Source organism: Enhydra lutris, unplaced genomic scaffold, assembly GCF_002288905.1.
Source record: "Enhydra lutris kenyoni isolate GAN:26980312 unplaced genomic scaffold, ASM228890v2 scaffoldscaffold1, whole genome shotgun sequence".
NCBI classification, from domain to species: Eukaryota; Metazoa; Chordata; class Mammalia; order Carnivora; family Mustelidae; genus Enhydra; species Enhydra lutris.
Window position 1 is genome coordinate 104,258,036 of NW_019154085.1, and position 285,236 is coordinate 104,543,271.

A 285,236-nucleotide genomic window follows, 5' to 3' on the forward strand; every position below is an offset into this window, starting at 1 on the left:
AATATTTTATTTCACCATTGATTTTTTTATTGAGATAAAGATGCAAAGATGACCCTCAACAATTCCTCCCATCCCTGTACTCCCATACTACCTCTCCCATGAGAGGAAATACAAATGTCCTACAATTAGATTGTAATGATGGTCTCACAGCTTTGTGAATATGCCAAACACCACTGAGGTGTACACTTCAAATGGGTGAATTGTATCATATGTGACATAGCTCAATGAAGTTATTTTTAAAAAGTAGAGAAAGAAAATGTATTGAAAAGGAAAAAAAAAGAGGTGGGATCTTATTCCCATCCCAGTTGAAACTGGCCTGGCCCTGTGACTTGCTTTGACCATAATAGGCAACAGAAGTGACACGATGTGACTCCTGGGCATTTCCCTGAGTAAGTTTCCAGGCCTGAGCCACCCCAATTACCCTCTTAGGGAAGGAGGCCCAGGCAGAACTCAGCTGTTCATTTCAGCCAGCCCGGCTGAGATGCCACAGAGATGAAGGAGGAGGTTTTGGTATTGCCAACTCCTGTTGAGCTTCCCCAGCCAACACCTCGTGGAGCAGAGACCCGCTGTCCCTGCCAAGCCCAACTATTAGGTCTTGGGATGGTGGAGGCCTGGCTGTGCCAAGTCTCCAGAAGGGGCTGAGTATTTGCCTGTTCCCATCTCAGCCAGCAGGGACCTCATGAACTTTACACTCTCGGGCCTGCCACTGATTCTCCCAATTCCTCAGACCCGCAGGCAGGCTCATAAGGCCCTTCACCTCACAGCTCTCTCCTCCTTGGCTTGTCACCTCCCAGGGCTCTATTTATCCACCTTTAGGCACGCTGGCTTTCCTTGAGCAGACCAAGCACCCACCCAACGGGGCCTTTGGAGTTAATAACCTCTGCTCTTCCCTCAGGGGTCCACAAAACCATTCCTTTACCACCTTTTGATTTTCACTCAAAGGTCACCTTTTCGAGGGCTTCCTCCTTACCTAGTTGGTATCTAAAATGACCACTTTCTTAGTCCCTATTTCTGTCCCGTGCTTTGATTTTTCTCTATCATTCAGCATTGCCTAACACAGTATCTAATTTTTCTAATCTATCTCATTTATTTTCTGTCCCTCCTGCTCGCACTTAAGCTGCATGAGGGATTTTTGTCTGTCTTGATTATCTGGTGTATCTCCGGTGTCTAGAAAACAGCCTGGCCCATAATAGCTAATTTCACAAATTATCTGTAGAAAGAACGGATGAAATGTCCCCTGGTCACAAAGGATCTCCTTGACCATGCTATATTAAACAGAAATCTATTTCCCGTTCTTTTTTTTTTTCTTCATCATAGCACTATTTAATATGTATTTGTTACCGTCTTCCTCCCCACTACAATGAAAAAGTTCCTCTAACGACAGGGCACTAAAGATTTGCTTAATGAATTTTTTCGAACGAGTGAGTAAATGAATCTAGCAGCGCCTGACTCTGGGCTCAGACAGGACTAAACTACCTTTGGGATGGGACTAATCTGGGGGCTCTCCACGGGCGTGTACCCCCTCCCAAGGAGGAGTCTGATAGCCAGAGCTGGATTTCGGCAGCGTCCCTTTAAACCAGCCCGGGACGCCGGGCCTCTCGCAGTGGTAGCGGATTCAGCAGGGCCTGCCATCGCCGGTTTAACGGGAGTCTCACCCAGCCGGGCGATTTCCGGGGCGGTGTCATTGCCCATTTAAGAGCAGAGCGCCCCGCCCCCGGAGGGCGGAGCCTAGAGGGGGCTTTAAGGGGCGGGCCGGCGGACGGCTGGGGTCCTTCAGAGGATTAACGCAGGGTGGGCGCGCGCCTCAGGTCGCCATTTCTTGGCGTCTCCAGAGGAGCCGCCCCCTTTTCAGTCGCTCACAGGACTTTCACACTCGCGTTGCCGGCTATCCGCGCTGCCTTTGCCACCGCGCCTCGGTCCCCAGCCCAGGTAAGCGCGAGGCCCAGTGTCCCCGGCCGCACTGCCCGTATCGGGCTCGGTCCACACCCCGTTTCCCCTCACCGCTTCGCGGGCCCATTCTGGCTCGCGCCCATTCTGGCTCGCGCCGAAGGTCTATTCTCGCGGCCTCGCTTCGGGACGCTCCAGCCCCAGCTGCTTCCTTGGCGGACCGGCAAAATATTAAACCTGCCGGGAGGGGAGGGGCGGCGGCGGCCAATGGGGCCGGGCCGCAGAGTTTCGGGCGATACTGGGCGGTGCGGCCGGAGCAGAGAGCCGGGGGTGAGGCGGGTTAATGTGTGCCGGCCCGACCCCTACCCAGTCCCGGCCCCCTCCGGAGCAGCCGGGGGTCGCCTTTCTCTAAGAGGTCTCGACTTAGCTGTCCGGCTGGCGAGGGGGATGTGGCAGGTCAAAGGAAAAAAACCGCCGCGATTCGTGACACGATCTTAGAACAAAAACCCAGGTGGACGTCTGGGGTTGGTTTGCGTAAGACTGCAAGTTCGGCCCCTTGGAAATTGTGAGAGGCAGGTGGGTTACCAGCAATGGCGCGATCCAAAGGACCCTCCCCCGCCCCTCCCCTGACTCGGCGTGTTAGGGTTGGGGTTTTTCGGTGTGTAAACATTAATTGTTCCTGTCACTATCTTTATGGACTAAGTCTCATGAATTTTAGCTAAGAACGAGAAGACCCAAGTCTTTTAACCCCCCCCCCTTCTTAAAAAAGATTTTATTTATTTGGAAGAGAGAGAGAGAGAGGAGCAGGGGGAGAAGCAGAGGGTGACGCTGACTCCCTGCTGAGCAGGGAGCTAGAGGTGGGGGCTTGATCCTGGGATTCCAGAATCATGACCTGAGCCTAAGGCAGATGCCTCACCGACTGAGCCATCCAGGCGCCCCTCTTTTAAACCTTCTGACAACATTTTAATTTAATATCAGGAGTATTTTGTTAAGAATTAGGGGAAAAATTACCTATAACTCCATTTCTGACATTGCTAAAACGAGCTGAACCTTACTTAACATAGTGAATTATTCGTACAGGTAAGCTAGTTTGCAGGTTTGTTTTCTTTTTATAGGTGAGCTTCATTAGAAAATGATATGTGGGGCGCCTGGGTGGCTTAGTGGTTTAAAGCCTCTGCCTTCCGCTCAGGTAATGATCCCAGGGTCCAGGGATCGAGCCCCACATCGGACTCTCTGCTCAGCGGGGAGCCTGCTTCCTCCTCTCACTCTCTCTGCCTGCCTCTCTGCCTAATTGTGATCTCTGTCTGTCAAATAAATAAATAAAATCTTAAAAAAGAAATTCATATGTATTCTGTTGAATTACTGTCTTGCAGGCATTTTCTGTGTTGGGACTAGTGGGATTAAAGATATATCTATGGCAGTTGCTGTAAATTGGTATATTGCTTTATCAAAAAGCAAATGCATACCAAAGAATGTGGCCACCAGTCACATTTGACAATATACACATTTCACGACAAACTTGAGTTTTAGATACATATTTAAAAACAACTTCAGTTAATTTAGGTAGTAAATGGATTACTTCAGTTTGTATTTTTATGATTGTAATCACAGATTAAAATGCATTTAAAAATATGTAAATCTACTTTTTGAGAATTCCACTGTATCATTTTAGTGTCAGACAAGTTCTTTATTGAGTGCCTAATATTCTGATTGTTGTGCTAGCTAGGTCATCTTGCTGACTGAGTCAGACCAGATCCTTGAGTCTTGAGTGGGGAAGTACCCAGTAAAAAAGATAATTAAGCAATAGGGTATTTAATTACAGTTTTGGTAAAAGTTATAAAGAAGAGTCTAAGGGTACTAAAAGGAGCACTTAATTTAGACTCAGGAGTCAGGGAATGCTTTTCTGAAGAAATGGGAGAGGTGAAGTAGAAAGAGAGCATTCCAGAAAGATGGAACAGCCAAAACAAAACAAAACAAAACAAAACAGGTCCACAGTTAAAAAGATCCGTTGGATTGAGCAGCTGGGATACCAGGGCAGAGTGAACAGCTGGGAGGGGGCTGCCTGAAAGGTTAGGCAGGAGGAAGAGCTGGATCCAGAGCAAGACCATTAATGACTTTTTAACTGGGATCAGATTTGTGGTTGCTAAAAACCCACTGCTGTAGCATTTAGAATGAAAGTGGTAGTGGGGGATGGAGAAAGAGTGAATATGGGAAAACTTTACTCCTTTTAACAATTTTGTTTTTACGTAGGCTTCATGTCCATTGTAGAGCCCAACGCTGGGCTTAAACTCAGAACCCTGAGATCAAGACCTGAGCTGAAATCAAACAGGAGTCGGATGCTCAACTGACTGAGCCATCCAGGTGTCACTTAACAATTTTTTAAGAACTCTTTTGAGGGGCACCTGACTGGTTCAGTTCGCTAAGCATTTGTCTTCGGCCCAGGTCATGATCCCCAGATCCTGGAGTCAGCCCCACATCCTGCTCCTTGCTCAGTGGCGAGCCTGCTTCTCCCTCCCCCTCTGCCTGCAGCTTCCCCTGGTTCTGTACTTGTTATCTCTCTCTCACTCTCTCGCTCTCTCTCTCTCTCTCTCTCTGTCAAAGAAAATCTTAAAGAAAATAAACTCTTTTGACACAGTCATATATTCTTATTATAGAGGACTTCAGTACCTCCACATGACCCTCTCCAGAGATAACCTCACTTAACAGTTTGCATGTCTTAGTCCTTTTGTGAATATGTAGGTATCCCACCTTAGAGTGGGATAAAACTTACCACTTTCCTGATTTCATTTTTCACTTAGAAATTTTGTCTATGTCTAAGTCAGTTGTATTTAAAAAACAGCTGAGTTGTATAACATTAATTTGTTTAACTACAGCATGTTGATGGACATATTTAAAATTATGCCATGAAAATCCTTACTTCTACAATTTGGATCACATCCTATTTCTTAGGATATCCTATTAGCATTATAATTGCTGAGTAAAAGTGGGGGCACATTGTGATAGTGTGGTTAAATGCTCCGAAGAGGACAGTGTATGAAGGTGATTGTTTTTCCCATATCCTTTTCAACACTGGCTATCTTGAGTCTTAAATGACAGATAGTATCTCATTTTTTAGTTTAGATTTCGTTTGTTATTGTTGAGGTCAAATTTTTTATACATATTTTCATTTCATATCATCTTTTAGAACTGAGCTTGTTTCTTCATATCTTACCCATTTTTTTGTGTTGCATTATCTTAATGGTTTGTGATAATTCATTAAACTGAATATTAATCATTTAAATTTAGAAGCTCTTTAATATATTGTTTCCTTCTAGTACTTTATCATTTCTTTGATTTTAAATTCTTAGTCCATCTGGAATTTATTTTCATATAACTTGCTTTTATATTTTGTAAAAATAAGTTGTTTGTGGCATTGGGTTTTATGGTTCAAAATACTAGATATTAAATCTTAAAGAAGCTTTGTTTTTCTTTAGCAGGTTAACTGTACTTGAATAATGAATTTTTGTTTTCAAGGTAGAAGATAAGGTGAAAGTCAGAAAACTTGTTTTATAGTTCATTTGCTTCCTAGGACTCATACAGTTATAGTGCATTGTGAACATTATTTTCCCTTAGAAAAACTTTTGTTTTGTTGTTGTTGTTGTTTTTCTGTTGTGTGTGTGTGTGTGTTTTAAAGATCTTATTTATTTATTTGACAGAGATCACAAGTGGGCAGAGAGTGAGAGGGGGAAGCAGGCTCCCCACTGAGAGCAGAGAGTGTGATGCAGGGCTTGATCCCAGGACCCTGAGATCATGACCTGAGCCGAAGGCAGAGGCTTAACCTACTGACCCACCCAGGTGCCCTGAAAACCTTTTATTTTGGAAAAATTCAAGTAGTCAGAAGAGTATAATGAGCCCCCATGTATCCATGATGCTGCAACAGTGGCCACTTATCTGGGCAGTTTCTTCAGTTTCTATCCCCACTTTACTTTAATACCACTATTTTATATAAAAGAAAAATGGCAGCAATTCCTTGGTTATCATAAACAGTCTAGTCAGTGTTCAAATGTGTGCCTGTATAATTTATGTCCTTAGGAAGTTCAAATGACAACTATCATGGCTTTGCTAACTTACCTAGTTACATAGCAATATGCATACTTGTAAAATGAGGCTATAATCCTTAATTTATAGCAGTTGAATTTTTTTATTACATTGGTGTTATCCCAGTATTTCATCTTTTATTTTCTTCATGTTTATAAATGCATCGAATTTAAATTTTATTATTATTGTCTTTTTTTCTTTTTCTTTTTTGATTGAAATAGAAAGAAAACAGGTGACCAGGGTGAGATGGGGAGAGAGAGCCTCCTAAGCAGGCTCCATGCCTAGAGCAGAGCTGATGCGGGTCTTGATCTCACCATCTCAAGATCATGACCTGAGCCAAAATCATGAGTTAGAAGCTTAACCAATTGAGCCACCCAAGTACCCCACAAACGCATCTAGTTTAAAATATCAACTGGTTATACAAGACTTCTTATAAATTATATGTGTAACAGCAAATGTGTGACTTTAAAAAAAAGATTCTATTTATTTATTTGAGAGAGAGAGAGACAGCATGAGCAGGAGGGGCAGAGGGAGAGAGAGAGAATCCCAAACAGACTCTGTGCTGAGTACAGAGCGACACAGGGTTCAGTCCCAGGACCCCAAGATTGTGACCTGAGCTGAGACCAGTAGTTGGACACTCATCCCACTGCACCACCCGGGCACCCTAACAAATTTGTGACTTTAAAATTTCCTATATCTTGAAATTAAATTAGACTTATGCAGGAGTTACAATAGTAGAGTTCCCATATACCTTTTTTTTTTTTTTTTTTTTTTTTAAAGATTTTATTTGAGACACAGAGAGAGAGCACAAGCAGGCGGAGCAGCAGGCAGAGGGAGAGAGAGAAGCAGGCTCCCCACCGAGCAGGGAGCCTGATGTGGGGCTTGATCCCAGGACCCCGGAATCATGACCCCAGCTGAAGGCAGCCCATCAACGGACAGAGCCACCCAGGCGCCCCTCCCATTTTTCTTTGACCTAGCTTTCCCTAATGATAACATCCTACAACTTAAAAAAAAAAAAGGTTTATTTAAATTAGGATCTAATGTATGTGCATTGTGATTGATGGATTTGTATTTTAAGTCCTTTTTTTTTTTTAAAGATTTTATTAATATATTTGACAGAGATCACAAGTAGGCAGAGAGGCAGGCAGAGAGGGGGAGCAGGCTCCCCGCTGAGCAGAGAGCCGGATGGGGGGGGGCACCACCCCAGGACCGTGGGATCATGATCTGAGCCAAAGGCAGAGGCTCAACCCACTGAGCTACCCAGGCGCCCCTAGTCTGTTTTAATCCGTAGTTCTCTTTGCATTTCTTTTTTCCCCTTGCAATTTGTCGAATAAGCTGAAGTAAGTTTTAAAAAACCCCAAATTTATCATGTATGTTTTTGCTTATATTTTCATTCAGACCCTTTTTAGCTATGATCTTTGATGATTTCTTACCTTCTAAAATACAAGTTTTACATGAATTGTTCTATGATGTAGTAGAAAGACCAAGAATTTGGAATCAGAAAAATCAGAGTTTGATTTTTACTAAATTTGAGTTTGATATTTACTAAATAATGGATGTGGCCAGTGGTTTCATTTATTGGATCCTTAGTTTACTCATCAAAATAAGATAAAATTTTGGGAGTTTTTCTGAGACGCAGGTAAGATTATTTACTAACCATTTGTTGTACTTAATGAGATGTTCTGGGTGGCTGGCTATTCAAAATAGGAATTATGTCTTCAGGAGTTTATAATAAATGAGACAGACATGTTAATAAATAATTAAAATCTGATTAGTGATACAGTAAAATATTTTCATGTTTCAGTGGAAGTGTGATGATGGGAGTGACTAACTCTTTGGTTATCAGAGAATGTCTCTCAGGGGAGATATAGGTAGAATTGAATTAAAAAATAGGTAGGGAGTCTCTGACACATGGGCTTTCCACATCTGGGATAACAAGTACCTTTCTTAGGCAGCTGAAACAAGAATAGATAGTAAAGTGCAAAAGGAGCAATGTCTGAAGAGAAACCTGAAGAGGAAGAGACTGCAGCCAGATGTTATATATGAGTGCTTTGTAAATTGAAAACTTACCTAGTTTTATTTTCTTGGAATTTAAGTAGATGAACATACAAAGGACAAGTCTCATGGCTTTGCCAGTTTACTCAGTTATGTAGGACTATTTGTATGTGTGATATGTGTATGATAATCTTCAGTTTATAGAGACTTGTTTTTTAATGTGCTTGTATTTACTTTTAAATTAGCTTTATTTTAATCAAGTTTATAAATGTATAAACTACATTGGAGTCACCTAACCTGAAGGCTTCTTTTTAAAAATAGCACTCTGCTGAGTTCTATTCTGTCCTCAAGGAAAACACTTTCACATTTTCAGTAACATGCTTTTATTTCACTTCTTGATGCTTGGTTTCAGGAATTATCTGTTGAATTCCAACTTGGAAAGATGAGGAATTGGCTCTCTGCATCTCCTTGTTACGTATCTCTTCTTAGAGTTACTTTACAGTTATGCTTAGATCAATACTTAGTGTTTATAGTATTATGAACATTTAAACATTAGCTAAGTCATGTAGTATACTGTGATTACCTTCCCTTTTCTGCTCAACTTCTTGTTTTCTCTGGAGTTAATCATTGTCTTTAACTTATTTTTCTCATTCTCTTATTTGCATAAATTAAACATTAGGTTAGCAAGATGGTCTTTATGGTATTACCATTTGTGTTTGCTGTATTTTTTTTTATTTTTATTTTTTAAAGATTTTATTTATTTGACAGAGATCACAAGCAGGCAGAGAGGCGGGCAGAGAGAGAGGAGGAAGCAGGCTCCCTGCTGAGCAAAGAGCCCGACGTGGGGCTCGATCCCAGGACCCTGGAATCATGACCTGAGCCAAAGGCAGAGGCCTTAACCCACTGAGCCACCCAGGCGCCCTGTGTTTGCTTTTAAAATTACTAACCAGGGGCACTGGGATGGCTCAGTTGGTTAAGTGTCTGCCTTCACCTCAGGTTATGATCTTGAGGTCCTGGAATCGAGTGCCACATTGGGCTCCTGCTTAGTAGGAAGCCTGCTTCCCCCTCTTCCTCTGCCTGCTGTTCCTCCTGCTTATGTGCTCTCTCTCTGTCAAATAAATAAATAAAATCTTTAAAAAATTAAAAAAAAATTACTAAACCTGTTTTATTTTGATTAAACTTAGCATTCTTAATAAAGATAAGAAAAGTGGCGCCTGGGTGGCTCCGTGGGTTAAAGCCTCTGCTTTCAGCTCAGGTCATGATCCCAGGGTCCTGGGATCGAGCCCCGCATCGGGCTCTCTGCTTAGCGGGGGGCCTGCTTTCTTCCTTCCTTCTCTGCCTGCCTCTCTGCCTACTTGTGATCTCTGTCTGTCAAATAAATAAATAAAATCTTAAAAAAAAAAAAGATAAGAAAAGTGGCCTTAAAATAATTTAACATTATAAAGAGTTGACTATTAAATAGTAATTTAAAATCTTTAAATAATAGACTATTTAACAAAAATGTATTTGAATTATATTGTATATTAGCTGAACTAGGTGATTATTTATTTGTTTTTTAAGATTTTATTTTTAAGTAATCTCCACAACCTACAACCTACAACCCTGAGATCAAGAGTCGAGTGTTTCATCCACTGAGTGAGGCAGGTGCCTGTTTTTGTGTTTTTATTGTGATTGCTCAGAAAAGAAATGGAACTTTTTAGAATTGTTAATGGTCATCAAAGGATACGTTAGTGTGTGGATTGTCTCCTAATGTTTGTAGAGTTATATGGCAATTGTACATAAAATTCATTGACTCGGAAGACCTGATAAACTTCATAAATATTTGTTGTCTCCTGTCAGCTCCTTATAAAATAGACCAGTAAATTTAGAAATGCTGTGAGTCATAACTCTATTTTATATAAAAGTTTTCAAGAACTTTGAGGTAAGTAGCTAGTTTTAATTATGTTTTTCAAATTTACTTGCTGCTTTTAACAGTATGTTCGTAGTGGTCACAAGATTTTACTAAATAACACCGTTTGTCTGACTGTACATTGTGGGTAGTCAGCTAATACCTTTTTCTCTCTGGTTTTATTAGTGACAAAAATGCTGAGCTTCTTCCGTAGAACACTTGGGCGTCGGTCAATGCGTAAACATGCGGAAAAGGAACGACTCCGAGAAGCTCAACGAGCTGCCACACACATTCCTGCAGCTGGAGACTCTAAGTCTGTCATCACATGTCGGGTGTCTCTTCTGGATGGTACTGATGTTAGTGTGGACTTGCCGGTATGTAGGTTCTGCTGACCATTTATAGATTCTATATGAGACCACTTTCTTCATTTGAACTTTCTCTTGGTAACTTCCTGGGGAAATTAGGTAATATGGGTTAGTGTGGATCAGGCAGTGTAACATTGAGGTACATGGATCAGATAACCTTAGATACCTAGCATGATAATATTTTTCTGGGATTGTGGACGTTACTGAAATATTTAATGATCGGGCATTTATTGGCATAGATCATTTGTGAATTCTTTTTTTTTTTTTTAAAGATTTTATTTATTTATTTGACAGACAGAGATCACAAGTAGGCAGAGAGGCAGGCAGAGAGAGAGGGGGAAGCAGGCTCCCTGCTGAGCAGAGAGCCCGATGCGGGGCTCGATCCCAGGACCCTGGGATCATGACCTGAGCTCAAAGCAGAGGCTTTAACCCACTGAGCCACCCAGGCGCCCCCATTTGTGAATTCTTTATGTGTGTTCTTAATGATGGCAATACATAGGGTACTCTAGTGGATTTCTCACCATCCTTGTTGAGCAGTTATTAAAACAGTGAGAGTATTTGGGAATAATGATACATGTGTACTATAAGACTTCTAATTCTCTATATTTTTCTCTAATTTTCAAAACACTTCTCACTTTTCCTCAAAACAAATGCTTCTTCAGCAGTTTGTTGTGCTTGCCTAAATTTTAAGGAAATAGAGTAAAAGAAATTCATACTTCTCAGCTCTGTTTATGTCTTTTCTCCCAAAGTAGTTTGCAGAGGAGTTTTTTTATACACTGTCATCTTCATTTCAAGACAGGATGTTGTGATTTTATTAAAATTTTAGATGGTTTCTTTTTACAGTTATGAATGTATAAATTATAGCTCACGATGTGAAACAGTCTGATGTATTTGAAAGGGGTTAACTTAGGCATTTTTGAGGGGCAAGAGGTAGCTGTATGGTTCGGAGGGCAGTTGAGTTTCTTTCTGAGGTATTTATTAACACAAATGTCTTTGTTCTGTGTCAAAAGATTTATTAATGGGGCACCTAGGTGGCTAAGTCAGTTAAGCCTCTGACTCTTGGTTTCCGCTCAGGTTTCCTCTGGGTTGTGGGATCGAGCTCCACATCAGGCTCCGCACTCAGCACAGGGGTCTGGTTTAGATTCTTTCTCCCTCCCTCTTCCTTCCTCTCTGCTCCTTCCCTTGTATACTTTTTCTCTCTCTCTCAAATAAATAAATCAAATCTTAAAAAAAGATTTATGTAACTAAGCTATAAAATACATGATTTGATGTGTCACTGGATGTTCAGTCTTCCCTCCCTGCACATCTATTTTAGTATACACCTTATATACCCAAAATACAATAAAAAATGTCTTTGTGCAAGGTGATAGCCTAAATGCTGCTACAGTATACAGTTGAATAAACTCTGAAAGACCTTTAACTTAACCTTTAACTGTGACCTTTAACTCACAGAGTGAGATGAAGGAATTAGTTTATTTAAATGAATATTCTGAGTAATAGGATAATTTAGAATGTACTAGGTATATACCTTACACATTTAAAAAATAATGGAATATAAAAATAAACAATGGAATGTGATAAAATTAAACATAAGATTTCTTGAAGTGTTTGAAGTCATCATCATGGGTATGTTTTATTATCTTTGTACATTAGACTGGACATCTTTAGGGTTTTTGAATCTGGAGGACTTGAAGGCATTTACATTTTCTTCCTATAAGGGCTTTTTGAGGGTTTGTCAAGCATTCCAATATGTGATATCTCTTTGAGGAGTTTTCATATTCATTTTTTTCTTGATAAGTATCTTAAGGGTTTTGTGTAATATTCTGTTAAGATACATTAGATATGTGATAAAAAGTTCGAGATTGCTGTGTGAGAAACTGGAAAGAAGTTTCTTATTACCTAATGTTTGAGGTATGAAGTCTTCTGGATTGTGGATGGAGAGGCTAGGAAATACTAGGAAAGTAGACTTGGTAAAGGATCTTTTTAAAGAGGCAGTGTTTTGTGGAGAAGAAACAGCATGAGGTTGTAAGCAGTGGAACTAATGACTAGTGACTGCTATAGAGTGGTTTCCTATGCCTGATATGCTCAGTAGGGTGGATGGCCAGAAATGTTAGCTGACCTCTCATGTAGACAGTTGTGGTGGAAAAAGCCGAGAGTTTTAAATTTGACTTTTTGTGGGAGTAGAACAATTGTCTTTTCAGCTCTACAGGTGAAATCCTAGAGTTAAGATCTAATTCTAGATGCTTGCGTGAGTTTAAAATGGGCATTGGCCTGCCAGCTAAACTGTTTTACTGAAAGAAAAAAATAGACCAGAGGAATATTAATTTCTAAAAAGAAAGTTTTCCATTTTTTTTTTATTTAGCTTCTCAGCCAGTCTAGTATGATTCCAAAAGAGGATTTAAAATTAATTTTGAAAATTGGATGAAGCAGATACTCCTTTTCCACTAGGATTAAGGTCACTAGTGATAATAACAAGCCATAGTGGAACTAAGATGATTGCCCAGGCAATATGTAAGTGATTATCAGTGATTAAATAGATAATTTAATAGATTAAAATTTAATAGATTAAAATATACCAATAGTAATGGTCGTTTTCCTCCTTCTGCTGTCTTCATCTCAAAACTGGGAGAGGGGGACGCCTGGGTGGCTCAGTTGGTTAGGCAGCTGCCTTCGGCTCAGGTCATGATCCCAGCGTCCTGGGATCGAGTCCCACATCGGGCTCCTTGCTTGTCAGGGACCCTGCTTCTCCCTCTGCCTCTGCCTGCCATTCTGTCTGCCTGTGCTTGCTCTCTCTCCCTCTCTCTCTCTGACAAATAAATAAATAAAATCTTTAAAAAAAAAAAAAAAAAAAAAACTGGGAGAGGAATTTAAGTACCTTCTACCTGGGCTCCCCCACCCCCTTTTTAAGGAACTAATTACAGTGAGAATGCCTAATGCCTTTCAGTGAATGATAAAAGCATCAGGTAGAAATTTCTAACTTTGAAATGGAAATGCCACAGAAACTTTGATTTATGAACTTAGTATTGTTTAGTAGTCTGTCTTTTATCATTCTGCATCTCCCAAGTTTTAAATTAATAAAAAATGATTAATCAGTTGATAATAATTTAATATATCTACTTTGCTGATACAGGCACTGAAGGCTTTAATTATATAGCCCTTGTGTAGTTAAACCTTTTTAGATAAATAACATTTATAGGTATCCTGTGTTTATGAAAACTTAACATTGTTAAGATGCAGTGCACCCCAAATTGATCTATAGATTCAACATAATCCCCTCCAGAATACCAGTTGATTTATTTGTAGAAATTGACAAGCTTACTTTAAAATTCATGTGGGATTGCAAGGGACTTATTATAGCCAAAATAATACTGAAAAAGAACAAAGTAGTAGGATTCACACTTAATTTTAAGACTCAGTATAAAGCAATGGTAATCAAGATGGTGTGCTACTGGCACAAGAATAGACACATAGGGGTGCCTGGCTGGCTCTGGAGCATGTGACTCTTGATCTCAGGGTTGTGAGTTCAAGCCACACACTGGGTGTAGAGATTACTTAAAAATAAAATCTTAAAAAAAAAAAAGAATAGACACATAAATTATTGCAACAGAATAGAGAATCCAGATGTAAAGCCATACATCTGTGGTCAGTTGTTTCTTTGGGGGGGATGTTTCTTAAGATTTTTTTAATGAATAATTATTTTTGAATTGAAGAAAAGTTGCTATAAAATAAAATTAACCATTTTATTTATTTTTTTTAAAGGTTTTATTTGTTAGCAAGCTAGAGAGCAGAGGATGGGGGGGGGTTAGAAAAGGAGAGAGAAGCAGACTCCCTGCTGATCAGGGAGCCCAACATGGGGCTCCATCCCAGGGCCGGGCTCAATCTCAGGACCCTGGGATCATGACCTGAGCAGAAGACAGATGCTTCACTGACTGAGTAACCCAGGCACCCCATAAAATTACCTATTTTAAAGTTCAGGGAGCCTGTCTGGCTCAGTTGGAGGAGTGTGTGACTGTTGATCTTGGGGTCATGAGTTCAAGCCTCATGTTGGGTGTACAGATTACCTCAATAAATAAAACTTTCCAAAAAGTGCATAATTCATTGGTGTTTAGTACAATCACTATGTTGTACAACCATCACCTCTGTTTAGTTCTAAGATATTTTTGTCATCCCAGATGGAAACTCTGTAACTCCCATTAGCCCCTGATAACTGCTAGTTGGTTTTCTTTCTCTAAGGATTTGCCTGTTTTGGATGTTTTATATAAATGGAATATTATCCAATCTGTGACCTTTCTTTAACTTAGCCTAATATTTTTGAGGTTCATCTGTACTGTGACATTTATCAGTACTTAATTCTTTTTTATGTTGACTAATACTCCATTGTATGATAAATCATATTTTGTTTATCCATTCATCAGTTGATGGACGTTGGGTTCTCTCCATCTTTTAGCAACTGTGAATAGTAATGCTGTGACTATTCATGTTCAAGTGTTTGTTGTAGTACCTGTTTTTAATTCTTTGGGATATGATACCTGAGGATGGAATTGCTGGGTCATATGATAGTTCCAGGTTTAATTTTTTCTGGAACCGTTTTCCATAGCAACTGTATCATTTTACATTCCTATCAGCAATGTAGGACAGTTCCAGGTTCTCTACATCCTCAACACTTGTTATTTTCCATTTTTTAAATTATAGTCATCCTAGTAGATGTGAAGTGATACCTCATTTGTGGTTTTGATTTGTAGTTTCCTAATGATTACTGATGAGCATCTTCTTACATGTGTATTATTTGTACATCTTCTTTGGAAAATGTCTATAGTGTTCTTACCTGGTTTTTAAAGTTTTTTTAAAAATTAAAAAATTTAATTGAAATATAGTTGACATACAGTATTTTTTTAAGATATTTATTTATTTAATGAAGATTATTTATTTGACAGAGATCACAAGTAGGCAGAGAAGCAGGCAGAGAGGGAGGAAGGGAAGCAGACAGAGAGCCTGATGCAGGGCTCGATCCCAGGACCCTGGGATCATGACCTGAGCTGAAGGCAGAGGCTTTAACCCACTGAGCCATCCAGGCGCCCCAACATACAGTATTATATTGTGTATAACACAGTGTGGACAGTTACATACACATTATGAAATGCTCACCATGATAAGAAGTTACCATCTGTCACCGTACAGAGATGTTATTCTTTATATATGTTTATTCTATTATTTATTTTTATTTATCTGTTTATCTGTATATTTATTCTATTATATACTTATCCTACTATATATTTGTTCTTTATATATATTTATTCTATTATTGACTATATTCCCGATGCTGTATTTTCATCACCATGACTTATTTATTTTATAGCTGGAAGTTTGTACCTCTTAATCCCCTTCATCTGTTTGGTCTATCCCCCCACCTATCTTTCTGGCAATCATCAGTTTATTCTCTTTATTCATGAATCTGTTTTTTTGTGTGTTTTGTTCATTTGTGTTTTAGATTCTGCATATAGGAAAGTCACATGGTATTTGTCTTTGTCTGTCTGACTAATTTTCCTTAGTTTAATACCTCCTAGGTCCATCCATGTTGTTGCAAATGGCAGGATTTCATTCCTTTTTTCTGGCTGAGTAATATTCCATTGTATATATACACCACATATTTATTGATTCATCTATCGGTGGACGTTTAAGTTGCGTCCGTATTTTGGCTGTTGTAAATAATGCCGCAGTAAACATAGTGGTGCATTTCTCTTTTTGAATTAGTGTTTTTGTTTTCTTTGTGTAAATACTTAGTAGTTGAATTATTGGATCATATGGTATTTCTGTTTTTAATTTTTTGAGGAAACTTTCTGCTGTTTCCCATTATGACTGCCAGTTTACATTCCTGCCAGCAGTGCATGAGGGTTCCCTTTTCTCTGCATCCTCCACAGTACTTATTTCTTGTCCTTTAGATATTAGCCATTCTGGTTGGTGTGAGGTGCTATCTCAGTGTGGTTTTGATTTGCATTTCCCTGATGATGAGTGATGTTGAGCATCTTTTCATGTGTCTTTTGGCCATCTGTATGTCTTTGGAAAAGTGTCTATTGTAGGTCCTCTCCCCGTTTTTTTAATTGAATTATTTGCGGGGGTTTTTTGTTTTTTTTTTTGTTTTTTGTTTTTGGTTTTTGTTTTGGTATTTAGTTCTGTGAGTTCTTAATATATTTTGGATATTAACCTCTTACCGGAATATCATTTGTAAATGTCTTTTACCATTCAGTAGGTTGCCTTTTCATTTTGTTGATGGTTTTCCTTGTTTGTGCAAAAGTTTTTCAGTTTGTTGTAGTTTTATTAGTTTATTTCTGTTTTGTTTCCCTTGCCTGAGGAGACTTAAACCGGAAAAATATTGCCAGGGCCAGGGTCCAAGAGATTACTGCCTACATTTTCTTTTGGGAGTTTTATGGTTTTAGGTCTTATAGTTAAATTTTTTAATCCAGGTTGAGTTGATTTTTGTATATAGTGTAAGATACTGGTCCACTTTCAGTCTTTTGCATGTAGCTATCCAATTTTCCCAATGCCATTTATTGAGGAGACTGTCTTTTCCGTGGTGTGCATTTTTGCTTCCTTTATTGTAGATTAATTGGCCATATAAGAGTGAATTTATTTCTGGGCTCTCTGTCCTGTTCCATTGATTTATGTGTCTGTTTTTGTGCCGGTACCATACTGTTTTTTTTTTTTTTTTTTTTTTCCCAAAGATTTTATTTATTTATTTGACAGAGAGAGATCACAGTAGACAGAGGCAGGCAGAGAGAGAGAGAGAGGGAAGCAGGCTCCCCGCCAAGCAGAGAGCCCGATGCGGGACTCGATCCCAGGACCCTGAGATCATGACCTGAGCGGAAGGCAGCAGCCCAACCCACTGAGCCACCCAGGCACCCCCCATACTGTTTTTATTAACATTAACTTTGTAGTATAGTTTGAAACCTGGGATCGTGAGATCTCCAGCTTTGTTCTTCCTTAAGATTGCTTTGGTTATGGTCAGTTGATTTTTGACAGGGGTGCCAGAGCCATTCAGTGAGGGAAAGAATGGTCTTTTCAACAAGTGGTGCTAGGAGAACTGGATAGCCATATGCAAAAGAATGAAGTGAAGTGGGAACTTTAGGTCATGCCATATACAAAAATTAACTCAAAATGGATCAAAGACCTAAACATAAGAGCTAAGACCATAAAACTCATGGAACAAAAAAATAGGGATAAATCTTCATGACCTTGGATTTGTTACCAGTTTTTAGATATGATACCAAAAACATGAATAACGAAATAAGAAAAAGTAAGTTGGACTTTTATCAAAATTAAAAACTTTCATGTCACAAAGGCCATTATCAAGAAAGTGAAAAGATCCTCCCATAGAAAGGGAGAGAATACTTGCAGGTTACATATTTGATAAGCACTTGTGTCTAGAATATATAAAGAACCGTTACAACCCGGGGCGCCTGGGTGGCTCAGTGGGTTAAGCCTCTGCCTTCAGCTCAGGTCATGGTCTCATGGTCCTGGGATTGATCCCCACATCGGGCTCTCTGCTCAGCCGGGAACCTGCTTCCCTCTGTCTCTCTGTCTGCCTCTCTGCTTACTTGTGATCTCTCTCTCTTAAAATCTTTTTTTTAAAGCTTTTATTTATTTATTTATTAGGGAGAGAGAGAGCATGAGTGGAGAAAGGTCAGCGGGAGAAGCAGACTCCCCACTGAGCAGGGAGCCCAATGTGGACTCGATCCCGGGACTCCAGGATCATGACCTGAGCCGAAGGCAGTTGCTTAACCAACTAAGCCACTCAGGCGTCCCTCTCTCTCTTAAAATCTTAAAAAAAAAAAAAAAATACTGTTACAACCCAATAATAAAAAGACAACCCAATTTAAAAATGGGCAAAGGATCTGCAGATATGCAGATAGCTGATAAGTACATGAAAAGATGCTTGACATCCTTAGTTACCAGAGAAATGCAAATCAAAACCACAATGAGATACTACATATCAATTAGGAAGGTTAAAATAAAAATGTCAGATAATATTAAGTGTTGGTGAGAATGTGGAGAAATATGAACCTTCTTACATTTTTTGGCAGGAATATAAAATTGTGCGGCTGCTTGGGAATATAGCCTGGCAGTTCCTCAAGTGATTAAACATAGTTACCATATGTTCCAACAATTCTACTTTTAGGTATATATCTAAGAGAATTGAAAACACACATTTAGACAAAAATAGTGATATAGTTAGATAGTCATAGTCAATAGTTAGATAGTCCTAACAGTGTTATTTTTACTATCTTAAAGATAAAAAAACCCCAGTTGTTTGTCAGAAGATGTATGTATAAACAAGATGTGCTATATCCATATAATGGGATATTATTTGGCCATGAAAGAAATGAAGTACTGATACATGCTACATGGGTGAACTTTGACAACATTGTGCTAGGTGAAAGCAGCCGGTGATATGATTTCATTCATATGAAAATCCAGAATAAAGAAATCTGTAGGAAAAAAAAAAGATAAGTGGTTTAGTGGTTGCTAAGGGCAGATGGGTAGGGACTTGAGGGGGTAGTAGGAATGGTGGTTGGGGCAATAACTAAAAGATAACAATGTTTCTTTTTGAGGTATGAAGATGTTCCAAAATTGTGATGGTTGTACATATCTGTGAATATACCTTTGGATTTTGTACGTTTAAATGGTGAATGGTATAGTATGTAAATTATATCTCAAAGCTGTTTAAAACAATGTGTGGATTTTTACATACTTGTGTTTTATTCCGTTGGTTTCTTAGTACTCAAGAGACATGATTTAGAGTTGATTTTGTTGGTTCTTTATAGGAAAAAAATCCCGGAGACTGTATAGTAACACAGGTACAAGACAGTGGGCCTATAGACAAATAGTGGCGTGGAGACTGCACCAGAAGGAATGCTTAGTATGTGGATATGGTGGAGGGAGACTTCTAATAAACATTAGAACTGAGTAAAATACAGTTCAGCTCTAGTGGAGGGGGTGATATTGTTTATGGAAGATGATGACAGCATAGTCAGCTGTCATTGAGAGAGGCGTGATAGAATGAAGTGGAAAAAGGAACTTCAGTGGAATGGTGTGTTCAGAAGCCAGATTTAGAGGGTTTAAAGGAATTATTGGGGACAGTCCTTTATATTTTAGACTTCCCATAGTCCCTTGTACCTAAGGACTTAATAAATATTGTTAATTATTATATTGTTTAATAACAAATATTGTTTAGGGGTGCCTGGGTGGCTCAGTGGGTTAAAGCCTCTGCCTTCGGCTCAGGTCATGATCCCAGGGTCCTGGGATCGAGCCCCGAATCAGGCTCTCTGCTCAGCAGGGAGCCTGCTTCCCTTCTTCTCTCTCTGCCTGCCTCTCTGCCTGCTTGTGATCTCTGTTTGTCAAATAAATAAAATCTTAAAAAAAAAAAAAATATTGTTTAGTTTTTGGGGAAGGGCATGAAGGGAAGTTGGGGGATTGCCATGAGATTTGGTAGTAAAAGGAAGGTAGGAAACAATAGCAGCTAGAGAATGGCTGGATAGGGAGATTTGAGTTTGTCAAATGAATAGGAAAAATGTATCTTAGGAATTGGTTTTATATATACAGGTAGATAATGTAGGATGAATATTCTGGAAAGGACCACCATCTTAGGCTGGGAAAGATGGAAGGCTGATGAAAAGGTAATATCTTGTTGGTCCTAATCTTCAGAAAACAGGATGTGAAGTGAGAACTGGGTTTGAAAGAGGTGGTGACCTGGAATAATTTGTTAGGAGAAAGGAAAAGAAGAATATAAGTAGCAAGTGATGGTCTAGATACAGCTGAAAACTGAATTTATAATGGGGTAAGCAGGGAAGCAAAATAGGTAAAGGGGAGTAAGAGGTACAAATTTGCTGTTATGCTGTTATTATGAAATAAATAAGTTAGGGTGATAAAAAGTACAACAGAGAGAATATAGTCAGTAATATTGGAATAATTGTGTATGGTGACAGATGGTAACTACACTTACTGTGGTGAGCATTTTGCACTTTATATACTTGTTGAATCGCTATAGTGTACACCTGAAACTAATATTATATGTTAACTATACCTCAATAAAATTTTTCTTTTTAATGTGTGAAGGACTTGAATAGATTCTTCTCCAAAGAAAATATGCAAATACTCAGGACACCTGGGTGGCTCAGTTGGTTAAGCGTCTGCCTTTGGCTCAGGTCATGATCTTGGTGTCCTGGGATTGAGCCCCACTCAGGCTCCCTACTCTGTTGGGAGCCTGCTTTCTCCCTCTGCCTGCCACTCCCCCTTCTGTGCACTTGCTCTCTCTCTCTCTCTGACAAATAAAATCTTTATTTGAAAAGGGGTGGAGGGTGCCTGGGTGGCTCAGATGGTTAATTTTCTGTCTTCAGCTTAACTCATGAGCTCTGGGTCCTGGGACCAAGCCCCACATTGGGGCTTCAAATGAATGAATAAAATCTTCAAAAAAATCTTTAAAAAAAAAAAAAAAAAAAAAAAGAGAAGCAGATGTTTAATAAGCACATGAAAGTATGCTCAACATTACTGGCATTAGGGAAATGCAAATCAAAATCACATGAGATACCCTTTCACACTTACTAGGATGGTTGTATCAAACAAAATAAACCAAAACAGACCCAGAAAATAACAAATGTTGGGGAGGATGTGGAGTAATTGGAAGCTTATGTGTTGCTGGTGGGATTGCAAAATGGTGCAGCTACTATGGAAAACAGTTGGGCGGTTTCTCAAAAGTTAAACATAGAATTATCATATTCCACTCTTACTTATATACCCAAAGAATTGAAAGCAGGGACTCGAAACAGATACTTGTATATCATTATTCATAATAGTATTCACAATAGCCAAAAAGTGGAAGCAACTCAGATGTTCATCAACAGATGAATGGATAAACTACATGGTATATGTATAATATGGAATATTATGAGTTTTAAAAAGGAATGAAATTTTTGAGCCTACTACAGCATGGATGAACTTTGAAAACATTATGCTAAATGAATAAGCCAGTCACAAAAAGACATAGATTGTATGATTCTACTTATGTAACATATATAGAATAGGCAAATTCACAAGCCACGGAAAGTAGGAAAGAGGTTACTAGGGATTGAAGGGAAAGAGTGTGAGGAATGGTTGTTTTATGGGTACCAAGTTTCTGGTTGGTTTGATGAAAAGTTCTGGAAATCAAAATGGTGATGGTTGTACATGCTGGGAATGTATTTAATGGCATTGAGTTGCATATGCTAAAATGGCATATTTTGTATTATGTTAAAAAAAAAAAAAGGGGGAAATGGAGGCTGATGAATGTTAATAAGTGGGGTCAGTGTACCAGAAGTTCCCATGTAGTTGGAGAACCTAGGCATTGAGAGTAACTTTAGAGACAAGGTTGTGATAAGAAGTTGGGGGTATCTAATTGATCTGAGAGGTGACATTCCAAGTCAAATCTCTTTGTGGTGTGTAACCCTTAGGGAATTGGAGCTTGGGAGACAGCAAAATTCAAATTCTAGACTGTCATTTTTTAGCTGTGCAGTTTTGTCATTACTAGAACTTTCTGAACCTTTTCTATGTTAAGTATTTGTTAAGTGGACAAATAAACCATAATCGTCAGAGTAAATGTGAATATTAAATGAACATATGTTTAAGAAAAAAGAAAGTAGCAGTGCCAGCACTTAAGAAATTTAAAATGAGAAAAATAGAGGAAAATACTTGAGGAATAGATTGTTTTCCCAGATTAAAGGGAGATGAAAGATTGCAGATTTAAAAGCCCGATAGAATACCAAATATTAAGTTACAGTTAAGGAAAAAAAACCACACCTAATCACATTATACTGAAATCTAAGACTGTCAAAAATAGAGAAGCCTAAAGCTTACCAAGAAAATTAATAACATTATTAAGGACCAGAATTCAGATTGTCACCGTACTTTCAACAACAGCATAAGCTGCAAGAAAAAGAGTAATAATACATTTGGAATATTGAAGAGAGTATTGAAAGAAAATAACTTTGAACCTTGAATTTTATAAGGAGACAGTTGTCATTCAGGTGTAAGAGTATGATTAAAATATTCTCAAACATAGAAGACCTTTAAAGATTATTCATACAAAGTCCTACATGGGGGACATTTCTGTAGGAAGAACTCAAGTGAGCAGAGAAACAAATCTAGCAGATGCTATTAGATCTATGTGGTGTATACGTTAAAGAGTGTAAAGAATGCTCAAAATACTAAAATAAAGATTGTTGTCTTAAACAAATTAGCCACAACCAGAGAAAAGAAATAAGAGAAAGCATGTTCATAAACAGGATTGGCTGAGATCATGGGAATGAGGGCATGGTAAAATTCTTCTCTTGGTAAAGGGATACATGGATAGCACTTTATCAGAAAGAAAGGTGGTAAAAAGTGCAGGAAAAGCAAAAATAGAAGTTGAAATAAAGATCCATTAAATGGCAGAGATTGATGATTTAGTAAAAAAAATTGTGTATGTTTGGTATGTGTATGTGCATGTATATATTTTACAAGAAATACCCTAAATCATAATTTAAAGTTACATAGGAGGAGGGGCATGGATAGGATGTGTATGAAAATCATTGAAAATTGAGATCCCAATAATGCTTTTGCTTATGTGGGTTGTATCTATTGATAGTTACCTTATTATTTTTAAATATGGTAATTTATCTTATGCGGTTGTTTAAATCCATTGCTTAAAAAATGTTCAAAAGGCACTTTAAAAAACATATTTAAAAGTACAGTTTTTTTCTGACTTATTGGTGTATCACTTAAAATACCACATTTAAAAAAATTTTTTTATTTTATTTTATCAGTGTTCCAAGATTCATTGTTTATGCACCACACCCACTGCTCCATGCATACATGCCCTTCATAATACTCACCACCAGGCCCTCTGAACCCCTCACCCTTTTCCCCTCCAAAACCCTCAGTTTGTTTCTCAGAGTCCACAGTCTGTCTCAGTCACCCCCTCTAATTTCCCCCAACTCACTTCTCTCCACCTAATGTTCTCTGGTCATTACACATTTTTAAACCATTCATAATACTATTACCTTACATAATTTTTAAATTCTAAACCACAAGTATACACTGTGTAATATAACACACTGCTTAGCCAGTAAGATTAGTTTCTCTCTAATACATACTTTATATGGATTATTAATTGGTAGGGCCCTGAAAAGTTATTTATTTATTTATTTATTTATAAAAAAATATTTTATTTATTTATTTGACAGACAGAGATCACAAGTAGGCAGAGAAGCAGGCAGAGAGAGAGGATGAAGCAAGCTCCCTGCTGAGGAGAGAGCCCGATGCGGGGCTTGATCCCAGGACCCGGGGACCACGACCCAAGCCAAAGGCAGAGGCCTTAACCCACTGAGCCACCCAGGTGCCCCCTGAAAAGTTATTTAAACTGAACTGATATAAACTAAAAACTAGAGAGGTAAAAGGAGTTGAAACAGCACTATTCACTTCTGAAACTACTTTTAGGAATTGATTTCTCTAGAGAAAACTTGTAAAGTTTTTTACTCTAATCTGTATTAAAACTTCTATTTCAACTCCAATATATAAATGTAAGTCATATTTTTAAATCAGTAGAGATTACATAGCATAAAATAAATCGCAGTTTGTCCCCCAGATTGCTTAAGAATGTTTCTATCAAGCCTATAATAGAGAAATGAGGCAGATGAGTTTTTTGGTTTGTTTTTGAGAAAAGAGGGTCAAGGGAATGGAATCCAAATAACTTTAGTTCATTAGTAATTGTATATCCAGAATTAGTTTAAAACTGTAGACTTCTAAGTAGGGCAAGTATCCTGAGAGCCAGCAGGCATTACTCTCAGATTTTTCACTTCCAATCTCATAGGGAAATCTAAAGTTAATAGGCATAAAATTATTAGTAAATTACTGATAATTACCTTATTAGAAATTAAAACTGAAAAGTTAAGAAAATTTATCTATTGGTTAATTTTAAGTAGTAATCTACCCCTTGTGTTATAAGTAACATACAAGTGTTTTTTTAAAAGATTTTATTTTATTTGACAGAAAGTAGGCAGGTGCGTGCAAGAGCATCAGGTGGGGGGAGGGCAGAGAGAGGGAAAAGCCGACTCCCCAGTCAGTGGGGAGCCTGATGCAGGGCTGGGTCCCAGGACTCTGAGATCATGACCTGAATCAAAGTTAGACACTTAACCCACTGAGCCATCCAGGTGCCCTAGTAACGTACAAGTATTTTTTTTTTTTTTTTAACATACAAGTATTTTTGTGAAAAACAGCTATTTTACTAAACAAAGAATTTAGTGAGAAGAGTAGCATTGTCTTATGCATTTTTGTGTATCTCTTTAATGTCTGGTCTAAGAGAACATACTTAGGTCCTCTTTTCTGCTTCTGCATTTATTCTGTTGCAATATATTGTTTTAATTGAGTTTCTACATGAGGAGAATCCTAGGGACCTTATGGATCTTTTGAAAGTATTTGGGGAAACCTTTGGGTCCTGAGACCACACTCTTGAGAACTGCTTTTTCCAAACAAGTTTTTTTTGCTTATTGCTGACCCTCCCTCCCCACTTGGTATCTTCTCCATTGATGTCTGTATTTTTTCATTGTCCCATAATTCCTCCCACCTTCCATTTTTTATCTGCTCTTTTCTACCTTATATGGTTTTCCATTTAAGGCTGATCTCCAAGTTTTCACTGATGATTCTAATCTCTGTGACTATCTTGTCTCTAAATCTGTTGGCAAGTATGTAGTTAGTTCCACATGATTCATACTTCAGTGTTCTAAGTTTTCTTGTGTTTCTCTTTCCAATCACATTATAAAGCATCTTTGAATTAGGGACTCTTAAAAATTGGCAAGACAAAATAAGAGTTTCTCCTTAGAGTGTTTAGTACAAGGTGATGTTTGTTGGTTGATAGGAAGTAACACTTTCTGCAAAAGTGCATATACATCACAAATTCTCTTTTGGACTTAAGTAGTTTACTTGGAAATTATAGTATCTTACATGTTACCTGATATATGGCAGTATTTTTGGTATTCCAAGTAATTTTTTAAAAATAGATTTTGTAAAGATTTGTTTATTTGAGAGAGAGAGAGAGAGAAAGAAGCATGTGCACAAGCCATGAGGGGCAGAGAGAGAATCTCAAGTAGACTTCCCGTTGAGTGTGGAGTCCAGTGTGGGGCTTGATCTCAGGACCCTGAGATCACGACCTAAGCTGAAATCAAGAGTTGGATGCCCAACTGACTGAGCCACCTAGAGCCCGGAAACCTTGTATAACTAAAACTATCTCCAGTTCAGGCTTGTTGATCTTGTGAGTCATTTGTTGATTAATTTATTTTCTTACCATTTCAGAAAAAAGCCAAAGGACAAGAGCTCTTCGATCAGATAATGTACCATTTGGACCTTATTGAAAGTGACTATTTTGGACTGAGATTTATGGATTCTGCACAAGTAGCAGTGAGTAGCTGTTTTTTGGAAGTTCCATTGTGGGAGCAAAAATGGAAAATTTCAGATGACATGCTAAGTGCTACAAGGCTGTATATTCTTACTGCATTCTCTTTTTCTTCTGATTTTCTTATTATGGTCTGAAGTTTTGACCATTTCAAAATAACCTGAAGCGTTTGTTAAAAAAATATGAGTCCTGGCCCTAGCCCATATCATTAGAGCATGATCTTTCCAGCCGAGCCCCAGAAATCTGTCTTTTTAATAACCACTGGGTTGGTTGTTGGGCATATTAAAGTTTGAGAACCACTGCGAATGGAAAGGGAGCTAAAATAGGAGATTTGTGGGTTCTTGCGTAAGTGATAGAAGTTATTAATTTGCAAATTAAGGTGAGTAAGTTAGGTTATCTTTAAAATCCCTTCCCGATCTTTGATTCTATAAATGTTCTTTGACCATGTGCTTTTCACATGAGAGGAATGTGTATATGATAGGTAGGAAGTTGGAAGCTTTTCAGAGATCTGTTATACTAGGATTTGACTGGAGAGTGTTTGAGACAAAGTACTAGATGATAAGATTAGAAGGTGGTTTAGTGGCCTTATCATCCAAACTGAATACCAAGAGTATTAAATAATAGATGGGCAATATTTATTCTCTAATAATTGGGATTAGGGTTTTTTTTTTTGAGCAAGGAGGTCATATTTTGCTTCAGGAAGTATCATATAGAAAAACTGTATAGGATTATTTGGAATGGGCAGAGATTGAAGTCAGAAAGAGTCATTCTAGATCCCGGGGATAAAAGTAATATTAAGGCCTGGAATAGGACATTCACAGTAGCAGGGAGGGGGTGGGGCGGGAGTAGAGATAAGGGTATTAAGACACCAAGCTCTGTTCTGGAAGTCTGTGATGGAGGAGTGTGTATGTATGTGTATGTGTTTAGTGACACAATTGTAGTATCTAGGACTCACAGGAACAATATATAAGAAATCTCAAGTTCTTTTTGGAGTGGGGCATTCATTCATACATTCATTTGGTGTGATTAATAAATAAACTAGAATACCTCTGTAAGATAATATTAAAAACTCACACCTTTTGGAGATGAACTCCTTTGTTGGCTTTATAGAACATCTTGGCTAAATTTACCGCTGTTAATAATGCTAGCTACAATTTTTTTTCTCTGATTTCCATACCCTTAGTCCCCCTTCCTAAGTTAAAAGAAATTAAGCATGAACATTTTGTAACAAGAGTACTGGTTACATTTTGGCACACCCATACAATGGAATACTCTGCAGCTCATTAAAAATGGTGACTTTTAAAGTGTACTAATTGACCTAGAATAATGTAGGAAAAAAAGGGTTACAGAACAATATATTTGAGTATTTTTATTTAAAAAAAAAAAAAGAGGGGCGCCTGGGTGGCTTAGTCCTTAGGCGTCTGCCTTCGGCTCAGGTCATGATCCCAGGGTTCTGGGATCGAGCCACACATTGGGCTCCCTGGGGAGGCCTGCTTCTCCCTCTCCCACTCTGCCTGCTTATATTCTCTCTCTTGCTGTGTCTCTGTCAAATAAATAAGTAAATCTTAAAAAAAAAAAAAAGTGGCTATATGTACACATATATGCATGAAAATATTTGCAAAGCTATTTCCCATAGTTTCAGAGTTCTCATCTCTGGATGGAGTTTGTAGAGGAGGTCTTTTCTTTTATTTTTCATTTTAATGTTATTTCTCTCCAGTTGGACTAAATCCATTGAGGGCAGGGGATGAGTCTTACTTACCTGTTGCCCAGCATGTAGTGGACATATAAAACATTTATCAAATTAAATTCTGGTGCACTACTTTGATCTAAAGGCTTGGTTGACTGTTGAGTTTAATATAATTCATCAGTCATCTTACAAATAATGGAATTACAGTCTTGCAATCAGTGAAAAAATAAATGATGTTAGGGATAAATAATTCAAAACTTCCCCTTTTTTTGAGGGGTTGTGAAGGAGAAGAGGTAGAAATATGCCAGCATTAAGTTTCAGGTACCTTCTTTCCTTAGGGTACATAAATACAGTAGTCTCTATCCATGGTTTCACTTTCCATGGTTTCAGTTACCCATGTTCAACCCCAGTCTGGAAGCAGATGATCTTCCTTCTGACAGAAGGTCATTGGTAGCCTAAAGCTACATCACAGTGCCTACACCATTCACCTCACTTCATCTCATCATGTAGGTGTTTTATCATCTCATGGCATCATGAGAAGAAGGGTGAATACAGTACAATAAGATACTGTCAGAGAGAGAGACCACATTCACAAAATTTTATTATGGTATATAGTTATAATTGTTCTATTTTATTACTAGTTATTGTTATTAATATCTTACTGTGCCTAATTTATACATTAAACTCTAAAAGTATATATAGGAAAAAATATAGTATATATTGGGTTTGGTACTATCTGTGGTTTCAGGCATCCACCAGGGGTCTTGGAATGTATCTTCCACAGATAAGTGGTGGTGGCGGGGGGTTGGGGAGCTATTGTAATTGGGGGAAAGAAATAGACATGCAGCTTTTGGTAAGTTGTATTATTTACTCTTTGTTAATATCAGTAATTACTGAATTACTAGATCCATTAATTTTTTCCCCCTTATTTGATACACATATAGTGCCTTTCTTTTGGTCATAATAAGTTTTTAGTAAAGCCAGTATAAGAACTCTTCTTTTTTTAAGGTTTTATTTCTTTAACTATTTCTACACCCCACATGGGTCTTGAACTCATGATCCTGAGATCAAGAATGCAACCACATGCTCTTCTAACTGAGCCAGCCAGGCGCCCTAGAACTTTTAATCCCTACTCTCTTTAGTTGTAACTTATCCTTTCCAAACCCAGAAATCTAGGCATTAAGATTAAATTTAATAAGATTTACTTTATGTTTTTACTGTTACTGAAACACACTATGTGCGTTGAATTGGAAAAACAACAGCTGGTAGATGAAAGCTATTCAAAATGACCTCTAGATAAAATTTTACATGTTCTTGGGGTGCCTGGGTGACTCAGTGGGTTAAAGGCTCTGCCTTCAGCTCAGGTGATGATCCCAGGGTCCTGGGATCGAGCCACATCGGGCTCTGCTCAGTGGGGAGTCTGCTTCCCTTCCTCTCTCTCTGCTTGCCTCTCTGCCTGCTTGTGATCTCTGTCTGTCAAATAAATAAATGAAATCTTAAAAAAAAAAAAAACAAAAAAACAACTTCACATGTTCTTAAAGTGCTGACTCACACAATTCTACAATTTTATGACATCAGTAAGCATAGAAAAGACCAGGTATTTGTCATGTGGCCAGATTTAACCCCAGAATAAAACAAAATTTATACTTTGCAAATAGGTCAGTTTATTGGTGAAGATAGTAAACTCGATCAAGTGAAGTTTTTGGCTAGGGTCATCTGTGTAAACTAAGTTAGCCCTATGATTTTAGTGTCTGTTTGTCTTATTTAGTGTAAGGGTAGAATCCAAAGAATGTTGAGGCAGGGTAAAAAAATGACCAAAACCAGATTAAGACACTACATAAAAAGAGAACTATGGGCCAACATCTCTGATGAACAGAGATGCAGAAATCCTCAACAAAGTGTTAGCAAACTAAATCCAACATCATTCACCACAATCACTTGGAATTTATTCCTGAGATGCAAAGGTAGTTCAGTATTGGCATATCAGTCAGTGTGATACGTATCAGTAAGTAAAAGGATAAAAACCATTTGATCATTTCAGTAGATGCAGAAAAAACGTCTGACAAAGTACTACATCCATTCATGATAAAAGCCCTCAACAAGGTAGATTTAGAAGGAACATACCTCAACATATAAAGGCCATGTGTGAAAAACTGACAGCTAACCTTATACTCAATGTTGACAAACTGAGAGCTTTTCTCCAAAATCAGGAACAAGACAAGGATGTTCACTCTCAACACTGTTATTCACCATAGTACTGGAAGTCCTAGCAATCAGGTAAGAAAAAGGATTAAAAGGCATTCAAATTGGTGTGGGTTTTTTTTGGTTTGTTTTTTTAAAGATTTATTTATTTATTTGAGATAGAGCAAAAGAGAAAGCACGAACAGGAGGGAGAGGGAGAAGCAGACTCCCCACTGAGCAGGGAACCTGATTCGGGGCTCAGTCCCACGACTTTGAGATCATGACCTGAGCCAAAGTCCTATACTTAACCGACTGAGCCACTCAGGTGCCCCAAAGACATCCAGGTGAGTAAGGAAGAAGTAAAACTTCAACTATTTGCAGATGCATGATATTATATATAGAAAGCCATAAAGACTCCACCAAAAAACTGTTAGTGCATTTCTATACACTAATAATGAAGCAGTAGCAGGAGAAATTGAGAAAGCAATCTCAGGTACAGTTGCACCAATACCTGGGAATAAACTTAACCAAGGGAAAGAAAGACCTGTAACTATAAAACATAAAACTGTAAAACATTGATGATAGAATTTGAACAACACAAAGAAATAGATTATTCCATGCTTATGGATTGGGAGAACAAATTCTGTTAAAATGTCCATACTACCCAAAGTAATCTGTAGATTTAATGCAATCTCTATCAAAATATCAATAGCATCTTTTACAGAGCTAGAACAAATAATCCTGAAATTTGTACGGAACTACAGAAGACCCCAAATAGCTAAAACAGTCTTGAAAACGAAAGAGCTGGAGGTACCACAATCCCAGATTTCAAGTTACACTACAAAGCTACAGTAATCAACACAGCATGGCACTGGCGCAAAAATAAACACATAGGTCAATGGAACGAGATAAAAAGCTCAGAAGCAAGCCCACAATTACATGGTCTTTGGCAAAAGCAGCAAGAATATACAATGGGGAAATCAGCCTCTTCAACAAATGGAGTTGGGAAGATTGGACAGCTACATGCAAAATAATGAAACTGGATCACTTTCTTTTTTTTTTTTCTTTTAATTAAATTTTCTATTTTTTATGAACATATAATATATTTTTATCCCCAGGGGTACAGGTCTGTGAATTGCCAGGTTTACACACTTCACAGCACTCACCATACCACATACCCTCCCCAATGTCCATAATCCCATCCCCCCTCCCAATCCCCCTCCCCCCAGCAACCCTCAGTTTGTTTTGTGAGATTAAGAGTCACTTATGGTTTGTCTCCCTCCCAATCCCATCTTGTTTCATTTACTCTTCTCCTACCCCCTTAACCCCCCATGTTGCATCTCCACTCCCTCATATTAGGGAGATCATATGGTAGTTGTCTTTCTCCGATTGACTTATTTCGCTAAGCATGATACCCTCTAGTTCCATCCACGTCGTCGCAAATGGCAAGATTTCATTTCTTTTGATGGCTGCATAGTATTCCATTGTGTATATATACCACATCTTCTTTATCCATTCATCTGTTGATGGACATCTAGGTTTTTTCCATAGTTTGACTATTGTAGACATTGCTGCTATAAACATTCGGGTGCACGTGCTCCTTCGGATCACTACGTTTGTATCTTTAGGGTAAATACCTAGTAGTGCAATCGCTGGGTCATAGGGTAGCTCTATTTTCAACATTTTGAGGAACCTCCATGCTGTTTTCCAGAGTGGTTGCACCAGCTTGCATTCCCACCAACAGTGTAGGAGGGTTCCCCTTTCTCCGCATCCTTGCCAGCATCTGTCATTTCCTGACTTGTTAATTTTAGCCATTCTGACTGGTGTGAGGTGATATCTCATTGTGGTTTTGATTTGTATTTCCCTGATGCCGAGTGATATGGAGCACTTTTTCATGTGTCTATTGGCCATCTGGATGTCGTCTTTGCAGAGATGTCTGTTCATGTCTTCTGCCCATTTCTTGATTGGATTATTTGTTCTTTGGGTGTTGAGTTTGCTAAGTTCTTTATAGATTTTGGACACTAGCCCTTTATCTGATATGTCGTTTGCAAATATCTTCTCCCATTCTGTCAGTTGTCTTTTGGTTTTGTTAACTGTTTCCTTTGCTGTGCAAAAGCTTTTGATCTTGATGAAATCCCAATAGTTCATTTTTGCCCTTGCTTCCCTTGCCTTTGGTGATGTTCCTAGGAAGATGTTGCTGCGGCTGAGGTCGAAGAGGTTGCTGCCTGTGTTCTCCTCAAGGATTTTGATGGATTCCTTTCTCACATTGAGGTCCTTCATCCATTTTGAGTCTATTTTCATGTGTGGTGTAAGGAAATGGTCCAATTTCATTTTTCTGCATGTGGCTGTCCAATTTTCCCAACACCATTTATTGAAGAGGCTGTCTTTTTTCCATTGGACATTCTTTCCTGCTTTGTCGAAGATTAGTTGACCATAGAGTTGAGGGTCTATTTCTGGGCTCTCTATTCTGTTCCATTGATCTATGTGTCTGTTTTTGTGCCAGTACCATGCTGTCTTGATGATGACACCTTTGTAATAGAGCTTGAAGTCCGGAATTGTGATGCCACCAACCTTGGCTTTCTTTTTCAATATTCCTTTGGCTATTCTAGGTCTTTTCTGGTTCCATATAAATTTTAGGATTATTTGTTCCATTTCTTTGGAAAAAAATGGATGGTATTTTGATAGGAATTGCATTAAATGTGTAGATTGCTTTAGGTAGCATAGACATTTTCACAATATTTATTCTTCCAATCCAGGAGCATGGAACATTTTTCCATTTCTTTGTGTCTTCCTCAATTTCTTTCATGAGTACTTTATAGTTTTCTGTGTATAGATTTTTAGTCACTTTGGTTAGGTTTATTCCTAGGTATCTTATAGTTTTGGGTGTAGTTGTAAATGGGATGTACTCCTTAATTTCTCTTTCTTCTGTCTTGTTGTTGGTGTAGAGAAATGCAACTGATTTCTGTGCATTGATTTTATATCCTGTCACTTTACTGAATTCCTGTACAAGTTCTAGCAGTTTTGCAGTGGAGTCTTTTGGGTTTTCCACATGTAGTATCATATCATCTGCGAAGAGTGATAGTTTGACTTCTTCTTTGCCGATTTGCATGCCTTTAATTTCCTTTTGTTGTCTGATTGCTGAGGCTAGGACTTCTAGTACTATGTTGAATAGCAGTGGTGATAACGGACATCCCTGCCGTGTTCCTGACCTTAGCGGAAAAGCTTTCAGTTTTTCTCCATTGAGAATGCTATTTGTGGTGGGTTTTTCATAGATGGCTTTGATAATATTGAGGTATGTGCCCTCTATCCCTACACTTTGAAGAGTTTTGATCAGGAACGGATGCTGTACTTTGTCAAATGCTTTTTCAGCATCTATGGAGAGTATCATTTGGTTCTTGTTCTTCCTTTTATTAATGTGTTGTATCACATTGATTGATTTGAGGATGTTGAACCAACCTTGCAGCCCTGGAATAAATCCCACTTGGTCGTGGTGAATAATCCTTTTAATGTACTGTTGAATCCTATTGGCTAGTATTTTGGTGAGAATTTTCGCATCTGTGTTCATCAAGGATATTGGTCTGTAGTTCTCTTTTTTGATGGGATCCTTGTCTGGTTTTGGGATCAAGGTGATGCTGGCCTCCTAAAATGAGTTAGGAAGTTTTCCTTCCATTTCTATTTTTTGGAACAGTTTCAGGAGGATAGGAATTAGTTCTTCTTTAAATGTTTGATAGAATTCCCCCAGGAAGCCGTCTGGCCCTGGGCTTTTGTTTGTTTGGAGATTTTTGATGACTGTTTCAATCTCCTTACTGGTTATGGGTCTGTTCAGGCTTTCTGTTTCTTCCTGGTTCAGTTGTGGTAGTTTATATGTCTCTAGGAATGCATCCATTTCTTCCAGATTGTCAAATTTGTTGGCATAGAGTTGCTCATAGTATATTCTTATAATTGTTTGTATTTCTTTGGTGTTCGTTGTGATCTCTCCTCTTTCATTCATGATTTTATTTATTTGGGTCCTTTCTCTTTTCTTTTTGATAAGTCTGGCCAGGGGTTTATCGATCTTATTAATTCTTTCAAAGAACCAGCTCCTAGTTTCGTTGATCTGTTCTATTGTTTTTTGGTTTCTATTTCATTGATTTCTGCTCTGATCTTTATGATTTCTCTTCTCCTGCTGGGTTTAGGGTTTCTTTCTTGTTCTTTCTCCAGCTCCTTTAGGTGTAGGGTTAGGTTGTGTACCTGAGACCTTTCTTGTTTCTTGAGAAAGGCTTGTACCGCTATATATTTTCCTCTCAGGACTGCCTTTGTCGTGTCCCACAGATTCTGAACCGTTGTGTTTTCATTATCATTTGTTTCCATGACTTTTTTCAATTCTTCTTTAATTTCCTGGTTGACCCATTCATTCTTTAGAAGGATGCTGTTTAGTCTCCATGTATTTGGGTTCTTTCCAAATTTCCTCTTGTGATTGAGTTCTAGCTTCAGAGCATTGTGGTCTGAAAATACGCAGGGAATGATTCCAGTCTTTTGATACCGGTTGAGACCTGATTTAGGACCGAGAATGTGATCTATTCTGGAGAATGTTCCATGTGCACTAGAGAAGAATGTGTATTCTGTTGCTTTGGGATGAAATGTTCTGAATATATCTGTGATGTCCATCTGGTCCAGTGTGTCATTTAGGGCCTTTATTTCCTTGTTGATCTTTTGCTTGGATGATCTGTCCATTTCAGTGAGGGGAGTGTTAAAGTCCCCTACTATTATTGTATTATTGTCGATGTGTTTCTTTGATTTTGTTATTAATTGGTTTATATAGTCGGCTGCTCCCACGTTAGGGGCATAGATATTTAAAATTGTTAGATCTTCTTGTTGGACAGTTCCTTTGAGTATGATACGGTGTCCTTCTTCATCTCTTATTATAGTCTTTGGCTTAAAACCTAATTGATCTGATATAAGGATTGCCACTCCTGCTTTCTTCTGATGTCCATTAGCATGGTAAATTCTTTTCCACCCCCTCACTTTAAATCTGGAGGTGTTTTCGGGTTTAAGATGAGTTTCTTGTAGGCAACATAGAGATGGGTTTTGTTTTTTTATCCATTCTGATACCCTGTGTCTTTTGATTGGGGCATTTAGCCCATTAACATTCAGGGTTAAGTATTGAGAGATATGAATTTAGTGCCATTGTATTGCCTGTAAGGTGACTGTTATTGTATACTGTCTCTGTTTCTTTCTGATCTACTACTTTTAGGGTCTCTCTTTGCTTAGAGGACCCCTTTCAATATTTCCTGTAGAGCTGGTTTGGTATTTGCAAATTCTTTGTTTTTGTTTGTCCTGGAAGCTTTTTATCTCTCCTTCTATTTTCAGTGATAGCCTAGCTGGATATAGTATTCTTGGCTACATGTTTTTCTCGTTTAGTGCTCTGAATATATCATGCCAGCTCTTTCTGGCCTGCCAGGTCTCTGTGGATAAGTCTGCTGCCAATCTAATATTTTTACCATTGTATGTTACAGACTTCTTTTCCCGGGTGGCTTTCAGGATCTTCTCTTTGTCACTAAGACTTGTAAATTGTACTATTAGGTGACGGGGTGTGGACCTATTCTTATTGATTTTGAGGGGGGGTTCTCTGAACCTCCTGGATTTTGATGCTTGTTCCCTTTGCCATATTGGGGAAATTCTCTCCAATAATTCTCTCCAATATACCTTCTGCTCCCTTCTCTGTTTCCTCTTCTTCTGGAATCCCAATTATTCTAATGTTGTTTTGTCTTATGGTGTCACTTATCTCTCGAATTCTCCCCTCGTGGTCCAGTAGCTGTTTGTCCCTCTTTTGCTCAGCTTCTTTATTCTCTGTCATTTGGTCTTCTATATCGCTAATTCTCTCTTCTGCCTCTTTTATTCTAGCAGTAAGAGCCTCCATTTTTTATTGCACCTCATTAATAGCTTTTTTGATTTCAACTTGGTTAGATTTTAGTTCTTTTATTTCTCCAGAAAGGGCTTTTATCTCTCCGGAGAGGGTTTCTCTAATATCTTCCATGCCTTTTTCGAGCCTGGCTAGAACCTTGAGAATCGTCATTTTGAACTCTAGATCTGACATATTACCAATGTCTGTATTGATTAAGTCCCTAGCCTTCGGTACTGCCTCTTGTTTTTTTTTGGGTGAATTTTTCCGCCTTGTCATTTTGTCCAGAGAAGAGTATATGAAGGAGCAAGTAAAATACTAAAAGGGTGGCAACAACCCCAGGAAAATATGCTGTAACCAAATCAGAAGAGATCCCAAATCGTGAGGGGGGAGAAAGGGGATAAAAAGAGGTTCAGAAAGAAAAAAAAAAAAAAGAAAGAAAAGAAAAGAAACAATTAAAAAAAGAAAACGAATAAAGAAAAAAAAATATATATATGTTAGATAAACTAGTTAAAAAACGTTAAAAAAGAAAAGGGTAAAAGTTAAAAAAAATAGAAGAAGAGAAAAAAAATTAAAAAAAAAATTAAATTAACTGCAAGGCTAAAGAATCATGGGAGAAAGCCAGGAGTTCCGTGCTTTGCTTTCTCTTCCTCTGGAATTCTGCGGCTCTCCTTGGTATTGTAACTGCACTCCTTGGTAGGTGAACTTGGTCCTGGCTGGATTTCTTGTTGTTCTTCTGGGGGAGGACCTGTTGTAGTGATTCTCAAGTGTCTTTGCCCGAGGTGGAATTGCACCGCCCTTACCAGAGGCCGGGCTGAGTAATCCACTTGGGTTTGCTTTCGGGAGCTTTTGTTCCCTGAGCGCTTTCCGTAGAGTTCCGGAGGATGGGAATGAAGATGGCGGCCTCCCAGTCTCCGGCCCACAGGAGCCGAGAGCCCAGGGCCCCACTCCTCAGTGTGCCCTCAGAGAACAGCGCCCAATTACTCCCGTCTGCCTGGCCTCTGGCCGCACTCCGAGCTGACCGAGCCTGCGACCGGTTCAAGGTAACCCCGAGCTGTGAGCTCACTCCTTGGCTCCGTCTCTGTAGCCGGCTTCCCCGTTCTAATACCTGTAAGCTCTGTGACCCTCAGACACCTCTGATCCTTCCGTGACCCTGCGGGACCTGAGGCCACACTGACCCCGCGTGGGCTTCACCCCGGTTAAGCCTCTGGAGCGATGTTCCTCAGCGGAACAGACTTTTAAAAGTCCTGATTTTGTGCTCCGTTGCTCCGCCGCTTCCGGGAGCCAGCCCCTCCCCCTGCGGTCTATCTTCCCGTCACTTTGGATTCACTTCTCCGCCATTCCTACCTTTCAGAAAGTGGTTGATTTTCTTTCTAGAATTGCTGTTCTGCTCTTCGATCTCCCGATCTCCCGTTGGATTTGTAGGTGTTTGCAATCTTTAGATAAGCTATCTAGCTGATCTCCTGCTACCTGAAGTAGTCTCAGCCTGCTACTTCTCCGCCATCTTGACTCCTCCCCCCGATTTTTTGGCCTGGATCACTTTCTTAAGCCATACACAAAACTAAACTCAAAATGGATTTTCGAGACTTATATGTGAAAACTGAAACCATAAAAATCCTAGAAGAGAGCATAAGTAGTAGTTTTTTTGACATCAGCCATAGCAGCATTAGGGGAAATAAAAACAAAAATAAACTATTGGGATTACATGCAAATAAAATGTAACCTACTGAATGGAAGAATATATTTGCAAATGACATATCTGATAAAAGGTTAGTATCTAAAATATATAAAGAACTTATACAACTCAGATCTTAAAAAAACAAATTATCCAATTAAAAAATGGGCAGAAGACATGAGCAGACATTTCTGCAAAGAAGACATCCAGATAACCAACAGACACATGAAAAGATGCTCATCCTCACTTATATCAGGGAAATGCAAATCAAACCGACAATGAGATACCTGTCACACCTGTCAGAATGGCTAAAGTAAAAAATAAGGAACAAGTGTTGGTGAGGATGTGGAGAAAAAGGAACTTTATATACTGTTAGTGGGAATGCGAACTGATGTAGTCATTGTGGAAAACAGCATAGAGGTTCCTCAAAAAAATAAAAATAGAACTACCCTGTGATTCAGGAATTGCACTATTGGGTATTTACCCAAAGAATACAAAAACACTCACTCAGAGGATATATACACCTCTGTTTATTGCAGCATCATTAATTTGACAGTAGTGAAATTAGGGAAGCAGCCCAGATGTCCAGCGATAGATGAATGGATAAGGAAGAGGTGGTATATATCTCCAGTGGAATATTATTCAGCCATAAAAAAGAATGATACTATGCCATTTGCAACAACATGGATGGAGCTAGAAGGTATAACACTAAGCAAAATAAGAGAAAGACAAATACATTTGATTATTTCACTCATATGTGGAATTTAAGAAGCAAAACAAATGAACAAAGGGGAAAATAGAGAGATAAGCCTACAGACTCTTAATTATAGAGAACAGGACACCTGTGTGGCTCATTCAGTTAAGCATCTGCTTTTGGCTCAGGTCAGGATCCCAGATTCTGGGATCGAGTCCTGCATAGGGCTCTCCGCTCAGTGGGGAGCCTGCTTCTCCTCCTACCTGCCCCCCCCCCCGCTTGTGATCTCTCTTCTTCTCTCTCACTTTCTCTCTCTCAAATAAATAAAATCTTTAACAAAAAATTAATAGGGAATAAAACTGATGGTTACTGGAGGGGAGGTGGGTGGGCAAAATAGGTGATAGGAATTAATGAGTACACTTAAGCACTAAGTAATGTACAGAATTGTTGAATCACTATATATCACCTGAAACTAATATAACACTGTATGTTAACTATACTGTAATTAAAATAAAAACCTTGAAAAATGATCAAGGAATTACGTGTTACATTTCAATCTTAAATATATTGTATGTATTCCTATATATGTAAAATCAGTGTGTTAAAGTTTAGTTTATTGGTCATTTCAGATAAGTCCGAAATATGTACGACTGGAATTATGCATTTACTTTTCTTCCTATGAATATGTAAAATCTTGAGTTTGCTCTTGTTTACTTTTGCTTATACCAGCTCATTTTATGTTCATAGACACATTTAATGTGTAGTTGAAATAATGTCATATTTACAGAAAAGTTGTAAGAACAGTGTAAATAAATATTTTTGTGGAACCATTTGAGAAAGAGTTGCAGATGTCTCGTCACCCCTGAATTCTTTAGTGTATTTTTCCCACAAGTATATTCTGTATAGCTTAGTGCAGCCATCAAAACCAGGAAGTTGACATTGTGACATTACCACCATCTAATCCTTAGACTCCATTCATATTCTCCAGTTGTCTGTACAGTGTCCTTTCTAGCCAAAGGGTCTAGTTCAGAATCATGTTTTACATTCAATTGTTAGATTTCTTTAGTTGCCTTCATCTTGGAATACTTTGGTCCCTCAGTCTTACCTTGACTTTTACACTTTTGAAGATACAGGTCAGTTATTTTATGGGCTGTACCTCAATTTGAGTTTGTCTGGTGTTTCCTCATGAAGTAGGTTAATCTTAGATACTTTGGCAGGAAAATAGGTGAAGTGATGCTGTGTTTCCTTATTCTATCAAGTGACGTTTAATTTTATTTTGTCCCATTACTGGTGATCTTAACTTTTAACTTTGAGTCTTTTTTTTTTTTAACAGACAGGATGGAGAGGGGCCTTGGCGGTAGAGAGACAGAGAGAGAGAGAGAGAGAGAATGAGAGAGAATATCTTTCTTTTAAAAAAAAAATTTTTATTGTGTTATGTTAGTCACCATGTAATACATCATTAGTTTTTGATGTAGTGTTCCAAGAGTCATTGTTTACATATAACACCCAGTGCTTCATGCAATGCATGTCCTCCTTAATACCCACTACCAGGCTTACCCATACCCCCATGCCCTCCCCTGTAAAACCCTCAGTTTGTTTCTCAGAGTCCACAGTCTCTCATGCTTCATCTCCCCCTCTGATTTCCCCCTCTTCACTTTTCCTTTCCTTCTCCTAATGTCCTCCATGTTATTCCTTATGTTCCACAAGTAAGTGAAACCATATAATGATTGACTTTGAGAGAGAATATCTTAAGCAGGCTCCAGGCTCAGTGTGGAGCCTAACATGGGGCCTGATCTCACAACCTTGAGATAATGACCTGAGCCAAAATCTCTTAACCAACAGAGCCACCCCAAGTGTCCTGATACTAACTTTGATCCTTTGATTAAGGTAGTATAATTAAGTTTTTCTTTTTTTTCTTTGTCTCTTTTTTTCTTTCTTTTTTTTCTTTTGTGTACAGTTACATTGATAAGACTTTCTTATCAAACTTTATTTATTTTTTATTTATTTACTTGACAGAGATCACAAGCAGGCAGAGAGGCAGGCAGAGAGAGAGGGGGAAGCACACTCCCTGTTGAGCTCAGAGCCCGACTTGGGGCTCAATCCCAGGACCCCGAGGTCATGACCTGAGCTGAAACTAAGAGTTGGCCACCCAACTGACTGTGCCACCCAGGTGCCCCAAGATTCAGACCTCTGCTCTGAGAAAGACTCTTTTAAGAGGGTAAAAAGCCAGGTTACACACCGGGAAAAGATACTTGCAAACTACATATCTGACAAGGAACTCAATATGTAAAGAACTCCTAAACTCAACAGTTAGAAAACGGAAGACATGAAGAGTCGTTTAACTGAAGAGAATATATAGATGGTAGACAAATACATGAAAAGATGTTAGGCATCAGTAGGTATCAGGGAAATGCAAATTAAGACCTTGGTGAGGCATCAGCACCACACATGTTTTAGAATAGCTAAAATAAAAATAGTGACAATTGCAAATGCTAACTGAGGATGTGGAGAAACTGGGCCTCTCATATATTGGTATCAAGAATATAAAAATGTTACAGCCATTATGGAAAATAATCTGTCAGTTTCCTAAAATAGTAAATACACATTAACCATATAATTCAGCATTTGTATTCATGACCATTTATCCCAGAGAAGTGAAGACTTATTTCCTTACAAAACCTGTGCATGATTATTCGTAGCAGCTATATTTGTAATAGAAAAAATCTTGGGGAAAAAAAAAGGTCATGTAGTTGTTTGATTAAATCAATTGTGAACACTGTTCAACAATAGAAAAATACCTATTAATTCTTTGGATACTCAGAACAACTTGGATGGATTTCAGGAGCATTATGATGAGTGAAAAAAAGCCAATCTCAAAAGGTCATATACTGTATAATTCCACTTATAAAACGTTCTTGAAAAGACAAAATTGTGAAGATCATATTAATGTTGCTAAGGTTTAAGGAAGTTAGAGGTGGGGGGGGCGAGTGTGTATTATTACTATATCACATGAACTATCAAGGAGTCATGTGAGCATTTTTTGTTGTTGTTGTTAATAGAATATTTCTTTACAGTGATAGTGGTATTAGTTACAGAAGTCCAGACTTGTAGTAAAATGACATATAACATAGTACTAAGGTCAGTTTCCTGATTTTAATTTGTACTATGGTAATGTTAGATGTAACCATTGGGGGATGGTGGGGATGGGACACAGGACCTCTCACTATTATCATTGTAACTTCCTGTGAATATTTCATAATAAATTATTTTAAACAAGAAAAATAGGGGTGCCTGGGTGGCTTAGTCATTAAGTGTCTGCCTTCAGCTTAGGTCATGATTTCAGGGTCCTGGGATCGAGCCCCACATCGGGCATCCTCTCTGGGAGCCTGCTTTTCCCTCTCCCTCTGCTGCTCCCCCTGCTTGTGCTCTCTCTGTGTCTGTCTCTCTCTCTCTCCCTCTCTCTGTCAAATGAAAAATAAAATTAAAAAAAAAAAAATAGAGTCTGGGCCAAACAAATTAAGTGTCAGGGCCAAGATTTAACCCTCTGGCCTATGTTAGTGCCCTCTGTTTGGTGAAGTTTTTCAAGTTTCATATTTAGAGCTTAGAATTTTAACTGGTCCATCAAGGATTTTTTGTTCTGTTTTGTTCTTCATTTATTTTGAGAGGGAGTAAGGGACTGAAGAGAGGGGAAAGAATCTTCCTTAAGCAGATTCTGTGCTGAGTGCAGAGCCCAACTCAGGGCTCAGTCTTAGGACCCTGAGATCATGACGAGAGCTGAAATCAAGAGTTGCCACTTGGAATGCCTGGGTGGCTCAGTCAGTTAAGCATCTGCCTTGGGCTCGGGTCATGATCTCAGGTCTTGGGATTGAGTCCTGCATCAGGTTCCTTGCTAGGCAGGGAGCCTGCTTCTCCCTCTGCCTGCAGGTCCCCTGCTTGCTCTCTCTCTCTCTCTCTCTCGCTGACAAATAAATGAATAAAATCTTTTTTTTTTTTAAAGATTTTGTTTATTTGACAGATAGAGATCACAAGTAGATGGAGAGGCAGGCAGAGAGAGAGAGAGAGGGAAGTAGGCTTTCTGCTGAGCAGAGAGCCCGACGCGGGACTCGATCCCAGGACTCTGAGATCGTGACCTGAGCCGAAGGCAACGGCCCAACCCACTGAGCCACCCAGGCGCTCAAATGAATAAAATCTTAAAAAAAAAAAAAAAAAAAGTTGGTGCTTAAGCAGCTGAGCCATCCAGGAGCCCCTGGTCCATTAACTTCTTAGAGTTATCTAGAGTATAGACACTCTGTCATGTTTCGGGAAAGGGAAACAAAAGATAGCATTTCCTCTTTACTTGGGAAAGAAGGAAAATTAACAGGTCGGTAGTACTTTTTTTTTTTTTTTTTTTGCCTTTTTAAAAAGTTGATTTGATAGCTTGTATTGGTTCTGTATATATTGTTTAAACTCCCCTTGTTCTCTGTGTAAAAATCCCAAGTAAATTATCAGCACACAGTATTCAGCAGCTTATTAAAAGTATAAGTAACACATTTTGATCAGGTTGAGTTTATTCTCAGAAATGCAAGGATGAGGGGCAGCTGGGTGGCTCAGTTGCTAAGCATCTGCCTTTGACTCAGGTCATGATCCTGGGGTCTTGGATTTGAGTCCCACATTGGGCTGCTTGCTCAGCGGGAAGCCTGTTCTCCCTCTCCCACTCCCCTGCTCGTGTTCCCTCTCTCTCTGTGTCTCTTTCTGTCAAATAAATAAATAAAATCTTTAATTAAAAAAAAAAAAAAAGGGGCGCCTGGGTGGCTCAGTGGGTTAAAGCCTCTGCCTTCAGCTCAGGTCATGATCTCAGGGTCCAGGGATCGAGTCCTGCACAGGCTCTCAGCTCAGCAGGGAGCCTGCTTTCTGCCCCCCACCCCCCAACCCCTGCCTTTCTGCCTACTTGTGATCTCTGTCTGTCAAATAAATACATAAAATCTTTGAAAAAAAAAAAAAAAGAAAAAATGCGAGGATGATTCAGTATCAATTGAGATAATTTGTCATATATGGTTTTTCATGCCATTTGTTTCCTGCCTTTGTTTTAAGAGGATTGTACTTTCTTGCTCAGTTGATATCAGGCTCGGCTATGTGTCTTGCCTCTGGCAGTGGAATCTGAGTTGATGTGCTGTGTGCCAGTTCTGAACAGTTTAACCCTTCATTGATGCTTGTTATTGCTTTGGCATATACTTAATTAAAACTACATTAAAAAATGATTAAAACAAATCTTTATCACAAAGAAAATAAAGTAACTTGATTAGTTGAAGTTTATGGCATTTAAAGACAACACTGTATGGAAATGGAAGTGGAGAGGTTAGATCCAAAGCTGAAGGCTAGAAAACACTTAATTGTCTAGTGGAACACAGGGTAAATGTGTTAACAGGTGCATACCTGGAGGCTGCAGCAGTCCTTTCGCTTGATAGTAGATCCAAGCTCATTGAGTTAAAGAGGCTATTCTCCTTCCAGTTTTGGAATTCAGCTATTTCAGGTACTGTAGGCAAAATGTGTGAGATGTGTTTGTCTTGCTGACCTTCACTTATCTTAGGTTGTGCAGATAACACTTTAGAATTCTTATCAAGTGGTATTTTGGTGAACCTTTAAGCCTCTCTTTCTAGCCCCAGAATTCCTGGACTAAATATAATGGACTTTGGCCAGTATGGAATTGACCTTTCAGTCTGTGTAGCTCTATTCAACTTTAGAGGCGTGCTTTTTCCCATTTTAGGTGCTGAGTGGACATGTGGCACAACCTGTGTAGGTGGCATGTGTAGAGAACAGACCTGGTGAATACTCAGTCACTTTACTCTCCTTCTATGCAGATACCTCATTATTAACAGTGACAACAGTAACAACAACCACCCTAGATTAATAGAGGAGTGATAGAAGCATTTCTATTAACGACAAGATGATAATTTGCCTATTATTACCAGTGCTATTTAATTTCATAACAGAAGTGCCAGCAATGCAGTTACAGAAGTTTTATTATAAAGGCTGGAAAGGAGGAGGTAAAATTATCATTGTTGGCAGGTGATTGGATTATACATTAACTAAGAACCTAACACAAACAATAGGATTCAATAAAATAGTGGGGAGTGAAAAATATGTAGAAATAAATAGTGTATGTTAAATATATGTCCATATTATAACACACAGGCACACATATATTTGTTAAATAAGGAGCAGCTGTAAAAAGTATATTTCCAAAATAGATTACATGGTCTCTCTGGAGAGTGAATATAAAACCTGCCTCACCTACATTTCCATTATGAATTTGACTTTTAAGAATTTTAAGAGGGCATATTAATAATATGAAGAAAGGCACAGTGGGAAATATATTTTAATGGCTTATCTAACTCTTCTTTTGAAATGTCTTCTAACACAGACTGTTAACACCAAGAAAGTAATCACCCAGGAAGAATTTATAATGAATTTAGACTAAATTGAAGTGTTTTCAGTTAGATTACAGCAATGCACTGTATTGGCTCTCCATTTTTATTGCATAGATTTTTTAACATTTTGTTAATTGTTTAAAATTTTCTTTAAAACAATCTTTTTTTTTTTAATTTTTTATTTATTCATTTGACAGATCACAAGGAGGCAGAGAGGCAGGCAGAGAGAGAGGGAGGAAGCAGGCTCCCTGCCGAACAGAGAGCCTGATGTGGGGCTCGATCCCAGGACCCTGAGACCATGACCTGAGCCAAAGGCAGAGGCTTTAACCCACTGAGCCACCCAGGCGCCCCTCTTTAAAACAATCTTAATTCAGAGCATAAACCTCTACTTTTCAAAGCAGAAATATTTTTTGCAGATGTAGTTGCTTTGAAAGGTGGTTAACATTTCCCTGTTTTAAAGTCTTTGCTCTTTGAGCAAAAGTAGTAGGGCATTTCTTTAGTAGAGCTGTGTAGGTGGTTAGAAATCAGGAATCATTTATTTGAAGAGCTGTTTACAGACGGGCTTAGGGACCGGGATGAGGGTGTGTGTGCATGTCAGTGTTTTGGAAGCTCCCTAGGTGATTCTTTGTTTGATTTAGTTATGTCTGTTGTTTGTGATTACATACTGTTTATAATTTCAGACACATGCAGGTAATAATTCTTTCATGCCCAGCTCAATAGGATGGCTTCCCACATCCTTTGATGGCTAAGTTTATCAACCAGACTTTAAAATTAGGAAATTAGAAGGGAGTTTGTTTCCTTTTTAAGGTATAATGGGGAAAGAGGACTGTATTAGTTTTACCTAGGCATGCAAGAATCTATATCTGCATGCTCTCACTTTTATCTTCTAATGTAATATAAATTCAACTCCTAAAGACCCTGATTGACGAAAATCCTATCAGTGCCTGTCTCTGAGTTCTGAATTTTCCAGTCCCTGGGCTTGGAATGTGGAGGAGATGAAAAAAAACAGACTTGAGAATATGCAAACATGAACTCAGACCTTCCAGAAGAACATCACCCAGAACTCCCCAGCTCCTAAGTTTCACTTTAAAATGTGCTTGATGCGTTATCTGAGTTTGGGTCATCTTAAGGGAGTGCAGATGTTAAAGCTCTTATTATATGCAGGTAAAGAAGAGACTAAAATGCCTGCTTGGAAGAAAACTCTGATCCTTTATCTCACTGGGATGATTTTATGTTTAATGTGCTTCTTAGAATAGTAGGGTACAAATTAAAGATTAAAGGTGTATTTTTTTTTTAATTAAAAAATTTTTTTTAAAAGATTTTTATTTATTTATTTGACAGAGATCACAAGTAGGCAGAGAGAGAGAGAGAGGAGGAAGCAGGGCTTGATCCCAGCACTCTGGGATCAGGACGGGAGCTGAAGGCAGAGGCTTTAACCCCCTGAGCCATCCAGGTGCCCCAAAGGTGTATTTTTGAGACTAGCCCTTATATGTTCTTAAACAGGAACAAATTTAAGTTATAACCATCTAAGAAAGACTATAGATTGTTCTTGAAATAGCATGTGATCTTACATTGTTTCCATCCTTACATTCCTCAAAGTTTATTCTGTCAAAATTTATAGTTAGCCTGTTGATGTTCAGTCCATTATTAATGTTCCCTAGGTTTTACCAACATGTATAAACATTTTTTTTTCCTCCTTCCCTGTTTGAAGAAACTCTGAAAGGAGTCAGAAACCAGTAACATCTTGTTGGAGGGTACATGTGGTGATAGAAATTGGGTATTTGGGGGGTGGCCTATTGCAGGGAGTAGAGGGACTGTTGACCATATACTTTTTAATGCTACCCCCATATTAAACCTATATATAAGTAAATTTTTTTTTTTTAAGATTTTATTTATTTGTCAGAGAGAGAGGGAGAGAGAGTGAGCACAGGCAGACAGAATGGCAGGCAGAGGCAGAGGGAGAAGCAGGCTCCCCGCCAAGTAAGGAGCCCAATGTGGGACTCGATCCCAGGACGCTGGAATCATGACCTGAGCCGAAGGCAGCTGCTTAACCAACTGAGCCACCCAGGCGTCCCAAGTAAATTATTTTTATAAAATACTAAAATAAAGGGTCTGTGAGTATTTTAAATAATATGTGCTCCTCGTAGAGTAAGTTGAAAATAGAGGAAAGCACAAAGAAGAAAAATTATCACCAGCAGTATCCACTCCCTAGAGATAACATCTGTTACTGTTTTGTTATAGATGATCTCAATCCAGAAGAAAAAAAGCATGTTTTTATATATACACTTGTACATTTTGACAAAACAATTATATTTTGTAACCTGCTTTTTAAAATTTAACAATATATTATAAATAGTTTTCCAGATCCTTAAATATTTGCTTTCCTTGTTTTTAATTGATGCATGGTGTTCTATCATATTGAAATACTTTATTTAACCAGTTCATTCTTGTTGAATATATATATATATATATATATATCGTCTTAACTTTCTCTCACATAATTCCTTTTAAGTAAATCTGTACACATCCATAATTATTTCTAGGTATAGATTTGTTGAGTCAAAGACAGGTATTTTATTTTTTATTTGTTTCAGGGGTACAGGTCTATGATTTATCAGTCTTACACAATTTACAGTGCTCACTATAGCACATAACCTCCCCAGTGTACAAAACTGAGCCACCCTATCCCTCCCACCCACCTCTACTCCAGCATCCCTCAGTCTGTTTCCTGAGATTATGGTTTGTCTCCCTCTCTGGTTTCGTCCTGTTTCATTTTTTTTCCCTCTCTTTCCCTATGATCCTCTGCCTTGTCTCTCAAATTCCATGTATCAGTGAGATCATATGATAATTGCCTTTCTCTGATTGACTTATTTCACTTAGCATAATAGCATCTAGTTCCATCCACCTCATTGCAAATGGCAAGATTCCATTTTTTGATAGATGCATAATATACTACTCCTCCCCCCTCCATGCACTTGTGTGTGTGTGTTGTGTGTGTAAGTATTGTGTGTGTTAAGTATGTTATGGATGTGTGTATCTTGCGTCTTTATCCATTCTTCCGTCAGTGGACAGCTAGGCTCTTTCCATGGTTTGGCTATTGTGGACATTGTTGCTATAAACATTGGGGTGCATGTGCCCCTTCAGATCACTATGGTTTGTGTCTTTGGGGTAAATACCCAGTAGTGCAGTTGCTGGGTCATAGGGTAGCTCTGTTTTCAACTTTTTGAGGAACCTCATACTGTTTTCCAGAGTGGCTGCACCAGCTTGCATTCCCACCAGCAGCATAGAAAGGTTCCCCTTTCTCCGCATTCTCACCAACAGCTGTCATTTCCTGACTTGTGAATATTAGCCATTCTGACTGGTATGAGGTGGTATCTCATTGTGGTTTTGATTTGTACTTCCCTGATGCCAAGTGATTTGGAGCACTTTTTCATGTGTCTGTTGGCCATTTGGATGTCTTCTTTGCAGAAATGTCTGTTCTTCTGCCCATTTCTTGATTGGATTATTTGTTCTTTGGGTGTTGAGTTTGATAAGTTCTTTGTAGATTTTGGGTACTAGCCCTTTATCTTTTGCAAGTAACTTCTCCCATTCTGCCAGTTGTTGTTTTTTGGTTTTGTTGACTGTTTCTTTTGCTGTGCTGAAGCTTTTTATCTTGATGAGGTCCATTTTTGCCCTTGCTTCCCTTGCCTTTGGGGATGTGGGGGGGGGGAGTTGCTGTGGCTGAGGTCAGAGAGGTTGCTGCCTGTGTTCTCCTCAAGGATTTTGATGCATTCCTGTCTTACATTTAGGTCTGTCATCCATTTTGAGTCTTATTTTTGTGTGTGGTATAAGGAGATGGTCCAGTTTCATTCTGTTGCATGTGGTGGTTCAATTTTCCCAACACCGTTTGCTGAAGAGACTTTTTTCCACTGGACATTCTTACCTGCTTTGTTGAAGATTAATTGACCATAGACTTGAGGGGCCATTTCTGGGCAAAGACAGTTATTTTTAGGGCATCCTTAAATTGCCTCCTGGAACAGTTGTGTTCATTTGCATTCATTATGGAGTAGGAGTAACCCTAACCATAGGCATGTGAGATTGCCCAGGCAACCAGCAGACATCTGTTAATTCATTACAGTAGAGTAGATAAAACCTGAAGATAGAGCAAATTCTGGGTTTCATTTTGTGGGTAGAAGACTATCTGGGGTATGAAAACTAATTTTATCTTATACCCAATATGTGATTGGCATCAGGCTTTGGTAGGTATTAATATAATTAAGTTTGGGATTTTTGGATATTGAGTTGCTGGCATTGGCTATGATGGATGGACTTTTTGCTGTATTGGGTTGACCTCTTTTCTGCTAATAGACTAAATTGTGTTTCTGCTGCCTAGCCTAGGATTCTATTGGAGGGATGTCTAAAACTGAACAGTTGCTAGATTGAAATAGGCTTAAAAGTGGGTGTCCAACTGAATTTATTAAAAGATGGAGAAGTGGCTGGGGCGGGGGGTGCTCCTGGCTGGCTCGGTCAGTAGAGCATGCAACTCTAATTCTTCTTCTTCTTCTTTTTTTTTTTTTTAAGATTTTATTTATTTGAGAGAGAAAAACAGAGAGAGAGGCAGAGCCTGAGCAGGGGGAAGGAGGCAGAGGGAGAGGGAGAAGCAGACTACCCGTTGAGTAGGGAGCCCTGATGTGGGGCTCGATTCTGGGACCTTGAGATTGTGACCTGAGCTGAAGGCAGACACTTGACTGTCTGAGCCACCCAGGCACCCCAAGCACGCAACTCTTGATCTCAGGGTTATGAGTTTGAGCCCAGCGTTGGGTGTAGAGATTACTTAAAAATAAAATCTTAAAAAAAAAAAAAAAAGATGAGAAATGGCTAAATAGCCTATACCCTTGGAATCCAGAGAAAATATTGCATAATATTTAATTGCCTTTTGAAATGTTAACTGAGCATCTTATTTCAATATGAAGAGGTACTTTGCTTGTACATAGGTAGTTCTGTGAATTTCACTTTCAGATCTTGGGGGAGAATGGAGAGAAGAGGCTCTGCAAATAGTTACAAGTCTGTTAACAATGTAGCCTTGTTTACCCAGTGTTTGCCTATTTGGATTTCTGAAACTGGATTCTTTAGCTCTGTGAACTAGTTAGCACAAGAGCACTCCTTTCGTTTTTAGGGTGCTTGGAATTGTAAGCATGCTGGAGAAAACACAATCATGTATATCTTAGTTGGATGAGTGTACCCTGCCACTGTTAGGATTTGGTGTTGTAAAGGGATTAATAGAAGTGAGCTAGGAATGGTTTATCTGTGGAAGCCTCTGGAATTGCCCCTTAATGTCTGTCTGTGTTACGGACATTTCATAGTGGGAAGGTTACAGAAATCAAAAGGCTATTAGTTTTGAAACCAGAAGCCTGCTAGTCACAGTGTTAACATTTTTTATTTGTAAAGCGACGGAGCGGAGATTGCTTCATTTAATAGGTGGGGCCTTAGCTATGAGATAGATCTAATCTTACAGTGTAGGCTCTTTCAAAGAGTACTACTTCTAGGTATTATCTGTTTTGTAAAATTTAAGTGACACTGTTATTTCCCCTCATTTTTGGTTTTGATCTCTTAGTAAATCTTATATTTTTATCACAAGAATGAACCAGACAATGGAATATGAGGATACTTTCCTTTTAATTTTAACATTTTTATAAGAGTCATTTTGGGGGAGGGGGACATAAAAACTAAGGGCAGAATTAAAAATGCCATCCTTGTTACTATGAGGGAGCAGAGGAAATGTTTTAAGAAGTCCTTTATCTGAGGGGCACCTGGGTGACTCGGTTGACTGGCCGGCTCTTGATTTCAGCTTAGGTCATGATCTCAGGGTCCTGGGATTGAGCCCCACATAGAGCTCTGTGTTCAACGTGGAGTCTGCTTGTCTCTCCCTCTGTTCCTCCTCCCTACCCCCATGCTCTTGCTTGCTTACTCTCTCAAATAGAATCTTAAAAAAAAAAAAATCCTATATCTGGTTTTAAGTCACTTTTTGCTTGTGTGTTGTAAGTTTGCTGTAGATATTGGGGGCAGATAATCCTCCCCATTTTCATTCTCACTTTTGTTTTTCTCTTTGTGAAATATTTTTAATGATCACTGAAGCATGATGAAAATTAACTTTTATTAATGAAAATGTTGAGTTCTGTCATCTGCTTCACATCTGATTTTTGCTTTTGTTTTCAGCACTGGCTAGATGGTACCAAGAGCATCAAAAAGCAAGTAAAAAGTAAGTGTTCAAAAAATTGTGAAAAAGTGAATTTAATTATATGTAATTATATACTAGAAGCTCTGATTCCTAATAAAGAGATCATATTTCAGATGAATTTCTTAGCATTTCTACTTTCTAAAGATAATTTCAATTTGATACTTTGACCTACCTGCTAAGTTAATATAGGGTTAATAGTAATCTAGAGTCAAGTGCTTTATAGTTTATTTCTTGGAGGATTTGCAACTTGCAAAGGAGATTAAATTCTCATGAGATGCTTAACTTTTAGTAGTTTACTTATGTTAGAATTTTCCTGTTTGGCATCTCCCCTGCTCTATAAAATATTTTGAGACTTTAAAGATGTAACTTTTAAAAATTAAGAGTAATGAAGTGAAACAATTCACATAAAATGTTATTATTCCTAGCAATAGTCAGGGGAGAATACCAATGTCTGATTTGTAATCCCGTTTGTCCTTTGTCATAAGAGGTTTTAGAGCATCTCAACTTTTGTCTTTACAAAATAATGGAACCACTGAGAATTTAGAAGTTAGTGAGGTAGGTGAAATGAATTAGAAAGTGAGGGGGGAACTTGCCATCAGCAGTTAATAACCTAGGCATTACTCAGTACTCAAAAGAAATATAGCTTCTCAGGTTTTTTTAGGGCTGTTAGATTGCACAGTCAAAACTTTTATTTGATGCATTTGGCCCAGAACTGTTAGAATTAATCTAGAACTCTCTATTCTTGGGAGGACAGCTAATTATGATAGTATTGTATGATGGTTGGTACATTTAAAAAATCTGCTGATTGATCTTTTTGTGCTAGTCAGGCTTTAATTAAGCTGTACAATATTTTGGTGTGTGAAATATTGCCATAATAACCTGTTATCTTCTGACTCTACTTCAGTAGACTTTTTAACAAATTTACTGACTGAAAATTCTTACTTGTTGAGTAGTTATATAAAAAGTTAAAGTATTTTTTTGTTTGTTTTTTGTTTTTTCATCACAGTTGGTTCGCCTTATTGTCTGCATCTTCGAGTTAAATTTTATTCCTCAGAACCAAATAATCTTCGTGAAGAGCTAACACGGTAAGATCATTCTAGAGCTATACAGGGTGAAGTTTTGGTCAGCTAGCTAAAGGTGCTAGAAGATTGTCTTTATAATTCTTTCCAGCTTGTAGACCACTAATGAAATGAATCTCTTGCCTTTGGTTAAGACCTCAGACAATAGAATTTCATTTTAGGGGCGCCTGGGTGGCTCAGTGGGTTAAAGCCTCTGCCTTTGGCTCAGGTCATGATCTCAGGGTCCTGGGATCGAGCCCCCCATCGGGCTCTCTGCTCGGCAGGGAGCCTGCTTTCTCCTGTTTCTCCGCCTGCCTCTCTGCCTACTTGTGGTCTCTGTCTGTCAAATAAATAAAATCTTTAAAAAAAAAAGAGAGAATTTCATTTTAGGACAGTTTTTTTTTTTTTTAAGATTTTTATTTATTCATTTGAGAGAGATACCGAGATAGGGACGGTGGGGGCAGGGAGAGACAGAGAGTGCAAGCAGGGGGAAAGGGAGAGGGAGAAGCAGACTCCCTGCTGAGCTGGGAGCTCGACAGGGGGCTCTATCCCAAGACCTGGAGATCATGACCTGACCCAAAGGCAGATGCTTAACCACATGAGCCACCCAGGTGCCCCAGGACAGTGTTTTTAAGTGTATAATTTTTTTTTTCCTTTATCAGTTTTCCAAATAAAGAGTTGGTTCTCTAGCATCCTGTAAAGGTAACTAGTAAGTTTTTTTTTTTTTTTTTAAGTATCATTATCAACTCATGGGTTTTAAACAGGACTGGTATGGTTGACTATATTGCCGTATTCTATTTATTGATGTTGTGTTTATTGATGTTCAGAATGATCTGTCTTTGGCCACTGAGAGTTTATTCAAGTTGGCTCATGACTTTACCAATTGAAATGTCATTGACTGATGGAAAATATTAGATCCTGATTTGGTTTGAATAGTTTTAAACAAACTTTAAGTAGGTTATATACAATTATTTTTATTTTGACTTCCATATTTTTTCACTGACTCTATGTGGTAAATCCATAATTAATACACACATATTGTTTATTAAGTAAAAACTGAGTTAGTTGCTGAGTCCCTTTAGAAGGGTTTCCTCTTGAATACTCTGCCAGTGAGATTATAGCTAATCTCCATAGTTACATACATGCCCATATCCTTTCACATATGAGGGGACTTGTATTGTGAGAGTAAAATTAAATGAGATCACAGAGCTTGTTCTCAAAAATTTGCTTAAAACCTTTATCCTTAAAGTGGTTGTACTATAGTCTGTGGCCTTTTCTTTTCCTTGCTATTATGAACATGCTACCATCCTCCTGATGCTCATTGTCCCCGTTTTTTTGTTGTTGTTTTGTTTTGTTTTTCTTTTTTTTTCTTTTATAGGGTCTATTGCAGATAAAATTCTATAATTAAGATGTTTCTTCTTACGTTAGAAGAGTTGAATTATCTTGCAAAGTAGATTTTTCTGGTTAGTTAAATATGTGCTTTTTATTTTCCTTAGGTATTTATTTGTTCTTCAGTTAAAACAAGATATTCTCAGTGGAAAGTGAGTATTATTTAAGGTAAACCACATTTTAGGTAATTGAAAATGATTTTGAAAAATAAATTCATAGTTAATTATGAAAAAGAAATGGTCAACGTAAAGTGTGTATTATTTCCACTTACCTTAAAATGAAGCTTATGAAGTTGACTTGTCTAACAAATTCATGTTTTGATCTCAGATTAGAGTGTCCCTTTGATACAGCAGTTCAGCTGGCAGCTTATAATCTGCAAGGTAAGCAATTCTTATGTTGACTGTTAAGAATAAAGTATAATTTTTTTGGGTATATTTTTAGTTAAGAATTTTAAAAGAGTCAAAAAGATGCGCAAGAAAAGTAACACTGCTGTTGTTATGTAAACTTATGTCAATATCCAACCCTAACTATTACTTTCACTTGTTTTAGAATATTACCTTCTGTTTCTTCCTTTCATTTTATTTGCTCCCTTTCCATCTGTACATTATTTTCAAACAAAAACTGCAGTCGACTTGATCATTCAATAAGTATAACGCTATTTTTTTTCCTTGAAAAGAATGCAGGGATATAGGAGTAAATTTTTGCAATAGTCGCATGTTTTGCTTTCTTTAGGTTTATTCTTAAAAATGAATCTATGGAAGAAATGCTTAGAGCATATTTTAAAGTTCCTGATGGTAATTTTAACAATAAAAAAAAGTATTTTCCAGTAAATGAGATTAATGAAAAACTCAGTTTTGTACCTTGTTAAACTGACCATACGCTGTTAAGCTTAGGTTTTTTGTGTGTGTGTGTGTGAAAAACTGGCATTTTAAGAAAACTATAACTTTGGTCCTCATTCACAAAACAGAAATAAATATTCTATTGGAGTATTTGTATATACTAGAATACAAATAAAATTTAGTGGTTATTAAGGCATTTATACTTTTTTGGTGATTATATATTTATACCTAATCCCTCTAGGATCAGTAGTATTTATTTGCAATTATATGGATAATAATAAGACTAAGTTTTTATGTTTTTATGGTAAACCTAATATTTTTACTTATTTTGTGCTTCCACTGTTTAAGAAAGCATATTTTCTTGTTGATAGAGGGATTGGTGACCAGAAGAAATTTCTGTACTTCAAAAACTTGCCACTAGTGTAAATTATCTACCTGCCTCCATCTACTATCCTAGTCTGTCTACAAGTTAAAATTTGCTTTCTTATCTGCAAAAAGTCAGATACTAGCGTGGAAATGCTATATCTCTAGCACTGTAATAATCAGAAATGTATAATTGCATGCATTTTTTTCTTGAAAGCACATTTTTTACATTTTACTAATTCCTGTATGAGGTTGATAATTCTAAAACTTTCATCTACTGAAAAGCTCTCTTTGTCAGTGTATGTTTTCTGCCACTTATGGCCTCATATATTTTTTCTGGGTCTCATTGTGTAACTGTCAGGATAGCCAAGGTATGTGCTTCTTGAAAATGTGATTTTCTACATTTTTGTGTATTTAACAAAACACTATTCAAAGTAGTGCTTACTGAGTACTTACTGTTTGATTAATGCATTATGGTTCTATTTTGTTATCTCTTAATTCTACTTATCACATTTTTTCCTGAGTAAAAGCTCTTTCCTGCTTTCTCTTTCATCCAGGGCACCATTATTTACATGATTCCTTCATACTTCATCATATCTTCTATATCTCTTTGTCCTATGTCTAATAGTTTGCCAAATCCTGTCTTAAGGCCCTTCAGAGTAAATTTGCTGAAGTGCTACTCCCATCTCCATAAAATGAGTTCTTTGTTTCTCATTTATGATTTTATATTTTATCAGAATAATTTTTGTTATTAACTTTTTCTCATACTTTGTTTTTCCTTGCCATTTTAGTATGTATCCTGAACATTAGGTAGCAGATTTTGTTTTGTGTTTTTTAAAAAACATTATGGTCCAGGGTGGCTCCTGGGTGGCTCAGTGGGTTAAGCCTCTGCTTTCGGCTCATGTCATGATCTCAGGGTCCTGGGATCGAGTCCCTCGTCAGGGAGCCTGCTTCCTTTTTCAAAATCTTGAAAAAAAAATCATGGTCCAGACAAAAGAGCAGTTTCTTTAGTAATAAAGTTGGCATGATAATATTTTGTAAGGTTGTGGAGAAAATAAATGACAATATATTTCTAATATGTCTAATGTGTAGAGTCAGTGTTCAATAGATGAGGTATTATCAATTTTATTTTTAGCTCAAGATCTATGTATTTTACACAGCTGGATTTTTTTTTAAATTTTATTTATTTATTTGACAGAGATCACAGGTAGGCAGAGAGGCAGCCAGAGAGAGAGGAAGGGAAGCAGGCTCCCTGCTGAGCAGAGAGCCCGACTCGGGGCTCGATCCCAGGACCCAAAGGCAGATCCCTCGAGCCAAAGGCAGAGGCTTTAACCCACTGAGCCACCCAGGCACCCCACAGCTGGATTTTTTTAATAAATGTGGAAATAGTTTAATTTTTAAATATGAGTATTCTTTTAAAGAAAAAATATCTAAAGTATAGAAAATTAGAATCACCTACCCTGCTTCCCAAACCCACAGTTCAGAAATAACCACAGATGGGTATACATAAATCTTTGTGCTTTGTCCAGGTTTTTTCCTACTGCCTCCCTTCCCCAAATATTTTTTACTAATTTTCCTTGAAGGTTTTTTTTTTTAATTTAAAATACATTTTTTTAAAGATTTCATTTATTTGTGAGAGAGTGAGCATGAGCGAGGGGGAGGGGCAGAAGGAGAAGCAGACTCCCTGCTGGGCTAGATCCCAGGACCCTAGGGTCATGACCTGAACGGAAGGCAGATACTTAACCAACTAAGCCACCCAAATGCCCTTCTCTCAGTTACTTCTTTAGGATTAACATTTTATAATTCCAGGATAGAGACTATCTTTTTTTTTTTTAAAGATTTATTTATTTATGTGAGAGAGAGAAAAGAGAACATGCAAATAGGAGGAGGAACAGAGGGAGAGGGATAAGGTAGACTCCGTGCTCACCAAGGAGACCAACCCAGGACTGGATCCCATGACCCTGAGATCATTATCTGAACTGAAATCAAGAGTGGTTGCTAGGGGCACCTGGGTGGCTCAGTGAGTTAAGCCTCTGCCTTTGGCTCAGGTCATATCTCAGGGTCTTGGAATCGAGCCCCGCATCAGGCTATCTGCTCAGCAGGGAGCCTGCTTCCCCGTCTCACTGTTTGCTGCTCTGCCTACTTGTGATCTCTCTCTGTTAAATAAATAAATTAAAATCTTAAAAAAAAAACAGTTGGACGCTTAACCAGTTGAGCCCCCCCGGCACCCGAGACTGTATTTTTTAGTGGTGTGTGATGTCATGTTCTCTGCACATTAGATTCTTTTTGTTTTGTTTTGTTTTTTTAAAGAGAGAGCATGTGTACAAGCTGGGGGTGGAAAGGGGGAGAGGGAGAGAGAGTCTTAAGCAGGCTTACGCCCAGTGCAGGGAGAGAGAGTCTTAAGCAGGCTTACGCCCAGTGCAGAGCCTGACATGGGGCTTAGTCTCACAACTCTGAGATTATGACCTGACTCAAAATTAAGAGTCTGGGTGCACGTGGGTGGCTCAGTGGGTTAAGCCCCTGCCTTTGGCTCAGGTCATGTTCTCAGGGTCCTGGGATCAAGCCCCACATCCGGCTCTCTGCTCAGCAGAGAGCTTCTCCCTTCTCCCTCTTCTCCCTCTCTCTCTCTGCCTGCCTCTCTGCCTACTTGTGATCTCTCTCTCTCTGTCAAATAAATAAATAAAACCTTTTAAAAAAAATCAAGAGTCTGATACTTAACCAACCGAACCACCTTAGGTACTCCTCTGCATGTTAGATTCTTAGTAGATGCCTGGCGCTAATTGCTTTTTTAAAGGTTGCTAAGTATTTTGTTTATTTATTATAAGCCCAAAATGTATTTCTTTAAGGAAGTCTTGAAAGTTTTCAAAAGCTAAGCATTATAAGATATGAAATAAATGAACAGAAACCCATTTATTTAAAAATATACCACCAACCACAAGTATGTGATTGTGTGTATAGACATTGACAGGTTGTTAGTCTGAGCTAGATTTATTTTTGGAATGATCTGGGTGTTATGACTTACTTGTAGTTTAAGAAAAGAATCTAATTTTAACAATTTTTATTAACAAAATGAGTTTTGAAGGAAGATTCAGCACGAAATAAACTTCTTAACAAAATAAAACTTTGTGGAATTTATGTTTATAGCTGAACTTGGTGACTATGATCTTGCTGAACATAGTCCTGAACTTGTATCTGAGTTCCGGTTTGTGCCCATTCAGACTGAAGAGATGGAGCTGGCTATTTTTGAGAAATGGAAGGAATACAGGTACTTGACATTTGATCACACTTTTCTTTAACATGGCCACACTGATTTTATATTTGTTTTCTTCTCTTTCTGTTCTTGGTATAAAATTTATATTTATTATTACTTTAAACATTATTATTTTCTAAATTTTCAGAGGTCAAACACCAGCACAAGCTGAAACCAATTACCTGAATAAAGCCAAGTGGTTAGAAATGTATGGGGTTGATATGCATGTGGTCAAGGTAAGAACTGTGTTATGATGCTTTTTAAAAAGTTTTTTCCTTCAAGATTCAAGATAACTATGGCATTTTTCAGTATGAGGGAATGCACAGAGATGGCATAGCACTGGGTACTTTGGATGTATTATAAAGGTTGAGGTTAAATATGAGAATCTGACATGAAGGTTCATTATAAGAAAGAAGAGAAACAACCAAAAATCTCCAAAAAGATACATGTGTGCTTTTAAGGTGTTATTATTGTATTTTTTAGATTTTTAAACCATTTTTAATTCTTTCACCTCATATTCATAGCATCTTGTATCACTTAAGCTAAGTAGACTGTTTAAAACTTAAAATAATTTAGGAAGCAAATTTGAAAATTATAGCTTGAGAGGACTTTGAAAAGATGTATGGTGATTTAAGTTATTTCTGGTTTAAATAGCTAAATTTTTCCTGAAAGGCAGTCTTTTTAAAAATTTGTAATTTAAGTGTTAAATAGAATATGGACAGAATCTGCAAAGAGTTTTCTTTGTAGTGGAAATATACCACAGTGTATTTTCAGTGATGACATACCTTAAGACTGGTGTTACAGTAAAGTAAATGCATGTATCAGTTTCCCTGAGAATGTTGTTTTGGGTATGCTGATTATTTAAAACACTTTGCATATTAATATTAGCCTATATATAGTTAATATAATTCAGTGTGAAAATGAACTGTGAACATGGAAAATCTGTTTTATGCAAATAAAGCTAACACATTTCGTTCTCCTTAAATTAGGCTAGAGATGGGAATGACTATAGCTTGGGACTAACTCCAACAGGAGTCCTTGTTTTTGAAGGAGAGACCAAAATTGGCTTATTTTTTTGGTAAGCAGAGTTAATGTTACATATATTGTTTTTTTTTTTTAATTAGTAAAAAACATCTCTGTGAAGTTAGTACATAAAATTGAATTTGACATGGCGATTCACAGACCTGTACTCCTGAGGCTAATAATACATTATATGTTTATATAAAAAAATTTAAAAAATTATTAAAAAATTGAATTTGAAAATCAAATGATTCTGAAAAGATTGTGAATAAAAGCAACTTTCTCCTGTAATACTCCTTACCCATCTTTAGTCCCCCCCAACCCTGCAGAAGTAAATTTTAAACTCTTCCATCCATTTTTCCATTATGTATTAAGTGTTCACATGGACACTCTGCTGTCATGTAGTTCCATCACTGTTTTTAGTACTTCTTGTTCCACAGGCAGTCTCATTTCTCCCTACTCGGTGTTGTGTAAAAGGAAGATATTTACCCCTCCCTTTAAGCTGTGCTTCTCTTTTTAGGTCCCAACTTCTATCATTCATATTTTATATTATCAAGAATTGATTTTACTTGGATTTTGTAGCATGGTTAAGTTCTTCACGTCTTGGCTGGTTTGTTCTAAGAATTGAAATCAGGAGATACTGTTCATATTGTTAACTCTGTGTCAGAATTGGTGTAGAGCTTTTTTGTATGCTGGTGCTATGTACAGGAGCTGAAGATGGGCCCCTGTGGTGTTTACTTCTTCACAGCATGCCAGGATTGTCAGCTCAGAGCCCACCAGTCTAAAACTCAAATTCCTATCTCGCAGTTACTTTGTATATAGCCCAATAGGTATACTTTTAATGACTTAGAGCCTGCCTGCTTTGCATGTCCCCCCAGGCAAATGTACCTGACGTCTGCTAGTCTTAGATAAGACAAATCCTGTAGCTCTCAAAGTCCCCAGACTACTCTGCCCTTCAGAGCTCTCTGACCCATACACTCCCCACTTGCTGCCCACTGCCACTGAGTAGAAACCCAAGACCCCCCTCTGATTCCCCTCTCCTACAAGTTGCCTTGCCCACTTCGCCTTCTTTGGTGGTAACTTTGTGCAGTCACCTCTGGAAGGTCTCCCGTTGAAGACTTCCCTTCTCATGCAACCCTGTCCAGACACCTCAGTAAAGTTCATTGCACAATACTGCTGTCTCATGATCCTCTTTCTTTTGATCAGTCCGAAACTCCTTGAGCTCACAACTGGGATTACATTTATTTTTTTCCTGTATAGGTTTTTGTTTTTCCCAGAGTTCCTGGCTCCCCCCGACCCGCCAGTCTCACACACCCCACACAACCCTTTTTGCATTACCTGCCTTTGTCTTAGCCTTATGTTCTTTCACATCCTCAGAGTTGCATTGAATGATTCTTCTGTTCCAATTGGAACTGTCTGCTCTTCAGGTTACTCTGCAGCTTTAATCTGTTTTCTCAGCTAGGATCCTTTGTGTCTTATTCCTATAATTCTGATCTATTTCCTCAAGTACCTGCCTGAGCAAAGTGGGGTGTAGGAGGTAAATTCTTTGAATCCTTGGATACCCTAAAATTGTTTATTCTCTTATGTTTTCTTGATAATTGGACTGAGAATTTTAGGTTGAAAATTACTTTCTTTCAAAAAGTTGAAGATAATATTTATTTTTGAATCCAGGTGTCTCTGCTAGGGACTTTCTGAGAGACTTCAGTGGAACATCTTCATAATTGTCTCTTGATAGGTCAAGGAGCTCTGGGGTATTTATTTACCCAGTCCTTGATTGTTAATTCTCTGACAGTTCCAGCTTGCTCCTGCGGGCAGACGGAACACACTTCATGACCAGAGAATGCTGTAGGCGGTGAGATAAAGAAAGCATCTTTTGTATCACCTCTTAAGGTTGTTGTGAGAATCATTTGAATTAATACATGTAAAACACTTATAAGAGTATCTGATACTTCATAGGCATTATATAAGTATTTGTTACACTTAAATAAGTGCTAGCTCTTCCCCCCCGCCCCCTACCTATTATACTTACTGTTTTGGTACAAATTTTGTAAACAAGTTATGTCTTGCAATTATATTTTTTGTATAGGTTATATTTGAAAGTTAGAATGGAAGTTTTGTTTTGACATTCACAGGTCATAGAAGTACAGAGTTCATATGTGGTAGGTTGTTGAGGATTTCAGTACAGGGAGACAGAGTTGGAAAAGGGGCCATAGAGTGAGGCTTTAAAAAAATTTTTTTTTTAAGATTACAGATGTACTTCTCAAACCAAAATTGATAGAGAAAATAGAATTGAAGGCCCTAATCAAGAATTTGTTTTCTTTTATGTCTTTTAACAAAGCTTTATAGTCTTTCCTGTATCTAGTTCTTATGTTGGTTAGTGCTTTACACTAGGCCTGGAGACTCTCTTGTACTATAGCTGGCAGTCTATGAAATATACGTATGGATTTCCTCATTTTCTTTTTTTCTTAACATTTTTAATGTCTGATATATGTGCTGCATTGGTTTTATTAGCGATACTGCTTTTGAAATGTTTTTTTTCTGTTATCCATAGGAGGCTTTGTTGGTGGGCAGTACAGGTTATGTTTACCCGCTTATCAGTTTTCATTTCAGCAATTAAGATGATTAATGTGTTAGAAGTAACAACAAACATTTTCTTTTTATTTAGAGGACATTTATTTGAAATCTGGCTTTTCTTCTGATATTATTATAGGCCCAAGATAACCAGATTGGATTTTAAGAAGAATAAATTAACCCTTGTGGTTGTAGAAGATGATGATCAGGTAGGAACTTTGCATTACTTTTTTAACAATGACAGTGTTGTGTGGTAACTCAAGTCTAATAATTTTTAATAAAGCCTTCTAAATTAAGAATTACTTTTTTTGTTAGCTCTAGCTCCTAATTGATACACAGAACATGGATGTATCTTGAATGCATTATGCATGAAAGGAGCCAGACTTGGAACATTATGACTTGTCTGGTTTCATTTATGTGATGATCTGGGAAGGGCAGACCTGTAGTAATAGAACAGATCACTGATTGTTTAGGATTAGGGAGAATGGGGAGGCTTGCCTACAAAGGAACAGCATAGAGAATTTGGGGGCATGAGAGAACTATTCTGTAACCTGATTTTGGTGGTAGTTTGTAGTCTCCCTGCATTTGTCAAAATTCACAGAATCGTGAATAAATAAAAGTAACTTTATTGAATGCAAAGAAATAAATTGAAAAACATATATATAGATTAAAAGCAAGTTGGGCAAATGTCAAAAAGACTTGTATGCACAATGATGAGTGAGAAGGACTACTTAGCAGGGAACCTAAAAGAAGATTCTGAAAATTAAATAAAATTGTAATTTTGCAAATTTCAAGTTTTATTACCGAGTTACATGCAAAGGATTGCCCTATCACACAGCTTAGAAGAAAATCATAGAAGCAATAGAGCATTTTAAAAGGAAGTCTTTTGATGATACAGAGGATGATCATTATATTATCAAGAGGTGAATTGATAATGACTCAGGCAGTTTTCCCATCTAAAAATTTATTTTACAAATATTTTCCTTTTTATATAAGCACATGCATGATTCAGTGATACTTGTCTCTAAACCTAAAGGAAGTTCTTCAAGAAGAATAAAATACAATTCTATGTGATAGAGAAATATGGTGATAATTTAATTGGTGACACTCGTTCTTATTTGGGCCATAAGATAATTGTGCATCTTACAATCAATGTCATTTTATTTTTTATATATATATATATATATATTTTTTTTTAATTTTTAATTTTTTTTAAAAGATTTTATTTATTTATTTGACAGAGATCACAAGTAGACAGAGAGGCAGGCAGAGAGAGAGGAAGGGAAGCAGGCTCCCTGCTGAGCAGAGAGCCCGACACGGGGCTCGATCCCAGGACCCCGGGATCACGACTCGAGCCGAAGACAGAGGCCTTAACCCACTGAGCCACCCAGGCGCCCCATCAATGTCATTTTAGGTTTGATCTTAAATAGTATTAGCTTCTTGGATATCTTTTTTTTTTTTTTTTTTTAAAGATTTTATTTATTTATTTGACAGAGAGAGAGAGATCACAAGTAGGCAGAGAGGCAGGCAGAGAGCGAGGGGGAAGCAGGCTCCCTGCTGGGCAGAGAGCTGGATGTGGGTCTCGATCCCAGGACTTTGAGATCATGACCTGAGCTGAAGGCAGAGGATTAACCCACTGAGCCACTCAGGTGCCCCTCTTGGATATCTTTTTGAAGGTATTTTATACACATGCGCATGCACACACAAATGTGTCTATCAATTTTTTTTACACAAAGTTACCATGCTTTTAGACTGTTCTGTACTAATCCTTTTTAAACTGTACATTATAACTTTTGGAATCTTTACCATATGACTATATAGAATGCTTCTTTGTTCTTGTTTTAAAAAAACAAACTAAACTGTGCGATATTCTATATAGATGTACCCTAATTTGTTTAATAAATTCTCATTAACATTCACTATATATGCAAGAATTTGTACATTGGCATGTATCTGTAAGGATAATTTCCTGGAGGTGAATTTGCTGGTTCAAATGTGCATTCGTCCTGGATACAGAGAGCCTATTAAGGATTAAACCTCTTTCCTCAGAGGGAATTGTCACAGTTTTATCTGAAAGGTGGAAAATGGAATTTCATTATAGGTTTGATTTTTATTTCTGTTATTATGAGTGATGTTGAACATCTTTTCATATATTTGAGTTCTTTGTATTTCCTTTTCTCCAAACTCTATTCATACATATCCTTGCCCTTTTTGTCATTTGGCCTTTTTCTTACTGGTTTTGCCCTTTGTCATAGAAACTGTAAATATTTTATATAATAGTTGTCTTTTAGCATTACTTACGATTTTTGCCACATACTTAAAAAAATTTTAAGTAGGCAAATTTACTAATCTTTCATGGCAATCTTTCAAGGATTTTTCCTACTTTGAGGTTACATGCTTTCCCATGTTTTTTTCTGTGTGTATTTTCTGTTTGTAAGTTTTATTGAAATGTAACATATATTCAGATAAGTGCAAAAACAAGTGTGCAGCTTGTTGGATTTTCACAAACAACCTATTGTGTTGACCAGCACCCGGATGGAGAAATAAATAGAACACTGCTGTAGGGATATGCTTTCTTTTGTGCCTCCCACCAGGTACAGGCCTCCAAGGATAACAACCATTCTCCTGACTTTTAACACCATACATTCGTTTTTGTTTATGTTTTGAACTTTAAGTGAAACTGGACTGACTGTTCCCTTTTTGTCTGACTTCTGTATTTAAACATTGCATTTGTGAGCCACACCCCTCTTGTAGCAGGTTGCTGTAATTGGCTCATTCTTTTACTGTTATATAGTATTCCATTTTACTTATAGACCATGCTTTTTTATCCATCCTGATGTTGATGGATATTTGAGTTGTTAGTTTATAGCCCTTAGGAGTATTGCTCTGAAGGCTAGGATAAGCACATGTTTGGCTTTTGTGGATACTATCAAACTTCAAAAGTGTTTATACATACACATATTATTATTATACATATTCATATTATACATATACATTTTCACCTGCAGTATGAGAGAGTTCCCTTTGTTCTTTTTTTTGGGCTAATGTTTGGTATTCTCTTTTTTCATTTTAGCAATTCATGTGGGTGGTTTTCATGTGCATTCCCCTGATGACTGTTTAGCACTTATTTATATATTTATTGAATATTTGGGTATTCTCTTTTATGAAGTGCCTATTCAAGTCTTTTGCTCATTTTTTTGTTGGGTCATGTGCTTTTTTCCTCATTGAAGTTCTTTATGTATTCTGAACATTAGTTCTTTGCAGATAATATGTGTTGTAAGTATCTTCTCCTTGGCTTCCTTTGACTCCCTTAATATTATGTTTTGGGGGCACCTGGGTGGCGCAGTGGGTTAAGCCTCTGCCTTTGGCTCAGGTCATGATCTCAGGGTCCTCGGATCGAGCCCCCAATTGGGCTCTGTGCCCAGCCGGGAGCCTGCTTCCCTCCCCCCTCAACCTGCCTGCCTCTCTGCCTACTTGTGATCTCTTTCTCTCTCTGTCAAATAAATAAATAAAATCTTTTTTAAAAAATAGTATGTTTTGGATAGAGCATTTTTAATTTTAAAGTAATAGAATTCATAAATTTTCTTCCTTTCTGGTCAGTACTTTCTGAGTGTTAAAATTTAAGAATCTTTGCCTATATTGGAGTCATGAAAAAACTACATATAGAGTTTATGTAACGTTTTAAAGTAACAAAATAGTTTAATTTATAAAATACTGAAAGTATACTGGAAAATGCAAAAAATCTTAAATGTAATATCCATGTCACTCATTTAGATTAACATTTTTGTCATTGCTGCTTTAGAATTCTCTCTTAGAAAGGTAAATTAGTAATAGTGTATTCAATACAGCTGAGGTCTAACCCTCTGATTTGTCCCCTTTCTTCTCTGTAGCTGGCCATCATTCTTGGAGGGTATCATTCTCATACTTTCTTTTTCCAAATATAAAGACATCATAACACATGGTGGAATTGTTTTAAAATTTGCATAAATCATATATATTTTTTTTTCTTTTTTGTAGTTTCCTTATTTTACCTAAACAGGTGTAGCCATGTAGATCAGTCCATTCATTTTAACCTATATATATAGTATTGTGTAGTATGAATAAATAATACTACAGTCATCATTTATTCATTTATCTTTTTGTATAGTTTTAAAAGATGTTATTATTTATATTGTGTAGTATGAATAAATAATACTACAGTCATCATTTATTCATTTATCTTTTTGTATAGTTTTAAAAGATGTTATTATTTACTTGATAATTTCTCTCATTTTGGACATTTCAGGTTTTATGCCAAGTTTTACTATTATAAATGAGATTGTGAAGAAAATCTTTTGAATATAAATTTTAGTGTTAAAACCTTTTTCCTTAGAGAGGTAGTAAAGCTTAGTTGTTACAGATAGGCTCTGGAGCACAAATAGGTTCAAATTCTGGTTTCTTCTTTGTGACCTTGGGCTTTATTTCTTGACCTTATCTGTAAAACAGAGCTAATTATAGTATCTGCTCATTGAATTAATCCATATGAAATCCTTAGAAAAGTACCTGTGAATGTTAATTATTTTTTTTAAAAGATTTTGTTTATTTGACAGAGAGAGAGAGAGAGAGAGAGATCACAAGTAGGCAGAGAGAGAGGAAGGGAAGCAGGCTCCCCACCTAGCAGAGAGCCCGATGTGGGGCTCGATCCCAGGACCCTGGGATCATGACCTGAGCCGAAGGCAGAGGCTTTAACCCACTGAGCCACCCAGGTGCCCCGTGAATGTTAATTATTATCATTAGATTCCTGCGAATACGGTTACTGTGATGAATAACATGCACATTTTTAAGTTTATTGATACATATTGCCAGATCTTGTATGATCCTTTATATTATAATTATATATTATCCCAAAATGTGGCAAATAAAGCCTCAGTTTTTGTTTCTCTGAGAAATGAGATCACATAAGTAGAAAGGACTCTTTTAAGAATAATTTTATATTGGTTGTGAAAATGTACCGCTTGATTTCAACTCTGCCTTTTAATGTAGGTAGCTATAGAGTGAGTTTCAGGGAGGAAACTAGATGCTTTATTATTTGATTCTTGGTATTGCTGTGGTTGTATTTGTAGCTGAGTAACAAGGAGCAGAACTGTTGGAGCTAGTAATTACCTCTCTTTAAATCCTCTTCTTTTTCAGGGCAAAGAGCAGGAGCATACATTTGTCTTTAGATTGGATCATCCAAAAGCATGCAAGCATTTATGGAAATGTGCTGTGGAACATCATGCGTTCTTTCGTCTCCGAGGCCCGGTCCAAAAGAGTTCTCATCGATCGGGATTTATTCGACTAGGATCACGATTTAGATACAGGTGAATGTCAATAGCTGCTTGCTATATCTTGCATTCTTTCATAAAGCCAAAAAGTGTAGGCTAACCTCTCATTTTACAGATGCAGAAACCAAGGTATAGAGAAATAAAGTGGTTCGCCATGTTTTCTACAGGCCAAAATAAAAGACAAAGTGGTATTGTTATTGGTTGCAATTTCCAAAATAGACAGGAAAGCATTGTACTGGTATCATGGATTTTATATCTGTCTTGACATGTACTTTATATATTAATTAACCCCCAATTTCAATTTGTATAATAAGAGTTTTAAGGAGTCTCCATGCAATAGCTGAATGCCATATAGAAAAAGGGTATTTATTGTGTACTGAGAGGAAAATTAATCTGGGTAACATTTCTGGTTTTTTATAAACCTGAAGTTATGTTATTTTTATAGATTCCTTATGTGTTGGCCATAAGTTAAAAATGTTTTGGTTTACCTGAGGGTAGATTATTGATTGAGTTTTAAGCATGCCCTGAGAGTCACTGTGATTTAAAAAACAAATGGATAATAATCAATATTGTGGCAAGTTGATTGTGTGAGTTTCATGAAGTAAGAGTTTCTATTCTACCTATATTACAAGTGAGGAGGCATTTTCTTAACAGAATTTAAGTGAAAATCAAAGAGAGTGGGAAAATAGTTTTAAATATTTCTGGAAAATTACTCTGAAAAATGTATCACAATTAGAAAAAAATAACAAAATCTTGAGTTAATTGCAAACTGTGCATGAGGTGAGTGAATGGGGAGAGGATAGGAGTTGCATAAAAACACAGATATTCCAAAGTTATTCAGTACATTCCTAGGCACATGCATGCTTATGGAAAAACAGTATAATTTGCATGTTGCGTATTTCACACAAGCCTAAAGGAAGAAAAATGATGTAGTAAAGAGAGACATCAAGGCTATTAGTAGTAGTTCCTTCAGGATGAAGCTCAGGATGGTTCTTTTAAGAAAAAACTTAATGTAGACTTTCTCTCATGAGTATCTGATTACTGTAGGCCTTACATTGTCTTATTCCTCTTAATATGCCTCATTTATTTTAGTGGGAAAACTGAATATCAGACCACAAAAACCAATAAACCAAGAAGATCAGCATCCTTTGAAAGAAGACCCAGCAAACGGTACTCTAGAAGAACTCTACAAATGAAGGGTAAGATGCAACCTTGTTTCAAAAGACTGTTCTTCCTTAACAGTCCGTCATGTGCTGGTAATGTTTATTTGAAAGGAAGTTATCTGAATTTTGTTAATTCCAGTCAACTGAAGTACTCTTATTTATTAACAGTTTGGTTATGACAGAATCAGTGTAAGAAAATAGAAGGGGGGCTCCTGGGTGGCTCAGTCATTTAAGTATATGCCTTTGGCTCGGGTCGTGATCTCAGGGTCCTTGGAATTGAGTCCTACATCAGGCTTCCTGCTTCTCTGTCAACCCCTACCCACTCCTCATGATCCCACTCTCTCTCTCTCTCTCTCTCTCTCTCTCTCTCTCAAGTAAATAAATAAATAAAATATTTTTTTTAAAAAAAGAACAAAAGAAAATGGAAGAAAAAATTGCCTGTATTGTTGCTGAAATTAAACTTTATGTGAATCCCAATTCAGATACTATTTTGAGTTTGCATTCAGTTTTGTTCATATTAACATTAGTTTTGTGGAGTAACACTTTCCATTCTCTTTTTGACTTCCAGATTTCATTAATAGTAGTCTCTCAAATACCCTTAGAACTTAAAAAAAACCCACTTATATATGTTGAATAAATTTTAAGTAAAAATTATTTCATATAGCATTATAATATTAGGGTTCTTTAAAAATAGAGTTTAAATTTAAACATCAGTATATATTTAAGTTGCTTTAATTATGTAATAAAAAATATGATTCACTTGAGAAACTAAAACTTGTGTTCAGTTTTGTCTGAGTTTGTATTAAACTACAGATGGAATTTTAAGTATGTCTGATTAGGGTCATCCCAGTTGTCCAGAAACATCTGCCATGACCTGATGTTTGGCATAATAAAACTCATTTATATTCATAATTTTTGTTTGGCGTACAAATTAAAAAATACATACCTTTTAATGAAACCATTTTAGTTTGTGATGATTTGAAACCGTGAGTTAACCCTTATTTTCCACTGACAGTGTTTTGTTTTGTTTTTAAAGATTTTATTTATTTATTTGACAGAGATCACAAGTAGGCAGAGAGGCAGGCAGAGAGAGAGAGAGAGGTGGAGGCAGGCTCCCTGCGGGGCAGAGAGCCCGATGCGGGGCTCGATTCCAGGACCCTGGGATCATGACCTGAACTGATGGCAGAGGCTTAACCCACTGAGCCGCCCAGGCGCCCCACCACTGACGGTGTTTTATTGTCACTTATCTCACTCTAGGAGGCTTGCAGGTGGTTCTGTTTTAAAAGAAAATGGTATTTTATTGCCTTATTTTTAAAATGGAAGTAATTGTCATTATTGATTTTTAATGATGTGAATCCTAGAACATTTTGTGAAGTGATGATTTTTAAATCTGTAAGTGGGAAATATGGCTTAAAATCTGCCTAGATACACTTTTATGAATAGTGAGTGAAGCAGTTTGTCATGTAAGTGGAAACTAATGGGACATTTTCTTTTTTTTTCCCTCTGTCAGGAAGTACAGCAAAACCTGAAGAACTCAGGTGAGTTCAATTTAGTAACAGAATTTAGAATTTAGCATTTATGTAGTTGCTGTCATTAATTAAACAAATATTTGTTGAAGACTTGTCAACGTGTTAAGTTTCCCTGAGCATTGGGAATATAGCAGGGAAAAAAATAAACATAATTCCAGAGAAAATTGACACTAAGAAAAATAAAGCAGTTTAAAGAAATAAAGGCAGGGGTGGGGGTGCTATTTATAATGAGAATGACATACTTTTGTTATTGGCCTGTCACTGAAGATTATTTAGGGTTCTTGTACACAGAAGCTCAAAGAACAAAGGTTTATTTGCAGATAAGCAATTAATTTTATTCCTGGGATAATCCCCACTTGGTCATCGTGTATAATTCTTTATATCATATGTTGCTGGATTTGGTTCGCTAGCATTTTGTTGTGGATTTGTATAGTGTATATTTATAAAAGATACTGGTCTATAGTTTTCCTGTAATTCTTCACCTGATTTGGTATCAGGATAATTCTGGCTTCACAGAATGAGTTGGAAGTGTTTCCTTCTTGTTTTGGGGGGAAGAATTTATAAAAGAATTGGCATTCTTCTTTAAATATATGATAGAATTCACTATTATAAAGGCCATCTTGCCTGGACTTTCTCTTTGTATGAAGTTTTAAAAATTCCTACTTCAGTCTCTTGTTACAGATCCATTCAGATTTATTTTTCATTTTGACTCAGTTTGGGAATTTCTTTCTGGAATTTGTCCATTTCATCTAAGTTATCTGATTGGTGGCATGCAATTGTTCATGTTTATTTCCTTTTCCTTTTTATTTCTGTAAGGTAGGTAGTGATGTCCCCTCGTTCATTTCTAATTTTAGTGATTTGAGGGGTTTCTCCCCCCTTGGTCAGTTGAGGTAAAGGTTTGCCCATTTTCTGGGCCTTTTCAAAGAGCCAGCTTTTGATTCTTATCTATTTTTCAAGTTTATTAATTTCCACTCTGATATATTATTTCTTTTTTAAAAATTTTTTTTAAATTTTAATATTTTAAGTAGGGTCCATGCCCAATGTGGGGCTTGAACCCATGACCCCAAGATCAAGAGTTGTATGCTGTACCCACTGATACATTATTTCATTTCTTATACTTACTTTAGGTTTAATTTGCTTTTCTTTTTCTGGTGTCTTAACATGGGAAAGTAGGTTATTTACTTGAGATTTTTATTTTTATTTTTTATTTTTTTCTAAATTATTTATTTGAGAGAGAGCGAGAGAGCATGTTGTTGTTGGGGGCGGGCAGGGTCAGGGACAAGCAGACTCTGCGCTGAGCTTGCAGCCCGATGCAGGGCTTGCTCTCACGACCCTGACATCATGACTTAAGCCTAAATCGAGTTGGACATTTACCTGACTGATCATCCAGGTGCCCTTATTCTTTTTTTTTTTCTTTTAAAGATTTTATTTATTTATTTATTTATTTATTAGAGAGAGAGAGACAGACAGACAGACAGACAGAGCCTGAGAAGTGGGGAGGAGGCAGAGGGAGAGGGAGAAGCAGACTCTACTACTGAGCAGGGAGCCCGATGTGGGGTTCCATCTCAGGATCCTGAGATCATGACCTGAGCCAAAGGCAGATACTTAACCACCTGAGCCACCCAGATGCCCCTGATTCTTTTTTCTTTTTTTTATTAAAAAAAAAAAATTTTTTTTTTAAAGATTTTATTTATTTATTTGACAGAGATTACAGGTAGGCAGAGAGGCAGTCAGAGAGAGGAGGAAGCAGGCTTCCCGCTGAGCAGAGAGCCCGATGTGGGGCTCGGTCCCAGGACCCTGGGATCATGACCTGAGCCGAAGGCAGAGGCTTTAACCCACTGAGCCACCCAGGCGCCCCTGATTCTTTTTTCATACAAAACATTTGTTGCTATAGATTTTCCTCCAGGGACTGCTTTAATAACATTCCATAAATTTGGTATGTTGTATTTTTATTTATCCCAGATTATTTTCCAGTTTCTCTTTTGATTTCTTCCTTTACTCTTTGGTTACTTGGGAATGTGTTCCTTGATTTCCACATATTTGTGACTATCTTAAATTTTCTTCTTATTTTTTGTACTTTTATTCCACATGGTTAGAAAACATACTTTGTATGATGTTGATCCTTATACATTTTAATTGAAACTTTTTTTTAATGGCTTAACATAAGATGTATCTCAGAAAATTGTATGCCCTTGAGAAGAATGTGTATTCTGTTGTTGAGTGTAATGTTCTATAAATGTCTGTTAGATCTGGTTGGTTTTATACTGCTCAGGACTTTTATTTCATTATTAACCTTTTGCTGAGTAATCCATTATTAAGAGCAAGGTTTTAAAGTCTCCAATTATTGTCATTTAGTTGTTTGTTTCTCTCTTTATTCTTTCAGTTTTTGTTTCATGTATTTTGGGGCTTTTTGTTAAGTGCAAATATATTTATAATTGTTTGATTCTTTTATTATGATGAAATGTCACTCTTTTTCTCTAGTAATTTTTTGTTGTTGTTGTTTTGAAGTCTATTTTGTTTGATTGGCAGTCCATTTTTATTCTGGTTGCTTCTCCATGGTTTATTACTTTTACCAAATTTGGGAAGTTCTTAGCCATTATTTCTTGAAATGATCTTTCTTTTCCTTTCTTACCTCTCCTTCTTGGACTCCCATTACATGCCTGTTGTTACATGTGATGGTGTCTCACAGGTATCTGAGTCTCTGTTCATTTTTATTCACTCTTTTTCTTTCTGTTAGTCAAGACTAGATAATCTCAGGTGACCTGTCTTCAAGTGATTGATTCTTCCACCTGCTCAAATCTCCTGTTGTGTCCTTTCAGTGAATTTTATATTTCTGTTATTGTACATTTCAAGTTGAGAATTTCTATTTGAGTCTTATTTATAAATTCTCTGTTTAATGATATTTTCCTTTAGTGGAGACCGTGTTCCTATACTTATTTCTTTAGATTTTCTTTTTTTTTAAATTTCCTGCATGTATTTAAAATAGCTGATTTAAGTGGATTGCCTAGAGAGAGTTCCATCTTTTTGGCCACACTCATGTGGAGTAAAGCTTTCACCACATTGAACTTGGGGGAATGGGGAATGAGAGCAAATTGTGGCTCAAATGCCAGACTCAGCTATGAGATTTAGTAGATTTTCTTGAATAAATGTTTATTCACTAATGTGTGCTTTCTCATGATTGTTTTTAAAAATAATTTTCAGGGCGCCTGGGTGGCTCAGTTGGTTAAGCGACTGCCTTCAGCTCGGGTCATGATCCCAGGGTCCTGGGACCGAGTCCCACATCGGGCTCCTTGCTTCATGGGGAGTCTGCTTCTCCCTCCGACCTTCTTACTTCTCGTGCTCTCTCTCACTGTCTCTCTCTCAAATAAATAAATAAAATTTAAAAAAAAAATAAAATTAAAATAATTTTCATTAGATAAATGTTTGTTTCACTGGGTAGAGAGTCCTCAGACCACCATTCCAGAAGTTCTATTTCTGGTGACTCAATTAATTTTAATAGTACATATTACAATGTATAGTCTCATATAATGCTTAACTATTGGTATGTGTCAGTTTCCTGGAATGTCCATCAAAGTATCAGATTCAGGACATACTTACAAATCTAGTTAACTCTTGAATTGGTCTACTCTTATATAGTGGATGTATAACTAGAGCTTCTTCAAAAAGAGAAATCGTTTGATTTGAGGTACTGAGTATGGTTAGTGTCTCCTTGAGATGCATTTTTCCCCCAACTTGGAAAACCAGTAAAGTTGGGCTGTGATTAGTGATTCATCACAAAAGCACTTCTCCTGAAGTTTCTTTAGCTGTCAGTAGGCTGTTAAAAATAAATCAATGAATAGAGTATGGAGGAAGTGAGCTATTCTCTCTGTTGTGAATTTTTAATTAGGTAAAGTTTTCTATCTTCCTGAATTGTACACTTTTACTTTCATTGTAGTTACTTTTAGGCTATGCTTTTAAGAAAAATGATGGGAAAATGTTAGAGGTATTTTGTACTTTTTAAACTATTTTGTTTGTTGTTTAATGGAGTATGTCTTGCTTACCTGAAAAGGAGACTGGGGCAGAATATTAGAGCTTAAAGTAAGGAAGATAACCTGGTGAATTTACCAGAAATGTAAACAGAAATGTAAACATATTATTCAAGCAATAATATGTAGTTGAAAAATTCAGGTTTTTATTTGCAAGGATTTGTCCTTTAAAAATTTTTTGAGGGGTGCCTGGGTGGCTCAGTCAGTTAAGTGTCTTGTCTTTGGCTCAGGTCATGATCTCCGGGTCCTCACCCCCCAGTTTGGGGCTCCTTGCTCAGTGGGGAGTTTGCTTCTCCCTCTGCCCCTCCCCACCACTCAGGCACACATGTATCCTCTCTCTCTGTGTGTCTCTCTGTCTCAAATAATCTTTAAAAAAGAATCTTTAAAAAAATTTTAAAACTTTTTTTTTTGAGGTACACATTTCTGACCAAAAACTTAAGTATGACTATATAGTCTCTTTCTTAGAATTAAGATTAATTTAATTTTAATAACGAAGTTTTATTATCTTCACTTGAAAAATGCTTTGGCTCTGGAAAACCCAACAGAAATGGGATATGTAAGCAATGATACTTAGTTATTATTTTTTACAATAAACTTTTAGATATGAAATGTAGAGGGGGACCCAGCTCTCCTGAAGGTTATTTAATACTCTTTATAACACTGCTTGAGAGAACCTGAGTTTGGACTGGCATGAATGCCCTTTCATTCTTGCCCTTGTAGTTCTGTTTGCATGAACAGTTTTGCTCCAATGAACCATGGAAAGCAGTACTGTTTGAAAAAGCACAGCTATTTGACCTAAAAAGCTTCTTGACCTTGTACTGTGCCTATTTGAGTAACAGGTTTTTAAATTGGCTGATGTCAGTGGTTTTCCTTATATTATTTTATCTCCTAACTATTCCCCATGGGTCTTGAGTAATAAAAAATATCCTAAGTAGAGGTGACATTATAAAGAATAGATCACATTTCAGTGATTAGTACTTTTTTTACAGGCTTAGCTGATGGAATCTTGAAGATAGAAAAGAGAGGAGAAAAAGGAATGGAGGAGGAAGTGATGAATACGGAGAGTATAAGAGCAAAGGGGATCAGTTATTACAGATAGTCCTTTGAAAGGGGAAGCTTGAATTAGATCAGTAATGAGAAGTATTCATTCCTACTTATGTGTTAGCAGAAGTGAAGAATGTGTGTAATTATGAGAAAATAATGCTTCCTACATTTCAAATTATTTGAAAACAGGGCTATGATCTCATTAAAATCATATATTATAAGCACTTTTTTCATGTTATGCATTTATTATTAATGAATAATCATTACTAATTATCCATATAATTATAATTATTCATTATTCATTATTTTATTTATCGCTTGCTAGAGTTATTCTCAGTTAAAGGAAAAGCTTCAAAGGGTAACCAAGGGCCTCATCCAGCAGATTGGATGAGATTTCATAATATCTGGGATCATGGGTTACTTAAACCAGCATAATGTGTTCTGGGAGCAGCAACATTAGCCAAAAGAAATCGTGCCTGACAGGTATATTCTTTGCAATTGTGTTGACAACAGTTATATACTAACCAGTATTTTTTTTTTACGTTTGTTTGTTTTTTTTGGTCAATTTTATTATCACTGTTCTTTGTGTTTTGCTAATGTTAACACGCATTTAATCCTAACAGTTTCATGCAACAGTTTCATGCAAATAAAGAACCTGTTTCATGCAAATAAAGAACCTGAGGTTTAGAGAGTAGAACTAGTGGTAGTGGCACTGCTTGGATTTGAACCCAGGCTACTGCAAGTTCTGGTGACTCAATTTGTAATAGAGATATAGGTAATAAAAAATAAGATATAAAATGGGTTCACTTCTCATCACCTAGCCTTTAGCAAGGCCTCTTCATTTTTTTTTTAAAGATTTTATTTATTTATTTGAGAGAAAGATCATGAGCGGGGGATTGGATAGTTGAAAAATTCAGTGGGGAGCATCAGAGGGAAACAGACTCCCACTGAGCAGGAAGCCTGATGGTGGGGCTTGATCCCGGGACCCTGGGATCATGACCTGAGTTGAAGGCAGACGCTTAACCAGCTGAGGCACCCAGGTGCCCCAGCCTCTTCATTCTTGAGTTCTTTCTTAATTGGTTGTCTTTCATCAGATTGTTTTTTATTTTGTTCCCACCCCCGTAAGAAAGGCTCCTAGATGCTGTATTCAGAGTTTCGTTTGAGAAGTTTTGCCCATTTCCTTTTCTTTTTATTTTTTTTAAAAGATTTTATTTATGTACGTGAGAGAGAGAGCAGGCACAAGCAGGGGGAGACAAAGGGAGAGGGAGAAGCAGGCTCCCTGGGGTTTGATCCCAGGACCCTGAGATCATGACCTGAGCTGAAGGCAGATACCTAACCAACTGAGCCACCCAGGCACCCCTGCCCATTTCCTTTTACTAGAATGACATCTTGGCTGTTTATAATATTTTTTGCTTATTTGTTTTAAAGAGGTATTTATTATTTGTCAGAGAGAGAGCACAGGCAGGGGAAGCCGCAGGCAGAGGAAGAAGCAGGCTCCCTGCTGAGCAAAGAGCCAGATGTAGGACTCGATCCCAGCACCCTGGGATCATGACCTGAGCCGAAGGCAGGTGCTTAACTGACTGAGCCACTCAGGCGTCCCTGGGTATGATATTCTTAAATACTTCTATGAAGAGATCTGTGCCAGCTAGGTACTGGCAGTGGTTTCCTTTTAATCTCCTTGGGGTGCCTTAAGTGTTCTTTCCTTATCCCTGAAAGACAATAATTTAAAAATAAAGGATTGAATACATTTAATTCCCTATCTCTTTTTCCTGGAACGTAGTGCTCGCATTAAATTAGTAAATTAGTTTCTCACTTTTCAGGAGTGTGTGTGTGTGTGTGTGTGTGTGTGTATGTGTGTGTGTAAAACTTTGAACATATTTTCAGTTATCTTAGTTGAATTTTTTACCTCAGGATGCATGTACGCTTATGTTAGAAGGTCTGGAGTCCATTAACTCTTTTTTCCCATCATTTTGTTGTGATCATATGTCATCTTTGAGTTATTTCATTGAATATTTGTTCTCTTTTTTAGCTGTTATGAGGTTTTTTTTAATTTATTTTGTTTTTGACTGAGTTTAAGTGCTTTTTTGTGGGAAGGCGATGGAGGAGGGAAATGAATACAGCCTAAACTAAAAATTTAAACACATGTTTATAAATCATTTTGAGTGGAAAGTATACAGTCAAAGTTAGAAAACAAGTTTATACTAAGGCCTTTTGAGTTATAAAATGTTGAGCTATTGCTGACATTAGAATATCTTGAGAGGGTAGTAATATACAAAAGAAGTGACACAGATAAGTTTATGTGGATATTTGTGCTTAATGCCTTGAATTTAAGGTATCATTTGTGCTTCTCTCCATTTTGCCATCCTTGACAGATACTGTCCAATGAATAAACAAGATTAGTAGTGAACTACATATTTTAAGCACAATTAAAATATAGGTATATGGAAATCTCAAATGAGCAGATTATAGAAAAACAAGTATTTGTCTATAAAAGCAAATGTTTTCTGGCATTCTTAGTTTTAGGTTCCAACAGTAATTTTCTTTTTTTTTTTTTTTTTAAGATTTTATTTATTTATTTGACAGACAGAGATCACAAATAGGCAGAGAGACAGGCAGAGAGAGAGGAGGAAGCAGGCTCCCCACTAAGAAGGGAGCTCTATGCGGGGCTCGATCCCAGGACCCTGAGATCATGACCCGAGCTGAAGGCAGAGGCTTTAACCCACTGAGCCACCCAGGCGTCCCCCAACAGTAATTTTCTTTATTTGCAGCAAAACAATTACTTTAAAAATAAAGCTACTTTCATTACTGTATGTATAATTTTACAATGTGAAGCCCTTGAATTTTATATATAGTTTTTTTAATATATATCTTTATCTATTACAGTGTTCACAATAATGTTTCAACCCAGAGTAATGGCTCCCAACAGGTGAGATCATGTTAAGCTTCTAAACACTAGAATATTAGTCAGTTATGACAGATAGTGGTATTATTAATTGAACTTTTAAGTGGTATAACTTTGGGAAAGTTTTGTGCATTTTCTTTTTTTTTAATCTGTAAAGTGGATAATGAAACCCTCTGCTATTATGAGATGTTGTAAATAGAACAGGTGCTCCATAGACCATTTTCCATTCTTGTAAATCCTATATAATGAATAAGATACTAATATTTAGTTAGATTATTATTTATCTATGAGGTAGTACATAACATTCAAGCATTTGTTTGCACTATGTTCCTAGGTAGTATTCCATTTTAATGTTCTGTTTATTGGTGATGAAATCTTTTGTCAGGCAAAATAGATGATTTTTATAATTTTATAACCCACAGGCTTGGGATGTGAAATCTACTCTGCCTGTAATTCCTTCTGTTCCCTCTGGTCCTGTGCTGGCAGAGAGAGAGAATCTTCCAAGGAATCCTGGAATAGACCAGCATGACAGGAAATGGTTTGTTAACTCTTTAAACCGGAATAAAATGTTGCTTGCTTAGTGGTATTCTAAATTCCCAGCCATAATCTTAGAATATTTTAAATATAATTGAAAGCAAATTATTCATATTTGTAAGCTGAACAGAAACATATTACTGAGTAGTCATATTGGGATTGGGAAGATAAGGGATATGTATGAAGAAGGGAATGCAGTTATTTAATTGGAGAACATCAGACATCTCTCCTTATTTTGGTTAGCATGATTGGAAGTGGTGGGTTGTTCTCTGTTGAAAAGGACTTTAAATGCTAGTCAATAGAACCTTTTTTCGGATCAATAAGGAAAATATGTTCATCTGTTCCACACAACATAATGCTAGTGATTTTGGATGTGTTTTTTCATTAAAGACTGAAGATAAGCCAAAGGGAAACATGATTATAACCTAAAATAAACCAAAGCATTAAAATACTCCATTTTGGGAGATGGAGAATAATCTGATGACAGAGAAAATACTTTGTTTAGATTTCCAGGGTCTTTTTTTTTTTTAAATTCATAGTTAGTACACAAATATGAATACTTTGTGACTTATTGGAGTGTAATCAGTAGGATTCATCATTTCCCAAATAAATGCATTTGGCTTGGAGGGCTCCTGGGCAATTATTTGGTTGAGTGCATCTGTTCAAGCTGTGTGTCTATGAAATGAACTTTGATAATTCATAGGAATTTTCTCTTTTTCTCTTGCTCTTAGTTTGTTAAGTACCTGAAATCTAATGAGTTTCTGTGGTGATCTCAAGGTTTTGGTCAGCTTTCTGTGCAACCAGTTCTTCCTTCATGGTGGTGGGTCAACAGTGGTTGGTGATTATTTTCAGTCTTTGCTATGTAATTGTTTTTCACTGTTATTTTGGCTTAACTAACTTGCAAGGTGCTTTGCTCTTCATTGTTGGGCATACTTTTACTTCAGTTCCAAATAACTTGATTAATTTCTAAGATTGAAGGAATTTTTTTTCTTTATCTATTTTTTCTTTTCCTTTTACCTGGGATTATGATAGAGGAGTACTTTGTGTGTGTGTGTGCATGTGGGCACACACCTAAAGTATGAACAGTGAGGCTTCTAAATATCAAATTTTAGTCTTTATTTTTATAAGCCATTAAAAAGAGTTTCTTCAATTCTTATTGAAAACACAGCTCCAGTAAGCAGCTATGTTTTATGGCCTTGATGTTACCACCAAGTCCTATTGGCAAGGAAACCAGACTTCAACTATAAAAGAACTCCCTTAATACATGCTTACCCCTTTTATATTAATACGGAATGAGAGTCTGGGGGGTGGGTTTTGCATACTATATTATGATACTAAATCTTTATTGAGTTTTCTGATTTTAATGGGCACATATTTAAATCTATTTAATTTATTAGGCACTATGTAATTCCTTTGACACAGCCTTTAAAAGAGACAATACTGAATCTGAGAGTATTGAATTTTAAGGAAAATGAAAAATTTGGAGCTATGTGTCCTTCTGTTATGTATTTGTGCTGAGACCTCATTTACTGAAATGGAGTAAAATGGTGATCCTGAAAACTTAATGAGCCTCAGTGTATGTCAGCAGCAGTGGCATGGAACTGAATATAGAACTGATCTGTCTTGGAGCTAATGGATTCCCCAGCCTGAATTTAAAGTGCATTCTGTATTTCACTTTTTGTTTCTGCATGCTTTTATTGTTATTAATGCTCTTAAATGAATATAAAACAGTCCTCCTTTAGAAAGTGTTGTTAATAAAATATGGAAATGCTCCCAAGGTTTGAACAATTGGGCAGAATAACAGACTATTACCAGGTAGATAATTTCTAACCATTTTAATCTAAACCTACTTCATGTTCAGTTTTTTATTCTCTCATTGATATCTTCTAAATGACACCATTATTTCAGTGAATGATTTGGTATATCAGTAATGTAGAATTATCTGATATTCAGAGTATCACCTTTTGAGAAACAATTTATATTAAATCCATTTAACCATTTATTAACAACAACAAAAACAAAACTGAATAATATTTGGGAAATCTTGCATATATCAGGGAGAACATAAACCTAACTTAATTTCCTAAATTTTCATAGACTGTATATTGAGGGTCATGAATATTATGGGGTGGATTTGGTGAACAAGTTCTATATCTGTTGAAGAAAATACGATTTTATTGTAAAAAAGCATTCAGGCTTGTTCTGAAAAATCCTTTTAGCTAATTTCTGTTTCCTGAAGGAAAAAAACATGAGGATTCATGTTTTAGTTGAGTTAGAAAAATACTGTATTTAAAAATTTATCCGTAGACATAATTGGGGTGATTTTTTTTTTGTTTATAATTATCTTAAATATGTACTGCCCTTTTTGCTGTGTTACAAAACCTTGATGTTCTGTGACAGATGTGTCTTTCTACTGGAGGACTCTGTTTCTAACCAGGAACTGCTTGTATGCATGTTTCCATCTCATAGTTTTGTAGGCCTATTCTATAGCACTGTGTGATAAAAGGGTATCTTAATATACTTACTAAACTGTTTCTTGGAGGGGCTTACAATCTTATCACATTATCTGTGCCTGTTAGATTTCATTTTGAGGTCCTGTGAACTTTGATTATAGAAGGAACAATGATCCTCCATTGTTAATTGGAAACATTGACGTAAAATTACCTGTTTTTTTTGTTTTTTTTTTAATGTTCTTTCTGAATTTTGTTTCCTGGATTCAGTTTTGTGAAATCACTTAATTTGGGGAATAATTTTCACAATTACTCTTTTCTGTATATGCTTTTGTCCATAATGTAAAAGTGTCCTTTTAAATATTTGAATTAAGTAGATTATAAATATATTTTCCTTTTCATTAGAACTTCAAACAACATTTTTAACTTTTTTTTTTTTTCTCTCATTTTTAACTTTGAATTTGATACCAGCATCAGGGACAGATAGAGTGTTTTGTTCTCTGTGAAATTTCCTCTTTATTTAATTCACTAAACTGACTCTGGTTACTTATTCATATTTGCATATTGAGCTTTTCCACTACATATAACTTTCTGGATTCTACCCCCCTCCTTTATGCTTGAATGTCATTGCATGGAGTAAATGTCAGTAACTACTTACAGCAGTGTTGCATGCAGGTCACACTGCCCTTCTCCTTTGTTACCTCTTACACATCCATTTTCTCCTATTCCTGTTGACTAACTGTGCTCCCCTCCCACTCCCCAACCATCCAGGCTCTCTGCTGCCAGTGACTGCTGTCAACGTGGTGGAAACCAGTGGAACACAAGGGCCTTGTCCCCACCCCAGCCTGCACATAGAAACTACACTGACTTTGTCCATGAGCACAATGTGAAGAATGCAGGAGTCCATCATGATGTTCATTTTCCTGGCCATGCAGCCATGACTGAGATATGAGTGTTAAGCCCATTAGACACTGGGACTCTTTGTCATGCAAGTTGATGGTATACATTTTCTATACATAGAAGATTGATCACATTAGGAGAATTTGGGAAAAATTACTTTATATTGAGTCAGTAGTTGTATAGTGTTTGTAATTGAGTTCTTCTGTGAAAGGGAAAAGAATGTGAAGAAAGCTATATGCCATCAATGATAATGAGAAATGCTTTGTATTGAAAGGGTATGTATATATATCATTGTAATTTTGGAAAGGTTTCTCATGATTTTAATGTGTTAATACATCACTCAGAAGATGTCTCGGGAGAGAGGTTTGTGTTTGTGTAAAAAGCTTCCTGTTATCCTCTCATCCCCACACCATCCAGATAGATTGAGATGAAAGAATCAGACACACTAATCACAACTAAGGAGGAGGCATGTCCAGGCACAATATCTCAGTCTTTGGTAAACTTTGATATAGCTGCTTTTCTATACCATTTTTAATACTTCTGTAGTGATCCTTGCCTTAATTTCAGTTAAGTGCCTAAGATTCTACAATCATAATTAATGTAATTTTTAATTAAAAGTACTTTTACTTTTTAACAAATAAGTAATTTACTGAAAGGTCTAGAAATCACATTAATAATGTGATTCATGTAGAGAGATCATGTAGAGAGATAAACCTGAATGGTTACTTTTGCATGATTAAGTAGTTAACTAGTGGTTAACTAAATTTAGTTACATTACTACTGAATGGTTGTACAAAATGGAAAATGTATTTACTTTTGTCTTTTCATTTTCTGTTTTATTTTCCATCTTATGCCTCTGATAGATTTCCTGGATTTGCAGCAGCCTCATAATCTAGCCTCGTACAACCTTTAAAATAAAAATTATAAAGACCAAACCATATCACTTTCAAATGGGTTAGATATATTACTCTTTTGGTCCTTTATGAACTTCAAATGTAATCATCCAAGCTCTTTGATTTAATTCATAAAGGCAGATTATCTGGAAAAAGTGCATTTGTAATGTAATGGGAACTGATACAAGGGAAACATTTTTTTTTGCCTTTTTACAGTTTTTAGAAATTTTAACAATTTCCAAATGTTAAAACTGTATATAGTAATTTGAAGATATTTTATAGTTTGAGAATTCATAATACTTCAAGGTAATGAAGCTGTATTATAAACAACCTAACCCATATACCATCCTGTTTACTTCCGAGATTGGTCTAATCCCTCTCTGCTAGATACAGGTTTCAGAGGGCTTTATTACTGGACTGTTGGTTGCAAATAGAATACAGGTTGTCAATAGAAAATATAAGTAAGCAAAATTAAGTTAAGATCTAGGAATGAAATTTTTAGGCAGGTTTCAATCTGTGATTTTTATCACAAACTTTTTTTTTTTTTTTTTTTAAAGATTTTATTTATTTGACAAAGAGCGTGCTTGTGCATGCCCATGGGCAAGCGCAATCAGGGGGAGTGGCCGACAGGGGGAGAGGGAGAAGCTGGCTCCCTGATGAGCAGAGCCACATGGGGGCTCAATCTCAGGATCCTGGGATCATGACCTGAGCCTAAGGCAGATGCTTAACCAACTGAGCTACCCATCACAATCGTTTTTTTTTTTTTTTTTTTTTAAGATTTTTAAAAATTTATTTATTTGACAGATAGAGATCACAAGTAGGCAAAGAGAGAGGGGAAAGCAGGCTCTCTGCTGAGCAGAGAGCCTGATGCGGGGCTCAGTCCCAGGACCCCAGGATCATTACCTGAGCCGAAGGCAGAGGTTTTAACCCACTGAGCTACCCAGGTGCCCCTATCACAATCATTTTAAGGAGATAAGCTCAAAGTATTCTTTAGCACATCCTGTAAATATGAACAGGTCCATATCTTAAATAACCCACCTCCCTCCCTAAATCTTATCATCATAAAGCATACTTAAAAAAGGCCACTAATGTATATCCTTCACAGTTATTTTAGACTTTACATAGCTCAGATTATAATTGTCAGGTATTGTTGATAGTGATTTTTTTCTTTAAAGCAGGGAATTTGAATCATAACATTTTAGCACAGAAACTCTGGTTTGTGTCATTCAGGAAAAGATTTCATGGGTGTGAATATGATTAAGAACTATTTTGGGTGCCGGGGTGGCTCAGTTGTTAAGCATCTGCCTTTTGCTCAGGTCATAATCCCAGGGTCCTGGGATCAAGCCCCAAATCAGGCTCCCTGCTCCACGGGAAGCCTGCTTCTCCCTCTCCCTCTCCCCTACTTGAATTCCCTTTCTCGGTGTCTCTGTCTCTGTCAAATAAATAAATAAAATCTTAAAAAAGAAAAAAAAATGTTTCTATAACAGAAACCAAAGAAGTATAGTAATAAAGCTTTTTAGGTCTTTTAGAAAGTCCTGAGGTTTGACTTTTTGTACTCTAAAATTAATCTTGAAATCTGAAGGTTAGACTGCTGAACAATGCCATATATATATATATATATATATATATATATATATATATATATATATTAGCAGAATCTTAACTTCAGGAAATAGGGAAGGATTGTAATAGAAGAGTAACATCTTCAGTTTACATTGAAAGTGGTCATTTCTGTTCTAGAAGTTGAGTTAATCAGTACTGTTACATTTACGTGATGGAAGAATCACATCGTCATTATTCTTTCTTTGAAAACCTTGTTATGTTGTAGTTCATTTGTAAAGTTCTGATGATAGAAACTGGATTGGTGGGTTGGTAGGGAGAGAAGGCAGTGCAGGGGGTGGAGAAAGTAAAGGGCTAACATTGAATGGTAGTAGAATCAAATCTGTTTACTTTTACAAGTTTCTATATGATCTAGGATTTCATATCAAATATTGTGAATATTCTTGATACTGATACTTTAAAGATATACATGTTTCCAGAATTATAAAGAATTTACATGTAGTTCATCCTAAATTAAATAAATTGTCATCAGCTTATTTATATTCTGCATTTTATTATGCCTAAACGGTAAGCGGTCATACATTCTAGATTAGGGAACTAATGTCCTCCAGAAGTACCTTACTTGGTCACTATCTTTTTGATCAGAAGGAGCCCCAGCATGTGATTCAACTTCAGTGCTTTGTTTAATTTTATTTAATATAATTAATTTTAACATCTTGAATTAGGTTAGTTATGTTTCATCTATACTTTTATGAACAGAGAAACTTACAGAAACCCAGCAAAACTACACTTTCACACATAAAAATAAACAAGCTCTTACGATAATTATTTCTTTTGATGGTAAGACCACTTCAAAGGCTTTTACCTGTCCCTGAGTATAGTCTAACCCTTTTGACCTTGATAGGGTAATCATATATATACTTTTAAATGGATTTACAGAGGAAAACAGAAACTCTACTTGTTGTGTTGGGTATATGTCTATATTTTAAAAAATAGTACACAGTCATATTTTTTTAAAAAATTATTTATTTATTTGACAGAGATCACAAGTAGGCAGAGAGGCAGGCAGAGAGAGAGGAGGAAGCAGGCCTCCTGCTGAGCAGAGCCCACTGACATGGGGCTTGATCCCAGGATCCTGGGATCATGAGCTGAGCCGAAGGCAGAGGCTTTAACCCACTGAGCCACGCAGGCGCCCAGTCATTTTTTTTTAAAAGATTTTATTTATTTCAGAGCATGAGTGGGGGAGACAGGATGAAGGAGAGGGAGAAGCAGAATCCCTCTGAGCAGGGAGCCTGATGCTATGCAATACCAGCTGGATCCTAGGACCCTGGGATCATGACCTGAGCCTAAGGCAGACGCTTAACCAAGGATTGAGTCACCCAGGCATCCCTTACACAGACATTCTAATATTGTAATATCGTCATTATAATTCAAATCATTTTTTAGGGGGAATTTTAAAATTTATTTAAAATGCTGACCCAGAAAATATTATTTATAACCCTTGGGTGAATCTTTGTCCAGGATGTAAAAGATGCCATGTAAACATGTCAGAATATAAAACTGAAGTGTATTCTGAGTGAAGGGCAGGCAGACATGAGATAAAGCAATGAACTTGACCTTAATTATGGTAGTATCTTTTATTTACTAGATTTTTGCATATTTACTTGGTTGATATGCTAATAATTATTTTGATTAATAGTCTTGCTTTATCACTTTTATGTATCCTGATGTCATGCATTTCAACTTTCCATCTTACCAAAACAGGAAAATAGATGAAGGGGGTGGTGGAAAGGAGTGGAGGATTATGGTGTCTTGGGTTTCAGGAGGAAGAAAAATATTGTGATGACTGGCTTCACAGGAATGAGAAGGCTAATCCTCAGCTTTGATCCCTTTATTATGTATTCACAGATGTAGACTGAAGAATTGGGGCAATGGTTGTCCATGCTAGTGCAGGATGTACTGATGGTGGAAAGAGTCGTCATTGTCATTATTTGAACCTTGGTACTTTTAACTGTTTTGGTTGGGGCATATGCTTCATTTCTAAACCATAGTTCATTGCTTGAAAGGCTGTTATTTTGTGTGTGTTAGGCTTTGAAGATTGGGTCTAAAATAGTAATATTAAGTTGCATTAATTTTATATCCTTGGTATATAGGGTTTATCATATGGATTTGCAAAAATAAAATCCGATAACAATCTCTTTACCACCACGTACTTACTTCCTGTATTTTAACATAAATTATACCAGATCATCAGAATTCCAGAATTGTCAATGTTTCCATGTGAGATGCTTATACATAAGGGATAGAATTTGAAGATACTTCTGGGGTGGGGAAACCTCTGTGTGTTTCTCTCTCTCTGTGTCTCCTGTGTGTGCCTCTCTCTGTGTGTGCTTTTGTCTCCATATATGATTGGTCAGATTCTTTTCTGTTTATTATGAATTGTATAGTATTCTCAGCTCCCCATCCTTTTTTTTTTTTCCAGTTTTATACCTTTATTTGTGACAATCAGCTATTAGTTCTCATCCTCATTAACTGTAGATTTTTTTTAAAGATTTTATTTATTCATTTGACAGAAATCACAAGTAGGCAGAGAGGCAGGCAGAGAGAGAGGGGGAAGCAGGCTCCCTGCTGAGCAGAGAGCTTGATGTGGGGCTCGATCCCAGGACCCTGAAATCATCACCCGAGCTGAAGGCAGAGGCTTAACCCACTGAGCGACCCAGGTGCCCTACTGTAGATTTTTGAAAATAGAGACAGGTACAGAAGTGACCAACATGTAGAGCTTGTTTCGGGAATCTTCATCCTTGTGTTTTTGGGACAACTGCACACAGATAAGGTATGGAACATTCCTTATTCCCTTGGCTCAGACAGCTTTGTTGAGCCTGGTGTCAGTGTACACATCTGGAGTTCCCATCTCCTTTATGGCAGATTTACAGATCTGTTCGAGTGCCGGAGGGCCACACTTTTTGAAACCCACCCCATGGATCCACTTGTGAATGTTGGTGTATGCTCTGGTTACTGCCCTATTGATGGCAGAATGGCCTTTCTTCTTTTTGTCCCCCTTCTTTGCGGGAGCCATTTTGCCAGGCCCTGGTTGGAAAGCTCAGCTCCTTTTTTTGAAGAACATAGAAATTTCTCATCTTCTGTCCATATAAATTAGCTTTTTACTTTAGTCATGTGAAATCATTGTGAGAATTTTGTTTCACCCACTTGACATTAACTTTCATGATAGAAATACTAGGCCAATGAAGCATGTCACTTTCACTGGAATATGTGTTATATAACTTAATTTCTTCAGTTCTTGCTGCTGTGTACATTTTAGCTGCTTTAAGCATGTGGGGCTGGTGGAGAATATATTAGCTTTCTCGGAGAATTAGTGAAGAGAAGAGAAAACTTCAAAAGAAATTGGTGAAAGGAAAAAAAATTTCTGTTTTTTTTTTAATGATGTATTTTTATTTTTATACTGAAGCAGAAGAACAAGTGTTCCTGTTTTTACTAAAGGAATTGTTCTCACAGTTTTTTATTAGATAATTACCTAAGCTTTTGTGTCCCTAACAACAAGCTGTGGCCTTAATTCTAGGTGATGGTGCTCGAGTGAACTTTTACATTTTGTTCCTGACAGTTAGCCAACATTTTGTTTATATTGGCACAGAGAAGAGATATCTGACTTGGAGAACAACATTCTCCAGGAGTGTGACTGAAGACTCCCTTAGTGGTGTAATAAATCTATACCTCCTCCTCTTGAAAACAGGTTTAACAGCTGTAGTTCTTATTTTTTATTCTTGAAGGAATTCTCATTTGTTTTGTTTTTAAGTAATTTTAATGAAGAAATGAGCTATACCCAGTGTTTGGTTAGTATTTATGAGAAATTGGAGATTCCTTAATAAGGGTCTGGTCTATTGACTAATGACTGATTATTGTTAATATTAATATAAGGGGTGGGTAGAGTAAAAAAAAAAAAAAGGAATGAAAGGTAAGAGATGATAATAGGAAGACAATTGATGGCCTGCTTTGTCTTGTGAAACTGGTTACAGCAGTATGCAGAGAAATTATGAAAAACATCCTAGGATATAAAATACCACTAGAATGTGTACCATTACATAGAACAGTTCTCTATAACAAAGCTATGTTTGTAGCCCAGCTATTAGCTTCAGGGGTTATTTAATTATAAACTCTCTAGGAGTTTGGAGATAAGAACTATATTTAAAAACTTGCATTAATTCTTTCTGGGAATGCCAACTCCAAACCTTTAGAAGTCTTTAGACTGAGCAGATTAAGGTGCTTTAGAATATCCTGGTTATCACTTAAGTGGAGCTTAACAGATATGTTAGAGCAATAGCTGTTAGAAGTATTTGTGTTGGGGGGTGCCTGGGTGGCTTAGTTGGTTAAGCATCTGCCTTTGGCTCAGGTCATGATCCCAGGGTTGTGGGATTGAGCTCCATGTTGGGCTCCCTGCTCAGCGGAGAGCCCACCTCTCTCTCTGCCTGTCACTCTGCCTACTTGTGCTCTCTCTCTATCTCTCTGTCAAATTTAAAAAAAAAAAAAAAAGTATTTGTGTAGTGTGGAAAGGCATCGAAGATTAATACTGAGGAGTTTGGTAAGGAGGCCTGTGGCAATCATTGCAGATTTTTAAGTTAAAGATTGGGGAGGCTTGTATTAATATCTCCTTTTTAAATTCATCTCATTACTTGTTGGATACCTGCTAGATCACCTTCTTATTCCTCACTTTGTATACACAGTCATTTATAATTATTCCTTTTTACATACCCTCACATTTCTTTTTTTTTTTTTTTAAGATTTTATTTTTATTCATTTGACAGAGAGAGAGATCACAAGTAGGCAGAGAGGCAGGCAGAGAGAGGGGGAAGCAGGCTCACCACTGAGCAGAGAGCCCAATGCGGGGCTTGATCCCAGGACCCTGAGATCATGACCTGAACTGAAGGCAGAGTCTTAACCCACTGAGCCACCCAGGCGCCCCACCCTCACATTTCTTGACCCTTCTCCTGTTGTACACATCTAATTAAATCCAACTCTGTCTACTCTACATGTAGATGGACAGTGTAAAATGCAACATTGTTGAATGGTCTCACTTTAAATTTTGGCCCCTGAACGTAGGTCTTCAGTGCTGCCTGAAATCCTATCACATTTCCTTACTCTATACATTCTCACGTGATGCTGGCGGTAATATCTCTTCTTTCAAACTTCCACCACCTCCTCACTCTTTTTTTTTTTTTTTTTAAGATTGTATTTATTTGACAGAGACACAGCGAGAGAGGGAAACAAGCAGGGGGAGTGGGAGAGGGAGAAACAGGCTTCCCACTGAGCAGGGAGCCCGATATGGGGCTTGATCCCAGGACCTCAAGATCATGACCCAAGCCAAAGGCAGAATGCTTAACGACTGAGCCACCCAGGCACCCCCACTTCCTCACTTCTCATTCCTCACTTTCCATTAGTGATCTTGCTTACTGTTTTACTGAGAAAATAAGCAACTAGAAGAGATCTCTACTGTTCTCACCATTTCTTCTTTTTTTTATATTTTTTATCTTATTCCAGTTAGCTGGGTAGTGTTATATTAGTTTCAGGTGTATAACATCATGATTCATGCTTCTGTACACCACCCACTGCTCATCATGATAAGTGTACTATTTAATCACTATCACTTGTTTTACCCACCGCCCCTCTGTTCTCTATGATTTAGAGTGTTTCTTGGTTTCTCTCTCTTTTTTCCCATGTTTATTTTGTTTCTTGAATTCGACGTGAATGCAGTGATGTGTTATTTGTCTTTCTTTAACTTATTTTGCTTAGCATTATTCTCTATAGCGCCATCTGTGTGGTTGGAAATGGAAAGATTTCATTCTTTTTATGGTTGAATAATCTGTTGTGTGTGTGTGTATACATATAAATATATGTCACATCTTTTACCCATTCAGTTGTTGGACATTAGGCTGCTTCCATATCCTAGCTATTGTAAATAATGCTTCTATAAACATAAATGTGCATGTATCTCTTTGAATTACTGTTTTGTATTCTTTGGGTAAATACTCAGTAGTGTGATTGCTGGACTGTAGTATAGTTCTATTTTTAATTTTCTGAGGAACTTCCATACTGTTTTCCACAGTGGCCGCACCAGTTTGTATTCCTGCCAACAGTTCATGAGGGTTCGTTTTTCTCCACATCATCGCCAACACCTGTTTTGATTTTAGCTGTTCTGACAGGTGTGAGATGATATGTCATTGTAGTATTGATTTGAATTTTCCTGATGGTAAGTGATGATGAGCATCTTCTCATGTGTCTGTTGGCCATCTGGATGTCTTCTTTGGAGAAATGTCTGTTCGTGTCTTTTGCCCATTTTTTAATTGGATTATTCGGTTTTTTGGGTGTTGAGTTAGTGTACGTTCTTTATATTTTTTGGATATTAACTCTTTATCAGATATGTCATTTGCAAATATCTTCTCCCATTCCATAGGTTGCCTCTTGGTTGCTTGTTTCCTTGCTGTGCAGAAGTTTTTTATTTTGTAGTGCCAATAGTTCGTTTTTGCTTTTGTATCCCTTACCTCAGGAGACATATCTAGAAAAAAGCTGCTATAGCCAGTGTCAAAGAGGTGCTGACCTTGTTCTTTTCTAGGGTTTTTATGATTTCAGGTCTCACATTTAGGTCTTTAATTCATTTTGAATTTTTGTATATGGTACAAGAAAGTAGTCCAAATTCTTTTGCATGTTGCTGTCCAATTTTCCCAACACCATTTGTTGAAAGGACTGTCCTTTTCCCATTGCATGTTCTTTACCTGCTTTGTTGAAGATTAATCGATCATATAGTTGTGGGTTTATTTCTGTTTTTTATTTTGAGCAATTAACTATGTGTCCATTTTTGTGTCATTACCATGCTATTTTGATTACCATCACTTTGTAATATAACTTGAAGTCTTACCCTGTGTCAGTTTATTATCATCCCTTTATTTCTTTTTTCTGGTCTTCCAACCATTGCCGTTGGTCCTCTACTGTTTCATATTCCCCTTAACAGTGATGGTGATTCTAACTTAGATCATGTCATTCCTCTGCTTAGGTGTCCCAGAGGTTCTCATCTCATACAGACGAAAACCCCAAATCCTCATATTGACAAAAATGCGTTTTTTCCTATACTTTGTCATCTTTCAGCCTTGACCTTGTTTGCTGCCTCCAAAGACTTGTTCAGATATACCAGGTGTTTTCCCTCTCTGGATCTTTGTACTTTTACTTCCACATGAATATTCTTCTCTTGAATCTCTTCTGGTTCATTCTCATACCTTAAGTTTCTTATCAGAGAAACCTTTCTCACCTCTCTGTAAAATAATCACACACCACTCTACCTTGTCATTCCCTTTCCCCCTTACCCTGCTTCATTTTTTTTCTCACATCACTTCATCTTACATTATATGTTTACTTGTCATCTCTGTATTTGTTAATAGAATGTAAGCTTCATCAAAGGAGAACATTTATTTTTATTCCTCTGTCCCCACAGCATTGCCTGGCTTGGCACTCAAATAATAGTTGATCAAATGAATGGACAAATGCCAAGCACATCTTGGCATATTTGGTGGTACATTTTGATAGTCAAAATGCTATCCCTGGCTCCAAGAAATTTACATTCAGCTTGTGGAGATAGATAGTTTTATAAATAACTGATATAAGTGCTAAGTCATTAGGCAAGCAAGGTCATGGAAGAGTAAAAGGTTGAAGTTAAGGCTTGCTGACATTTGCATCAGATTTTGAGGGGTACTTAAGAGCATTGGATGAATTAATCATTATGGGCTAAGAGAGCTACAGCAGAAGAAAATTTTAACAGCTGAGTCAAAGGGAATCATTCCTGAATAATGAGTCTTGGTAATGAGTACAGAATTCATGGGGAGGCAATAGTAATAATGATAGCTGATATTTGAGAACTTCTGTGCTTCACATTCATTGTTCTGGAGGTATAGCAGTAAAATTACTCCAGCAAAACATTTATTCCTTATAGGACTCTATAAGGTATTTAGGCTAGTGAAGAAATTGAGGCACAGTAAGGATATAACTTCTCCAAAGTTACATTGCCGGTATATGGTAAGGCTGGGCCTCCAGGTCAGCTTGATCCTAGAACCCAGAATGACACCCATTGTACCAACTCCATACATTGTATAGCTTGATGGGGCCTAGACTCTGGAGAGTAAAAAGGAGCATAATAGTAACTTTCTAAAGAGGCAGTGCAAAGAATGAATGTCAATTGGTGGAAGACTAGATAATTAAAGTATGCTTCATCTGCACTATGTAACTGGTAAAGAATGAGGAATATTCTCCATGTGCTTGGTTATTGAATATGTCAGTACTACATTGTTGAATTAGAAATGCAAGAGGAGGATCTGGGGTATGTTTTCATTTTTATAAAAATCATAAAACCATGTATATATTTCTTAAGTGCACAAGAAGTGAACCTGGAAAGATAAATTGAATTTTCAGAGAGTGTCTGATAGGGAGACATTGTTTTTGTTGTTTGGTGTTTGTTTGTTTGTTTGTTTGTTTTAGCTAACATCACTATAAATAGGTAAAAACAAATTAAAATGCCCCCAAATGTAGTGGGAAACAAGACAGACTACTTCAGGTAAGTGTCCATGAAAAAAGATGGATAGAGGAGGTAATGTCCTTATATATTTCTTCATACATTCTTAACAAATGGATGTGTGCTAGGACATTGCCAAAAGCCATAGATTGAAAATAAATGACTATATTTTTAAAAAACTTTTTGTGTGTACAACCCATCGGTTTTTAGTATATTCACAGAGGTATACAACTATTACCAGTATAATTCCAGAACATATCCATTATCCCCCAAAGAAACCCCTTACCCATTAGCACCTACTCCCTCCCTATTTTCCCCTTCCTTCCAAGTCCTGGCAAACATTGATCTTTCTGTCTCCATAAATTTGCTCATCCTGGAAATGTCCCATAAATAGAATCATATAATTTGTGATGTTTTTCCTCTGCTTTCTTTCACTTAGCATAATGTTTTTAAGATTTATTCATGTTGGAGTACCTGGCTAGCTCAGTCAGTAGAACATGTGACTTTTTTTTTTTTAGGATTTTATTTTTATTTGAGAGAAAGAGCACAAGCCTGGGTGAGGGACAGAGAGACAAGCAAGACTCCCTACTGAGCATGGAGCCTGACATGGGGCTCAATCTTAGGACCCTGATATGACCTGAGCTGAAATCAAGAGTCTTACTTCACTGACTGAGCCACCTAGGTGCCCTGATTTAGGGTCATAAGTTCAAGCACTGCATTGGGTGTAGAGCTAACTTAAATTAAAAAAAAAAAAAAAAAAAAAGTATATATTGTAGCATTTATAGGTATTTGGTTCCTTTTAATGGTTTAATATATTCACTTATATGGTACATAGTCTTTTATTTGTGCATCAGTTGATGGGTCTTGGGTTCATCCTTTTTGGCTATTGTCAGTACTGCTCTCAGCATTCAGATACAGGTTTTTTTTTGTTTTTCATGAACAGATGTTTTCAGTTCTATTGGATATATTGATAGGAGTGTAATTGCTGGGTCTTAAGGTAACTGTGTTTAACATCTTAAGGAATGTTAAAATTGTTTTCCAAAGTGGTTACACCATTTTATATTTTACCAGCAACTTTGTTACCTTTTTCATCTTAGTCATCCTGGTTATTTTGAGGGTGGTAGGTAGCTCATTGTGGCTTTGAGTTGCATTTTCAGGGAGCTAATGATATTAGGTATTTTTAATATGCATATTGGTAATTTTCATGTCTTTTTTTGGAGAAATGTCTATTCACATCCTTTGCCCATTTTGAAAATTGGGTATAAGTCATCTTTTATTTCTTTATCAGTAGTATTTAAAATTCTGTCTTTTTATTTGTGCTCCTTTTTCTCTGGAGGCTTGTCTTTAGTGTTTTCATAGAACATTTTACTTTACTTTTGTGGCACATTATGTTTGTCCCTACTTATGCGAAGCAGATTGTATGGAATGAAAGCAAGGCCCTGTGACAGCTCTTAACACCAGGATGATTAGTTATTTCTCCGTTCTAGAGAAAGTAAAAGGATTAAATAGAGTTTATGTTTTGTAGTTCACATCTTTATGAGATGGGGTGCTCAGGGTTGAATTACATGCTTTTAGAAATTATACCTTTTTAATTATAATTCTCTTCTGACTTCTCCTTACTTGTAATCCCGTATCTGTTCACAAGTTTCAATGGGGCAGTTACACAAATCTTTCTGTATGAAGGCACAATAAGAATGTTCCATTTAAATCACATACATATTTCTCTAGGGAAGAAAAGAGTGGGTGTAGTAAGTTTATTTAAGCAGTTACTGAGAGCACGGTGTGCCAGGTTCATTAGTGTTTCATTTTTTCTTGCTGTGTAACAAATACTAGAAAATACAGAGATAAATCCTGAAGTGGCTTTGGCAAACCAGTCGGGAGAAGTATCTTATCTGATGTTACGTATGAAAATTTCAGTAACAGCAGCACACAAGAATGTGGCATAAATGACCTTCAGATACATCACAGCTTGTTCTAAAATGCAGGGGTGTGGTAGTGAGCAAGTAAATGATTGTTCACCATTCAAATCTTTTATAACTTGAATCTGTCAGCCACAGATGTTCTTTTTTTTTTTTTTTTTTTTTAAGATTTTATTTATTTATTTGTCAGAGAGAGAGAGGGAGAGAGAGCAAGCACAGGCAGACAGAATGGCAGGCAGAGGGAGAAGCAGGCTCCCTGATGAGCAAGGAGCCCGATGTGGGACTCGATCCCAGGACGCTGGGATCATGACCTGAGCCGAAGGCAGCTGCTTAACCAACTGAGCCACCCAGGCGTCCCCACAGATGTTCTTTTAATACCTCCCCTCTTGTACACATTCTGTGCTCACCCTCTCTTGTGTGTGCTCTCTCCCCCACTTTTCCAGCCCCTCCCCCCCTCACTACCTCTTAAACCCTCTCTTCCTGTCTTCCTGCTTTGTTTAGTTTGAGAAGAAATAATAATATTGAGAGTCAGAATGAATGTAATAAGTTGTTTTTGTGTGTCTCCTGACCTGATGATAATGTTTTTATACTAAAAAGTTATCACCCTCCTTTTTTCTCCTTAGTACTAAGCATGTAAAGTTGAGATTTCCTTAGGATTTTCATCATGCTTAAATGGTAGACTCCCTACTGGGTATATGTCAAAATTAGTAACTCAGTAATTTAGAGACTAGTTGTTAAGTATCTACTGTGTCAGGCACTGTCCTACATTCTGGAAATGCAGTAGTGACCAAGACATAAGTTCCTACTCTTACGACATATATTCTAGTAAAGGAGGCTAATAATAAATACACAGATACAGATGCTGTGATTTCAAATAGTAACATGCTATTAAAGAAGGAAGGTCATACCATAGTAAGTGACTGCAGGGTGAGGGATAGGCTTTGGAAGAGATAACCTAAGTTGAGATATGAGTGGTATAAGGGAGTCAGCTATACAAAGGAGGAGGAGTATCTCAGGCAGACCTAACAGCTAATATAGAGGTCTGTCAGTTGGTTTTTGAGGAGTAGAAAAGAAAACCAGTGTGGATGGATTAAGAGGATTGTATGATAAGCATTCTGAGGGTGCTAGGAAGGAGCCTAGTCACGGAGGGCCCTGTAGGCCAGGAGAAAAAAGAATGGATTTTATTCCAACTACAATAGGGAGTCTGGTGGATTTTAAGTGAGAGAGGGATACAGAATAACATTCTCCTACATGGCCCCAAGGCTGTTCCCACATTCAGGGAGTCAAATATAGTATACTGCTATTACCTACTCTATACTGTCCACATTCAAATTTCCTGATTGTCCTAAAACTATGTTTTATAGCAACTGCTTTGATCCAGTTCAGAATGACACATTAACATTTTGTTATTTCTTGAGTGTCTTAATCTGCAGCAATTCCTCAGCCTCTCTGCCACAGCATTTGCATTCTTAAATAGTACATGTTCATTGTTTCATAGACTGTCCCTAATATGGATTTAACTGATTGATTCTTCATGATTCAATTCCGTTTATGCACTTGACAGCAGAAACATGCGACATATCTCTATAGATGTCATACATCTTTGGCACATCACATCAGAGGTACTTGATGCTGCTTTGTCCATTACTGATAGTGTTGGTTTTAGATGACTTGGTTTAGGGGTTGTTTATCGGATTTTTCTAATACATTAGTTGTCTTTTTTTTGTAATTAAAAAAATTACTGAATACTTTGTGCAAATATTCTGTCTCCCAGCAAACTTTCACCTAGTGGTGAAAATTAGTTACTATGATTGTTACAAAATGGTGATTTGCTGTCATTTTACATTAATTGGTTAGTTGGTAGAACTTTTTCTTATCTATTTATACATGGATTCACAGATTCTTTCATTCAATGTGTTATATAGTTCATCACTATTTTTATTCCTTTGATAGTCAGACAGTTCTAAATCTGGCCAATGAGAACCCTGTCAAGCTACATCCTATACCAATTCCTGTGTCCCACTCACTTTTTTTAAATTTTATTTTATTTATTTATTTCAGAGAGAGAGAGATCACAAGTAGGCAGAGAGGCAAGCAGAGAGAGAGGGGGAAGCAGGCTCCCTGCCCAGCAGAGAGCCCGATGCGGGGCTCGATCCCAGGACCCTGAGATCATGACCTGAGCTGAAGGCAGAGGCTTAACCCACTGAGCCACCCAGGTGACCCCCACCTCACTTTTTTTAGAACTTTTTTAGTTTTTGATATAAGAGCTTCCACACTCATCTTGTACTTCCCCTGCCTTAGCTTTGAACTCAGCCTTTTTTTTTTTTTTTTTTTTTTTAAAGAACCTGATTCCTTTTCATTAAAATAGTATTTAGCATTCAAGATCTGGGCATTAGATATGTTCATTGCTCCTGTAAATGTCATTGCTTCTAGACTTAGTAGAGTTAAAAAACAGGTATGTTTAAATCATGAATTCATACTGATACTCTAATCCCTATCTAATATCTAGGGTTTTTCTTTGCCTCCCTAGTTCCTTATTTCTGTCTTCCTTATCTCCTAGTTAGAAACAACCTAACTACCAGCAGTATATTGATTCCATATTTGTTTGAGACATGCTTATAAAGCTTCAGAATTGCTGTACTCCTACCACTATCAACCACAAATCTAAGTTAAGTTCAGTATTTCCCCACAGGTCTCTTTAGACTAAGAGTAAATAAAATACTGAGCTTAAAATTTACTTGGATTAATTCCTTTTTTCCCCTGTGTAATTATGGTATTCCTTTGGTAGTAAATATAAATTTTTCTAGATGTTGCTAGATTCCTTTTCATTAGCGATGAAATGTATTTTTTTTTCCCTTATAGCTTTATTGGGGTACATTTGATGCACAGTGAGGTAAATTAATGCAAACTGTTTGATAAATTTTGGCATGTGATATCTGTGATATTAACACCATGATCAAGATTAAGGATGGATATATTCAGTGTAGTTTTTTTTTTATTCTTTCTATTATGAGTGTATTTTTGTATGTTTAAGAGCCATTTTTTTCTGTGAATTGAGTCTTATTTGTAGTATCTCCTGCCTTTTCAAACAGGGCTGTTCACTTTTTTCTTTATTTTCAAGAAGTTTTTAATGTATATTGGGGATATTAACTGTATAATATCAGTAACATATAATAATGTAATGTCAGTAATGCATCTAATATAATATCAGTAATCTTGGATCCACTTAGAACTACTTTGGTATAAGGTATGAATAATGAATCTAGTTTGTTTCCAAATGGTTCTCCTGTTATGTCAACACTACTTATTAAATTCTGCTGAACAATGAGATGTTCATATAAAAAGTAATGAAATTGGACCCCTACCTCACACCATGTAAAAAAAAATGAACTCCAAATTGATCACAGACATAAAATTAATAGTTAGAGCTATAGTAGTCTTAGAGGAAAACACAAGAGTAAATTTTCGTGGACCCAGCGATAGTTTTTTAGATAAAATACCAAAAGCACCTGTGACAAAAGAAAAAATAAATTGGAATTCATCAAACATTAAAACTTTGTGTTCCAAGGATGCAGTCAAGAAAGTGAAAAGAAACCCATGAAAAGAGAGAAAATATTTACAAGTTTTCTTGAGTTCTCTGGAATGATTTAGTTTTTTCCCTATTCCAAAATTAGGTTTTAGCTTTCTATAATTTTTCTAATCAATGACAGCTTGTTCATCTCTTCCACTGTCTTCAAATTTCTCTCTCCCCACCTTTTTATTTCTTATAAGTGAATGTGATTTTGTGTCCTTATGTTGTCACTTTAGAGTGATTTTATGAGAAAGTGATTTTATGAGAAATTTAATGATTTCCTTTTCTTTTTTACATGCTTTGTAATTTTTTGTTTGTGAGTTCAACTTGCTTTATTTTTTAAAAAAACTTTTAAAATTTTCAAAATTTCTTTTCAGTGTACCAGAATTCATTGTTTATGTACCACACCCAGTGTACCATGCAATACGTACCCTCTGTAATACCCAGCACCAGGCTCACCCAACCTCCCACCTCTTGCCCCTTCAAAACCCTCAGATTGTTTTTCAGAGTCCATAGTCTCTCATGGTTTGTCTCCCCCTCCAATTTCCCCCAACTCCCTTCTCTTCTCCATCTCCCCATGTCCTCTGTGTTATTTCTTATGCTCCACTTTCATAAGTGAAACACATTATTTACTCTCATTAATTTTGGCCATTCTAACTGGTGGTATCTCAATGTGATTTTGATTTGAATCTCCCTGATGGCTAGTGATGATGAACATTTTTTCATGTGTCTGTTAGCCATTTGTATGTCTTCATTGGAGAAGTGTCTGTTCATGTCTTCTGCCCATTTTTTTACATGATTATCTGTTTTGTGTGTTTGAGGAGTTCTTTATAGATCCTGGATATCAGCCCTTTGTCTGTACTGTCATTTGCGAATATCTTCTCCCATTCCGTGGGTTGCCTCTTTGTTTTGTTGACTGTTTCCTTTGCTGTGCGGAAGCTTTTGATTTTGATGAAGTCCCAAAAGTTCATTTTCACTTTTGTTTCCTTTGCCTTTGGAGACATATCTTGAAAGAAGTTGCTGTGGCTGGTATTGAAGAGGTTACTGCCTATGTTTTCTATGATTCTGATGAATTCCTGCCTCATGTTGAGGTCTTTTATCCATTTCGAGTTTATCTTTGTGTATGGTATAAGAGAATGGTTGAGTTTCATTCTTCTATACATAGCTGTCCAGTTTTCCCAGCGCCATTTATTGAAGAGACTGTCTTTTTTCCACTGTATATTTTTTCCTGCTTTGTCGAAGATTATTTGACCATAGAGTTGAGGGTCCATATCTGGGCTGTCTACTCTGTTCCACTGGTCTATGTATCTGTTTTTATACCATCAACTTGCCTTATTTTAAAGAGGTTTTCTTTCTTTCTTTCCTTATCCTTTCTAGTAAGGCAGTTTTGAAATTGCCCCCATCTGAATTTCTGAAATCCTCAGCTCTGAGGAAGGTCTTACAGTAAGATCTTCCAGAAGAGTTTCCTCCCGTCCTTATGCCAGGGTATGGTGGTCTTATTATTGGTTGCACAGATATTTCTAATTCTTTTTTTTTTTTTTTTTAAGATTTTATTTACTTGAGAGAAAGAGAGAGAGAGAGAGTGCAAGAGCAGGGGGATGGAGAAGCAGATTCCCTGCTGAGCAGGCAGCCTGACCTGACCTGAGCCAAAGGCAGACAGGCAACCCCCTGAGCCACCCAGGCGCCCTGATATTTCTCATTCTTCCCTTCATTGCAGGCACGCACTGTCTTTTCATTTGAGACTGGACTTGTGAATTGAGCTTCTTCAGCCTCTTGTTCCTATCTAGAAGACACAGTACTTTGTTTTAAGTAGTGAGTCTGACTCTTGTTTACAGTCTCATTTGAGGTGTCTTGGGTTTCATTCCTCCCAGGGAGAGTTGGGTTTTTTTTTTTTTTTTTTTTCCTTTTACCTCAGTGCCTGTTTCTGCTTTCAGTTTCCTGAGTTCCTCCTGGCTGGAGCCCAAGTTCATTAATGGGAGTTGTTTTTGGAAAAGCCTGATTTCTCTGCTTTATCTTTCTTTTGATTACTCTGTTCATCTATGCAAGGTCAACTCTTCTTTTCCCTTCCTAGCTCTTCATTTGTACATAAAAGAATCATCTTTTTTTTTTTTTTAAGATTTTATTTATTTATTTGAGATAGAGAATGAGAGCGAGACCATGAGCCCAGCCAGGAGACGGAGGGAGAGGGAGAAGCAGGCTTCCACTGAGCAGGGAGCCCAATGCGAGGCTCCATCTCAGAACCCTGAGCCATAGGCAGACGCTGAACTGATTGAGCCACTCAGGCGCCCCTAGAATTATCTTATTTTTAGTAATTGAAACATACTTTAAGTTACAGAAATTCCCGTTTTAATCTTATATCCAATTTAATGATTGCCCCTTCCCTCATTCTCATTTTGATAGGAATTTGGTGGTGGTTTGTTCTTTTAATCTTTACTTTTTCCTCTTCACTCTTGTACTTACTGTCAGAAGAAAGAGGAAAGGGGCAGTTTTACTTGCATGATGCTATTGTAACCCAGCATGGTGTCCTGGCCTGTAAATAGGTGCTATCTCTTTTGTGCTAGACTCTAATATGTGTTTTTTTTTTTTTTTTCCCAAAGGCCCTCATAGAACTGATCACTTCCCCACATAGACAGGATACCTCATATTTCACCTTTGACAAAACTCTTCTTTCCTTTATTCCCTGCTCAGCTCTAGTTCAAGTACACTTGTAGGGGCGCCTGGATGGCTCAGTCGTTTGGGTGACTGCCTTCGGGTCTTGTCGTAAGGCTCCCTCCTTAATGGGGAGCCAGTTTCTCCCTCTGCCTGACACTCCCCCTGCTTGTGCTCGCTCTCTCTCCCTCTGACAAATAAATAAATAAAATCTTAAAAAAAAAAGTACACTTGTATTGTGTGGGTCATCTTACCTTGGTACATTTTGTCTCATGGGTGGAGTTTCATTGAATGGGCTTTAAGCAGGACTTCTACCTGGCCCAAGGGAACACAAGCATTTTTTTTTCCCTCTCAACTTTTTGTTTTGGAAAACTCAAACCCACAGAAAAATTGAAAGAATGGTGGATGAATAGCCATATGCCTTACCCCTAGGTTTTCTACCCGTTAATATTTTGCCTGTTTGCTAACATTTATTTTCTCGGCTGAAGTAATTGAGAGGATCATAATGCGGACATTATTTAGTACATCCCTAAATACTTCAGCATGTATGTCCAAAAATCAGACATTCTTGTACATATTTATCACACTCAAACAATGATTTGGTACTATCATCCAATATATAGGTAGTACTCAGATTTTCCCAAATGTTTCAATAAATGCCGTGTATAGCTGTTTCCTTGATTGAAGATCCAATCAAGATTAGTTTTTTTTTTAATTTAATTTATTTATTTATTTTAGAGAGAGGTGGAGAGAGCAGGAGAGAGACACACGCAGACTCCACGATGAGCATAGAGCCCAAAGCAGGGCTCGATCTCATGATCCTGAGATCATAACTCAAGCTGAAATCAAGAGTCGGATGTTTAACTCACTGAGTCACCCAGTTGTACCTTGTCCAACTTCTGGTCTTTTTTCTCCATGTTATTAAGGGTGGCTCCAGTCAACCCACTGAGTTTAGACTGCTCCATGCTGAAGGAAATATATGCCCCGCGTGGGAAATATATTTATATATGCTTCTAAACTTACAGATTCATGTATCAGATAAGTCCCCGTGCTTTTGACATAAGCCTAATTTCTGATGTTCAGCACTACTACAAAGTAAGATGCCATTCTCTTCTTTCACAGGTTCTTAAAGAGTTTCCATTTACCTGATGTGATTTTCTAAGGCCCTACTCTCTTGGGGAGAAGAAGAGAAAAGTTAGGGTGTACTTGCATCCTTCGAGTTTTCTTACAGAATGTTTTTGTTTATTTGTCTTTTATGGTCTCAATAATGTGGCGTTCTCAGGTTCTTTTTTAGTAAGTCCTGCTCAGATCTTTAGAATGTGAGATGTATTAATTCTCTAGGACTGCCATTACAAGTGGGTGACAACCAGAAATTTTGTCTCACAGTTCTAGAGGCTAGCAGTCCAAGAGATCAAGGTGTAGTAGACAAGATTGCTTGCTTCTGGGAGCTATGAGAAAGAATTTGTTGCATGCCTCTCACTTGTTTCTGGTGGTTGCTGACAGTCCTTGGATTGCAGAAGTATCACCCACTGTATGCTTTCATCTTCGTGTGGTGCTCTCCTTGTGTGGGTATCTGTGTCCCAAGTTTCCTCCTTTTGTAAGGATGTTAGTCCTATTCAGTTAAGTATTTACCCTACTCTGTGGTATGATTTCATCCCAACTTAACTAATTATATCTGCAGTGATCCTGTTCCCAAATAAAATCACATTCTGAGGTACTGGGTGTTAGGACTTTAACAAGAAATTGGGTCTGGGACACATATATTGGGTACTTTTTAATCTCTGTTCTTTAGAAATTCTGTGACAATTCAATATCCTTATATAGATGGGCTTTATTTAATTACATGTGAATGGTTTTTTTCTTAGTTTTGTATGTCAGACTGAATATCTGTGTCCCCCCCAAAAGTCCGTATGTTGAGAATTAATCCCCAGTGTGATGGTATTTGGAGGTGAGGTTTTTAGGAGGTGATAAGGTCATGAAGGTGAAGCCCTCATGAATGGGATTAGTGTCCAGAGAGATCCCTCATGCACTCCTCTTGTATGAGGATATACTAAAAAAAAAAAAAAAAAAAAAAAAAGGTCTCTGAACTAGAAAGCCAGCCTTCATTAGACACCAAATCTGCCAGTACCTATTCTTGGATTTCCCAGCTTTTAGAACTGTGAGAAATAAATTTGTTGTTGATAAGCCACACAGTCTATGTTATTTATGTTACAGAAGCCTGAATGGACTAAGGCATATAAGGTGTAGTTAAAAAAACTTCTGTCATGTGTTCATGTTGGAACCATAGGAAATGAATTACCACGAGTTATCACCATCTTTTGTCTAAAAACTTTGCTATCCACATCTTTAAAGTTTTTATTTATTTATAAAGATTATTTTTGAGAGTGTTTGTGCGCATGAGTGTGGGGAGGGGCAGGAGGAGAGGGAGAGACTCTCAAGTAGACTCTGCACTGAATGCAGAGCCTGACATGGGGCTCAGTCTCACAACCCTGAGATCATGACCTGAGCTGAAACCAAGAGTCGGATGGTTAACCGACTGAACTATCAAGTGCACCCATGTCTTTAAAAATTTATGATGAAAATTTCAAAATTACATGAAGTATAGAGAATATATAAGGAACTGCAATATGTTCATTAATCAGCTTCAACAAATTCTAATATTCCAGTATTTTTGTTGCTTCTGTTCTTCTATCACCACTGTCACCTCTTCTTTTGATGATGTTATTTAAAAAAAAAAACACAACCAAAAAACCACAAGTGACACTGATTCACTCTTAGGGAAGATAACAATTGGAACAATGGAAAAAGACTTAAAAACAAGCTAATGAGATGGTTTTACACTAAAAGGCTTTTATTGTTTCAGTGTTAAAGATGAACAATGCCCAAATGCCTTTGCTCCAGTGGTTTCAAATTAGTGCTAGCCAAGAAATCCTTTGAATTAAACCTGCCTGGAATTCTAAATAAACATCCATAAGAACATCATTGTGAGGAGACCAAAAGAACACCACTGTTTCCATACCCATAGATAAGTCACATGTGTCTGGAATCCTTTGGGGTCTGTAGAACACATTTTGAAAACCAAGATAAAGTGGTTTGTCCAAAGTTGTAGAGCTGGGTGGTTGCAGAGATAGGACAGGGACACAGATCTCTTGTACAGAAATTCTCTTTGTTCTTACTACCTCTTTTAATAGTTTTTAAAAGAATTATTGTTTTACTTGGATCCCAGACACAAGATATGTGAGTGAAACATGGATTTCATTCTTGTAGGAAAAGTTGGAGCCTTCTAAACAATGGTAGTTCCTTTGCTTTGCTCTAACTCAGTATTAGATGAAAAAAAAAAATGATCTAAGCTTTGAGTTTTCCTACAGCAGAGGAATTGGGTTGAGAGTCTCCGGTTCTTTAAAAAAACAGTACATTTAGAATACGTTGGGTTTCTAAATGGAATTGTTTTCTTCATTTTAGTTTCTTGTTCATTGCTAGTATATAGATACACAGTTGATTTTTATTTATTGATCTTATATCTTGTACTTTTGCTGAGCTAGATAATGTCTAGTTTCTAAATTCTGAGTTTAGCTAAGGTTTTTTTTTTCACTTTTTTGAGACATTTTAAAATATTATAAAATTCATTTACTGTTAAGTGTACAATTTCATTATATTTAGAAATGTATGGAATTGTACAGTCATCACTACAGTCCAGTTCTGGAATATTTTCATCATCCCAAAAAGTTCCCTTGTACTGGTCTACACTTAAATAATGCTCCTACCTTCCCATTCCGTCAGGCAGCCACTGATCTGCTTTCAGTTTCTATAATTGCCTTTTCTAGACATTTCATATAAATGGAATTATACAGTATGCAGAGGTTTATATCTGACTTCCTCATCTAACATAATATGTTGCTTTTTTTTTAAGGATACTATTTTTATTATTTTTACTTATTTTTAGAAAGAGGGAGGGGGGAGGGGCAGAGGTAGAGAAAAGAGAGCATCTTAGGCAGGTTCCATGCCGAGAGCAGAGCCCAACATGGGGCTCAATCTCAACCCTGAGATCAAGCTGAAATCAAGAGTCAGATGCTTAACCAGCTGAGCCACTGAGGTGTGCCTAAGGGTGTTTTGAGATTCATCCATGGATCTTAGTCTGTTCCTTTTAATTGCCAAGTAATAGTCCATCGTATGGATATACACATTTTGTTTATCTGTTCACAAGTTGGTGGAAATTTGGATTGTTTCTTTGGGCTACTATGAATAATGTTATGAACATTCCTGTATATGTCTTTTTGTGGACATAAGGTATCATTTCTCTTGGATAGACTCCTAGGAGGAAAATTGCTGGATTGTATGATATATTTACATTTTAACTTTTTGAGGTATTGGCAAACTGTTTTCCAGAGTGGAAATACATGAGGGTTCCAGTATTTCCACATCCTCTCTAACACTTGTTATTTTGTCTTTTTTATTATAGCCACTGTAATGAGTGAATTGTGGTATCTCATTGCGGTTTTGATTTGCATTTTCCTGAGGGCTGGTGATAATTGAGAATCTTTTCATGTGCTTATCAGCAATTTGTATATTGTCTGGAGAAAGGTCTATTCAGCCTTTTGCCCATTTTTATATGGGTTACTTGTCTTTTTATTATTATAAGAGTTCTTTTTATATTTTGGATTCTTGTCCTTTATCAGATTTATCATTTGTAAAAATTTTCTACTAATCTTTGCCTTCTGTTTTCACTTCCATATTGTATCTTTTTTTTAAGATTTTATTTATTTTATTTGAGAGACAGTGCATGCAAGCAGAGGGAGGGGCAGAAGTAGAGGGTGGAGAGAGAGACTCTTAAGTCTCTGGAGTCTCTCAGACTCCCTGCTGAGCACAGAGCCCTATGTGGGGCTGGATCTCATGACCCTGAGATCATGACCCAAGCTGAAACCAAGAGTTGGATATTTAATCAGTTGAGCCATCAAAGCACCACCCCCCTCCCCCATATAGTGTCTTTTGAAACTCAAACATTTTATTGTGATAAAGTCCAGCTTATCAAGTTTTTTTCTTTTATGGATTGTACCTTTGGTGTCATATCCTAAGAACATTTTGCCACCTCAAACTCAAAATATTTTTTCCTGTATGTTTTCATGAAATATTTGCAGTTTTAGCTCTTAATGCTTAGGACTGTTATCCATTTTGATTTAATTTTTATGTATGGTGTGAGGTAAAGGTCTAACTTCATTTGCATATATATTTAGTTGTCTGGCAGCATTTTTAAAAAAGATTATTCTTTTCTCCATTGATTTGTGCTGGCAAAAATCAATCAAAAATGTAAGAAATTCTGAGCTCTTAATTCTTTTCTGTTGATTCTCATGTCTATCTTTGTGTTGGTACCACTCTGTCTTGGTTACTGGGACTTACAGTAAGTTTTTAAATCAGGTGGTGTATATCCTCCAACTCTTATTATTTTTTTCAAAAGATATTCTAGCTTTTTTGAGTTTCTATATAAATTTTAGGATTGGCTTATCAGTTTCTACCCAAAAAAAAAAAAATCCTGCTGGAAATTAGATCTTGAATGCATTAAGTTTGTAGATCAATTTGGAAAGAATTCCTATCTTGACAATGTTAGTGTTCCACTTCATGCACATGAAATGTCTTTTCATTTATTTAGATCACCATTAATTTATTTATTATAGTTTTAAGTATACAAGTCCTGCCTGTCCTTTATTAAATTTATTAAGTTTTTATTTTTTGTGATACTGTAAATGGAATTGTTTTAATTTCAACTTCCTGTTTTTCATTGCATAGTATACAGATATACTTGATTTTTGTATGTTGATCTTGTATCCTTCAACTTTGCTGAACTTATTTAATACTTTCTAGGACTCTAGGAAATCTAGGATTCTGTCATCTACATGTAAAAACCTCTTTTTTTTTAACCTCTTCCTTTCCAGCCTGGGTACCCTTGATTTACTTTTCTTTTCTATTCTTTTCCTTTTTTTTTTTTCTCTTACTCCATTAAGTTAGAACCTTTAGTACAGTGTTGAGCAGAATTTTCTGTCTTATGGAAGAAAACATTCAGTCATTCCGTCATTAAATATGATCTTAGTTGTTGGTATTTTGTAAGTGCCTTTATCAGATTAAGGATGTTTTATCTATTCCTTTTTTGTTAAAGAGTTTTTACCATGAATGCTGTTGAATTTGTCAAATGCATTTTCTGCCTCTGTTGAGATGATCATGTGTTTTTCTTCTGCTAATATGATATATTACCTTAATTGATTTTGGAATGTTAAACCAACTCTGTTTTCCTTGGGTAAATTCCACTTGGTCATGGTGGCCAATCCTTTTTATTTCTTACTTAACTTCTTTTTATGTCTTTGGCATGGTTCAGTATTAAGGTAGTAATGGTCTCCTAGAATGAGTCAGGGAATGTTACCTCTTCCTCTGTTTCTGAAATAGTTTGTTGAAGACTGATATAATTTATTCTTTTAAATATTTGATAGCATTTACCAGGGAAGTCATTTGGGCCTGAGTTTTTCTTTGTGAGATTTTTAATTACTAATTCAGTTTCTTATATGTATCTATTCAGATTTTGTGTGTTCTGTAGTAAGCTTTGGTCATTTGTACCTTTCAAGGAGTTTTTCCTTATTATCTAAGTTGTTGAACGTATTGGTGTAAAGTTTCTAATGTTGCCTTATGCCATTTTATTTATTTATTTTAAAGTAAGCTCTACAGCCAACATGGGGCTTGAACTCACGACCCCAAGATCAAGAGCTACATGCTCCACTGACTAAGCCAACCAGATGCCCCTCTTACACCTTTTTAATGTATGTAGGATCTATAATGATGTCACCTTTCTCATTTCCTGATACTAGTAAATAAATATTATTTTTTTCCTTACCAGTTTAGCTAGAGGTTATCAATTACGTTAAGCTTCTCAAAGAACTAGCTCTTGGTTTAATTCGTTTTCTCTATTTTCTTTTGATACTTATTATTTTCTACCTTCCTCTTCTTTTGCATTTAATTTGTTCATCTCTTTGTAGTTTATCAAAGTATAAGCTTAGGTCACTGATTTCCCAAGAGAATTTCCTTCTTTTCAAATATAGATATTTAGTACTATAAATAATTCCACTAAGTATTACTTTAGTGGGATCCTACAAATTTGAATATGTTATGCTTTCATTTTTATTTAATTCAAAATACTTTTCAAGTCTTCCCTTTGGAATCTTTTTTGAGCCATTTGTTATTTAGCAATACCTTATAATAGTTTCCAAATATTTGAGGATTTTCCAAGTATCTTTCTGTTTTGGATTTCTAATTTAATTCTGTTCTGGTCAAAGAACATACGTTATATTTTATATGACTTGAATCCTTTTGAATCTATTGAATCTTATTTTATGGCCCAGAATATGGTCTTAATGGTTATTCTGTTTGCACTTGAGAAAAACATGTATTTTGCTGTATTGGATGTAGTGTTCTATAAATGTTAATTAGGTGAAGTTGTGGTTAGTGTTGTTCAAGTCTATTATATTCTTGCTGATTTTCTGCTTGGTTGTTCTATTAGTTATTGAAATGGAGTATTGAAATCTCTAATTGTAATTACTGATTTATCCCATTACTCTTTGTAGGTCTTTGAGTTTTGGCTTCATGTATTTTGAAGCTTTGTCATTAAGTTCATAAATATTTAGTATTGTTCTCTGGATTGAAGGACTCCTTTATCCTGCTGCAATGATCATCTTCATGTTAAATACTGTTCTCTGCTCTGAACTCTACTCTGATATCAATATATTTAGTCAGGTTTTCTTTCAACTAGTGTTAGCTTGATATATCTTTTTCTATCTTTTTATTTTCATTTTTTTAATTTTTATTTTAAAATTTCTTTTTATTTTTAATCTCTTTGTTTCTTCATACTTAAATTGTTTAGATAGGCAGTATATAATTGAATTTTCGTTTTCAAATGTTAAATGACAATCTCTGCACTTAAATATTAGTGTGTTAGACCATTTCCATGTATTGTGATTATTGCTATGATTAAGTTTGTCATCTTTGTTGTTTCCTCTTTGTCCCATGTTTCTTATTCCTGTCTTCCTCTCTTTCTGCCTTCTTTTTCATTAATCAGGTTTTTTAAAAAAATTCCATTTATGTCTTTTCTTCAGTCCTAATCTATAACTCTTTGTATTTTTGTTTTGTGTTGTTTTGTTTTTGCTTTAATGATTGCATTAGTGTAAACAACTTACCACAGTCTACATTTAAGGGATATTATACCGTTTCATATATAGTATAAGAACCTTACTGTAGGGTACTTACATTTCTACTCCCTAGTCATAGGATTGTGCCGCCTTTATCACAGTTTTATTTTAGGACATTTTTGTCCCCCTAGGAGAAACCCCATACCCTTTAGCAATTGTTTTGAACAGTTGCTATTCACTCTTGCAGGGAAGGCATCTCCTACCCTAAATACTACAAAATGGCTGAACATACAACCCCCAACACTGGACAGATGAGATAGACAGCAATTTGTTAGTCATATATATTCATAGCTCAAGGGAGGGGAAAACCTTACAACATACAGGGCCATGTAGGAGTTCTACTTGGGGGCACAGTGAATAAGCATGAGCTGAAGGAGGCAGGCTTTATAGTAACATGAGGATGAGGTGACCTCTGGTTTCCACCAGAAGATGTGATTGCTTGTTTGAATAATTTCACAGGCTGGCAGGGAAGTAAAATTCATTAAGAACCAGGTAGAATACAGCTGGTATAGTTAGATGGAGAACTTTTCTCTTCTTTTTTAAGATTTTGTTTCTAAGTAATCTCTACACCCAGTGTGGGGCTCAAACTCAAACCCCAAGATTAAGAGTCACATGCTCTACTGCCTGAGCCAGCCAGGTGCCTGGGGATCTTTTCCACTGGATGGGAGTGAGGGGGTGGGGGGACCGTATCTGGTAAGAGCAGGGGAGTGCATTTGGGGCCCTGTGAGGCCCAAAGTGTCAAGACAGCACTTAATATTGAATCTTAATTTCATGGCTTACACCACAGCAATCAGTCTGCATTCTGCCCTGATTCCTCCTCCAGCCTCTGGCAGCCACAAATCTACTTCCAGTCTTTATGGATTTGCCTGTCCTGGACATCTCATGTAAATTGACTCATAGATCGTATTTTGTGTCTGGCCTTTTCCCTTTAACGTCATGTTTTCAAGGGTGATCCATGTTGTAGCATGCGTCAGTACTAAACACCTTTTTATTGCTGGTTAGTATTCCCTTCTATGGTTATACAACATTTTATTTCTCCATTCCTAGTTGATGGGCGTTTGAGTTGCTTCCACTTTTTGGCTGTAATGTATAATACTGCTGTGAACATTTGTGTACACATTTTTTGGTGGACATATGTTTTTGTTTTCCTTTGGTATATGCCTAACTTTTTTTTTGTATTTTAAATAGGGTTTTGGTTTTTGGTTTTTGTTGGCTATAAAATTTGGGTTGATATTTTCTTCTTTCAGTGATTTCAAGATGTTCCCCTTCTGCCCTCCAGCATGTATTACTCCTGATGAGAAATCTGCTGTCATCTTTATATTTATTCCTTTGAACATATAATGTCTTAGGCTGCTTTCAAGATTTTCTTTTTATCATTGGTTTAAAGCAGTTTGATTATGATGTGCTTAGGTGAGTTTCCTTCATATTGCTTGTGTTTAGGGTTTTTTAAAGTTTCTAGGATATGTGGGTTTATTTGTTTCACCAACTTTGGGAAAACTTCAGCCATTATTTCCTTAAAAATTTATTTGGTTCCATTCCCACTTTGGGATTCAAGTTATTCACACAGTACACTGCTTGAAGTTGTCCCACAGCTAATTGATATTCTTTTCATTTTGGGGGGATTCTTTTTTCTTCTGTGTGTTTTATTTTGTATAATTTCTATTGCTGTGCTTTCAAATTCAAATACCTTTTCTAATGTCAAATCTGCTGTCAATCCTAGTCAATATATTTTTCATCTCCATGCTCTCAAGAAGTTTGATTTGGGTCTCTTATTATATTTTCTATGTCTCTGCTTAACTTTGTGAACATATGGAATGCAGAATGTCTTTCTCTGCTAATTCTGATGTTAGTTTCTATTGATTGATTATTCTCTTAAATACAGGATATCTTTTTTCTGCCTCTTTGCATTCTGGTAATTTTTCAGTATACACTGAAAAATATTTTCTGATTTTGTGAAATTTACTTTGTTGGATGCTAGATAATTTTATAGTCCTCTAAATCTTCTTGAGCTTTGTTTTAGGATGCAGTTACTACTTGGAAACAGTTTGGTCCTTTCAGGTCTTCCTTTTATGATGTGTTAGGTGGGCCTGTTGCCATTATTCTCCACTACTGAGGCAAGATCTTTCTGAATATTCAGTGCCTTGTGAATTATATGTTTTTACAGTGTGGGAACAGGCACTGTGGCCCATTGTGAGTGCCACTAGTTCTTTTCCCAGCCAAAGGGAGAGAGGAAATCCTGTTGGATGATTCATTCCCCAGCCTAAGGGAGTTTCCTCACATGTATTCTCTGTTGCTCTGCTGAATACTTGCTGGGGACCCTCTGCAGATCATCAGGATTCTCTCCTTGAAGTGCTGCTCTCTCCCTTCTGGTGCTTTATCTCCCTTAGTCTTTCTAGATTCTCAGTTAAGGGACTCCTCCGTGTTCTGCCTCATTTCACCTTTTCGGGACCACTGTATGGAAATTCTCTCAAGGCTGTCATAGGGCTTACCTTTTTTGTTTCCTGAATCTGTTATCTGATGTCTAAATATCTTGAAAATAATTTTTTTTTTTTTACCCCTTAGGTTATTTTAGGGCGGAGGGGATGGATGCTAAATCTTGTCCCTTTTGCACCATTTTTGGCTGAAAAGAAGTCTGCCCAAAAGGTTTTGACAGATAACTAAACCAGTTGGGATGCAACCTCTTACATGGACTTTTTTTCCCCCAACAGGTATTTTTGTTAGTATTTAAATTCATGATAAATTTCTCGGTCTAAGTTAGTCTTCTTTCACCCTTACAGCTTGCCTCTGAATATTGATTTGCTAGATAGTCCAGAATTACTGGAAACAACCATTGATGATGTAATTGGGGCACCTGACACTCTGGAAATACCCCAAGCGCCAGATGAAGTTAACATAGTCACCAGACAAACTGGATTGGAAGGAACTAAAGAGGAATGCGGGAGTAAGTAAATGTTCTATGTGACATCAGGGACAACTTTATTTCACGTCTCTTTAAAATTAGCTATTTAAATCTGTTCTTTGAAGAATATTTTATGTAATAGTTGGATTTTAAAATTTAATGAAGAATAGTTATGTTTTCTTTTTGGCTTGAGGGTCCATCGAAATAGTTAAGAGTACACAATTAGGACGATTAAACATTTGTGTCATTTATAAGTCAATAAGCATTCATGAATTTTCAAACTTGCTTTGTACTGTTTCTTGGATGAAAATTAAGAGAAAAAAGATTTCCTTAAGGATTTTCTATATAGCACAGGATTTAATAAATGTTTGGATATTCCTTTGGCTCCTAGAAAGTATTTTGTTATTAATGAGGAGTATTGTTGCCCGGACCTGCAAAAATACACAATCCAGGAAGAGTGCTGTTTTTCTTAATCTTTTAAAAGATTAAAAGGGCCTATTCCAAGAAACAGAAGTGGAAGGAAAACGTCCAAACTCATTTTATGAGGCCAGCATCACCTTGATCCCAAAACCAGACAAGGATCCTATCAAAAAAGAGAATTACAGACCAATATCCTTGATGAGCACAGATGTGAAAATTCTCACCAAAATACTAGCCAGTAGGATCCAAACAGTATATTAAAAGGATTATTCACCAAGACCAAGTGGGATTTATTCCGGGGCTTCAAGGTGGTTCAACATCCGCAAATCAATCAATGTGATACAATACATTAATGAAAGAACAAGAACCATATGATACTCTCAATAGATGCTAAAGAAGCATTTGACAAAGTACATCATACCTTCCTGATCAAAACTCTTCAAAGTGTAGGGATAGAGGGCACATACCTCAATATTATCAAAGCCATCTATGAAAAACCCACCACAAATAGCATTCTCAGTGGAGAAAAATTGAAAGCTTTTCCGCTAAGGTCAGGAACACGGCAGGGATGTCCATTATCACCACTGCTATTCAACATAGTACTAGAAGTCCTAGCCTCAGCAATCAGACAACAAAAAGAAATTAAAGGCATCCAAATCGGCAAAGAAGAAATCAAACTATCACTCTTTGCAGATGATATGATACTATATGTGGAATACCCAGAAGACTCCACTCCAAAACTGCTAGAATTTGTACAGGAATTCAGTAAAGTGTCAGGATTTAAAATCAATGCACAGAAATCAGTTGCATTTCTTTATACCACCAACAAGACAGAAGAAAGAGAAATTAAAGAGTCAATCCCATTTGCAGTTGCACCCAAAACCATAAGATACCTAGGAATAAACCTAAACAAAGAGGCAAAGAATCTATACTCAGAAAGCTATAAAGTACTCATGAAAGAAATTGAGGAAGACACAAAGAAATGGAAAAATGTTCCATGCTCCTGGATTGGAAGAACAAATATTGTGAAAATGTCTATGCTACCTAAAGCAATTTACACATTTAATGCAATCCCTATAAAAATCCCATCCATTTTTTCAAATATTTGAAAAATATCATATTTTTTCAAATAATGCTAAAATTTATATGGAACCAGAAAAGACCTCGAATGCCCAAGGAATATGGAAAAAGAAAGCCAAAGTTGGTGGCATCACAATTCCAGACTTCAAGCTCTATTACAAAGCCGTCATCATTAAGACAGTATGGTACTGGCACAAAAACAGACATATAGATCAATGGAACAGAATAGAGGGCTCAGAAATAGACCCTCAACTCTATGGTCAACTAATCTTCGACAAAGCAGGAAAGAATATCCAATGGAAAAAAGGCAGCCTCTTCAACAAATGGTGTTGGGAAAATTGGACAGCCACATGCAGAAAAATGAAATTGGACCATTTCCTTACACCACATATGAAAATAGACTCAAAATGGATGAAGGACCTCAATGTGAGAAAGGAATCCATCAAACAGCCTCTTGGACCTCAGCCACAGCAAATTCTTCCTAGGAACATCGCCAAAGGCAAGGGAAGCAAGGGCAAAAATGAACTATTGGGATTTCATCAAGATTAAAAGCTTTTGCACAGCAAAGGAAACAGTTAACAAAACCAAAAGACAGCTGACAGAATGGGAGAAGATATTCGCAAACGACATATCAGATAAAGGGCTAGTATCCAAAATCTGTAAAGAGCTTAGCAAACTCAACACCCAAAGAACAAATAATCCAATCAAAAAATGGGCAGAGGACATGAACAGACATTTCTGCAAAGAAGACATCCAGATGGCCTACAGACACATGAAAAAGTGCTCCACATCACTCGGCATTAGGGAAATACAAATCAAAACCACAATGAGATACCGTCACCTCACACCAATCAGAATTGCTAAAATTAACAAGTCAGGAAATGACAGATGCTGGCGAGGATGCGGAGAAAGGGGAACCCTCCTACCCTGTTGGTGGGAATGCAAGCTGATGCAACCACTCTGGAAAACAGTGTGGAGGTTCCTCAAAAAGTTGAAAATAGAGCTACCCTATGACCCAGCAATTGCACTACTGGGTATTTACCCTAAAGATACAAACGTAGTGATCCATCCGAAGGGGCATGTGCACCCGAATGTTTATAGCAGCAATGTCCACAATAGCCAAACTATGGAAAGAACCTAGATGTCCATCAACAGATGAATGGATAAAGAAGAGTGGTATATATATACAATGGAATACTGTGCAGCCATCAAAAGAAATGAAATCTTGCCATTTGCGATGACGTGGATGGAACTAGAAGGTATTATGCTTAGCGAAGTAAGTCAATCAGAGAAAGACAACTATCATATGATCTCCCTGATATGAGAAAGTGGCGATGCAACGTGGGGGGTTTGGGGGGTAGGAAAAGAATAAATGAAACAAGATGGGATCGGGAGGGAGACAAACCATAAGAGACTCTTAATCTCGCAGAACAAACTGAGGGTTGCTGGGGGTAGGGGGGGTCAGGAGAGGGTGGTGGGGTTCTGGACATTGGCAGGGGGTGTGTGCTGTTGGTGAGTGCTGTGAAGTGTGTAAACCTGGCGATTCACAGACCTGTACCCCTGGGGCTAAAAATACATTATATGTTTATAAAAAAATAAAAAAGTTAATAAGAAAAAAGATTGAAAGGGAACCGTAAATTGCATATTGAAAATTTCTATGTATTTGTGAATTTGGTTTGGTAATAAAGCATAAACTGCCGTTAAATAGGGCTTTCTATTGAATCTCAGTGTAATATGTGTTTATTTATCTATTTATTTAAAAGATTTTATTTATTTATTTATTTGACAGAGATCACAAGTAGGCAGAGAGGCAGGCAGAGAGAGAGGAGGAAGCAGGCTCCCTGCTGAGCAGAGAGCCCGATGCGGGCCTCAATCTCAGGACCCTGAGATCATGACCTGAGCTGAAGGCAGAGGCTTAACCCACTGAGCCACCCAGGCGCCCAATATGTGTTCATTTAAAAGCACCTCATATTTATGTGGCTATTGCCAATTTTGATTTTTTTTTTTTTAAATATTTTATTTATTTATTTGACAGGCAGAGATCACAAGTAGGCAGAGAGGCAGGCAGAGAGAGAGGAGAAAGTAGGCTCCCTGTTGAGCAGAGAGCCCAAAGCGGGGCTCGATCCCAAGACCCTGAGATCATGACCTGAGCCGAAGGCAGAGGCTTTAATCCACTGGGCCACCCAGGCGCCCCGCCAATTTTGATTTCTATCACTAAAGTCAGACACCGTCTTTAAACAACTTACAGGGAACTGCCAGTGAGTACGCTATTGTCTCTGAAGAGCATAGAGTATAGCAGTAGTATATAGAAATTTAGAAAGTGTTAATGAAAAGTTACTCCGTGCTTCAGGTTAATAGGACATGTTTAAGTACTACTGGTAATTGGCTTTAAAAATGTATTCCTTTTTTCCTTGAGTAATCAATACAAATAGTGAAGAAAATGTTCTTAGCCAGAAGCAGAACTAGGTTAATACAGAGTATTTCCAGGGTTAAAAATAAAATAATCTTTCTTATACAGGTGGCAATATTGATTTTGTATATATTCCATTTTGATTCCATTATACAAATGCAAAAAACAATTTTTCCTCTCTTTCAGTGATGCCATAGCATAGTGTTGGCAGACTGCATTTATTTAGTGTATACTTTCCAGGAAATTGTTTTGGTTTGGGAGAACATGGTAGAATGAACTTAGGAAGATGCCTAGGAAATAAAGGAGCAAGTAAGATGTAATAACTCCTTAAATAACTCTCTGATATATCAAAGAATTTATTTTATGATGCTTTATTGGTGAATCTTGGATCAGCAACTTCAAAGGATAGGGAAGCAGATTTAGAATCAGTATAGAGGAGACTTAAAAATCTCTCTGCCATGTATTGGAAGTAGATACCTGATAGTAAGTGAGCACCTCATTACAGAAGGTACTCAAGCAGAGCTTAAATGATATAAAAGTTGTGGCAGAAGAAATTACTGTGTAGTGTGGAGGTTTCATTAATAAGATTTACTGAGATTTATAATGTTTGTTCAAAGTCATTCAGTGAAAATGCTATTAAGAATTAAGGTCTTAGAATCCTGGTGTCCAATTTATTTCATATTTTCTTTTTGCTATAATGTCAAAATCCTGATTCACATGGGTAAGTAGTTATAAATAGTAACTTTTAAAAAAATAGCTTATCCTGTTATTTTAGGATTTTCCTCAGCAAACAGAAGTAGCACAGGAAGCTTTGTTTCAACCAGAAAATGCCCCCAAACCCAATATTTTAGGTTTTAAGTTTTGGGGTATTTATTGGCATAAGCTAAAGTATTTGTGGTCTCAACATCATCATGTTAAAATTTAGTATTGCATAATTTGAAGCATTAAGAAAACCAGGAAAAAAAAAAACCAGGAGATACAAATTAAGAATGTAAATGGAGGCACCTGGATGGCTCAGTTTGTTAATTGTCTCTTGATTTCGACTCAGGTCCTGATCTCACTTGAGATTGAGCTCCACACTGGGTGTGAGCCTGCTTAACATTCTCTCTCTGCCCCTCCTTCCTCCTCTCTTAAAAAAAAGATATGTAAACGAGTAGGAAAGATTTTGTGAAGATCAGTGTTGAATTTGTGATTCTCAGTTTTGTACATTAAAATTACCTGGAAAGTTTTAAGAACTACCAGTAACAGAAAACTACCTCTGGAAATTCTGTTATCATGGTTCTAGGATCAGCTCTGGGAATCAGTATTCCTTAAAACCTCCCCATCTGATTGTAATGTGTAGCCAAGAGAGGGATCCACTGAGTTAATTAATGGACACTTTTATAAGATCTTTTTGATCTTATTTGATTTTAAAGAGGAGCAAATGATTTCATAGCTTTTCCCTCCCTTTTACTGGGTTAAATAGGAATTACTATGCATTTAACAGCTTTTTTTGGTCAAGTAACAGTGTAAAAATTTAAACTCCTACTAAATCATCCCTGCATGATAAGATTATTAGAGTGGTTAATTTTTTTTTTTCTAAGATTTTATTTATTGAGTACCTGGGTGGCTCAGTTGGCTAAGCATCTGCCTTTGGCTCAGGTCATGATCCCAGGGTCCTGGGATCAAGTCCCACATTGGGCTCCCTGCTCCGTGGGGAGGCTGCGTATCCTTCTTGTTCCTTATTCCTCCCTCTACTTGTTCTCTCTCTCTCAAATAAATAAATAAAATCTTTCTAAAAAGATTTTATTTATTTATTTATTTATTTAAAAAATATTTTATTTATTTGAGAACGAGAATAAGTAGGGAAGGGCAGATGGAGAGGGAGAAGCAGGCTCCCCTGTGAACAGAGAGCCCAATGCAGGGCTTGATCCCAGAACCCCGGGATCATGATCTGACCCAAAGGCATACACTTAACCTACTGCACCACCCAGGCGCCCCCTAGAGTGGTTAATTATTTTTAAATAAAGTTCATTTAAAGCTGAATCATGTTTAATATATTATCTTTTCAATGGTTAGAGAAATTTATTTGTAATGTGTTTTGCAGCTGGGCAGAACATAATAAGACAAAAGGCTTGTCCTGCAAGCCTTTTGAAACATCTTTGAAACACCTTGTGTTTCAATACATACTCTGTTGAATCAGTGAATGAATAATGTATGTTCTTAATCTGTTTGCTCCACAGAACTGTAGTTTTAGGCAGTGTATATAGTTAAGGTCAAGGAAAGAAAGTGGCAAAGTACTGAAGTTTGGCAGGAGGAGCTTGTATTGTGGTTATGGAAGGATGGTGTCACAGGTGTTCTCTGCCTTTTCTTGGTATCTTTTGGCTAGTAAGCCTTCTTAACCAAACATGCTATTGAGGTTCCATAGCTAGTGGCTTTCTACACATGGTATAGATACAAGGCAGTATTCCTGTAATGTAGGTTAACTCTTAAATTAATAGTTATCTGGTTATAGAAAGAAAATATATTTATTTTCTACAGACTTACAGGTTATTCCATTTAATTGTTGGTAACTGGTATTGGAAAAACAAAACGTAAGTATATGCCCTCACACAGCTGTGACAGCCTGGCAGACTAAGAGGCCATGTTGCCATTTTTTTCCCAGCATTAAAAGAGGATTCACAGAAGCTCAAACACCTTGAAGTGGAAAGCAGTCCATTGCCAACTTCTCGTCCCAACGTTGATGTCAACATCAACAACCAGGTATTCATTTCTCCTTCATATACCTGCACACATCTCCAAACCTCCTAGAAATCCCTGCTTTTTCCAAAGCTGATACTTTCTCTTTTCTTTTTCTGGGAAATGTGTGTGTGCTGACTTCTTTCAGACATATTTCAAAGGCACAATTCTTGGATGTTCGGGAGGAAAGGAGGAAATTCGGGCAGTGATAGGAACTGTGAGGTCATCTCCTGAGTGTTTTCCAATATGTATGCAAAGAGTTGTGGCTGCTTTAAACTTATTATTTTGATTTAGCCCATCCTTTTCCTAATTCTGTTCAATAGGTATTGATGTAGTTGAAGGTGACAGCCTTTTAAAATTACAGAAGGATTTGAGACTTCCACTTGGGAGGCTCAGTTGGTTGAGCGTCTGACTCTTGGTTTCAGCTCAGGTCATGATCTCAGAGTCCTGGGATCAAACCCTGCACTAAGTGGGGAGTTTGCTTGAGATTCTCTCCTCTGCCTCAGTCCCTTGCCTCTGCCCCCATGCCCCGTGTGCACACTCTCTATCTCTCGCTCACTCAAATAAATAAAAATAAAATTGCAGAAGGATTTCTTTGAAAAGTAGCTGCTCTGTCATTAACAGGAAGAGAATGGAACTTAAGATGCTTCAGCTTTGTCCTTCATAACTTTCACCACCCTTTGCCCTTCGAATTTTAGGTGTGGGGTAGGGGGGTGTATACCAATTTAACCAATTAAACTTCAGTTAATTGCTTGAGTGTAATTTAAAATTTTTGTTAAATAGCTTATAGGAATAATTGAAGTAAATAGAATGAGATAAAAATAATTCATTGTATCTGCTACTAGATGTCCCTACTAAGTGGAAGAGTAAATTTTAGATAATGATCTAGAGACACCCTTTTTTCCCTATATATAGACAACAGATAACATGGATCTGTTGAATGAACTTTGTGATTTTAAAGAGGAAAAGGGACCAGCTGGTTTGCAGTGTTGTTTCATCCTTGGATAACTAACTGGAATTTATTCAGAGGCCAGTGTGATGTAAAGTGATTCTCTTCTTTCTTGCCATTTTTCAGGCTGTCCTTTTGAATAGAGTTTTTTTTTTTCTTTTTCTAATATGTTTTTGCTTAGAAATGTCTTTTAGAAGCTGATTAAATTTCAGACTTTGATTTTCTTTTTTTTTTTTTTAAGATTTTAGTTATTGTCAGAGAGAGTGAAATAGCACAAGCAGGGAAGTGGCAGACAGAGGGAGAAGCAGCTCCCTGCTGAGCAAGGAGCCTGGTGCAGAACTTGATCCCAGGACCCTGGGATCATGACCTGAGCCCAAGGCAGACACTTAGCCGACGAGCCACCCAGGCATCCCAAGACTTTCATTTTCATGACCCCTCAGTATTTTTCAGTTGTATTTGTGTGTTTGGTTTCATATTCTCAGTTGTTTTACTATCTCTGTAAGTAGAGGAATACAGGGTCAGAGGCAAAAGAGTTAATTGAAAGCTTTAGATGAAAGTTTTAGATGGTTAGAAACTAATGAGGGAAAAATGTAATGGAGGACTGGAATGATCCTAAAGGAGAATGTGACTGGTGAATCTTGGTGGGCATAGGGTGGAGGAAGAGGAGTGATTGTCTGTTACACTGGAAAGGAGTTCATGGAAATCCACTGAACGGTTATGTGTTTCTTTTGTAAAATTCCCTGCATGTCTCATTATAATATAACTGAGGCTCCAAAGCAGAGAACCTATTCAATTATTCTTGAAGCCTTGAAAAAAGAGGAGTGTGTAGGGTTCAGTGTAGGAAAGGGAGTGTAAGAGTGGCTTAGGTAAAGGACAGTGTGCCATCAAGAAACAGTCTGGGGTTCACATAGCTAGGAGAAATATTAGCTAATATTTAGTGAGAGCTTATTCAATGGTAGGCAGGAACAACAAGAAAGACCTCAGTGTTGTACTAAAAACTAGGAGACATCTGACCACCTTACCGTATGTCTTTACAACTAGAGTGTTGTATAAAAGTTGATTCATATTTTATTTATATGACACATTTTAAATCCAGTCTGATTTCTCTACCTCTATAATCAATAGTTCATGTTTGCTTGGGGAATACAAATTAATCTGAATTATCAGCTTTACTAACTAAAGTAATCTTAGGATGAAAAACCTATAAATAAAATATATTGTTCCAAAGCAAAGTATCAGTTTTGGATGATCAGCTCTAAGAATTGTATTACTAAGAAGCTTTAAGCCATGTTAGATTCAGACTAGCACTACTGGCAGTAAGAGCTGACTTCAAATTCATGTCTTGAGAACCCATTTTAGAGGGATCTCATGCGATGTGAGACCTGTGTTACCCCCGATTGATGCAGTCATTTGATTTTCAATACACTGTTGATTCAGCTCTACAAACGTGTTTGCTGTTTACTTTTTATAAGATAAACTAATGAGGGGCACCTGGGTGGTTTAGTCTGTCAGGCATCTGCCTTGGGCTCAGGTCATGATCTCAGGATCCTGGGATTGAGCCCTTTATCAGGCTCCCTGCTCAGTGGGGAGTCTGCTTCTCCCTCTGCCCCTCATCCTGCTCCTGTTCTCTCTCTCTAATAAATAAATAAAATCTTAAAAAAAAAAAACACCTTTGTGTATATTTAGTAACAATATAAGGTAAACTGTCTAATCTTCTAAAGCAGAATTCTTAACTTGCAGATCATGGATCATGATCATGGATCATGAATAATTATGAGGAGGGCCTTAAACTCTATGAGGAGGGCCTTAAACTCTGTGAAATTGAATACATATTCTTTGTTTTATTTTTTTAAGATTTTATTTATTTATTTGACAGCACAAGTAAGTAGAACAGCAGGCAGAGTCAGAGCGGGAGGGAAAAGCAGACTCTCTCTCTCTGATGAGCAGGGAGCCCAATGCAGGGCTTTATCCCAGGACCCTGAGATTAAGACCAGAGCCGAAGGCAGATAGTTAACTGACTGAGCCACCCAGGTGCCCCTTGAATACATATACTTGTCATTGATTCATTTATATATTTTTTCTGAAAAGTAGATCCTTATTTTGTTAAATTCTCAAAAGGGTCCATGACTCAAAAAAAGAATGAACCATCACCAACCTTAAAACTGCTCATTGAATCTCTCCAAGGTACTAAAAAGAACTTTACTTTGGTTAAAAGGTTCATGTATATATTTTTTAATCCAATCATTTCAGTGTTGGATCTCTCAAAATTAGGACCTCTTATAAGAATGTAAAATCTTGTAGATTTTACTGTTTACACTATTCACCTTGGTTGTTTGACTAAGTGCCCTTCTGATAGATGTTCACATTTCCCAGCCAAGATTGTTTTTTTTTTTTTTTTTAAGATTTTATTTATTTATTTGACAGAGAGAGATCACAAGCAGGCAGAGAGGCAGGCAGAGAGAGAGGAGGAAGCAGGCTCCCTGCTGAGCAGAGAGCCCAATGTGGGGCTCGATCCCAGGACCCTGAGATCATGACCTGAGCCGAAGGCAGCGGCTTAACCCACTGAGCCACCCAGGCGCCCCAGCCAAGATTGTTTTAAGAGTGGTTTCAGGTCTGCATCTGGTGGCATTCTGCCTGGAACGTAAGCAAACTTCAGATCAACTTTAACACCTCTCACCTAAGTTCTCCTGTAAGCTGACAGGGTCTGACAGCCAGGACTACTCTCCAGTAGAGTTGGAGTAGCCATAGTCATTTCAGTTCAGGTCTCATTTGGGGTATTTAGGAATCAGGGTGTCCTTTTAATGCTTTTGGTCATCTGTTAGCCACATTTTGGCCATCCAAGGCAGTCATATCAGCAGCATAGTAACTGGCTGACACTGGAATTATGTGCTATAATAAAATAAAGTGAAAATATTTTAAAGCTGTTAAACTCAACTTGTATTTCAGTAATTTTTTTATGTACTCATACATCGTAATTGTAGAAAATAGATTTAAAGAAGTAGGAAATTTTAAATCTTCATTATTCACTACTAAGAGATAACTACAGTTAACATTTTTTTTAAAGATTTTGTTTATTTATTTGACAGACAGAGACCACAAGTAGGCAGAGAGGCAGGGAGAGAGAGAGGAAGAAGCAGGCTCCCTGCTGAGCAGAGAGCCTGATGCGGGGCTCGATCTCAGTACCCTGAGATCATGACCTGAGCCGAAGGCAGAGGCTTTAACCCACTGAGCTACCCAGGAACCCCTACAGTTAACATTTTTTAAGACAAATTATTTCCAAGCATTTAAATGTGTATTTTTAAAAATAAAAATAGAGTGACACTGCATTGTTTTTTTGTTCATTTTTTTTTTAAAGATTTTACTTATTTGACAGAAGGGTCACAGTCAGATAGAGAGGGAAGCAGGCTCCCTGCTGTGCAGACAGCCCGATGTGGGGCCCTATCCCAGGACCCCGAGATCATGACCTCAGCCAAAGGCAGAGGCTTAACCCACTGAGCCACCCAGGCGCCCTGACACTGCGTTTGAAAACGAATCAATTATAAATGTCTTTCTTTATTTTGAGGACATATTATATACAGTAGTTAACTTGCGTCATCACTGTGTTTACTCAGTTACCTGTTGGACATTTAGATTATTGCTAATTTTCACTGTCATCATCAGTGCTGTGACAAACAACCTTCTAAATAAATATCTGCCATCATCTGATTATTTTCTTGGGAAGGAAGTAGTAGGTTAAAGTACAGGCTATTTTAAAGCCTTTATGCTTTTGCAAAAATTGAAAGATGGTAACAATTTATACTTTTACCTGTGATACGTGTGTTAATTACTTTTTAAAAAAACTTTTATTTATATATGACTGAGAGAGAGAGCGAGAGAGGGAACACAAGCACGGGGGAGTTGGATAGGGAGAGGCTGGCTCCCCACTGATCAGGGAGCCTGATAATGGGCCTCAATCCCGGGACCCTGAGATCATGACCTGAGCCAAAGGCAGAATGCTTTACAACTGAGCAACCCAGACGCCCCTGTGTGTTGAATTCTTGTTTATGTTTGGAATATAGACAGAAAAAGAAATCTCTGCTTATGTCAAGAGGCAGCTTGCTCTGAGAATCCTATAATGTCAAATATAAACAATTAACAAGTAATTTCAACTCTGAAACATAATTGACTCTGAAAAGAAAATGTCAAAGTATTTGAATTAGCCATGATTTTTCTTTATCGAGATATATTTGACAAATAAAATTGTAATATATTTAAGGAATACAACACGATGATTTGATATACATATACATTGTGAAATGATTTCTACAGTTGAATTAATATACCTGTTACCTCATATAGTTACCTTTTTGGTTTCTTTTGGTTTTTAGTGAGAATGCTTAAGATCTACTCTCTAAACAAATTTCAAGTATACAGAATAGATGATTAGCTATAGCCACCATGCTATATATTAGGTCCTCAGAATCTAATTCATGTTATAACTGGAAATTTGTACTTTTTTACTAGGCTTTACCTATTTCCCCACCCCCAAACCCCTGGCAACCACCATTCTACTTTCTGTTTCTGAGTTCGATTTTTTTTGTTTATTAATTTCCACATGTAAGTAATACCATGCAGTATTTGTCATTCTCTGACTTGTTTCACTTAGCATAATGCCCTCCAGCTTCATCCATGTTGTTGTAAATGGCAGAGTTTCCTTTTTTTAAATTGAAGTATAGTTGACATGCAATCTTATATTAGTTTCAAATGTATGGCAGTGATTCTATAATTACATGCATTATGAAATGCTCACCGTAAGTGTAGTTACTGTCACAGTACAAAGTGATTACAATATTTGCCTTGCTCCCTATGCTAAGATTTCCTTGTTTTTAAAGGTAAATAATATTCCATATAAACATTTACACTCACCACATTTTTAATCCATCATCCTTCCATGGATGTTTATGTTGTTTCCGTATCTTGGATACTGCACATAATACTGTAGTGAACATGGGAGGGCAGAAGTCTCTTCAGAATTGTAATTTTGTTTCCTTTGAATATATGCCCAGAAGTGGGATTGCTGGATTATACCATATGAACTACATATAATTGAAAAAGGACCTAGGGACTTCCTGCAATTAATAGGAATCATTCTCAAGACTAGGCAGTCACAGGCATTAGAGTTTAGTCCAAAGCAATGGTTCTTAGACTTTTATGTATATTAGAATCACATAAGGAAGCTCCTTCAACATTCAGATCATTCAGATTTTAGGGTCCCACACAGAGGCAGATGTGTGGAAACCACACTGAGAAACACCAAATCAGAATAAGCACATTAATTAAATCTTTCAAATCTGAAAGAACGGCATAGTGTGTAATCCCATACATGGCAGCTAACCTGTTTTACGGAACAAAAGCTGTGTCTAAGACTAAGAAAATGTTTAGAGTGACTTTGTTGTTTAGACCAGCCTTAAATATCAAGCACAGTTATAATAGTGATAAAGTGTTGTTGTTGTTGCCACTCAAGTTAAGTATCATTTGTAGTGCAGATAATTTAAAGTACTTTTTTCTTTTTAAGAAGGTTCCATGCCAAGCGCGGAGCCCAGTGTGGGGCTTAAACTCACCATCAGAAATGAGATCAAGAGCCATATGCTTAACCAAGTGAGCCATCCAGGAGCACTTAACCTTCTTAATTTGCTTCATTCCATTTATTTCTTTTCATAATGGTTTACTTATAATGTTTTTGTTGTGACCTTTACTGACTGGACTTGGGCTTTGTTCTGTCATTTTCGTAGTCTATACCTGAGAGGGACTGTTTGTGGCTAAGTAACATAATTCTAAACAAAGTCATCTACTGGTGATAGCTCCAGAATTGCAGTGATTAGCTTGTGTAGGGCCTAACCTAAAATCAGTTGAATTACAGCAAACAACTCATGTTTTCCATGTACGATTTCATTCAAGCATTTGTCCTGAATGATGTAGTCAGTTATTCAGTTGCTTTAAAGACAGGAAATTGGGCTTGATGATTTCTAGAGACCCCTACCAATTCATATTTCATGTTTGTGATTATTGTGCCTTAGTTTGAAACTGCATGTGGGAGGTGACTATTCTTGGACTAGGACATGACTATTTAAGACACGTGATTTCCTGGTTGTCTGAATGTGAACTTTCATCAGCACCTTTCCTATTTCCATATAACTATAATCCATCAGAGTTGCTTACAGTATATTTTTAATATCTAGGAGGAGGTGGTGAAGTTGACTGAGAAATGTCTTAATAATGCCATTGAGAGCCCAGGATTGAATGCCAGAAGAGTTCCTCCTGACTTGAAGAGTAATATTTTGAAGGCGCAAGTAGAAGCAGTGCACAAGGTAGGCTGCCTTTATTTATTTATTGACATTGGGTCTATTTTCTTTTCTTTTTCTTTTTTTTTTTAAATTATTTTTATTAACATATAATGTATTATTTGCCCCAGGGGATAGGTCTGTGAATCATCAAGCTGACACATTTCACAGCACTTACCATAGCACATAACCTCCCCAATGTCCATAATGGTAAGCTGTCTTTAATGGGGATAGTCCTGATGAAGGGAAAAGAACAGCAGAGAGACCCAAAGACACGACCTAGCTAGTGATTAGAGATAGAGAGTAGTACCCATACACATGCTCAAGATGGCAGAATGCCTTCCTGAGTCTCAGTACAAGCTAATTAAGAGGGGACAGTCATGGGATAAAAAGTTGAAAGTAAAGACCCTCTAGGGCATAAGAAGTTCTTTTTTCTTTTTAAGTCAAATTCCTATAGAAGTGAGTCTCTAATCTTTGCCACCTTTATAGCCAGAAAATCTAATGACTTTGAGGTTCTTATCAACACTAAGTCTGTGGTTTTAGGTCTTTCTTTAGCAATCTGCTATTCCCCACCACCCATCTGCCCTCAGTTTGGCAGAGTTGTGTGTCACAAGAGTGACAGTTCACAGGTGAAGGAGTTGGCTGTGACATTGTGAAGGATGCAGTGGGGAAGGACCAGCCCCCATGAAGTTTATGGCATCCTTCTTCTCCAAAGTCAGTTTTTCCTTGATGCTCCCTAACTTTCAGACTTATCCTCCATAGTAAAATCAGAACAGAATTCCTTCTCACTAAATCACATTCTCAACTAGAATTTCGAAATATCCTGTTGTTGAGAAGATGCACTTTATCCACTCTGTCCCCAGGCACAAGCCTTGAAGGGAACCTGAGATGATTTGCAGAATATTGTTCATGCTTTACTTATCTATCCTCTCCCCACGATTATAAACCTAAGACATAATATTTGCCTGTAAAAGTAAATATAAAATATGACAGTACAGGCTCTGGAATTAGACAACTTGAATTTGCCCATTTCTAGTCTATCACAAACTAGTGTTGTGAGTTGGCAAGTTAGTTTCTCTGAGCCTCAGTTTAATTATGTTTAAGAAAGGATATTGGTAATACCTACCTTAAGGTGGTTTACAAGAATAAGATAATATAATGTAAAGGACATGGAACATAAAGAGCATTTAATTAAGTGTTGAAATCCCCAATGTTGAAGCTGCATGTTGTCTTAGCAGTAGTAATTGTTGTCACTGCCTTACATTTCATTTACACTTTTGGATTTTTCTTGACTTGAGCAAGAAAAAAATAACTTGAATGACCCTAAAATAAGGAGATTTCATTTTATAGTTAGAAACCTTCCCATGAAGAAAAATCAAGGACCTGATGCCTTCATTGTTGAAATCTACTGAGCTTTTAAGGAAGAAATAAGAGTTCCACACTAACTCTTTCAGAAAATAGAAGAGGAGGGAGCACTTCCCACCTCATTTACTGATACTAATATTACCCTAGTACCAAAGCCAGAAAAAGATTTCATATGAAAAGAAACCATAGACCAATATCCCTCTTGTACATAGATTCAAAAATCCTTAACAAAATAGACAAAGTAGCATTTACCTCAGGAAAAAAGTTGATTTATCCTTCAAAAACCACTACAGTTCACCATATTAAAAAGTAAATTATCTCAATTCATATGGAAAAGGCATTTCACAGAAATCAGTACCCATTTGTGATAAATGCTCACAGCCAAACTAGAAACAGAATGGAGCTTCTTAAGCCTAATAAAGGACATCAGTGAGCATCACACTTCATGCTGAAAAACACATTCATGGCCAGTATTAAGAACTGACCATGCCTGTGTTGGCAGTGATGGAGCTTCTGCAGTGCACATGGCTGGTAAGAATATAAAATGTTACGTAAACACTTTAAGAAGAATTTGGTGATGTTTTAAACATATACTTCCCACATGACCACAGAGGTCCACTCTGAGGTATTTACCCAAGAGAAATAAAAACATAGGTTCACACAGATGTTAGTACACGAGTCTTCCTAGCAGCATTATTTGAAATAGGTAAAAACTAGAAACAACCCAAGTGTCCATCAGCAGGTAAACATAAACAAATTGTGATATCTCTTTTAATTGGAATGTTTCTCAGCACATAAAAAGTAATGAATTGGTGATACATGGCAGCACCATGTGCAAATCTCAAAAACATCATGTCATTCTAAAGAAATAGACACTAAAAATGTAGGTATTATGATTCCATTTACATTAAACTATAAGACATAATGCTCACTGTTTGCCATGTGTAAGGGTTTTTGATGAGGTTGCATTGGCCAGAAGGGAATGTTGTGGGGGTAGTGAAAATGTTGCACATGGTGACTTTGGCGTTGGTTATGCATCTCTGTATTTTTCAGAATTCATCAAACCCTATATTAAAAATGGGTGCGTTTTACTGTATGTAAATGATACTGCAATAAAGTTAAAGGAAAAAAGTGACCCCTTCAGAAAAATATTTTAGAATTTCCTCTTAACATATTCCTTGTGTTCAGGAAAAAATAAAAAGCCAAATACACTGCTTAACATCTCTTTCTTCTTTTCATCATGTAAATTCCAAAAATTCTGGCATTGAATCTTTTGGGATTCTGTACATATTGACTAACACATCATGGTATCTTAAATTTAAGTGAGAGCTGTCTAGTACAGGGTGTGAATTTCTGTGCTGTTGAAGTGGAAGCGTGAATTATTAATTTGGGTGCGGGATGGGGCTGTAAGAGGCATAGTATGGATATTTCCATGGACAAGTTATGATTATCTCCAGAACTGAAGCAAAGTGGTATTTTTGTTCTTACTGGAAAGAAGTATAAATTTCTTGTATCCTCAACAAATATTTAATTTTTTTATGATTTCATTTTCTTAGGTTACAAGAGAAGATAGCTTATTAGGTCATAAAAACACCAGTGTTCAGGATGCTTCCACAAACAGGTACAGTTCTGGGTTAGACAGAATTAAATTGATGTTTTTCTCCTCTTCACTTTTCTTTTTTTGGTCTGTTTTCCTCTTCTCCAGTGTATCACCTCATAATTGCAGGCTATTTGAAAGATAGCTTGAATTCACTCTTCTGTCCATTACTTGGCTGCTTACTACCTAGTTTTAGATTATCCGGAGGTACTTCTAATTTGTCTCTCTGCATTCTCATTCTTTTACTGAATCAAACTACAGAGCAAAAGCAATCTTTAAAGATAGTTTTAATCTTATACATGGTGTGGAATGTATATTATTTCTCTTAATTCTAATGCCATCCTGTTATCGCAGTGGCCTTGTTCTTACAAACTTTATTATGGGCCCTCACACTATTCAAGTAAATTTATTTGCTGTTCTCTCCAAGTCCCTTCTACCTCTCTTTTCTTTAATGGAGTATTAGGCCATTTATTTGCTTTGCTAGGCTTTTATCCCCTGCTTTGTGCCAGTTTGTTTTTGTTCATCACTGTGTATCCAGTGTTCTCTGCTTTGTCGGTGCTAAACATTGTTGAATGAATGAATGCTGTTCCTCTTCCCTATTTCAAAATGTATTCAGTGAGGAATTTCCTGATTAATCATACTCAGTTCCAAATACTGTAACCAAAATAGCCCTTAAGCATATAGCATGCTTTGTGTATACAACTTTATAGTTAGTATTCAGCAAACAAGCTAATCGATGACCGGGGTAAAACTGGAATTAAAATGTAACTTTTTCTTTAATTTCAGTAAATCAGTTGGCCCACAATATTTTTATTAGAGCCTTTTAGAACTTCATCAAAAAAATTTTTTTCTTTTTCTTTCTTTCTTTTTCTTTTTTCTTTTTTTTTTTTTTTTTTTTGCCAGTAAGAGGATAATGGGGTTAGAGGCCTGCCCAGTTCATCGACCTCTTAAAGCTGGAAAGAACCTAGAATGTACTCCCACTTCTAGATTTGCTTTTCTAAATGGCTATTGATGTTTCCCCATAGGACTTGAAACGTATTCTTTCTTTCTTTCTTTATTTAACAGAGAGAGAAATTACAAGTAGGCCAAGAGGCAGGCAGAGAGAGGGGAAGCAGGCTCCCTGCTAAGCAGAGAGCCTAATGCGGGGCTCAATCCGAGGACCCTGAGATCATGACCTGAGCTGAAGGCAGAGGCTTAACCCACTGAGCCACCCAGGCACCCCTGAAATGTATTCTTTTTTTTAAAGATTTTTATTTATTTATTTGACAGACAGAGATCACAAGTAGGCAGAGAGGCAGGCAGAGAGAGGAGGGAAGCAGGCTCCCCGCTGAGCGGAGAGCTCTATGCGGGGCTCAATCCCAGTACCCTGAGATCATGACCTGAGCCGAAGGCAGAGGCTTTAACCCACTGAGCCACCCAGGCGCCCCTGAAATGTATTCTTTAAGTTCTTGTTTAAACTTGGGTCTGTTTCTGGACCTTTTACTTTTCTGTTAATCTTTTCTGTAGTCTGTTTTGTTCCTGTGCCATACAACACTTTCAAGAAGTTACTGTACCCCTTTTTTTAATTAATAAATTTTATTTATTTATTTGAGAGAGAGCTAGAGAGAGCATAAGCAGGAGGAGCAGAGGGATAAGTAGGCTCCCTGCTGGGCAGTGAGCCCTTTTCGGGGCTCAATCCCAGGATCCTAGGATCATGATCTGAGTTGAAGGCAGCTGCTTAACTGACTGAGCCATCCAGGTGCCCCTACTGTACCCCCTTTTAAAAAAGGAAATATTTCAGGCACAGAGGAAACTGTGGAGATCATATATTGGCTGTTTACCAAATATCAAGCTTTGTAATATCTTGCAAGCTTTGTAATACCATACAATACTACATTTTGCTGTAGTTGATTTAGACCATCTTTATCTTTTTTATTGAGTTGTAATTCCCATACCATAATGTTTTCCCTTTATAAGTATACAATTCAGTGCTTTTTAGTATACTGACAAGAGTTTTGTACCATTACCACTGTCTAAGTCCATAATATCTGTATCCTCTAAAAGAAACATTACACCCATTGCAATCTCTCCACATACTAGATTTGTCTACTCTGGACAGTTCATATTAGTGGAATCACATAATATGTGGCCTTTCATATCTGACTACTTTCATTTAACATAATGTTTTCATGGTTGATCCATATTATATCATGTATTTGTACTTCACTTCTCTTTAGGGCTGAATAATATTCCATTGTATTAGATATTCCACATTTTGTTTATCCTTATATGAATTGATGGACATTTCTGTTTTTCCCACTTTTTGACTGTTATGCTATGCTATGAACATTCACATGCAAGAATTTTTGTAGACATGATTTCAGTTCTTTATATACCCAGGAGGGTGATTGCTGAGTTAATTACTTAGTAACTCTGTGTTTAACTTTTTGAGAAATTGCCAAACTGTCTTCCAAAACAGCTACACAGTTTCAGTTCCCACCAGCAATGTATGTGGGTACCAGTTTCTCCACATCCTTTCCAATGCTCATTATTCTCCATGTTTAAAATTACAGCCATCCTAGAGAGTATGAAGCGTGTCTCATTGTGGTTTTGATTTTCATTTACCAAAATGAGATTGAGTTGATGAATGTTCAGTGTCTTTTCTACTTTGGAGAAACATCTATTCAGATCATTTATTTTTGTATTAACAGCTTTATTGGGTAAAATTTAAATACTGTGTGATTCACCCATTAGAAGTATGTAATTCAGTGTTTTTTTGTTTTGACATATCTGAATTTTTAAAAAATCCATATTCCCTTCATTTTAACTACCATTTTAACTACATTTTTAACTACATAAGTCAGTCACAGTTTATTCATTCTTTTATTAATGGGCTGTGTTGTTCCAAATTAATGTTGTACATGTTCTTCGTTATGCATGTTGTGAAGATTTTTTTAGGGTGTATACCTGAGAGTGAAATTGCTGGGTCATGACTGAGCAGAATGGCTGCAGAAGCTTTTCATCTCCTTCTTCCTGTTTTTTGCAGAAGTGTAAATTGTATGTGACTAATCTTTTCTTGAAGGGTTGGGAGAATTTGTTGTAAGAAATATTTTACTCCTTTTATTGTTCACTTTTTCTTATATTGAGTCCTTTCCTCTGAGCTGTTGCTTCTTTCTAAAGCACAAAGTTATGTTTTCTCTCTTTTACATTTTACTGCTTATTCTTCAAGTTCTGCATTTTCATTACTGTCTAAGAATAGGTTTTTTAAAAAAAAAAATTAGTGTTCAAGGTGGCCTTTCAATCTGAAGACGTATATGGGTCTTTTTTCAGTTCCGGAAAATCATAAGCCATTATCTTTTTGAATGTCAAGTATCCGTTAGTTGAAACATCATGATCATTTCTGTTTCTCATAACTATCCCTTCTTATTTTTCATCTCTTTGCCTCTTTTTGCCTCATTGTTATGGGTCCTAGCTTCCACCTCACTAATTATGTCTCACTTTTTCAATCTAGGATATATTTCTCATTTTTTCTTATTCTCCTTGTAGGCCTCAGGACCTGCTCCTAATTACACACTTTTCAGCAGTATTAGGAAGGACTGGGATTTCCTACTTGATGTGTTACCTTGGTGAATGATGGCCTTTTGGCTCTAGATTCCCCCCGTTTCCTTCCTGGTGTTGAAACTATCTGTGAAACTGCTCCTGTTCCTGTTATTCTTACCTGGGATTAGACACTGTTGTGATTCCTGCTGGCAGGCCTAGTAACCCATTCTCTGGCATATACCTCTCACCTGGCTAGTCCTGTTGTACTATCTGGACCACTCTAGGTGTTGCTTCTGCCTTCTACAGCAGAGTGTCCAGCCTGTGTCATTAGATGGTGGCTTCTTCCTATGGTTTTCTGACTATTCTCCCATATCTCAGGTATTCTGGTTAGTTTTTAGTCTACTGAGCTTTCCCATTCATGTATTTGATGACAGCTTTTAAAAATCATTCAATTTGATCTATCTTGTTTGTGTATCTTTCTTTTTAAAATGAATCTTTTCTGAACTTTCAGTGAGATTTAGTAGGGAAGCAAAATAGTCTACCATTTTGATCCATCTGTGAATGAGCCTGGTGTGGATATGAAAACTATTACATGGTGGGTGGAGAAGGGTCTCACATATGAATGCAACACTAACTGCTATCATGCTCCTCATAGATTGTCATTTCTTTTTCCTCTACATGAATTATTGCTCTTTCTGAAGTCCTTTCTTCGAACATGTTCCCTATGCCTGTATAGGTGCTCCATGATGTGAATTTATCTTTTTCTTCCAGTGCTGTATTAAATGAGAATAATGTGCCCTTCCCTGAAGATTCTCTTGCTCTGATGCATACCACACCTGCAGCAAATGATTCTGTTCTTAAGGTAACGGACACTTGGCTTTGAAAGTTTCTGCGAAGACCATATTGAATTGAGTCCTGTGGTATAACCACAGATGTTGGTGATTTCTGACTGACACCAGAACTTAAGCTGTGAGAAAAGCATTGAGCTTCAGTTCTCTGGAGAGACTCCCATTGTGAAAATCTTTCACAAGAGTATCTCAGGGCTTCTTCAGTTTTTCTGTTAGTTGTTGGTCTTTTTGTTTTAGGTGATCTTTGTATTTTTCATTTTTTGATGCTGGCTACACCTCCCTAGTGTCTCAAACGCTAGATGGCATGTTAGGCACTAAATAAATAATGATTGCTTGAAACACCAGCACCCTATCATTGTGTTGTAGTATAACCAGCTCGTCATAGCCCCTGCTTTTCTGCCCCTTGTCACGCCATTACCAGTCCAGAAATCATAGAAACCTAGTTCATTGCCCATTGAATGTTTTAATTTGCAAGTTAAATGAAAAATTACCCTTATAAATGAACGTTTACCATTTTGCTCTTTAACCACATAAATGCATTAACTGTAGTAATTTGTCAAATATTTCATAAAAAGAAGTTAGGAATCATCCGTATTCCTGCTATCCAAAGACTTATAATTGAGATTTAGGTGTATAATTTTTCAGGCTTTTGGGTTTAAAAAAATCCAACTTAAAATATCTTCAGTCAGGAGCTTCTTTTCAGCTAATTAAAATCCTAAAAAGATACATTGACATCTTTGATCATTGAAATTTAAGTGAAGTCTGAAATTGTTTTGGAACAGAGCAGGTCATTTAATTCAGAGATTTATTGCATATTATAATATGTATCAGATAGCATGCTAGTCTCAAAAATTCAAAGGCTAAACATGGACTCTTTTTTCAGAATGCTTACATTCCATTGAGAGAGTGAATTTTAATACATTATGGGAGAGATATATACATGCTGTTTGGGGGCACTCAGGCCACAGGTGGGAGGTGGTGGCAGAAGAGGAGGGAGATGTGAGAAGGGAGAGACAATTTTTTTTTTTAGAACAATTTTTTCCTACCTGCGATTAAAATTAAGTGGAATGTTGAGACATAAATAGGAGATTGACCACAGCCTGAAGACAGATAGATGGAAATAGGACTGTATAAATGAAGGGCTTTTTTTGTTATGTTTACTACACCCTAGATACTTACTTTTCTTATTTTCAGTTTGGAATTTTATCTTTTATTATCTTTAAATTCTTCCTACTGACCTACCTTCTCTCTCTCTCTCTCTCTCTTTTTCTGTAATACAGAGACCCATCTTCTGTCAGGTGCTTCAAATACTATTTAAAAAGTATTGCAACATTTATGGGGGAAGTTCATATTGTACTCTTTTTCAAACAGTGAAGTACCGGTACCTCTGAATAAAGAGGTCTTCGGAATTTAGGCATCTTCTTTACTTACTGTCTCCTGTGCTGAAACTTTTATCTCTCTCTTCCAGTCTAAGAGCTAAGAGGCAGAACAGTCCTTTTTTTTTAAAAGATTTTATTTATTTATTTATTTGACAGAGAGAGAGAGGGAGAGAGAGAACACAAGCAAGGGGGAGCAGCAGTTGGAGGGAGAGGGAGAAGCAGGGCTTCCCACGGAGATGTGGGGCTCCATCCCAGGACCTTGGGATCATGACCTGAGATGAAGGCAGACACTTAACCAAAATTAAGTGAAGGCACCCCAAGCCAGAATAGTCTTAACCCTACTTGAGTTTTGTCTCACCAAAAAGAGTAGCGCTATGAAAATTCCCATAACACTGTTTTTTTGTTTTTTAAGATTTTATTTATTTGAGAGAGAGAGGGCCCAAGTTGGGCAGAGGGCCAGAGGCAGAGGGAGAAGCAGACTCTCCACCGAGCAGGGAGCTGAATGTGGGACTTGGTCCCAGGATCCTGAGATCATAACCAGAGCTGAAGGCAGACACTTAACTGACTGAGCCACCCAGGTGCCCCCCATAACACTTTAGCTTTCTCAACTTCTGGTTTTGGTCTAGGTTCCCCTCCAAGCAAAGTGGAATCACTATAATAACCATGATTCCTGAGTATCCCTGTTTGTTTAAAGGTTAAAACCAACAAAGGCTGGGTCAGAATTATAAGTTGAGAGGATATGGAAAAAATTTAGTTTGATGATTATGAGTCATTCAACAGCTATAAATATTTTATCATTCATAGGATGCCACAGATGAATTGGATGCCTTGCTTTTATCTCTAACTGAGAATCTAATGGACCACACAGCCCCACCTCAGGTAAATAGCTTTAAAACAGCAAGTTGGAAAGGAATTTCTGTTTTGAAAAATATTCCTGCTACATTCCAATTTTTGCCTTTTTAATCATTTAGTAAAACTGTGCATTTAAAAGGTCATATTTCAGTAACCACTTAGCCTTGCCTTTCTATTAAAATTTCACCAGTTTAAATTTATGTGTCACTGTATAGTGACCAAATGTTACTGTAAGCCTATTTGTAATCCAACACTCTATTAAGTAATGTAAGGAAGTATATGGGGATAAACATAAAGAATATGAAACAATAAGGACATAGAGCGTAAGAGTGGTTGGCATTGAAAGTATGGCTTGTTATTGAAGTATAGGAGACAGTGTGTGTTGGGTACTGTGACCAAATTATAATACAAATAAGAAACAATGCTTTCCCTCCAGAGACTTACTGTATAGTTGAAATGAAAGATGTACAAATTCAGTGTGTTATGAGTAATATGACAAGAATTGCTGTGGCAACTAGATGTCATTTTGAAGACTTGGAAGTACAGATGGTACTTTCTCTGGACCTGAATGTTTGCTTAGATCATTAGTTCTTAAACTTGGGTGTGTATCAGAATCACCTGGAGAGTGTATTAAAACACAGATTGCCAGGCTCCACCTTAAGAGTTTGTGATTTGGTTGGGGGGGGGGGGGGCTTGTTGGTAGTTAAGGCCTGAGAAGTTGCATTTCTAACATGTTCCTGGTAATGCAGATGTGGTCTGGGAACCACCTTTTGGTAACCAGTAGCTTAGATCAGTAAACAGAAACTTTACCAAAGGATAAGGATCATAAGTCTGGGAAAGTGAGCAGGCAGAAGACAAAAGGGATAGTGTCAGTGTTTAGCCATGATAATCCTTTATAAAGATAAAAGAAGTAACTTCAAAGATTAATGCAAGATGGCCTAAAGCTCAGAGGAGGACTTCCTGGGGCCTAACTCAGAACCTTATTCCATGTGCACTCTATTGTAAGTGGATATGGTGATGAAAATCATTGATTAAACAACTTTTTAATTTTTTTTATTTTTTAAAGATTTTATTTATTTGACAGAGATCACAAGTAGGCAGAGAGGCAGGTGGGGGAGGGGGGTTGGGGGGGCGGGAAGCAGGCTCCCTGCTGAGCAGAGAGCCGGATGTGGGACTCGATCCCAGGACTCTGGGATCATGACCTGAGCTGAGGGCAGAGGCTTTAAACCACTGAGCCACCCAGGTGCCCCTAAACAACTTTTTTATATCACTGATACGTTTTCCCTTTCCTGCAAATTTAGAATGCTGCTTTTGTTTTAAATCAAAATCTAGAATATCACATATTTTAGATTCTGCATATTGACTCTCCGTTCTGTTACACTTAACAGATTTCTCTGTTATTAGAAATATAACACTCTACTAATAACTTTAGCTTTTTTATTGATTTTGATACAGAGTAAGGCCTGCCAAGCATTATTATGTAGCTGTTTTTAAATATTTGCTTGTTAATTCTTTCAGAAGATTTTTAGAATAACTTTTTCTGGTCCCACCCCTCCAAAAATCCTTTGGATTTTTATTTGTAAATGCATTAAATGCATAAGTTTATTTGGGGAAAGAATTGATATATTTATAATAATTTGTGTTCTTAGCTAAGACTACAATATTTTTCTCATTCAAGACTTCTGTTTCTATTCTTAAACTTTGTCATTATAACCCCCCCAATATAAGTTCTATAACTTTATTATTCTCATTATTTCTAGGTCCTTCACAATTAGGAGCAATATGAGTGTTTCTATATGCATGAATGATAATTAGAGAATGACCTGTATATAAACAGATTTTTTTTCCTATGTACTTTCTTTGTGCTATTCATTTGGATTAGTCCCAATCCATTGTTCAGGATGCTACCAAGAAGGCTATGATTATTTGTAATGAACTGAAATGTCAAAATAAAATGTTAAACTGGGTGCTGGGTTTGGGGGGTGGGGGAAGTCCTATTAATATGGAACTGAAAGTAGTAGTAGCTTTCTTGGAGTAGAACATTTTTAAATTAAAGAGATTCTTAAAATTATAACAGTTTCTTAAGTGGTGAGTATGATGTCTGTGTTGTAGAAGAGGATCTTGGATTCAAAGTGCATGTCAGCTCAGGGGGAGCCATTAAGAACTGTCTCCCTCTACAGTGCATTCCGGAGAAGAAAACATTGTGAGCATGATTATGAAAACAAGTCTTCCCTAAAAGTAAACACATATATAAAATTTATTTTAGGTATCTTCGACATCCATGATCACACCACGGTGGATTGTACCAGTAAGTTAATGATATTTGCAGTTTTTATTTTGGTTACCCTTTCAGAGTAAGGCCTAAAGGATTACCAGAATCTTGTTTTTCCTTAAAAAATGTGGGTTCATTCCCAAAGTTCTGTTTACTGAACTTAATGACTTCAAACTAGTGATTTAGTGTTTCTGTTTGTAAATGCTTAATGCTGCTGATGAAAACAAAAATAAAAATCTAAGGTGGAGTATGTTAAAAAACAAACCAAAACAGCCCATGACCATCAAAATCCTCTTACTTATTACCATAATCATTAGGGAAGGCAGCTTGGAGCTGAACTGCTGATGCCCGAGCCGGTGTTTTCACCTCTGCTCAGGTGTGTCTGTCTCCCTCAGCAGAGCAGTGTCCTTTCCAATGGACTGGCAGGAAGTGGACCATCCTTGGCAGGGAAGGAGGGACATGGTAACAGAGAAGTGATCTCGCTGATTTCTCCCCCAGCACCATTCTTGGTGGATGCTGTGACCAGGTGAGGAAATTATTTCTCCATTGCAGTTCTTAGGCATCTGTTAGGAGGAAAAAATAATAAAATTAATATATTTATAGCAGTAATGTCAGTTGTTCTTTAACTGAACTTAATTGAAACTGGATAAATTTTTTCCCTATTTAGAATAGTGTTTTTTCTGTTCTCTTGTCTATAATAATTTTCTACAAAATCATGAGGTAATCCTTATATATTTTTATGAAGTCTTCATAAATGTCAACATATTAACAGGCTTATCTTTAAAAATTTATATTAAAATTCATTTATGTCTTTTCCTTTCATTTTTTACTATTATGTTGTTCATCTATAAGGTGAAGAGTTATAGATAAGAGTGAGGTCGGAGATTCCCAAGATGAGGGCTCTGAGACACCTTTTACCAATACCTGTTACAAGTTCATTTCAGCATATTGCTTGCCTCAAACAAAAGCTAGACTCAAAAAAACCTTTTGTCTGGCGTGTAGTTCTTCAACTCTTTGTTGTTAGAACCCAAACTGTATATATTTTGCAAAAGATGCACAGCTGCCTTCATTCTCACCTCAAACTTCCTGGTGATGTCTGTTTCTCACATCCTCCTGGTGTTGAGAGTGTAGGTCAGTTGAAGTAGATGCTTTCCTAATTAAAGAAGAAATGTCCTCATTAATTGGAAAAATTATTTGAGCTGATAAACTTGAGAGGAATTGATAGTTCCATTTTAAAGTTCTCTTATCTCCACAGTCTTCAAAGTAATATAATCACTCACTCAGCAAACACTTATTGAATGTCTGTTATGTACCAGGCATTGATGTTATCTGGTTTGGCAGCACTGAAGATAGCAGTGAACAAAACAGGCATGGGATTTGCTGTAGGGAACTCACATGTAGTTGTCAAATAGCACTGTGTACAGTTTTAATAGGTTATTTTTCTAACCATTTATATGCCTAGTAATTGCCACTGTAAAAATAGAGATTATGTGCAGAGAACCAGGTGATAATGCTTTGTAATTGAGTTTACACAACAAAATATGAGTTCTTAGGACTTTTAAATTAAAAATTACAGATGAAAGAAGAGATTATCGACAATCTTCCAGAACAAAATAGTCATAGAGGAATTAAAGAGATCAAAAAGGACAGGTAAAAGTAGTGCACCTGAAACTAATATAATGTTAAATGTCAACCATACTTAAAAAAAAAAAAAAAAGATAAATGAATCAGTGGAATAGAATAGGGTCTAGAAACAAACTCACCCATAAACAGTTACCTGATTTGTGAAAAAGGGATGGTGTGGTGCTGTGGGGAAAGGATGGCTTTTTAGTAAATCAGCCGGACAAATTAAATACCCATGTGGGAAAAGATGAATTTTGACCCAACCTCAGACCATACACAAAAATCCATTCTAGATGGATTGCAGATCTAAATGTGAAACATCAGCTAATAAAGCTTTTAGAAGAAAATATAAGCAAACATTCTGAAGATCAGGAAATATTTTTAAAACAGGTCAAAAGCTTAAATAATGGGGGCGCCTGGGTGGCTCAGTGGGTTGGGCCGCTGCCTTCGGCTCACGTCATGATCTCAGGGTCCTGGGATCGAGTCCCGCATCGGGCTCTGCTCAGCAGGAAGCCTGCTTCCCTCTCTGTCTCTCTGCCTGCCTCTCCGTCTACTTGTGATCTCTCTCTGTCAAATAAATAAATAAAATCTTTAAAAAAAAAAAAAAAAGCTTAAATAATGGGAAAAAAATCAATAACTTGGATTATATCAAGAACTTCTGTTCATTAAAAGAAATGATTTCAAGATCTCAAAAAGGGAAGCCAGAGAGAGAGAGAAAATACTTGCACTTCCTCCCTCCTCCCCATTGATCTCCATCTATCTTTCTTTGACAAAGAAAAGAATCTTTTATATGTCTAGAATATATAAATCTCTTATAAATCAATAAGAAAAAAACAGATAAATAGAAAAATTGCAAGACTTGAAAAGGCAATTCAGAAGGGGATATCCAGGTGGTCAATTAGCATACATGACAGTGTACAACTTGACTAGTCATTGAGGAATACAAATTCAAACCACCATGTAATGACCACTATCTATTACCAGAATTGCTGAAGTGAAAAAGACACCTAGTATCAAGTGTTGGTGAGGGTATGGGGCAACTGGAACTTTTTAAATTGGAATAACCATGTTGGAAATAGGTTTGGCAGTATCAACTAAAGCTGAACATACCCAGTGACTCAGTGATTCTATTATATACATACCCAGTAGAAATATAAATAAATGTCTATCAGAGGACATGTAGAAGAATGTTTATAGCAGCTGTATTCATAATAGCCCAAGCTGAAAACTTTCCAAAACCCCATTAATAGTCAACTACATAAATAGCAATATAGATAATTGTGTAAACATAATTATGTTTATTAGTTTGTTGTGTAGCAAATTGCCACATATTTAGCATCTTAAAACAACACACATTTATAATCTCATTTTCTTTGGGTATAAAGTCTAGACACAGCTTTGTAGAGTCCTCTGCAACTACTACAAGCCCATTAGTTAATGAGTTTCTCCTTATGTACAGTTTCCAAATGGCAGTCCAGTGCTTCACTTTTAAATATGAATAGGTGCTTTCCTCATAAGTGTGAAGAGAGCCAAAGATTTCCAGAAGTGTGAGGAAAACCTGAAACCAGTAAGCTGAAAAAGAAGCAGGGAGGACAGAAGGGAACATGAGCATCAGAAACTTCACAAATGATAGTTTCATGAGAGAGGAGATGCTGTATCCATGCAACACTAACAGGAAATGAAAAAGGAAGGAAACCGAATCCGTGGTGTTCTTAGAAATTATTAACCATGTTAAGAGTAAAAATCCAAAGAATGTGTGGAAGATAAGGTTGAGGAAATCTCCCAAAAAAGTAGAAGAATAAGATGAAAACTGGGACAGAAGAGAAAATTGGGAGGATTGGTCCAGGCAGCCCAGTATATATGAATCATCGAAGATCCAGAAAGAAGAACAGAGTAAATAAGATTGTCAGAGGAATTGAGATTTCTCACAAGTACTTTTGTTTAGTTTTGTTTAAGATTTTATTTATTTGAGAGACAGAGCATGAGCTGGGGGAGAGGGAAAAGCAGACTCCCCACTGAGCAGGGAGCCTAATATGGGCCTGATCCCAGGATCCTGACATCATGACCTGAGCCAAGGCAAACACTTAAACGACTGAGCTACCCAGGCACCGAAAAGTACTTGAGTTTTTAGATTGAGTGGGTCTGAGTACCCAGCACAAAGAATGAAAATAGACAACACCAAGGACCATCATGAAATTTCAGAATATCAGAGTTAAGAAAGGATATGTAAGTCTTCAGAGAGGGAGGTAAAAAAGATTACATGAAGGGATTGGTAATCAGAATGAACGCATACTTCTCTGAAAGCAGGAAGTTAATGGAGCAATGCCTTCAGAATTCTGGAGGAAAATTATTTTTTACCTAGATGTTTATGTCTAGACTATCAGGTAAGTGTGAGATTAGAATGAGTAGACCTGGAGTTTCTCTAAAATATATACTTCCCATGCGGTCTTACTCAGGCATTTACCTACTGGAGGATGTGTTTTATCAAAACAAGGTGATTATCCAAGGAGGAAGACACTGGACCCAGGAAACAGGTATAGGAACTGACCAGGAGGAAGGTAGAAGAAAGTTATGAGGCAGCAGCTGCCCCACCGGTCTAGGAACAATTCTGTACAGATTTGAAGAGGGGGTACAGAGTTCCAAGAAGGATATTGCCAAGAAAAAAACACAAACACGTGGCCTACTCCAGTTTTTGAAAAATTAAATGACACATCTGAATGTACTATGGTGAGATCCATGGTTCTAGCTGCAAGCTTAAGGACAAATTAGAAATAAGTACAGAAAATGGAACAAACAGTGAAAAAAGGAAGCAGTTCTTCAATCCAGGAAGAGCAAATTATATAAGAAAAAATATAATATGCTTATAGCAGTTGTGAAAATATTTGCATAATTACAACAAACACTGAATATTAACATCATGAAAATTGTTCATTTAACTGTGTTGAAAAGGTAGGAAGGAAGGATTAGGGAGCTGGTGAGTGGACTCTAAGAATGTTAAGTTTTTATAGTCCATGGCAGGAAGTCACTGTAGAAATAGGCCACCTGGACTTTTGCTAGTTGTACATCAGAATCACCTGGAGGGCTTGTTAAAACACAGCTTAGGGGCTCCTGGGTGGTGCAGTTGGTTGAGGATCCAACCCTTGGTTTCAGCTCAGGTTGTGATCTCAGAATTAGGAGCTTGAGCCCAGCGTTGGGCTCCACACTCATCACTCAGTGGCTGAGTCTTCTTGAGATTCTTTCTCCCTCTCCCTCTCCCTCTGCCTCTCTCACTCACGCACATACACTGTGCGTGCGCTTTCTAAAATAAATCTTTAAAACAAACACAGCTTACTGGGTCCCATCCTCAGAGCCTACTATTCAGTTTGTCTGGGGTGGTGCCTAAGAATTTGCATTTATAACAAATCCCAGAGACAACAATTGAAGAAGCAGAGATACAGAAAAGTGAAAGAAAATGCCAGAAAAGAAAAACAAAAAACTGTTGAAAGTATTTGTCTCTATGTAGTAGAAATGGAGAGGGCTGTTACACATGACTGCTGTTTCAACTATCAAGCTTGTTCGTAGTTTTGACATGTTAAATTCTGTCCTTTGTACTACATATTTTGATATTAAGTTTTAATGAAACCAAGATAGATGATGTTCCATCCTTGCCTCAGTTCATGCTCTTCAGCTATGGCAGAGACTCTTGGGTGCTCATGCAAAGCCCACATCCTTTTATTTTTCACATAACTCTGACAAAGCAGATTAACTTGGTGGGAACTCAGCCACAGCCATCTGGGACTATCTGTGTAAAGCACAGAACAGTGTTCCCACTGACCTTGGTATATCTTGAGCAGATTTGCTGTCATGCTCACCACAGTACTGTTCTTGCCATTCATAATAATAACCCTGACTCATTAAGAAATGATTAAGTGTTTGGTATGTTTTATTCAAGGCAGTAGGGGAAATTGATACCTTCTAGATTTCATTTCAAGATGAAATAAGTACCATTTATCTAGAAAATTCCCTTCTGTAAATATCTCATTGCTAAATTAGGTGTTGCATAGTCATTTAGGTCTGTAATTTACTCTCAACGTGCTCCTCTTAGCACTGGTGAAGAAATGCACATTGCTCCCACCCCAGTGGTTTCACTGAATAATAATCTCTTCTTTCTTCCTTTTAGCTCTCTTCCAACGTTGGCGGAAGAAACAGTCTTGAAGCAGAAGTGTTTACTGACAACTGAGCTCTGAGGGACGGGCTCCTTCTCACCTGTAACTGGAATATTCAGCGCTCTGCAGCTGTCCGTCCTTGAATCCATTTCTCTTGGAATGTTCAAATTCAGGAGCTTGTCCTTACTTGTGAGTAAAAAAGCTCACCCAGATTTGACTTCAACTCAATGAAAAACATTTTCCGTCCAGCTGGAAGGGTTTAATTACACTACATATTTGCCCGAATGAGGGTATCTGGTCTTTACTTTCTATAATTGTATTTAAGTTGTATATTCTGAAACAAGGGAATTCTTTTTCCCTGTTGTTTCTTCGAACTCTTGGCTCCATCTAGTGGTTATAATTGTTCATAACCCCTCCGTAACTAGGCTATCTCTGGTAGTCAGTAATAGCCTTTTGAATGTTATTTCTCTCTCTAGTATCAGGTTGAGTATCCTTGATGTGAATGCCTGTTAGCGAAGTTCCCCTAATCCATGCAGTACTGGAAATCAGGAGTTTAGGAAATTAATGAGGACACCTTGTAGGTAGTTTGAGGCCTAAGTGTTTATAATTACTACAGTACTAAGAGAAGTTTAGAATACAGAAGGTTTTCAGGTGTCTCCTATACTTTTGGCTTCTTACTGGCTATCTTAATACTCCTAAGTTTACGTTAAGGTAAGCTAAACCTTGAGAAGAATACAGAGAAATCAATTGTGCATATTTTGCATCCTGGTTTTTGTTTTTTGTTTTTTGTTTTTTGTTTTAAAGCCTTGCTTCCCCACAGGAAGCCCTCACATGCACCACACACATACTCTCTAACTTTTCAGCTGGATGAAGACAACAGTCACTTCTCCACACTGGCACTGATTTGAATATAGGCTTCATTTCCTTTTAATATGAGCTGAATCAATTTAGAACTCCTAAACTAATCTAAACAAAACAAAACCAAAATACCAAGACAGAAATAGGCAATTGGGAGTTGAGGGGGTTTTGTTTCTTGAGCACCTATGTCTAAAACTGTACTTAGCATACTGTAAGAACTGGTATCTCACCTTATATTAGGAATTTTGTGTTAATTTTAAAAGGTCTCTAATTCCTAATCACTTCTGGTATAAAAAGAATCTGTATGTAAAAGTAGCACATGTGCATATAGAAAATGAAAAAGAGTATAAAAATAACCTCTTGCAATCCTGACTTCCAGAAGAACACTTATTTTAGCTTTAAAAATTCAGAATGCAGGAGGTAAACTGCAGTTGCTGTTGGAAATGAAGATGAGGTAGAAACCATATTGGTATCATTGTTGTTAATCCCTGTGATCAAGGACTGGTATCAAACTATACCTCCTCGATGTTTAGTTTTCTGCCCTGTATTATGTATATAACTGGGTGTTAATTTATGTTGCTCAGCACAAGAGAACATGCAGTTGTGTGATTTTTAAAACTCCATGGTTTGGACTGTCCTGTGTTCCCTGTAGCATAGTCTTGTGCTAGGCAAACACACACTAGTGTCTGACTGGAAAGCTCAGGAATTTTAATCTTGTGCTGTTTCCCAGGGAGCTATAGAGTTTGGAAACCACTTTTGCACAGAACAACTTTGCTGAAGGAAAGAAAGCTGGCACTTCTTGCTGGCTGCTTCCCCTTAGCCATTGTGCTGAGCTTGTGAATTTCATTGGTGGAACTCTTGCCAATTCCTAATTGTAAAACAAATTTTCTCGCAGCTGTAAGTGATACCTAGAACCAAGGACTTGACCAGGGGCCTGACCCAAAACACGCGGGACTAGACATCTAAATTTCCAGGGTGCTGGCAATTCTAGATGTACTGGAAGGTTAAAGATGTACATCTAACCACAGAGCAGCTAAGGTATTACTAACTTGGAAGGCCTAAACTTCCCGTCCAGTTTAGGAGGTAGCACCATCCTTATTTTAAACTTTTTACAATTTAAGAATAAGTTGCTGAATATATTCTATAACCTTTGTGTCTTTGGGTACCTATATTCTTGCCAGTTGGCATATTGAAAAGGACTTTCTTAAAATTTACTTTAATCTCAGGCTAAAAGGAGGAAATTTTGTCTTTTGTCCTGACACAAACTGGTGAACATGGAAATTAATATTTTAATGATGAATTAACCCTGGCAGTTTAGATACCTGTCACGTATAACTTCCCTGTCATGACTGCTGCTGGTGCCTTCCCCAGAGCTGCTGTCACACTGATCTTGTTCTTGCTCATCTGAGAGTGGAGGTGAGAGAATGGCAAGGCTCAGGATATCTGGTGAATGTGTCTGAGAGGGATGGGAAAAGTCTGTCCCTGTGATGAGAGAGAAGTTGATATATGTGCGTCAGTAAAGAATGTGAGCAGAGTGAGATTTGAGATAATAGTGCATAAGAAGGCAGGTCGGTTACATCGAAGTGGGAGGAGGGACAGCTCTGGTGGCATGACCCGCTGTTGACCTTCAGGGCATAGTCCTCCCCTATGAAGATTAAAACCCGCCTGCACATCCGAGAATCATATGATTAAAGTTCTGATCCTCAGATGAGATGAAAGAACCTTACTGGCTATTGAAAACGACAGCTAGTTGGACAGGAAGTTTTTCTCTAGAATGAGGTTCCCATGCACCTTAGTAAGTGTAGCTAAAAAGAAATATTGGCAACATTTAATTAAGTAAGAAGTAATGAGAACTCATTTGAAAAGAGAGCAAGAACAATAGTTGATTTGAGGGCTCCAGCTAGAAAGCTGTTAGCATTCTTCCGTTTGAAGGTAGTTTGGAGGTGATTTATAGCTGAGATAACAGACCCAGGTTGGCAACAAATAACAGAAGGCTTTTAGCCACAGGCTCAGCTGCTCTGTGGTTACTTTCTTCCCAGATTTTCCAGTACCAGATTTGACTGTGGTAACTCATTAGGATCAGTGATGATGGAACTTGTGACTGGGAGCAGATTTGAGGCTGGTGCTGAGAGAGTGGCAGGGCTTCTTTTGTTGTCTTGCCAGGCCTCGTGGGTCTGTGGGGCTTGCAAGGACTGGGTTGGTGCTGCTGCCCCTGTGTCACGGCTCCCCATGCGCTCTGCCCCAGGAACACTTAGTACAGTGCCATGTGGTCGGCATCTGCTACAGGCCTTGGGGGCATGGAAAGGAGAGGAACCTCAAATCAGGCCGTTTGATAGCCTCGGTAGGGGAAGGAAGAATTGGCAGGAATGTTTAAAATTAGAATGATAGGTTTCAGCTTTTTGCCCTTGACTCTTCTTTTGAACTTGTGAAATGATAAATGAGATCCTACTTCTTACCGTTGTTGGTAGTATCACCTTCGTATACTCTGGAGGGGCTCATTGTTCTTCCATGCCTGCCCTTTGAGAAACACTGCGGAACAAAGGAATAACTAGGTTCCTTTGGTCTTGATAAATTTAGACATACCATTAACAGCTTTCCTAAAATGTTTATATTGTTTTAAGAAAAACTGTTTAAAAATATTTCTTACAGCCTACTGTTTATCTTCACCTTTATCTGTTTTTGCAACAATCACAGAGGCACTGTGGGCGTCAAGGGTGAGAGCCCTGGGTTGTTGCTTGCATCTTGACTGCTTGTTCTCTTATGCTTCCCAATGCTGGCTAAAACCAGCACCCCTGTCTTCCTTGCAAAACTCCAGAATGAAAGCTCAGGGGTCACTTCAGAGACTCTGTTAGAGCAGAGTTATTTGGCATCACTTACACTGAGAAAAATCTTCCATCTTTTTCCGTAAGTAAGGGTCTTGAGAAGCAAAGCTCTTGTCTTCTCACTTAGAGCAGGGATGAGCAAAGTTTTTCTGTGAAGAGCAGAGACAGTTAGTACTTCATGGCTCAGCTACACTGCCGAAGCACACGAATGGACAGACAATAGTACGCGCATGGGCTGGCTGTGCTCCACTCAGGGTGCATTTACAAAGACAGGTGCCAGCTCCCAAGTCCACACTTGGTGTAGTGGCAGCGTGGCTCCCTGGGAGGCAGGTGAGTACTCACATAGGTTCTGCAACAGCAGTTGTCACGTGGAGGCACCTGACATTTCTAGACGTTGCCATCCTCATTTGCACACGGACAAGGTGCAGTCCTGGGTCTCCCAGCTCTGAGAGTCTTTGGGAGGCCTCACCAATTTCTAATCAGTCTTGCCCTCAGCCTTTCAGTTGCTTTGAAGCCTGGAATCTTCTGCAGACTGAAGAATGTACATTTCTTTATTATTTGTCCCTGTTTCCTCTCAAAAATGTAAACACCCTGATTTTTCAATGATCAGAAGAAAGTTGGAACCTTTTCCTATCTATCAGCCTTCAGTGAGATGAGGAAGTTTATTTGGATTATAGAAATTTGTCCTGAGCCGAACTCTGTGTGCTGTGTTAGCATATTGGTAGAGCTGTAATTATTTCTAGTTCTAAGATAGGATACGTGAGTCTCTTCATCATGCTGCTTGAGACAATAATTCAGTCACTTCCCAGAATTTCTTTTTATCAGGGAGGTGTTTTAGTACAGACCCCTTGCTCTTCATATTTTTGTGAGTATATTTTCTTTTCTGGATATGATAGTTGAAAGGACCTCACTAACTATTTTGTTTACTTTTCATATGTGTGAAGCTTTGCAGTAGCTTTTAAATAGTAATTTATTTTTATATCAAGTGCACTATTCTTCATTGTGTTCCACAGTTTTATATGACTTATATTAGAAGCACTGCACTGAACTGATTGTCTGTATACTGACATGAGAACTGTAGATGCAACCACAAATAAAGCTTTTGTGAAACATTTATGTTCTTATGAACTGTCTTCAGTTTCTTGGAAGTGTAATACCTGCACTTTTGTTAGGTCAGAGCTGCTATTAATAAGAACACAAGAGACCAAATGGAAGCCATGATCAGAAGCAGCACCAGTTTTCAGTGTCCGTTTTGGTATGTGTGGTACAAATTTGGGAGTAGAGTCATTTTCAAAGTTTAAAAAACCTCATTGGTCATTCCCAGCGTATCCTAGAAGGCACAGTGGTTGTTCCCAGGAGCAGCGTGGCACAGCGGAAACACAGCTCTACTACTCAGTACCAGGAGACCTTGAATAAATTGCTTAACAAACCTGCACTTCAGTTTGTCTGGGACGGGATGGTATATTGTCTGTGGTGCAGTGTCTGGTAGAGAGTAGTAGCTATCCTCCGTCATACCATCCCTGTGAAGAACATTGCTTCTGGACAGAGTCATACACAGCACAGGAGGTCAGCAAGGTTTCTGAGAACAGCCTCTTTCCTGTTCCCCTCCCCCTCCCACCTGGAAAACAGATGGCAATGGGCCTTGAAAACCAAAGAGCTTTTCTTCAGCTCTAATGCATGTACAGGGTGAGGCAGGAACCTGGGCTCTGTCAGCTATGCTGGAAGTTCTCCTCAAAGAGATTTAGCATTAAGCAACCAGAGCACTCTAACTTGAGCACAGTGACTCACTGGAAAGATATGGGAGCTCTCTGAACAGAGAGGATGGGTGAAGGGTGAACTTTTTCCTCTGGCACCAGCAGGAATGGTCTGGCTGCTCCCTGCTGCTCACACTGACTGTTGTTTTGAGTTGGAGAGGGCAGGACACCTGAGAAGGCTGTGGGTTCCCAAAGGGAGGGGAATGGTGAATGGGCTACCAAGACAATCACAGATTTCGGAGAAGATACTGTATATCACAGTTGTTAAAATCTGAAGAAAAAGAACAGAAAATCCAGGAAAGTGGACTATAGTTGGGTAATTGCTCTTTAAGCCTTGGGAGATAGGGCTTGTACTTTTTTTTTTTTTTTTTTTGGAAAGATTTCACTTATTTGAGAAAGAAAGCACAAGCAGGGGGAAGCCACAGAGGGAAAGGGAGAAGCACGCTCCCTGCCGAGCAAGGAGCTGGATGCAGAACTCAATCCCAGGACCCTGGGGTCACAGCCTGAGCCGAAGACAGACGCCTAACCGACTAGGCCACCCAGGTACCCCAGGGCTTGCACTTTAAAAAAAAAAAAAAATATGTTGGGGCACCTGGTTGACTCAGATGGTTAATTAAGCACCTTCCTTCAGTTCAGGTCATGATCTCAAGGTGCTGGGATCGAGCCCCATGTCAGGCTCCCAGCTCAGCGGGGAGTCTGCTTCTCCTTCTCCGCCTGCTTGTACTCTCTCTGTCTCTCTCTCAAATGAATAAATAAAATCTTATAAAAAAATGTATGTTGATACTCCACAAACATTTATTTTAATGTTATTTCTGTTCTTAAAATATTAAATATTAAAAAAATGAACCTAAGAAAGGGCTTTTTGTGGTCAGCACCAAGAAGAGGCAGGAGGGGCAAAAAGGGAGCTCATGTCAGTAAGGCCCAAGAAAATTTGCTCATTGTTGGTTTGAGAGCAGTGTGGTGGGCTTAGGGTGATTTGTCCCAGTAGACATTCAGGCCCACTGTGCGTTGGTTCCAAGATTCATTCCCAGAGGAGAGATCCAGAGGGGTGCAGAGGGGCTTTCTCTCCACAGCAGAGTTGCCTGTACCCACGTGGGTCCTGGCGGCCACTCCCTAGCCCTCCGTAATTCACCCTTCATAATTCACCCTTCATACCTCCAAGAACATCATGCAAAGATCAGAGCTAGTTCATGCTCTCAAGCTGGGAAATTAGGATGCTAGGGTGGGAACTAGAATTTTAAGATGACCTGGTCCCAGGTCCTCAGTTCCTAGATCACAAAAGAGGTCCAGAAAGGGAAAGGAACTGGCCCTAGTCATACGGCGGAGGGTAGGAATTCACCCCTTTCCTCTCTCACTTATTTTCCTCAGCACTGCTAGTCTTGGCTCCCTAGGTCACAGTTGCCACAGAGCATAGTCTTACTTTTCCTGCAGCACCCTTGAGGTCCTTCCTACCTGGGTCTAGAATTTCCATGGGAGAAGCTTACCCACTTCAAATCTCTGTGGCTCTAAGCAAAGCCTCCTCAGAAGGAAACCACAACATGGAGCTCTGGTCAGTCCTTAACAACTACCATTCTACTCTTCCTGAGTTAGCCTTTTTTAGATTCTACTATTAAGTGGTAGAATTCAGTATGTGTCTTCCCTGTCTGACTTATGTCACTTAGCATAATGCCCTCAAGTTCCATCCATGTTGTCACAAATGGCAGGCTTTCTCTCTCTCTCTAGTGACTAATAATAGTCCACTGTATATATGACACATTTTCTTTAACCATTCATCCATTTGGGAACATGCAGGTTTTTCCATTTCTTGGCTATTGTGAATAATGCCTCTGGTTCTTAATCAGTTTATGTTAGGGACACTCTTACACATCTGGACACGTGGGTAGTTTTGCATACAATTCCGCATGCTCTGAGATCCCTTAGGGATCCTCAGGTTGGGAGTTGGGTTAATGATGGGACTCTCTGGCCAGGGGAGGTATTAGGAGTGGAGGGGGTTCTCCTGGGCAACCGCTGGCCCCTCTCACCACTGTCGGCAGCACTGGCCAGCAGCACAAGCTCAACACGTGCTTGTGTAACCAGGGCCTAGAGGCTCACAACGTTCTCAACCTAGAGTAGTCAAGAGCACAGAACTTTAGGCCAACTGTTGAATTATAAGCATGTAAGTATAAATACTTATATAAGTGTAAGTATAAAATATATAAGTATATATAAGCATATAAATATAAGAATAAAATATACCTTCCCAGAGTCCTGTCCATCAGCCTGTCTTCCTTGGGCTTGTATGTGGGCGTGAGACCGTGCCTACCTCACAGTGTGGTGAAGGTGGTTAAGGTTCTGTGAGTTAATACCAGAACCCCTCTGTGTGCTGAAACCCCCCGAGTCACTATCTCCAAGCCAGATCCTTGCCTGCGCCTCCTCCTGCCTCCATATGGGTATTACACAAGCACCTGAGGCTCAGCATATCATAAGCCAGACTTACAGTGTTCTACTGAAGCCCGCCCCCCCCAGCCCCCACACATGCCCCAACGGCTGCTGCTCAGTGATCCTGGTCACAATGAGTTTTTTCTTTGATTTGATTCCTTTCTCTCCCCTCCCATGTCCTGTCAGTCCTTAAGTCCTTGTGGGTCTGTCTTAAGTGCATCCTCATTTTTGCAGCTGCACCCCTTGACCAAGTCAGCATCTGGCTTGAGCTCAGGCAATCGCCATTGTCAGGTGGGTATATCTTCCAACTGTAGGCAGAAATGAAGTCCTGGTCCTCTGCATTGAAACTGCCGTGGCTTCCCATCGAATGGAACACAAAATCCAAACTCCTTCAATGGCCTCCATGGCATGGTCTTCGGCTGTGCTGCTTCCACTCCTTTGGGTGACCCGCATTTGCTCTCCCAACTGGTCCTGCCCTCCTCCTGCTGGGAACTTGGTGGCCCCAGGCTCTGTGCCTTGAGGCTTCTTGTTTAAGGTTCAACAGTTTATTACTTCCTACTGTTGTCCCCCTGTTAACTCCACTATCAGCCCCTCTCCACGTCAGTGCCTTTGTGAGTTACTTGTTAACTGCCTTCCTAATAGTATAAGCTCATCCCTTGCTGCATTTGGGGCACCTAGCATGCTTCCTGGTGTACAGTTGCTGCTGAAATATTTGTTGAATGAAGGGAACTGGAGGGAGATGGCTGAGACCCCAAGACCATGCAGGATCTCACCTCAGTGGTGTAGACACTCCTGCCACAGATGCAAGGTAAATTTCAAACCATGTCTGACCAGATCATGGGAAGAATTAAGGACATGAGTAGTCCCACTGACCACCTGGAGAAAAACATTGTGGACCTCACAGCACAGGCTGGGGTGGAAGAACTGGAAGGTAAAAACAGGACGCCCACCATACTAAAGAGCTGAAGGTTGCTAATGTAACTGAAATCTGGAACACCGTTTTCACAAGCCAAGAGAAGACAAAATGGCTTTTTGAAGCGACTACTACGTGTAGACAGGTTTTCTGTTACAAAGCATGAGTTCTTCTTATCACATATTATATAATTAGTTTATAGAGCGATTCCCTCCACCCCACCCAGTTCTTGAACATGGTCACTTCACATCTTGGACCTTGGTCAGTTGTGCTGTTAAATATTAAACACCAGAACTTTTGTGGTTCCTACATAAAAGTATCAAGTTTTTTAAAAGATTTTATTTATTTATTTATTTGACAGAGAGAGAGAGAGATCACAAGTAGGCAGAGAGGCAGGCAGAGAGGAGGAAGCAGGCTCCCTGCTGAGCAGAGAGCTCGATGCAGGGCTCGATCCCAGGACCCTGAGATCATGACCTGAGTGGAAGGTGGAGGCTTAACCCACTGAGCCACCCAGGTGCCCCAAAGTATCAAATTTTTAGTGTAAACATGTATTTGTTGAATGTACGCTGAACTGATTAAGCACCCACTGCGTTCCACAGACCCCATCATGTCCTTAATTTAGGTTTTCCCTTTTACTCCTTACCGCAACTTCTGTGGTCTCCCAAAGAACCAGGAAGTCTGGCTGCCGGTGGGTGTTGGACCAGGAGTTGAAACAGGTCTGTGTGACCAGAAGGCCTGAAACCAGGTTCTCTCCTTCAGTTCACAGCCTTCCGAGTGCTGTCGTCACTAAGAAACCAATGACTGAGTATCCTGTTAGCGATGTCTGGATGTGTGTGTGTGTGTGTTTTGGGGGTGTTGGTAAGCAGTGTGTCTGGGCCATAGATGGTACAGTTGTCACAATCAAGATACGAACCCAGGTCTGCCATGGCCTATCTCAGGCAGAACCAGAACACAGGCCCAAATCCTTAACCAAGACCTGGTTCATTTGAGCTAGCCTTGGAACCGTCTGTTGGCTCCTTTCCCAATCAGAGTGCTGAGGGCTTATGCCTTGAGCCCTTTCACCTCTGCCTTGACACTTCTGGTCATCCAGGAGCTGCCCGCAGTCTAACTGGCCCTCCACACAGGTTCCATCCCTGGAACAGGGTGGAGGACCCTACTCCGTGAAATTCACTCAAAGCTAACCCATTTGCAGCTCAGCATCAATGTGAATGCATGTGGGTTTGCAGTATTCTCTGACTTCTTCTGAGCGGGGCTGGGTTGAGTGAGGTGGGTGGGGGTGCCTACTCTCAGGATCACAGAAGTGCCCACCCAGCACTTGCACAAACTGGCAAGGAAGTCTCTCCTTACATTTTACATCTTGTACACCTCACTCATTTCTCCCCAGCTCGGCCCTGCTTCTGAGGACTAGATGCTGGGCTTTGGATCTTAAGAAGCATCTGAGGATGGGCTTGGGTTATGAGCTCCAAAGGCAGCCCCTTTCAGCACTGCCATGCCAGTCTCTGAATCTGACTGCAGAGCCTGGAAGTTGCGGTGAGTATACTGACCGGCACAGAGCCCCTCTCAACAGTCACAGCAGCTGTTGCTCAGAGCAGAGCAGAAGCCTAGAGATGCTTAGAATGCAGTCAGAACAGGCTGGCTCTTGTGAGCCGCGGCCACAACCAGAGAAATCCCCGCAACCACTGGGCCGTGATGTCCTCAGTGACCACAGGGGGGCGCTGCAGCAACGCAATCAAGAAATAGAACTTTGGCAGCCCTAACTGGTTCCCCTGGTCGTTCCCAGCCTCTTGCGCAAGCCCAAAGGTAATGCAGTCTATATATCCCTACACAACAGAGTTTAGATTTGCCAGCTTTTGAGCCTCACATAAATAGAATCATACTGGATGTGTTCCGACCTTCTCCAACTGTGTTCATCAATTCATCCCACAATTATGGATGGAGAATGTACTATGTGCCAGGCTCTCTATTAGGTGTTCAGGACATATCAGTGAGCATCCTCCCCAACAGTCCCGTCTGCACAGAGATTCCACACCACCAGTGCCCTCCCAAGTGGTTCCCGAGGCCATGCTGACCTGATGAGGCTGACAGTCCTGCCCTCACATATTCTGGAACCGCCTTCTTGGTTCTGCTCAGAATTTTGGAGCTCCCTTCTCCATTGCCCCCAGATAAAGATAACACAAGAAAAGACAGTTACAGTCCAATATCCCTTATAAATATAGATACAAAAATCTTCATCAAAATATTAACTGAACCCAACAGCATATTAAAGGATTATACACCATAACCAGGTGAGTTTTATCTCAGGGGTGCAAGGGGGTTCAGCCCCCCAAAATCAATGTAATACAGAACATTAATAAAATGAAAGAAAAAACCACGATCATCTCCATCAACATGGAAAAGCATTTGACAAAATCTAAGATCCTTTCATGATAAAAACACTCAGGAAACTAGAAGTTCAGAGAATTGTCCCAACATGTTAAAGGCCGTATAGGAAATAACCACAGCTCACACCATACTGAATGGTAAAGCACTGAACAATTTCCTTCAGAGATCAGGAACAAGGTAAGGATGCCCTGTTTCACTACTGCTATCCAACACATGCTGAAAGTCCTAGCCCAAGAAATTAGAGAAGAAAAAGAAACAAAAGCCATCAAATTGAATTGGAAGAAGTAAAACCATCTCTATTTGCAAAGGACATAATCTCATATAGAAAATCCCAAACTAGCCACAAAAAAGCTGCTAGAGCTAATAAGTGAATTCCTCAAAGTTGCAGGGTACAGGCTCAACACACAAAAATGTACTGTGGTTCTGTACACTTGAAAAAGCAACCCCCCAGAAAGATACTAACAAGACAATTCCATTTACAATAGCATTTAAAAAATTAAGTAACTGGGAATAAATTTAACCAAGAAGAATAAAAATTGGGACGCCTGGGTGGCTCAGTTGGTTAAGCAGCTGCCTTCGGCTCAGGTCATGATCCCAGCGTCCTGGGATCGAGTCCCACATCGGGCTCCTTGCTCCTCAGGGAGCCTGCTTCTCCCTCTGCCTGCCATTCTGTCTGCCTGTGCTTGCTCTCTCTCCCTCTCTCTCTCTGACAAATAAATAAATAAAATCTTTAAAAAAAAAAAAAAAGAAGAAGAATAAAAATTTCTACACTGAAAACAACAACGAAACAATTGTTGAATGATAAAGAAGACCTAAATAAGTGGAACAAGATAGGTTGACAGGTAGGGAGACAATATTGTTAAAATGTCAAAACCACCCCCAAAAGATCTACAAATTCAGTACAATCCCTAAGATCCTAGCATGCGTTCTTGCAGACATGGAAAAGCCTATCCTCAAATTCATGAGGAATTTCAGACTTCCTTGAGTAGCCAAAGCAGTCTTGAAAAAGAAGGACAGAGTCATTTAACTGATTTTGAAACTTACTACAGAGTGGCAATAATCAAATAGTGTGGTACTGGCCTAAGGGTAGACATGTAGACCAATCAAATAGAACTGAGAGTCCAGAAATAAACCCATATGTCTATGACCAATTTTTAATATTTTATTTACTTATTTCTTGGACAGAGAGTACAAGCAGGGGGAGCAACAGAGGGAGAGGGAGAAGCAGGCTCCCCCACTGAGCAGGGAGCCCGACTCTGGCCTCTGTCCCAGGTCCCTAGGATCCTGACTGGAGCTGAAGGCAGATGCTTAACCAACAGCCACCCAGGTGCCCTGACCAACTGATATTTGATGAGGATGCAAGACCATTCAGTAGGGAAGGGACAGTCTCTTAAATGATGCTGGGACAACTGAATTTCGACTTGTAAAAGAATGATGTTGGATCTCTACCTCATGATGTACACAAAAACTAACTCAAGTGTATCAATGACCTAAATATAAGAACTAAACTCTACAACTTCTAAAAGAAAACTTAGGTATATATTTTTCATGACCTTGGATTTTGCAATGGAGTTTTAGATATGATTCCAAAAGCCTGAGCACCAAAAGGAAAATGGATAAATTAAACTTCATCAAAATTAAGAACATTTGTGCATCAAAGAATATTAAACAAAAAGTGGAAAGATAACCCAGAGAATGGGCAAAAACATTGCAAATCACATACCTAATAAGGAATTAATACCCAGAATGTATAAAGAACTAAAATTCAGCAATAACAGGGTGAGCAACCCAATTAGAAACTGGGCAAAGGACTTGAATAGACATTTCTCCAAAGAAAATATACATATGTCCAATAAGAATAGGAAGAGTTGCTCAATATAGCTGTCATTAGGGAAGCAACCAAAACCACAGTAAGATACCATCTACTGGGACGGCTATCATAAAAAAAATAAATGCATTGATAAGGATGTGAAGAAGTTGGAAGCCTTGCACATTGTTTGTGGGAATGTACAATGGCACAAATATTGTGGGAAATAGTCTGGCAATGCCTCAAAAAGCTAAAGAGAGTTATCTTATGATCCAGCCATTTTCCTTCTAGGTATACACTCAAAAAAATTGAAAATGACTTAAAGAGATCCTGTGTGTTGCTGTTTGTTGCAGCATTATTCACAATGGCTAAAAGGTGGACACAGCCTAAATGTCCATGAGGATACATGGATAGACAAATGTGGTCTACCCATACGATGGACTATTACTCAGCCACAAAAAAGAAGTGAAATTCTGATGGAAGTTATAACATGGATGAACCTTGGAAATCATGCTAAATGAAATAAGCCAGACACAAAAGGATACATATTCTGTGATTCCACAGGATACCTGAACTATCTAGAATTGGTAAATTCATAGAGAAAAGAAGTAGAATCAAGGTTCTGGAGGAGTAGTGGAGAGAAGAGAATGGGGAATTGTTGCTTGATGACTGTAGAATTTGTGTTTGGGATGATGAAAAGGTTTTGGAAATGGATAGAATTGATGGTTGCACTACCGTGTAAAAGTAAGGAATGCTACTGAAGTGAATACTTAAAAATGGTAAAACTGGCAAATTTTTGTTCTATGTATTTTACTACAATAGAAAGGAAAGAAGGAAGGGAGGGAGGGAGGGAGGAAGGAAGGAAAGAAGGAAGGAAGGGAGGGAGGAAGGAGAAAGAAATAAAGAGGGCGCCTGGGTGGCTCAGTGGGTTAAGCATCTGCCTTCAGCTCAGGTCATGATCCCAGGGTGCTGGAATTGAGTCCCACAGGGAGCCTGTGTCTCCCTCTGCGCCTCCCTCACCCCACTCATGCTCACTCTCACTCTCTCTCTCACAAAAATAAATTTAAAAATCTTTTTTAAAAAATGGGTATGTTGCCCAATTCAGGCCAGTAATGTGGAAGGAGAAACCTGCTGGAGGGGTTCTGGAGAAGGTCTGGGGGCAAGCCAACAGATAAAATGCTCTCTTTCATTTCTCCGGTTCTGCTATTGGCCATCTTGCTAACCAGGCTGAAGGGTGAAGCCACTAGGAAAGCACTGACAGATTGGAAAGACGTAGGTCCTGGATGATGTCATTAAGCAACTGAACCGATGGGCCATGGAGTCAATCCTCTCTTGGGATTCATAGTTATGTAGGATAATAACTTTCTTCTTGTTAGAAAAGGAAACACCAACACCCAAGGCAATAAATAGCTAAAAAATGCCAACTCTTTACTAAAGCTTAAAATAGGGAATTTTGGGGGGTGCCTGGGTGGTGCTGTAGGCTAAGCATCTGACCCTTGCTTTCAGCTCAGGTGAAGATCTCAGGGTGGTGGGATCGAACCCCATGTCGGGTTCCATGCTCATAGAGGAGTCTTCTTGAGAGCCTTTCTCCCTCTACCCCTCCCCACCCCTCTCTCTCTCAAATAAATAAATCTTGATTATTTTTTTAAAGATTTTATTTATTTATTTGACAGAGCACAGCCAGTGGGAAAAACAGGCAGAGGGAGAAGCAGGCTTCCTGCTGAGCAGGGAGCCTGACCCGGGACACAATCCTAGGATCCTGGGATCATGACCTGAGCCGAAGGCAGACGCTTAACCGACTGAGCTATCCAAGCACCCCAATAAAGAAAAAATTTTTTTTAAAAATAGGGAATTTCCCAAAAGACCTGAAAGAAGAGAGATGGAGATATTCAGTTAAGTTGGAGTGACCGCTTAGCTCTACCTAAGATTAAGAAAATGGAAGATAACACATCACCTTTCAAATAGCTACAACTAGAACAGCCCTCACAGTCCATGGAAGGAAAGAACAACTGTAGAGGACAGTAGAAGATGTTTTGGAGGACAGTTGCCCCTTTGGGGAAGCAGAAGGAGCCACAGGATGGAGAGGACAGGAGCAAACTCGGGACCCAGGAGGGTGAGGTGGTGGGAACCTGGGTGTTACTATGGAAAGAAAATGCAGTTTTAGAGAAATGAGTCTATGCAGCTGGGTTCAATTCTTATTTGAAAATTGCTGAAAGAAGAAAAAAAATGAAAAATATAGTTGTCACACCAAATTAACTGAAGAAGGTAGGTGGCTTCCCTTCAAGATCACAGTAAAAATCTCTGAGCTAAGAAGTCTGCCCTGCCATCAGGAAACTCACAGTTCGAAAGGGAGAAGCAAAAAAGACTCTTGCAGAAACTTAAGTCCTTCCTGACCTCACCCAGAAAAAGATGAATTTAAACGCAGAGCCCATCTTTCTCAGGCAGCGGTGCCTGCACTCCCAGAGCCACTGTGGGGGAAGTGGGCAACCAAAAGTGCTTATGGTCACTGTGGGGAGTCTTTCATAGAGGAGCTCAGGGGCACAAGGAGGTAGGGGAGGGAAAAGGCCCTCCCTCTTGGCACTGCCAGCTACAATGGCGATTGAGGGGACATCAAGGTCATGGGTGGTTACAGGGACCTGGGCACTCAGATGGGGCTAGAGTGGGAGGGTTGGCACCAGGCCCGTCCCCATGCAGAACTTGCAGGGACGGGAAGTCACAGGGGCAGTGAGAGCTGTGCGCTGGCCTGCAGCACTTCCTGCCTGGGCCTGTGTGTCAGGGCAGGCTGGCCTCTCCTTCCCCTTCAAGGTGCCGGCCATCACTTTCCCACGCTCTTCCTGGGCTTTTGACCTGAGTCCAGCTGGCACGTATAAACCCAGCAGGAGGGAACCTGAGCCACAAGAGGTGCACTGGGTCTCCTTGGGGTAGCATGGAGGGGTGACAGGGAGGACTGCGCGGCTGGTCCAGCTTCCCACACTCCTGCACAGAGACTGGGCACATGGCAGCACTCTGCTAAGCTCAACCTCTCTGTGCTGCTGGGATGAGAGGGCTGCTGAGAAGTAAAGGCGCTGGGCCTGCCGGGGTGCCCCTGGGTGCCTGCTGGTGTCCACTATGGAGAAGGAGGAGGGCAGGGAGCTAGCTGTGGGGCGGAGGGCAGACAGACACCCCCGCTGAAGGCCGCTGAGGAGCCCTGGGTCTGGCTTGTCCAGAGGGTCTCAGCCCGTGGATGGGACAAGTATTTGGGAGGAGCAGGCTGCCACTGTCCAGACGGGCTCACGGGCTCAGGCAGATGTACACCGTGGTCAGAGCCCTGTGGGAAAGGCTCTGTGTCCCTGTGGTGGGAGCTGTTCAGTCCAGGGACCTGGAAGGTCCAGACACACGGACGGGGCACAGGACTTTGTTGGGCTACCGGGGCCTGCAAGAGAGCTTGCCGTCTCTGGCTGGCCTCTCGGGAGTGGCAGTGGTGGGCGCAGGGGTCCGGGCCCACGCCTGCTACGGCTCCGGGCTGCCCTCCCACCTTAGGGTTGAGCACAAGCCGAGGGCCACTCGCATCCTGGCCCCATACATGTTGCTGGGTCAAGTCTGGCCTTCGCCTGGCTCTCCCGTCGTCACTCCCCCCCTTCCCTTGGTGGCCCTGGCCTGGCTGCTGGCCGCGCTCTCTGCCTAGTGGCTTGGGGTGCTTCCCACCTCCGCTCTCCCTTCCCTCCACCTCCCTTCTCTCGGGTCCGGCTTCTCACTCTTTCTGCCTTCAGACCATCCAGGAACCCCGGCACAGATACTCTCATTCACTCCTGTGTTTATTCTTCTGCTCTTTGGTTTTGTGTTCTGTGTTGCAGCCTCATGGCCATACCCTGTTTATTTTATAACTGAAAATGTGTACATTTTGATCCCCTTCACCCATTTTGCTCAACCCTACCCCACCTCCCAACATCTGGCAGCTACCAGTCTGTTCTCTGTATCTGTGAGTTTGCTTTCGTGTTTTTTTATTTTCCTCTGATTCCACCTATAAGCAAGATCATGCGGTCTTTGTCTTTCTCTGTCTGACTTACTTCACTTAGCATGATGCCCTCTAGGTCTGGTTTATTCTTAAACTGACAATGTGCAGGCCCCTTAGAGATCCAGGGATGACTAACGATGGTTCAGGTGCTGCGGAGACCCCTTTCCTGGAAGGAGTCAGATATAGGAACTGACTGGGCTCTCATTCATGCAGCAGTCAGCAGGGCAAGCGTGTCAGGGAAAGCTTCCTGGAGGAGGGGGCGCGCTGACGCTAAAACATGAAAGAAGAGAGGGAATTTTACCACTGGCCGACCTTCAGTGGCCCTAGGCAGAGTGTGCCATACGTGAGGACTGCCTGTTGGGCCAGATTCTGAGAGTGACCAGCGGTTAGCAAAATTAGCTAATGATAATACAGAGAAAGAGCTCTGAGGGCCCCTCCTCCCTCTGCCTGGCCAAGGGAATGATGGAGATTCTGGGTAGCAGAAGGGCCCCAGCATGGTAGGACAAGCAGCGCAGGCCTGTCTCTTACCCCACCCCCCTTCCCCATGCCAGGGAGAGACATGCTGAAACAGGAGCCAGAGACTCCCGGGACAGGGAAGGAGGGAGGCTCTTCTGGTTGAAAAAGTCTCCCCCAGGTGGCGGAGAACTTGCTGCTTACCATTCAGGCTCCCTCACCCTGCAAAGAGGAGAGGCCACCTACTCCTGTGACCTTTCTTAGGGTTGAATTGTGTCAAATTCAACCGCCCCCCAAAAAAGACCTGTTCAAGTCTTACCCCCGCTACACCTATGATCGGGACCATATTTGGAAATGAAGTCTTTTCAGATGTAATTGAGTTGAGGTGAGGTCCTATGGGATGTAGGGTTGGCCCTGATCGAGTGATGGGGGTCCTTATAAAGGAAAGCAGAGGGCGATGCAGACGCAGAAATGAAGACACACAGGAAAAAGGTCACATGATGACGGAGACAGAGATTGGGGTGATGCACTCATAAGCCAAAGAATGCCAACGATGGCCTGAGGCCACCCGAAGTAAGGAGAGCACCAAGGACAGATTCTTCCCTAGAAACTTCAGAGGAAGCATGGCCATATGGACACCTTGACTTTGGATTTCTAGCCTCCAGAGCTGTGAGGGAACACATGTTCAGGCCATCCAGTTTGGGGCACTTTGTTACAGCTGCCGGAAGGAACTAATACTCACTCACGTCCGGAGTGAGCCACATTTGGCTTCTGCCTCTACTCTTGGACCCGAAAGCCGGTTTGGGGTGCATCTGTTGCTGAGTCACATGGGGAGACAAGCTGGGGCTCCACCCCTAAAGTTTCCTCCTCTCTCTCAAGAACTGTTTGTTGATCACCTGTGGGGCTCCAGGCCCAGTGGGGTACAGATGGGGGGAAGAAGAGTGTGGGAAAGCCTGTGAAGTTCCCGGCCCAGGCCACAGCCAGCCATGTGGGGTTCCCATGAGTGGAGCAGGGGAACTCTGATCCAAGGTGGGAGGGACCACCAGAGCAGCTGCAGGCAGAAGGCCAGCAAGCCTTGGGGGCGGGGGGCATCCCAGGGCTGGTGAGGGTGGTGCGTGGGAAACTTGCTGGGCATTCCAGCCCCATTCAGGGACACGAGAGTCAAGCTGGCTCCTTGTATCTCAGGCCACTGGTCCTCACCACTGGTCAGTGGTGACCAGCATGGTTACAGGTGGTGCCCAGAGGCTCAGAGGGGTAGGTGGCTCTCCTGGGGGATTTAAGTCCAGGTCTCTGGCCCCTTCTTTTCCTCAGAGACTTTGTGTTTTGTGTCTGGCTCTGGGATGGTAGAGATGAGTTCTGGTAGCTGCACTTGGGTGAGTGCCCAGTGCCAAAGTGAAGGGAGACAAACCAGTCAGTGTGCTGGAGAAGCTTCCCACCCTGGATTCTTGCCGATGCCTGGAAACTTCTCAGAACCATCAGGGCCCCTTCCTCCAGAGCCTAAACAGACCTTGATCCGGGGGCTCAGGGTCTGTGTCTTTTGGGGTGGGATTGACATAAGAGTGGCCTGGAGGATTTCAGGCTGCTCAGGGTGGGCTGGACTTTGGGTCCAGGAAGTGATGGGGCTGAGGGGAAGATCCTCTCTCCTTAGTATTTAACATGGACTGCACTGGGAGGCTGGCCGTCTCAGGTACAGCGCAGGTGACTCAGTGGTCTTCCTCTCAGAGGAAGGAAGGCTTGGCGAGGAGCGGGAGTGGAGGCCCGAGCCAGGGACCCATGGTCTGGGGCTCTGGGCAGCGGCAGCTGCTGCCCTCCACCCTCCACGGGGAGGTCCCTGCCGGAAGACCCCTTTGCTTCCTGCACCAGGAAGGGGTTCTGAATTGTGTTCCCGCCTCACCACTGGGGTCACATCTCAGACTCAGCATGCTCTCCATCCGTCCCAAACTTCTTAGCAGAGTTTGCTCATTAATGCCTCTCATACCTTTTCCTTCCCCTTTACTCATTGTCCCTAGAACAGCTGTATTTCGTCAAAATGCAAAATGACTCCCAAATGACTCCCCTCTCTGAATGTCTAAGTTAAACATGTTCACTGTAGGAAAATGATTACATAGGGAAAAGTAGAAAAAAGCACCTGTACCACTTGGGTTCATTTCCTTTCAGTCTTTTTTCTATGGATATTTTAACATTGTTTTTATCTTCAATTTCCCTCCCTGCCCTCCCCGACTTAGTATAATACCATATTTTCATGGACTCTGAAAATTCCTTATATTTATTTTATAAAAAATTCTATATATTTCTTTTATGATATTTCTTTATGAAGTATGTATTTAAGAGACTGCTTAAGGGCTGTCTGGGTGGCTCAGTCAATTAAGCGACGCCTTCAGTTCAGGTCATGATCCTGGAGTCCTGGGATCAAGTCCTGAATCAGGATCTCTGCTTTGTGAGGAGTCTGCTTCTCCCTCCGACCCTGGCCACCCCCCCATGCTCTCTCTCTCTCTTTCTCTCAAATAAATAAAATCTTAAAAAAGAAAAAAAGAGAGAGAGAGAGAGACTGCTTAAGGTTTCAGTGTTTGGGGATGCCTGGGTGGCTCAGTCTGTTAAGTGTCTGCCTTCAGCTCAGGTCATGATCCCAGGGTCCTGGTATTGAGTCTTGCATTAGGGTCCCTGCTCAGCAGGAGCCTGCTCCTCCCCCTGCTTGTGCTCTCTCTCTTTCTCTCCCTCTGACAAATAAATAAATAAATTAAAAAAAAAAGATTCCAACCTTTGTAACCACAAAGTATTTAACTAATCCACAGTTCTTGGGCATTTAGGTTCTTTCCAGGTTTATTTATTTATTTATTTATTTGCTGTGATAGAATGATCTTTTAAAACATAAATCTTCTTAAATCCTTTGGCAGTCTCCATGATCTTCTGGGTATTAAAATTCACCATTCAGCTCTCAAGGCTAGTGATGACCTGAGACCCGCTTCCCTTTCTCTCCTGGATCCCTCCCTCACCTCCTGGATCCCCTCCTAGCAGACCCTGGACATCGGTCCCCTGAGTGCTCCTCTCCTGGCGGCTTTCTCTAGAACTGAGAGGAGCCTAGGGGACTGCCGGGGTTCTGGCCACAGGCCTCTCTCCATATTGTGGCAGCGATGCTATTTGCCCTCCATAGTCCTTCTGAAGGGCAGTTGTGTTGGCTGGGGTTGGTGATCATGACCTCCAGGGGACTGTCCCCAGGCTCACCTCCACGGCGCAGATGGTGACCCTCCACCCTCTGTCAGGATGGGGATCAGGGCAGGTCTATGCCCTCACAGGGTCTACGTCCTAATCCCCGCCTCTTGGAGGGAAGGAAGGGTCTTGGGACTCTGGGGAAGCTTTCCACTCTGATAAAAAGGGACCTTCGGGAGAACTACCATTCTTCTGGGGTGACCATCACTTCACATGACTGTGACACCTGCAGCTGTGCCTGCTGACCAGGAGGCAGATGTCCCCCGGAGCTGAGGCTGCGAACGGCACAGCAGCAAGATGGAAAGCCAGCCTTCCTTGATGAAATGTGGAGCAGGGCACCTGGGACACTTCTCGTTCTGCCTCTGGATTTTCTGTGATGTTCCTTATTGTTTAAGTCACCATCAGTTATCGCCAGGGCATCCTGACTGAGCTTTCCTCCTTCCTACTGCGGCCCTGGGCCTGCCTCTGCTAAGAGACCTCCACATCAGCAGCGGGCGGGCCCCAGTCACAGTCCAGCCCTGCCCCACTCCTCTCTCCTGGTGCTGCTGTCCCGAGGCCCCACTGGGCATCAGTGTCACTCACCTGGACACTCTCGGTCCTTGGGTGACTGGCCATGTCTCATTTGCGGTGAGCCCCCTGCGCTTGGTACACAGTAGGTTCTCAGGAAATGGGAGCTGAGTGAATGTTACACTTGGTCCCCTGCCTTTGGGCCTCTTGGGCTTCGTGTGCATTGTGGACTGACTCGTGTCCCCCCACAGCCCCCCAAATTCACACACTGAAACCTACCTCCCAATGGGACAGTGTTTGGGGCTGGGGTCTTTGTTAGATCCTTAGGCTCTGATGAGGTCCTGAGGGTAGTGTCCTTTTAGGAAGAGATAGGAGGGACTTGCTTCCTCTCTCTCTCTGCCATGTGAGGACCCAGCGAGAAGATAGCCATCTGCAGGCTGCAGAGAGAGTTCTCCCAAGAATCTGATCATGCTGGCTCCCCAGGCTTGGACTTCCAGCCTCCAGAACTATGAGAAATACATCTGTGTTAGGTCATCCGGTTTATAGTGTTTGGTTATGGCAGTCTGAGCTAAGACCGTGTTTTTGGCCATGGCCAATCTTGCTTGAACTTGTGGTGTGGGAGCATGCTGTCCTCCTCAGGGTGAAGGCTGCATCTTCTTCCTTTCTGGGCCTCTTCCTCCCATGGACCCATGGGGCTGGCCCAGGCCACCAGTGGGGCACAGGATGGCCCCCATGGCCTGCTCTGACATGGCCCTTTCCCCACTGCTAAGGGTCCTCCACTGGGGTGTGTGGGTAAGACAGGGCCTCAGTGACACCCCAGGCCAGCCCCCTTCTCCCCACTTATGACTTCTGCCTGAAGTCTCTTGGGAGGACAGTGACCATCAGAGACAATCCCAGACAGTCCCTGTTTGGACTCCCGAGGACTGGGCCTGGGCCAAGGTGGTCACAGCCCTGATCTCCCAGCTCTTGGGCATGTGCCCAATGTTGTTAGAGTCCCTGTGAGTCACAGCGAGCACCCCTGGACTGGGCAGAGCCTGGCCTGGTCCTCAAGGTGAGCCAGAATTCCAGGCTCAGGTGTCCTGTGCAAAAGGACAAGGATCTCTCAGGGACCAAGGACAGAGTGGGAGGCTAAGCGGAGGTGGACTGAGGAGAAGGACAAGCCAGACCTTGAATAGAGAAAGAAGACTTAAGCAATGTTCGAATGATCAGGACAGCAAGGCCCCCCTCCTCGCCAATATGTCATTAAATATGCTGCACAGTGGGAAGTGGGGGTGGAGGGGGTGGTGCAGGGCAGCCCGAGGGGCAGGTCGGGGCTGCCCCAGCTAGACATCGGCACAGGCCTGGGGCACCTGCCACCAAGAGTACGGAGGCCCAGACTTGGTTCTCATTGGTGGCAGGTTACCCAGGATGCATGGGGGGGGGGCGGGGGCTGACTTCCTGGAATGGTCACAGGCAGGTTGGCAAGTCTTTGAACTTCCCACACTACCCACTGCCCATGGGTAAAGACTGGAAGGGCAAGGTGGAAAGGACAGGGTGGCTACAAGGGGTGGAACTTTGGCCGCCTGTGGCTGGTCATGTTCCAGCTCTAGAGAGTGTCTTGGGTCAAGGGGAGGCCAGAGGGAGGAGGGTCATGGTTTGGAGAAGAGAAAGGAGGGCTAGTGTCACCCCAGGGAGGTACCCGTCCGGGAGGGCAGGGGTCGGGGTTTGGGTGAAGCAAGAGATGGGATGGACACGGGGCCCAAACTTTGGTGCAGGAGTGTCGCTTATGTCCCCGTACAGAGCTCCAGACCCTGGGTGGCTGTGGCTGAGGCCTGGTGCAGGGGTGAGAGGCGGGAGACACACACACAGGGCAGGGAGGAGGCAGAGCTGCGGTGGAGAAAGGCTTCAAAACCCACTTCCCCTGCCCCGCCCTTCTGCTGGCTGTTTAACAAACAGGATATCCTGCAAACGCAGACGGAAGGTGGCCTGTGAACCCTGGGGGGTGGCCGTCCATCCCCACTTCTTCCTGGAGGTCATTATCAGCCACCCCAGCCAACACAACTGCCCTTCAGAAGGACTATGGAGGGCAAATAGCGTCGCTGCCACAATATGGAGAGAGGCCTGTGGCCAGAATCCCGGCAGTCCCCTAGGCTCCTCTCAGTTCTAGAGAAATGAAAGCCACCAGCAGGACCAGCAAATGGCTCAGGCCCTGCAGGGGCAAATGTGAGTTACCCCACTGGGCTACATAACCCAACTAAACCAGGGGCCTGCTGAGGACAAAGCGAGTATGGAGAATCTCAGAAGGAAGAAGCCATCCTGTGATCTGCTGCAGAAAGGACATCTAGGGGAGCCTGGGTGGTGGCTCCGTCAGTTATCTGACTCAGTTTTGGCTCAGGTCCTGATGGCAGGGTTGTGAGATCGAGCCCTGGGCCAGGCTCTTGGTTCAGGAGTTCAGGACAGTCAGCTTAAGATGCTCTCTCCCTCTGCACCTTCCCCTGCTCTCTCTAAAATTAAAATATGTATGTGTATATATATACATATATACATACGTATATATATTTTTTAAAGAACAGTGTCTTTTATTTTGCAACCCTGCTATGTTGTGCTGATTTTAATATATTTCATCCAGTTTTAATTTTCTTTCCTCTTTTCCCCACTGTAACATACAAAGTTTGTGCTCACAGAATCCCTTTCACACTCTTAAAAATGCTTGAGGACCCCAAGAAGCTTTGGTTTAAGTGAGTTATATCAATATTTAGCATGAAAGAAATCAAAGCCAATAGGTTTGAAAATATTAATTCATGTAAAAACAACTAAGTCCATTATATTAACTTCTTTTAATGAAAAATAACCGTATTTTCCAGGACAAAAAAAATGTAGATGAGCAGGAGAGTGATATTGATTTTGCATTTTGCAAACCTTTCCTGTCTGGTTGTACGGAAAGAAGGCAGCTGCTCTCCCACATCTGCTCCTGTGCTCCGTCTGTGGCGCCATGATGGCTGGGTGGGAGAGAGGAGATGGGCTTCTTCCAGAGGTACGGTTGGGAAAGGGGGGACCCTGTTGTGGTCATTAACTTCAATCCACACCTTCTAGAACAGATGGAATCATGGCAAACTAGAGGAGGGCTAGACGGCTCCCTGTATCCTAGATGGAGGGTTGGAAGAAGAGATGGGTGAAGCAGCTGGGGATCGGGGATTGGGATCGGGGATTGGGAACGGGAACCGCCTCTCATCTCTCAGGGAAGGGGGAGCCACTGCTTTGCTGGGGGACACAGGCAGAGCAGGCTAAGTGGAGGCTGGGTGGGGCTGGGAGTCTGCAGTGTAAGCATGGGGGAGGATGTGTCACCCCCTCCTCCCGAGGGATTGGTGGATTTTGGTCCTCATCTTTGGTGACCCAGCATCTGAGCCCCCTCCCTTCTTGGGCAAACCCTCTACTGCATGAGTTCTGGCAGAGGCCTCCCTCCTACTAAAGCTAAAGGGGCCAGAGAGTCGCTGAAAGAGAGGAAAGCGATCACCTCCCTCCTGGCATTTTCATCTTGAGATCCCGGCAGATAGCCGAGGATTACTTGTGGCAGTGAGGGGGTGGCGGGGGGAGGCTGGTGACATGTACTGTGTTGGTGGCCGTGTCAGGTGGCCCACACTGGGGCATCCCCACCAAATAAGCCCCATGTGCACCCCGGCCTGGGTGCAGCTTCTCTTGACCCCCATGCACTGGCTGACTGGATCCCGGGCCTCTGGGCGGCGTGGAACTACTGTATGCTCCTGAGAGTACCCTTCCAGAGTCTGTCCTGTCGCTGTTTGCCACCCAGAACCCAGGAGTGGGCCGATGGAGAGGCCCGTCTAGACTCTGCTTCATCCTCGTTTCCCAGCACCTCCCGCCTGGCCCCTTCCAAATCACCTTCCAGGAGCCCCAGGGCTGCCCTCTGAGGACAGCGAGGTCACCAACCCGTCCTGGAGGGAGCTTCCAGGACCTCGCCCCAGTTTCCAGACAGGTCTGCACAGGGTCTTCCTCGTGGCCCCTCGAATCCCTTGTCACCCCCCTCTCCGAACAGATTCCCTCATTCTTATCAGAAACCACGAACTTTTGAATATTATAGGATGTTTGTAAAACAGCAGAGGAAAATCATTCACAATCAACTACAAATGTTGATTCCTTTCCAGTCTTGAAAATTGATCTTTCGACAGCAGGGCAGCTTGTCCTGCTTCCGCTGGCATGTGCCGGCCCACCCCGCTGAGGGTCGGGCTTGGCTTTGTGCTTCGGCTGCGGAATGAGTATCCCCGACAGACACCACGGGTGGGCAGGGGCCATGCGGTGCTGGCAGGAGTTGACCTGGCCTCTTGTACTTCTGCCAGGATAAAGAACGGGCCGCAGGGTACACTCGACGACCACCCACGACGCAGCACGGAATCCCAGACGCGCTGTGGAGCTGACACCTGCCATCAGACCCACACCCCGCACTGTCACCACCACAGCGGACTCGTAGGCTGGTGAGCAGGAGTCTGTACTAGGAAGCCACCGAGATTTCCGAGCAAGAGCGAACCCATCATCCTGTAGAAGAAACTGCCCTTACAGTACTGAACACATGCGGTGTTATTGGGGCTAGTCTGCATTACAAGGCAATTAGCAAGTCCGCAGGCACAGCTGAGAGATTTGTTTTTTTTCCAAACTTTCCATGACCTGACATTCCCACTGGTTTTAGCTAATGCTTTTGAGGCCAGCATGACAGGGGATGGCCCACCTTGGGGTGAGGGGGTGCTGATCACTTTCAGACCCTGGCTCTCTAACACTGGTGGGGCAGGGCTGTGGGAGTGTGGGGAGGACCCATCACTGTCTGGAGGGACAAGCCTCTAGCCTGAATCCGGAGCCAGGAGGGGCTGGGATCCCCCAAGCCCTAACCTGGATTCCTCCAGCATCCTGCTCCTCCACTCCCAATCTTACTCGGGTCTTCTAGCTAGTGTCTGGCAGTGGAGGGGTGATCAGGGTCTCTAGGCTCCTGGAAAACAAGAGGGGCCTGAAGCTCCCAGGGGCATTTTGCATATCCTGTTCTTGGCTTGTTCCCTCCCACAGGTAGGGTGCTGCGATGACCCTGTTTTCTCATGGTCCCTTTTGACTGTACTTTGTGGGTGTGGAGAGGGCCTGCATTTGGATCATGGCTGGCTCAGTTAGGTCCTCAATAAATATTTGAGAAACGAATGAATCCTTGCTGATGAAATGTTACTGCTGCTCAGGCGGCTTCCCACATTCTGAGGGCTGGTGTCATCTCAGAGTGTGTCTGTGTGCGTGTGCGTGTGCGTGAGACACAGCGAGCGAGCCTAGCACAGTCCTAGGTGACTGAACTGAGCTGTGGCGTCCTCAGGATTTCAGGAAGCCAGGCTCTCAGGACGAGCTTTTGGTGCTGGCACGGTCTCTCGCTGGGTAAATCAAGTTACTGACTTGCAGTCCTGGACCAGCAATTCAGATCATTTTTACTAAGTGGCTAATGATAAAAATGGATTCCCTCCTTCCTTTCCTCCAGTAATAGTATCATTACACTTTTCTATTTCAACCTCCTTTTGAAAGTATTTATTTGTTCTCAGAAGAGTATTTATTCTCCCAGAATGTGGCTTCTACCTTTCTGATTCCCTGGTGTACCACTAGTACCTAAATAAGGACCCTGCACTTACTTTACAAATAACCTCAACTCTTCTTTCCTTGTGGCTGACAGATCAAAAAGTCTGGACCTTAAAATAATACCTGATCTTGTCGGCCGTGCTTTGTTTAAGGCTACTCCTTCCAGCGTTCTGATGACAATTAACATTTTTTTATTATAACCAAGTAATATTCTAAGACTCTTAGCAATGAACAAATCACTTGTTGCTTATTTTGGTTGTTCCTGAAGAGATGTTATTACCTGCTGGAAAAGTCTAGGTGCTAAATGAATAGTATCACTTTATGGCCTGGTTATCACAGTAGAGCATGTCTCCTGTTACCAAAGGACGGTGGCTCCTCCCTCTACTAACAGAGACCTTAAAACTGTGTAGATTGAGTCATTTAAAACCTGAATATTAAGAGCCATGGGATTTTCGATCCCTATTTTTATGCCTGGTATTTTGAGAAGATCCTATACTGTGTACATATTAATGTTTTAAGGACAGCCGCAACAGACACATATCTTCACGTACAAACTTAAAAAAATACTGTAACGTAATACATTGTAATGCACAAGATTAGAATCCAACAAAATATGCTGCTAAAATAGTCACATAAATATCGTATATGCATGGATTCATTTCATTAGAAAAATTCACTTTTTATATTAAAGACAAGTATCAGCAAAGCCCAAAGAAAAACTATTTTAACAGGAGGAACACTAAAAATAACAACTCTAAGGCTTATGAACAAGTGGAGGGAAAGAGAATTCTTTACATTTGCTATTATGTCACAACAAGTACAATCTGAAATACAACTTTACACTAGCAGTGTATAAAAATACTTTTAAACGATACTTTCCATAGGCATAGTACCATTAAAGAAAAAACAAAAAAAAACCCCAGCTGTGTATTTATTTCGTTTGAGGCCCTACTATTCAACTGACTGCTCCCAAGCTAGCTTTTAATGCACTAGCCTGGACTGCAAGTTCTCTCACATGTATACACCACACACACACACACACACACACACACACACACACACACACCCCACACGCATGCGCACACACACAAGAGCCACGTATTAAAATGACCTCCTACATCTACCATGCATACTGATGAATGACTGACAGGCATCAATCTCAAACGAGGCATGAGATGATGGTGTTTGGCGCCTATTTTCAGTTCCAAGTTTGGGACAGATGAACAAAGAGGCAAAAGTAAGGTGGATTTTGCGGGTGTATATGGTTCCCGACCCACAGATGGGTGCTCTCCAGAAGAGGAGTTTAATCCGGCATATCGATATTTAATTTGGGAGGCGGGGGAACGTATTTCCCAGGACTCTGGGTTATAACTACCCTGGCCTTCTTTCCAAACATTGGAGCAATTTTAGGAGCATCTGGGACTGATGTTTCTTCAGCATCTTCACTGTCTTCATGATGTAGATCATAGGAAATGTTCCCATATTCTCTTAAAAATGGGAAAATTTCAAGCAGAAACTGACAGAAATCTCTGCGAATACCAAACCACCAATGGTTGCCTCCTTTTCGCCTAAATGTCGTGGCCATTAAAGTTACTAGAGAAAGCCAAAGGGGGACAAATATGGAGATGTGAGAGAATGTATTGTGGCCATCTAATCTGTGAACCAGCAGAACCTCAAAAGTGAGCAGGGGCACGACGATCGTTATCCAGCTGATAGCCATGGTCACATGGGTCCTCCGCTGTTCCGCGACCACATCTAAGGAGCGCAGGAACAGGAGGGACCAGACGATGTTATAAAGGACGACTAGGCAGAGGAACGACATGAGAATCCACAGGGGCACGAACACCACCAGCCACGGCCAGTGGATAATCCTGTCCAGCCTCAGGGCGATGAAGATGAACTGCAGGATGTTGACTGAGCACAGGATCTCCAACTCTAGCGACCTGTCGTGTCGGAAGCCCCAAACGCAGGCGGCCACGGACACTGGGGATACGAAGAACAGTGGCATGAAGACCAGCAGCCAGAAGTGGGTCCCCCTCTCCACCCGGTCGCAGACCAAGACTTCGAACATGAGCAGCAGCAGGTGGATGGCCACGGCGATCAACATGGCTTTGAACTCCACGCAGGCCTCCCCCTCGGTGCGGTAGCGAGGGTTGCGGGCCCAAACGCCCGCGCCCACTGAGGCGCCGGCGATGACCAGCAGTTTCCACAGCCATATGGGGGCGAAGACCGCCCAGTAGCTCCACTGTATGATGCCGTCCAGGCGGAGGGGCAGCAGCACCGAGAAGAGCAGCAGGCAAGCGTAGATGAGGAACTTACTCGGGTTGAAGTCCTGGAACAGGCCCCTGGGGTTCATGGCGATGCCGCCGCCAGCGCCTCCGCCAGTCCCCCCGGGCCCGCTGCTCCGCCCGACTCGGCGGGTGCCGAGTCTCCGCCGCTTCCAGGGCCCGCCGCCTCCCCGCCCCGCCTGCCACAGGTCTAGCTGGGCAGTGGCCCGGGCTGACCCGGAGGAGGTTCCGACCCGCGGCACGGAGTGGCCGGAACACGTGCGCGCGCGGTCACGTGGCCCGGCCGGAAGCGCGGCGGGGGTGGGCGTGCGCGTGCGCGCCCGCGCCCAGCCCGCGCGACCCGGGGATCCCGGACGGCGTGGCGTCTAGGTGTGTGGCCCTGCCTCGGCCCCGCCTCCCGCCTTCATTCTGTACCCATCCGGAAAGCGGCTACTGCGTGTGGCGCCGGAGGCGAAGGGGCCGGGCGCGCCACTGACACCCCGGCCGGCTGGTCGGCTGACTTCGGGCGGACGCTTCCTGGCGGCGCCCGCAGAAGGGAGGCGGGAATGAGCTCACATCCTCTCGGCCGGCCCAGGGGCCGGGCCAGGCGGGGCGGGGCCTGGGGCGGGTCCGGGGGCGGGAGCGGGGCGGGGCTCGCCGGGGGACCTCCCCTCGCCGGCAACCGACCCCGGGGCTGGGGAGCTGTCCTGAGGTCCGGTGCCGGGAGCGCCAAGGGGCAACGGCGTGGGCACGAGCTAAGGCGCGTAGCCGACGGGTGTGGGAGTGTGGGAGTTTGGGAGCGGGGGGCGGGGTGGGTGCCGGTAAGTATGAATGCACGTGGCGGGGCGTGCCTGTGTGGAGCGTGTGTGTGTGTGTGTGTGTGTGTGTGTGTGTGTGTGTGTGTGCAGTGAGGGGGTGGTTTGTTTACCCAGTGCCGATGGAGTGGGGCCCGGGCGGGGTGGGGTGGGGAGCTTTACCTGGACAAGATGACCTCCAGGGCTGGATTCCGCCTGGAAGGGCGATGGCAGTTCTCGCTGCATGAGGAATGGCTGAGGCACAGTGCCTAGGCGGCGGCGGGGACCTCATCGCCCCTTTCACCCCAGAGGTGGAGGGCAGGTGCTGGGGGGAGGGTGTTAGAACCCCGTGGGGGCCACCAGGCAAAGTACCCGCGAGCAGGTGCTTCCTGCCCCAGGTCACCCGACAGTTTCAGAACAGAACGAAACTCATATTGAGGGTTCTGGGCTTTTAAGTCCTGAATCCTCAGTTTTACTTTTTGAGCCTGCCTAAATCTGATTCTCACAGAATCAGACTGGGAAAGGGCACTGGAGCAGAGAGGTCAAGAAATTTGGGTACTAGTCTAGGCCTTGCCACCCAGCAGCTGAGAGACCTCAGCAGATTCACCCTGGTCTATCCCGGCCTCAGTTTCCTGGGCTGTTTCCAAGGTGGTTTCCACGGGCCAGCCCTGTTGCAGCAGGTCTGTGATTTGGAGCACTCCCCTCTCTCTTGCCCACTGGACAGACCCTGGAGTACTCCTTCCTGTCTTCTCCACTTGTCCCCTGCCCAGCGGAGTCCCAGTTGCTCATCCTGCCTGTCTTTCAGATCCCCGCCCGTCCCATGCAGTCCATCTGCAATGGGAATGGAAAGTCGATGCTAAGGTACGGGGCTCCAAGGAACATGCCTAGTGTCAGTCAGGGCCTCTGTGGGGTAACAAGGAAGGGCTTCCCGAGAGAGGTAGGGGCCACGGTCCAGTGCAGGAGCTGGCTTTTCCAGGTCAGCATTAACAGGATGCTCGTGAAGCATGGTGTGATGTGGACAATCCTAGCTCTCAGAGATCTCCCTACAACTTCCCCCACACCTCAGCTAGGAGAAAACAGGTGGTCCTGGGGGAGGGACTTGCAACCAAGTGAGCCCTGCCAGGCCTTCTAGATGTGTCTTCAGGGCCCCTGGTTTCTAAAGAACCCCTTGGGAATCATTGTTTGGCGGGAGGATGTTAGCTAAGTGGGGCTCTAGCCTTTGTCCCATCCAGAGTTGCTCCGCTCTGTTTTTCATGTTGGTTTGTCTTTTACTATTTCCTTCCAAGAAGGGATTTGCTGGTTAAAACAATTTAAAATGCAAAACCTTTGTACTGGTCCCAACTCTAAAATGGGCTAAGAAAAACATGGGTGATTGTTTTGAGGATCGCATGAATCACACATGGAAAGCACTTTGCATTTAAAGAAATGGGAGCTGTTAATATTACCACGCTGGGGAGTGTAAAGCCTGAGGAGGGGAGGGCTTGCCGGCAGCTCGCCAGGGAGTCCTGCTAGAGCCACCACCTCTGGACCCCTTTAGAGCAGTCAGAAATCCTCCCCAGCCCACTCCCTGTAGCTACATGACCTCCGGGCCTCTGCAGCCAGCTCTGTGGCAGACAGGAGCTGGGAGTGTTTCCCATCTCTAGAGCGCCTCCTTTAGGACAAGCACCTGGTTCTCATCCAGGAAGGGAGTTTGGAGTTGGCCCTGCCACATGTGGCCACTGCCCCTTTCCTGGTGGACGTCAGGGCCTGCTTCCCGCTCTGTGCCAGAGCCGCAGGTGGAGGGCTGCTGCCTGCCGTCCCTTCAGCTGGCTTTCCTGGGCACTCAGGCCCGGACTCCCAGTGATGCTGTTTTCCCTGATGTGGTCAGTCTCTCAGGGGCTTTCCCTTGTCTTTATGTTCACCTCGAAAGCTAACATGGATTGTCATGTGCCAGGTATTCATGACATAGCCACCTGGGATGCCGGTACACAAAGCAAAGTGTACATTCATTCATTTACAGAGGGTACATGGGTGCTTTAGTCCACCTGCTCAGGCCTGCCTATCCCCTGAGTCTGGGTGAGTGGAGTCCTGAGATGTGTGGTCCTCCCCTGCCCTTGCCACGGTCTTCTCCCTGCTTAGCATCCTCAGTCCATCTTCCCTTTTTGACCTCAGGGCCCTCCTGTGCTGCAGCCCACCTGTTGGCCAATTCCTTTTCCCGTGGCCTGCCACATCCCCTGTCCTTCCCGAGTGTGCCAGGCATGACCTCTCCATCTTGTGGCCCTGCTCTTCTTTTCTCAGGGCAGCCCACCCCCACCCAAACTCTTACCCTCCTGACCGCCAAGACCCAAGAGGGCTTCAGGCCTTGGGAAACCTTGTCGGCCCCTGGGGGACTGGTGATTCTTCTCTGATCTCCCACAGCATCAGGAACTTTGTTCCTGCCACAGGACTCATTTCAGTGGCTTGAGTCTGGTGGGCCATCTTTCCCCTCATGAGAGTTCTAGACACCCGGCCAGTGCTTAGGTCATAGCATGGGCTTGAGAAAGGCTAACTGAGTGAATGAGTGAATAATTTGGCCCTACTGGTGACCGTGCCTCCCCTGGCCCAGATCCGGTGGTTCCCTTCTTCCCTTTCCTCAGAGTAGTGTGGAGGTGACAGCCGTAGCCCGCCCTGTCACTCCCTGCATGCCGGGCCCTGTGCCATCCACTCCTGGGCCTGGGCGGTCTGTCCTCAGATAGCTCCTGTATTTATTAGTCCTTGGTTTCCAATGCTGTCGTAAGAAATTGCCACAAATTTAGCAGCTTACAAAGTGCCCATTATCTCACAGTTTCTGTCAGTCAGGAGCTGGGGCATAGGGCGGCCTGGCAGGCTCTTTGCCAGAGTCTCACAAGGCCCAAGGCAGGATGTCGTGGTGAATCTGCTCCCACGTTCATTAGGCTTGTTGGCAGAATTTGTTCCCATGGAGTTGTGGGACTGAGGCTCCTGTGCCCTCGCTAGCTCACGGCCGGGGACATTGTCAGCCACCTGCATTTCCCAGCGTGTGTCCCCCTTCAGAGACACTGACGGTGAATGGAGTTCTCATGCTTTCTGGTCTCTGACTGGACCTTCGGCTCTATCACTCTTCTGCTGCCTTTTTCTGTTTTTAAGAGCTCATATGATTATGTGGGGCACCGCCAGATACTCTGGGATAATTTCTCTATTTTAAGTTTGCCCTAGTAGTAAACTTGATTCCATTGGCAAAGTCCTCTCACAGCAGCACCCCGGTTAGTGTTTGCATGAGCAGAGGACCCACGGGAATGCTGGGGTGGGGGGGTCTTAATTTTTTTATTTTTATTTTTTTTCAAGTAGGCTCCACACCCCACAACTTTGAGATCAAGAATCACATGCTCCACTGACGGAGCCAGCCAGGGCCATCTTTGGAATTCCATTCAGGCCAGCCTGGCTCTTCCTCCTCCGAGCTCTAGGAGGGGTCCCTGCTCTGGGAGAGCCCAAGGGCCCCCCACACACAGACCAGGAGACGATGCTGCGCTCCCGGGTTGCCCTTGGTGACACCTGGGTGTGCTCCCTGTCCCACCAGGCCAGTTCCCCCTGAGCATCTGGAACAGGGGTAGGATTCAAGATTTGGCCACTTGCTGAATGTCCTCTGAGTGGGCCGCTTAGGGCAGGGGGATGACCTCTACAGAAAGCCCAGGGGCATTTCACTTTCAGACCCATTTGTGAGTTTGCTCACATCAGCCCTTTCACGAGAAAGCCACGGCACACCTGACCCTCCGTGTCTGCCTCAGTGCCCGCCATCGCCCCTTGGCCTTCGGTCCCTAAATGTGGCAGGGTCTTCCCTCGGCCTGCAGCAGCCTCCTGCCCCCCTTCTGCCTCGCGCCCCCGCCCTGGCAATACACATGTGCACACACACTCGTCAGCATGCTAGTGGGCTAGGGGCCCAGACTCCAGAATCCCTCTGGCCAAGACAGGAGTTCTTGCTGGGCTGGTTCCAAGCTCCATGACCTTGACAACTAACCAGTAGAGCCTCTGGCCCCCATCTGTGAAATGGTGATAACCTCACAGCTTGTTGAAGACAAAATGAAACAATGTACAAAAACCCAGAGTATGCTCAATTCTCCCCCCCCTCCCCCAATGGCTGCTATTGTTTCTGCCTGGACAGCAGGTGCAGTGAGCCTCCTTTGGCTTGTTTTCCCAGCTACACTGTAGGTCACATGCCAGGGGATCATGATCCCCACTCATTTGGTGGCCCCAGGTGCGCTGTGCCTCTCCCGAGGGCAGGGCCCCATCTCTCATCTCTGGATCTGCAGCATCCAGCTGGGCTGGCGCAGAGTAAATGCATCCAGGAAAGCACAGGCGGACAGGAAGGCTGGAGCTGATGCGGCATCTTTTACCCCCTGACCATGGAGCAAGGTTAGCTGTGTGCGGCAGAGCAGCTCATCTAAAACCACTGGGTCTTGAGGTTGCAGGGAGGTGTCACTGGGCTCTTGCGAAGACCTAGAACATAGCAGCCCCTCGTGCTTGCACTGGGCTCAATATTTCAAAGCACTGTGTCAGCTGAAGCTGACTTTGAGTCCCCGTGGCAGCAAAGGCACTCACCTCATTTCGTAGGTGGGGAAACAGGCCCAGCGCCATGACTTCAGTTCTCTGCTGAGCTTTGCTCTTGGTCCCGCTGGTATCCTGGTCCTGTTCGTCAGCTCAGTCTGGTGAGAATGGCCCCACTGAAGAGACTGCAGACACTGGTGGGGACCCCTTGAGAGTAAGCAACTATTCCTTAATTCCTGTATTCATTTAACAAATATGTTTCAGGCATCTGCCCTGTGATCCAAGCCCCATTCTGATATGGGAGGCAGCAGTGAGCAGTTCCTACAGCTTCTCCCATGCTGCCCCCTTCTCCGTTCAGTGTCACCTCCTCCAAGGTGCCCTCCATGACCACCCCACCTAAAGTCACCCCCTCCCTCCTTCTATCACCCTGATTTATTTCTCTTATGTTTCCTATGTGGTCACTTAAACACATGGTTTCTTCAGGAAAATCGGGAAAATGTCATTTAAAGAAAAAGAAAGTTCTAGTCTTACAGCTACAGAAAACCACAGTTAACATTTTAGTGTATTTCCTTCTAGTTGGTCACCTCTGCAAAGACATATCATCGCCCACGTGCCATTTTATTCTGCTCTTTAGCTTAACGTTAATTCTAAGACTGGCTGATCGTCCCATTCTAACATCACAGCTGATGGCTTTCCAGCTGCCGTCAGCCTCTCGAAATTCACCTCTTCCAAACTGGGTTCCTACTGCTTCTGACAGTCACCTGGGGGCACTGCCAACTTGAGAAGACTTTACATTAAATTTAAATTCAGTTTCAGCGTTTGCTGGAGGTGTTTGGAGACCATGTCTGTAGTGCAAATTCAGACTCCGACCTGTGTGAGCATGGGTTTCAGGTTCTCAAGTGATCATTTTCCCTCCCTGCACCCAGGGCAAGGATGAGACATACTTTCTGCCCAAAAGGGCTGTCTTTCATCCGCCTTGCATTTAGGGACTAGCCCTTCGAGGTCCTAGCTACTTAGATGCCTCTTGTTAGATAACCCATCCTGGATATGTTTTTTCCCTTCCTGATACATGAAACTGTGGTATGTCATATAATCAATGGTGTCTTAAATGTGATGATACACCATCACTAGAAACATTCCTCAGATTACCATTAATGCAGTGTGAGCATCTTTTTTTTTTTTTAAGGTTTTATTTATTTGGGAGAAAGCACGAGCAGTGGGGAGAAGGGGAAGCAGGCTTCCTGCGGACGTGGAGCTCGATCCTACAACCCTGGGATCACGACCTGAGCTGAAAGCAGAGGCTTAACCGACCGTGCTATCCAGGAGCTTCCTATGAGCCTCTTTTGAATGGCTCTCTGATACTACATCACAGCGCTGCCCAGCAGTCCCCTCACCCATTCGTCTGCTGTGTATTGGGGTTATTTCTGTTCTTCTCAGAGATAAGGAGCTCCATGGTCTTTTCCACTACGCACAGCTACTTTCTCATCCAGAGGATTTCTTTAGGGTAATTCCCAGAAATCAAATTGCTGGGTTGAAAGAATGAATATGCTATACATAAAGCTTAGTGTTTTTAGATGGCAGATTTTTTTTTCTTTTTTCTGTATTCCTTTAGCACACACGGGGTCGGCGCCTTCGCAAGCAGGGGGTATGAGTCCACTTTTGCTGGCAGTGGCTGGTCTAGTGCTTTTGGTCTGGAAAACTCTAAGGGTGAAGAATTAACATTAAACGAGGTAAAGAGGCTGAAATTAGAAGCTTACTCAGGTATAGGGTGGCACCAAATTAAAAGCCAACTAAAAACCAGGACTGGTTTGGATGTGCGAGTGTGCCCGTGTGGGGTCTCTTTGGGTTCGATCATGGTAACCTCCAAATGTTATCAATTGATAAGCTAAGTGCTGGGATAATTTAATCTGAGACATTCAGATAGAGTTAAGTATCACTAATTCAAACTGATTTTGTGTATGTGTGGGTATGCATGGGAAACTTCGGAATTACAGAATACTGTTGAACAAATAGGTAGTTCAGTTATCCATTCCTGGCATTTACATCGGTGCCACTTAACTGTTTAAGCAGTTTGCCTGTGTGATGTGAGCTTTCTTCTCCAGTGTCGTTTGCGCAATTATTTACTCAACGAAAGATCTCTTTGTTTTACAAAGGTGATCCTCAGTCCTGCTCTCACCCAGACATCCTGTAAATTCGTAGGCAATGTGTCTGGATGAGTGATGTGGTTACTGGGGGCAGGAGCGGACACTTGTAACACTGTAATCCCAATTTCACTCTGGATTGTCTTTTACTCTTTCAGAGACAGGTGCCAAGCAGCCAGTAATCACCCAAAAATACATGCCTGTGGGGATCATTCAGAACCAGGTCCCGGAGTTACCCTGCACAGAGTGTGGGGCTCTCGCTTGGAAGGGGCTGTCAGTCCCACCCACAGGACACAGACAGCACAACAGTGTGCCCTTCTCCCTGCCCAAAACCTTCAGTGACTTCTCGTTTCTCGGGAAGAATCCACATGCCTCACCATGCCCTTCAAGTCTCTGGTTGACTAGCTTCAGTTTATCTCTCTGATCTCATCTCACCGCTTGCTGGACTCCTGAGGTCACACCAGCATGAGCCAAAGAAGGACCACCTGGATTCAGACCCCAGCTCTGTCATTTAACCAACTGTGTGTCTTGGACCCAATGACTCAGCCTCTCTGAGCCTAGGTTTTCTCATCTATAAAGTGGGAATAATAACATCTGCTTCACAGGACAAAGGGAAGATAGTAGAGACTTAGGGCCTGGCACGTTTAGGAAATGATCAACATCTAGGGCGCCTGGGTAGCTCAGCGGGTTAAAGCCTCTGCCTTCAGTTCAGGTCATGATCTCAGGGTCCTGGGACCGAGCCCCACACAGGGCTCTCTGCTCTGCAGGGAGCCTGCTTCCTCCTCTCTCTCTGCCTGCCTCTCTGCCTTCTTGTGATCTCTGTCTGTTAAATAAATAAATAAATATATATATAAATAAATCTTTAAAAAAAAAAAGGAAATGACCAACATCTGAGCACCGTCCCCTGCCCTCTGCCTTTCCCCCAACCCTTATGCTGCCGCTGGAGAGCAGAATGCCTGGCAGGGGGTGGGGCCACTCTCAGATCCCAGGTAGAGTTAGGCAGCTTGTAACTGAAGGTGAACTGGGGTCCTGGCTGGCTCAGTCAGAGGAGCATGTGACTCTTGATCTTGGGGTCATGAGTTCAAGCCCCAAGCTGGGTGTACAGATTACTTAATTTTTTTTAATAAAAAAAATATTTTTTTAATAAATAAAAAATAAAAAATTTAAAAAATAAAGGTGAACTTATATAACTAAAATAAATAACACTGGCACCTGATTCTCTTCTCCCTGAGCCCAGTTCTGCTCTATAGATTATGGGGGCCAGTTGGGTCCGGGGTCTCCAAGTGCAGATCCCGGGGGCCTCCACCCAGACTCACCAAATCAGATGGCTGGAGGGTGGACCCCAGCATCCAAATTTCTTTAAAGCTCTCCCAAGAGTCCAGTGTGCAGCCAGGTCTCAGAACTATCAGCCAGGTGCTCCCCGAAAAGCCTTTTCCAACCCTCAGAGTCTGTGTTTCTAACCCCATCAAACACCATGTGCCATCTGGGGGGTCTCATGTCAGTATCTGGGCCAGAGCTCATCTGCTTTCATCAGACATGGGGAGGTTCGCTGGTGTTGCTCAAGCCACAAAACCATAGTTTAGGACCAGTGTAGAAATAAATCTTGAGCCCCATCCGGTACCTTGCTCTGGACATTGTCAGCGAGGGGAGGAGATAAGCTCACCTCGGAGACCTGGGATGCTTCTCACCACCAGTCAGCTGAATACATCGTGGAAATCATCTCCGAGGCTGGAAATACATCACAGGTTAAAACCTAGGCCAAGTGGGTGCCTGGGTGGCTCAGTTGGTTAAGCGACTGCCTTTGGCTCAGGTCATGATCTCAGGGTCCTGGGATCAAATACCCTGCTCAGCGGGGAGACTGCTTCTCCCTCTGCCTGCTGCTCCCCCTGCTTGTGCTCTCTCTCAAATAAATAAAATCTTTAAAAAACAAAACAGAACAACCTAGACTGAACATCCTTTTCTTCTCATAGAGCAACAGCTCCCTCGCCAAGAAAGAAAATGAAATTCTGCGCAGTTCCTGCTGGTCTTCAATTTTCCTCCTGTAAGAACATAAACATTATTTACCATGGCTGAGGATCTTTCCGAATTGCCCAAAGTGGCTGTAAATTTTCCAGCTTTATCCAGGGAGCCTTTGCAGTGGTGAGTTACTGTTCACGTGATGAATTCCTATTGCAGATCCAGCCTTACCAGATTTCCCCCCAGGCAGACAGGTGATTCGTTGAACTCGAAGTGCTTTTACAGAGCAAGGGGCGGGGGGTGCGGGGAGTGGCGGGGAGTGTGTGGGGGGGGATTAAAGAAAGAGGTTTTACTTTACAGTTTCCAAGGAAGCGATTAAAAAAACTCAGCAAAAATGGTTAATCACTATTAGTACCATAACGGCAGATGTACCATCAAAAGGGAATGTCATAAATTATATGGGGGGGAGTGGTTTGGGGCGTGTGGGGAGCAGAGAGGTACAAAGAACATCTAGGATTTTTTTTTAATTGCCAAAAAAACCAAGAACACATTTTGAAGTAAAGGAAGCATCCAATTTCCCCTTTCCGGCAAAAAGGGGCTTCAAAAGGAGAAGGCAAGAACTATTTTCACTGTTTCGTAGAATAATGATGACAACGGCTTCTAAATGCGGCAAGGTGTATGGGTATGCAGGCTGCCCACATTATAGGAAGGAGGCTCAGGCCAGTGGAGACCCAGCACACAGTCAAGATGTGAACCCAGGCCCCTGCACCCCACCAGCTGGTCTCTACAGCGGTGCAAGGAGTGAGTGGTATGACATCCACACTACAACTCAGCTTGGCCATTCATCAAGGAAAACCCCTGGAACAAACAGCTAGTTCCAAGTTGTTTTTCAAGATTTATTTCACAGATAGCCTGTTTCTAACCACAAAGAAATGTGTGTGTTGATATTGGGTGGGCAGAGGGGTGAGTGGGTAAGAACCCATTTTCGGAGGTAATAATTTAGTCAGTGCCCAGGATTTCGCAGACGTGCCAGGAAGGGACTTCATCTCACCCCCAGAGCCTGGGGTCTCAGTGAGGCCCTGCTTGGCCCATCACAGGTCACAGCCACCCAGAGCAGCAAGACGGGTGAGGCCAGTGCCTCACTGGGAGGTGAGGAGGTGAGGAGGTGACACACTCCCGAGCAGTTGGTTTTTCTCCCTTCCTTGCAGCCTTGGTCAGAGCATTGAAATCTCCATTTCCGTTGCAGAGAGCACGAATCTAAGCAGCACACCCTGTGTACTTCCCGGGAGCAAGGGGCTCTAGTCACCGCTGTCTTGTCCCCATCTGTCAGCGTGGAAATGTGGACATAATCATCAGTTCTTTTCTTTCCTTCATCCCCCCACCTGAACATGGGGACTGAAAGGGAGAGGACAGGGACATTGGACCCAGATGGGTCCCCTCAAGTCTGGCTTCTAAGCACACACAGCAAGTGGTGGCCTCTGGCTTCGTTTCCTTCTCCCTAGACACAAACAGCCCAGCAGAACTGGCAAAAGGGTATACTTTTAGGCCGTTCTTCCGGCGCCTGGGTACAGGGCTGTGTGGCCCCAGTTTTCCTGTCCTGCTTTCTGTCCGCTGGCCTCGAGCCCTTGTGTGTAGATTCCCGCCTCTGACTCTGGCATAGAGTTGTGGTTTCTTTCTTTCTTTTTTAAAGATTTTATTTATTTATTTGAGAGACAGAGATAGCAAGAGAGAGCAAGATCAAGGAGGAGAGGGAGAAGCAGGCTCCACACTGAGCAAGGAGCTCCATGTGGGACTCCATCCCAGAACCCTGGGATCATGACCTGAGCTGAAGGCAGGTGCTTAACCCCAGAGCCATCCAGGCACCCCACAGTTGTGATTTAAAGCCTGGGTTTTAGGCAAGGCAGGCCTGGTCTGGATCCCAACTCTGCTTCCCTGCTACAAGATCTTGGGCAAACAGCTTAGTCATGGCACCCATCTTTCCCTTCCTGCAAAGGGGGATGTGAATTGAGCCCACCCTGGGGGGCTGCTGCGGGATTGGCCGAGTGCAGGCTCAGCAAGGCCCAGGCCCATGACTGTCAGCCGCTCTCCTGTTTAGAAAGGTGGTTATTTTTATAGTAGTTTTGCCGTCTTCAATCTTTATCCACTGATTCCTTTTGATGGATTCTGGGGAATGCTGTCTACCAGCTGCAAGGCTTCCTTACCAACCGGATCCTTCCATCTCTTAGATGAGAAGGAGCTCTTCCAAAAGCTGTTTTCTAACTTCTGTCGAGATCAGCGTTCTGTGTATAGCTTTGGAGAAGCGAGTCTGACTGTATTGCCTCTTCCGTGGGAAAAGTTACTTTCTACTTGGTTTATGCTGAAAGCCAGCCCCCACTGTGGGACAGAGGCGTTTCCTGCATGGTCCACAAGCGAGGTGGTGGTGGGGCTAACACACGGATTGTCTAAGACTTCTCAGAGCCTGGAGCCCACCTCTAGATGGGATATGCGAGGAAGAGGCATTGCTCAGGGTAGGGACCCAGCTGTTACCCCGTATGACTGGATTCAAGCTTTTGTTTCATTTCAGGCTCCCGTTTGGACACAGCTGGATTCTTCTTCTAAGATAAATATTATCAGGGGCTCCTGGGTGGCTCAGTCGGTTGAGCATCTGCCTTCAGCTCAGGTCATGATCCCGGGAATCTGGGACGGAGCCCGGCATCGGGCTCCCTGCTCATTGGAGAGTGTGTTTCTTCCTCTGCTCCCCCCTGCCCCTGCTTGTGTGTGTGCGCTCTCTCTCTCAAATACATTAATACAATCTTTAAAAAAAGATAAACAATATCAAATATTTATATGGCACACACCCTGGGCTGGGCACCCTTGCAATCCATGCTCACGGTGGGTGGTGACTTGTTCAAGCTCAGCTATCCAGAAAGTGCGGGCTGGAGTGCACCCGCGGTCTGACTCCAGAGCCCAGCTCTGAACCATCGGTGTGTGGCCCTTCATCACCCCATGGAGGAGAAAGTAGTATTTATTGAACACCTACTATGTTCCAAGCATGATGTAGGACTAACAAAGATCTCTGGTCACCTCCTTCTTCCCAAGGAACGTTAGAGAGGGAGGGAGGGGGAAGGGGTAGCAGGCGGCTTTGCCATCCTTGGCTGGGTTCTGCCAGGCTGGAGCCGAAAAGGACAGGTTGCCCACGAGGCCAGGCTGAGCTGGATCATCCTGGGAGGAGTGCAGAAGCTGCGAGGCAGGCAGTTTCCAGCTCTCCCCACCCAGGTGCAGCTGCCCCCAGGGAGACAACCCAGTACACACAACCCAGAACACAGCCACCAGGGTAGCTGGCCTGTGCCAAGGAACTTGGAAGCCCACCAGCCGGGGCACCTCAGAGCCAGCCCCCGAAGCTGCTTTCCCCAGGCTCGCTGTACAGGCAAGCAGAGCCCAGGTGTCCGCCAGGTTTGGCTTCGGGTCATGGCCCCCACCTTGAAGCCCAGGAGCTCCAGCTCAGGAGCGTGGGTTGTAGAATCCAAAACCCAATTAACGCGGGGCTTGGGGGAAAATCTGTCTGACCAGTGGTTTGGCCAAATCTTCAATCGCTGAAGACAGAAGGGCCAGCCAGATTGTGTGCCATGACTACCGTTCAGGGCTGGCCACTGCTAAGCAGGATGGGACCACCTGCGATGCTTCTCGCCCCACTTAACCACATCCTCCCTCCTGAGTGCAGTGAAGGCATCTCCAGGGCTAGGGGCTCCTCAGGTGGCTGTGTCTTCATCACCAGACCCACTTCCCTTGCCCATCAAGCAACAGCGCCCACTGAGCCAACAGGCAGTTCTGAGGATGACTTATCACATGGTCCATTCAAGGGCTGAGGTGTCGGTCGGGGTCAGAGCCAAGCACCTGGAAAAGCCTTGAGGGGCAGAGGCAGCACCCCTGCCTTTCTGCCTGGTCGCCTTACAGATGAAGGGTTTGATGTACACAGGATCCCTGGGGCTGATTTGGGAGGTTAGAGCACCAACCCTATTGCCACTCTGATCATTCTGGAACAAGTGCAGGGAGCATGAGCTGGGGGTTCCCCCAGAGTGTAACCATCTGGGACCTTCCTCCTTCTGTTAGGAATTTTTCCTTTGAGCGGGGTTGGCAGCCTGCCTAAGACAGGTGCCCTCATCCGTCCCTGGGCTCATGGTCCTGGTTTCCCTGATGACTCCCATGCTGTTCTCCAGATCCAGCAGGCACGTGCGCTCCCCATGCCAGCTGCTGGCGTTGCAGGTGCTTTTGCTGCAGCCACTGGGGAAGCCGAGCTGACTGGGAACCTGAACTGTGTGCAGAGGTTGGGTGGGTCTCAGGGAAAGAGGCAGACAGGCCCCACCTTCGGTTTGCTGGGGCAGGAGCGTGTGTTCACAGGTGTACCCACACACGAGTACAACATGCAACTCACTTCTCTAAGGAAGGCTGACCTCAGTCACGCAATAACCTGAGCCAGGGCTTAGGGAAGTGGAGGTAAGGACCGCCCTGCAGGGGAGGGTCCCTGGGAGGAGAGGAGTCATGGAAGGTGGGGACTGGGACAGCGGGTTTGCCTCCCAGAGTCATTTCTGCAGGCTGAGATTTGATAGTCTCTGAACCTCTCGGGAAGGGCTTTATACCTGGGAGGAGTCAACCAGGATTCCCTTTCTCGAAAACACTGCCGGCCCTTACTCAGAAGGTCCCCTGTTTCCATGACAAGCGGGTGCTCTTCTGGTTGTTCCAGGCTTCCTGCTCCTGATTTCTCTAACTCTATCCCTGATGTAGTGGAACAGCCCTGTGTTGCCTTGCCAGTCACTTCTCAGGCTTCCCCACCTCAGGGCCTTTGTTTCTTTCGTGGCCCCTGCCTTGAAAGCATCCCTCTTCTCTCCCTCCCTCCTTTGGGTTTGCCAGAATCCTCTTCATTTTTTTTTTTGAGCCCAATTCAAGCTCTACCTCCTTCTGGACACAGCCAATTGCCTGCTTTTCTCTCTACTGTGATGACTCTTTACTCCGAAGCCCTCTCTTCTTCTGAGGTCCCAGTGTCCTTCTCCGTAAACTGGAATGGTACCACGTCATGGATTTGTTGAGAATGTTCTTTGAGATGGCCTTTGTAGACATGGCCTGCATACCGTAGGTACTCAATAAATGCTTCCATCTTTTCCTGCTCTGTACCAGGCACCAGGACAGACAGAAGACTGTGGTCCGCAGCCTTTCAGGGGTCAGGGCACAGAAGGCCAGCAGAGGGGCACCTTACTTCTCCAGAGAGGGGTGGAGTGGGAGGGGAGTTGAGTTTGGAGGAGGAGCAGAGCTGCTGGAGAGCGGCAGGGAAGAGGGAGTGAGGGAAGGCCCTGGGACAGAAGAGGGAGGGTGTGAATGATTGTGGTTGGGGGTGGGGGTGGGGGGTGGGGGGTGAAGGGAGTAGGGGTGGGAGAAGAGAAGGGAGGAAGGAGGCTTTGTGGCCTTTGTGGCAGAGAGCCTGGACTTCATAGGAGGCAGAGGCCCGGAAGTCTCCCTAAAGGTGCTGAGGGACCACGCCCATCCTGACTGTGCAGGGAGTGAGTCTGGGAGAGGCAGACCAGGAGGGCAAAAGGTGGAGGGAGGCTGCGGACACCAGGGGAGGCTGCAAGCCGGAAGCCCTGACTCAGACATCGTCAGAGACCCTGGGCCTGGCCCCGCAGCCTCACGTCCCCCTTCCTGGCGTAAAAAGTGGAAAATTTGGATTTGCTTTTTGGAGTTGTTTTGAGCTTGACCTAGGTAAGGAAGATGGATGGGTCCTCCCTTAGGATGGCCAGCTTTCATTTCCCGTGCGTTCCGACTTCCTTGCATTCACAGTTGTAATCGCTTTGTGCACTGAAGGACTTGTTTGTCTTTGGCTGGGCGGTTTCTCGTTCTCGGACTTTGCTCTTCGGTTGGGGTTCCCACTGTCTTCTCTGCTTCCTCAGTGGAGGAGGTTTCCAGTAGGCAGAGTGTGCAGAAGTTTTGAACCCCAGTGACATGGGGGCGGGGTGGGGAGGCTCCCATCCTTGGGCCCAAAGGTTCTGTTTGGCTCACTTGTGTGCCCTAATACCCAGGACAGTGCCCGGCACCTGGTTTGTGGTCCCTAAATAATAGCTAAATGGATGCTTATCGAATGCCTGAATCTCTGTCCTTCCCAAGTCCCGGGTGTGTTGTGGAGGTCCAGTACACCCCACACCTCCACCATAGCCTGAATGTCCAGGATTTGGGGACAGGGGCAGGAGCGACAAACCATGGAGGAGATGATCATCTCAGCCCTCCTCATCTCAGCCCTCCTCAGGGTTGACCTGTCATGTCTTTGGTGCATTCCAGGAGGTCTCATGCTGTGGCGAGTGTGGCCAGGTGACCTGTGACTGTGTACACAGGGAGTTGGGGTGGGATGGGGTGGGGTGGGAGTGCTGGAGAGGCGTTGCCTCCGTTCCACATCTCTGAAATGTGCTGGCCTCTGTCTGGAAATTGCTCACTTTTCTTATCAGTGGGCTTGGCGGCCATTGGGGAATTTCTGGAGGGAGGGGCTCCTGGAAGGAAACCCCCAGCAGACCTCCGTTTCCCTAGAAGCCCAAACACAAAGGGTGGTGTGGAGCTGGAGCCACAGAGGGGCTGTTTTTTCCCTTAAGAACAAGCCAGATCATGTCAGAAAAAGGAAGGCTGTTGTCCTTGAATTTCATGTGTTGCTCTGACCGATGGTCTCAATGGGTATGGGATCGTAGCAATTGGGGGTGGACAGAGCAGAGAGTCTGCATTCATTAGTGGCAGTCCGGTGGCTGTGATCCCCCTGGGGGCAGTTAGGAGGACCCAGATTGCTCTGAAAAGCCACAGGGCAACCCTGGGATTCGGGTGTTACGTCCTCATGTGCCTAGCAGTACTCAGAGGTTAGGAGCCTGTGTGAGGTCACACAGCATGTGTTGACGGAGCTGTGATTTGAACCCAGCCAGGTCTCTGGCTCCAAAGCCATGTTAAAGCCTCTGCCTTGAAGAGAGGGACAGCAGGCTATCCACAGGTCTGCCATCCTCAGTCTTGTTCTAGATCATTCCAGAGATCTGAGCTTACCAGTTCTCATTGGAGTTTACTGTTTTCACATCCCAGCCTCCTCGGGGGGTACCTTCTCCCATGTGTGCAGCTCAGTCTGTGAGAGGTCGTCTTCCCCCATGGAGATGGGGTCCTCCTGGTGGGGTTTCAGGGTACCACCCATCCTGCCTTTGGGTAGGGCAGTGAGAACCGGGGGCTCCAGCGGAGGAGAAAAGGTCTCTCTGCTGGGATCTGGGAAGAGGAGCAAAGTCAGTACCAAAAGCTGGAAAGAAATCAGCAGCCACAGGACACAGACTGCTTCAGTCATGAGGCTGTGTTTGTCCTTGGCTGTGTCAGAGCTGACCAGGCACGTCGTCTCTGGGCTGCACCAGCACACAGAGCCACAATGCTGTGCTTACCCCGAGGTGAGGACCCTGCACCAGGCGCTTGCCCTCCCTCACCCCTCCCAGAGCCTGCTCCAGAAAGCAGACTGAGGTGGTGGCTCTAGCTAGGGCCTGACGTCCCCCACAGGCCGAGAAACAGTCCCTGTTTGCCTCCCAGGGAGGCAGAGAAAGCTTTTTACAGAGAAAGCTTAGGACAGAATCCCGTTCACAGGACGAACATCTGTGGAGTGCCTGCTGAGAACCAGGTCCCCAGATAGAGGAAATGGCCACTTCACCCCCATGGGTGGTGGGAGTTACTATCAGAGAATAGAAAGAAAGTATTGGGGAGGATGTGGAGAAATGGAAACTCTGTGCCCAATGGATGGGAAGGTAAAACGGTATGGCGACTCCTCAAAAAATTAAAAGTAGGACTACCGTTAAGATCCAGCAGCTCCACTTCTGGTAGGTGCCCACCAGCATGGGAAGCAGGGGCTCCAAGAGACATTCACACCCCTCTGTTCACAGCAGCGTTATTCCCAGAGCCAGAAGTTGGAAGCAGCCCAAGCGTCCACCAACGGATGAATGGAGAAGCAAAACATGGCGTAGGCACACAATGGCGTATTATTCATCCTTAAAAAAAGGAAGGAAATTCTGACACCTGCCACAACATGGTTGAACCTTGAGGACATCATGCTACGTGAAATGAGCCAGTTGCCACAACAACGAAAATACTGTGTGGTTGCACTTAGAGTGGTCAAAGTTATGGAAGCAGAAAGGAGAATGGCGGTTGCCAGCGGCTGGGGGAGGTGAAGGGGGGGCAGTGTTTAATGAGAGCAGGTTTCGGTTTTATGGGATGAAAAGAGCTCTGGGGATGGCTGGTGATTGTGCAAGAACGTGAGCGAGCTTCATGCCACTGAACTGTATGCTTAAACACGGTCGGGATGGTGAACTTGAAATTCTGCGTATTTTACTGCAATTAAAGGTGATGATAATAAGCCAACACAAAGCAAAGTGAGATACAGGAACCCCAGGGGCTCCTACAGGTCAGACTGGCACCAAGAGCTGTGCGTCGTATTCTTGAATCCCCCACCAACCTCCCTGGGACAGCTTTCTCCTTGAAGACGAGGAAACTGAGGCTTAGAGGCGTGACAAGTCTTGCCTGAAGGCCCCCAGCCAGGGGGTAGCAGGCCAGGATTTAAAGCATCTTTCTGTTCGAGGCAATAGCTATGTCATACTGTAGCACTAGGGGCTGGGGGCTGAGGGTTTCGGTTGGGGCCCGTCACACTCATCAGACAGCAGAACGGAAGGAGCGGTGTGATTAGTTGTGGAAATGTACGGAGAGATCAGAGAGGCCTGAGTCACTGAGGAGGCTTTGTAAAGGATGGGGTAAGATTGGATAAAACTGGAGGTCCTGGCTGATCTGCCATCGTCACCCCCACACCCAAGAGGAAGTGAGTCTTTATACACTGGGGGGACGAACGAGAGCACAGGTTGGGGATGGGGCTTCCTTAGGAGGAAGGGTGGAGGAAGTGATGGGGAAGGAGGTGGTCCCGGAGGGGCAGCCCTCTCCCCATCCTCCTCCCTGAGGCTTAGCACTGCCACACACCCTTTCATTTGAGTCCCCCAGCTGTCCTCACTGGGGAGATGTTATTATGTGCCCTGTCGGGGGAGTCCTTCTCTCCTTCCTCCCCTCTCAGCAAGCACTGCAGCTGGGCTTTGACAATGCTGGTGGGTGGGGAGCACTGAGATTTGCCCACCCAGAGATCCCTGGGCTTGGGGAGGGTTGTCAGATTTTCTAAATAAAAATACAAGATACCCAGTTAAATTTGCATTTCAGGTCAACAATGAATGATTTGTAGTGTAAGTCTGTCTGTCCCCCTTATTGCATCTATACTTGATGTGACAAGGCCTACACGTGGGACTTGTGGCAGCTGGATGGACATGCTGGGTGTCCCTGGTCAGGGGCTTCCTGGCCTCAGGCGGAGCCAAGCCTACCACAGATGTTGGTCCTTGAGTACAGACGCAGCCTGTCACAGCTCTGCTGAGATGTGTGAGGCAGCCTCAGTCGGGCCTCTACCCAGTGTGAGTGACCAGGCGGACAGCAGGGGCCCTAACTGGCAGGTGTGAGTAGCACCTGCAGTGCTTCCGACACTGCTCTGTGTGCCAGGCGAAGCCGGCTGTGGGAGACTGGCCCTGTCAACATGTTGGGGTCTGTGTTCCAGATTGGGCATGCTGTTCTCTGCGTGTGCCTTTCCCATCACCTACCTATATTGCCCAGATCCTCAGACAGCCCTCCAGCTCCCAAGTTCCCTCTCCTATGTCTACCATCCCATGCCTGCCTTACCAGGGCACCCCCAGGTCATGAAAAACATGCCCTTGCCTTTGAGCCTCCCAATCAATCTTTCTTCAGCTGTTCCCTCATCCATCCATCCATCCATCCATCTGCTCATCCATCCATCAACTCACCCATCAATCCATTTAAACATCTATCCATCTATCCATCCATCCATCCATTTATCCATCCATCCATCCATCCATCCATCCATCCATCCATCCGCTCACCCACCCACCCATCCATCCATAACAAATATGTGTTGAGGCTTGCTATGGGCCACTGTAGCAGGCATTTTGCTGTATAACACCTCAGCTGCTAGGAGGCATTAAAAGAATTTTAAAATGTGAGTTTCTGACAATAGCCATCAGCTATAATTCTTGGTTAAGCGTAGGTCCTGATCTCCTATGTTTAGGCATCAGGTGGTTTTTAGCCTTGCCCTTTACATTCCAGCCACTCCTCTGGGGAATTACCTGGAGGTGACTTCAGACTGTGAGGAAAAGGGGGTAGGAACACGGAGGAAGCCAGGAGACCCGTGGAACCTCAACAGTCAGGAGCTAAGCTGGTTCTGCCAAGATGTGGCCTCTACCTTATCCAGGTGCTCACCCAGGAGGCCTTAGGGCACATATCCTAGAGGTCCCAGACCTCTGGTGCCTGGCCCGGCTCCTGCCCATTGCAGGTGCTCAGTGCAGACTTGAAACTGACCATCAGAGAAGACTGAGGTCAGAGAGGGGAGGTATCTTGTCTAAGGTCACGCAGCTTGCAACTATTGGTGGGAAGTAGTAGAGACTGTGTAAAGAGTATGGATTTTGTTGTCAGGCTCACCTGGTTTGAGGCCCCATCTGCCTATCAACCTCACTGCCCTATCTGTAGATAGGAACTCACAGCTCCCTCTCAGACTATGCAGCCATAAAGGATGTCGTGATGACGTTATAAAGGGCTGGGCACAGGACATGGCACCATGCCAGCCTGAGCTGCTCAGGGGGAGGGTGGACCTTGGTCTCAGCTGAGAGGCTCTCCACAGCCTCCCCTGCCCCAAACATGTCCCTTCCGAGCTCTGGGCCTCTCCTCCTCCCTGTGGGAGGTAAGGACAGGCAGGAGTGGGACCAGAGGGGCAGAGAGCAGAATTCTGACCTCTGGCCAGCTGGCCCTTCCCATCCAGCTTCCAGGTCTGGTTTGCACAGCTATCTGGAAGGTAAAATGCTTCCTACAATTTATGGCCCTGAATGCCAAGACCGGGATTGTCACCTGCCCAGATTGTGCAAGGGGGCTTTGTGCACACCCCTACCCCTGTGCGGGCTTTGATCTCAGTCCCAGGAGGTCAGTACCAGATCTGTGGCTGTTGGTTGGTTGATCACAGTGCAGCTCCACGAAGATGGAAGGGAGGGGAGAACATGCACTGACAAGTAGTGGGGATTAGTGATAATGAGGAAGACTTAGTATTTAATGACAAGACAGATTTGACTTCATTTCTGGGAGATCGTTTTTTGTGAGTGATGGTGGCAGAAAGATAAATCTAGCTAATTCAATAATTTAGAATAGAAATGAGTCATTTTTTTAAACGTGTTTCCCAAGTAGATGAATTTCTTTTAGAAGATGAAAGCTCATCCTCTAACTAATTATTGGGCCTCTGCCTTTCCAGAAGAGCCATTCGCAGGAACATCTGGTTAGCTCCTGGAGCTGGCTGGGGCTACAGTGACCACAGAGACGGACGATCATGAGGAAAAGAGGATCTCAGTAAGACATGTAACAAAAAGTGGTTTTTAAACCCCCTAGTAAGTCTTTTATAGTGAGAATACCTAGAGTGAGCAGCAAAGTCAAGAGTTTGAGCATGTTTGGGAATAAGTAAACACCAGGGACTTTTCTTGGTAGCTGCCAGTGAATAGCTACAAGAAAGGAAGGCTTGGGGAGGGTACCCAGGCTTTGGAGAGGATTCCAATCTGTGTTACCCTTACCTGGCACCTTGGGTAAGGACTTGGGGGTCTGACCCTTTTCCTGAGGAGTGGTAAATCATGCTGTTCTAGTGGTTGTGAATTAAAGATCTCCAGTCCTCCCCTGAAGACTTCCCCTGGCCTTAGGTTTTGACCAACTGGATGATCCAAAAGTCTAGGAAGAAGTAGGCACCTACTGAACTGTCATTAATCATTTAGTCCTGAGTGTGAATGAGGGTATGAGACCCACTCCTGAGAATAGGATGAGATCGCAGGGAGTGGGGAGAGAACACATGGGCACAGAGGGGTGAAGAAATGGAATAGAAAGATGACCCAAGGGACGCCTGGGTGGCTCAGTCAGTTGGCTGAGTCAGTTGGCTCAGGTCGTGGTGCTGGGGTCCTGGGGTCGAGTCCCACATTGGGCACCTTGGTCAGTGGGGGGCCTGCTTTTCCCTCTGCCTGCTGCTCCCCATTTGTGCTCTCTTTCTCTCTCTGACAAATGAATAAATAAAATCTTAAAAAAAAAAAAAAAAAGATGACCCAAGTGCCGAAGGTGAACTCTATCTAGTGTTATTATTTTTTAAAAAGATTTATTTATTTATTTGAGAGAGAGAGAGAGAGAGAGAGAAAGCAGGGACGTGACTGGGGGTAGGGGCAGAGGGAGAGAGAGAATCTCAAGCAGGCTCCCCGTTGAGTGCCAAGCCTGACGTGGGGCTCAATCCCATGACCCTGAGATCATGACCTGAGCTGAAATCAAGAGTGGGACACTTAACTGACTGAGCCACCTGGACGCCCCTAGTTTTGCTATTTACAGTAGATTCATTAACACGGAGTAGGCAAGAATGGTTTTGTTTTTCCATCTATAGATGCGTAGCACCCTTTCTTTTCTAGTCCAGGTGGACCCCAAGCATCAGATGCCCAAGGGGATGTGGGAGCTTGTCAGACTCTGTCTTGCAGTACCATCAGTTTAGGTAACACTGCAGCCTCCCAGGAACACGTCTCTGATGCGAGCCCATGTCCCAGGAAACTGGTCAGCTGTCTGCTCCACACCCTCCCCTGTTCCTGTCTTTTGAGCCCTGTCTTCCTAGGGACAAAGCACGGCGTGGGGTGGGGTGGGGGTGGGGCGTCTTGCTTTCAACTTGCCCCTGCTTCCTTTGAGAGTTTGGCAGGAGAAAACCCTGGTTTTAGTCATCAGCTCTCTTGCTCACCTCCTCCTGCAGTCTCCCCACATCTCCTGGTATTGGAAGGCAGATTACCCTTCTAGCCCCTGCTCCTGTGGACCCCACTTCGGCTTGGACTCCTGCAGCAACCTCCTGACCTCCATTCCCACATCTGCCCCTTGAAGCCCATTTGTCACACAATAGCCAGAGCGGTTGTTTTTTTTTTTTTTTTTTAGATTTTATTTATTTATTTGATAGAGATCTTAGATAGGCAGGCAGAGAGAGAGGAAGGGAAGCAGGCTCCCCGCCGAGCAGAGGGCCCGATGCGGGGCTCGATCCCAGGACCCTGGGATCATGACCTGAGCCGAAGGCAGAGGCTTTAACCCATTGAGCCACCCAGGTGCCCCCAGAGCGGTTGTTTTAAAACCTGGATCAAACATGTCACCCTCCTGGCTTGAACCTCCTCAGTCACTCCCCGTCACACCTGGAGCAAATTCCAATCTCCTTATCGTCACCTAGAATCCCCCACCTGGGCTGGCTCCCACCTTCCTCTTTGTCCTAGTGTGACCTCATTCCCCCTCTTACTGCATTCCACCAGGGTATCCCAGCTCTTCTTAAGAGGACCAAGCCTCCGTCTGCCGTAGGAATTTGCACATGCTTCTTCCTCTGCCTGAGATACTCCCCTCTCCTCCCCTTCTCCCTCAGCCTTTTCCAAGATGGATTCCCCTTTCCCCCTCAGGGCATAGCTTAACTGTCACCTCCTAACAGAGACCTTTTTTCACTACCCAGTCCCAAGCAATTTGTAAGGACACCATTCTTATTTGTCTACTGGTTTGCCATCTACTGGTTTATTATTCTCTTCTCTGAGCTGTTCAGCACTGCGTCCCCAGCTTAGCACACCTGAGGTCAGTCAGAGCAGGCGAGGCTATGCGGCAGTAACAGACAACTTGCAAGTCTTAGTGCCTTCAAACCACAGAGGTTTGTTTCTCAGTCATGCTAAATGTCCACCATGGGTTGGCAGGGGGAGCGCTGTGCACGCTGGGGGGGTCCCAGCTACCACCCAAACATTCCCAGTGGCCATACCATAGAGACAAGGGCTATGGAAGGTCTCACACTGGCAAATAAGTTCTCTGCGCCCCACCCCCCCAAATGATTTATGTGTCCCTTCCACTCACAAGTCATTGGTTGGAGCCAATCACACAGCCTCATCTTACACAGGGAGCTAGGAAGTTCCATCCTATCCAGTGCTCAGGAGACAGAAGTGGAAATATTAGTTAAACAGCACTAAAGACTCACACAATACTCAGTAAATACTTTTGAAGGAGGGAGTGTCTAGAATGTTCTTTCCACAGCTGCCGAGGGTTAGAGGAACCTTGCAGGACCTGCTGGGGATCTTGTATTCCTATTTCTCAGGCCGTTGGCTCTGCTGAGAGGCAGAGTTCCCTCAAGAGCTGAGAGCCCAGCAGACAAGAGCATCCTGAGGACTGACAGGGTCAATCCTAGAGGCAGCCACAGCCGGGGTCTGCCAATGCTCTTTCTCTGGTAGGATGTGTTCCTGTGCTGGGAGACAGCCTCTCCAAAAGATTCCTGCCATTGTCCTCTGAACCTACCACACTCAGCTAGCGCCTGGCATCCCCAGGAGCTGAACAGATGCTCCTACTGGTAGAGTCCAGAATCCCAGAGTACTGAGGCTGAGGCAGGTAGACAGGTGGTTGGGAGTTGAGAGACCGTCCATCCTGCATCACACCCCGTTACTAATCCAAAGGAATGGCAGTTACACATCCCAGGAAAGGTGAGAAAATCTCCCGTGATTGCTGTCGGTGTAGGGATGGGAAAATCCTGATTTGTCCATGACTCTGAACAACTCATTTCACTCGGGCAGGATGCTGCAGGCAGCTCTCTTATTTAAACTTCCACTGGATAAAATGGCATCACGACAGCAGCTCCTTTCCACCATGCGGCACGCAGCTTTGGCTGTATGATGGTCGTGTCCCACACTCCCCGATATCATGGGCCTTGGGAGGAAATGCTTTCCCTGGGTTGAGTATACTTCGTGGCCTCTGGTGGCAATCACTCTTTAAGCTAACATTTTTGGCCACTCTCCAAGATCGTAGCACTTAACCCCAGTTCCTAGTAGACGTACTGCTCCTGTTGGCAACTGGGGATACTGAGGCCCACAGAGGTTAAGTAACTTCCTAAAGCAACTGCTAGTTCTATGGCAGAGTCCTCCTTTGACCCTCGGCTTCCTGATTCCAAACCTGTGCACTTAAATCATTACTCCGTAAGAAGAGGTTTGCATCTGATTCTTCTTCTAGGCTCTAATAAATACTGGAGAACTTCCGTTTTAAGACACCTCTTCCCTTTCTCCCTTACAGTACCTAGCAGTGTTTCTGCCATACACAATAAGTCTTTAATATGTATGAGAAAGATAAAACAGAAAATTTAAGGTGGTCTAATACTAGGATACTTTTCCAGTCACACGTTCTTTTTTGTTAAGCCTGCTGTTGAAAACTAAGGTAAAGGTCTATGCTTTTTGGTACAGCTCTTGGTGGAGGGCCTAGGTCTGTTAGTTGCTTTTACATAGCAATTTAATCAAGGCACAAAGCCTCTCACAAAACACACATGCATCCTAACGTGTAATTTTTAACAAGGAGAGAATTAGCTAGCTGCTGTGGATGTCAACTTGAACAAGAGAGTTTCCATCCCTAGAGATTATAGAGGCGGGCCTTTAGACAATTGTGATACAGTGTGACAGGCCATGTGGTTTGTGTAAGGGTCAGTGGGGCCACAAATTCTGCTGAAGGGGGTTGGAGAGGATTCAGCTCTAGGGAGGGGCGGGGAGTTAGGAAAATCAACCCAAGGTGAAACCCTATTTGGATAGAAAATGACAAGTTCCCTGGATTTGGAGGACAATGACGGGGGCAGGTTGTGGGAGAAAAACCTGCCCGTGAGCTTGCCTACTGCACTTCCTGCCTCAAGGAACCTGGGGTTAGGATTCTCCCCCGCGTATGTGATCTGGATCAGTACCTATTGCTAGGCACTGGTCAAGTAACTCCGTTACTGCTAATGGGATGTCATGTAGCCAGGCCAGTCGTGGCGGCAGGCGGAAGTCCCGCTGCCTCAGGTGCCCCGGGCGGGCGTCCGACAGCCGCCTGGATCCGGAGACACGCCCGCGCCGCGGCGTAATTTCGGTTTTTCTATATCGGTCTGCTGTTCCCTTTTGCTTTCCACTAGTCTGACCTCGCTCTGACCCAAATCCACGACTGGAGCGCTGTCCATCCGCCCACGCCCAGAGTCCCCGGCCCAACTCGACTCCTCCACTGCAGCAGCGTTCACGCGCAGCAAGTCCGGCCGCGGGAAGGAGGGGAAAGAGGAGGTGGGCGGGGCAGGCGTGCCGAGCCCGCCCCTCCCGCCCGCGGCGGCTTCTCACTGGCAGAGCCTTCGCCCCAGCCTCCCAGCCCCACTTCGGACTGGCTAATAGGCTCTCAGTAGGCGTGGCCCCCAGGGGGAGGGCGGGAGCGGAAGGAAAGAGCGCTCTCTCGGGAGGCGGGGTTGCCTAGGCGACGCCGGGGGCGCGCTCGGGGGTGGGGAAGCGAGCCAAGGCTGCTCAATGACAAATCGGCTGGGGACTTCTGGGGTCCGGCCCCGGGAGGAGGCGAAGGAGAGGGCGGGGCAGGTTTAAGAGCCGCGGGACCAGAGCGGACGGCTGAGGCGTCGCGGGACGGGTCCCAGGTAAGGGTCCCCGCGCCCCGACAGGCCCGCTCCAGGCGGAGTGGAGCGCGGGCTGGGGAGGTGGGGTGCACCGCCCGGCACTCCGTGGCCGCCTGGCCCAGCGCTCGGCGTGCAGGCTGTGGACGGCGGCGGAGGGTGACGCGGGGTTGCTGGCCGAGTTCGGTCCCCGCAGGTACCCTGGAGAAAGCCTGGGAGAGCGGCCCTGGGGCTAAGGAAATGGGGGCGGCGCCCCACCCTCTCCCTTTTCGCCGCTCCTTCCCTTTTCCCACAAATGGCCTCTGCTTCCACTTCCTGCCCTTTCGGGCCTCCAGCCCGAGGATAGTCCACTTCCTCAGTTCCTTAGCTGCCGCTGTGGGCAGGGCGAGAGCTATAATCGTGTTGCAAAAACTTATTAGTACCTTAAGAACTTGGACTGAACCGGGGCCGTGTTCCAAAAGTTGTTTGGTCTGTTTGTTTTTGGTCCTGTCTTGCAAGTGAGCCTTAAGTTGTTTCTTTGCTCCCCCTCCACTCCCCACCCTTTAGTTCCTTTCTGATAGAGGCTGACACCCGATGTAGCTTCTAATAGGAAGCACCACGGACTTGAACTGTTTGGCTGGACCAGGCTCCCACCCCTCTTTTCTTGCCCTCTTGTAGGTGTATAAGGTTATCCGGGTCGTGGTTGGTTCAGAACTGCTAGTGGCAGAGATAGGTGTGCCCAGACTGCTTATTTGAGCAGTGTCCTTTCTGGGCTAATTTACAGATGGATATTGGAAAGGTTGGAGCTTTGATATTTTTATCAGATGAGTCTTTGGGGGAGAAGTTCTTGGGGCTGGGGGACTGCTTTGGAATTGCCGCTGGAAGAGACTTGGCTGATTCTTCATTTACGTTCCCTGCAAGGTGGTTTCAACCTTTGTAGACCAGGAAACTTTCTGCTTTGACCTAGCTTTCTAACCTCATTTCTTTGTAAGTTTTGGGGATGGATGGTGGGCACTGATTGTCAAAGACTGTAGCGTATCTTTCATTAGGTGTGTAAATGACCCACGTTCTACAGCTGAGCAGCGAGGTTCTTGGATGTCAAAGCCCAAAACAGGTGAAGGCAATGTTCTTTAAATCTGGAGCAATAGAATTAGAACATGGAAGTCCTCAGAAATAGAGTGACTGTGGAGGCAGCATGGAATATTGGGAAGAAAAGGAGGTTGGGTTGTGAAGACCTAAGGTTTGATCCTGGTTTTGAAACTTTATTAAGGGTGGGATCTTGAGCGTGACTTTTCACCTGTCTTAGCTGTTTTGACCTGTCTTAGCTGTCTTAGTCTACAGCAGTGAGAAGGTGGCAATAGTTGTCCCTGCCTGTTAGGATTACATGAAATTAGGAATGTTGAAGGTGTTCTTTGTGGTAGTGGGGGTGGGATGGAGGTAGGGGTATACGCATTCCTTATGTGTGGTTTTAGTCCTGTCCCCTTGTCTGCTTTCTTCTGACCATATCTGGGTCTTTCCTTCCTTTTCTTTTCATGGTATTTCCCATTGGAAACAATGGAGATCTGAGATCTCACTCAGCAAGATTTCCCTAGCGGTAGAAACTTTCCCAGGACTTTGTGAACATGGGACCAAGACACATAGGTAGGAAGACAAGAATTCGAATGTCAGATGGGATCTAGACAGGTGTTGGTGGAAAGTGGAAGAAGTAGAAAAGTTCTGAATTATCGGCTTAATTCTTAAAGGTAATCTTGCCTTGGCTGGAGATGGCTCGAGCCTCTGGAAATTTGGAAATTTGTAAGCCAGAGAGTTGAGGTAATCCGTTGTACCACATTCGCCCAATCCCACAATGCCTGTTGGCATTCAGTTCTAAATTCCTCTCCACTCATGGAATTTATGGAAGTTAGAAACATTGGTGGAGACGTTTTTTGAGAGCTAAATTTGTAGACAGTAAGAAGAGTGTTGGAAGAGATCTTGGTGAACTCTTCTAATGTTCCCAGTGTAACTTGTCTCGAGATGATAGGCAAGAGTCCCACTTTTCATTGGCTCCAATCAGTTCCAAACACACAGCCCCTGCTGTTAGATATGGAAGATACTTGAGATTTTTTTTTTTTCAAGTGAATATGTGTTGTTGAGAAGCCTGAATCAGAGAGACCAGAGTACCAGAGAAAATGGAACTCTTTCCTAATCACGGGGGAGGTGGGTAAGGAAGAGAAGGGAAATGAACATTTTATTGAGCATCTGCTATCCATTGGCACAGACCCACCGATCTAGCTAATACCAGATACATATCTGGCCTGGAGATTTGGTCACCAACTGACTCGTTTGGCTCCTCAGTTCTTTTGATTACTTAGGAATACAAACATGGGCATATATGTCCACACATTCTTACAGGTTTCAAAAAGGAGAGGGGCCAGTGGGCAAGAGGGTGTATGAGCTTTTGGATGGGTGAGAGTGGGAAGAAGGATGAAAAGAATGTGGAAGTGGGAAGTCAAAGAGGGAAGGCATTTCAAGTTTGTGTTACTCTTAAAAAAAGGAACTGCTTGGGACGCCTGGGTGGCTCAGTTGGTTAAGCAGCTGCCTTCGGCTCAGGTCATGATCCCAGCATCCTGGGATCGAGTCCCACATCGGGCTCCTTGCTTGGCGGGGAGCCTGCTTCTCCCTCTGCCTCTGCCTGCCATTCTGTCTGCCTGTGCTCGCTCTCTCTCCCTCTCTCTCTGACAAATAAATAAAATCTTTAAAAAAAAAAAAAAAGGAACTGCTTATAATTTGTGTTAGTGTTCTCTGTGATGGGTGTCAATGAATCTTTGGGGAGTTTATGCTATTTGAAAAAAACCCTGAAATCTAAATGCAGGAAATAGTGCTGTTAACCAATAATTGCTAATATATTGTGATTGCTTTTGCCAGGGCTTTGTGGGCAATTCCGCTATAGTATACTCGAGGCCCACCAGATTGGGAATTGACATAAAACAATTGCAAGTGAGGTCTGATCCAAATGAAAACATGTCAAACTACATAATTTTACTTGGTATATGGCATGAGTTGAAGGAAATATAGAAGTTTGGTCCATGTAGTTGGCCACATCTGTAGTCTGTCTGTCTTGAATGAATTTTCTTCTGCATACTTTATTAGCTCACATGTAACAGCTTCAAGCAACAGACATGTATCATCTCCTACAGTTTCAGAAGTTCAGGAATCTGGGAACAGCTTGGCGGGTGCTTCTGGCTTAGGGTCTCTTCTGAGGTTGTTGTCATCTGAAGGCTAGACCGGGGTTGGAGAATCTGCTTCCAGATTCTGGCTTACTCACATGGCTGCTGGTGGGAATCTTCAGCACCCCCATGGTGTGGGCCTCTCCGTAGGACCCTTAACAACATGGTCACTGAGTTTCTCCCCAGAACAAGTGATCTGAGAGAGGGAGAGATAGAAAGCGGACCATCAAGATGGAAAGTATGATATTTTTGTATCTAATCTTGGAGGTGACTTACCATCCCTTCTACTGGGACATAGACCAGACGTGGCACAATGTGGGAGGGGACTGCATGAGGGGAGCTTGAGGACCCTTGACATTGTCCGAGGCCACCAGATTTCCTTTCGAAGGTTTAGAACAGACATTACTGAGAAAAATCTTTGTTTCACATGCATACTAAAGTATGTACTCCAGGAGAATAAAATGCAGCTGGAGTTTTTACCATTTTAGAAACTTTCAATATTAGACTTTTAACTTTATGTTCTTTCTTCTAGTTCTTCTTTGTCAGATGCTCGAATTAATTAGCCAAATATGCAGTAGCTTTGGAAATTAGAAATTTAAATCTTGCTGCTCCCTAAAGCAAATGGAACAGCTGAGTTTTTTTTTAAACCCTAAAACAAATTGGTAAAAAAAATTATTGCCAAATGAGCTCCTTGATGAACAGCTTAAAATTAGTCATTAATCATCTGTGTATTTTTAAAAATAAAACTCATTGGCAAAGTAGCTACAAAAAAAAATCTTGGAGAACCTAAACCCTGCTTGCGTACCCCCCCCCCAATTATTTTAAATCTTTGGACAATATTTATTTGGCCAGCACTTTTTCATTTCTCTTTTGAAAACCTAATACTTTTTAATTATCCACCTGGCTGCAAGGACTTTATTCTTTTAGCTTCTAGATGAAATCTCCCTGAAGGTAGAGAGAGGAGGCATCCTGAGCCTGAAGCCTGATTAATTGACCTCTGAGTTCCCTTCCATCTCTGAAACTTCTGTGATTGTAGTATTTTCATTTAACAAATATCCTTGGAATGATGCATATTTAGAATGAGAGAGTTCATAAATCATATTAAAATGTAACTTCAGAGGGGCGCCTGGGTGGCTCAGTGGGTTAAAGCCTCTGCCTTTGGCTCAGGTCATGATCCCAGGGTCCTGGGATCGAGCCCCGCATCAGGCTCTCTGCTCAGCCTGCTTCCTCCTCTCTCTCTGCCTGTCTCTCTACCTACTTGTGATCTCTATCTGTCAAATGAATAAATAAAAAAAATCTTTAAAAAAAAAATGTAACTTCAGAAAGCGAAGGCTGGTGAGAATGGCTTTTGTTCATCCCAACCCAGTTGAAGTTTGCTCGAGTCATTGTGGGGCAGACTGGACACTCAGCACAGCTTGTGTTTCCTTTCCTCCCATTTCTGGACTTTGTCGCATTTGCTGCCCTTATTTGTGAGCTAGTATTTTTCTTTTCTTTCATCCTGCCTCCCTATCGTCCCTCTCCTTCTTCCCACCCCACTCTGCCAGTAAAAACAGGAAAGGATCGGTGGACGGTCATAGAGTGTGGATTGGCTGGTCCTCTTAGTAGTGGATTTAGTTAAGGTAGTATCTCTACTCAACTTGCATGTTAAGCCTTTTTAAAATCTAAAATTATATGTGCTCATTCATTAATTTCTGCCATTTTTTTCACGTCTAAAGGGTTTCTGTACCCAGTTCCAAGGTGGGGTGTATGTGTGTGGTTTTTCCGGCCCCACCGCACAATCTATGCTGACACGAGCTGGGTGTCTACATTTCAACTTAATTCTGACACTATCTACCTGGACACAGTGTCGGAGTCCACAGATTAAGGGCTTGGTCCCACAAGACCACATTCCACTTTCAGATGCCAGTTGCAAGCCCCGATTGTTACCTGTGCTTTTGACTGACTCACTATAAATCAGAGGTTTTCATAACCCCCTGCTTGGGTTTGATTAATGTTCTAGAGCACCTCTCAGAACTCGGGAAACCCATTAACTCACTCGATTACTGCTTTATTACAAGGGATCTTAAAGGATATGAACAGCCAGATGAAGAGATACATAGGGTCAGGTCTTGAACAAAGGAGTTGGTGGCTCACCATGGTGGCACATGGAAGTATTCTGTCTGGTTCCCCTACCTGGAAGCTCTCGAACCTCCTTTTGGGTTTTTATGGGGGCTTCATTACCTAGACCTGATTGGTGAAATCATTGCCATTGGGGATTGATTCATCCTTCAGCCCTTCTCCCTTCCCCAGAGGTCAGGGGGTAGGACTGGAAGTTCTAACCCCCTATTCAAGGTTGGTTCCTCTGGCAGCCAGCCCCTGTCTTACATGGTCTAAACGTCCCCTCATTAGCAGGAACCCAGTTGTGGTAGAAAGGCCTTGTTATGAATAACAAGCCCCTTGTTTCATCTTTAAGGCTCTGAAGCTTTTCAGGAACTGAGGACAAGAGACTGCATATAATAACAAAAGGTGCTCCCTTTGGGTTTGGGACCATTCACGCAGCAGGACACCCGTGTGGGGAGGGGTGGCTATCAGGCAGAGGGAAAGGAGACTGGAGGTCAGGAGAAGGCTCTGGGTTGCATTTGAAAGGTTTGGGAGCTGCTTGTAGAGCCACCAGAGTGGCTGAGGCCGCTAAAGGAGAGTATAGGGGTGGGAAGGGTGTAAGATGGAGCTCCGAGGGGTCTTACCTTTAGATGCCAGGGAGAGGAGGAAGGGCTGGCCAGCGATGCTGCCAGAGAAGCTGCAAGGCCCATGGGGGAGTGCAGTGCTCTCAAGGCCGGGCCAGACCCTCTCCGGAGGGAGATGCCAAAGAGAGGGGTTTGAACTGGCCTCCTATGGGCTTTCCCCTTTCCAGGCAGTGTTCTCTCATGGTTATTACAAGTTCCTTTGGAAAAGGGGGGAGTGAATGGGAGAGGAAAAAGAGAACAGTTTTTACTGGAGTTTGCAATGTGGGGTTTATTGGCGATCCTGACCAGCCCAGTTTCAGGGAAGTTTTGTTGGGGGAGGGAGCCACACTAGAAGGGATTTTGTGAGTAAAGGAAACCCAGCGCCTTGTTATGCAGAGTGGGGTCCTTGCCCACCTCCCCACCCCCCCAGTCATCTAGGAGTTGGTTAGTTGGTTGGCAGTGCTGACCACCTTTGGGCTCTACCCCAGATTTACTGAATCAGAATACACACTTTAAGGAGCTTCCCAGGTAACTCACATTTGAGAAGCCTTGGTATAGATAACGGGGTGGGGGGGGGAGATTGTGTTGCTAGTTAGAGGGCATATGGCCATCAGAGGAGGGGATGTGTCCTTAGGATGGAGATTAAGTAGAAAGTGTCTATGCTGTTGGGGGGGGGGGGGGGGGTGGGGGAGTGGAGGGGTGGTGATCCCCTAACTGAGGTAAAGACTGACTCATGATGCAGGAAAAGGGGATAATGGCAGGAATGACGCTCCTGGGCATGGAGGTAGGACAGATTGAGTCTAGAGCCGGTGTGGCGTGCTTGGTTCTTGCTAAGAGCAGTAGTGCGCTCCTATAGCAGGAGACGGGAGGATGTGGACACGCATGCTGGGAGGTTTGTAGAGTTTGTCCCTGATGACTTGTGTTTGGGAAAAATGAGTCAGGGTCATCTGTCCAGAGTGAGCTTGGGAGGGCATGGGGGGAAATCACAGTAAAATTTCTAGGCAGTGGAGAGTGAATTCCCCATTCCTGGTTTAGGGTCATAAATGCGTTTCATATGAAGCTTCAGGAGGCCTGCTGCAAGATTCTTTCCCTCTCCAGCAACGCTCCTTGGCTTGCCAGGTACTGGGGCTGGCAGGCAATGAGAGGGGCGAGGGCGGGACTGTCAGCAAGAGGGCTTTCATGTTGTGAGACCTAAGCTGCTGAAGGATGGAGTGGGGCCCGGAGAGAAAGTGCTAGAGGTCCTCTCCTAGAGGTCTGTGCTCGCATGTGACCAGCAGTTAGGGAACTGTGGCAGTGGTAGGGTAGTGGGTATTTAAGCAGAGAGCTAAAAGGAAGGAGGCCGAGGCTGGAGGAGACAGCATTTCTGATGGCAATGCTCAGGGCCTGAGCACAACCGTGTTACAGAGAAAGAAGGAATTGGTTTTCAGAGAAGAGGCCAAGGACTTGGGAGAGGTGGAGCCCTGTGACAGGTCATCCCTATGAACGTAGGAGTCCCTGAGGAGGATGACAGGAGATGGAGTAGAAAGGAAGTCTGTGAACCGGAAGCAAATACCAGCAATAGGTGAGGGAGGTGGCGAGGTCCAGAGATACCTGAGGGCAGCAGGGGGCCGGGGGAGTGGATTGCCCATGCCTTGAAGCTGCAGGCTTTTTGCAAGAGGAAGGAGAATATTTTTCTGAAGGAAGTCTTCTGCTAGAAGTGACAGTGGGAGGGAGGAAGGACACTTTCTTCCTGGCCCTGAGGCACGTGGTGGGAGAGGAAGATAGTATCTGCTTAAGATAGGTGTCCCAGGGCACACCCAAGTCTCCAGGAAGCTAAAAGACAGAAGAGCGTTCTTGGAAGAGGTGAGGGTCTTGAAGAATTGGCTGGGGCTTGCCGGGGTGGGGGAGTTGGAAGGTGGAATGAGTCATTTCAGAGGATGGTGGCAGTCCTATTGGGAAGGGAGTTCTAGTAATGAGGGAAGGAGGGTGACATCTGCACTTCTGGTGGGGACTGGATGTTCTGTATGCTGCCCCCAGAGAGAAGGTGGACCCTTTTCTGGCACTGTAGCTCCCCAGTCACAGCTGGCTAGATGGCAGCTTCCCTAGGTTCCCTATCCCTTCATACACGGCCTAGCAGGAAAGAGAATGAAGGACTGTTAGAGAAATTTCCAGAGCTGCTGGAGGAGATTTGGGGTAGGTCTGGAGATGCCCACTGGCAATGCCTCTGAGGGTGAGTGATACTGTCTTTTGGGTGATGGAGAAGAGAGAAAGCTCTGAAGGGCCTCTGGTGATAACACTCCTTGTTTCTATATCGAAAATGCTTCCGAGGCCCCAAAGCCTTTTGTACGAATTTTCCCATTTGTTTCTTCCCGGTTACCCTGAAAGATAGACGGGGTGACTGTGGAGGCCGAGTGTGGTGAAGTCATACAGCGAGTGAGGGGCTGAACAAGGTCTAGAAGCCAGACCTCTTCCTTCCCAGTGTGGTGTTCTGGACTGGCGTCATCTGTGCTCTCCGAGGACTGAGTCTCGGCAAAGGAATCCCCCTGGCCTATTCTTGTCCTTCTTAAGGACTGGCAGCTCATCCTGCCTTCAAGTTGTTTGGCTGCTAGACCAATTTCTTTCTCAGGACTTTCTAGAATATCAGAATGATGTCCAAAAACCAGATAAGAGATTACTCTGAGCCAGGTATTATGATAGGTGGTTTCTTATTTAGTCTCCATAATAACCTGAGGATACATGTGCCCTGTGCATTTTACAGAAGAGACCGAGCTGAGGAAAGCGACTTCACTGAGGGAACTAAGGGCATTAGCTGCCTAGTGGCAGACTCTGGACTTCAAACCGAATGTTTCTCCTCCTGTCCCACACTGTAGTTGGTATAGAACTACTGAAAAAAATTGTGGTAAAATGCACATAGCGTAAGATTGGTCATTTTAGCGTCTTTTTAAAAAGTCAGCTCTACACCCAATGTGGGGCTTGGACTCATGACCCTGAGATTAAGAGTTGTCGCAAGTCTCTCTGTCTTTTTAGTGATTTTTAAGCGTGAATTAAGTACATTCAGGGCATTGGGCAATCACCCACCACCACCTATCTCCAAAACATTGTCAATCATCCCCATTTTGCAACTCTGCGCTCCTTAACCACAAACTCCCGTCCTCTCCTCCCTAGCCCCTGGCAATTACTATTCAACTTTCCATCTCTATGAATCGACTCTTCTGTGAAATCGTGTAGTCTTTGTCCTTTTGTGTCTGGATTACTGAACTTAGCCTCATGTCTTCAAGGTTCATCCGTGTTGGAGCTTCTGTTAGAATTTCATTCCCTTTTCAGACTGGATAATATTCCATTTTATGGATAGGCCACGTTTTGTTTTCCATTCATTCTTCAGTGGACACTTGGGTTGCTTTCACTTTCGACAGATGTGAACAGTGCTGCCATGAACATGAGTGGACCCATCTTTTCAATCTCTGCTTTCGGTTCTTTAGGCTGAATGAGAACTGCTTTTTGTGGTCTCTTTCCTCCTAGAACTTGTCCCCTAGTTGCCTATGTCTTTCTCTCTTTAACGAACTTTCTGCTCCACAGTTCTGTGTCATTGCTAAAAATTCCACTATTTCACACCATGTTTGAAGGTCTTCCCCACCCCACCCCAGTCCACTAATGAGCAGCCCTGTGTCATGGCTCCTAAGCCCAGACTGCTGGGGTTCTAGGCCTTCCCAAGACTAGTTAAGTGACCTTACAAGTTCTCCAAGCTCTGTTTGAGTGCTACAATATACTAGTAGATGCTGGAGAAGTGAAAATAATAGTAGTACATTTCTAAATTGGATTGTGTTTGGATGAGTAATTTAGAACAGGGCCACGTATGCTAGTTCCAGATTTGACCTGCAGCTACTGAGAGATAAAGTAGTTCTATTTTGTTTTTAAAGATTTATTTATTTATTTTTTATTTTTATTTTTTTAAAGATTTTATTTATTTGACAGAGAGAGATCACAAGTAGACAGAGAGGCAGGCAGAGAGAGAGGGAGGGAAGCAGACTCCCTGCTGAGCAGAGAGCCCGATGCGGGACTCGATCCCAAGACCCTGAGATCATGACCTGAGCCGAAGGCAGCGGCTTAACCCACTGAGCCACCCAGGCGCCCCTATTTATTTATTTTTGAGGGAGAGTGAACACGGGGGTGGGGGACAGAGGGAGAAGCAGACTCCCTGCAGAACTCAGTCCCAGAGCCCTAGGATCATGACCTGAGCCGAAGGCAGGCGCTTAACCTACTGAGCCATCCAGGCACCCAAGACAAAGTGGACCTTTGAGGCTGCCTTTGCAGGTGGAAGGAACTGGAGTCTGTATACATTGGTAGACCTCTCCAAGACCAGTGAAATCCTGAATTCCATTGGGGGTGAGCATATGGTGGAAGAGGACTTTATTTCAAAAATACCGTATACTTAAAAAAAAAAAAAAAAACCCAGAGCTTGCAAATTACCTCCCACTGTAGTTCAGTTGCTTTGTAGTTCAGGAAAGTCATCATAGAAATAAATTAACTTTTTTAAAGTTTAACAGTTACCAGATATCCTCTTGAGATCAGACCTCTCAACCCAGATGGAGAACTCGGTTATTTTTGCCAAGTACTGAGTATCTCCTAAGTACCAGGCATGCTGAGCACACAAAGACGAATGGGCAGCCCTCAGTGTGGTGGGAGAAATAGACCTCATCTAAGAGGAAATTATTGGTTTATCTCAGTGAAACAGTAGGCTTATCGGCAGGCAGGGGGGTCCACTTACGGGAGGGTCAGCCATGCTCGGGGAGATCTAGGAAGGTGGCAGAGGAAGTATTTAGGCGAAGTATTAGGAGGAAGGACAGTCCTGGCAGAGGGAATCACATATGCATAAGGGTACAAACTAGAAGCAGAGTGCTTCTGAGGGTGACCTCAGAGCTTTCTGGTTTTTGTTTTAGTTAATTTAGCTTTTGTTCAGTTAGGTGTGTGTGTGTTTTGGCAGGGGAACATATAAAGAGATACTCATTAGGGATCAGAAAGACCTGAAACAAATTGCCTTAGGTACTCAGGGACACTTACTGAAATTGTTTTGCAGCTTGAGTTTCAGAAAAAAACAGCAAAAGACTGGAAAGGAACTTAGATCATCTAATTCAACTTCCTTGTTTTTATAGACATGGAAACTGAGTCATATGTGGACGACAATATAAAAATATTCTATCCACTGGTGCTAATGACAATAGTAGTTGGACAAGGGAAGGGAAAATTGAGTTTCCTTCTTTAAGTAAGTATGCGTAGGCAAGGCTGAGCACACAGAAAGAGAAACACCGAGAACTCTGATGACTTAAGATGTGTCTTCCCGGGACTGTCACTGCTGGTGTGCCCTAGTCCGTGAAAAGCAGTAAAAAAATACAAATTTACCAAATAGGGAAGTCAAGACTTGAGTGTTTTCATTTACTAGAAAGATTTAGCAGAGGTTCAGCAGCCGCCCTAGTGAGTTTGTGTCCGTGGAGAGATTGTTAGCTAACCGATACACGTTCTTTGCCCGGCGACTAGTAGTACCCCGAGCTGAGGGGCTGTGAGCCACGTCCCCCGTGATTCCGGTTGCTTACCCCATCATGTTGTGCTTGTCCCTGCAAGGGTCTGTGTCCCTTTCTTAGAATGCAAAGTCCTAGGAGAAGATGGTCAATCCGAAAAGGCACTGCCAATTGTGTAACAATTAATGTTCAAAAATCCTCTTGGAAATCCTTACTTAAATCAGTGGGTGAAATGATGAGATTCTTATGAATACTAGGTTGCTCTAATTTTTATTAATTTTATTAATAACCATGGGGAGTTGGCCTGTTGTATTGAAATACCAGACCCTAAGGCAACGATTTTTTTGTTTACCCTGAAACTTGCTTGATAAATAAACTTACTTAACATGGTGATCTGGAAGTCTCTGTTGTAAGAGCCTGTGTTATCATCAATAATGACAACCCCATAATAAGTTCAAATACATACTTAAATAACAACCTTAAGGGAGTCCAAGTCTTTAGTGATAAATTCACAAAGCTTAAAAAAATAGAAATTCATGTCATCCATTTGCCCAAGTTGGCTTCTGAAACAAGGAAATGATGACTTAAACTTTTTAGGCTTTTGGCTATGAGTAGTAGAAATAAGATCTGCATGAATCCACCCAAGTGTTAAGTGTACACAGCCTTCTAGATCTTTATGATGACCCTAATTTGGGTAAACTTTATGTTCCTTAAGCTGCAGCATGGTTTATGTGATAACAGGGAAATATTCCTACTGTACAAGAGTATAAGAGGGCAAAGGGCAGACCTGGATCCCGGCCTCATGGAGCCCTAATAGTAGTGGAAGAAATCAGCGAAAAGCTAGTATGCAGAAAAAGAAAGGAATTGCAAGTTGTGATCAGTGCAGTGAAAGAAGCCAAGGGATGAGAGGGTCTACCTGAGGTGCAGGGGCCCTGGAAGGCCTCTCCGAGGAAGCGACATTGTCTTTCATTGTAGATAAGAGTCCTCATCCCATAAGGGGGCCAGAATATTTGAATTCCCCGGAAGCACCTTCAGCTGGAGTTGCTATTTGTAGAGCTCATGCTTTATTCATGTAGAATGAAGTATTTTTATGTTATTATCTTTTCTGCCCCGGCCCTGCCTGGGTCCGAGTCCCTGGACTTGGATTGTATGTGTACTTTCAAAGCCATTCCATGCAGTCAGTTGGGACTCCGTTGGCTGGAAGTGATAGAAATGTAAGGCACATGAGCTCACACCACAAAGTGGGATTTATTGGGTGGACCCCAATGCATGTCACTGACTCAGCGGAGAAATGAAAAAGCAAGCCAAGAAAGGGGCCGAGGATGCGGCGGGGACTCAGGAGCAGCTGGAACCAGCCCCCTGAAGGCTGCCAAGACTGTCCCCGTGTTTCCTCCCCATGTGTTGGCTTTGTCTCTCCTTCTTGCTCTAGATCGGCTTTCTCTTCTTGGCAAAAAAACATAGCTGCCAGTTTGCAAAAGGAGTGGCATGAGGACATGCTTTGTTTGCTCACAGGGGTTTTAAAATGGATTTAATTATTAACATTTAAAAAGGGTGATTTCACATAAAATTCCATATTTTTGGCATCTCTTCAAGAATCAGAAATTTAACATTCCTAAGTCCCTGCGATCAGCAGGTGCTTCTTTAGGGAAGGGCCATACATTGTGCAGAGGGCCACAGGAGGGTTCCTGCTCTTTTCATCATGGGTCTAGCTGCTCAGTTTTGTCCCATTCCGTAGCTTGGGTCTGGTGCCCTCCTTGGGATTAGTCGGTTTGTCCCAGGGGATGGGGCCACGTACATCGTGATAATTCAGTCCTGTGACTGTGCCCATCAAAACTAAGCATTTCAGCTGGAACCTATGACGTAACATGGTTTATCCATTTGTTTTGATGGATGATGCAAGCTAAGATTGCAAAAGGTTGCTACAGATGTACCAACAACTTTCCAAACCCAATTTAGTAAAAATTAAAATTTAAATATTGATAAAAAAACCCATTTCCTGGTTTCTAGAGTTTCTGTTCTGTTCTAATGTGTGAAAATCTAAGAACTCATTTTCAAATCAGAATCACTTTTTGTTTCTTTGAATGTATTTCATTACTTGAAGTGAGTCTGTCATTTAAGTCTTCATCATTTTGTCCTATCCTTGGTAAAATTCTATGCTTTCCTAAGACAGACAATCGTTGAAAAAATATCTTTCTCATTTACTTGGGGCTCCCCTATTTCTGAAGACTTTAGAACCATAGAGTAAAGTTATGGAAGTTGTTGTACTTGAGTTTGAAGAACAGGAGATCAATAGAAAAACATAGCGTGGGGGCGCCTGGGTGGCTCAGTGGGTTAGGCCTCTGCCTTCGGCTCCGGTCATGATCTCAGGGTTCTGGGATCGAGCCCCGCATCGGGCTCTCTGCTCAGCAGTGTGCCTGCTTCCTCCTCTCTCTGCCTGCTTCTCTGCCTACTTGTGATCTCTCTCTCTTTCTGTCAAATAAATAAATAAAATCTTTAAAAAAAAAAAGAAAAAAGAAAAACAGTGTGAAGAAGGGTCTGTTGTTAGGGAAATAGGAAGAGGAAAACATTCACTTGTGGACTGATTAAGACTAAATGCCTCTATAGGTGACATTAAATTACATTTTGTCATCACCAACCAGATACTAGAAAACTCACATGAAAAATTATTTTTTTGAAAACTCACAAAAATTTTGAATTTTGAAAATCAGATTGTGAAAAGTGAATCAGTTTCCTTAAGATGGTAACATAGCACGGTCCTTGCAAAAACAAAGGTGGTCAGAGAGTTGTTGGTTGTAGAGACAGCCGACCAACAAAAAATAAGAATTTCATTTGAAGGTAGGTTCATGGTGCCATCCCAACGCATGTTCTACTCACAGAACTAAGGTGAGAAAATGGCTCTGACTTTAATGAATTTGATTCATTTTTAACTATGTTTTCTCTGATAGGTCATGAGTGAAACATTGCTTAGGAAAGATATAGAATCTGTTCTCAAAGAGCATCGGCTCCAGTGGAATGGTTTTCAAAGCTGGGCATGAGCTGGAGTCATTTGGAGAGCCTTAGAACATGGGTGTCAGAACGACCTGCTCCCAAATTGGAATCCCTACGGGAGTGGGACACAGGCATTTAAATTTCTGTCATTTTTTATAAATTTTAAAGTGTGGATATTTTCAAATGTGTGTGAAAGTACAGAGAACAATGTAACCAACTTTATATAACCAACATTATATCCATCAGTCTGGTTTGATAATTAGCAGTTCATGGCCAGTCTTAACATCATCTGTATCCCAAGTCCCTTCCTCCTTGATAACTGATGCAAATCCTGTATATCATGTCACTTCATTTGTACTGAGGTCACATTAAGTTACTTGAGATTTTTAAAAATAATATTTCCTTAATATTAGCAAATCCTGTCAACATTCAGGTTTTCCCAGTTTTCTTACACTTTTAGGATCCAAATTGAAGTCCATATGTTTCGCTCACTTTATGTCTCTTAGTTCTTGTAATTTATGGGTTCCCTCTCCATCTCTTTTTCTTCTTGCAATTTATTTGTTGAAAAAACTGGGTGGCTTATTCCATAGAGCTTCCTCGGTTTTTATGTTGCTGATGGTGTGTCTGTGTGGTAATGCTCACCATATTCCTGTCTCCTGTATTTCCCATAAATCAGCAGTTAGAAATAGAAGCTTTCTTCACAAGACTACATTGTTGATGGTTATTTGTCTTTTTCAAGGTGCTCATAATATCAAGTTGTCTTTTTTTTTTTTTTGGTAATGTTAGCAGCTTTTGATGCTCAGGGCCTAGATTTCTTTAATCTGTGACGAAGTACAAAATGGTGATAGCCCAAATTCTATTATTCTTTGATTTGTTAGAAGATTTTGTGAAGGGAAATGTTGCTTCATCTGTTATAGTTGACCCCTGAACAACATGCATCTGAACTGGGCAGGTCCACTTGTATGTGGATTTTTCTTGATAAATACATTACAGTATTTTCTCTTCCTAATGATTTTCTTCACATTTTCTCTATCTTTATTATAAGAATACAGTATAGAATACATAAAACATATGAAATATGTGTTACTTGAGTGTTCGTGTTATTGATAAGGCTTCTAGTCATCAGTAGGCTCTTAGTAGTAAAGTTTTTGGGGAGTCAAAAGTTATATGTGGGGTTTTGACTGTGTGGGAGAGTCGGTGCCCCAACACCATCATGTTGTTCAAGAATCCGCTGTATTTAGTCACCCAATAGTACAGTGTATAGGAGAAGCACAATGCATTATTAATTCTTTCCCTGTATTTACAAGTTTTCAAGATAATGAGTTGTTTTCCTCGTCCTCCAATGGTGACCAATAAGGTGCACTTAAAGTATTATTGTGAAAAAATTTGATGTATTTCAATCCATTGCGGTTACTGTCTTTAATGATCTTTAATTGTCCATCTTTGACTAGTATCTTCATCTTGGCCTCCTGAGTGTGTGTCTGTACATGCACAGATGTATTTTTAAAATACTGTTACTTTTGTAGTTCACGGCTTTATTATTAAGCCATACAAAGAACCTCTGGGGAGGGCTTCTACTTTAATGATGTACCTTCTAGAATCAATGCCCACAGTAGAACACTCAAGACACTATTTCCTTCATGGAACATTGATGAGAAAATGTGGTATAGTATGTGTCATGGAAAATGATTTAAAAGGCATCCTTGTTTCCCTGGGGTGCCTGGGTGGTTCAGTTGTTAAACAGCTGCCTTCAGTTCACGTCGTCATCCCAGGGTCCTGGGATCAAGCCCCGCATCAGGCTCCCTGCCCAGTGGGAAGCCTGTTTCTCCCTTTCGCAATCCCCCTGCTTGTGTTCCCTCTCTCACTGTATCTCTCTCTGTCAAATAAACAAATAAATAAATAAATAAATAATAAAATCTTAAAAAAAAAAGATGTATCTGTGTTTTCCTTTCTTAAAATTCTTAAAACTCTTGGGGTGCCTGGGTGGCTCAGTGGGTTAAGCCTCTGCCTTCGGCTCAGGTCATGATCTCAGGGTCCTGGGATCAAGCCCCACATCTGGCTCTCTGCTCAGCAGGGGGCCTGTCCCCCCCCCCCACCTCTGTTTGCTGTTCTACATACTTGTGGTCTCTCTCTCTGTTAAATAAATACATAAAAATCTTTAAAAACAAAAAATAAAATACTCTTAAAAGTCTTAAAACTCATTATTCATTCATCCCTTTATTTATCCTCTAGGCGGTTCCAGGTCTCTAACCCACCGGAGGCCAGAGTTCTAGATCCTGGTGACATACATAGGAATAAGCCACTATCTCTTCCCTCAAGGTGTGCCTGTGAGACTCTTGAGCAATAACCACAAGTTTGTGTGTCATTAAGATGACAATGATATAGGGTTTCAATGCAGGAAGGGAGGTGCTGTCACCACACACCCACGCACTTTTGTCCAGCCCTCAGCTTGTTTATTTGGTTACAATTATTGGATAAATTTGGTGTTAGATGCTAAGAAATAAGATTCCATGTCTATTTTCAATACTAGTGGAAATGACGTCTACTGAGTAGACTGTATCATTGCGTTTTACTTTTTCATTACAATCCCTGCAATCCATCTGTTTCCTGGGTGACTTCATATTTGAAAGCGCTGGGTGTTTTTTGGGGGGGGGGAGGGTGCTTCATGACCCCAATTTGGATCAGATTGTTCCAAATTTGGATTGTAACAGGAAGTGGTATGAATAAATTGGGATTTGCCTTGACACTTAAACAGTGCTGCTTGTTAAAATGCAGATTGTGATTCATAAGTAATGTATGGAGACACTTTAAGACCATGCAAATATCCTGTTCGTCATCCAGATCTCCCCTTTAGATTTAGCATCTATTAATGATTCTTGCGGGAACGAGTCTTTACTATGATAGTTACAAAATGTTGATTTTCCAACTCAGATGCGCCCTCTACATTTATCAGTCTTGCCTTTGGTGTTCTATTGGAAGCAAGAGCCCTGCCTCTTCCCTTGTTTATTAATACTTATTCTAGGTATGAAAAAAAATACTTATTCTAGGTATGAATTCACAAATTTCTAATTTTTCAGTGGTCTGTTTTTTATTACTGTCCTTAGTTAATTTGGTGCTTAAATTGCCCCTGATTTAGGACTGTTCTCCTTTTTGTTTGTTATTTAATGGATTAAATACATGAGATAAACCATGAGACACTCTTGACTCTGGGAAACAGGGTTGTGGAAAGGGAGTTGGGGGGGTATGGGGTAACGGGTGATGGGCGTTAAGGAGGGCACATGAAGTGATAAGCACTGGGTGTTATAGGCAACTAATGAATCATTGAACATTATATCAGAAACTAATGATGTACTATATGTTGGCTAATTGAATTTAATTTAAAAAATGGATAATATTTTGGGAGACTGAAGTATATATCCAAGTTACCTTCAAGTTATAGTATGTGGAAAAAAGTGCCAAGTGCAATTCTTCGCACATGTAGTGATTGAGAGTTTCCCATGTGCTTTGTGGCCATATACCTAGGACACTTGAATTTTATGAGGGAGACTGGAGGATTTAGTTTTCCTCTGCATTTTCAAATTCTCATTTGATTTTCTTGACAACCCTGTGATACAGACATGGTGGCATGTCGACTCTACCTACCAACTCATTTTCTGTTAGCCTCAGTTTAACAGAAGACTGATGATTATATTAGCCTCTGGGACTAAGGTTCACTAGAAACCACTCCTTCCTCCTAACGTGCATTTGCTTGGTTTATATATTGTGATTTGCTATAAAAACATTACTTTGCAAGTGAGTGCATTCTGGTCTTTGAATTAATGCTGAGTGGTAGAGAGAGCCCTACTTCATATTAATGTATCCTACAACATGACATAGAGAAAGCATTTCCCAAACCTTGCCTCCCTGCCCAACCATCTGAATGAAGCTTTTTTTTAAAGTTTAGAATGGCTCATTTTTCTGTACGGGAATATGTGTGTTTCTTCTTATTGATCCAATGACTTACACGCTGTTGGGGGTGAAGGACACACCTTGCAATGGCTTCTCATTTCCTCCGAGACAGGTTTCTTAAGATCACGTCTTAGGTCCATTTGTAGATGAACATGTCTCTATTTGGAGACTCCTCCCCCAATCACTTCCCCACCCCATACCTGGTACCCACTACGATGTTTCATGCCTTTGTTCCTTACTGTGTATTCTCATTTATGCTTGGAAATCTCCCTTCTCTCACCCCTATCTGCTGAGTGAATTCTTCTTCAATTCTGAAGCCTTTGCTGATTATCTTTCCCCAGAGTTCATTATTCCTTCTATTATACTTTGTACATTTTCATCATTGCATGTGGGAAATTATATTAAAATACTTTAGTTGTATGTCTAACCCTAAGGAATTAAGTTTTCTAAGAACAGAGACCCACGATTTGGCACAAAGTAGCACTTAAATGTTTTTTGGACAAAAATGAATTTTCCTGTTAGTAAGTAGAGACCTATTAAAGGTGTTCCCTAGCATGTTTCTCAAGTTCCCTGTAAAAGACTTCTGATCGAGAGAGAGCCATACCAGGACTTGGTGAGACAGACCCAAATTCCCCTCATGGTAGGTCTGTGTTGTGGCTTCATGTGTTGGTCATGAACCCAAATAGTTTGTTGAAGTGATTTAGGAGGATTGCTAACCTCTTAGAGTTCTGAAATTGTTAGTGAAGGCAGTGGGGGAGAACATGATTGCTTTGTAAAACATGATGTCTCTGCCGAAGTCAGGGATGAAGTGTACCGCTGTCTATGGCTTACATGGAAATGTATAAAAAAATAAGATGGATTGATGGGTGGGGAGAGGGATGCCAAATGACAGGGATTGTGGTAAAGCAAATGGAGCAAAACGCTCATTGGAAAATCCAGGTGGTGGGTATACAGACTTGTCCTGCCATTTGTTCAGCTTTGCTGAAAGTTTGAAACTTTTCTTAACAACATGTTGAGAAAAAAGGATACTTGTATTATTTTTTAAGACTGTATTTATTGGCTAGGCATGTCAATTAAAAACATTAAATCATCAACATGAACTTCCTAAACCGCACTGATTTGTTTTCTTCCTGTTATTTCTTTTCCTCTCTTTATCGAGTCAGCGCTTTCAAATCCCAGTTCCTATGTTGCTTCCTTTAGGAAAATTTCCCTGACCTTCCAGTCTGATTTGGACGTCTCTCCCATGTGTTCCCAGAGCACCCCTTGTGTCATTCTTCTGCCACAGAACTTATTATCCTGCACTGTGGTCATTTACTAATCTGTCCAAATCACTAGACTTGGAGTTTCTCGAGTCAAAGACTAGAGAGGTTTCTGGAACACTTTCAGTACAAGTAAGAAAACAACAACAACAACAACGAGTGGACTAACAGTGGCTTAAACAAATAAGGGTTTATCATTTCCGATAAGGGTTTATCGGAAGCCTGGAGGTCAGCATTTCCAGTTTCCAGGATTGGTTTGGTCATGGGCACTTGGCTGGCCCTTCTGCCTTTCTCCTCTCTTTCCCTTCATCAGGTCAAGTTGACCAAAGCGGTTATGTGGGTTGAAAATACCCACTGTGGTTATTTCAGCTTTGGGCACAGGTACTTTGGCAGATATCTTTAGACTTGCTGAATAGTCTTCAGTTCATTTATTATGGTTTCTTCTAGAGAAATTGACTTTGCTTTTGGAAAATAACAGCTCAGAATTAGATAGATGTCTACCTGGATTTGAAAGCCTCCTGATCCCAACCTGGAAGATTATTTCTCCATTTTCATATAACTGTAGTAATTCATAGGAGCAAGGCTGCTTCAGAGAAATTGTGTGATGGATGGTCTGGAAGTTCCAACCTCACAAACCAACCTGAGCTCTCTGGGAAACACTTGTGGACCAGAAATTAGGCCAAAAGCCGTTTCACTTTCCTAGAGTGAAGCCTTCTGGGGAGGCCCATGCCTTATCCCATTTTTTCTATTTTAGTCACAATTCAGATGTGCTTAATTACCTAGTTAATTGCTTAGAACACTTATTAAAAAGCACATAATTGGAAAAGGAGCAGTGGAAAGAAGACCTGGCATAGGTAAGTCAGTAAGCTGAGGTTCCATGGAAGGGGCCGAATGAGCGTGCATCTGAGTCTACTCACATCAGCCCAAGCTACTCACGTAACTGATCTCATGCTGAGGATGGTCCTTAAATCGTGAAGGAAAGATTTAATTATGTTCAGCCTGCTCTAAGAAGACAGATGGATATAATACGTGAGAGCTAACATGCCAAACTTCACAAATATGATCTCAAATAGGTTTTAAATATAGAAATATATAGATTAGAATACTGGCGGGAAATCTGTTAATAGTGAATATCTCTGGGTGGCAGAATCATAAGTGATTTTTTTCTCTTTTAAAGATAGTTGTTTCCTAAATTTTCTTTATTTTTTTAAAAGATTTTAAAGTAATCTCTGCACCTAATGGGGGGCTCAAACTCATAGGCCCAAGATCAAGAGTCACGCTCTCCACTGACTGAACCAGCCAGAAGCCCCTATTTTCTAAACTTTCTGTTGAGGATTGAAAGGGTTCAGAGCATGCTATCCCAAAATATGCTGCTTTGACATAGGATTATTTTGAGCTGAAGGCAATTGAAAAGTAAGAGACCAAAATAAAATTCTGTGCCTCCCCCTCTCTACCAGGAAGAGCAGGGCTATTCTGAATTACTTGAGAGCTCTGGACTCTTAACCAGCCCAGAGAAGGCACCAGGGGAACCTGCATAACACTCTGTACTCACCAGCTCTTATTGTCCTTCAGTTTCCCCTATATAGTATTTGTCCTCCCACAACTTGTTGCCCCTAGAAGTGCAAAATTCTTTGTTTTTGGTCTTATCACTTCTCTATGAAATTTATTATTATTGTTTTTATGATGCTAGGTAAGCCGAAGTTCTAACCATCCCTTTGAGTTACTCATCACTGAGTTTGTGTATGTGAGATGCACACAGTAATAAACTCCTGTTTGTTTTTCTCTGTAAATCTTTTTTTTTTTTTGTCAGTTAAATCTGCAGGGCCCCAGCCAATTAGCCAAAGTTAGGTAGAGAAAAACCATAGTTTTTTTTTCCCCCTCTCTATAGTATTATAATTTTTGTTTTAATATTTAAAAACATATTCTAGATGTTGAGAGCAGTTCTTGTTCACCTCTTGGTCTTTTGACAAAGTCATTTTTCTAACATTTTGATTTTGGCTTTGTTAAAAATGCTCAGAATGTACATTTTATAGTAGTTGTCTGAAAAATCCTACTTGTTATGGATGTGGACTCCCGTGTATGGTGATTTTCTTAGGTTTGTTGTAGGTTGGAATTGTGGACTCCTTTCTATGGGTTTTAGCTGTGACTATCCTGATCTGTCTTACTGCATGTTGTCCTCCCAGAGAAGTTTTGTTTATTGCTCTGCCTTGTGCTCCAGCACCATGACTAGACAGGGAATGCTTTTAATGTTAATTTGGAGAAATGCTATGGTCACAGATTTTCTGGGTATACTTCCGTGCAGCTGGAGCCCAGTCAGACAAACTTCCTTGTCATTGCTCCCTGTTGGTCAGCAAATGTTTTTGTAGTCCTTTTTTTTTTTTTTTTTTACCTTGTAGGTGTGTTCCCCCAAGGGCCTTGGCTTCTCAGTTCTCAACTGAGAAGAGGTCTCAGTTCTAACTCCCACCGGGCCTGGGAAGCTGGTCTTCTAGCCCTGTGTGTTTGTTAAATCCGAAGTTACCAAGAACAGCAGCTATTCAGGACTGCAGGAATAGTGGCTGTTACTGCCCTGATTGTTTTTACCCTACCATGGGGATTTCTTACTTTTCTTTTGAGCTCAGCTGTGCATGTAAGAGAACTTTTCAACCTTGGATGTCTGCTATAATCACCTGGGAAGCTTTTAGAAGTCCCCGTGCCCAGGCTGCATGCAAGGCCAATTCCACCAGAAGCTCCGGGGTGGGACCCATGCATCAGGATGTTTTTAAAGCTCCACAGGTGATTTCCATTGTGCAGCAAAGAATGGAAGCCACTGATCTAAAGCAATGTTGTTTTATTTTGCCTGGATGATTTATGTGTGTGCTGTGTGTATTAATTTATTGTTCTAGCGCTGATGCTTTCAAGTTACCTGGTCAACAGTAGTAGAAATAGGAGCCTGTCATTTTGTAATTAGAAAAAAAAATTAAAAATTTTAAAAAGCTAGAATTTGCTAGGAAGGAAATCAACCTTTATTAAGTTCCTCCTGGGTGCTAGGCACTGTGCTTAGGTTGTTCACATATGTTGTCTCATTTAATCCTCAGGAGAATCCTACAAGGTAGGGGGTGGTTCGTTTTGGCAGGTAAGAAAACTGGCTTGGAGGAATCAAATAGTTCTAAGTCTCACAGCTCACAAATGACAGACTCAGGCTCAAGCCCATGAGATGCCCAGCTCCATATCCTTTTCCTTACCCTGTGGTATATGTGAAATGGTTTTTCCATACACATTAGTTAAAATAAAAATTGGCACTGGGGTTAAAGTAAGTTCCAGATATTTGTTAAATTTACTTATTTGGAAAATTTTATCTTCCCACTAATACCAGAGATTCTTGTCTCTTTATATCTCACATCTGATGTTAAACTGATTCTGACTTATCAATTGTTATTATAGGAAAGTTTAACTCATTTTAATTTACCACCTTAAATACGCTTGGAGAAAATAATTTAGTTCCTTCTCTTAACTCTGTCATGTGCCACAAAGAGATACTTACTCTTTTTACTCAGTAAAACTGCATTTACCCATCCCTTTCCCAAGCACCTCCTTGGCCCATGTGGGGGTCTCTGTGAGTGTCTGTGCTGGGAGGTAGAGGTCCAAGTGGGGTGAGGAGTAGAATAAAGAGGTAGAGGAAGAGGTCCCTGAGTGCTGGTGTTCTCTGGGGTACCAGATGACTTGAGGTAGGGGTGGAAAGTGGGAGCTCTCTGGTCACTCCACTTCAGTGAAGCACTTTTGAGGATATATTGATTTCTGGTGGCAGGTTGTCCTTTCCTACCCACCCCAGCGATGCAGGCATTGGATGTGCATGCCTATTTTTTCCAACTTTCTGTCCTGCTTTCTCTCTGGCTCTGCTGTGCTCCGTGACTTGCAGGGTTGTTGAAGGGGTTGTTTTATCTCTGTGTGGAACCTAGAGGAATGTCTGGGTTAGGCTTTTCTGGGGCATGTGGATTTCATTTGATTTTTAGTTGGTAGAAATCAAACTGCTTCTAAGTCTTTGTCTTTTTCATTGGCAGCTCTTCAACTAGCAGCTCTCTTCGTGTGTTGCAACCTCAGAAAACCAGCAGGATGGCCGCAAACAAGAGTAAGGGCCAGAGCTCCTTGGCCCTTCACAAGGTGATCATGGTCGGCAGTGGAGGGGTTGGCAAGTCAGCCCTGACGCTTCAGTTCATGTATGATGAGGTAAGACGTACCAGGCACAGATGGCTTTCATCATCGAGTCTGCTGTAACAACGTCCCTTTTCCAACTGTGTCCATGTGCTCATTGCCCCCCACACATGGAGGATCATGGGCAAATTTGTGTTAACTTGGTTTCTGAATAGCTTCCTGGGGGAGTCTAACCAGCATAAGACCTGGGTTCCTGATTTTTGGTAAGTAATTTCAAATGTGGCAGGGATGTGAGGGGTCCCTGCTTGCATGATTTCCATCATCCTTTATGATTTCTTTCTGACACAAGGGAGGAGGCTGTTTCTAAAGAACAGATCAGATACTTAGCTTTGTAACAGTCAATTTGGGGAGATATTGAAGGGAGCTAAGTTGTCGTAAGACAGTCTTTCCCTAAGTGATAGACATCCAATTCTCTCTGGTTCTCCCACACAGCAAAGGGAAGCTTGAACCATCCTTTCCTGAAATTGGTATCACTTAATGTAGATAATAGAGCTGGTGCCGAGTCCAGTGTGACAACAGTTTTGATTTCTGTGGCAACAAACATCCCTGCCTGATGGCCATTGGCTGGTATTATTACAGGCAGAGTGTTCTGACGAGAGCTTGCATTCTGTTCACAAGGGTGTGTGCTTTACAAGATTTGCAAACAGAAGCGACTTGTAGCCACAGTTGGTTGATTGTTATCTGTTTTCCCTAGACTTGCCCTCTGTCCAGTTTCCGCTGATGTTGGATGGTATTGGTGTGGCAATGACCATTTTGGGGATCTAGCTTAGGGAAGTGGAGTAGGGATACTGTTAGCTGGGAATTAGTGGAATGTATTTATGTGGTTTGGAGTCACTTTGGCATGTGGTTGTTACCAGCTGTCCCACTGTTGGCATAGCTTCCAGGAATATGGCCACCACCTAGTCTGCGAACTCACCTGGCACTGTGACATGAGATACAGAGCCAGGAGTATATCGCGGTGTGGATGTTGTCCTGTGGCACCTGACTCTGAAAATGTGTGGGCCGTGGAGGAGACACAAGCGTCGAGACATACAGAGCTGGTCTGGAAACTGGTCTGGAAGGTTCTTCCAGATCTTACAGCTTCTTACAGGGAAATTCAGTAGAGGTTTCCTAAATTTGACAATAGTCCTACAGCTTTTATGACTAGTGATGTCAAGTCATTGTGAAGCTGCAAAAAACCCTTCTAAACTTTCAAGAAAAGAGAAATTTGGACTGATTATGCTGGAGGACAGACTAAATTGTTTTTTTATTCATTATAGGACGTAGTACAGAATCACTGGCATGTCTGGTAAGATCATCAGAGTATACGGCAAACAAACAAACCAACAGGAAGGTATGCTAGAGAGATGCCAGGCAGTTAATTAGCAAAAATGTTTTTTTGCTGGATTTTGTGATATAAGTAGTATTTGTATTGTTTTTCTTTTTTTTCCTTAAATATTTTATTTATTTATTTGACAGAGAAAGAGAGAGAGTACAAGCAGGAGGAGGGGCAGGCAGAGGGAGAGGGAGAAGCGGAGTTTGATCCCAGAACCCTGGGATCATGACCTGAACCAAAGGCAGATGCTTAACTGAATGAGCCACCCAGGAGCCCCTTGTATTGGTTTTCTGTTGCCATGTAACAAATTCCTACAAATGTAGCAGCCTCAAACAACACACATTTGTTATCTAGTTTCCAGGGGTCTGGCATGGCTTAGCCGGGTGCTGTTCTCGGGGTCCCACAAGGCTGAGGCTGTGTCATCTGTGGCTGTACGCTCAGCTGAGGCTTGGGTCCTCTTCCACACTCTGGGTGCTGACAGAGTTCGGTTTCTTGCAAATGTGGGTTGGAGGCCCATAGGTCCTTGCTACCAGGCCTTTTCCATAGGTAGTTCATACGATGGCAGCCGCTTCTTCGGGGCCAGTAGGAATGTCTCTCTGATTAGCTAAGACAGATTCTTATATAAGCAAATGAAATCACAGGGTGATCTTGTGGCCATTGCCATAGTCCATTGGTTAGAAGCCAGTCGCAGATTCCTCCGTATCTAAGGGGAGAGCATCTTACCAGGGCATGACTTACTGAGGGTCCCCTGAGGGTATATTTGCCATAGTAGTTGTCCATTTAAAAAAATTTATAATGGATTATGATTTCTTTTCCCACTCTAGATATTCACTTTTGTATCCCATATTATATGAGTCATTTTATATTCTGTCCTTAAAAAAGAGGAATAAGCTTCAGACCAAATTTCCTCCTGGTTCATTCCCTCCCTATATCTCACAATGAGAAACCTTTGTCTTTTGATGTTTGCTTCTCTTTATCTTGTACTAGGGGCCAAAGTGGGGAACTCTCGTGGAATCTGCTTGATTTACTCAGAATGTTTTTTTGCATGAAAGAGGTGGGGCATGTCTTGAAGAAGATGGCTTTGGAAGTCTTTGTTTCTGCTTGATAACATAATTTGCTTACTAAAAATTCCTTAATTTTTCTTCTGTGGAGTCTGGGAGGAAGAGAGGGTGAGGAGAAGAGTTAAGATGGAGACAGGATTAGAGGAGTAGCTTGTTAATTGAGATGAAGAAGGGGATTTTGTCCCCCCAGGGAATCACTGACAATGTCTGGAGATATTTATGGGTGTCCCAACGAGAGGACCGGTGCTACTAGCACCTACTTGGTAGAGGCCAGGGATGGTGCTAAGCAACCTGCGGCACACAGGAGAGATCCCACAACAACGAATTCTCCAGTGCAGATAGTCTTGTCAATAGCAGGGCTGCTGACACTCTACGAGATGAAGTAGGAGAGTCACATCGGGATTTGTGTTTTTGTTATGTATGTTTGTGTGTGCGTATGGTAAGAGGGAGGGGAAAAGATGCACGCAGGAGACTTTTGCCCCCTTTTTCCAGTATCTTCAGAGAAAACACGGAAAGCTGGGCTTGATCTTAGTCTGTTTTTTTCTTGGGCTATCATATTTGAGGACTGGAGAGCAGCAGTTGTTGAAAAAATGATAACATAAAATCAGAGTAAGCAAAGCATAGAGATGAAGCGATGTATGTTTGGAGAAGACTTTAATTGATTTTCTAAAATAGTGCTGTCTTCTAGAATCTTCTACCATGGTGAAAATGTTCTGTATTTATGCTGTCCACACGTGTGGCTCCTGAGCTCCATGACGTGTGCCTAGTGGCTATTATATTGGGCAGTAGAGATCCAGAATCATAATTTTGGAGCTTGAAGAAACCTTAGCAGTGATTCCCAAACTTAGCTGATCGCAGAATCTCCTGGGGGGAACTTTGTGAAAAAACACCTTCTGGATACTATTTCTAGATTTGAAAATGGGAATCTTTCTTTTTAAGAAGCTCTTGGAGTTTCCGACATATGGCCAAGTGTGGTGACTTCTGCCTGAGACATGAGCTAGTCAAGCCTGATTTCGCAAGATGAGGAAACTGGGTCCTGCGCTCGGGGATGCCAGTTATCTAAAGTCTCACGGGCTATCAACGTTCTTTGTTCTTGGTCCTGTGCTTTACTCCAAGTTAAAAAAAAAAATCAAGATTATGGCAAAAATTGCTGTGAAAATTGGATTATGTGAGGAACAGTGGTTCCAGAAGTGTGTATTTTTGGCTAAGTTCTGACTTTTAGAAAAATTGGAGGGAGATCTTAACCTTTTTATCTTTGATCTCTTATACTCTTTAGACTGTCAGCGGCTGGCTCAGTGGCTGGCTAAGTTATGCTCAGTAAGAAGGGGGTCTCCATGAAGTTTGTCTTAGTTTTGTGTGTCTTGGGCATATGAAACTGAATCACACACAGCCTTGCAAGGCCTGGATCATCTTAGCAGATACCAAGACTGTAGGGATTTCCTGTTTCTAATGGAAAAAAGAAAACATCAAGATTGCAATCTGTGTTCTAATAATCTGCACACCTTTCCTGGCATAGAGGTATGTCGTTGTATCAGGACATCTGATTTCCCGTGTTCCGGGAGTCCCTGGAACTCTTGCTGTTTTGACCTTGAAAGCTCAGAAATGAACAATTGAGATGCTTTATGATGATATTCAGAGATTTGCAGAGGGTGGTGGGCTTTTTTGGGGTCATGGATTTGTCTCTTTGGAAAGGAGTTAAAAGGACACTGTGTGAAGCATAGGTCAATTTTCACATATTATATATTTTAAGATACTGTTAGTACAAACTTAAGAACCTAATACTAAAAATTGTTTTGTTTTGGGACGCCTGGGTGGCTCAGTTGGTTAAGCGGCTGCCTTCGGCTCAGGTCATGATCCCAGGGTCCTGGGATCGAGTCCCACATCGGGCTCCTTGCTCGGCAGGGAGCCTGCTTCTCCCTCTGCCTCTGCCTGCCTCTCTGTCTGCCTGTGCTCACTCGCTCTCTCTCCCTCTGTCCCTGACAAATAAATAAATAAATAAAAATCTTTAAAAAAAAAATTGTTTTGTTTTTTGTTTTGAAATTTAAAATCACTTGAAGAACCAGTGGCTTTTAATTGGCAGCATGAAGCTATTTTTTAAAAAATTTATTTTAGAGAGAGGATGTGTGCAAGGCGGGGGAGGGGTTGGGGGGAGAGAGAGAGAGAGAAGCAGACTCCCTGCTGAGCACAGAGCCCCATGCAGAGCTTGATCTCACAACCCTGAGATCATGACCTGAGCTGAAATCAAGAGTTGGAGTCTTAACCAGCTGAGCCACCTGGGTGCCCCAGTATGAGGCTCTTTTTTCTTTCCCTAAAGATTTTATTTATTGACAGAGAGAGATCACAAGTAGGCAGAGATGCAGGCAGAGAGAGAGGGGGAAGCAGGCTCCCTGCTGAGCAGAGAGCCCAATGCAGGGCTCGATCCCAGGACCCTGAGATCATGACCTGAGCTGAAGGCAGAGGCTTAACCCACTGAGTCACCCAGCCATAAGGCTCTTTTTAAGGGTATTCTTCAACGGGCCCATAAGTTCAAATTGATAATTTCAGTTCAATTTTTAAATTTTTAAAATTTAGGGGCACCTGGGTGGCTTAGTGGGTTTAGTGTCTGCCTTTGGTTCAGGTCATGATCTCAGGGTCCTGGGATCAAGTTCCACATTGGGGTCCCTGCTCAGTGGGGAACCTGCTTCTCTGTTTCCTGCTTCCCCTGCTTGTGTTCCCTCCCTTGCTTGCTCTCTCTGTCAAATAAATAAAAACCTTTAAAAAAACTTGGTGGGTTAAGGGGGTAGGAGAAGAGTAAATGAAACAAGATGGGATTGGGAGGGAGACAAACCATAAGTGACTCTTAATCTCACAAAACAAACTGAGGGTTGATGGGGGGAGGGGGGGTGGGGGGGTGGGATTATGGACATTGGGGAGGGTATGTGCTATGATGAGTGCTGTGAAGTGTGTAAACCTGGCGATTCACAGACCTGTACCCCTGGGGATAAAAATATTATATGTTTATAAAAAATAAAATTAAAAAAAAAACAAATTTCAAAAAATTTAAATTATAGTTTATTAAGGTATAATTCACATGCCAGGATATTCACCCTTTTCAAGTGTGAATTCACCAGTTAATTCAATGACTTTAATATATTCACACAGAAGTGCAACCATCACTATATAATTTTAGAACAATTTTCTCAAAAAAAGAAAAAAAAGAAAAGAAACACCCTACGTATTAACATCTTTCCTCATTACTGCCTCCCCTGCTTCCACTCCTCGTCCTTGATAACCACTTTCTATTCTTATGGATTTGCCTATGTAGACATTTCATATAAATCGAATCATATAACATATAATCTTTATATCTGGCTTCTTTCACTTTGCATAATGTCTTGAAAGCTCACCATATTGTAACTTGTATCTGTGCTTTGTTGCTTTTTTTTTTTTTTTTTTTTATTAGAAGATTTTTATTTATGTGAGAGGAGAGCGAGTGAGCATGGAGTGGGGCATGGCAGGACAGGGAGAGGGCGAAGCAGACTCCCCACTGAGCAGGGAGCCTGATGTGGGACTTGATCTCAGGACCCTGAGATCATGATTTGAGCCGAAGGCAGATGCTCAACTGATTGAGCCACCCAGGCGCCCTTTCCTTTTTTTTGGATTCTTATTTATTTACTCGAGATAGAGCATGTATGCATGCATGCACTCAAGTGGGGGGAAGGGCAGAGGGAGAGAGAGAATCTTAAGCAGACTCCACACCCAGCATGGAGCCCAGTGTGAGGCTCTATCTCATGACGCTGAGATCATGACCTGAGCTGAAATCAGGGGTTGGACACTTAACTGCCTGAACCACCCAGGTGCCCCAGTACTTCATTCCTTTTTATCATGGAATAATATTCCATTGCCTGGACATGCTATATTTTGTTTATGCCTTCATCAATTGATAGATATTTGGATTGTGTCTGCTTCTTTGGCTATTTTGAATAACATTGCTATGAACATTTGTGTATAAATTTTTGTGTAGACCTATGTCTTAAATTCTCTTGCATAAATATATTGAGGCACGAAACTTGCTGGGTCTTATGGTAACTGTACGTATAACTTTTTGGGAATGGCAAAGCTGTTTTCCATAGCATGTGCACCATTTTATAATCCTATAAGCAATGTATGAGGGTTTCAATTTCTCCATATCCTTGCCAACATTTATCATTGTCTCTTTTTGATTATACATCCTAGTAGGTATGAAGTGGTATCTCATTGTGGTTCTGATTTACATTTCTCCGATGACTAATGATGCTGGGCCTTGTTTGATGTACTTATTGGCCATTTGTATATCATCTTTGGAGAAATGTTTATTTGGGTCCTTTCTGTATTTTTTAATTGGGTTATTTGTCTTTTTATTGTTAAATTTTAAGAGTATTTTATGTTTTTGGAATATAAGTCCCTTATTAGATATATGATTAATAAATTTTTTCTCTCATTTTATGGGTTATCTTTTCACTTTCTTGATGCTGTCTTTTGAAGCATGAAAGTTTTAAATTTTGACGAAGTCCATTTGTGCTTTTGATGTCTTATCTGAGAACACATTGCCAAATCCAAGGTCATAAAGATTTACACCAATGTTTTCCTCTTAGGGTTTTGGGGTTTTTAGCTCTTACTTTTCAGTCTTGACTCATTTTCAGTTAATTTTTGTATGTGATGTGTAGTATGGGTCTAACTTCATTCTTTTGCATGTGGGAATCTGCCTAAACCAGCACTAATTCAATTTTGATAGTACATTGCTGTCATTAATTTAGTTTTTTCCTAAACATCTATACTTCTGACATCATTAAGATAATTACTTACTTGGTGTCTACCACAATAAAAAGAAAAGAGCTTTGAAATATTAATATCATTATTACTCAGTAATACAAGCACCGAGGGAACTTTAGCATTTATTTGAAATTCTTTTGTCCTTAGTCTCTTTTTGTGGGACACAAAATCAAAATATTCTGTGCTAAAGTCTCTTGAATTAATTCTTTCTCTGTTTGGCTCTATTACCAATTTAATATTCAGTTAGGTTCATTTGCTTCAGTCTCTCTGTTTCACAGCTTTTAAATTTGTTTTATTTGTCCTTCCAGGGTATCTTTTTGGCAAATGCCTAACAACATAGATAATGCATATACGTACCTATTAAGATATGTATACGCATACACAAACAACCACTGTACGCACACACACGTTTCTTATTTCTTTATTCTCCCTACTTTACTTCTTTACTTGTGCACAAGGTAGACTGTTCTAATCTGGAGATCTTTCTGTATCTATACATAGTTCTCTTTGTCATTTTTTATAGCTGCATAGTATTCCATTGGTGGGTGCCTGTTGCTGGGCGTTTGGGTGGTTATTAATCATTTGCTGTCACACACGGTGCCACAGGGGTCACCTTGTATGTTGCTGTAGATTAGATTCCTAGAAGCTGGGTGGCTGGGACCCAGAGTGAGTGCTACTCCAGTGCTCTTAGATTTTGCCAAATTCATTCCCATAAAGACTGCACTGTTCTCTCCTCCCACCAGCCGTGTACAAGCGGGCCTTTTCCCCAGAGTGTGTTGTCCGACGGTGGGGTTTTGCCAGTCTGGTAGGTGACAAATGGTGTCTCCACGTAGTTAACAACTTCCATTCTCTATTAAGTGAGGATGAACATCTTTTCGTATGTTTAACATCGTATGTATTTATTTTTCTGTGAATCGTTTATGTCTGTTGCCACTTTTTCCCATTGGATTGTTGATCTTTTTTTCTCTCTGTTTCTAAGAACTGTTTAAACATAGCTCTTTGTGATGTGGGTTCAAATACTTTCCCTCTGTTTGTCATTTGTCTTTTTTTATAGTGTGTTGTGCCATACGGAAGTTTTTAACATTTTTTATGTAGTCTAATTTATCGATTTTTTCTTACATGGCTTCTGGATTTTGAGTCATAGTTAAAAAGGCCTTCCCTACTTCAAGGTAATAAAAGGATTTCACCCATGTTTTCTTCTGGTGCTTGAGGGGTTTACTTTTATATTTCATTATGTGTATATTTAATCTTCTTAGTCCCTTTTGCCAAATTACTTTTCAGATGAGTTTTATACTTCTGTTGAGTATGTATAAGAGCTTCTGTTTCTCACCCTTGCCCGTGTTTGTATAATTTTATACTGAGAATAATATTGCCAAGTGTTCTTTCTGCCCTGTGCTTGGACTCCTCATCTACAAAATGGGAATTTCTGCTCCTGTTTAAAAACAAAATAAGAAGAGGCAGAGCTGAGAGCAATAAAGAACAGAAGGGGTATATGAGGAGTGATTTTTATTTCATAACGCTTTGTACATAGTGTGGTAATGACAGGCACTCGGTGAATATGCAGTTGATTGGAGGCAAAGTGCCCATATATTGAAATGTATGTTTTTGGCAGATCTTCTTTCCCTTAAAACTTTGTTCATTACTGATAATGCTGCTTATTTCCTCAGTTTGTAGAAGACTATGAACCCACGAAAGCTGACAGTTACAGGAAGAAAGTGGTTCTTGATGGAGAAGAAGTCCAGATAGATATTCTGGACACGGCTGGACAAGAGGACTACGCAGCCATTCGAGATAACTACTTCCGCAGCGGGGAAGGTTTCCTCCTCGTGTTCTCAATCACAGAACACGAATCATTTACAGCAACCGCCGAATTCAGGTATGTTTCAAGTGAAAGAGACTCCAGACTCCGGGAGGCTTTTTGCCTTTCTTTCTCACAGGTTCAGCTTGGCAGGACTTTGGGGCTGAGCACGGTAGTAGAGGGTTGAACTCATTATTAGGGAGAATTCCGCTAAAGAATTTTCTGCGACTTCTTGAATCTTGGCACATTATAGTCCACCAGTTGTTATAGTCTCTTGGGGTTGCCATGTTTTATAATTTCTGAATATAAATTATCTGAAGAATCTGTTGTCCCTAGAGAGGACAATGCCATTCCATATTCTCAAGAACCTGTAATTTTGTTTTCACGTAAATCCTAAGGGACAATGATTAATGCGTTCACTTTTTTTTTAAGATATTTTTTATGTATTGAGAGAGAAAGCAAGTGAGACAGCGAGCGAGTGAGAGCGTGCACACGTGGGGGGCAGGGGCACTGGGCGAGGGGAGAGAATCTCAAGCAGACTCCCTGCTGAGCACGGAGCCTGATGCAGGGCTCGAGGCCAGGGCCCTGAGATTATGATCTGAGCTGAAACGAGGAGTCAGACGCTTAACTCACTGAGCCACCCAGGCACCCCAACTGTTCATATCTTTTTTATAATTTTGCCAGAAAAGTAATCATTTTGCTCTATTTTGAGGTTGATGAAACACTGTCAGGAGACTGCAAGCTGTGGGTCCGCCTGACCATTTGCTGCAGCTGTAAGGACTGTTAGCCCAGGCGAGTGGAAAAGAGCCCAGCCTTAGAATCTGACGGATCTGGGTTTGAATCCTTGCCCTGCCCCTTAGCACTTTTGTGACCCTGGGCAAGTTTACTCAGCGCTAGAGATTCTGTTTCTCTATCTGAAAATGCACTTGTTAGTTGAGGAGATGAAATGAAATGATGCTTTAGGCTGTAAATCCTTCAGGGCAGATACCTTGGCCACCTGCTCCATGTGCTGTCCCCAGGCCTTCTCACAGGGTATGCGGGGGGTGCTTACACAGCGAGTAGAATATTAACTGCTGTAATTCATTTCAAATGCAGCAGTTAAAGATACCTTAAGTTCATTTCATTATAAAGAAACAGTGAGCTGTTAGGCATCATCCTAAGAGGAATTCTAATGGGAAGGACGTCTTTCTCCTTTTACCCCATACGCTTTTTGTTTCTCTTACACAATTAAATTTTTTTTTGACAACTCACCTTATAAACGTATCTGCCCAGTTGACTTTTGATTTTAAGAACCAGATCTAGAGTCTAACAGGGAACTAAGAAAGGGGGAAAGATTTTTTTTTTTCCCCACTCTTTAGCAAGTTCTGGTAAAAAATCGAGGAATCAACCAAAAATAAGAATGAGGAAACTAAATATCCCTCTAAGATTTGGGGGAGGCATCAGTGAGCCGGGAAGGCCTCAAGGGGTGATCCCAGCTAAACCAGCAGAGTGAGTGGAAGGTAAACAAAGTCGGTCTCCATTACCATGCTGCCTAGTGTCAAGTCTTCAAAGGTGGAACACCCAAATTCTCTGATACTGTAGTGTGTGAGTCGTGGTGATCAGTTAAATGACCAGGACTCTTCTGAGTGGTCCTATTAATTTTCAGACTTCCCAACATACCTAGAGTTTTCTCTATGTGGGAATAGCCCCAGTATTCATAAAATTGTGTTTGCAGCTACAGAATCCTGTTTTTATCTGTCCTTGAGGATAAAACACGACAGATGCACACACTTCCTCATCTTCTGAGCCTTTTGATTTCCCATCACTCCCATGACTCACCAAGAAAGGAAATGATGGGCAGTGGAAGAGTCCTGTCCTGAGAACAGACGTCCTGTCTCCCCACGCCATCCCAAATGCATGCGCGCACGCACACACACACACACACACACACACACACACACACACATACACACGCCATTCGTGCGTTCCCAGAGATTTGGAGCAGGGTCTCATCTCATCTTGGGAGATGGGTTTCGGTCATTATGTGAGAACAGGGATCCTTAGAAGAAAAAGGACAGATGACTACCTAAAAGAAAAACAAGGGCAAGTTAGTTCTTCTGACTTGAACTCTGGACATTCAGATAAAAGTCACAGGGCTGTCCAGGTTTCTCACGGCATTGGAAGCAGAAGAATGGAGGTAGAGTATCTGACCCTCTGTGGCTAAACTCACGTTATGCCTCTTAGCAGTTTTCAGACGTAGCATTTCTGTATTTATGGGAAGATCCTGACATAAAACTTAATTGCTCTATCTTCCTTATGTTAATATGCTCTATCTTCCTTGAAACTTTCCCTGGATAATATTAAATAAACTAGAAAAATCAGTTTGAAATAAGAGACCAGACTTGGTACCCCCATTTTTTATTTAATATGTTTATTAATGAGGTAATTTTATAAACCTGTGCATGACTAATGAGTCAGAGAGCTGTCAGTTTTTCTTGTTCATAGTTGTGTTGATCATTTAACTTATAAATGTAGTATGTTCTTTGACCTCTGTTGACGTGTAGCCCGTAGTAAAGCTACCTAAAGGCAATTTTCAAACATCCACTTTTCTTCCTTCTGTTTTTTTGTTTTGTTTTTCTTAAAATATTTGCTTATACTTAAATGGACTCTAATGGAAAAAATTTAAAATATTTTTATTTTTATGAAATGTTACCCTTTATCATACAAAACCAATGCAGAGCTCCACAAAATGCACTTTTGAAGGGGTCTTTTTTTGGAATATTTTAAAATGTAGAAGTAGAATTGTCTTTACTGGACCAAAATAATGGAAGTGGAATGTTTAATTTGTGTAATTAATTTTGATTTTGATTAATAATTTTAGATAGCTGATAGTTTTAGTAGAGGTAAAATTTAATTGGATTCTTTTCTTTTTTTATTTTGTAGTTGAAACATAATATGCACTAAAATCTGATTACTCCTTAACATAACAAACCCTGTTCTATTGGCTGTAACATTTGCTGTATCTAAATGCAAACTATCTTTGGGGGAGCAGAGGCATACACAGATACAGATTTGGTTGAAACAGAAGTTCACAAAACCATACTTTTATACTCGAGAGTCCTTCTGATGGTTCCATTCTTTTTTTTTTTTTTTTAAAGATTTTATTTATTTATTTGACAGACAGAAATCACAAGTAGGCAGAGAGAGAGGGGGAGGCAGGCTCCCTGCTGAGCAGAGAGCCCGATGCGGGGCTCGATCCCAGGACCCTGGGATCATGACCTGAGCTGAAGGCAGAGGCTTAACCCACTGAGCCACCCAGGTGCCCCTGATGGTTCCATTCTATTCTATAATATTCTGTTTCACTGAGGAAAAAAATTACGGTTGTGACTCATGAAACTGATTTCATGATCTAATGGACCACTGCCTTCCTTATGAAAAACACTGATTTTGTGGCTGTTATTCTCACAAAGTAATTATGCCATTTTAAAAGGGTAATTATTAAGCATTTTATGTATGAAGATACTTCTCTTACCTTGTTTTTATCCCAGAGGTTCCCAAGTTGTTCTTTTCCTTAAAAGAAAAGTGCCTAAAGTGTAAATGGGGGACCCTGTTGAAATGCAGAGTCCTGGGCTCCTAATCAGACATCACTTCTGTGGGACTCCTGTTGGCCCCAGAAATCTGTGTTTGTGATGAGCGTCCCACATCCTTCTGATACAGGCAAACTGAGAACCAGGCTTTGAAAACACTTGTCTCGTTTATGGCAGGATCTAGGGAGTGCGTCCTTGGAACACGCCCTGAGCGTAATAAGCTTTTCTGCCCTAGGAAAGCCTTTCATTTGAGAAGCATCAATGAAGTTGATTCTTATTCTAGCTGTCTTAGCTGTGTTGTTTGGTTTTGTTTGTTTGGATGCTGTCTCAGGGAACAGATCCTCCGCGTTAAGGCTGAAGAAGATAAAATTCCATTGCTTGTCGTGGGAAACAAGTCTGACCTAGAGGAGCGGAGGCAGGTGCCCATCGAAGAGGCTAGGAGTAAAGCAGAGGAGTGGGGCGTGCAGTACGTGGAGACATCAGCTAAAACACGGGCCAATGTGGACAAGGTAGGTGTGCACTTTGTGCGTGTTTCTTAGAAATAGCAGAACATAGACATCTCGTCTGTTTGGTTTGGAGGGAACCGTTTATGCAAAGTAGGGGAGGACTGCCTTTTCCAGATGTCTCAGCCAGTACTGTGAGAAGCCCTGGGAGGGTTTGACTCTGGAGTTAAAAAAATGCAGAGTCCTCTCACTTTGTCAGGAGCCTTTGTGGGGTATGCTTAGCGCTGACATGGCCCTCAGGAGTATGGCGAGATGAGACCCTGGCTTTGTGCAAACTGTGTGGGTGGACACGAGTGGTTCCCTGTGCTCTCATCTGCCATGGCCTTTTGTTCTTCAGGGTCAAGTTCTTCAGCAGGTTCTCAGGGACTTCCCCCAAGACACACGGCGTATCTTGATTTGCTGTCCTTGATTGGTCAGAATCATTCTTTTCACCTTGCTGGCCACTGGCGGGGCCAAAGTGTTCTGTCTTTATAACTTAACTTCTCAGTAGCATTTACTCTCAGGAATCAACTCTCCAGAGATCTCTCTTCTCTTCTCTCTCTTACCCATCCCCTGCATACTTTCTCATTCAGATCTCTGACGCCAATGAAAGGGCAACCTTGACAATGATGAATGCTGACAATTTTTGAAAATCCACCTACCAGTGATTGCTATCGTTAGGTTTTGGGGTGTGTTTTTGGTTTTGTTTTGCTTTTTTGTTTTTAAGAATTAAGGTTCAGAGCGGTTGCCACATAGTTCAAGTAGACAGCCTTAGACATATGGCTTTTCCTTCACCTTCCCCTTGTTTGTTAGCTCTTACTTCATGATCCCTGCTCCTGGAACATCCAAACCCATTTCACTCTGGCCTCCTTGCAGCGGCAATATATGCTTTGTTCAATCCGCGACAGCATCTGAATCCCCCAAAGTGCCTCTTATGTTACTCTTTCTTAGGGGGAAATAATTCTCCTTTACTTCTTCCCTGATGAGGGACAGATGGTAATCAAGCTTACTTAGCTTGAAGTGATGCTTGAAGAACATCGGCATTGAGAATTTGGCATTAGAAGGGACTCATTTTATTTAAAAAAAAAAAGTTATTCAAGTATGATTGACATACAGTGTCATATTCATTTCAGGTGTACAACAAGTTGACTTAACAATTCTGTGTATTCCTCAGTGCTTACTACGATAAGTGCGGTCACCATCTGTCACCATACAGTGTTATTACGGTATTACTGACTAAAAGCCCTATGCTGTGCTTTTCATCACTGTGACTTATTTGTTTCATAACTGATGGTTTGGACCTCTTAATCCCCGTCACCTAATTCACCCATCATCCCACCCTCCTCCCCTTTGGCAACCACCAGTTTGTTCTCTGTATTTAAGAGTCTGTTTTGGTTTGTTTGTTTCTTAAGATTCCACATACAAGTGAAATCATACGGTATTTGTCTTTCTCTGTCTTATTTCACTTAGCATGGTACCCTGTAGGTTCATCCATGTTGTTACAAATGGCAAGAGCCCATTCTTTTTTCATGGCTGAGTAATATTCGTGTGTGTGTGTGTGTGTGTGTGTGTGTGTGTGTGTGTGTGTGTACACCACATCTTCCTTATCCATCCATCTGTTGATGGACTCCTGTGTTGCTTCCATAATTTGGCTATTGTAAATCATGCTACTATAAAAATATAAAAACCAGGTCTATATATCTTTTTGAATTAGTGTTTTCATTTTCTTTGGATGACTACCCAGTGGTACAATTACTGGATCATACAGTAGTTCTCTTTTTAATTTTTTAAGGGACCTCCGTACTGTTTTCCACAGTGGCTGCACCATTTTACATTTCCACCCATAGTGCACAAGCATTACCCTTTCTCCACATTCTCATGAACACTTACTTTCTTGTCTTTTTGTTGCCAACCTGACAGGTGTGAGAGGTGATCTCTCATTGTGGTTTTGATCTGCTTTTCCCTGGGGCTGAGTGATGTGTCTTTTCATATGCCTGTTGGTTGTCTCTACATCTTCTTTGGAAAAATGTTTATTTGGGTCCTTTGTGCATTTTTTAATGAGATTATTTGGTTTTTAGTTGTTGAGTTGTGTAAGTTCTTTATATATTTTGGACATTAACCCCTTATCGACTATATGATTTATAAATATCTTCTCCCATTCAGTGGTTCTTTTTCTTTTGTTGATGGTTTCCTTCCTTGTGCAAAAGCTTTTTCTTTTGGGGTAGTCCCAATAGTTTATTTTTGCTTTTGTTTCTCTTGCCCGAGGAGACAGATCCATAAATATGTGGCTAAGGCTGATGTACAAGAAATTACTGCCTATGTTTTTTTTCCTCAAGTTTTTATTTAAATTCCAGTGTAGTTAACATGCAGTGTAACATTAGTTTCAGGTATACAAACACAGTGACTCAGCACTTTCATACACCACCCAGTGCTCGTGCCTATGTTCTTCCTTTTATGCGTTTTATGGTTTCTGATCTCAGATTTAGGTCTTTAGTCTATTTCAAGTTTATTTTTGTGTATGGTGTAAGAAAGTGGTCCTGTTTCATTCTTTCGCATGTGGCTGTCCAGTTTTCCCAACATCATTTATTGAGAAGATGGGTTTTTTCCCCCGTTATGTATTCTTGCCTCCTTTGTCTTAGATTAATTGGCCATATAATCATGGTTTATTTCTGTGCCCTCTGTCCTGTTCCCTTTATCTGTGTGTCTGTTTTTGAGCCAGGCCATACTGTTTGGATTACTAACACTTTGGGAGTATATCTTAAAATCTGGGATTGTGATACCTCCAGCTGTATTCTTCTTTCTCCCAGATTAATTTGTCTCTTCAAAGTCTTTTGTGGTTCCATACAAATTTTATGATTATTTGTTCAGTTCTGTGAAAAATGCTATTGGTATTTTGATAGGGATTGCACTGAATCTATAGATTGCTTTGATAACTATGGACATTTTATTATTTAATTCTTCCAGTCTGTGAGCACGAAATACCTCTCTATTTGTTTTTGTCATCTTCAATTTCTTTTATCAACGTCTTATATTTTTCAGAATATAGGTCTTTTACCTCCTCGATAAAATTTATTCTCAGGTATTTTATTCTTTTTGGTATAATTGTAAATGGGATTGGTTTCTTAATTCTTGTTTCTGCTGCTTCAGTTTTGGTGTATAGAAACACAACAGATTTCTGTGTATTAATTTAGTAACCTATAACTTTACTGAATTTATTTATACGTTCTAATAGGGTTTTTTTTTGCAGTATCTTTAGGGTTTTCTATACATAGTATCATGTCATCTGTAGATAGTGACCATTTTACTTCTTCTTTTTAAATTTGTATGCCTTTTATTTTTCTTTCTTGTCTGATTGCTGTGGCTAGGATTTCCAGTACTATTTTGAATAAAAGTGATGAGAGTGGACATTCTTGTACCTGATCATAAAGGAAAAGCTCTCAGTTTTTCACCATTGAGTATGATGTTAGCTGTGGGTTTTTCATATATGGCCTTTATCATATTGAGGTATGTTCCCTCTAAATCCATTTTGTTGGCAGTTTTTATCATGAACAGTTGTTGTATTTTGTCACATGATTTTTTTCTGGGTCTTTAAAGATGATCATGTGGTTTTTGTCCTTTCTCTTTTTAATGTGATGTATCACAGTGATTGATTTGCAAATATTGAACCACTCTTACATCTCTGGAATAAATCCCACTTGATTGTGGTGAATGGTCCTTTAAATGTATTGTCGAATTCAGTTTGCTAATATTTTTGTTGAGGATTTTTGCACCTATGTTTATCAGATATTGGCATGTAGTTTTCTTTTTAAGATTTATTTATTTTTTTGAGAGAGAGCATGGGGGAGGGGCAGAGGGAAGAGAGAGAGCATCTCAAGGAGACTCCCCACTAAGTGCCGAGCTCGATGGAGCCGGAAGCGATGGAACCCTATGTGGGCTCGATGTCATGACCCTGAGATCATGACTTGAGTCTAAATCAAGAGTAGGATGCTTAACTGACTGAGCCACCCAGGTGCTCCTATAGTATTCTTTTTTTGTGGTGTCTTTGTCCGGTTTTGGTATTAGGACAATGTTGGCCTCATAGAATGAATTTGGAAATTTTCCTTCCTTTTCATTTTTTTGGGGGAGTAGTTTGAGAAGAATAGGTATTAACTGTTCTTTAATGTTTGGTGCAATTCACCTGTGAGGCTATCTGGTCCTTAACTTTTGTTTGTTGGGAGTTTTTTGGTTACCAGTTCAATTTTGTTACTAGTGATCAGTCTGTTCAGATTTTTCTTTTTCTTCCTGATTCTGTTTTGGAATATTGTATGTTTCTAGGCATTTATTCATCTCCTTCAGGTTGTCTTAATTGGTTGGCATAGCGTTTTTTAATATTCTCTTGTAATTCTTTGTATCTTCTGGTGTCCGTAGTTATTTCTCCTCAGAAAGGATTCACTTTAGAAGCACTTTGGCAGCATCTACAATATAAATCTGTCTGTGACGTGAAGTATGTTCACTTGTTAGCTATTTTTTCTTCATATTATTTCTCAATTCTTATGTTGATTCCTGTTCTATTCCAAATCTCTTTCTATTAAATTGTGTCCTAGTTTAGAAACACACAGGAAATCCAGACATTGTATTTTATTAAAAAAAAAAAAAATCAGGAAGGCTTTCTCAGCATGGAACCATGGATATGTAGTTTTTTGACAGGGTGCTGGTGGTTGGGGCCGTCGCCAGGCACCTTCCATTGCCCCTTCCTCCACTGGACCAGCCTGACCTGCCAAACAGGACCCAGCAGAAACTTATGACTGGCAGCATTGTATTCACTTGTAAACAATTTACACGAAAGGATGGGAGGCTGTTGATAAGATCAGCCCATGAACAACTTCGTCATCATTTTGAATTGGACACATTCCATTCCCCTCCTGCCTTTGCTGTTAGAACAAAAAGAAAAAGCTGTAACATCTGAAGCCATTCACTGCTGCCCTGGTGGGTGGGCTGCTTAGGTCACTTTGGGAGGAAGAAGGTCTTTTTCTGTGCCCAGAGCTGGTAGTAGATGCACAGGGAGTCCCCCACTCAGAAAGTTGGTCTTCCTTTTCACCAAGAAGATATGTCTATGAAAACAAAAGGAGCTTGTAGTTTTTTATGAACATCCAAAGATTAAAGCCTACACGCAGTCTCACACTTTTAGTCTCCGTCATTCCCTCCGAGAAATCTGAAATGTTTCTTTGTAGGACGCATATTTTGTCTGCTTGGGTATCATTGGCACTTTGGCATGATTGCTGGTAGCAGAGGGCAAAACCCAAACTATTGTGACCAATGATAATTTGTATCTGAATAACATGCTGGCATTCAAAGGACAAGCCTTCTATCAGTTCTTGATAAAGTTCCTTTCAGTGAACATCACAAGGAATGGAACAGTGACTGTTCCTGAGAATGAGGGCAGGGGCATGGGTGCAGGAGGGTGTGGGACAGCATGTCTCTCCTCCCCATCTCCCCAGTTTCCTGGTGCAGGAGACTGAGTTTGTTTATGCTTTATCCCCCTTCTCCCCACCCCTCCATGTTCTGAGTCTTCTAGTTTTGCCAGGGAAGCTGTCGGGCATAATGATGTTCCTACCTTCATAAGGTCATGATAAGGAGGACATGGTAGTATCTAAGAAAGTACCCAGTGGCAGGCACTTCTATTCTTAACCTTGCCCGGTGGCTGGAGATGCTAGAAAGTCTGATGCAAATTTTGGCACAGAGTTGATAAAAATAAGTTTGCTTTATGCTTTAAAATGTAACTACATAGCCTACTTAGTGGAATTACTTCACGAAATCATTAAATGGCTTTTTCCTCCCTATTCTTTTCACTCCTTCCTCCCCAACCCAGGTGTTCTTTGATCTAATGAGAGAAATCAGAGCCAAAAAGATGTCTGAGAACAAAGACAAGAATGGCAAGAAAAGCAGCAAGAACAAGAAAAGTTTTAAAGAAAGGTGTTGCTTACTGTGAAAACCAAGATGGCGGATGAAGTCGATCGCCGCTAAGGACATGGGGTGGGCTCATTAAGAGAAGAGTATAGTCGACTTCCTGGTGTGTTCCCTGCTCTCCCCAACCTCATTCACACATACTTCTTTAAATGGGGGAAATGTTTGTGAACCAGTGGCTAGCAGAAGAAATAAGCCCTTGTCCATGCATTGGAACAGCTACTTTGTCAGGAGGTTTGGGAGTTTCCTTCTCCCTCCCCTTCTCCCTCCCAAAAGTTTAATCACATATGTAGTGTATAGGTAAGAAATAAGTGTTTGTTAAAAAGAAATGTGCTGTCATAGCATCTTACTTCCCTCCCTAGTTTTATAACATCACTGTCTTCCATTTTGAAATGAAAAGGTCTTATTAAGTTTTGGGGAGAGATTAGGATAAGAACCTCCTTAACTCTCATCAGTTTAACAGATGTACTCAAAAAAATCCATTAAGCTCTAATAAAAATTCAGAGATTTTTTTGGGATAAGTTTCTTGGCACTACCCTGTGGATCTGAAGCACAGCAAAAAAATAAAAATAAATATGAGTCGGGCCAAATAGGTCAGTAACAAGCTCATAAACCCTTCACCCATATGAAAAATGAAAGTTGAATTCTTCATATTTAAACAGCCAATTATAGCCTGTGTTGTCTATTTCTCTCCTGTAGCATCCTGATTTTTATGTAGAAGCTTCTTTTTAGCAGATCAAGTGAGGACTCAAGACTGGTATACTTTATAAATGACACACTTTTCTAATCAGATTAAGAATATATCTTGGGATACATCCTTTCCTAATGGCCAGACATGGTTAGGTTCTTCCTCCTCTGCTGGTAACCAATATCTGTCCTTCTGGTCAACCTCTCTGCATTCAGAGATCAAGAGAGCCTCTTCTTTTATTTCTTTTCAGTATAATGACTTCTTCTGAAGAATGTGATGAGTTGAAATTGTATTCTCAAATCATGAAGCCGGAGCCTGTGCCAGACATTCTGCTACCTCTCATAGAATTGCTCTGTAATTCTAAATTTAAATTTAGGAGAAGAGGGAAAGGATAAGATAAGCCATTGCCCTTGTACCTCTGAGAATTGGCTGCTACTTCTAACATAATTTTCTTCTGAGAGGGCCTTAGAGTTGGTTAGAAAAAGGCTTTTATTGTTGAGATATTGTTATGCTTTCTTGTATCAATATTCTCAATTTAGCAACCTGAACATTTTTCCTCAGGAAAGGAGTACTTAGATCCAGTATTCAGCACATTTTCCCCCATTTCTCGGAAGTGATATTCCACATATAGGTGCCAAAAGTGAACTGGGGTGGGGAGAGTGGGAACCATTCAAATTTATAGTTAGTACAGAAATTGTGGAAATTATGATCTAAAAGGAAAGCAATCTTGTATCACCTCCTAAAGAATCATGGTCTTTTTTAATAAAAAAAAAAAGCAGACAAATAACACTTTTTTCAAGTTTTCAGCCTTTTTATTTTCTCCTCTTGTCATACAGGTAAAATGCAAGTATTAGAGAAACTGACAGTAACTTACTCATTATTGATCTTGTTAAGTGTTCTGTATTGTCAGATAAATTTTGTTTCAATTAATCCTTTGAACTGGGTTGTGGGAAATATAGTTTAAGTATGAACAGTAATTTTAACTTCATCTTTCCTTTGGGAGAGAAGACTACTCTTTCTTCGTAAAATTTGAAAGCTTGAAGTTAATCACACCCAAAGTTTTTGAAACAATCTTTTTCTTTTCATTATAGTTTGCTACCTGTTTGATATCAGTTGTGGTCAATAGTAGGTAGATTTGGAAGATGTACAAATATATTAAAGATGGTATGAATTATTTCATGCTACGGAGATTATTCTTGGTGTATGCTATTAGTGTATCTCTAAAATTATATTTAACTTGATAGCAATCAGAAATGCATCTTTCTAACAAAAGAATTTACACATATGAGGTTCTTTTACATGGAAAAATAAGGATGCAATGTTATTTATAAATTTGAAACACTGTTACTTGCCAAATGATGAACTGTTGTGTCCGAGAGCCCACCATTGTTTTCCTAAAGCATTCATTCTAGAAATATTTGAGGACCTATTTGGTGTCAGGCTCGGTTCTAGGTGCTGGGATGTGGTATTGAACAAGGTAGGCAAGAGCTCTGTTCTCCTGGAGCTTATCCTCCAGTGATGTAGGAGACAAATAAATGAAAATGATTGGGGTAAGCATTTTGATGTAAATAAAACCAGGTAATATGATAGCAAGTGTTTCTGGGCTGTAGAGCTGATTTTGACCGCATGGTCAACAGACTTCTTGGGGGAGTGACATTTAAGCTGAGAGTGCCTGCCCTTGAAGCCAGGTGCCCAGCCTTGCAAACAGCAGGTCCAAAGGCCCAACGGTGTTCAGGAAAAGACCCCAAAGATCATATGGCTGGAGTAGAATGAGGGAGGGGCCGAGTAGTAGAAAAGATGTAGCAGTTTATGGTTTCATAACATGACGTAGGGGAAAAACATCTAGACATGTAATTTGCTACAAGTATCCTGTTTCATCAAATGCAAGACGCCATTAATTGCAAGATGTCACCATAATTTATATACCACTAAGAAAAAGAACATACCAATTAAGTGAGCCCATCCTGACTCTGGTGACATAAAGGTGTGGGAAAAACTGCATGTTTGAGTTAAGGGAATTACAGAATGTAAACTTCAATGGCAGTTGAAATACAGAATTCACCTCTGTTAGTCTAGAAGCTTACAATACAATAGAAGCTGAACAATGGTAAGTTGTAACAGTGGGGAAAATACACATATATACAGTTAATGTTATAGTAGTAAACTTGATGTAAATATTTTTATTTTAAAAATATGTTAAAATTATTTAATCAAAATTGTAACTGCATGTGCTTCAAAATTCTAATGGTCTAGAAGTGTTTGTAATGGAAGCTCTAGTCCCAGTCTTCCTATTCCAGCCCTCTTCCCCAAAAGTCAGATTCCACACCATTTCTATTCTCAAATCATTCAGTAGGTACTCCCGAGTTTCTCAATACTGTTCTTAGGCCATGATTTCTTGGTTTTTGACCTTAGCTTTTCCCCGAGACGACTTGCTGTGGTAGATGAGGGTGTAGCTCCCTTGTGTCCCTTACCCCTACTCCATTTTTGACAGTCATAGGATTCTTTTAATTCCTCTCTTGGTGGCAGTTACACCTTTTAAAACTATGTTATTTGTTTTAATAAGTATAAATATTTTTTTAATTTTAGTTTTATATTTTAATAAATATAAAAAACCATAATATTTATTATTCACGCAACACTTGACAACATCTCTTGGCTCCCGACTCTGAAAGGTGAGGATATTAACACGCCTGCCTTTTATCTCTTGACCCCCTCCTACCTCTTCCTTCTCTGTGACACCTTTCACTTTTGTATTGTCAAGGTCGATGACATGAACATTCCATTCTGTGACCATCACTCAAGGTTCCTGGCTTTATCTGTAGATTACTTTTAAAAGTTGAATACCAGTCAACAACAATTTGATTACGGTGACTTACGTAAATATGACTCATTGCTGGGCCAAACACCATGTGGTGATGGCCTCTTCCTTCAGGCTAAGCAGTTCTGGTGACACCACACAAAGGAGAGCTGCCTTAGTGTCTGGTCACGTGGTCACTCCCCCTCAGTTGCCTGAGTCACTCCACATTCTAGCCTGCTTCCTCTTTGGAGTGTCCCCTGCCCACAACTCATTTTTCCTGAAGTTTGATTGCTTTTTCCTGGTGGAGAGGATAATAATATAGTCTCTTTCCCCAGTGCCACTGTCTTTTGTTGCTTGGGATCTGATTCCATTGTTCTTTGGAAGACCTTCCGCGTAGAGCTTACGGATTGCCCTATTTAATGTGGACCCACGACTTTCTAGGTCCTCCACACAACTGGTGTATGGAGGCTGGTTTTCACAGACACTTGGGTCCATTCCAGGTTCCTGAGTCTCCCATAGCTTCCTTTATTAGTTTTTAACTCGTGCGGGAGAACATTTTCAGAAAGGGTGCATTAGAGGTAAGCCTTTGGAGTGTTTCACTGTATGAAAGTCTTATTACCTTTGCCCTTTATTTAATTGCTAGTTTGGCTTGGCATGGAATTCTCAGCTCAAAATAATTTTCCCTTGGAACTTGGAGGCTTTGCTTCATTGTCTTTGAGCACCTATGGTTCCTGTTAAAACTGGTCTTGTTCTGCTTGTCATCCTTTGTACTGGGCACTCTGCTCCCCCCTCCTCTGGAATTGTAGAGGATCCTCTCTTTATCTGTAGTGTCCAAACAGCACCTTGATGGATCTGAACATGGGTCTTTCCTGTTCATCCCTCCTGGCACTCAGCATCTTTCAGTGGACGCTCACTTCTCTTCAGCAATGGATTTCTGAAATTTCTTTGAATAATCCTTCTCTTCTGTTTTTCTGTGCTTGCTTTTGCTTTTTATTTTATTTATTTATTTGAGAGATGGAGAAAGAGCAGGAGAGCACGAGCAGGGTGAGGCAGAGACAGAAGCAGGCTCCCTGCTGAGCAGGGAGCCTGATGCAGGGCTTGATCCCAGGACCCTGAGATACAACCTGAGCCGAAGGCAGACGCTTAACTGACTGAGCCACCCAGGCACCCCTCTGTTTTCTGTGCTTTCTTTCCAGAACTCCTGTTCTCTACTTTTGGACCACCTAGATGCTTATCTGCACCATCTCTTCCTGGGTGTTCCAGGTTTATTTTCTCCCAGAGCCGCCCTCCCTCTCCCTCTCTTTTCATCACCTGTGATTTGCCAAACACTGTTGGAGGTTCTCAAGATTCAGCAGTGACCAAACATGAAATCCTTTGCCCTCTTACACCAGAGCAATCAGCTTTTCTTTTCTAACTCATTATTTGTGTGTTTGTGTGAACAAAAGCTTTCTTTGTCTCTAATTGTTCCTTTTTCACAGCAACTGTTCTTGGCCTCATGGATGCAATAGCATGACTTTAAAAAAAAAAGATTTTTAATTAATTAAGGCGGGGGTGGGGGGTGTGAGTGCGGAGAGAGAGAGAGAGAAAGAGTCTCAAGCAGGCTCCGCCGTGGGCGGGGCCCGATCTCACAACCGGAGATCATGACCTGCACTGAAACTGACAGAAAGATGTCCAACTGACTGAGCCACCCCGGCACCCCTAGAGTATGACTTTCTGAGGATGTTAGATCTTCAGAAAGTTCTATTCCTAGAGTTACCTTTGTTTAATTTTTAACCAGTTTTTCTCTCTCTTCTGTTCTTTCTCTTTCTTTTAAATTTTATTTATTTATCTGACAGAGAGAGAGCACAAGTAAGCAGAGTGGCAGGCAGAGGGACAAAGGGAGAAGCGGGCTCCCCACTGAGCAGGGAGAGGCTATGTTGCCTGCAGGAGCAGGGTGGACTGTTGCCAGCATACCTCCGAGTAAACTCACTGTTCCCAGCCACGCTGCATATGCCCGCTGCTCAGTCTGCAGATTCGGGGCTCCGGCCGGGCAGTCAGCCCCTCCTCTCCATAGCCCCTTCCTTCCTCCTTTTCCATCTATCAGTGCCCTTCTGGAGTGCAGCTTCCAGAACTTGGTCAAACTTCTGCATCACTTAGTGTCCCTCTCTCATTCTCTTAGCCATTGGAGTCTTTCTTGACTAGGACTTGAAGGCAGGTGTCAGGAAACAGAGGGGACTGACATTTGAGCTTACTCTTCCATTTTGACCTATTCTCATTTTCACAAGTATTTACTATTTCCTTTTTTTGGCAGATCAGCGTTGCACGAGGGGTAGAGTGAAACCATTGATCTGAGCCTCTGTAGGACTCATCCTCAACGAGGGGGTCTGTGGCAATCCCTGTTCTACAGAGGTGTGGACTTCATCATGTGGGGTCAGACCTGGGTCTGGCTGGTTGTCTTCTGCCACCAACTTTATTATTTTTTTTTAAGATTTTATTTATTTATTTGACAGAGATCACAAGTAGGCAGAGAGGCAGGCAGAGAGAGAGGAGGAAGCAGGCTCCCTGCTGAGCAGAGACCCCCGATGTAGGGCTCGATCCCAGGACACTGGCATCATGACCTGAGCCGAAGGCAGAGGCTTTAACCCACTGAACCACCCAGGCTCCCCCCAACTTTATTTTGTTTTATTTTTATTTCATATTCACTTCCTTTTTTGTCATTCAATTTTAAAGTGAGGGAATCGTGGATTTTCCCTAAGCCTGCCCTGATTTTGTTCAGTTTTTTGTCTTTCATTTCTTGGGTGTGAACAGGTAAAACTGCTGAATGAAGCAGTGATTTCTAGTTTGTCCGATCTTTTTAGAAATGTGGTTGGCTTTGTTCTCCTAGTTAATCTGGTCCAGAAATCTGAGTGGATTTACTCGTGCTGTTAGTGGATCATGTAGATCTGTTTTGTCATCAGGCTTAGGTGTATCCGAGGTTGGCCAATTTACAGTCTGTCCGCTGTCTTGCTCCCAGGCAATGCTGGTTTTAAAAATGCGTATTGCTGATACCGACTACCCAACTTCTTTTTTATGAGTAACTAAGTTTCACTTCTTGAGGATTTTGGAAAGAATTTAAAAAAAATTTATTTTTGTAAGATTTTATTTATTTGAGAGAGAGAGCGAGGGAGACCACAAGCAGGGGGAGGGGCAGAGGGAGAAGCAGACTCCCCACTGAGCAGGGAGCCAGATGCGGAGCTTGATCCTAGGACCCTGAGATTATGACCTGAGCCCAAGGCAGATGCTCAACTGACTGAACCACCCAGGTGCCCCAAGAACGTAAAAAATTTTTAAAACTGATTTGGGCCCTTGGGTTTATGGTGAAACTTCTCTCTGAAGAAAGATACTTCCTCTGATACCACTTGCCTTCCTCCTGTTTTTGTCTAAATTCAAAGCTAGAGCGTGTTCCGACATAGTGTCACTAACTGGTCATTTGTACTCACTCACACGTGTGCCACCAAGCTGGATATTCCGTTGTACTGGTGCAGTGTCTGCAGTACCGTCGTGTGTCCGTCGGCAGTAGCACGCAGCCCTTGCTTGTGTCTGAGGAACTCGGTAGCGTGGCCCCTCTGAGGAGAATTCCCCACCCACGCTAAAAAGCGTCCGCATGGTTAGGCCGGAGCAGGAATGAAGGCCCCGCTGCCAGGAGGACAGAATTGCTTTTGTGCATCATCTCGTCTCTCACTCTCTTGCTGGGACATCTTCTCCTGACACACGGAGGAAGGGCCAGGCATCTGAACGATTTTGGAGTCCCAAAATCCTTAGGAAAGTTGGCTTCTGTCAACTTTATATTTTAAAACAAGCTTAATGGGGCGCCTGCGTGGCTCAGTCGGTTAAGCGACTGCCTTTGGGTCAGGTCAGGATCCCAGGGTCCTGGGATCAGAGTCCTGCATCAGGCTCCCTGCTCATCGGGGAGCCTGCTTTGCCCTCTGCCCTTCCCCCATTTGTGCTCTCTCACCCTCTCTCTCTCTCAGATGAATAAATAAAATCTTAAAAAAAATTTCAAAAGCTTCATTATTTCGAGTACTTAAACCGAATGCATCTTAAGGTGAGTGTGCCACAGCAATCAAAAGGGTAACCTGATTAACTTCTTAAGGGCTAAATCACCACACAATCCCTGTGTATTTTCAGGAGGTGCGACCGGAAAAGCTTTCCTAAAATCTGATTGACCCAGTGAAAGCAAATGTGCGGTATCCTTATTTTAAACCTGTGGTAAAATATGTAAATGATGGCTGGTCCTGACGTTGCTGAGTCACTGGCTGCCTTTGGTGAGCAGGCCAAGGGAGGGCGACGCTAGGGCCCAGGAAGCTTCCTCAGCTCAGCACAGCTAAACACCCAGCTGCGGCCTGGTTCTCAGCTCGTGGGGAGGGGTTGCAGGTGTCCCGCAGAGGTGGGCAGCCAGTGCAGTGCTGGGGATGGTGTCCTGATCACGGAGGCTCTGGGGTGCAGCTTCCTGAAGGGCTCTGATGAATGGCAGCACCCCCAAATGTGATTGGCCATCTCTCAGCTCCTGCTGTGTGGATTGTGCCCTTTACTGGGGGTAAATTGCGTTTGGTGTGTGGATAGGTTTTGTTTTCTTTTCTGCAGAGATGCTTGGATTGTGTAGGTATAGGAAAACATTACCCATTTTTTTCCTTTTCATCTTCAATGGTAAAACCTATTATTATTATTATTATTTACTTCATGCCCAGGAGAGGGAGCCTCGTGTTCTAGAAACGCGAAAAATGCCCTATCGTCATCTCCATTTCTGCCAGGCTGTCTGGGGCAAAGTCACCAGTGATTTCCTCTCAAAAATAGGAGTTTCTGATTTCCTGCAAAATCAGAGGCCTTTTTCAAGTTTTGCTCATGTGTTCCTGTCTTCGCTTTCTCCTGGTTTTCCCTGAGCCTTGGAATGTTCTGGGTCTCATTCCTTTACTGGCTTCACTCTTGCTCATTCTCATTCTCCTCCTCTGCCTCCCCCTCCTCCCACTCCTCCACCTTCCCCCCTCCTCCTTGTCCTCTTATAAAAAAAAAAAATTCAGATTTGTTGACGAATAATTATCTTTCTAAAGTCCAGATCTGATCATCTCTTCACCCCGAATGTCCTGAAGTTGCAGGATTAGGCCTGGACCCAGCACTCTGCCTACCTTCAGCCTCCCCACTATCATCCCCAGGACTTTCCTGCCTCCACACCTCCCACCTGCCCACTAGTCCCAAAACATGCCAAGGGATCCACTTCCTGGTGGCTTTCCTGGATATTCCTTACCAGCCCTTCACACGGGTACCTGCTGCTTCTCTGTGTGCTCTTTGGAAGGCACAGCAAGTCCTGGGAGCACACAGACCCCGGGCTCTTCAGCTCAGTCTCCAGGCCTCCTACTGTTTTCGGCCCATTGTAGGATCTCAAGTGTTGGCTAAACTGAGTTAAAAAGCACAAATATAAAGTCATGTTGACTTGATGAAGTACTTAATTAAAGTTTCTTTATCAAGTGGTGGCTCTCTCTCTAAGATTTTATTTCTTAAAAAAAAAAGATTCTATTTCTTTGACAGAGAGAGACACAGCGAGAGACGGAACACAAGCAGGGGGAGTGGGAGAGGGAGAAGCAGGCTTCCCGCTGAGCAGGGAGCTCGATGTGGGACTTGATCCCAGGACACTAGGAGCTGATGGCAGATGCTTAACAACTGAGCCACCCAGATGCCCCTAAAAAATTTTCTAAAAATTATTTATTTATTTGAAAGAGGGAGAGCATGAGAGAGAGAGAGAGAGAGAGAGATCGAACATGAGCGGGGGGAGGGGCAGAGGCAGAGAGAGAAGCAGACTTCTGCTGGTCAGGGAGCCCAACACCAGACTCCATCACAGGACCCCGGGGTCATGACCAGAGCTGAAGGCAGACGCTCAATAGACTGAGCCACTCGGGCGCCCCTCCATTTGAATTTTGGCTCTGCCCCATGTTAGCTTTGTGAATGGGCCACATCCATAACACAGAGATGGCTGCAGTGACTTCCTCAGGAGACTGTGAAGAGTCGGTACACGGCTCATAAAGTTCCATGCATCCTCGCAGGGCCACCACCCTGGAAAGGTGCTCCTCCCTCTGAGGGGACGCAGCAGCCTCACCCCTTCTGGGCCTCCCATGTGCTCACCTCAGAAGGCCTCTCCTGTCCCCTGCTCTGGATACCGACTCTCTTTCCTTGGCATCCTGTCGGTAACTGCTTGCCCCTGCCTTCACTGTCTCTGCTCCTCTTTCCCACAGACCACCCTCTCGGGCGGGGCTAGGGTCCCCCCCAGCCCCGCTTCCCTGTGTCACCTGGCTCAGCACATTCCATGGAGCTGCCTGCCAGCCTTTGTCTTTGGATGGGGACACCAGTGCCGTAAGTTGTTTCATAGGAAATTGACAAAAACTGTGACAGAGCGCCATGGCTTCCATCACCAGGCTGCTTTTTATAAAGAACTTTCTAGAAATCTTTCCAGCTTCTGGGATGAAGAAACTTAAATATCAAAGAGGGAAGGGACTGGAAAGCCGGTTTAAACACGGAAATTTCCTTCAGGTCCTTCCTGGAACTTTACGTGTGTAATGTACGTGCCGAACTGTAAGAGTAACCAGCAGAGGGCCTGCCCTAAAAGGTGTGCAAGGAGGCTGTGCTGAGTATGTGTAAGCCCGACACTTAAGAGAGTTCTTCCTGGAGCTCAGCAGGCTTTACTGCTTTGCTGATGGTGTAGACTTTGTGGGCACCTAATCCAGAGGGAGGGAGGGTTTGCTCTGCAGAAGGCTCAGGGCGCCTTCCCTGAATTTTACATCTGGCGGGTCCAGGGTTAAGTCACGGGCAAAGTGTGCTGGGGAGCAGCTAGGCCAGGGTGGCCCCACACGTGTGAGTGCTTGAACTCGAGTGCCTACGTCTTGGGAAGACAATGTTTCAGCCTGTTTCAGAGGTCCTGGGACGGACTAACACGTTACTGTTACCACGAAAGATCGCTATAAACTTTCTTTCTGAGCTAATTCAGGGAGAAAATTCTGGTGGAATTTCTGTTTCACAAAAGGAACTAAGGTATTTTTTTGCTGTTTGTTTCTTTTCCTACTCTGCATGTCCATCAGAAAAAGAAGGGCCACCCTCTTTCCACCAAAGCAAACAAAGACAACCAAATCAGAAAACGAACATAATAAGACCCAGTTGGTCAGTTCTGAACTTCTGCTCTAACCAATGTCTCTGGAGGAAGACTGCACAAGGGAGGAAGTTCTGAGAGTGGATGGAGAGAGGGCGTATGCTGGCCAAGCAGACCTGTGCGATGGTTTTCGTAGAGCCGGAGCCCTGGTTTGAGGACATTTCTTGCGAATTCTCTTATTGCAAAATACTGGTGATTCTAGGGGAGGACTTTTTTTTTAAAGATAAGTGTCATTTAAAAACATGCCTTTTAAGAAATATACACAATGATATACGCATTGTCTGTATACATCGTTTGGAATGTTCGTCAGAGCTTCCCAAGGCATTTTTAAATTTTTATTTCTTCTAAAGAGTTTATTTCTTTATTTGAGAAAGCATGAGAGAAAGAGCGCACAAGCGGGAGGAGGGGCAGAGGGAGAGGGAGAAGCAGGCTTCCCACAGAGCAGGGAGCCCGATGCGGGGCTCGATCCCAGGACCCCGAGATTATGACCTGAGCTGAAGGCAGATGCTTCACCAACTGAACCCCTTAAGGCATTTTTTAAATTGAAAATTTCATAGACTTTAAAACATTGATGAAATGTGTTCTAGTCCCTGCTGCCTTAGATGTGTACTTTAACAATAACAAAGAGGTTTGTTACTATTCACTATGCATTTCTGTAGCTGTTTATTTTTCTGTGATCGTCAGAATCCTCGGATGTCATTCAGCTCTCTTTCTCAATGGTAGAGTCTTTAAATGTCCACATCTTTTCCGACTGAACACGTTCTCCTGTGTCCTGGTGCTTCACACTTGAAGAAAGCCAGCGAGGACCACTAGGGGTCATTCTTTTGCCTCTGTCTGGTGTACTCCGAATGCTCCCAGACATGCTTATTGGCATCCAGGGGCTTCTAGATGTCACCTAGGAGGTATGGCCCCACAGTCCACGTGGATGGGGATGACTGTTGGACTCTCCTTCCCGGAAGGAGGGCGGGAGCCCAGCAGGCTCATGGGTAGGCTGGGGAGAGCCCGTTATGCGACAGGTGTTTGTCCAGTAGCTATCTGTATAAACTCCTGTGCCAGGTGGGGGTTGAAGTGGGTGAAGGTAGGGCTGCAACGTGAATGAAACGAGCCTTGCCTTTAATCAGCTTACAGAGTCCCAGGGCTGTGGCACTGAGGGCTGCTGCTGCATTTCCTGGACTGAACACATCACTTCAACTAACACCCTACTCTGTCCTGAGCTCTGGGCTAAGCACTGTGGATGGAATAGAAAAACAATGCTGCCCTCAAGGGGCTTGGACATGGACAAGGGGGCATGGACAGCAATTAGAGTCCGGTTGTAAGCTGCGGTGTGCGCACGGCCACCATGCTATTGTGTAATCAACCACATGACTGCGCGTGCTAGCAGTGTGCAGTCCGTGTTTTGCAGAATGGTGAGGGAATAAATAACGTGGTCTGGGAGGGGAAGGAAAGCTGCTCGGAAGAGGTAGAGATGAGATGAGTCTTGAAGAATGAAAAAGGAGAGAGCCAACCAGGCAAAGAAAAGAGGAAGTTTAAGACAAATGAAGAATAGGAACAAAATCAGAAGGAACAAGGATGTGACCAGCTGCACATAGGGAACTCCAAAAGGTTCTACCTTCCTGATGGGAAGATGGAGAGGCCAGGTGGTGGCGAGCGTCTGGAGGTCACAGCGTGGACAGGGGCTCTTCAGGGAGAGACCTGTCAGATCGGTTTGGAGTGGATCATGCTGATGCTGGTGCCAGACAAGGGCGTCCAGGAAACACCAGACCAAACCCGTCCTTCCTCTCCTCTGCCTGTGGGACCCCATCCTTGAGGAAAGGACCACAGAAGCTTCCAGGCCCAGCCATAAGGATTGTTCATAGCTCGAGGGTGGCTAGTGGAAAGAAGGATTTGAATGGACCAGCTTCCTGTCTTGGCTTAGCAATGAATTTCTGTGCCCATTGATATGTTCTTAAATATTTCCAGGCATCATTTTCTCATCTCTAAAATGGGGATAATGGCACTTTTCTTTTTAGGGTCTTTGGAAAGATTTAGTGAGTGTGTGTGTATAAATCTGTGAGCCATGCTTAGGTTATCATAGATGCAGAGTAAGATGGTACACGATGGATCCTTCTCTCCATGCGTGGTGTTTTTTACAAGGGGTGTAACACTGGAGAGAGTGGGATCGATTAGCCTCTTGCTGTTGACTGAGATCTTTTTGTGAACTGGGGAGTGGCCAAGGAGAAACAGAGAAGGGTTTGCAGTTGAGATCATTTTCAGAGGTAAGATCAGAACCACTTGGGGATGGGTTGGGGGCCGAGGGGGTGCAGAATCCATAATGACTTCTGGCGTTCTGCTTGTGGGGACACCTCGAGGCTGTGGGGGCACCATCTGAGATATGAACCACAGGTTGATGAGCAGGTTTTGGGGAGAGACGGAAGGACGTCAGCAGGAGAGGTGTACGTGGAGGGCCAGCCCTGCACAGAACTGGAGTCCTCCTCACTCTGGGCAACGCGCTGTCGTGACCGACCGCTGGTGCTCCCCTCCTGCCAACAGCCCCTCTCTGTGCTACATCTGCTGCATCTCCTCTGCCTTCTCCAGCGCTGACTGGCTCTTTGTGCAGCTCAGCTTCAGCTTCTAATGCTGGACACCCTTGATGGGTGGGTCTATGAGTTGTCTGGTGCAGCACAAACCGAGTGGCTTGGAAAGCATACATTTATTACCTCACAAATCCCATGGGTTAGGGCACGGGGGCAGCTCAGCTGGGGCCTCTGTTCAGGATGTCACAGGCTTGCAGTCCAGAGGCCAGTTGGGCTGCGTTTTCATCTGGAGGCTCAACAGTGGAAGACCCCCCTCTGATCTCCTACAGGTCATTGGCGGAACTCGTTTCCTTGAGGCCATAGAAGTGAGTTTCATTTCCTCGGTGGCTGTTGGCTGGAGGCTGTCCTCAGTTCCCCGGGCCTCCTGTGGTTCCCTGCCACGTGGGCCCCTCCATCGGCGTTCACATGACAGCTAGCTTCTTCAAGACCAGCAAGCCATAGGTCGTGGCGATCACAATGTCCAGTCATCACAGGAGTGATAGCCATACTGGGTTGCGTAGAAGAAAGTCACAGCACCCGTCCACACTGGAGGGTAGGTGTGAGCAGCAGGAGGTGGGGATCCTAGGGGCCCCCCTCAGGCTTCACAACCTCAGTGGGCTAGTTACCCTCAGTGCAGAGCAGACCTCACAACAGGTCAGCAGGGCTTCTTTTGGGCCAGTTCTCCACCCATCTGGGAGCAGAAGTGGGCAAGTTTACCCAGCTTAGAGCTGGTGGCCTCTACAGGCTAATTGCCTCTGGTCTTACTCCAGAGCCTCATCAACATTGCGGACTTAAGGCAACAAGGTTGTAGCCCGATACTCGGAGAAGGGCAGGAACTTGCTTGAGCTCATACAGCAGCAAAAATTGTAGCAGTAAAACCTGTAAGCTACTCATAAGATTCACTTTCCCTAGTTAAGTAGGTACTTTGGATCCTTTGTTTCATGGTTTATTTTGCATTTTTTTAAAGATTTTTTTTTAATTTGGGAGAGAAAGAGAGAGAGAGAGAGGGAGAGAGCATGAGCAGTGGGAGGGGCAGAGGGAGAAGTCGACTCCTCGAGAAGGGAGCCTGATGTGGGACTCGATCCCAGGACCCTGGGATCATGATCTGAGCCAAAGGCAGATGCTTAACGACTGAGCCGCCCAGGCACTCCTGTTTCATGATTTAAATTGACATTCTTTGGATGCTCTTTAAGCTTTTTTCATGTTCCATCCCCTCAGAATCGGAAATAGCACACTTCACTGACTTTTCTATACTGATTTTAACACTTACATTAAATCCATTTTCAGTAGCTTGCTCTTAAATACCCAGCATTCTGTTTTCTGCAGCTATAAAAAGTTTTGACATATATAGTTAAAAATAGTTTGATAAGAATAGTGAACATGCTGGGGTGCCTGGGTGGCTCAGTCCATTAAGCGACTGCCTTAGGCTCAGGTCAAGACCTCAGGATCCTGGGATCGAGCCCTGCATCGGGCTCCTTGCTTAGTGGGGAGTCTGCTTCTCCCTCTCCTGTTCCCCCTGCTTGATTTCTCTCTCTCTGTCAAATAAAAAAATCAAATTTTAAAAAAAGAAATGAGTTTGATCAGAGAGAAGGTATGTTAAAAAGCAGCAGATAACCTGAGTTTGCAAGATGACTTGTCTTGCATCTGCCATTGTCATATGCCCCCTCTTCAGCTTACCAGTCTGTTTTCTGATAATAACTAACAAGATAATAGTATATGTTGGAGGCATGTTCTATCTTTTCAGGGTGCTTTCACATTCTTGGGGTTGTTGAGTCTTCCCAACAGCCCTATTCGCGGGCCAGGCCGACGTCAGCCCCGTTTCTTGGTACTTGGGATCATGGCCACAGTGACCCAGGGAGAGCAGACAGCACAGTTAGTGGGCAGAGCCAGGGCTGGTCCTCAGCCTGAGACTCCCAGGGCACAGGGACCCACTGGCAGGCGCGGGTCTGAAGGGGCTCTCCTACAACCCCTCCTTCTGGTTCCTCAAATACAGCAGGGATGGAGTCCTTTTCGGCCATATGGGGTAGTTTTATTCCTCGGAATAGAACTTCCGGCTGCTTCTCACAGAATGGTCCTCTCCCTCCCGTGTGTATTTCTGCGCACAAGAGACGGACACTTGCCTGCGTCCGAGGGGCGCCCAGGCTACAGCTGCCCGCTTTGGTAAACAGGTAGCGCCACCTAGTGGCCACGGAAAAGTCTGTTTTACCAAGAAAACACCGCGGAGCTGGTCTTCGCCGGCTTTTCAGTGGAGGGTAGCATCTGATAACACCCCGAATGTAAACTGATTCCGTGAGGAAAGCGCTTGCCTGAATCACTCCCTTGAAAAAGGTCCAAATGCAGTTGTTTGGTTTAATGACCTGCATTATTATAGGCTTTGGATTTTGTGTGTGTGCCAAGAAAAAGGGTGAACAATACACAAATTCTTAAGGGCAATGTTCCTTCAGGGAGCTGAGCAGACAACATAAGCCCCACTGTTTGCAAGGGCCGGTGGTTTCAGTCACATTTTTATGGCATTAATCAATTTGTATTGTAATTTATAGCAATACTCTTCCCACAGTCAGTTTTGTTGACAGAGAAAGGATCTGGAATGGAAAGGGCAGCCCTCACCCCTCCGCGGAGTCTTCCTCCTTGGGGAAACAGGAGCAGTGCTCCAAGGGGGCCGGATGGGCAGGAATGTGTGCCCTCCTGCCTGGTCCCAAAGGGCACCCAGACCTTGAGTTTAAGAAACATCCCAGCCCCGCTTCGGTGTCTGCTGCCGTGTGCCCCGGTTGCCGTGCTCACACAGGATGGCCTTTCCTTCAAGGACTGCTCCTCCTAGCCCAAACAAGCTGACCTCAGAGGTCTGAGACAGCCGGGCGGTGGACGCATGACTGGCGGGCGCTCGGGCCGTTGGAGGGAGTTCTGGCCATGACCATGACCTATGAGCTGGACCCCACGGTTGTTTTCGTACCTTCTGCTATGGTGGGTGGGAGGTCATGGGAAACCATCTCGCACTCAGTGCATTTTGTCCTTGTACCACAGTAGAACCACGTGGGCGTGGCTTCTTGGGGGTTGGGTGGCCGCCCTGACCATGACGGCTGGGCAGGGGGCCCACCTTCCAGGCCCTGCCGCCACCTAGCCTGGCCTTGGGTAGTTCAGGAGTGAGCAGGCAGAGGAAACCTGCTTGCACACAACGATGCTGTGACCATATGCTGCTTAAAATTTCAAAGCAGACTTTTAATACAGTCTCTTGTTACCTAGCTAAAAGTAGCTGTGTGCTTCCTGTTGTATACTTTCACACCTCTTCTCCCTTGCTCCCCGACCACTCCTTTTGTGCACCCTAAATTACAGATCCTCGCTGGGTCTGAGCATTGAAAGACATCCTTTGGCTTCTCTCGTTCATTAATAGGGGTGCTTATGTCAGCCAGATCACCTGCCCCAGCCTTCGGTAGCCCCCCTCCGCCCTCCTCCCCTCAATCATCTCTGGCCCTCCTCTATCCCCACCTGTATGCAGCGGTTCCCTGGCCTGGCTCCAAAGCACTTTCTTTCATCCCTTGATTGGGGTTTTATTTTTAAGAAGAAAGCCAAGCACATTTTTAACAGCCACGACCAGATGGAGTGAGCTCTTCTGAGGCAACGTAAAGGTAATAAAACAGAGCAAGATGGTGTGGCCTGGGGCTTCATGCCAGCTCTCACTAACCTTGGAGAATACCTTGGTTGTGTAGGAGGCAAATAACCCAGGGCAGTGTTTTCCTAACTTTTTCTGTCCTGAAATAACTGACCGGAGTCTGCGCCTTTCCTTATCCTCGAGCCTTTTCCAGCTCTGTCTCAGACACTCTTCACTCCTCAGGCTTCGTGGGAATTCTTACTTCTTGGTGTCCTTCATCGTTGGTACCTGCCGTCTGTTCCCATCCCCCCCCCCCCCCCCAGCAGAGGCACATGTCCTAACACGGCTCGTTTCTCCATCGTGAAGTCATTTCCTCTGAACCATAAGTCTTTCCTTCCGGTCCTTCAGCACTGCTTCTGGAATGGGCCCTCACTCCCTGTCTGTCTGTCTCCCCTACCTCCTCTCTCCGAGTAGCTTAGACTAGACTAAACTCTGGTCTGAGAGCCAACGGATCAGGGCTAGCCCTGCTGACCAGTCCCGAATTGCGCTATGCTTCCTGGTCCTCTCTCAATGTGTCCCTGTTGGGTGGCCTCCACTGTCCTCTGGTCTTCAAAGACAGAAGGGCACCCATGACTGCATAGTCCCCCCAGCCTGCAGCCCAGGATTGGGTGGAGTCTCTGACCCCTTCTCCCAGCAGCAGGAGGTGGGTGCACGGTCTGTGTCCCTGGGCGTCACCCAGGTGGCATCATTCTTGGAGTCTGTGGCAGGGAAGGTGGGATAGCTCCACGCCCAGCCGGAGAGACCCTTCAGCGCCTTGCCGTGGAGCCATGTGCCCTGTGGCCCATTGTACCAGCAGGTTCCCTTCGTGGGTGTGTGCACACTGTGCTCCACAGAGCCAGAAGCGAGCTCCTCTTTGTTAGGTCCCCCCAAAAATGGGTCCATGATTAAAGGAGCGAGACTGATATAAAGCGAAGGTCAAGCAAAGCTTTATTCCGCGCCGAGCATCAAGAATCAGACCGAACGTTCAGGGATGCACCTCTTACAAGAGAGGGCGAACTTTCTCTGTTTCACAGACTAGCTTTTAAGGGCAAAGGCCATGCGGTTGGGCCTGGCCACGCACAGGTGGCCAATGAGATTGTAACACACAGGGAAAGCTGCACAGTGATGCTGGGTGACCAATAGCATTACAATTTACCCTATAGTAGACATTTGACCCAGCCTATCACCCCCAAAGGGCTGGGCCCATACTCCTTGGTAACTAGGGAGACAGTATGCAACCCCCCACTGATCGGATGTCTCCACCTGGCCTGACCCACTGTTGTATCTGGGCTCTGCTACCTGGGGCTGGTTTCTGGGACTTGTTTTTAAGTAAGTCCCCTGGAGGAAGGGGAGCAGGGATAGTTTAAGGGTTAAACAACGTTATCGTTTTAACCTTGATGGAAGCCTCTGGCTAAATAGGTCCTTACACTCCTCACGGGATGTATACTTCATCCCAATGCCTCTTCTCTTTTCCTCAGGTGGAACGAGATCCCAAACGCCCCACCGTGTTCTTATCACTGCGTAAGATGACCATTAGTTAGCTCAAGTTCCTTCTCCACCTGAGTCCCTGCCAGCGTGCCTTAGCAGAAGGGAACCCAAGGGAGTGCAGGGATATGAGGGGAGAGGGATGGGACATTTCCAGTACTGGGGACCCCCTGCACATCCTTCAGTCCTCACAACACTGGCTGTACCATCACCGTTTCGGAGATGGGTCAACTGAGGCCCCGAGAGGTGGGACAATTTGCCTGGGTTCACACAGCTGTCATGTGGTAGAGCCAGGTCTGGCCCCCTTGACCCCACGCCTCCTCTGGAACATTCTGCAGAAAATGGACGCAGTAGAAGAGGTGAGGGAGGGGTGGCCTAACTGCCAAGGTTGGGGAGCGGAGCCTGTCGTGGGGAGTGGGGCACCTGGGGCCTGTTTAGTGGATTGGGGCTGGTGGGGGGAGGAGGGACTTGTGGGGGCTTGGAGGGGTTTAGAGGGGCTTGGAAGGGCTTGGAGAGTGACTGACATGAGGTAGGGGAGGAGAAGGAGATGTCTGGAGGCTGGTGCTTCTAGTTGGAGGATTGGGTGGATGGGTCCCCTTACCAGGGTTGGGGAGCAGGAGACTGGTCCCTTCTGGGGTGGGTGGTAAGGGGGTGCTGCAGGCTAAGGAGGTTTGCTGGAGGTGAGGGGACTGTGGGGTCCTGATGGGATGGTCAGATGGCAGGGGTGGTGTGGCCATGACATCTGGGTCCCGGGTCCATTGTCTCTCCTCTGCCATCTCCCCACCTTTCAGCCCATCTCCCAGACCTGAGAGAGGGGCGGGCTTGGCGCCAAGCCCTGATCTTGGCACCTGCCCTCCACTCCGCCCTGGAGGAGCTTGTCCTTACTATGCTCAGAAGTAGGCTGAGAAACCAGTGCAAAGATGGGACACTTTGTTTTCATGTACAATGAGAGGGGTGTGTGGACTGGCCAAACAAGGGCCGATTGAGTTTTATTCCTCATGGAAGTGCAGAGATGGGGCGTCCGCAGGTACGCAGGGCACATGGGGGAGGGGGGGGTGCACTGATTTCCCCAAGTGGCAGGACAACCGTCTCAGGAGCCAACTTGAGTGTGCAGTCCCTCCCGCCCCAGCCCAGCCCTTTGGGGAGGCTTCCTGCCCTCTCCTGGCTGCTCCCTTTGTGCCCCTCGAGGCCGGGGAATCGTCCCCTCATGTCTGCACGCTGGTGACAGGGCATAGTGGGCATGCGGGTAGGTTGGAGTTGTCAGGAGGGATGGAACAGGGTTTAGACTCTGAAGTCACCATGTGACGCCTGGGAGCCCCAACGCTTGAAGTACTTTGCATGCATTGTCATCTCCCCAAACCGCAGACAAGTATGCCTCCCAGAGCCACAGACACAGTGAGTGGCAGAGCCAGGCTGGGGGCTGGTGACCACACAGCCAGCTGCCCCCCCCCCCCCCATCCAGCATGTGGCCTCCTGGGAGACAGGAGCTCGGCCCGGCGCAGTGTCCAGCTTCCGCTGGGGGCTGAGTGAACGTCCACCAGCTATGGCAAGGCCGGTGGGACCAGAACTCTCTCCCGCTGTGCTTACTGATCACAGTGAAGAAGAGGCATTAGGGTTTCAGTGCATCGGCCCACTTCCGACAGACTCACGGAGGTCAGCACCGTCAAGGGGGAAGGGTTAGCCTTTGGGGCAAATGGGGAATGAATGAGCTTCTGTTCTCTGACCGCATGTGTTGGAGGCAAACAGACACCTCGCTCTGCTCCTGTAAACACACCTTGTGCAGGTAGACGCTTGTCGGCTCACCTCTCGCATGGGAGAGATGCCCTTCTCATGCCCTGGCACTGCTGGCTCTTTGCTGCTCAAAGGACATGGCAACCTTGAACCAGCTCCCTGTGTTCCTTCCAGTGAGGATGAGATGAGCCGTCAGCACGGCCTGCTCCTTCCCCAGAGCCTGGCAAGGCCCCTGGGAAGGCAGCTCTCCATTGAGCAACACCCAGACACAGTCTCCCATTCATTTCCAGATGCCTCTGGGCGTTGATGGTTTTCTTCCTCCTTTCCCATAGCTACAGATTTTGCAAGATCCGCTTGACACGTGTCCGTGGATCTGTCTCTCCTGGGCCGTTTAGATCTATCAGTCAGGTGCTGCTTCTGCTCTCTTTCATGCCGAAGGGTTTCAGCAGCTGTGTCTGACAAAGCTGGTGGCTTAAAGGAACAGGTTATTAACAGTTCTCACACGGCCGCCCCTATGGGGCAAGTAAAAACCTCTTGTTTCCCAGAGTGGGGTAGGACGGAGCCTTGCAGGCTTCCCCGAGCAGGTCTGGGAAGGTGGTTTCCTTTCTAAACGGAGGACAATATCTTTGGCTGTGTTGGAGGGAATACTTAGGGGGGCCTGTGGAAAAAGCCAATTCCTAGTAAAAGAATCAAAGGGAAAACACTGAGATCTCCCAGAGTAATACGGATCTTTGGAAGGCCTTCTTGACCACTGTAGCTTTCCTGTCTGTGTTGGCTGGAACGGGACAGTCCAGTGGGACGAGGATGGGGGTCAGGCCCAGCTGTAGAAGTCTGGGCCCAAAGGGACTCTCCGAGCTAACACCATGAGGGTTTCGTTCCTCAGAATAGCGAGAGACACCTCGCTGCAGATACCACACATTCAGGGGGCTGGCGGTTGACCACCGGTGAGAGGCAGGAGGCCGTCTTATAGCAGAGATGTGTACAAAAGTCTGTGTCCATGTGTTGGAGTGTGGGATGGGTCCGGGAATATGATACTCTGGGTATCTTCAGAGTCGGGCGCAAGTGTGAGGGCGGGGTCATGTCCCCTCACCTATGGCTCCTGCTCAAGACCCCAGACCACTGGAATGTTCTCTTTCTTATTGGAGCCCTCACCCGGTGGCAGACACAGCCATGTTTCCATCAAAACCTGTTTCCTTCCTGTCCTGGGCACCCAGCTAGACGACTTTTGGAGGCTCCTGTTGGGTGTGGCTGTGCGATTAGGCCTGACTGGAGCAGTGTAGGCGGAAGTGGTGTGGGCCGTTTCCAGGCCCGCCGGGGAAGCTTCCCACACCGCGCCCCACGTGCTGGCTCATCTCCGCAGGATGGAGAGCACGCCAGAGGGGACCCATCCGGGCTGCTGAATGACTGTGCCGAGGCCTGTCACTGCCCACCCAGGCCATGGGGCTTCGTGTGAATGAGAAATCCGCCCTCCCTGGCTCTGGGCCAGCACCCCTCCGTCTTGTTTTACAGATGGTTCTGTGGCATCCTGGTGAGGGTCAGCCCCTTCCCCTTGGCATTTCTGCATCGCCGGGTCCCTTCTCTGACTCCTCTCCCATCCCAGAGGATAAAGTGCCTTTTTGCTTTGGAATCTAATCTCGTCTGTCTGTCCGAGCGCCCTCCATTCTGATTGCACCTATCCAAGTCCCTCTTTAGCTTTGCCCCATGAGTCCTTCCTCCTCCCTACGTGTTCCAGCCTTACTCTCTCTCATGGGCTCCATCCCTTCTCATCCCTGCCTTTAACCCCCCACCCACCTTGCTCCTCGTGCCCCTAGTTCTCGTCACCGTCAGACTCTGTGAGAAATCCTCTCCCCTTGGCCCCCTCACTTTCAGACCTCCTCCTCCTTGCTCAAGCTGTGCAGTCTGGCTTCTGTTCCCACGGCCGTTGGTCAGTGACCCGCTCTGAGGCCCCATTGGTTGCTACATTTTCAGTGTCTCCACTGTTCCCAGGCCTTAACCTCTCCGTGGTGCCTTTTGCTAGGCTCTCCCTCCTGATCCGGCTGGCCTTTGTCGCCGTGCTTTGCTGGTTCTCTGACAGCTCGTCCCTCTCCACCCCTGCCCAGTGTCCATGCAGGGATGGAAGGGAAGGGTATTCCTGGGTTTCTGGCCTGTGCCTCGTCTCCTTCCCTGTGATCTTGCCTGTCATAATCTGTATTATTAACTCCCTTAGCTTCAGCCGCCAGCTTCCCACGTGGGGACACCTAGGTCCCGACCCTCCTTCAGGATGCCACAATCCTCCGCCCCAATGGTGGGCTTCTCCCAGGACCTCCCATTGCACACACACACGGTACACGCCGGCCGGGATGCCACCGTCTTGCACCCCCCATAGCTACCCCCGCCCATCCCTCACCTCCAGCTCTGCTCACTATACCCCTGTCTCCCCGGCCTGCTGTTTTTTGGGGGTTGCCGGGGACGACAGGTCAACATCAGCCAGCTGCCCAACCCCGATGGTTCCAAGTGCACCCTCCTTTGTTTACCCATCCACCCCATTTCTCGTTCCTGGATCCCGGCCTTCAGAGCCAGCTAGCTAGGGTGGGGAGGGAGCTGCGCGTGCGTGCGGCGCTCCCGACGCAGCGTCCAGAGTGGGAAGAGCGTGGGCCGTGGGCTTGGGCAGACCTGGATTCCTGTCCTGGCCCTGCCACTTAGTTGCTGTTGATTTTGGCATTTACTTAATCTTGGTGAGGCTCAGTTTTTGCCTGTAAAATGGTGATAACACCTAGTTTAACAGGGTTGCTCTAAAGATTAAATATGGGAGGTACATGAAACCTCCAGGGCACACAGCAGGTGTCCAGTGATCCTCCTTAGGAGCGCCCCTGGGGACTGCTGCGAGGAAAGCCGGCCTGGGTGCCTGTCTGTACTGCATGCAGGGAAGGCAGAAAAGCACCGCGACTTTGTTAGTCCTCAGGTCAGCTGTAGTTTCTGCTCCAGGGTCTTGCTGATCCGACGAAGAATCTCAAGGCACTAAAGCCATTTATTTTTTTTTAAAGACTTTATTTACTTATTTGACAGAGAGAGAGACAGCAAGAGAGAGGGAACACAAGCAGGGGAAAAGGGAGAGGCAGAAGCAGGCTTCCCACTGAGCAGGGAGCCAAACACGGGACTCGATCCACGACCCTGGGATCGTGACCCGAGCCAAAGGCAGATGCTTAACTGAGTGAGCCACCCAGGCCATTCTTTTCATATCCCATTTTTAAGCTGTTTTACAAATTGCAAACTCTTCCTCCAACACTTGCTTTACTCTCTGAGAGAAAATTAGGCCACTGGAAACTCATTTCATCTACTGCAGAGGGGGAGGCCAGTGGGGGCCTTCATGAGTGGGATGAGCCTCTCCAAGGAATGCTGTTGGGGTCGGGGGCACTGCCAGGGCCCGTGGGGGGGCGGGTTGCTGGTGCCAGAGGAAGGGTGGCCACCCAGAGCGGGGTCCAGACGCAGAACACGAGAGGGGGAAATCCCACACAGCTTTTAGATCTTCGGCAACTAAACCGAATCGGCCCCACTAGCCTTCGGTCTGAAGGGCGAGTCCTCATGTGACCCCAGCAGGACAGGGCCTGCCCCCTCTTCACTCTGACACCAGTGGGGGGTTGGGTTAGCGGGTTATATATCTCTAATGTGTTTCCAACGCTTAATGAAGGCCTCATGCTCTGAGGCCAGGTCCACTGAAAAGACAGAATGACAAGTATAAGAAATCATCCAGGTGCCTCCCGAGGAAGGGAGTCAGCTTTTGCAGAAAGTTCTATCCCTGTCTGAGGGCCTTCCACTGACCAGCCGTGAAGGCCAGTCTGGAGGAGGACATGGCCCTCTGCTGCTGGGGCAACCAGACCACCAAAGCCCAGCTTCTCCAGCTGACTACTGCCGCTCCTGCTGGAAGGCTGTGTGGCATGCTTCACCCTCCAGTCCTCACAACAGACCTGTACAGGCCCTCGGCAGGCCGATGAGCAAACTGAGGCCTGGGAGGAACCCATAGGCAGGCCGTGTCAACTCAGGCAGACCCCCTGTGCTGAATGCCTGGGCTGCCCTCCTCCTCCCCATCTTTCCGAGGGTGGGTGAGGCTTGACGATATAATTGATGTTAATCCCTGTGTTACTGGGCTGAGGGGACACAGCCCTGTCTGCCAGGAGCACCCCTTGTTCCTCCCAGCTTTGGATTTCTGTGAAAAACTCTAGAAAAATTTAAAAACCAAACCAAACCAAACCAAAAAAACCCACCCATGGATGACAGAAAGTGGAGGGGCCATTGCTCAGGCGAAGTGTTTACTCTTTGCTGGGCTTTCATCCTTTCTTCACACAGACCAAATATCTTTCATACCTAAACTCAACGTCTTGGAGACCCTGGGTTCTGAAAACACGCTTCCTCGTGGACTGGACCCAAACTTGGTCCCTGTCGCAAGTGACAGCTGCCCGGGCATCCTCATGGCCGGGGACAAGGGCAAGGAGAGGACACCTTCACAAAATGAAAGCACAGAAGCTTTAAAAGCCACTTGTTTCAGTGGAAAAGGCTCCGTACAGGCAACAGGAGAGAGAAATTCACTTGCTGTGACCAAGTACTCAAGGTCGTCGGCACCTTGTTAATTACTGACTTATAAAAACCCTGTAAGTTTGGGGTCCCCTGTAGCTAGTTTGTGCCGCTCCCCTGACATCACCATTTCTGTTAAGGCAAAGAGCCACAGCTGTGGGGACAGGCTGGCGCTTGTGGGGGAGAAGCCTCCCAGCCTGGTCGTCGTCCTCAGCCACAGCCTCTGGAACCTTCGGCAGCAGCACGGAGGAGAAATTATACCTTAATACTTCTTCTACATGAGCTCCTTTGAAAAACGTTTTACAAACAGGTATATTAGAATGGTGGGTGTGGTTAATGTTACATCAGGGACAAGTCTGAACACAGACCTCTGTCATGGTTTTGGGTCTTGCTTTTCATTTTTATGTGAGGACAAAGTGAAGTAAGGGACTCATGTTAAATTACCTGGAAATGAGTTGGTCAGGTTGGCGTCATCATGGGAGCTCCTGACAACTCTTTCCTTCTTTGGATTCCTGGGGTTGCCAGCCTCAGGGCTACGCTGGGGGTGTGAGGGGGCTGCGGGACCCATATGTTACGGGCTCCCTGTGTGAGGGTCTCCTGAGGCCCGGGTGTGCTGACGCTGTCACACTGTCACGGCAGCCTCTGGGCTTCAGGCATGTAGCTGGTTACCCAGCCCCTGCTGAACTTGGTTTCAGAGGGCAAGAGGCAAGTAGGAGCAGGAGGGAAGGAGTGGAGGCTAGCTAAGGCAAGCTTAGCCAAGAGGACCTGCGAGGGGTCCGTGCACCTGGTCCGGGCAAGGCACTGATGGGGGGAAAGCCGTGCCGGGACCAGTGTGCGGGGTGGACAAGGGCAGGGCTCTGCAGGTGGCTCTCTGGGCTCTACTGGGCTTTGGCGCCAAGGGGAGTAACCTCAGGCAGGATGCTTGCCTGCTCTGAGCCTGCTTCTCCTGCTTGAGAATGAGGACTCTAGTGGCTTCCTTGTAAGGCAGGTGTGAGGACTCACAGGGTCAGCACGAGGGAAGCACTTGGCGTGCTCTGGCACACCAAGGGAAACACTGCTCTGGCACAGAGCAGTGAGCTGCATTTGCTCTACTGTTATGACGGCCTCCAGCCCTTGCCCACGGGGAGCCCCGAGACAGTTTGGGGGATGGCAGTGGTGCAGACAGTGCCGGGGAGCAGGTGGAGAAGGGAAGGAGAGCCTTTGCTGAGCACTTGACATTGAACCTGGGCTTGACAAGTGAGTAGAAATGTATCAGGAGCGAAGGACATGCCAGGCGAGGGACTAACAAAAGCATGAGGCCGGAAAGGATGTGATGTGTTTGGGGAACAGCAGGACTTTTGGCGGGCCTGGGTGCTGGATGGTGTTGATAGGTCTCCAAGGGGGGGCAAGGCTGGCCTGGCAGTCAGTTTGGCTGCACAAGCCTTAGATTGTATCTTAAAGGCAGTGGGGCCTGGGGGAGATTTGAAAATGTACAGACTGGATGGACTGCAGAATCTGTTAACAGGGCTGGTTTTCTTTTTTTCTTTTTTTTTTTTAAGGTTTTTATTTATTCATTTGACAGAGATCACAAGCAGGCAGAGAGGCAGGCAGAGAGAGAGGAGGAAGCAGGCTCCCTGCTGAGCAGAGAGCCCGATGCGGGACTCGATCCCAGGACCCTGAGACCACGACCTGAGCCGAAGGCAGCGGCTTAACCCACTGAGCCACCCAGGCGCCCAGGGCTGGTTTTCTTATAAGAGTGTCGAGTTGAATACTTAAGCCAATATGCGTGCAAAGCCCGGAGAACACCTTTCTTCAAGGACAAGACTGTGTGGGTAGGAAGAGAGTTTTTCTTGTTTGGTTTTGTAATTTTATTTTACTTAAAAAATTTTTTATAAAAGATTTTATTTATTTCTTTGAGAGAGGGAGTGAGCAAGAGAGAGAGAGAGAGCACAGCATGCTCTCCTGAGGGGCAGAGGGAGAGAAGCAGGCTCCCCACTGAGCTGGGAGCCCAACACAGGCACTCGATCCCAGGACCCTGGAATGTGACCTGAGGTAAAGGCAGACGCTTAACAGACTGAGCCCACCCAGGCGCCCCTGTTTTATAATTTTAAACACGAAGAAGAATGTGCATGGTCCATCAGCCAACTTTGACAACGGCCAACTTGAACATGCATTTTCGGAGGTGGGAGAGGTGCCATTAGATGTGCTTTAGGAAGATGACTGCGCATCTAGGGGCCTCCAAGCAAGAGGCTGGGTTGGTTACAAAGAGAAATATCTGGGCTTGTAGCCTTGTTCAGGTGAGTAATGCTGAGGACCTAAACTAAGATGGGGGGGTGAGGTTTTGAAGTAGAATCAGTTGGCTTTGGTGGCCAACCAAATGTGAAAGGGGAAGGCAGGGGGGAGGCTTCATGTGATTAATTACTCACGAGCGGTCATAGGGAAGGAAAGGGTTCGAGGCAGGACAGAAATCCAACTACAATCTCCCAAAGGCCTGTGTGAATCTGGATCACCACGCTCCAGTTCCCTTGGGTGTCTCCCAGTTCCTTGACTGCTCCAAACTCTTTATACCCCAGGACTTTTGCACGTGCTACTGCTTTTCTCTGGGTCACTTCTGTTCTCACAAGTCACATCCACAACTCTCACTCATCCTTCCAGTCTCAGATCTCATTTGTTCTTATTCTCTCTGTCTTGTTGGTTTCCTTCCTGATCCTTATTGATCACAACATGCAATCTTTTTGCCTCTTTGATTATGGTCATACCTCGGATGTATTCTGAATTGGGTTCCAGAACACCACAGTAAAGCAAACATCACAATCAAGTGAGTCAAATGAATTTTGGGGGGTTCCCCCATATGTAAAAGTCACATTTACACTCTACTATAATCTGTTAAGTGTGTAATTGTATCATGTCTAAAAATAAATGCCCATCCCTTAATGAAAAAACTTTATTGCTCAAAAATTCTAACGATCCTCTGGGCTTTCAGCAATTTGTAATCACTGATCACTGATGATCACAACAAATACAATAATCATTTAAAAGTTTTGAAATATTATGAGAATTACCAAAATGTGACACGGGGACGCGAAATGAGCAGATGCTGTTGGGAAAATGGCGCTGAGGCAGGATTGCCACAAACCTTCCATTTGCAAAAAAACGCAGTATCTTGGACGCCCCATATGATGAGGTGAATGTACTTAACGAAAGTTTATTTTCCATTTGCCTCCACATACTGTAAACACCATGTGGGCCCACAGGGAGGACCCGGATCTTGGCGGGGGGAAGTGCATGAGTAACTCTGGGTGGAGACGTTGGTGGAGGGGCCAGGGCTCAGCGCTGCTATAGGCAGGGAGCCACAGATGGTTTCTGAGCAGAGGAGGGTACGATGGAAGGCAGACAGCAAGATCAGCCAGTGACAGGAAACCAGAGCAACCTGGGTCTTTCTTGGCCAAACCCCCCATGTGGTGTGGGAAGAACCTATGGAAGGACCAACAATGCAACAATTAATTGTGGAGACAGAGAACTTTCTGAAAAGCTGATTTCCAGCCTTTGATTTTTAAATATACGGCTTATAAGTCAAGTCAAGTCAATTAATAGAGCCTTGTGTCTGTCATTTAATGTGTGTGTGTGTGTGTGTGTGTGTGTGTGTGTGTGTGTGTGTGATGAATATGCTGAGAAATTTCCAGGCGCCAAATAACGGGAGAGGTGTAGGTCTTGAGGGAATCTATCTGGGGCCCTCACGGCTGAGGTGCCATAGAAACACTGTGTAAATGCTGACAGCGTCAGAAGGACCCCATCAATGTCATTCTCAGCACTGTGACAGGTAGGTGGGTGGTGAGCACACTGGGGGAAGCCTTACTCTGTGCTGGGGAACAACACACAGTCTGGCTACAAGCCACAGCCCCTATACAAAGACTGTCGGGAAGTTCTCTTCTGGACAGAGACCTGCCCTAGCTCGCAGCTCACCACGGCATCCAGCCCCACTCCCGTTTGTGGGCTTGGGGGCCTGCCCCCCCACCTCATAGTCCTGTGTCCCACTGGAGGCTCTTGGCACTTGGCTCTTCCATGCCCTTGTTTGTAGGTCACTTGGCCTAGAATGTCTTTTGTCTCCAACATGCCAAAATCCAAGGCTTCCTCAAGGCCTTGCATGTGTTCTACCTCTTCCATGAAGCCCTCCCTGACTGCCCTCGCCTGAGTATCCAGCTTGCTTCCAGCCCCTTATTATGTGCTATCTCCTCAAGCCTCCAGTTGTTTCTCTTGTATTCATCTTGTGTTCCCGAAGCTAAGCTCTACAAAAGAAAGTATTATCCTTTCCACATGGTCTGGGTTCTTAAGCGTGGACTTTTAAAAATGCATGCGCATTGATTAGTTGATGGACTGACTGATAAGGTTAGCTGGTGATAAAATGCAATCATACACCAGGCTTTAAAAAAAAAAAAAAAAAAACACCTATCTGATTTTAAAGGTGGCTAGAACAAAAGGTCCTTAGAAAGACCTGGGGAACATGGCACTGGATTTAGGGCAAATTTGATGTGACCTTGACCCTCTCTTCGTGGTTCTTTTCTTTCAAGAGGAAACCCAGAAGATCGCCCCAGCCCTTTGCTTCGGAGGGGATGTGCCAGGGGAAATAAGGAGCTGTCGGGTTTGGGAGCTGTGATTCTTCTCGGGCCTTTTGGGTTGGAGAGGAGAGACATCCCAGGCAAGCCTTCCCATTGCATTTGCACAAATGCCTTCTGTATACGTGTGTGCCTGTGACACCGGTGTGGGCCCACACCTGCGCTGTGCTGCTGCTTCCTCAGAAACGGAGCAGCTTCAGCCACAGCTCCTTGCTCTGTCAAGTGGATAATCCTGGCAGCTGTCAGACTTGTTGCGCTTTGCAACTCTACCAGTTGGTTAGCTCTGGGTGGATTGCTCAGACCGGGCCACCCTGTTACTGTTGGCTTTATGCCACTGGGATCTCTCAGCTCCTGTCACTCCCCAGATGTTAATGACCGCCTAAAATCCCAGGGCAGGAAGGGACCCAAAGAGGTCACCTGATTCTCCCTCCTGCCTTGAGGCAAGACCACATGTAAATGTATCCCCATGGTCAGGCTTGTGGACAGCCGACAGAGAAGTCTCCCCCAGGTCACGCCCTGAGGCATTTAACAAGCCCTTCCGACAGGAAACGAGGAGCGTCAGATGTGCCCTCACTTCAAGTCCTCCCATCTCGTCCTCAGAGGGATTTCGGAGATGCTCACCTCGTGAACCCCTGCTGGTGTGTTTGCAAACCCATGTCTGCATTCTGGCTGCAAGGGCACAGATAGGCAGTGACCCAGAGTGTTGGGTCGCTGGGGTGTTCGTGGTTGTGCCACCCGTCTGGGAACTGGCTGATGCCCCCCGGGGTCAGCTCCAGCTCTGGAGTGCTCAGTCCCACTGGTGGGCGGTGGGGGCTGGTCCAGAACTTGAGCGAAGTTTCCATGGGAGAGAAACGAGGGCAGACCAGGAGGACACCATCCATCAGCTCTAACTTTCGATTATTCAGTCACTCATTTCAGCCAGTTCTTGTGGGACCCACACCACCCGCTCTGCCTTGTGCAGGGAGGAAACAGAACCGGCGGCCCCCCAGTTCCTTTGTTGAGCTGAGCGAGGTGCTCCCCTCCCGAGGCTGCAGAATGCTGGGAGGGTGTGCAAAGCCTGTGCAACTGATGGATGTGTCTGGAACGTATTTGCCCAGCCTCCCGAACATGCTGTCTGCTCTCTAGGATGACCCAGTGGCATGCTGGGAACATCCGCCCCTCATGTTGCTATCCTTTCTACTACGTGCGGCTCACACAGTGGTGTCCGGGCCCACCTCACAGCCAGCAGGCACTCAGTAAACACCAATGATGGGTCCTAGGGCTGACCACTCCCCGTGCTCATCACTGCCCTGAGGGAGCTCCACTGGGGGCCCCCTGCTGCTCCAAGCACTTCACACACATCATCCCCTCTGCTACGAGCTGAGTTGTGTCCTCCCCATATTCTAACTTAGAGCCCTACCCCCTCCCCCGTGTGTCAGAATGGGATTGCATTTGGAGATGGGCCTTTAAGGAGGTAAAGTAAAATGAGGTTGTGGGGTGAGCTGTAATCCCATATGACTGCTGTCCTTGCAAGCAGAGGGGAGTAGGACAGAGACACCCATAGAGGGAAGACCAGTGAAGACAGACACAGGAAGAAGGAGTCCGTCTACAAGCCAAGGGGAGAGGCCTCAGAAGGAACCAACGCTGCTCACACCTTGATTTTAGACCTCCAGCCTCCAGAACTGTGAGACAAGGAAAGTGTGCTGTGGGGGGCACCTCGTCATGGATCCTTTGCTATGGCAGCCCAAGCAAGCAAACGTTCATCTGGGGGAGCAGGCCCCCATTCCCCTCTGGTAGATGAGGCCTAAAGAACCCCCAGACCCCACACATGAAATGCCTGGCCATTTCGTGAAACTGCTTGAGCCTCTGTTTCCTTATCTGCAAAACGGGAATAATGACAGATTTGTGGTAGGGATTCCCTGAGATTCGACACAATGAGTGTTTGTCCCCATGAGTGCCTCAGCCTGATTTGGCTAAGGAGCCCCCGGGCCCAGGGTGGAGGCTGGCTCTGAGTTCTGCAAGGGGTTGGCAGTTGACGTTGATGACTGATATGTAAAAGCAAAACAAAACAAAAAAACCTGAAAAACCAACCCCCAAAAAACCCCCAAACCAAAAACGTTTGCATTCTAGGTAGAATCTGGAGTTGGAAGGTTCCAGGCTCCTCTGGTTGGCTGATTTCTCTGGCTTGGAAACCTGACCGGACACCCTTGGCATTGGCTTTTCCCACAGGTGTGGTTGGGTGGTGCCTACACAGGGAAGGCTCAAGTTAGACAGCTGCTCACTGTGGAGCTTGTGACATGGTGACCTGTCCAAGGAAGCAGACTGAGTGTTGGCACCGGGACCTGTGACTATTTATGTCCAAGCCCTTCTACATCAACCTCCGACCCAGGGGTCGGGGGGACAGAAAGGCATGCCTTCCAGGTACTGTCTGCCCAGCCAGAACCCAGTGAGGATGTAGGAGGGACCAAGCCCTCCAGGACTGAGGGCAGGAGAGTGTGAGCTTGGGGACCGTGGGCCTAAGTCGTGGGTGCAGAGAGGACCAGCCAAGGGGACCATGCTTGTTTAGCACATGTCCCGCTCAGCCTGGCTTGGCTGCAGGAGCCAAGCTTGTGAGCTTCTAGAGACGCCCTGAGTGTCCGCAGATACCTTCCTGGGGCCGGGCGCCCCTTCCTTTTTTATTTGGAAGCTGTCTCCCTGGGGGAAGTAGCCTTGAGCCATCATAACCTTTCTCCACCCCTTGAACCGTGACCTCCTGGAGGGCCACCAGAATCCTACAATGTCACCCCGTGAGAAGCTGAGTCTGGGAGGGGCTCCGGAGGCGGGGCAGACAGATCATTCTGGAACTCTTCTCTGGGTTGGTCCAAGGATTTGCTCTGCACCCCTCAATTATATTTTAATATCTATCTATACTCTTTTGCACCACAATTACTAAAACATCATTAATTAGGTTACACACACACATACACACACCCAGCTTAACATGACAGAAAATGCCAAATTCCAGTTGTCAAGGAGCCAGCAGGCCAGGCTCTCCTCTGGCTGAACAGAGGGACCCATTATGTTGGAATATTATTTTCTCATGGTTTGGAGCCATTACATCAGCCTTGATGTAATAACATTGTTGAACCTCAGAGGTGTATTTATTTTGGTTTGGAGTTCAGATAGTTTAGCCGTTAGCCCGGGATTGAGCAAAACCCCGGGTAAAGCCACTCAAGTTGGAAATGAACCATTTTGCCGTGCCCCTTCTCTCCCCACCCCAAGCACACACACGTAGATGTTTTTGCATCTCAGGGCACAGGTGGTGACCTCTGGTGCTGGTGCATTTTGGGAGGAATTTTGCCTTTTTTTTTTTCCCTAAGGTGCCTGGCCAAGGCAGGATGGACTGGCAGGGTGCTGAGTGGGTACACAAGCCCCAGGGCCGTGGGACTTGGGAAGTCCACCAGCAGCCTTTCTGAAGACAGACGGGGAGGGGGCCACAGCTCTTCTCCTGAAATAAGTGGGTGTAGGTGAAATTCCCCAACCTGCCCGGCACACGGGGAGGGGGGTGACCCATGTGCCACTCCAGTGAGTGTCTCAGACCAGGCGGCAGGTGTCCATGTAAGAGCCCGTAGTGTCCCAGGGGGATAACTAGAAGCTCCGAATCGTTTCCTTCGGAATTCAGTCTTTGGGTATTGCGTGTGGGGGGGAAAGAGCTGTGATGTTGGGGTGGTTGTATCCTCCCTGTGGGAAACCAAGCAGACCAGGACCACTGAAACTGGGTGAGGAGCATGTGGGGGCTCATTGTACTCTTCTCTGCATTCTTGTGTGTATTTCGACATTTTTCTTAAAGATTTTATTTGAGAGAGAGAGAGAGAGAGGGAGGAGTGAGTGGGGGGCGGGTAGGAGCAGAGGAAGAGGGAGAAGCAGACTCCCCGCTAAGCAGGAAGCCCTACACAGGCCTTGATCCCAGGACTCTGCGATCATAACCTGAGCCAAAAACAGACACTTACCTGACTGAGCCACTCAGGTGCCCTGTGTATGGACATTTCTACAAGCAAGTTAAAATCAAACCGATTCTTGGTCCTGGTGGTCTTCAGATAGCCCCCTTTCTCCTGTAATAGGGAGAGGGAAACAGAGGACAGACACCCAAAGGAGAGGGAAGGGGCAGGAGTGCGTGGGGAGGGAGCAGACTTCTGAAGAACACACATCGCCTGTAGATGTGAAAGACGTGTCCAATGCAAACGTGTGTCGTGTTCGAGCAAGGTCAGGGAAGTGTGGTTGTTGGAAACTAGCTCCCTGCTGATCTCTGCCCAGAGCCCACATGCTAGAGGGGTGTCTTCACTCCAAAGAATGCCTTTGTGGGAGAGCCTGGGTGGCGCAGTGGGTTAAGCATCTGACTGTCAGTTTTGGCTCAGGTCAAGGTCCCAGAGTGGTGGGACTGACCTTCACATCGGGCTCCGAACTGGGGGCAGAGTCAGCTTGAGGTTCTTTCTCTCCCTCTGCCCCTCCCTGTCCCCTCTTTCTCTCGCTCAAATAAATAAATAAATCTTAAAAAAGAACAAAACACTGCCTTTGGGTTTCTGGGATATGAGGCGGAGAGGACCGAACAACCAACCCAAATGGGAGCTCCTGGAGGGCTAACTGGGCCTGCACCACCTCGTGCCACACCCAGGGGGCACCAGCCGCTTTGGACACTGAAGCCACAGAGCACACCAGTCCAGCAGCAGAAGGGGGTGGGGCGGGGGCGGGGTGCTATGGTGAGCCGGAAGTGCCTACCTCCTGCTCTGCCCATGGTTCTCCCTCAAGCCCTGCATTATAATTAGCACTGAAGCCTCCTGGCACCCCAGGCAGCATCCCTTCCCGATTAGAGCAGGGACTTGGGAAGTGAGGCTGGCCAGCTGCTTCTAGCCTGTGTCCAGGTTGAGGACCACGGGTCCGGCCACTAGATGGATCTCGGCCGTTCTGTTGTATTTGGTTGCATTAACTGTAGCTCCAGACAACGGCAGATCGGATAACCACAGCCTGGATCTACTATTTCTCCAACATGCTGCCCGTTGCACACGATTCCCACTAGAGAAAACCAGCAGCCCCTCCTGGGAGTGATGCCCACCCGTCCAGTCTGTGGTCCTGAACATGTTCACTGCTGGGGCCAGGGGGTGGGGGGAAGGAGATGTCCTAGAGGCTGGTGGTTTTCACCCTCTTTTGACTTTAAACTCAATGTAGCAAATCGGTTTGATGTCACCACGGAGAACCCACATGCACACCTACAAACATATAAACGTAGATGCGGAAAACAAGTGTCAGGAAATGGTATTCATCCTTGTGTGCGTAGTGATTTCCTATGATTTTCTTTTGTATTCCTTTTCCTTGCATTAAATGAGGGTCCTAAGCCGGTAACTTTGGAATTCGTGACCTGGTTTTATTTGACATAAAATGCTGGCAACCTACAGTCCGTTGGCAAAACGGACTCTGGGGCCGCAGGATCGTCTTCCTCCTCCTCCACTGCTCCCTGTGGTCATCATGATACTTTTCTCTCTACTCTTGTCTGTGTTTGAGAATTTCTATAAGCAACTGAAGAAAAAATAAAGTCCTGGTCCCAATCCCCTTAGCAGGGCCTCTGTTTTCCTCTAAGACCCAGAGAGAGGGGCACAGGACAGGCAGCAGAAGAAGGTAGAAGAAGACCCAGGGAAACCCAGGGGAGGATGGGACTTAGCAGCATCTGGTCAACCTCCCAATTCAGGGGGACCTGACTCTGAGCCACAAAGAGGCAAGGGGGGTGCAAATTCTCCAGCCCCTCCACCCCCCACACACAGTAAGCAGCCCTGGAAGAACTGACATGGCTTTTGGTGTAATCAGGGTCACTCACAAGCCCCACCTTGCCAAACCCCAGGGTGAATTCTCTGCTGTGCTCAGCCACTCGTTATTCCTCCTCCGGCCACCACTCTGGTCTGCTTTCTCCCCCCACTCCCCCCACCATGCCAGCTCTGGGGCTCCTTTATGTCCTCTCTGCTGCCTCTCCCAGCTCTAAAGGCAAAGCGCCCCAAGGTCCAACCTTGGACCTCTTCTCTTCTCCATCGACACCTTTCACTGCATGAACTCATCTTGCTCTGGCTTTCAGTACTGCATATATGTCTGCGGCTCCCAAATTTGTTTCACCTCTGCCCTGAACCCCAAACATAAGGGGAGTCCAACTACCTACTCAGCAGACCCTTACCAGTGTCCTCCAAAATCAATATATTCAAGCAGAACATTTTATTGCCCCCTCCTCCTCTCCTCATCTCCCCACCCCCATTAAGGGCACCATTATCTCCTTGGTTGCTCAGCCCCTGAACCTGGGATCCGTCCCGAGTTCTCTCCTCCTTTCACACCCCATACCCATCCACTGGCAAGTCCTGGCAGCACTAGCCCCCAAACAGAGGCCTGGTCCAGCCGCTTCTCACCACCTCCTGCAGAAACACCAGCCCCAGCTCTGTCATCTCTCACCCGGATGACTGCAACTGTGCCTAACTCATCTTCCTGATCCCCCTCCCTGCCGGCGGTTTCTGCTCCACCTGCAGCCAGAGTACTTCTCACTGGGCAAATCTCATCAACACTGACAAAAACCCTCTAAAACCTTCCCTCACGCTTAGAACAAACCCCAGGCTCCTTGACACATGCTGTGTGTTCATTCAGTATTTATTCTGCATTTCTTATTTTCTGATTGAAACCTTGTTTAATTTGGAGCAGTGTGGTACCCAGCTAAGGGTCTGGGTTTTTCAGCCACCTTTATATCTAGGAGTGTCCTAGGAGATAAAGGCAGAGTTGTCAAGTGGGGCTTTGGGGATTATTCTTTAAAAAAAAAAAAAGAGGGGCGCCTGGGTGACTCAGTGGTTAAAGCCTCTGCCTTTGGCTCAGGTCATGATCTCAGGGTCCTGGGATCGAGTCCTGCATCGGTCTCTCTGCTCAGCAGGGAGCCTGCCTCCTCCTCCTGTCTCTCTCTGCCTGCCTCTCTGCCTACTTGTGATCTGTCTGTCAAATAAATAAATTTAAAAAAACTTAAAAAAAAGACTTTTTAAAAAAAATTTATTTGACAGAGAAAGATCACAAGTAGGCAGAGAGGCAGGCAGAGAGAAGTGGGGGGTGGGGAGCAGGCTCCCTGCTGAGCAGAGAGCCCGATGTAGGGCTTGATCCCAGGACCCTGAGATCATGACCTGAGCTGAAGGCAGAGGTTTTAACCCACTGAGCCACCCAGGCTCCTGGGGATTATCCTTTTAACAGAACTGGCCCAGACAAGAGGATGCATGGCTCTGCTCTTCCACCTTCCTCCTTCCAGCTGAAACAGAGGGAGTGATGGTTGTGCTTGAAACAGAGGTGTGATGGATGGTGCTCCAGCAGCCATCTTGTAGTTGTGAGGTAACTTTCATGGAAAACTTATGGAAACTTCATGATAAAGTAGAAGGAACATGAGCTCCAAATGACCATGGAGCCATCATACCTGGCTTGGAATTTCCAAATCTGAGCTTTTCCTATGTGAGATATACCTTGTATTAGCCACTGAGGTAAAATCTAATCCTAAGGAGTAGAACTTGCAAAGTGCAATGTGACCCGGCCTCTCCTACTTCCTTCAAGCCTTCTCCTCTTGCTTTGCCATGCTCCAATCACACTGGCTTTCTTTCTGGTCCTTAAACATTCTAAGTTTAGTCTCACCTTGGAGCCCCTCCCCCAGATATCTGCAACAGCCTCCTCCTTATCTTCTGCTCACTCCTCAGAGAGGCCTTTTTTGACTTAGGTTGCCCCCTCACCAGTGTGCTTCCCATTAACCTCCTTTATTAAAATTCATGACACTTTCCTCTCTTTGACATTAGTTACTTTAAAAACATATTGGTTGGGGCGCCTGGGTGGCTCAGTGGGTTAAAGCCTCTACCTTCAGCTCAGGTCATGATCCCGGGGTCCGGGGATCGAGCCCCGTGTCCAGCTCTCTGCTCTGCAGGGAGCCTGCTTCCTCCTCTCTGTCTGCCTGCCTCTCTGCCTACTTGTGATCTCTGTCTGTCAAATAAGTGAATAAAATCTTTAAGAAAACCTATTGGTTATCTATTTCTCCCCTACATGGTGGGTTCTATGAGGACAGAGATTTTGACTCTTGTTCGCTGTTCTATCTCCTGGGCTGGGCATATACTAGGTGCTTAATAAGTGTTTGTTAAATGAACCAGGGGAATACAATGACTTTTCAGAATTTTTGAAGGAAATTTATCTTGGCACATTGGCATACATCACAGTATCCCTCCCTACATATTTTGGCAAAATAGTTCAGCAAACATCTATGGCTCGCCTGTGACGGCTGGGTTTAGAGACAATCACAGAGACATGAAGACGGCATAGTTGTCTTCCAGAAGCTCAAGTCTAGGACAGATTATTCAGCTCCTACAACAGCAGAGTGCTGTGTTGGACCCTTCAGCCTCCCAGGAGGGCACTGAGGACAACATCGTTGTCTGGTTTCAATGGAGACGGGTTCTTAGGTTTTCAGGGAGACAGAAGCTGACTAAGAGAAGCTTCTTGGAGGCAGTGGTCCAGTGTAGATAGAATGTTTCCTGGCAGCAAGGCTCTGCAGGCTGGGCTAATAACATAAGTAAAGATAAGAAGGGGTGAGGCATGCAGTGTGACCAACTGTCCTGGTTTGTCTGGGACAGTCCCAGTTTTACCATGGAAAGTCCCACATCCTGGGAGACACCTTGGCCCAGGGGAAAGCCAAGATGAGTGGTTATCCCAGAGAGACACATGGCCTGTCCTGGTCACTAGAAGTCACTCTCAGGGGCCGGAGGAGGGAGAGGGTGAGTGAGGGGCTGGGGCCGAGGAAGGGGGTTCTTCATAGAAAGCTAGAGAGGTCAGGGGCTCGATGAGAAGCCCCCATCATCTTCAGGCGGGATTCGAACTTTCCCTCAGCAGCGGTGGATCATGAGACAAGACTGCAGGGTAGAAGTGCGCGGTCCTAGGAAAGAGTTAACTCTTCCTTGGTTGAAGAACGATTCTTCCTACAGGAACACACAAGGAACTACAGCTCAACAGCCTGCGTGTTCCGTGTGGCGGGCTTGGCTGCCTCTGCTCTGTCTCCAGAAGCAGCATGTCTCGTACCCCGAGGCAGACGAGGACAGGCTCCTGCTTGTCCACACACTGACCCCTGGCTCTGGAGTAGCCAGCCTGGAGCTGTGTCTGCCAACCAGCTGGCACCCTCCCCACCTTGCCCAGAGCCAGTGTTCATGGGCAGTTCTGGGAGTCACCCTGTTTCTTCTCAGCTGCTGCTCTGGAAACTTTGGTGGAGAAGTGGGCTGCCTCCTTCCTCCTGGCCAGTCTCATTCTGCAGACCACGCTTTCTCGATGCTTCCAGGGAAAGTCATTCCAGGGGAATTTGGGGAATGTTTTCTTTTTGTGGCTGTGGTAATGTGGGAGAAGCAAGTGTGCCTGGGCAAGCAGCTTTCTAGTCCAATGGGTCCATGGGTGGGGTGGTGGCCATGCCGCCAAGGCTAAGAACCTGTCTTAACGTCTGACATGCCCGGGGTTAGAGAGGGGGAAGCATGTCCCCAGCGCGAGATGCTTGCCATTCTGGAATCTTCCTTCTCCCTGTCTTCCTCACGCAACCACAAACTCCCATGAGTTCTGCCTTCTAAGTCTCTCTTGGGGTCAGCAGTAAAGTTTTATAGGGCAGGAAATGTCCTTAATGCTGTTTTCCTTGCTGTTCCACTTTTTTTTTTAATAAAGATTTTTAAAAATTCATTTGACAGAGAGAGAGAGAGCACATACACAAGCGGGGGAGCAGCAGAAGGAGAGGGAGAAGCGGACTCTCCACCGAGCAGGGGGCCCAATGCAGAGCTTGATCCCAGAACCCTGGGATTATGACTTGACCTGAAGGCAGACGCTTAACTGACTGAGCCACCCAGGGCGCTCCCTTGCTCTTCCTCTTATTGGCAAAATCATCCTGAGACTGGTACATACATGCTCCCACCACCAGCACCTGCCACATCAGCACATACACATGCCAACACACTCTCCCCACAACATCCATAGACACGTATCATGACACACATTCCAACACCAGACCCCTGAACACACTATACACAACACACACGTCTTGACAGGCACATATCCCAAATCACATAACACGTACACAACAATTCAAACACTAACGCACAGATCCCAACACACACACACATGCACATGCACACGCACACCCCATCCAGTCCTTTGAATTCGGCTCCTGCGTTGACCTTCTCGGGTTTACCACCATCCCATCACCCAAACTCAAGGGCCAGTTTGGCTGCCTATTTCCAGCTTTCCGTCAAAGATGCCCCAGGCAATCCTTTCCCCAGAGGACGTCCCCCTGCAGATCCCCCTACGGTCCGATTACCTCAGCTTCTGCCTGTCAGCCAGCTCCGTCTCCCACCTGCGAGGCTGCCCTTCTGCAGAGACCCCCCAACTTCCGGCCTTAAAGCTCTGGGTCGCCCTGGCCTGGATCACGAGGGTATGTGGTATCCTTTGGGTCCAGCTCTCTTCCTTCCCCTGAGCACTTTGCTCATTCAGAGACTACCCACCTGCTGGTTCCATTTGCTAACTGCTGTGCCTTCCCAGGTCTCCTTGGGGACCCCTCTGCCACAATTGGCCTGTTTGGTCACCTCTGCTCTTATAGCCCCCTGGCTGTGTGACACCACCTTCTCCTGGCTTTTCTTCTGCCCCCCCCCCCCGCGCTCCTTTTCTGCTTCCTTTCTTTTTTTAACTCCTACTTCCTACCGGGGGTGGGGGGGTCACCTCATCTCAGTGCTTACTTAAGACCCTTCGCTGAATTAACGTTAGGTTAGGCTGCAAATAACAGAATCCCCCCAGCACTGGTGGCTTAAGCTCCCAAGGTTTTCTTCTTCTGTGTAAGAGAAGAGCAGAAAAGGCAACACAGGGCTGGTGTAGCTGGTGCGGCCCCAGAAAGTCACCATGACCCCGCTCCGGTCCTTCTGTTCTGCCATCCTCAATTTGTGAGGAGTCTGCTGTCTGGAAGGCCCTTGCCAGAACCCCCTCCCTGACCCTGACTGGCTCTGCCCTGCCTCGGCCAGGGTCGCTCCAACCCTCAGCACCCAGCCCCCGTGAAATTCTCCAAGCTCCCCTCTTCCGTCCTCCCTCTGCAAATCCCACAGCGCCAGACCTCTCCCACCCCTTTGGTCCTTACACTCCTTCTGTGTGGCCCCGGGGGGCCAGGCCCTCCCTGCTACGTGGCCCAAGGCAGGCCAGTGTCATAGTCCTCTCTTTGCCTGGCACCGTGCCCCATTTCTCTAGGTTCTCCGAACAAACGCATTGCATAATGAATAAAAGAACACTTTCTCAACAATAGATGGAGGGCTCAGGAGGGCTGGAGATGATGCTAAGAGGCCCTGTACCCAGATTATGCCCTCGTGGCTAGGAGGGTTAGCTATCCCCTGTACGTGCAAGACAAGTGAGGGTGTCAGAGCGTGTCCTGGTTTAATTTACAAAGGATTCTTGGTTAGCCGAGCTCAGGTAGATGATGCTTTGACCACATTATTTACAGGTACAAATAATGTCATGAAGCGATTTTATAATAATGCATATTCTTAGCTTCTTCTGATGAGTGATAGTGAATGTCAGTTGATGAGTATTTTAGTATCTGTGTCCCTGACGAAAGCCAAGGCACTGGCAGCTTCTTCTTCTTATTTTTAATTAAGTTCCTTGCTCGGTGCTGTTATTTCTGAATCAGTAGGAAGCTGTGGGGGTATGAGGAGCGTTAGGCACTCTCAGGGAGATGAAGGTCAAGTGGAAGTTTAACGGTTTGGATTTCTTCATCCTAAAGATGCTTTTTCCTTATTGATCTCATCTATCATCTATCTATCTATCTATCATCTATCATCTAGCTATATATGTCTATAACCCTCTATCATCTGTATCTATATTGTTATATCTTTCTTTCCTTTTTTGGAAAGGTGGAGAAGGGCAAATCTTCTCAAATCCCTGGCTTAAGACCAACTTGCAGGAAAAAAACTCTGGGCAGACAGGCTCCACTGGCAGGGGGAGCCCCGGGGACGCTGCCTGTTAGCCTGAGCTCTGCTCATGGTTCTACTGGCACCACTAATGCGGACCGACTCTGGGCATCTTTTACCAACTTGGAGAATGAACACTACACAGGTATTTGTCCTTCAATAGGCCAGAACTAAAACACTGTACCTCCTTCACAGTGAGGTCTCCTAATGAGATATAAATACATTTATCCATCAACAAAAATCTGATCATTCCCTTTATATTCATTTTTGTTTCTCCAGCATTTCAATCATAATATGATGTATGGGAAAGGAAAGGTAGGGAAAGAGCTGAGTGTGTTTGAGCCCAGGGTGGGTGGATGAGAGATCCCTCCTTTCTTGGATTAGACCTGACTCTGGCGGGAGTAGGGGGTAGAAGGCGGGTAGGGGGGTGGGGAACACAGAAGCAAAAACTGGGGAGAGCAGCACAGATGAGTGTGTGTCCAGTGTGAATGCTGCCCGGTGCTGGGATGGAGAGAAAGGGCTCAGTTTGGAGTGCTTGAAATTAACACAGCTTTATGAGCCAGCAATAGACCTGGGCTGGGCCAGGGATTGAGCTCGTAATGATCCGATTTTTTTCTTCTTCTACAACCACAGTGGTTCCCCCTGCAGAATTCCCTTCAATGGCAAGACAGAGACCCTTTTACTAGCAGCAAGAATTCAATCAGAGTCTTATGTAAGGAAGGCGTGATCTTTCATGAAATGTAACGTCATGGTGGCTCTCTTTCCAGACTACTTCACCATGAAAGCCTGGCAGGTCTGGATTGGTGTGACTATGGAGTACCAAGGTGCACTGGGGTCGGGTGGTGGGGGTGGGGGTGGGGTTGGTGCATACTGACTATTGGACATAAAGGTTTTCAGCTTCTAGATACATAATGAATTAATCTGTTCATTGCTTTTTAGCAGAAAGGATGTCTTATCTATACCCATCTACAAGAATCATTTCCCTGTTTTTTTATGTCATCTGTGAGAACCTAAGAAATGCTATCTTGGGTTGGCTGTGCCTGATTGGTTTTTTGCTGGAGGCTCGTTGGACAGATGGGTGACTTCTCATTCTCCAAGGTTTGGACGCAAGGGTCAGCTCTGAAGTTCAAGAGCAGCTAAGAACTGCGGAGTGCTATTTAAGGAGAATTTCATGCTTGGACTTGAGTGTTCCCGAAGTAGACATGGTTGGGCTTGGGGACCCAAAGCAAGGAGACCTTCGAAATGCTCCATTTTGCCTTTGTTAGTTGCAAAATAACCAGCTCACTGGGTTCTCGTCACACACGGGTACATGGGAGTTGCATCTAGGACCAAGCAGGGCAGAAATGGGGTGGGAAAGGATCTTCAGCTCTTCCTGCCTAGCCCAGCCCTGGTGTCTTGATGAAAGGCATCCAACCCTTCCTCTTTCTTCTTTTGGGTCCTCACTGCCACCACCTTCCCTTTGGCTTTCATCCCCTCCCTGTTAGTTCGTGTATTGGCCTCCCCAGTAGACTGGGACAACATACGAGGGTGATGAGGTTGGATTTGAGCTTTGCAATATCTTCAACAGCTAGTTCAACGGGGTTAGTGAACGAATGGGAAAGAATTCTGGGCTAGGAATAGTTGTGATTAATAATTTGAAGTGGGACACTAACTAAATGCTGCTTTTAGTGCCTCTATTTTTCTAGAAAATATACCCACCGGGACAGCCATTCCTATGGGCGCTGTCAAAATATTTCCCAAATGTTACAAAACCTGTTAAATGCTACTCCAGAACAAGCCTCTAACACCTTGCTGGGTGAAGTTGTTGGGGGGAGGTCCCCCAGGTCCTGTCAAGCAAGCTTCTTCCCAGCACCTTGGTCTTACTGAGAATGGGTCTGGGGACACAATGATTTCTAGGATTCTTGCTAACACATGATAGATGTTAGGGGAGTGGTTGCTGAAAGAGTCCACTGAGAAGAAATGACTGGGTGAGGGAGCCCTACACCCAGGTTTTGCATGACAACCTGGTTTAGGGATTGGCTGGGTCAGCATGCTTATGCCTGGGTGGGAAACAGGAGGGAAGCCTGTGCGCTGTGCCCCATGTGCAGGCCAACTGGAACTTGGGAGTTTTGTGTTAACTCCAGGCCCACTGATCAGACGACGTTTCCTGAGCCCCGGCGCCTTCCTCAGTTATGTGGGATGAACTGACTTTAGTTTGTCAGCAGTCCAAGAGTTGGGCTGTGCTGGGTGCCGGGCAGCTACAGATGAAGGGCACAGATGGCCTCAGCCCTGGAGCTCATGTTTCAGAGGTGACAAGCATTCCTCCCCAGGCCACAGCAGAATGTAAGCGGGTGTATACCTGCTGGGGTCCCCAAAGGTGGGCGCCATCCAGTGGCTCTGGTGAGAAGTACAGGGCTGTTGCCTCAAAATCACCTTTCCCCACCCTCTCTCTTGTCAAGGACTTGCTTCTGTGACCTTGAAAGCATGAGGTAGCCTCAGTGGGGCAGATGGGGGAGTGTATTCTCAGGGGCACCATGCTGGTGTCTGAGTTTTTCCGAAGGTCAGCTTGGCTCCTGTCCCTTTGGGGGCCCCCATGGCAGTGTCCTGCTTCAGCCGCCGGCTCCAGGTTTGTTCCTCACCCATGTCTTGAACTGCCAGGTGGACAGAACATCTCGTCTGGTCCAGCCCCGAGGCTCCTTCCATTCAGACACTGAGCCACTCTGGAGAGCTGTGTTGTGGGTCAGTGACGTCTGGCCACAGGGGCTCCCCGGCCAGCGCTGGGAAAGTGACCAGCATGTCCCCCAGCCCAAATGCGCCAAAGGCCTCTTTTCAGCCCACGTCCCCAGTGCCACTGGTATGAGGGCTTTCTCTTCATCCCACACGCTGGGGGGGGCCATGCAAGGGCTGCACCTGGGTTCCCTTTTAGCAAATGTGCTCTGAGGCTTATTTATGGTTTCCTTTGTCACTTGTGAACATTTTCAGTATCCCCCAATTGACACTTAACTGTGACTTATGCAAAAGAACTAACCCAAACAGACTCGTGAGAGCACATGCCTGCACCTCCTAGAGGAAGCCCTCTCAGGTTTTGTGTGCCCGGCTCCATGACGCTGCCATGTTTTCTTCCTGCCTTCCCCATGGGGCCCGAGCTCCTCGTTGGTGGCAGGGAGCCAGCATTCTGTGGTAGTGTGTGTTCTGGGAGGGGAGTGACTTGATCCTGCAGGAGGGCACTGGCTAGAACACTGATGTGTGTTATTGCATTCAAAACTGACAGGCATGGTCACACCTCTGGCTGGGACTGAAGGCTGAGGTCACCATTCAAGGAGGACAGAGCCCAGTGTTAAAAGAGGCTTTGAAGCAACAGAAACAGGTCCTTGCCCCTCAGTAGGAGATGGGGGGCTCCTCCCCCCACAAGCACAAGGTGATCTGGAAGAACTCAATTTACACCCTTGGCTCCTGTGGGCTGGGGGATCAGCAGAGGGCGGGATAATCCCAGCTTCTGGAGCAGATGGTTTCTGACTACCGCTTGACCCAGTTCCCTCCCAGCAGATGACTGACAGCGGGGCTGACAGCTCTCCACCAGGCCAGCAAAGTGTGGACCCTCCTCTCAACCTCCTCTTCCCTCCTCTTACTAGCAAGGATGAGGTGACTTCTGCCCCTCCCAGAGCCCGCTCAATGAGTAGGACGCTGGATCTTCCCAAAGGTGTGGAGCCCCCCCTCCCACTCAGCCCTATCCAGCCCCAGTGAGGCTCACAGTGAGAACGGTGGGAGCCAGACAGGCAAGGACGGCTGTTGTGAGGGTACTGGGGAGTGCGGGGTGCTTAATTCTTTACTGGCTTAAGGACTTATTCCTTCGTTCATTCATTCATTCATTCATTCACTCATTCAATCAACCAAGCATGAGTTCAATAAGCTGCCCTTGATTTGGCATCAGATGCAACCCACGAGACCTGGTCCTTGTCATCCAGGAGTCCAGGTCCCACAAAAGAGA

At 42.5% G+C, this 285,236-nt stretch overlaps 3 protein-coding genes and 1 pseudogene across 7 annotated transcripts; 2 read left to right on the top strand and 2 right to left on the bottom strand.

Moving 5' to 3' along the window:
- Positions 1-1,733: 1,733 nt before the first annotated feature.
- Positions 1,734-147,309, top strand: LOC111157755 (erythrocyte membrane protein band 4.1 like 5). 4 transcript variants are annotated; one of them, XM_022519415.1, is made up of 25 exons: positions 1,734-1,929; positions 10,034-10,221; positions 25,567-25,671; positions 50,387-50,429; positions 51,415-51,493; positions 52,963-53,007; positions 53,183-53,235; positions 57,202-57,322; positions 57,456-57,543; positions 58,297-58,385; positions 61,038-61,107; positions 66,068-66,237; positions 67,294-67,400; positions 68,875-68,902; positions 76,846-76,888; positions 77,287-77,402; positions 110,906-111,069; positions 117,582-117,679; positions 124,823-124,951; positions 127,846-127,910; positions 132,177-132,267; positions 134,437-134,511; positions 136,751-136,792; positions 137,152-137,282; positions 142,539-147,309. In XM_022519415.1, exons 2-25 carry the CDS (start codon positions 10,042-10,044, stop codon positions 142,603-142,605), a joined length of 2,199 nt encoding a protein of 732 aa, XP_022375123.1. In that variant the 5' UTR covers positions 1,734-1,929; positions 10,034-10,041; the 3' UTR covers positions 142,606-147,309. The 4 variants fall into 4 exon arrangements, with proteins under 4 accessions (XP_022375123.1, XP_022375207.1, XP_022375290.1 ...); XM_022519499.1 differs by having other exon boundaries at positions 137,155-137,282; XM_022519582.1 differs by lacking the exon at positions 137,152-137,282.
- LOC111157971 lies at positions 85,927-86,283 on the bottom strand (annotated as a pseudogene).
- A 22,556-nt stretch (positions 147,310-169,865) lies between the features above and the next one.
- On the bottom strand, positions 169,866-171,887 carry LOC111145062 (transmembrane protein 185B). Of its 2 annotated transcripts, XM_022499685.1 has the most exons (2): positions 171,550-171,887; positions 169,866-171,372 (listed from the first exon to the last, which is right to left on the bottom strand). In XM_022499685.1, exons 1-2 carry the CDS (start codon positions 171,582-171,584, stop codon positions 170,532-170,534), a joined length of 876 nt encoding a protein of 291 aa, XP_022355393.1. In that variant the 5' UTR covers positions 171,585-171,887; the 3' UTR covers positions 169,866-170,531. The 2 variants fall into 2 exon arrangements, with proteins under 2 accessions (XP_022355393.1, XP_022355387.1); XM_022499679.1 differs by having other exon boundaries at positions 169,866-171,887.
- Positions 171,888-197,295: 25,408 nt separating this feature from the next.
- LOC111141953 (RAS like proto-oncogene B) lies at positions 197,296-241,610 on the top strand. The gene is made up of 5 exons (XM_022494840.1): positions 197,296-197,441; positions 221,029-221,194; positions 230,014-230,222; positions 234,042-234,219; positions 240,041-241,610. Exons 2-5 carry the CDS (start codon positions 221,081-221,083, stop codon positions 240,158-240,160), a joined length of 621 nt encoding a protein of 206 aa, XP_022350548.1. The 5' UTR covers positions 197,296-197,441; positions 221,029-221,080; the 3' UTR covers positions 240,161-241,610.
- The last annotated feature ends 43,626 nt before the right edge of the window (positions 241,611-285,236 follow it).

Coding starts and splice junctions, on each gene's coding strand:
- LOC111157755 (XM_022519415.1), top strand. CDS start 10,042: ATGCTGAGCTTCTTCCGTAGAACACTTGGGCGTCGGTCAATGCGTAAA. Junction 66,238..67,293: donor GGATCACGATTTAGATACAG/GTGAATGTCAAT, acceptor CATTTATTTTAG/TGGGAAAACTGAATATCAGA. Junction 127,911..132,176: donor CAGGATGCTTCCACAAACAG/GTACAGTTCTGG, acceptor TTTTTCTTCCAG/TGCTGTATTAAATGAGAATA.
- LOC111145062 (XM_022499679.1), bottom strand. CDS start 171,584: ATGAACCCCAGGGGCCTGTTCCAGGACTTCAACCCGAGTAAGTTCCTC.
- LOC111141953 (XM_022494840.1), top strand. CDS start 221,081: ATGGCCGCAAACAAGAGTAAGGGCCAGAGCTCCTTGGCCCTTCACAAG. Junction 221,195..230,013: donor TTCAGTTCATGTATGATGAG/GTAAGACGTACC, acceptor TTATTTCCTCAG/TTTGTAGAAGACTATGAACC. Junction 230,223..234,041: donor ACAGCAACCGCCGAATTCAG/GTATGTTTCAAG, acceptor ATGCTGTCTCAG/GGAACAGATCCTCCGCGTTA.